Source organism: Chelonia mydas, chromosome 8, assembly GCF_015237465.2.
Source record: "Chelonia mydas isolate rCheMyd1 chromosome 8, rCheMyd1.pri.v2, whole genome shotgun sequence".
Classification (NCBI taxonomy): domain Eukaryota; kingdom Metazoa; phylum Chordata; order Testudines; family Cheloniidae; genus Chelonia; species Chelonia mydas.
Window position 1 is genome coordinate 53,397,712 of NC_057854.1, and position 247,460 is coordinate 53,645,171.

General features: G+C 44.7%; 2 protein-coding genes across 3 annotated transcripts; one reads left to right on the forward strand and one right to left on the reverse strand.

The window, feature by feature from the left end:
- Positions 1-7,107: 7,107 nt before the first annotated feature.
- SHCBP1L (SHC binding and spindle associated 1 like) lies at positions 7,108-74,310 on the reverse strand. Of its 2 annotated transcripts, none has more exons than XM_043521068.1 (10): positions 74,236-74,310; positions 72,317-72,466; positions 56,023-56,237; positions 50,171-50,257; positions 49,301-49,519; positions 45,948-46,080; positions 23,173-23,326; positions 14,991-15,241; positions 14,188-14,310; positions 7,108-7,404 (listed from the first exon to the last, which is right to left on the reverse strand). In XM_043521068.1, the coding sequence occupies exons 2-10, from the start codon at positions 72,443-72,445 to the stop codon at positions 7,168-7,170; spliced, it is 1,548 nt and encodes a 515-aa protein (XP_043377003.1). In that variant the 5' UTR covers positions 72,446-72,466; positions 74,236-74,310; the 3' UTR covers positions 7,108-7,167. The 2 variants fall into 2 exon arrangements, with proteins under 2 accessions (XP_043377003.1, XP_027679443.2); XM_027823642.3 differs by lacking the exon at positions 74,236-74,310 and adding an exon at positions 73,869-74,226 and having other exon boundaries at positions 45,975-46,080.
- A 24,212-nt stretch (positions 74,311-98,522) lies between these two features.
- LAMC1 (laminin subunit gamma 1) lies at positions 98,523-229,574 on the forward strand. Its single transcript, XM_037906874.2, has 28 exons — positions 98,523-99,752; positions 195,639-195,943; positions 196,700-196,830; positions 197,488-197,654; positions 200,844-201,032; positions 204,266-204,383; positions 204,536-204,634; positions 204,747-204,883; positions 207,039-207,161; positions 207,265-207,454; positions 207,785-207,897; positions 209,441-209,662; positions 209,834-210,022; positions 212,376-212,621; positions 213,063-213,216; positions 213,672-213,814; positions 214,539-214,717; positions 214,979-215,135; positions 219,688-219,893; positions 220,547-220,626; positions 221,087-221,224; positions 221,471-221,615; positions 222,257-222,406; positions 222,833-222,947; positions 223,546-223,745; positions 224,111-224,269; positions 224,948-225,047; positions 226,622-229,574. Exons 1-28 carry the CDS (start codon positions 99,089-99,091, stop codon positions 226,876-226,878), a joined length of 5,076 nt encoding a protein of 1,691 aa, XP_037762802.2. The 5' UTR covers positions 98,523-99,088; the 3' UTR covers positions 226,879-229,574.
- Positions 229,575-247,460: the final 17,886 nt, after the last annotated feature.

Below are 247,460 nucleotides of genomic sequence, written 5' to 3' on the forward strand. Positions count from 1 at the left end.
TAACTTTGAAGCTTATGGCTGCAAGCATTTGTATGTCTCCTTTTTATTGTACTGCTTTGTCTTTAGACCAGGGATGGGCAAACTATGGCCCGGATCCCGCGGCACTCCCGGAAGCAGCTGGCACCATGTCCCTGCGGCCCCTGGGGGCAGGGACAGAGGGTTCTGCACACTGCCCTCACCTGCAGGTACCGCCCCCTGCAGCTTCCATTGGCCGGGAACAGGGAACTGCGGCCAGTGGGAGCTTTGAGGGAGGTACCCGCAAGCAAGGGCAGTGCACGGAGCCCTCTGCCTTCCCCCCTCCCACAGGGGCTGCAGGGACATGGTGCTGGCCACTTCTGGGAGCAGCACAGGGCCAGGGCAGGCAGGAGCCTGCACCCCAATCCCTTGCCCGAGACCCTTCCTGCACACCCCGCACCCCTGCCCCAGCCCTACGTTCATGGCCCTGCATGCAATTTCGCCACCCAGATGTGGCCCTCAGGCCAAAAAGTTTGCCCACTCCTGCTTTAGACAGTATATTTAGCTAAATTGGATTCTTTGGTCTTGAACACGTTTAAGAATGATCCATGAGTGTAGTCAAACAATTGGCTACACCTTTAGTCGATACCTTGAACAGCTGATGTGTGGGGAATCTCTTCCTTTGCTTTAGAATGCACTGCGCAAATAGGCCCTGCTGCAGTGCCAGATGACACTGTCACCTTTTACAGCAGATTTACATCCATTTTGGTTGTCCGCTGGTTGGCTACTAGTATGTGCTGCCTTGCTCTATAGAGAACTGTGTCTAGTAAGGTAATAACATGGGCGAGGTTTCTCTGGGTCAGACACAGGAACCTTCAAGAGAAGTGTTTGAGGTTAATGTAGCAATGTTTGCAGACTCTGAAATTAACTCAGAGGTATGAAAAACCCCATTCATCTAAACAGATATTAACATACAATGCTGACAGTTAAGCAGTGAAATAACTTGTATGATGAGAGAGGATTTCTGTTATCTGCCCATTCTACTAGGAGTGGCAGCATTTTAGGACAATGAGTAAGGGCAAAGGACCCTCAGAGTCCTGCATGTATCTGACCTGGTGCAAAGGGGAGCCAAACTAACTCAGAGGGGCAAGCACAGGGAATCCAGCAGAACTCCATGTGTGTTTGGATGCTAACAGAGCCAAGGCCAGAGAATGTGATATCTCATGCCTGTAATCGGGTGCTGTCTCACATGAAGAGCTATGGACAGAACTTGAGTGTCACAACCTTCCCCTTCCCCCCACCACCCTTGATTTTAGGGGTTTAACTCGAAAAGAAACAGCCTACCCCTCCCATAAGCGACAGAAATCATTAGATAGCAGTAGAGTTCAGTAATTACCAACCTGAGCTGGATGTAAACTGGTAATATATTGCTTAAAGACTTTATTCCATTACCAACTATCTGAACTATCCACTCCTATTTTTTTCCTCTAGTTTACTGTATGGTGCACCTTTTTCTCCTTATTTTTGATTTCCTTAATCTTAGTATAAGGTGTAATATACCCTATTATACTAAATTACTGCGGATGTAAACTGAAACAAATAAGCAGAAAACTGTATTTTGTAATTAGATGTGTATATAAAAAACAAAAAATAAACCAAAAAACCCAACTTTAAACTGAAACAGGTATATATGGCTGAGGGAGAACAGATTTTGCACAATTTCTATCCTCTCAGCTACTGAGCTTGTTAAGTGATATATGAATACTGCTAAGAATTCCCTCAAGGTTTCTCTTGTTAATGGTACTGGGAAGTTCTTACTTCTGTTTTAGTAAGGTGGGAGAAGGCAGTGGGCTGATCTCTTGCTAACCACCATTGATGCTGTAACCTATTGTGGACTCAAACTACAGGCAATGAAAACTAAATTTAAATTAGTTGTCTTACACTGAGAAAATATAAATCTATATAATGGGGAAAATTCTATATAGTACAGCTTTCTGCAGCCCAGTGTCTCCCACAATTCTGCTACTTACAGGCTATTCCCCCACTCCTATCTGCTCCTTTCAGAGGCAATTAAAAGCTGTAGCATAGCCTGTGCTAGACACAGTCCCTTTCTTGACCTGAGGGCAAGATATTGCCTCCACCCAGCAATCAGTGGTGGTTCTCTCCGCTCCTAACCTTGCCTTTTACATTTTTTCATTTTAAGGCATTAGCAAGCAGCCTTCTTTGTTCTCTCCTCCTCCTGGACCAAGTATTTAGAAGCAGGTGGCTGAAGCCACCCAGAGTCTCCACTGCAGTGCCTCTCTGCTGAGCTCTTCTTCCTCCTTTCAGGGATAGCGCAGCAGCTGCACCACGGTGGCTAAGCCTGAAAGGCTCTACAGAGAGCAAATTATGCCCTGCCTGTTCTCAGCCAGCTGACCATAGCACGGGTAGGCACAGAGTTTGGAGTTGGATAGGCATGTTGAGACTCCTATTGCTTCAAGAAGCTGCGATTTCATTCCAGAAATGCCCAACGGGGCAGAAAGAGCAGAACAGGGAGACCTAAGGATTGGGATTTCATTCAGCTGTTCCTGGGGCTAAATCCTGAAGTTTGAAACCATGTGCAAAAAAGTGGTATCCACGATCCAGATCCAACCTAAGCAGGCCTCTAAGGTAAGCCTCAGAGTAAATACCTCCCTTCCAAATTTTCTCCTTACACAGTGATTCCCCTGCAATCTTCGAAGAAGTAATCAGGGAGGAATGGGAGTCTCTTGAAAAGGGTAAACACTAACAGGCAGGTTCTGATTCTACAAGCAGAAAGAGCCAAACAATGCTCTCTCAGATGTACTTAAGATTGATGCTGCTATAGCACCTCTACCAAAAGATACGGTTATTCCAACTGAAGGGGACTTCCCCAAGGATCCAGTGGACAGCAAGGTGGAAGGCCATCCTTGGAAGGGAATCTGATGCCTCCTCAGAGCATCTCTGGCAGCCACAGGCTTTGCTTGAGTCACAATGTCATGGCTAGAGGACTTTAAAGCCCTAAAGGGCAGAGACCAACTGGACTTAAGAAAATCTCCCAAACAACAGCATTGGTGGCAGATGCTTCAATGGATGCTATAAGATTTTTCTGCCCATATCACAGCATCCAGCTCAGCAGCCAAGAGATAAATGGCTTCATCTCTGTAAGGTAGATACTCACTCCAAACAAATCCTGTGCTCCTCTGACTTCACAGGACCTCCCCTGGGAGAAAAATTAGACAAGAGTCTAACAGTCCCTCCCCTCTCCAGTTAGTGTTCAAAAAACGGACTACAAAGCTACTATCAGACAGACACTCCTTTTTTCCACCTTCCTCACAGAGGTTCCAGAGGAAAGATAACACACGTTAAGAGAGAACCTTGGAACTGAGAAGTGATCAGAAAACCTAAGGGTGGCTTCCACAACCTCCATGAGTTTATTCTGACAATGAATGAGTGTGCCTCCACCTAGACCTCAGTTTAGAGGCAGAATGTCAATTTCCAGATGAATGTCTTGCTTTTACCACACACAAGTAGATGCGAGAGAGGGTGCACCAGGGATACTTCCTCATACTAAGGGCCCTGCCTCCTCGCTTCTTCATCCAGTCTCCAATAACGAGTGACCCCACAAAGTGTTAGTAGGTCTGCAATGAGATTTCCCATCTGGACATAGGAGTGATAGACGTTCCCCCAGAAGAACACTGCTCAAAGTTTTTACTCCTCCTTCGTTGTTCAGAAGTGCACTGGAGAAGTCAGGGCCATACTCAACCTCTTCAAAAACAGATGAAGAAAATTCTGGATGGAGTCCCTAGCTTTGATAGTGACATTCCTGTCTCAAGGCCACTTCCTAACCTCCGTGGATTTGGCAGACTCAGCCTCCACGTTCCACCACAGGCTTTTAAGATCACTACCAATACTGAACACTGACATTTGGTCTCTTGGTCCCCAGGGATTTATTAAGATGCTGGCAGTGATCATGGGCAGACTCAAATCCCAGAGTATTCACCTGTATCCCTTTCTGGATGAGCCCTGTCCCACAGCACGTAGGGCCACGATCTGGAGTCTGAATCTTCTGCAAGCACATGGATTTGTGATAAACACAAAGAAAAGTTCCTGGATTCCGTTGACAAGGATTATTCATCTGGATGTGGAAGAACACATTAGCAACGCTGATCTATTAACCATCGCTTAACAGATTCCAGAAGATTCAGGATCTGATATCCATGCTGGACCAGTGCATGAGCCCAACCATAGCCGTGCGGCTTCAGCTACTGAGCCTCCTGGTCTCATGCACAGGAATCTCCTCATGGGCAAGGTCACACATCAGGTGCCTCCATGGCCTTTCTTCTGAAAGTATGAGACCAATCCCTGGAGCAAATGCAAAATCAGGTACTAGTCTGAAACCAGACTGACTCCCTGAGATGGGCAGTCCCGGGCAAATTCCACAGAGCAGTCTCCATATACCTTTCAGACTGTCAGATTCTTACCAATGCCAGCCTAGACAGATGGGGAGCACATCTGAAGCCCGGGGAAAGGAATCTCAGCATCAATCTCTTGGAGCTCAGAGGGTCAAACCAGCTGTTTGAGATTCCAGAGCCATGTGGAAGGCAACTACATCATGGTAAGTCAGACAGCATGACAATGGTTGCATACATAAACAACTAAGGAGGGAGAAGCAGCGTTGCTCTACGTGTAGAAGTGATGGAGATAAAGGTGTGGGCAGAAAAGATTCTCCGTTACCTAAAAATAATCCACATAAAAGAGGAACTGAACAGAAAGGCAAACTAGCTCAGCCGTTACAATCTCAATAACCCAGAATTATCTTCAATCTGACCACATAGATGTTTGGTTCCCATCAACTGACTGGCTTGCCAATCATAAGAATGCAAAGTGGCTGAAATACTTCCCCAGGGAAGCAGATCCAAGTCTATGGGAACAGATGCTCTGTCAAACAGATGGTCTCAAGGCTGACTGTGCATGTTCCCGCCCTTCTTTCTCATAGGGAAAATGAGCCAAAAGATGAGGCAAGAAAAAGCAAGGATGATGTTAACTCTCCACTGGCCATGGAGACCCTGATTCTCTGACATGATAGATCTAAAGCTGAAACCACCATTGCAGCTACTGGTGAGCTCAGACATCCTTTATCAAGGACCATTTCTCCATCTGGATGCAGCCCATCTTCATCTGACAGCCTGGCTGTTAAAAGGGATGTGTTAGCCCCACGTGGCACATCTTCCAAAGTGATAGGGATTCTGCTGTCTTCTAGGAGGGGTTCCACACTAAAATCCTATTTCACCGGCTGGACCAAATTCAGCAGTTGGTGTCGAGCACAGAGTAAATCCAAGAGATCATGGGACTCCAGTTAAATTGGACTTTCTTCAGAAAGGAGTGGATAAGAGTTCATGCCAAGCACCACAGCTTGCCAAGTGTCAGCCCTTCGTAGTGTACTGGTTTGCAGTATCATTTGGCTCCCTGGCCAATAAGCCTCAGGTATCCAGGCTGCTCATAGAAGTTTCACTGGCCAGATCAGTTGTCAGACTGATTTTCCTGAAGTGGGACCTACCACTGGTGTTGAAAGCCCTAACCATCCTTCCCTTCGAGCCTTGGACATAGCTGTATCACGTTACCTCTCCTTCAAAACCTGTTTTCTGGTTGCTACCACAGCCACCAGATAAGGCTGCTAATTCTGGAACTCATCTATGCAGGAACCTTATTATGTGTTCCATGATGGTAAGGGTGGTGCTTAGAATTTCAGAAGTGTTCTTGCATAAGGAGAATTCTCCTTTCCATGTCGCATAGGAGACTGTCCTCCCTTCATTCTGTCCACAGCCACTGACTGGGAAGCTATGGCACACTTTAGATGTCAGATGAGCACTAAAGATTTATATTAAGTGTACAGAATCTATAAGGAGATCAGGCTCTCTGTTGGCTTCTTTTCACCCAACATGCCAGGGCCTTAGGGTATCCAAGCTGTCCTTGGTTGGATAGATCAGACTATGTATTGTGGAGACCTACAAGGCATGTGTGTGCTGGTCCAGAAGGAATTGAGGCCTACTCCACAAGACCCCTGGCAACCTCTTGGGCCAAAAGAGCATGTGCTTCCACCACAGGGGTCTGCAGAATAGCGACATGGAGGAGGACTAACACCTTTATCAGACACTATAGAGAGTCTTCTGAAGAGACTTCCTTTGGCAGGAGGGTGCTGCAGACTGTAATCCAGTAATAACCTTGCTTTCTGAGCAATCCTAAAAATGTTTTTTTCCTTTTCTTTGTTCTCTTACCCTCCTTACTCCTGTTCACTGCTTGCGTCTTCTCATATGTAGGAGATGCTGGGCTGCAGAATGGAAAATTTCCTACCTGATCATTTTGTCTGCCAGCAGCATCTCCCACAATTCTACCCACCCTGGATGGCTTGTCAGCTGAGGGTGAACATCTTATCTGGATAGTTACCTTCCAAGCAAGGACTTGCTGTACTTAGTTATTTGGTTGGCATTGGAATTATTGTTACTAATTATTTTCTACAAGTTTTTACACAGCTTTCGAATTAATCATCTGGCAGTAGATTGGAGGAAGAGGGGGTTTAGCTAGCACAGCTTTGAAATGCCTCTGCAAACTGCAGCCAGGAGAGAAATAGCTCAAATGTAGCAGAATTGTGGAAGACACTGCTAGCAGAAAGAAAATTACCAGGTAAGAGATTTTCCATTATCTACGTTTCCTCGTGCAGCTCTACTGATAGTAACCACAATAGAAGGGTCACTATGAATAAGTTAGCACTGACATTTTAGCCAAAGTTGTCTAATCCTACTCAGAGTAGGTCTGGATAATGACTATGTAAGGGTGTTCTACATTAGTGCTCAACTGTTATTGCCAGTGCAGCTCTACCAGTGGTAGTAACAGTGGCAAAACTAAGGATCAGACTACTGTAGACACAGGCTGCTGTTCAGTGTTTATAAAATTACTTTTCCTAGCTTGCTGAGAGGAAAAATATCTGTTCCCCATTTAGACTATTAAGTCAAAGGAGACTCATTGTAATCCAGGACTGAAGGTGTGTGTTACAGTTAGATGCTCAAAACGTTAGCAAAGCACAGTAAGGGCAACTCTAGTCATTTTCCATAACATTAATTCAAAGAAGCATTTAAGACTAACAGTCTTCAACTTGGAGTACTGTTGCTTTAATCAAACAATTGTTATATACCAAAACATACATCAAAAGCATGTTTAACTATTAACTATGCTGAGACCTTTGATATCATCTAGTGTGTTACTACTCATCTCTAGGCTCAATTCATGCATTAGTTTGGAAAGCATATCTTCCTCTGCATCTCCTGATGCAGTAAATTCCAGTATCCCTCCCGTAGTAGAGAGTTGGTCCATAGGCTGAAGGATGGTCACTCCATAACCATTGTTACTATAAATGTGATTATTTTTCATCTTCAGTTTAGGGACAGGAACAACCTGTTAAGGATTCAAAACAAACTAGTTTTGAAGGGTGCATTGTGCTCTTACCCACTTAAACATGGCATAAAAGAATGCTTGCACTGTTCACATTCAAAAGAAACTCACTTTCCTTTATAGTTAAGTATTCCTCTCAAAATGGCAATGCCTTATCCCAAATTTGTAGACTCTCTCATAACGTTTAAAAGGGGCAACCTAATTCAAATCTGAAAAGACTTAGCAAATACATTTTAACTTCTAAAACTACTGATTTCAATACTAAGACTAGTTTCAATTTATTGAAATTTGATCGAACATCCTTTGAAGCTTCCCACTTTCTACTGTTACCATATTTAAGCAAGTATCTTTCACAAACTATAGTATAACTAGTAGCTTCAATCCATTCACCATATCCAGCTCTGCCCTAGCAACAGTTCACAATGGGTCTGAAATTGTCATTCTTCATTTTCTGACTGAAATCCTAATACTGCTGAGCAGTTTTGACAGCACAGTTACACAAGACACATGACCTATTCCATGTCCAAATCACTATTTAGTAAGATACTGATGAGAACATTGTGAAAAACTGTTTTGCTGAGAATTTAAACATAAGGAAATTTTACAAGATCTCCTTGTTCATTTATTCCTTATGTATTTATTTTTACTCCTACAGCAATATCCATATTGTAATCATCTCAATGACTACCAGATCAGTCTTGCTCAATTTTTTTTAAAGTGCCAGTTCCTACAAGCTCAGCCTGGTACCTGAAGTGAGTGATTAACCATTGGAACAAACTACAATGGGAAGTGGTGGTTTCTCCATCTCTTGATGGCTTCAAATCAATATTGGAGGCCTTTATGGAAGATATGCTTTAGTTCAGTCAAACAAGTTGTTGGGCTCCACACAGGAGTAACTTGGTGAAACTCAACAGCCTGTGATCTACAAGTAGTCAGAGTAGATAGGACCATTAGTCTCTAAGGTCGAATTTATAGAAGTTGATTTTTTTAGAAAGCGATTTTATACAGTCGATTGTGTGTCCCCACTAAGCACATTAAGTCGGCGGAGTGCGTCCACAGTACCGAGGCTAGTGTCGACTTTTGGAGCGTTCCACTATGGGTACCTATCTCACAGTTCCCACAGTCTCCGCCGCACATTGGAATTCTGGGTTAAGCTCCCAATGCCTGATGGGGGAAAAAATATTGTCACGAGTGGTTTTGGGTACATGTCGTCAGTCGCCCTTCCCTCCGTGAAAGCAACGGCAGACAATCATTTCACGCCTTTTTTCCGTGCGGGCGCCATACTGCTTTCAGCAGAGGGTGCAGTAGGACTGCTAACTGTCGTCATCATTCACAGCTTCCGCTGCCACTCTGCCCTCCTGATGCTATGAATCCACCTCGCAGGTCCTCTGTATGACCGTCGTCATCCACCGCTTCTACTGGCACTCTGCTCTCCTGGTGGTCTCGCAGGGCCACTTCCGCTGCAACTCTGCTTGGCTACTCTTGTCTCGCCATACCACGGCAAGCGTGCAGCCCACTCAGCTGTTGTGTCCTGGCAGCAGACGGTGAAGTAGGTCAGCAAAACTGGTCATCCAACCACCGCTTCCCCTGCAACTCTGTTCTCCTGCAGACACCATACCACGGCAAGCATGGAGCCCACTCAGATCACCGCGGTTATGAGCATTGTAAACACCTCGCGCATTATCATGCAGTATATGCAGAACCAGAACCTGCAAAAGCAGGCGAGGAGGTGATGGCAGCATGGTGATGAGTGTTGAGGACATGGACTTCTCTCAAAGCACGAGCCCGGGCAATTTGGCCATCCTGGTGGCAATAGGGCAGGCTCATGCCATGGAACACAGATTCTGGGCCTGGGAAACAAGCACAGACTGGTGGGACCGCATAGAGTTGCAGGTCTGATATGATTCCCAGTGGCTGCGAAACTTTCACATGCGTAAGGGCACTTTCATGGAACTCTGTGACTTGCTTTCCCCTGCCCTGAAGCGCAAGAATACCAAGATGAGAGCAGCCCTCACAGTTCACAAGCGAGTGGCGATAGCCCTCTGGAAGCTTGCAACGCCAGACAGCTACCGGTCAGTCGGGAATCAATTTGGAGTGGGCAAATCTACTGTGGGGGCTGCTATGATCCAAGTAGCCAGCGCAATCACTGAGCTGCTGCTATCAAGGGTAGTGACTCTGGGAAATGTGCAGGTCATAGCGGATGGCTTTGCTGCAATGGGATTCCCTAACTCTGGTGGGGCAACAGACGGAATGCATATCCCTATCTTGGGACCGGACCACCAAGGCAGCCAGTAGAAAAAACCGAAAGGGGTACTTTTCAATGGTGTGGCAAGCACCGTGGATCACAAGGGACGTTTCACCAACATCAACGTGGGATGGCCGGGAAAGGTACATGACGCGCGCATCTTCAGGAACTCTGGTCTGTATGAACAGCTGCAGCAAGGGACTTACTTTCCAAACCAGAAAATAACCGTTGGAGATGTTGAAATGCCTATAGTTATCCTTGGGGACCCAGGCTACCCCTTAATGCCATGGCTCATGAAGCCATACACAGGCACCCTGGACAGTAGTCAGGAACTGTTCAACTATAGGCTGAGTAAGTGCAGAATGGTGGTAGAATGTGCATTTGGATGTTTAAAAGCACGCTGGCGCAGTTCACTGACTCAGTTAGACCTCAGCGAAACCAATATTCCCATTGTTATTACTGCTTGCTGTGTGCTCCACAATATCTGTGAGAGTAAGGGGGAGACATTTATGGTAGGGTGGGAAGTTGAGGCAAATCGCCTGGCCGCTGATTACATGCAGCCAGACACCAGGGCAGTTAGAAGAGCACAGCAGGCCATGCTGAACATCAGAGAAGCTTTGAAAACCAGTTTCATGGCTGACCAGGCTACAGTGTGACAGTTCTGTTTGTTTCTCCTTGATGAAAACCCAGCCCCTTGGTTCACTCTACTTCCCTGTAAGCCAACCACCCTCCCCTCCCACCTTCAATCACTGCTTGCAGAGGCAATAAAGTCATTGTTTCAAATTCATGCATTCTTTATTAATTCATCACACAAACAGGGGGATAACTGCCAAGGTAACCCGGGAGGGGTGGAGGAGGAGGGAAGGACAAGGCCACACTGCACTTCAAAACTTGTTGAATGCCAGCCTTCTGTTGCTTGGGCAGTCCTCTGGGGTGGAGTGGTTGGGTCCCCAGAGGCGTTCTTGGTTGTCTGGGTGAGGAGGCTATGGAACTTGGGGAGGAGGGCGGTTGGTTACATAGGGGCTGCAGTGGCGTTCTGTGCCTTTCCTGCACCTCAATCATACGCCGGAGCATATCAGTTTGATCCTCCAGTAGGCCTCAGCATTGCATCCTGCCGCCTCCCATCATGCTGCTGCCACCTTTCCTCTTGATCCCGCCACCTGTCCCCTCGCGCGTCCCTCCTCTCCTGTCGCATTGATTTTGTGCTTTCCTGGACTCTGCCATTGTCTGCCTCTATGCATTCTGCTGGGCTCTTTCAGTTTGGGTGGACTGCATGAGCTCAGAGAACATTTCATCACGCGTGTGTTTTTTTTCACCTTCTTCTCTGTGCTAGCCTCCTGGGATGGAGATGCTAGTGGCAGCATTGAAACATTTGCAGCTGTGGGAGGGGAAAAAAAGGGAGAATGGCCATTTAAAAGGAGGAGCTGATGATGTTTTCTGGTTAACGTGCAGCAGAAACCCAACTAACGCCCCCCCCCCCCCCCCCCACACACAATTCTCTGGGATGATGGCTTCACCCCTCCCTGCACCGCGTGGCTAACAGCAGGGATGATTTCTTTTCAGCTACAGGCAAACAGCCCAGCAGGAATGGCCACCTCTGAATGTCCCCTTAAAAAAATTCCCCTATTTCAACCAGGTGACCATGAATGGTTTCATTCTCCTGAGGATAACACAGAGAGAGAGAGAGAGAGAATGGATGTTGCTTGAATGCCAGCAAACACCGGGACCACATGCTGCCATGCTTTCTTATGCGATGAGTCCAGACTACGTGTTACTGGCCTGCCGTGGTAAATTGTCCTATCATGGAGAATGCAATAAGGCTGCCCTCCCCAGAAACGTTTTGCAAAGGTCCTGGAGGTACTCCCAAAGCAGCTTCATTGAGATGAAGCTTCCCACTCCATCCCCAGACACATAAACAGACTTTCCCAGTAGTTGTACTGGCCACGAATGCATTCCAAGTCTTCAGGGCAAATTAATCATTAAACATGCTTGCTTTTAAACCATGTATTATACTTACAAAGGTACACTCACCAGAGGTGCCTTCTCTGCCTTCAAGGTCTGGGAGCCTGCCTTGGGAGGGTATTGGCTCCTGGGTGATAAACAGTTTCTGGCTGTCGGGGACAACAGTTTCTCCGCTTGCCTGGTGTGCACTATCTTCAACCTCCCCCTCCTCCTCATATTCCTCGTCCCCAAAATCCTCATCCCTGTTGTGTGAGACTCCCTTGCAGGAGTCCACGTACAGGTGTTGGGGTAGTTGATGGGGCACCCCCTAGAATTCCATGCAGCTCATCACAGAAGCAGCATGTCTGGGGCTCTGACCGCAAGCGGGCATTTGCCTCTTGGGTTTTTTGGCAGGCTTGCCTGAGCTCCGTAAGTTTCACACGGCACTGCTGCGGGTCTCTGTGATAGCCTCCGTGCTTCATGCCCTTGGAGATTTTTTCAAATATTTTGGCATTTCGTCTTTTGGAATGGAGTTCTGATAGCACGGATTTGTCTCCCCATACAGCGATCAGATCCAGTACCTCCCGTTCGGTCCATACTGGAGCTCTTTTGCGATTCTTGGGACTCCGTGGTCACCTCTGCTGATGAGATCTGCACAGTCGACTGTGCTGATCAGCTTGCCATGCTGGCCAAACAGGAAATGAAATTCAAAAGTTCGCAGGGCTTTTCCTGTCTACCTGGCCAGTACATCCGAGTTGAGAGCGCTGTCCAGAGCAGTCACAATGGAGAACTGTGAGATAGCTCCCGGAGGCCAATACCATCTAAATGCATCCACACTAACCCAAATTCGACCCGGTGATGTCTATTTCAGCGCTAATCCCCTCACCAGGGAGGAGTACAGAAATCGATTTTAAGAGCCCATTAAGTCGATAAAAATGGCTTCGTTGTGTGGACGGGTGCAGGGTTAAATCAATCTAACGCTGCTAAATTTGACCTAAACTTGTAGCGTAGACCAGGGCTAAGTTAAACTATGAAAACAAGCTGTGTTGGCTCATGGGCAAAATGCTGTTACATATACAATTGATGAGCACTGCCTTCTTGTGCAGATCATCTATAGTTCTAACCACACACAAAAAAGGATTAGCCTGTTAACTCATACTTAAGTCTTACAGATGAGAACTAAAATGTGACAGAAGAGGACCTACAAAAAATCATGAACTCAGGGTAAATTCTTAACTGTTGAGTAGAGCAAGTGAGATCATCTGTAACAACCAATCAAAGCAGTAATAAAAGGAAACTTCTTCACTACTTCTATTCAGTGGAAATAAAGGTATATTGCTAATTCTAGTTAGCTAACCTGAGGTACAATTCTAGTGCAGGGCTTGTCTGTACTGCAGTGAACTTGAGTGTGATGGTGCTCACATTGAGTTGGTTGGCCCACCAAGAGGTATAAACTCAACTGAGCTCAACTCAGCTGCTCACATTATCTTTCTGGAGAGTGATGAATGCAAACTCCACTCAAATGGCAACCTCTACTGACTTCCCACAGTTTCTTTGTGGGCCCAGAAAGGAAAGACATGTTCTCCCACAATTCACTGGGAAAGTCATGGAGCAGCTAATATTACTGCAGCACAAAGAACCATGAAATCAGAAATCTTACGTGCCATGTGTCAGTGCAGTGCTAGTGTGAACACAACAGTTTGAGTGTTTTGCAATGTGACCACTCACTCAAGCTAGGCTAACTCAAGAAGTAACTTGAGTGTAGATAACTCAGATTAATTCTGCAGTGTGTAGTTTTCACATGAGTAAGGCTAAGATTTTGTCATGGAGGTCATGGAAGTCACGGATTCCGTGACTTCCCAAAACCTCCGTGACTTCAGCCCGCAGCGGCTGGGAGCTGTGGGGTACCCCTGTGGGCGGTAGAGGGACCCTGGAGCTCCGAACCGCCCCCGCAACTACCCAGTGACTTCCAATTTTGTCATGGATATTTTATTTGGATAATTTTGTCCGTGAATTTTTCTTTATTGCCTGTGACCAGTCTGTGACTTTCACTAAAAATATTCATGACAAAATCTGAGCCTTACATTCGAGGCAGCAGATTGAGCTAAAAACTATAGTGGATCTTGGGACTGCCTCTCTTTCCCCTAAAAACACCCCTTCCGTGCTGCCTCAAAAGAAGCCCATGCAGCAGGAACACTTCACCAATCCCTGCCAAGAAGCCTGGGCACAGGGACCCCTTCCAACCACCACCCAGCATACCAGCCTCTCACTTTCCTAGGTACCAAATGCCCTTACTCACAGTCAGCTCTCAGTGCCCTGATACATAGCACCTCAGTAACTGCTGTACATTTGGTGTCTAAGAAGTTGAGAAGTGTGCTGGGACACTAGAGGTTACCTGATAGGATTCATGAAATTCCACACTAACGGTTGGTAGCCGAGGACTTGAGTTTCGAATGTTAACTAAAGAAATGCAATTTTTAGAATAAACATGAAGTTCCTAATTTCTTTAGCTTCCACTAACTTCTGCATTTGCAACAGTACAGCTATTACTTTATAGAAGTGTCAGACAATTGCTAGGAGAATACAGCACAGTTAATTACCTTAATATTAATTCCACCTAGGGCACCCTGTGAACTCTCACTGGTTTTGAAGTTATTGCAGTGGTGAATTTTGTTACCCTCCAAAATGGCTGTGCTTCCTGGGTGCAGCTCAACACCAGCACCCTGTACATTAAAACAAAAAAATTAAATCCTGAAAGTAAGGACTGCCACAGGAAAAGCATTCAGAGTTACAGTCAAGTATATAAAAAGTGGTTCTGCAATTTTCATATGAATATAAGATATCAAAATTGGTCCACTGCAATTTATTATAGTGAGGAATGGAAACCCATAAAACTATGCAATTATGGGACCTTGCAACTACTGCTCACACTGGAATGAATGGTGGAGTGGAATCTTTTACTATTCATTGCTTAGCATTTATTACTTTAAAATTACATCTTCAAGGATATATTTTAGTATCTACATCAAAGTGGTTTACATGTAAAAAGTACAAATATTGCTTAATAGTTCTTTTTGGTTTTTATTAAGTAGGAAAGCAACTCCCAGCTAACACTTAATTCCATAGGTGAGGATGGCACTCTACCCTAGTAACACCACAAATAAAAACAAGGATGCTGCCCTGAAGAGCTTAAACGAATTAGCTACAGAAAACTGGAAGTTAACTGAAAATTACATGTAAGTTTTCAAAACAGAATTTGAACTTGAGGTATTTCCACTTGCAATTTAACAGTATTTGTCCTGTTGTTTTTTTTTAAAAAAAAGCTTCAATATGCATGTTAACATTTTATACTTGCTTGCATATTAAATTTATTTTTTGAAATTCATTCATGCAGACTCAGTACCTGAGCTCCTGTAATCTCACTGTTTGTAATAGTCAGAGAAGCTCCAGTAAGCACACAGACTCCTGTTCCTTCACATTTCAATATACAGTTTACAAAAGTCATGTGACCCGATTCAACCACCACAATACCATCAACAGTCCCTTGTTGTACTAAAGTGAGGTGCATTAGTTTCACATTTTGGGCTTTGGATACCACAAAACTCTCATGAGTAGGCTCTGAAACAATCACAATTTCTTCTGGCTTTCCAGCTCCTAGTTGAAAGAAGAAAAGCACTGTAAACATTTATTTCCACACTATACAAAAAGCAGAGAATACCTTTTTGCTGTTTGGTTAACTCTTACAACATCTGGGTTAAAATTAGTATTTCTCAGTGAGGAGATTTTTTTTTTTAGTACCAAATTAATTACAACGAATGACTTGCCTATAAAAAATGGTTACCTACCTTTCATAACTGATGTTCTTCGAGATGTATTGCTCATGTCCCTTCCAAGTAGGTGTGCGCGCGCCATGTGCACAATTGCCTGTCTAGTCCCTTGAAGAAGCATTCAACCATGGGGTTAGCAAATACTGACCGCCCCACTGTACCCAGGTGGAAAGAGGAAATAGGAGCCAGGTGCACCTTCATCAATAAGACTGCCAGCCCCTGCTTCTTTAAGTAGAGTACATAGCCCAGCATAAAGGGAATTGAAGACTGCAGTGGAGGGGTGCCCTTCTGTGAGAACCAAATAGAGAACCTTTTCTACTTGGCCAGATAAGTGGCATGAGTGGAGGGCTTTCTACTGCCAAGGAGAATCTCCCTAACCGAATGGGAGCACTGGGGCTCTAACGAGTTTAGCCATGAAGTTTTCCATGCTGTGAGGTGGAGAGACTCCAAGTTGGGGTGCTGGAGGCAGCCGCGGTCCTGCGTGATGAGGTCCGGAATAATGGGCAAGGCCATGGGCTTGTCCACTGACAGGTGTAACAGAGTGGAAAACCAGTGTTGGCGGGGCCATGACGACTCTGAGAATCAGCGATACCTTGTCCTGCCGGATCTTGAGGAGGACCTTGCGGACGAGAGGGAAAGGCGGGAATGTATACCGCAGGCACCCCGTCCACGAGAGGAGAAAGGCGTCTGCGATCAAGCCGGGGTTGTGGTTCAGGAAGGAGCAGAACTGCTGGCACTTCCTGTTGCTCTGTGTTGTGAACAGGTCTACCTGGGGAGACCCCCCACCTCTGGAAGATATTGATTATGATGTCTGGGCGGAGAGACCATTTGTGGCCATGAAAGGATCTGCTGAGGTGATCGGCCAGTTCATTTTGTGAGCCCAGCAGCTATGATGCCTCGAACTGTATTGAGTGGGTGATGCAAAAGTGTCTCAATCTGAAGGCTTCCTGGCACAGGGGAGAGGAGCAAGCACCACCCTATTTGTTTATATAGAACATCACTGTGGTGTTGTCTGTCAACAGCGATACACATTTGCCCTGGAGATGGGCCTGAAATGTCTGGCAAACTAGACACACCGCAAACAGCTCCCTGACGATGTGCAGAGATAGTTCCGCCTAGGACCATAGATCTTGAGTCCTGAGGTCGCCCACATACACTCCACACCCCAGCACCAATGCATCTGTGACTAGTAACAGCGATGGCTGAGGTTTGGAGAAGAGTACTCCTGCACAAACTACTTGTGGATTGAGCCACTAGTGGAGGGACTCGAGAACCCGAGGCGAGAGTGTGACCAGTCTGTATAGATTGTCCCAGTTCGGCCTGTACACTTGAGCCAGCCACAGGTGAAGGGGACAGAGCTGCAGTCTTGCATGCTGCACCACGTAAGGGCAAGCTGACATATGTCCAAGCAATTTTAGGCAATTTTGGGCCCTCATGGCGGGGAACTGGTGGAGACCTTCTATGATGGTGCTCATGGCCAGAAAACAAGACTTGGGCACGAATGCCCTGGCCTGAGTGGAGTCCAAGAGTGCCTCGATGAATTCTATTCTCTGAGTGAGAGTTAAGGTCAACTTTGCCATGTTGAGGATGAGACAGAGTCTGAGGAACATCGCACGCATCAGGTTCACGTGTTCCTCCACCTGGGCTCGAGATGAGCCAGTCGTCTAAGTACAGGAAGACTTGTATCTGATGCTTTCGAAGAAAAGCAGCCACGACTGCCATGCACTTCAATACCTATGGGGCCGCTGATAGGTTGAAGGGGAGGACCATGAACTGGTAATGCGTGTTGCTGATCACAAATCGCAGAAACCTTCTGTGGAATGGGATTATGGAGACGTGGAAGTATGCGTCCTTCAAGTCAAGGGTGGCGTACCAGTCCCCCGGATCCAGACAGGGAATGATGGAAGCCACGGAGACCATGCGGAACTTCAATTTCTTCATGAATCTTTTGAGGTTTCGTGGGTCTAAAATAGGCCTAAGCCCACCCTTTGCCTTGGGGATTAAGGAGTAATGGGAGTAGAATCCCCTGCCCCTGAACTCCAAAGGAACCTCCTCTACCACCCCGAGCTGTAGGAGCATTTGCACTTCCTAAACTTAGAAGTTGTTCGTGAGAAGGGTCCCTGAAAAGGGACAGGGAAGGTCGGTGGGAGGGAACAGAATTGGAGAGAATCCCAATTCTAAGGAGCTCAGGATCCACTGGTCTGAGGTTATTTGAGCCCAGACACAGGAGAAAGGGGATAGACTGTTCACAAAAGGAGGGGAAGGATCCAGGTAACAAACTGGTGTTCCGTCCTCGGGCACACCTTCAAAAGTTTGGCTTTGAGCTCAAAGGCTGCTTAGCCTGGCCCTGGCTGGAGGAGGACTGAGATGGGCACCTCCTATTACTTCTGCCCTGCTTCCTGCTATAGTCCTGTCTAAGAGGGGCAGAGTGGCGACCTAGGGCTTAAATGGCTTCATTTTCTTCTCCAAGTGTGCAGCCCCAAAAACTTGAGGGTTACCCGTGAATCCTTAAGGTTATGAAGCCTTGAGTCTGTCTGTTCCACAGAGAGGCCGGAGCAGTTGAAGGGCAGATCCTGGATTGTATTTTGGACCTCATGCAGGAGCCTTGAGACCTGCAGCCAAGAGCTGTGCCTCAGGGTCATGGCCATAGTGTGGGTGGCCGAGTCTGAGTCCAGGGCGGCCTGAAGAGAGGTCTTGGCAATCACCTTGCCCTTCTCCAGGACTGCCCCAAACTCGGAGCAGAAGTCAGCTGGGAGCAATTCCTGGAACTTGACCAGAGAACTCCAGGAATTATAAGCATCACGACTCAGGACCACTTGCTGGTTCGCTATGCGAAGCTGGAGCCCCCTGGTGGAGTAGACTTTGACCGAAGAGGTCCAGCTTCTTAGAATCCTTGGATTTGGACGTAGGCCCCAGCTGTCCCTGCCACTCCTTGTGGTTAGCCGCTCTACCACCAGGGTCCCCGCTGGGGGTGAGTAAAGAGATGTTCGTAACCCTTAAACGACACAAAGTATTTATGCTCCACCCCCTCAGCAGGATGGAGGTGGATGTGTGCTACAGCGCCTTGGTGGTATTTTGTATAGTTTTAATGAGAGGCAAAGCTACCCTCGAGGACCCTTCAAGGGCCAGAATGTCCATCATTGGGTCCGTGTCCTCAGAGACCACCTCTGCCTGCATGTTCAGGTTCTGGGCCATACTCCTGAGTAGGTCCTGATGGGCCCTGGTGTCCATAGGAGATAATGTGGTGGAGGTCCTTGCCACCGCCTCATCCGGGGAGGACGAGGATGACGCCCTTGGTGGTACTGGGTCTTCCTGACCCTCCAGGTCACAGAGATCCACCTCTGTGGCAACCCCTTGAGCGGAGCAGATGACAGCTGCAGTACCCAGTGCCACAGCCACTATGGTGCCAGCGCCCGTGTCAGTATCCGGCCTTGACTGTTCGTTGGTCTGGGCTTCCACATCCCAAGCACGGGGAGGCTCCCTGGTGACAGAGGAGGTCGATAGAAGCATCCGAGCCCCTGACACCATCAACAGGGACCTGGAACTGGGCCCCTGGGTTTGGTGGTCGGCCCATGGAGTCCAAAAGGGCCACTGAGTCGGCCCCTGCCACTGCGGCAGCCAGGACATTATAGGCACCAGCTGCCCTTTGTCCTACCTTGGGCTGTTCCAGGACCAGTACCGGCTCTGCCGGGATGTGTAGGAGTCCACCTCTGAGGAGAATTCTGAGCTGACCTGGGTGGTGCAGACCTAGACGGTGCCAGGGAATGGTGCCGCATCATAGTCTTGCCCCTATGACGGATGAGCGCTGGTGGCACTGTCTGTGCCGGAGCATGGGCCAGCAGGGCAGGAGACTGTGCCATAATGGCTATCAAGTCCCTTGCTACCTCAAGGAGAAAAGATCCAGTTCCTCCTCTAGCTCCTCCTGCACTGGGGAGTCCACCAGGACCAGACTCGACAGACCTCCCCAAGAGGCCAGAGTCAACAGCGCCGGCATAGACAGGCCCGAGGTTGGTCTGCTGTCTTAGTAGGGGAGTGCCCCCTGTCCGCGCTCTTCTTTTTGTGTGGCACTGAAGATTACGAGCAGCTCCTCATATTGGAGCTGGTTCTCGGTGCCGGGAATGGTGGTGCTGAGGTTCCTTAGATGAGTCTTTTCTCGACGCCGTAGACTCCCACACCGAGGCTGGCATGCTACACACCCAAGTGCCCCGGGTCCGACACTGCCTGGGCCAGCTGAGGGCGAAGGGCTGACTTCATCAAAAGGAGTTTCAGCTGAAAGTCCCTGCTCCTTTTTGGTCCTGGGCTTAAAGCCCCTGCAAATTTTACTGTCGGAATGGTGTCCTTCTCCAAGGCACTTGAGACAGGAGTCATGTGGGTTTCCCTTGGGCATGGGCTTGAGGTAAGACCCGCACGGCTTGAAGCCCTGAGACCGAGGCATGCCTCGGTCCTGGAGATGGGATTGCGGGGGAGGGGGGTGTAACCTTCAATGTAAACTTAACTAACTATACTATTAACTAACTACAACTATGCAAACTTTATACAGATAGAAGAGCGTCCACTAGGGAATCACTTGTGCAAGAGAGGAGCTGCTCCAATGACCATCGCTGGTGGTAAGGAACTGAAGAGGTAGCGGGTCAGCAGGGACTATATATACCGCCATGAAGGCACCGCTCCAGGGGGCTCCACAGCCGATCTGACGGGTACCACTAGAAAAAAACTTCTGACAATCGTGCATGTGGCGCGCGCACACCTACTTGGAATTGACAAGCAATCACTCAAAGAATTTAAGTTATCCAAATTTGTTCCCTCTCCAGACCTCCTCATTTGATTGCATGTGCCATGTTGCACTGAACCAGGGCCTATTAATGATACACATTTAATATGCTGGTCAAATGCCAAGTAAAAATAGCAAAACATTATTATGCTTTCCTCAGTCATAGAATCATAGAATATCAGGGTTGGAAGGGACCTCAGGAGGTCATCTAGTCCAACCCCCTGCTCAAAGCAGGACCAATCTCCAATTTTTGCCCCAGATCCCTAAATGGCCCCCTCAAGGATTGAACTCACAGCCCTGGGTTTAGCAGACCAATGCTCAAACCACTGAGCTATCTTAGTTCTATAAGCCTGGTGCTCAAAACACAAAAGTTCTGAAGACATGGAGAAATAAGTATCCCTGTGGAGATAAATTCTGATAACTCTATTTGTTAATACAATACGTAGCTGCACTGCTCTCTGTTAACAATTGAATGTGACCCATGAAGCCGTAGAAGAAGAGATTTTTAGAATCCACCTCCATTCTAGAAAATGTATCCGGAGCTTGGTCTCTCACAAACAGTCAGCTTCTGCAATGTGTCCAAAGACATGAAACTTCCTTCTACCTATTCTGTGAAGTTCCACCAATGGAGAGTCCTGAGGATTTAAAGAATATTCAGCAGAGCTCCTATATGATCCACATTTGGAGTGTATTTTGCTTCCAACACCACTGGATATCTGCGAGCTCCTGGCACCAATGAATGACCTACATCTGCAGGTTCCTTAAGAGATCTGCCTCTATATCAAAAAGGTTCACGTCAGAGCTGATGTTATTGGCGTCAGAGACTTCAGTACTCATAGAAGTCATGGACCCTGATCTGTTTTGAACTGACGTTATTGTGGAATTTATTCCTCATTTTCCTGGCTTTGAGTCTTGAAGAGGTCTACTCTATTTCTTCACAGGACAGCTGATTCAACATCAGAGTCAGGACTTGAGCTTTTAAAGCCTCTTTGATGAGGATGGCATAAAACCTCTGCTGCTTACTGGTGCAGACTTGAGATTTGAAGGCCCTGTACACAGTGGAGCAGTTTGGGGAACAGGCTTATTGCAAGCAGAACAAACAGCAAATGCATGTGTCTGCCTCAAGGAACCAGGAGGGAAATAACATACACTGCTTAAATCCACCTTTCTTATCAGAATCCTTGGAAGTGTGAGCAGCTGGGATCAAAAAGTCAGAGAATTCTAAGTCCAAAATAAAAATAGAATGTGCAAGGCAACAACCATTTTACCAAATGTAATAAGTTAAAGTTTGGAGTGAGAACAACAGAAGCCAATCGTTCATTCAAAGCAAAGAGAGAAGGCCCTATATCTTCAGCTGACGGCATAAGTAAAGGAATTGAGAGGGCTGGGTCTGCATAGCCTTTTGCAGTCCATGCGGTGAACATTTGCTGCTATGAGAGGACACTGATGTAGCCTTAAAGAAACTAACTGATCTGCAGAAGGGTCCCAAAGTTCAGCCACAGATCTCAAGTAGAAATAGGCTGAGGCCACCTCAAAGAACCTTAACTTTATTTCTCTATTCTGAGTTTGTTACTGACCATAATGCTACATTAACATATTTTGCATTTAAAATTACTTTGTTCTATTTATACAGTAAAGTCTATCTTAAGTAAATATTTAAGGGATCAGCAAAGATTTGTTGAAGGGATGTTTTGAAGTGGTCTAATATTGTTGCCTGTTAGTGATCTTTAGCAGAGAGTTCACTGTTTAGGTAGAATACATGATACTGTAGTATGTGTTTTATTCTCACAAGTTAGTGATGATTACATAATTCACAAGTGGTCATTACACTCATAAGTAGCACCTCAAAGACCTTGAAAGGGAAGGTGATGGAATTTGGTTATACTGTGGCATAAAACAGGCAAGCCCATTAAGGCAAAGTGCCTGATGTAATCGAGAACGTCTGATACACTAGAATCAAAAATCCAAACTAGGAATCCAGGAACAGGTATAAAGCAGCCAACATTAAGGGCACAGCTACACTAAGTTTACAGCAGCTGCACCTCTATAAGCTCTCTAATGGAGGTGCTCTAAGCCAGGGGTCTCAAACTCAAATGACCACGAGGGCCACCTGACTCATACATTGGCCCGAGGGCTGCCCCAGCCCCGCCCCCACTCCACCTCTTCTGTGAGGCCCCGCCCCTTCTCTGCCCCCATTCCAACCCTTTCCCTGAAATACACAAAAATTCACGGCCCGTGACGTGTCCATGACTTTTACTGTAAATACCCCTGACTAAATCTTAAAGGGGCTGCTGATGGAGAGTTGTCATCCCAGGGGGTTGCTGCTGGCGGTGCTGGGGCCAGCTGCTGGGGGCTGCCGACAGTGGCTGCACTGGGGACCACTGCCAGGGGCCACCGGGGAAACGGCCACCCGGGGACCGCTGCTAGCAATTGCACCAGCCGCCCGGGGACTGCTGCCACAGGACACCTGGGAAAGCGACTACTCTGGCCGCTCGGGGACTGTGGCCGGGGGCCACCAGCAGCAGCTGCGCTGGCCATCTGGGGAACGCTGCTCAAGCTGGCCCCAGGGCCACTCCAGCAGTGGCTGGATGCGGGGCTGCGCTGGTGTGGCTGTCCCCAGGGCCACCTGAGCAGCTGCTTTGGGGGCCCTGGGGTCAGCCACACTGGCTCCCACAGAGGTCGTGGAAAGTCATGGAATCCGTGACTTCTGTGACAAACATGGAGCCCTAACAACGAATTCTTACTGAATGAATATATCACAAAATTCCTTATATACTAAATTCAGTTGCACAGTACTTTACACCAGGGGTGATTAGCACAACTTTTATTCTGTCTGATGTTTTCAGATTCAGTGTTACTAATCCCATTAGAATCCACAGTGAGTTCCTCCCTGCCCCCCTATTTACCTGTAGTAATTGCTGATCTGAAGGACTGCTTTATATAGTTAGAATTTGTAAAGTTAAAAGTAAGTAGAATGCACTGCTGACCTTGAATAACAATATCCTCAGTTAACATGGAGAGGTTTGCAGCCTTATATTCTCCTGGGAAAATAACCACACTATCGCCACTGTAACAGCTATCCAAAGCCATGTTTAAATTATCATGTTGTTGAAGCACTGTGTCAACAGAAAAATCCTTAACCTGTACAGGAAAGAGGGAGCAGCAACTATCAAGTTAAGACAAAACACATACAAACACCATGAAACTTTTGAATTAACAGCCAATCTTTTGAAATCTGCTACATTGTTGTTTCTTACATTGTCATTTACCTTTGCAGAGCTCATTTCAAACAGCAGGATTGCATGTTGGCTGTGGAGTCACACATTCCTGCCCATCCCAGGCCCCTGTGGAACATTCTCAAGCTTGCCTGGCTGCAGAGAGCAGGTTAAAGGGAGTGACAAAAAATGAATCTGCTCCTTTCCTCCCAGCTGCCGTCTTTTCCATAGCTGAGCTTTTTTCTCTGTAAGACCCTGTCTGATCTCCAGCCCCGTCCTGCTCCGTCCCCCTTAACTTGGGGATTAGTTGCTCAAAACAGAGTAGCCTGTAAGTTTGGAGTCATTTGGCTAAACTGTGGCAGCTGATCCCCACCAGTAGCTCCCCTTCCATGTTCTGTTACAAGGAGAAAACCTTCAGCCCATGTGGAGACCAAGGAAGAATGCGCCTGGTCCCAGGTACATGAGGGGAGACTCGCCATTGCTGCTCCCCCTGGGCCCAAAACTCTTCATTGGAGGTAGGAGGTGCTCAGAATGGAGTATTGGGAAGGGGAAACTTAACCCTCATGTGAAAGGTACCAGGTAGATGGTCTCTGACAGATTGAGAGGAGGGGGAAGAGATATTAGGGAGTGAATGTGATATGGTTCAGTGCCCAAGAGTGTATATGATAAGGCAAGAAAAAGAGATGGATGCATATATGTCATAGGGTGGCTGGGCCTTTTAAGGGGAGTCAGGGCCAATCTACCTATGACAGGATTCTTTAAGGAAAGCAAGGCCATCTGGCAGCTAACTAGCTAACATATACCTGGGCCTGAAAAAAGGCTCAGTGGGAGTGAAGTGCTCCCAAAGACTCTAGCACAGTGGTGGGCAGCCTGCGGGCCACATGCAGCCCACCAGGGTAATCCACTGGCAGGCTGTGAGACAGTTTGTTTACATTCATGGCCGCCCACAGCTCCCAGTGGCCACAGTTTGCCGTTCCCGGCCAATGGGAGCTGCGGGAAGTGGCAGCCAGCATGTCCCTGTGGCCCACGCCACTTCCAGCAGCTCCCATTGGCTGGGAACGGTGAACTGTGGACACTAGAAGCTGCAAGTTGCCATGCAAATGTAAACACTGTCTGGCAACCTGCCAGCAGATTACCCTGACGGGCTGCATACAGTCCACAGGCTGCAGGTAGCCCACCACTGCTCTAGCAGGAGGATAACTATGGCCTGTTCACCTCCAAGCTGACGCGTGAAAGGAGTGACTAAAAAAGGGCCAGGTAGCCTGAAGCTTTATCCTGCTCCAAGAGGAGAGCTGTGGATGTACTCCTCATCTGAGAAGCATGAGTTTGTTTTGCATGATAACCCAGCTCTGGGATGGGTGCTAGGAACTCCTGAACTTGGAAGAGCATTAGCCCCAAGGCCAGAAGAGGGGTTGGAGTTGAGGGGCTTAATGAGATGCGGCTTTTTATACTCTGTAAAAGGAGTTAATAAAACATCACAATGAGCGTATCTTGTTCTCAGTTCCCAAGTCTGAGTAAATCATTGCATGACTTCAACAGAATAAGGGGGTGGCAGGACTGCAAGGCCACATCATGCCCCAAGTGGGCATGCTTAATGGCATCACACTGTTACAGTATATTATTGGCATAAGAGAAGAAAAAGTAAATGATGAAGAGAGGAGAAGAGAAAGATAAGGTGAGGAAGTGCACAGGAAAAAATTAAGGGGAGGGATTAGTAGAAGGAACAATTCATAATTAGGGCCCTATCAAATTCATGGTCCGTTTTGGTCCATTTCATGATGATAGGATTTTAAAAATTGCAAATTTAATGATTTCAGTGATTTAAATCTGAAATTTCACGGTGTTGTAATTGTAAGGGTTCTGACCCCAAAAAAGGAGTTGTGGAGTGGTTGCAAGTTTAATGTAGGGGTGGTTGCGGTATTGCTACCCTTATTTCTGCGCTGCTGCTGGTGGCGGTGCTGCCTTCAGAGTTGGGCAGCTGGAAAGCGGTGGCTGCTGTCTGGGAGCCCAGCTCTGAAGGCAGCACTGCTGCCAGTAGCAGTGCAGAAGTAAAGATAGCATGGTATGGTATTGCCACCCTTACTTCTGGCCTGCTGAGCTGGGCCCCCAGTCAGCTCTGAAGACAGCAGTGTAGAAGTAAGGGTGGTATGGTATAGTATTACCATCCTTATTTTAAGGGACTCACGGTATTGCCACCCTTACTACTGCGCTGCTGCTAGCAGGGCGCTGCCTTCAGAGCTGAGTGCCTAGCCAGCAGCTGCTGCTCTCCGGCCACACAACTCTGAAGGCAGTGCAGAAGTAAGAGTGGCAATACCGTGAGCCCCTTAAAATAACCTTGTGACTCCCCTGCACTCCCTTTTGGGTCAGGACGCCCAACTTGAGAGATGCTGGTCTCCCCCAGGAAATCTGTATAGTATAGAGTAAAAGCACACAGAAGACCAGATTTCACAGTTCGTGATGCGTTTTTCATGGCCATGAATTTGGTTGGGTCCTATTCATAATACAAAAAAAAAAAAAAAGGAAAAACAAGATTAAAAGCAAAAGGAACAAAATCATGTGAAGGGAAAAGGTAGAGAGATGGAAGAACCTGCTCAAGACACGCCAGTTCTTCTTCGAGTGCTTGTTCATGTCAATTCCCATCAGGTGTGTACACATTGGCTGGAAGATTTTTCCCTTAGCAGCATTTGTCAGGTCCTCCTGGGCGCGCCCTGGTGTTGCACCCTCATGGCACCTAATATATAGCCCTGCTGACCCGCCACCCCTTCAGTTCCTTCTTACCGCCAGTGACAGTGGCTGGAACTTCCCTTGGCTCTTGCTCAGCAAGTTTTCTTCACTATTCTGTTATATATAGTTAGTTCTTAGTGTTGTTTGAGTTAATAGTTTAGTATAATATAGTGTTAGTTGGGGGTTTTCCACCCCTACTCCGGCCTCAGCGCTGTGGTATGCCACGGTCCCTGGGTTTCAAGAACTGCGTGGCCTGTGCCAAGCGCATGCCAAAAAATGACCCATACTCGTCGTGTCTACGGTGCTTGGGGGAGACCCATCAGAAGATCATTCTGCGAGTTCCATCAGAGAACACTTAAGGAAAGGGAACAGTGGCTCAAGGTGATCCTCATGGAGGCAGCTCTATGCCCACTCCGACCTGGGCTCGAGGGACCCGACCCCTGCAGCGGCGTCCTCAACGTGGAGTGCCCGAGCGTCGTCAGCAAGTTCAGTGCCGAGGAAGGACTCTTCCAGAGACGCTCAGCACCACCCCGGGTCCTCACGGGGCCAGTCTGACAGTAGGAACCGCTCCCTCTCACCAGTGCCTCAAAAAAAAAAAAAAAGCCGGACAACCATTCTCCTCCGGCTAAGCCACAAGACGTGCGACCCCAGGCAGGCCACTCCTCGGCATCTCCTTCCAGGGCCGTGTCGAGTCGAATCCACATCTGCCCTCGGCGCCTCCGGCCCCGTCGTGGACTCCGGCCCCATGCTCAGCTCCGACTTCGGCACCACCCTTCATGGCATCGATTCACCCGTCTCCCACACCTGCACCATTGTCGACGTCGACCTCGATGCAGGCACCTATGGCACCGGTACTAATGTCGGCACCGAGCCCCCCGACACCAGCGGCTCCTGTGAGCGTGCCAACGCAGCTCCCTCCAGTGAGACTGATGCCCACGCCAATGCCTCTTCTGATGCTTATGGTCCCGGCACCACTTCCTCCAATGCTGCCCCGGGAGTCACGTGACCCCTCCTGGGCAGATGGAGGGAGCTTCCACTACCAACACACGCTTCCTCCTCCTCGTCGCCGGATGAAGCGTTGGCGGGGATGGCCATAGCTCCTGCGTTGGAGGACAACAGAGTTCTGCAGCAGTTGCTCCGTAGGGCTGCCCAGGGTCTGGGTATCAAGGCTGAGGAGGTAGTAGAGGCGGATCCCGTGGTGGACATCCTAGCACCCTCACGACCTTCACGTATAGCCTTGCCCCTCATAAAGACGGTTGTGGACACCACTAAGACCCTGTAGCAGACGCCGGAATCTTTGCTACCTACTGCCAAACGCAATGAATGGCGGTATTTCGTGCCTTCCAGAGGGTTCAAGCATTTATACTCCCACCTGCCTCCGGACTCGCTGGTGGTTGACGCGGCTAACCAGTGGGAGAGACAGGGTTTGCAAGGTCCTTCCCCAAAGAATAGGGACGCTAAACACCTTGACCTTGTGGGTACGAAGGTCTACTTGACTGGTGGTTTGCAGCTCCGTATTGCTATCCAACAGGCCACTGTGAGCAGGTACTCTAAAAACACCTGTGCAGCAATGGTGAAGCTTACCCTACAAGGTCCAGCAAACCATTCAGGACCTCCATTCAAACGGCTCCACAGCCTAAAAGATTCCCGAACCACCCTCAGATCTTTGGGCTTACACACCCCTGCCACACAGCGGAGACACTTCCGCCAGCAACCTCCTCAAAGGTTCCAGCAGCAGAACTGCCAGGACAGCTCTTGGAGGAGGAACAGGAGCGACAGAAGGAGGCAACACTCCTCCACTAATCAAGGCTCTGGACAGCCCAAACCACCCTCTGGCCCTAAACCGGCCTTCTGAAGATGCGATCGAGGATGGCATTCCAGACCAGAGACTGGATCTACCCCACCTTACCTTCTCCTCCTGACTATCCCCTTTCTACCGTGCCTGGTCACGTCGGATCGCTGGGTACCCTGCACAGTAGAGAGGGGATACTCCATCCAGTTCTGTGCCCTCCCACCCCGCTTCCCCGTCCCTCTTCAGGGACCCTTCTCATGAGCAACTTCTCATTCAGGAGGTGCAGTTGTTCCTAGCGCTAAGGGCGGCGGAGGAGGTTCCACTGGAACACAGAGACGACGGCTTCTATTCCCGCCATTTCTTAATATCGAAGGCCAAAGGCGGCTTCAGGCCTATCCTGGACCTGCACGACCTCAACAAGTTTGTGAGGAAACTCAGGTTCCGCCTGGTCTCCCTGGCCTCCATCATCCCTTCACTGGATCCAGCAGACTGGTATGACGCCCTCGACTTGAAGGATGCGTATTTTCACATAATCACTCAAACCACAGAAAGTTCCTCAGGTTTGTGGTCAATGGTCCCCATTACCAATTTACTGTCCTCCTGTTCGGCCTGTCAGCAGCACCTCTAGTATTCACCAAGTGCATGGTAGTCGTCACCGCCCTTCTGTGAAGACATCAGGGACAGGTGTTTCCGTACCTCGACGACTGGCTGATCAAAGGCCGCTCCAGGGCACAGGTGGAAGCTCAGGTAACCTTTATTAGAGCCACCTTCGAGAATCTGAGCCTGCTCCTGAATGAAGCCAAATCGACTCTGTCCCCAGTCCAGAGGATAGAATTCATAGGGGCAGTACTGGACTCAACTCAAGCCAGAACATGCCTCCCGCAGGCGAGATTTCAGGCCCTCAACAGCATGATCCAGGGACTCATGCAGTTCCCCACCACCACCGTGAGGAATTGCCTGAAGCTTCTCGGGCACATGGCAGCCTGTACGTACATGGTACGACATGCCAGACTTAGGCTTCAGCCGTGGTTTGCATCAGTGTACAGACCTCCTAGGGACAGCTCAGACAGGATCATAACCCTTCCTCACTCTATCCTTGACTCGCTCCGGTGGTGGACGGATGTTCAGCAGGTGTTCTCGGGAGTTCCCTTTGCTGTCCCACAGCCATCCCTGGTGCTGGTGATTGACGTGTCACATTTGGGATGGGGAGCTCATCTGGGGGACCACAGGACTCAAGGCCTCTAGTCACAAACAGATCTCCGCCTTCATATCAGTGTCAGAGAGCTCAGAGCAATGAGCCTAACGTGTCAGTCATTCCGCCCATATTTAACAGGTCGATGTGTTATTGGTCATGATGGACAATACAACTGCAATGTTCTATATCAACAAACGGGGGGGTGCACGCTCCTCTCCCCTGTGCCAGGAAGCGCTCAGGCTATGGGACTTTTGTGTAGAACATTCAGTCGACCTACAAGCATCATACCTTCCCGGGGTTCAGAATGAGCTGGTGGACCACCTCAGCAGGTCGTTCCACAGTCACAAATGGTCCCTTCGCCCAGACGTCACATGTTTGGGCTTCTAGAGGTGGGGTTGTCCCCTGATCGACCTCTTCGCGACGCAACAGAAAGTGTCAGCAGTTCTGCTCCCTCCAGAATCACAGTCCGGGTTCCACAGCAGACACGTTTCTCCTCCATTGGGGGGTGGCTCTTCTATATGCCTTCCCACCCATACCGCTCATCTACGCGGTCCTGCTCAAGATCCACAGAGACCGGGCTCGGGTTATTCTCGTATCACTGGCCTGGCCCTGTCAGCATTGGTACATGTCTCTCCTAGACATGTCAGTGAGAGCCCCGATTACCTTGCCGCTCTTCCCGGACCTTCTCACACAGAATCTCGGGCGTCTCCAACACCCAAACCTGTAGTTGCTCCACCTCACAGCATGGAGGCTCCATGACTGAATCCATTTGAGCTTTCCTGTTCAGAACAGGTCAGACAGGTCCTTCTCAGCAGTAGGAAACCCTCCACTAGGCCCACGTACCTGGCCAAGTGGAAGATTTTTTCAATCTGGTCAGCACAGCGCAACTTCCCCCCAGCGCTAGCCTCAGTGCGCCATATTTTGGACTACTTTCTACACTTGAAGCAGGAAGGTCTCTCCTTGTCTTCTATAAGAGTGCACCTGGCTGCCATATGGGGGTACAGGGCCATTCAATTTTTGCTAACCCCATGGTCAGCCACTTCCTGAAGGGCCTCGACAGGTGTACCCCCACGTCCACCAACCGGTTCCTCCCTGGGACCTCAACTTGATCCTCTCTAGGCTCATTGGGCACCCCTTTGAGCCTTTATCAACATTCTCCCTGCTTTAACTTTCCTACAAGGTCGCATTCCTGGTGGCGATAACCTCAGCCCAAAGTGTGTCTGAGCTCAGGGCCCTAATGTCGGAGCCGCCCTACACCATATTTTTTAAGGACAAGGTTCAGCTCAGACTCCATCCGGCCTTCCTCCCAAAGGTTGTGTCGCAGTTCCACATCACCCAGGACATTTTCCTCCCAGTTTTCTACCCTAAGCCTCATTCGAGCAGCAGGGAGCAAAGGCACCACACTCTGGAAGTCCGCAAGGTGCTAGCTTTTTACATTGAGAGGACAAAACCATTCAGGAAGTTGGTACAGCTCTATGTGGCAGTAGCAGACAGGATGAAAGGTCAGCCAATTTTGGCACAGCGCATTTCATCACGGATTGTGGCCTGCATTACTGAGTGCTACAATCTAGCAGGGATTCCTGTGCCCCCGATAACGGTGTACTCCACAAGGGTGCAAGCTTCATCAACAGCGTTCCTGGCTCAAGTCCCCATCCAGGAAATCTGCAGGGTGGCAACGTGGTCATCCATACAGACTTTCACCACGCACTATGCAATTACTAGGCAGGCCAAAGATGATGTGGCCTTTGGTAGAGCAGGATTCCAATCAGTGGACAGGTCTGACCCCACCTCCTAGATTTGTCTTGGGAGTCACCTGATTGGAATCAACCTGAACAAGCACTCAAAGAAGAAAAAACAATTACTCACCTTTCATAACTGTTCTTTGAGATGTGTTGTTCATGTCCATTCCAATACCCACCCTCCTTCCCCTCTAGCCGGCAAGAAGGAACTGAAGGGATGGCGGGTCGGCAGGGTTTTATATATTAGGCACCATGAGGGCACGACTCCACGGGACGCCCAGGCCGACCTGACAGAGACTATTACGGGAAAAATTTTCCAGCCAACATGCACATGCGTGCGCACACACCTGATTGGAATGGACATGAACAACACATCTCGAAGAACAACAGTTACGAAAGGTGAGTAACAGTTTTTTATTCAAATTAATGTGGCAGTTTAATGCTAAAGTGTTATAACAAATAACCCCGACAAAAACACTTTAAAAAATGAAGAGATGTAGTGAACTGAGGGAGGAGGGTTAGAGGCACATGCACTGAAACTTGTTTAGGGCAGCTAATTGACTATGGTCACCTGCCAGCACCACCCATGCTTTAGCATTACTAGTTTGGCCACAAGTAGTGCTATTTCATTTGTTCTTTCCCATTACTGTACATTCGTTAAGGCCAGAGACTGCACTTTCTAATGTTTGTACAGTACCAAGCACAATGGGGTCTCCGTTTAAATAATTTGGTCACTAAATATTAACTTTCCATTTAACTCCTGTTTTTGGCATTGGTAGAACACTGCCCAATTCAACAATTTTCAGAAGTGAATCCAGTTTGTGGTTCCTGACCTAAATGCCATACATCATTCTTATAATAATGCTAATAAAACAGTACATCAGCTGAGATCGGCCTCTTTGGGATTGAAAAATCAGATGACATTTAATCTTTTTAGAATGAGATGGATTAGGACAGAATGGTGTCTCAATTCAGATAAGAAAAAGTCACTTCAGGAAGAAGAGAGGTCCATGATGCCACTAGGTCCATGCAGAATATTATTAATACAAAGCAGATGTGCCAGCCACAGGTCTTGAATCCTCCAGGGTGAAGATTAATTTTCAGATGGAGATGGGAAACTTGAAAGGAGGTAGAAGCTTCCCCAGTTTTAGTAAATCTAGAAAATGTGACAGGTTTCAGAGTAACAGCCGTGTTAGTCTGTATTCGCAAAAAGAAAAGAAGTACTTGTGGCACCTTAGAGACTAACCAATTTATTTGAGCACGAAAGCTTATGCTCAAATAAATTGGTTAGTCTCTAAGGTGCCACAAGTACTCCTTTTCTTTTTAGAAAATGTGAGGATGTGAAGCTCCGCTTTCCCAGAAGAATCTCAGAGGGCTCCCAATTAGTACATGTACCTATGAGGTACTGATTTCAGACCCCTGATGACTACATCAAAAAGAAATTGAAGGCAAATCTTGAATTAACATACCAGATTCTAAAGGCATGCCATATACAGTAATAGACTGACTATGGAATCCTTCCTAGACTGGAGAAGACATCAGCCATGTAATAAAACCTATGAAGATTCATCCTTCGAAGTTCTAAACTGTCAGCCTGAACTTGCCTGAATCCTGACAGCAAGTTGGGAAAGTGTGCACTCAAGGGTGTGACCTGCTGATTGAAAACAACTGTTACCTTACAGTAACTGCTTCTTTGAGATGAGTTGTCCACATGGATGATGCTTTTGGTACGTATATGCACTATGTCTCTGAGATCAGATTTTTTGCTAAGCAGTATCCATTAGAAGCACACCTGCACACTAGATGTCCTCATGACACCCTTCCCCCTCCCTCCCCCCGCAATGGCCGGGCAAAAAGGACAAAGTGGCCCAACTATCCCTCAGTTCCTTCGCCAATAGAGAATCACAGAGGACAGCTCCATAACAGCAGGGAAGAAGGTGGGCCATGGAATCTATTTAATCTGTTTAGACTACACAGTTTTTCTTCAAGCGATTGTCCACATGGATTCCACCCCTGGAGACTAACAAGCAGCTGTCTGTTTGGTGGTGGGTACTAGGAGTCCTACTTAAACAAAGACTGAAGGACAGCCCTACTAAAGTGACGATTTGATCTGGAAGCCTTTACCAAAGAGTAATATACTGAGCTCCACATAGCTGCTCTAAAGATTTCAGGCATAAGAACGTTCTTCAAACAGGTGGCCTGAACTCTAGTGGAATGAGCCCTAAATGTGACTAGATGGATCAAACCTGACTAATTCAGAACATGTTCTTATACAGCTGAAGACTGATTCTGATAGTCTCCAAGAGGATATTGCCTGACACTTCACTCTCTGCAAAGGCCTTAAACAGTCTAGGTGAGTTCTTGAATGATTTTGTCCTGACAATGTAAAAGAACAATGACCTTACTACATCAAATATGTGAAGTTTAATATCCCCCCAAGGTTGCATGCAGCTTGCGGAAGAGTACTGGGAGATGAATAAACTGGTTCACATAAAATTCTAAAACCACTCTAGGCAGGAACTTGGGATGAGGCACGAGAGTGACTCTATCCTTATGAAGCACTGTATAAGGGGACAAGTCATGAAGGCCTGAATCTTCCCTGTCCTTTGAGCTGATGTAATGAGTACTAAAAAGGCAGTCTTCACAAATAAGTGGTAAAGGAAGCAAGATGAGGGCTCAAGAGGGAGAACCCATCAACACTATTAATATTATACTCAGGTCCCAAGAAGGACCGGACTCCATAACTGGGGGGAAAACCATGAAGGTACCCCTAAAGGAGCCTTACCGTGTGTGTGGGGGGGGAGGGGGGAACAGTATGGCCCCGTACAGAAGGGTGATGTGCATATATTGCTGCTAAATGGACCCCTATGGACATGACAGTCTGGATTGCTTCAGAGTTCGTACATACAACAAATGACTAAAGGTCTAAAAAACACAACCTATGAGGGAAAATTGAAAAAATTGGGTTTGTTTAGTCCGGAGAAGAGAAGACTGAGAGGGGACATAACAGTTTTCAAGGACATAAAATGTTGTTACAAGGAGGAGGGAGAAAAATTGTTCTTAACCGCTGGACAAGAAGCAATGGGCTTAAATTGCAGCAAGGGCAGTTTAGGTTGGACATTAGGAAAAACTTTCTGTCAGAGTGGTTAAGCAGTGGAATAAACTGCCTAGGGAGGTTGTGGAATCTCCCTCATTGGGGATTTTTAAGAGCAGGTTAGACAAACACCTGTTAGGGCTGGTCTAGATAACACTTAGTCCTGTCTTGAGTGCAGGGGACTGGACTAGATGACCTCTTGAGGTCTCTTCCAGTTCTATGATTCTGTAGTCCAATATTGCTGAAATGGGTGTAAAGAGAGACAGATTGTGCCACAAAGCTTTATAAGTAGAAGTTTTCTCTTCAGGCAAAGTCAGTCTAGTTGAGAGTTTCCTGCTTTGGAGCAGCATGTTCTGTAAGTTGAACAGTTTTTTTCATTGGACATCATCCAACTAACATCCAGGCTATCAAATGCAACAAAGCTGGGTCCCGGACCCCAGTGCGGGATCTGACTGTTCTGTGAGACCATGTCAGTCAAAGCAGGTAAGATGGATCAGGGACTTTACTGAGAAATTCATCACAGCCCAATACAAGAATTGCCAGACCCAGAATGGGTCAGGCTATATCAGTCATCAGTCCTGCATCTTGCCTCAGTTTCCTCAGAACCCGCAGTATTGTCCGAATCAGCAGAAAAGCATACATCAGTGCTGGTGTCCAGGGGATACTATATTACATACATTCTAATACCGTAGTATCCAAGCACCTTCCAGTAGTGCATTAAACGACATGACTAACATCTGTTGCATGTTTGTTCTCTTCCCCTCTCCTCGGGAAAGAAGTGTGTGCAGTGCAATGTATTATATACACACATATATATATACAGACACACACACACACACACGGTGGTCTGTATTTCTGTTAGAGAAGGGCAAGGTCAAAGAAATGCACCTTGCATTTGGAGCAGAACATGATGAGGTCTGTGATACATCTGTCAGAGAGTCTGGGCTATGACCACCTCTGGAACTAAATGTCTGACACTTGTTCTGGTCCATAGTAAACAGGTCTATTCCTGGGAATCCCGACTTGTGAAAGATGTTCTTTAGGACTGAATCTTTGACAAACCACTCATGGTTGTCTGAAAAGTGCCTGCTTGGTTGGTCTACAAAGGTATTCCAAAGGCCAAGAAGATGTAGAGCCACTAGTGTGATTTGATTCAGAAAGCACCAACTTCAAAGCTGCCTAGTTTCTTGGTGAAACAGATGAGCTTGTCCCCCTTTGGTCTGTAGGCATAATGACTAACTGTGGTGTTGTCTATCGGCACTTGGTCATAGATTCCTGGAGTAATAGTGCAAATGCCTTTCATACCAGACAAAGTGGGTGAGGTTATATCTTTTATTGGATCAACTTCTGTTGCTGAGAAAGACAAGCTTTCGAGCTCTACACAGAGCTCTACTTCAGGTCTGGAAAACGTACTCTGAGAGTCACAGCTAAATACAAAGTGGAACAGATTGTTTAGCATAAGTAGTTCATACATATTTCAAGGGACCATTCAAGGTGAACAACCCTGCAGTGATGGGGGGAAAGGAAAGGCGGGAGGGAAAGTCAGCAGGGGGGATAATAAGCTGTAGCTCACCAAAGCTTATGCTCAAATAAATTTGTTAGTTTCTAAGGTGCCACAAGTCCTCCTTTTCTTTTTGTGGATACAGACTAACACGGCTGCTACTCTGAAACCATAAATCCAGTGTGTCTACTCAATCCATGATTTTTAGTGCCTTGCAAAGTTATAAATTTAAGCTCCCAAGCTCATCTTTTGAAAGTGTTGTGTGGGTTTCCTTTGAGGATGAGGACTGATAGGTCAGATATAGAGTGATCATTTTGTGCAAAGCATTTAAACCACAGGTGATGTGGTGTTTTATCTTTTTATCATTTTCCTGTGTACGTTCATTTGAGAGCATAGTGATTGTCTGACTTCACCCACCTATTTGTTGTTGGGACATTTAGTGCATTGGATGAGGTACACCGCATGTTGTGATGGGCATGTGTAGGACCCATGGATCTTGAAAGGTGTGGGAGGCGTTGATCACGGTAGCAGTGGAGATATGTCTGCAGGTTTTGCATCTGTTGTGACAGGGTCTGGTGCCACTTTGAATTGGTATGTTCCAGTCCATGGGGAGTTCACTTCTGATGATGAGCTTAGAGAGGTTGGGGGGGTTGTTTGAAGGACAGAAGAGGACTTTTAGGAAAGATATCTTTCAGGATGGGGTCCCCATCGCATATGGATTGTGGTTGTTCTGATGGTACCTCTGTGTGGGTTCCAGTGTTGGGTGTTAGGTGACAATTACAGGTGTGTGGTTTGAGGAGGGTTTATTTCTGTATTGAAGCACATTCTCTCAGGGTATTTGGGTGCCTGTTTCATGAAGTGATCTACTTCTCTGGTGGAGTGTTCTTGTTTGGTGAAGGCAGTACTGAGTGAATTGAGGTGTATACCCGGACTCTCGGAGCATATTCTGTGGTATCCGAGTGCCTGGCTGCAGATAACAGATTTCTTGGTATGTTTGGGGTGGTTACTGGATCTATGAAGCGAGGTATGGTGATCCGTGGGTTTCTCATATATTAGTTGACTGTAGGGTTCCATTGTTGAAGCTAATCGAGGTGCCCAGGAAGTTGATGCTAGTGTGGGAGTGTTTCAGAGAGAGTTTAACGGATGGGTGGTGGTCTTTGAAGTTGTGGTGGAAATCTATGAGGGAGTTTAAGTTGTTGTCCAGATGATGAAAATATTGATGTATCTCAGGTATATCATTAGTTTTTGGTGCATGCATGCCAGACAGAAGCCTTTGAGCTTTAGGATGTTTATGTAGAGACAAGCTTCTTGAGAGGGCCATAGGTCCCAAGTTTAAAGGTGCTCTAGGAGACCTCCCTAAGTGGAGGAGTCTGGTCAACAGTCTTCGAATGTAGAAGAGCAGAAGGAAAGGTTACTCACCTTGCGCAGTAACTGGAGTTCTCTGAGATGTGTGTCCCTGTGGGTGCTCCACTTTAGGTGGTGGTGTGTCCCGGCACAGTTGATCGGAGATTTATGGTCTCGCACATGCGCATTTTGTGTTTCACGGTGCCGTTGCTGCCACATGTGGCGCACGTATGACCCGAGCCCTCCAGTTCTGTCTCTACTGCAGTCTTAACTGCAAACTCCGAAGTACAGGGGAGGTGGGTGGGTAGTGGAGCACCCACAGGGACACACCTCGAATAACTACAGTTACTGCACAAGGTAAGTAACCTTTCCTCCTTCTTCGAGTACTGTCCCTGTGGGTGTCCTATTTTAGGCGACTGTAGAGCAGTGCTCTTCTAAGGGCTGTGGGGACTTCAGGTTTGTTCAAGTCATTGAGGAAAGTACTGTGAGGCCCACTATGGCATCAGCCCTGGAGTCCTGTGTGACTGCACAGTGCTTTGCGAATGTGTGGACGGCGGCCCCAGTGGCCGCCTTACAGATCTCTAGTATTGGAACGTTATTAAGGAACGCTACTCAGGTTAAAATGGACCTAGTAGAATGTGCTCTAATGTGCTCCGGTGGTTCTGTATTCCGGATATGGTAGTATGTTTGAATACATGTGGAAATCCATTTGGATAATCTCTGAGTGAATATAAAGTCTCCTTTCAAGCGCTCGGTAATAAAGATGAAAAGTCTAGGGGATTTGCTGAAAGGTTTGGTTCTTTCAAGGTAGAACGCTAGCACCCTTCTAATGTCTAGAGCATGTAGGGCAGCTTCTGTTGGAGTACCATGAGGCTTAGAGTACCAGGTTGGTAGGTGAATAGATTGGTTCATGTGAAATGCTGAAGTTACTTTCCGTAAGAATTATGGGTATGAGCGTAGCGTGACCTTGTCCTTGAAGAATGTTGTGTATGGAGGATCTGCCATGAGCGCCCCAATCTCGCTTATCCTTCTGGCTGAGGTAATGGTGACTCAGAAGGCTACTTTCATCAATAAGTGGAGTAATGAGCAGGCGGCTAATGATTCGAATGGTGGTCTGGTGAGGCATTTCAGTACCAGGTTGAGGTCCCATGTTGGTGTAGGTCATTGAACGTCTGGGTAAACATTTGAAGAAAGAAACATTTGAAGAAACCCTTGAAGAAGCGTTTTGTAGTTGGGTGTATGAATGTCAAAGTTCGATGTCTCGGTGGAATGCTGAAATGGCCGCAAGATGGACTCTGATGGAGTTCATTGTTAAGCCAGTGCTTTTCAGCTCCAATAGGTATTCTAAGATGAATGGTAGTGGTCCTGAATCGCTTGTCAAGTGTCTTCCTTGACACCAGGTGGAGAACATCTTCCATTTTTGAAGATAGATATTTCTTGTAGTCAGTTTCCTGCTGTTTAATAACACGTGTTTAACTTGTTCCGAGCAGATTATTTTGTCATGGTGGAACCATTCAGGAGCCATGCCTGTAGGTGGAGTATCTCCAGGTTCGGGTGGAGAGTGCAACCATTGTGTTGAGTCAGCAGATCCGGCCAGCGAGGGAGAGCTCGCAGGGTGCATATTGCCATGCGTAACAGGTAAGGAAGGATACCATGCCTGTCTGGGCCATGTCAGGAATATAAGGATAACCTTGGCCCTGTCTGCTTGTATCTTGTTTATCACATGTGATATCACTGGTATCTGTGAAAACGCATACGTGAGTTGTGCCTCCCATTTGATGAGGAAGGCGTCCCCTAATGACCATAATCCCAGTCCCGCTCTTGAGCAGAACATCGCACATTTCCGATTTGTCGGGGATGTGAACAGATAGATAGTGGGAATGCCCCACCATTTGAAGACTGAACTCAGGACCTCTCCGTTCATCTCCCATTTGTGATCCTGAGAGAAGTACCTGCTGAGCATGTCTGTTGTTGCATTCCAACAGCCTGGAAAGTAACATGTTGAGATGTTTATGTTGTGTTGTATGCACCGATTCCAAAGTCTCATGGCTTCTGTGCACGGAGAATGTGAGTGAGCTCCTCCTTGCTTGTTGATGCAGAACATGTCTGCAGGCGTTGCGGACTGCTCATAGCTCTTTCAAACTGATGTACAGTTAAGTCTCTCCCGGAGACCATTTGCCCTGTATTGTGTGTTGACACATGTGAGCACCCCAGCATATCAGTGTGGCATCTGTGGTGACCGGGTTCCTGTTGGAAAGACATTCCCATACAGACATTTTGTGGATTTGTTCCCCATAATGAGTTCAGGACATTTCGTGGAACTTTGAGCTGTTCGTGTAGGTTGTTTTTGCTTGGTATGTATACTGTGCGTAACCAACCTTGTAGGCATCGCATATGTAGTCTTGCATGTCATAGCGCGAATGTCATGGCCTCCATGTGTCCTAGTAATTGTAGGACAGTGCGAGCCCGAACTTGAGGACTGACTTGTACTTCTGAGATGAGGCTCCTGAATCTGGTAAGGGGTAATAACACCTTGGCTTTTATGGCACTGAGCAGTGCCCCAATAAAGTCTAGTTGTTGTACCAGGTTTATTGTTGATTTCCATTCGTTTATTTGTAGAACGAGCTCCCGGAATAGTGTGATAGTGGACTGGACTGCGTCCATTGTCTTGTAGAGTTGGGCCTTTGATAAAGCAATCATCCAGGCATGGGAAAATCATTATTCCCTGTTTGCGTAGACGTGCCACTACCACCGCTAGAGTTTTGGAGAAGACTCTTGGTGCCATGGATAGGCCGAATGGTAGTACTCTGTATTGCAAGTGTTCTCATCCTGCCGTGAATTGTAGAAATTTCCTGTGAGCAGGATGAATGGTGATATGGAAATAAGCATCTTGGAGATCAAGGGTTGAAAACCAGTCCCCCTGTTGCAGCGCTGGAAGTATCATACCCAATGTGACCATCTTGAACTTTTGGGATCTGACAAACTTGTTGAGCTTCCGCAGATCCAGGATTGGTCTCCGTTCCCCGCTCTTTTTCTGGGTCAGGAAGTAATGGGAGTAGAATCCCTTCCCTCTGAATTGTAGTGGTACTTGTCCCATGGCACCTAGTTGTAGAAGATGACTGATTTCTTGTCATAGTAAGTGTTCATGAGAAGGATCCCTGAAGGGGGTAGGGAAGGTGGGCGGGACGTAAAGGGGATAATGTATCCCGACTTGATAACTTCTAGCACCCATTGGTCTGATGTTATGGTGGCCCAGATGTGGTAAAAGGACCAGAGTCAATGGCCAAAAATTGGGGATGGGTCAGGCGTGAACGCTGTTTCATGAGGGAGGTTGTTCAAACTCTCAACTAACTTTTCAAAATTGCAGTTTTGGAGGTGCTGACTGAGAAGTCGGCACCTGAGACTCAGGTGTTCACCGATGTTGTGATCGTTGACACTGGCATTGGTTATCGTATGGTCACTGTTGTTGCCTGTTGTTTAAGGAGTCTCTAGGTCTCTGATATGGTTGGTATCACCTTCTCTTTGCAGTGGGGTGTAAATCCCCAAAGTGCGGCCCATGGCCCAAGAGTCCTTCACTGAATGAAGGACCTTGTCCGTCTTCTGAGAGAAGAGTTATTCCTGGTCAAAAGGTAAGTCCTCTACTTTTGTCTGGAGTTCTTTTGCTATTCCTGAGGCCTGAAACCATGAGACTCAGTGCTGTGGCTGTTGTTCAGGCTGCCATGTCTGCTGTGTCCAATGCCACCTGAAGGGCTGTTCTGGATATGAGCTGGCCCTCAGTGACAACGGCCTGGAATTGTGTCTGTTTTTCCTCTGGGAGCTCAGATATGAACTGGGCAAGTTTCCCATAGTTGTTGTAGTCGTATTTGGCCAATAGTGCTGAATAATTGGCCATTTGAAACTGAAGGGTGCAGGAGGAATATACTTTGTGTCCGAACAAGTCAAGTCGTTTGTGTTTTGTCATGGGGTGTAATCTTGAATTGTGGCTGTTTGTTATGGTGATTTACTGCCCTGACAACTAGGGAGTTGGAAGGCAGGTGCGCAAATAGAAAGTCTGTCCCCTTGAATGGTACGTAATATTTTCTATCCACTCTTCTGTAGGTAGGCGGAATAGAAGCAGGTGTCTGCCAGACTGTCTCCACAGGATCCAAGATGGGCTTGTTGATGGGAAGGGCAATTTTGGAAGTAGATGCGGGTTGCAGTATTTGTACCAGCTTGTGCTGGTTTGTCTTTACCTCCTCTAGCGGGATGTCTTGGCTTTGCGCGACTCTCTTGAACAGCTCTTGAAACTGTTTAAAGTCATCTGCCGAGGCTGGCAGTCGGGGCATAATCGCCTCATATGGGGAGGAAGATGAATTTTATACAGATGATATGTCATGGTCTGTGCCCGTTTCTGTGTCCTCTTTCCCTGCATTTGTCTCAAGGGTTGTGGTATGGGAGACGCTGGGTTAGAGCACAGTTAGCGCCTCTGCACTGTGGACAGTCCAAAATGCTGACCCCTTTTTGAGCTCCATGGTTCCGAATGAGCCCATTGCATTGGGAAAGCCATAGGAGGGTCATCTGGTGTCTTGGACCCAGGTGACTCCACGTTGGTCAGTGGGACTTAGGTGAGGAGTGACGTGGAGATGGGGGGTACTGTCCCTGCATCTCCTCATCACCATCACTGGGGAACCATGCCATGTCTTGTGGGCTGTGATCTCCTCTGGAGCCTGCGTGGGAGTCCTTGGCACCGAGTATCAGTAAATGCGGTGCCGATGAGATTTCTAAGTTTCTCTGGTGCAGCGGAGACTATGTCGGTGCTGATTTCTGAGAAGTCGTTGGTGCCATGGGTGCTTTCCCTTTCGTTGATGGAGTCGCTGCTGACCGGTGTTTGGCCGCTGCCGATTTTGTGGTGTCTACCAGTGCTGACTGAGTTGTCAGTGCTGGGGGTGGAGACATGGTGCCTGAGACACTCAGTGCTGAATCCCGTACCAGTGAGCTTGGTGCCGTGGAGGAGGCATGTTTTCATCGGTGCCTCAACTCTGTTTCTTTTGCTCTAACCTCGGGAGTGCAGGAAGTGCCTGGAGCGTCATAGGTGCTCACCCAAGAGTAAGATGGCATCGGGGGTAGCGACCTTGCAGGAGACCACCTCTGTTTTCGCGGACCTCTCTGAGTTTGAGCCCTCTTTTTGTTTTTTTCAGAGGGTAGGTCTCCTTTTCCATCTTGAGGAGGGCCCGGAGAGGATGTTTGCTTGTCCGCCTCAGGCTGAAGGGACTTCTCCATCAAGATCATTTTAAGCCAGACATCCCTGTCCCATCAAGCTCTGGCTTTTGGGTTGCTGCGGTGGGGGCATTTCTGGGAAATATGCCCCTCACCCAGGCAGCGTACACATAAAGAGTGTCCGTCTGAAACAGGCATGGCATCGCAGCAGGAGTCGCATCGTTTGAAGCCTGGAAACCCCAGCATTTTAACTAGGGGTGGTTGACTAACAAGAAAAAACCATTTTTTTTATCACTAACACTAACTCTATCTCTAACAACTTATCTAAATATTTATCTAAAAGCTATTTCTTAATGGTTTTAGGGAGAATTGCTAACACTGCCCCTTTTCTCCGTCTTCGGCCGAGGATGGTTGAGAAGGAACTAGAGGGCTTGGGTCATGCGCGCGCTACACACGGCACCAACGGTATTGCAACGTGCGACCTGCGCGGACACTGCTACCATAAATCTCTGATCGACGGTGCTGGGACGCACCACCACCTAAAGTGGAGTACCCACAAGGACACTGCTCAAAGAAGAAAAGCGTATTCTGTTGTACATCTGAAGGTCTTTCCACCAATTTAACGAAGTGAGGATTTCTTGCAGGACCATGACCATCAAGTTCATGCAGTGTCTGCTGGGTGTCCAATATGGCTACAGCTAATTGGAAATTTTCCAACCACGTTTTTCCTTCCAAAAATGCCAATTCATCAAAAGCAAATATTTTGCAGAAACATGTCAAAATAAACATATGTTCTGAGACAATACAGGCACAGTTTTGACGGAAACTTGCCTGGTTTTCTGCCAACTCACCTACCCGCTTTAGAGTCAGGATCCACAACTTCACAGCAACCCTGTTATATGGACTGCCTAAGGGCCACAGGTCCCAGGGCTTCCAGACTCCCCCTTAGCATGGGGAGCCAGCTGACCCAGGATCCTGGAAGCTCAAGCTCTTTCCAGCTGAGGCTCTCAGGTCTAGGCTCCCAAGTCAACAGCAGGGAACTTGGAAACCCTGAGAACTTCCTTCCATGCCTTTTTCCCCAAGTATTTGAGGTACTTATATGCCCTCCCCCATTATAGCAGTATATCAGCACCTCACCATTTTTAATGCATTTACCCTCACAACACCCTGTGATGTAGGGAAGTACTGTCATCCCCCTTTTACAGATGGGCAGCTGAAGCACAGAAAGACTAAGTGGGGAAGACCATAAGGAGCAGGACACAGAAAATGATATATCCAGAGGGCACTAGATAAAGAGCTGCAAGAGACCCCATCCTGGCCACAGCCAGGTGGCAATTCCTGCAAAGCAGGCAAAAAGGAACAAAAAATCCTATATCTGGAACAGCTGATCAGGCAGCAAAACACATCTGAGGTCTCACTGCGACAATGAGCAAATGTATCTCCACCCAAATCTGAATCTTAGAGGCAGTTTACCACTTCTCTGAGAATAGTCTCCATTGACCACAGACAAGTGGGTAAGAGAGGTAGTGCAGTTAATCCCTGAAAAAAAGGGCCCCATCCCATCGCTTCTTCATCCAATCCCCCACCTCGGGCAATCTCATCAAATGTGAACTGATGCTAAATGAAACCTCACTTAGACATCCCAGCAACAGAAAAGTAGCCCTCAAAAGATTCTTAGGCTATATGCAATAGGCTATTCATCATCCAAAAGCTTACAGGAGGGTCAGAGCATTCCTGGACCTAAAATGATTCAAACGGATGAAGAGAATGAGCTTCTGCATACAAACCCTTGCTGTGATGGTAACATCCCTGTCCCAAAGGGGCTTCCTCACCTCAGCTGACCTAGCAGCTAATTGCATCTATATGTCCTCATATGTCTGTGCCACCGCTGCCTACTCAGCTTTGTTTATGACACAGGCCATCCCTGTACAAAACTCCACCATTCAGCCTTTCTTCTGCCCTCAGGGTCTTTAACAAGGTACTGGTAATGGTCATAGCCAGACTTCAATCTCAGGGCACTCACCCGTATCCTTTCCTGGACAACATTTTAATCAGAGCTCCAACCAGAGCAGCAGACCAGCCTGCCACATTTTGGATACTGCAGTTGTTTCAAGCACATAGTTTTGTGATAAACACTAAGAAAAACTTCCACAAGGATAGCTCTGGGAGTGGACATAGACATTACTGAGGCAAAAATCTACCCATCACTGGACAGATTCCAAAAAATCCAGAACCTTACATCTATACTAAAGAACACAAGGCCATCCGTAGCTCAGTGTCTCCAACTACTGGCCTTTTGGTTTTGTGTATATAAGTCACCCCATGGGCAAGATCCCATTTCATGTTTCTCCTCCAAGTTTGGACCCATTCCCTGGAACATATACAGGATCAGGTACTGGTCCCAAGCCAGGTATTGGATTCCCTCAGATAGTGGGCAATCCCAAAGAATGTGTGCAAGGGTCTTTTCATATGCCTTCTAGACCCACAGGTGCTCAACATATGTCCACTCAGGGGGACGGGAGCATACCTGGGATACACAACAGCACAAGGCACCTGGAACTCCATAGAAGGGAATCAAAGCATCAGACGCCTGGAGGCTCAGAGCTGTCAAGCTCACCCTACGAAGGTTCCAGAGAGAAAGGGATCTGAGCAGGTCTGTCTTCTTTTACTTACTGAAGGCAAGACTAGAGAAGCTTTGCCTACCTCCAGAAACCCATGAAGATCCTGAGAAGTATTCTTTTCCCCTGAATGAACAAGAAGTATTTTTTTTAAAATAACTTCCACTGTAATTCTTTCCTAATTCTCCAGGGGCACAGGAAGCTTACTCAGATATGCAACTTCTTTTACTGCTGTTATCCAGAACTTCAAAGAGTTTTAGACCACTGAATGGTACCTTGCTCAGTTCAGTCCTAGAGTGGTGTCCACACCTGGAGGTGAGGCCAAGTATATCTGTTAGCTATCGCGAAACAAAAGGAGGCAGTGTGGAAAGGACAAGACAGACAGATCCAAGGGATAAATATCTCATTAAGGCAGAATTTCTGGATGAACAAAAACCGGGGGAGAAAGTGGGAATGAGTGGGACAAAGAACCATCTGAGAGGAACAGAATTAAATGAAGCCAGGCTGCAGGAACTTGGGGTGGTAAGACTGGATAAAGCACCAAGAGTCACTTTCACAGGTTAGAAGGCTTCTAGCTAATTCAAACACACATGAAGTTCCCTTCTGTGGAGACAGAGCGTCTAGCTTCATGACCTTTTTCTATGGCTGTGGTGTCCACTGGTCCCTAGAGCAATAAGTAATAATGGACACCTCATCTCCAAAACACCCAGAACAGTCTCTAATGGATAAGCCTATGACAGCCTATCACTAACTGGTGTGAGATACCCTTTTCTAAGACTATTGCTGGCCATGGCAAAGTGGAACTACTGCCCTCCAAGCCAGAAAAGAGACATCCCCATGAACACCCTGCTGCACATCTAAGTCTGTCAGTTCCTCTAATGAGCTCTATGGTTAGATGTCTGCTGGAGGGAGAAGGAGAGAGAAAATGTGGAAGTGTGGGGGAAGGAATGCCAGCAAGCCACAGTAGCCAAGGTTTTCCCCAAGTGATCTGCAGAGGAATGACAACAAGTTGTTTCTGCAAAGAGAGGCAAAATAAACACCGCTTGTTGTGCAGTTACTAGTCTTACGTATGGGCAGTTTTGACAACAAAGTTTCTCACCAGCGAGCTACCTTTTTGAATGGGTGTCCATTTCAAACTAATGGACTGCCTATTAGAAATTTATATTCTTTCTCATCCCACAGACTGAGATGAGAGGATTCTATGCGACCACTTCAGTTAGATCAGAAAGTAAAAATTCAGAGGTCACTTCTGAATAACTATCTCCTTCAAGACAGTTATGTACTAATAGCCCCTAGATCATTTGGCCTTGGTTTTGTTTTGTACATTTAGTCCTTCTGACTCACATAAAACATAATCGAAGTCTTCCTCACCATTTCTGCTGTCATTGTTTTAGCTACAATATGAGTTACAGCTTTCCCATCATCTCTGTGTCCTCTCCTACGCCTCAGTATCCTTGGGGTCAGAGGTCCATAAGCTCTGTAATTTAGACCAAATCTATGTACTACAATTAGTTTTAGACAAAGCATTTCTGACAGTATATAAAACAGTTTGACTTTAAGAAGTTTTAAGCTGAATTTATTAGATTTTAACAGATACATGCATTTAAATAGCATCTTCATCTATGACAAACATACCAGATAACTCCAGCATCACAAAACTTTCACAGTGTTAAATGCAAGATATGTAAAAGCAGCACAAATTTGTTTAGACAAGTCACTTACCACTTAGCTGCCATCTCCAGAATCCTATAAATTAATATATTTCATGAATTTGGTTTTACGGTCCTGGGCTTTGACCCATCTTTGAAAACAAACATGGAATTCTATTTAAACACTGTTCCCAGTATAATCCATTCACAAAGATTGTCTGACTGATCAGTACAGGTAGGCCAAAAAATATTTTAAAGCCATTTTCAAAAAGCATCTTCTAGCCTAGATCAACAGTTTGACTCCATCTTTTGTTAAAACATAATTCCTTTATTATACCAATCCCCAATGAAATGTTCAAATAGAGTGTCCAAACAAAAACCTACCAAAATAACCCAGACACATTTCTTAAAATGTAGGCACATCTTAAAGTGTGATTATGGTTAGAAAAGGGACTCTTCCAATTATCTATGCTTTATATTTTTTCCTCCCTCAATATAATAAACCACTTCTGTTTTACAAAGCAAAGAGAAATTAAATCTGCAAGAGATGCAGGGCAGGGAGGAGGATTAGAAGGCACTGGAGGTGAGGGGGAGGCAGGACAGAAACAGAAGAGGACAGGGATAGGCTTGGTGGGGCAAGGGAAGAAAAGCAGGAGCAAAAGTATCTGGAGCCACTAGACCATGCTCCCCAGCAGAACCTGGAACTAAACCCATTATTCCCAAGTCTCAACATTACTTTGCTATCTAGTAAATCACTGTGAAACCCACTGAAAGTGTGTGTCTCCAATCCCCATCTCATGGCAAGCCCCATCAGAAGATAAACAACCTTCTATTGCTATCAGCTACGTTAGCTCAAGTGGTAGAGAGCTGTGCCGTGAACCAAAAGATCCCAAATATGCCGTTGGCCTATATGGGGGGTAAATCTGTTCCTACATAATGGATTTATTTTTTTTATTTAAGTTTAAAAAAAAGACTTACTACATAAGACATTAAACTAACAGTAATGTTGCAAAGTCAAGAACTCAGAAGTTAGAAAATGTTAAGTTTTCCTGTGCAGCCTTAATTCAGCCTCCTTGTGCATGTTATGATAGAGTTTAATTATGTGTTCATGTATATTTTTTCCCTACAGAACTCCTGCCTCATTAAGGTCACAGGACAAACTATGCTGTAGGAATGAATCAAGGTTGTATACTGAATGAGACTATTGTAGGACTGCTGCCTCATTTTGTTGCAGAAGTTGGAAGATGTTTAGTGAATGAGGCAGAGAACTACAGGAAGAAAAAGATGATCTTATCACTAGGGCAGCTGAATAACATTATGGAAATTGAATTCTATCCCTGACTCTGCCACAGAGTTCCTATGTGATGCTAGGTATGTCACTTAAAGAAAACTTTTCACAGGTGGTCACTAATTGTGCATTCCTCATTTTCTAGGTACCTGGCTTGAGACACATGTGGGTTCATTTGCGTTAAGTGCTGAGCACACATAACTGCAACTGAAGTCTATATGTTGAAATTCCAGTGCCCATTAAGTGCTATAAAATGCTAAGTACTCTAAAAACCAAGCTTCAGGCTTCTCAGATTCAGCACCCAAAATTAACTGGTTTCAGAGTAGCAGCCGTGTTAGTCTATATTCACGAAAGCTTATGCTCAAATAAATTTGTAAGTCTCTAAGGTGCCACAAATACTCCTTTTCTTTTTTCAAAATTAACTGACACTTCTAACAATTTTGAACTTAACCTTTGTACCTCAGTGCTCTATCTGGAAACTGGGGATATCATCATCTCGCCTCTCAGGGGGTGTTGAAGATTAATTCATTAATGTTCATAAAGAACTAAGATCTCAATGAGAAAAATATAGAAAACAACATGAGCAAATTAATAATTCTGTTGAAATCCTACAGTGTGCAGTAAATACTTATGAGGATAGAAAGAAACAGTGAACCATCTATCCTGTGCAATGAATGAGGCAGGGATCCCCTGGGGGGAAAAAAGTAATAACATAATTAAAGACTGTCATAGAGCACATGCACACCAGGGCCTGAATTAAGGTTGCCTCTGGGCAAACCTAACTGGCATTTACCAATTTTTGAATGCTTGACTTTCAACCTTCTTTTAACGTAGGGTTTTTTAATATAATATGGATTTATAGTACGCATTTTTATACAGTGAAATACTGCAGTTCAGACAGCGTCTGGATAAGGACTGAAGTATGCTGATAAACTAAAGAAAAATCGAAGGACAGATTTTTCTAAATTTAGTGATTTAATAGTTCCACTGGAGAGTAAATAGCAATCAGTTGGTTACCTTAATGTAATAATCCCACTAGGGAGGATATCACAGTCTCAACCACTGGCAGGAAGCTTTTAAATTCATAGTTTATAATTAATTACAGTGCTAATTAACTTCTATTAACATTTAGAAAGGACAAGCAAGAAATTACGATGTTTAGAATGGATTTTGTTGTAGGGCCTCAAGTATGAACTAGTAAGTATAGAACAGTGGTTCTCAAACTATGGGGCGCATCTGGGAATGAATCAAGGGAGGCGCAAGCTGTGTGCCTTTTTTTTTTTTTTTAATTTAAGAGTTCCAGCTGTCAGCCCCGGATGGTTGGGGCTTGGGCGGAAGGGCCACGCACAACCAGGAGGCGAGGGGATAAAGAGGACAGCCAAAGGCCCGCCATCCTAGGGCTCTCCCCCCACACCCCAATCCCTCACCAGGATGTAGCCTGGGCTTTCCTCCCCCGACCCCCACCAATCCTTCACCTGGAGGTGGCGGCAGGGCTCCGGCTGTCAGCCCCGGGACACCAGCAGCGCAGAAGTAAGGGTGGCAATGGGGAGCTAAGTCTGCTGTGAAAAGTGAAATTGACAAATACCACTTTTCACATTGCCACCCTTATTTCTGAGTCGCTGCTGGCACAATGCTGCCTTCAGAGCCGGGCGCCTGGCCAGAGGTATACGTACTTGTGTGGCAGGGGCCGTAAATGACTACAGACACACAGAAAGGGGACTTAATCAAATAAGTTTGAGAATCACTGCTATAGAGGTTACCTGAGGCGAAGGTCCTCCCATATTTTCAGCAATCCACATAGCATTACTAATTCATAGTATTTTTTCCAACATTCAACAGCTTCTTCTGCTGTAGGTTCTTCTTTAATATTACTTTGGTACTGAATCAATTCCAAATGCATGTTTTTATATTTCTCCAGATTTTTTCTAAAACGTTGACCAATTGGAGCAGGAATAGTTCCATTCTCAATATCACACCAACTGTGAAAATAAAAAAAAATTATACTTCTGTCATAGGGCGTACAAGCCCCATACCGGCAAGGAGGGTGTTAATGAAGGACTCTGGACCCAACTGGCCCCGCGTCACTACACCTGTAGCAGATCTCAGGTATGGAGAGGGGAGTTAAAAGAAGTCACAGCTCTGTGCAGGGCTGACCAGGAAGGAAAGCAAAGCTCTGCTTCTTCATTGCCGAGGAAAGCCTGGTTTCAGCCAAGAGTCAGATGCAGCTTGCTGTCTGGATGAACCTCCCAAAGGATGAGATGACCAGGCCAAGGAAGACTGACCTAAAGGCCTGGCCGCATGAAGACACGCTCTAAACAGAAGGGCAGGATCCTGCTGAAGATTCCTTGGATGACTGTGTTTGAGTTCATAGCATTCCTTTATTTTTTTTTATTTTTTTTTTACTTTAATCCCCTAGAAGGGGTAGGACTCAAGCGTTCCTTACCTGGAAGGCTAAAGCACCAATGCAGCAGACCCTGTGAGAGGTGGCAACTGACCTTTGGAGACCTCATGACAAGGTGAATAGTGCTCCAATGCACCATGAGGAGACCTCCTCACAGCTTCTTTTAACAAAAACAAAAAAAACCACACACACAAAAACCTCACTCTCTTTTTTGGAGTAATATACTTACAGTTTAATTCTCTCTTCTATCAGTGCTGCATAGGTCTCACAACTTTCATCTTCATCCCAATCCCTCCAAAGGAAGTCATAGAAAAACCTAAAAGATATATTGACATTACAGGGGGTCCCCAGTATACATCAGGGTTGCATTCTTGAATAGGGCAAAGGATACTGAAACTACAGATATCGGGGAATTTAATTTTTCCACACAAGAAATAATGGCTCACCCCCGCTCCAGCCCTGCCCTGCCTCTTCCCGCCCAGTTCTGCCCTCTCCTCCGAGCGTGTCCAGTCCTGGCTCCTCCTCCTCCCTCCCAGCACCTCCTGAGCACCAGGGGACACACCCAAAGAAATGCCCTGCAAAATGTGAAGTGGATATGTGGATCGGGACCAATGTGAATCTGAACATGTTCCCCTATTGGTGAGCAACGGATACAAGAAACAACTGATAAGGGGGAAACGTATACCGGGGACCCCCTGTATTATACTGCCACCAAATTTGCTCTTTCGTGAGAAGCAGGGGAAAAAAAGCTTCCATATGTTGTTTTGGCAGTCAACCTCATAACTTTCTATTGTAGTGATCTCAAGTTGTGAAAAACATTTTCACTTCATAAAAAGCTGCAACACCACAAATCTTATTTCCCCACAAGAAAAATCTGCTTAATTTCTGCATTTTGATTTCTCTCTTCACCTCACCCAGCAGACTTAGGTAAAATCTCAACAGCGCTTCTGTAAGTTCATCCATATGGCTGCTTATGGCTGTCGCTGTCCAAAAGATAAAATTTAGTTACCTACCCTTCATTTTTCCTTCTCTGTAATGGGCACCTACTGCTCCATAATCTGTTATAACTAGGTTATTCTTCCTCATCTTCCAAGCCTGAAGACTAAAAAAAAAAACTCCACTAGCTTCACAATGTAGTGCTGGCAATTAGAGCTGATAAGAGAAGTGGTTGCCTCTCTCTAACTCCCCAATCAACTACTCATGCTAAGACGACAAATTATTAATTTTGATTAGAACACAGGGAAATGGAAGAGATCACTTACAGCAAAGAAAGATCCTAAAATGAGGGGGTCACAAGATTTCTCCATCTCTCTCTGCAGGAATATTCCATAAAGAGAAAAAAGGAAGAACTGAGACATTTCCCCTCCAACTGGAAATTAATGCAAATTAAGTGACAACCTGGGAGAGATCTCGCAGAGCATCAGATGCCCACTTAAGAGAAGGAAAAGTTACATGTAGGTAAGTAAATTTAACCTTTCTTCATCATGGGCACCTGGTACTCAGTAATCCGTTACAACTGGGAAGTAGCCAGTAAAACATATCTACATAAACAGGAGTGAAACTTGAAACATCAAGAGTGAACCACAAGGAAAAAACAGCTGCTTGAGGATAGGTTTATTTTGTTTGTTTTACTTTTCTTCTGCCTTCCCTCAGCATGTGAAGGGTTTTAATGAAAGAAAGCTAAGAGAGAGCTTGCAGGACCTTTTGTTCAAAAGCTATGTCGAAGACATAACATCTGTTTTAAAACGATAAAGGAATGCACTGAAGTCCACATAGCTATACTACAAAATTACTTAAACAAAGCATAATGCTATTCTGCCCAGAAAATGGACATATGTCTGAACTTTTACAGGAGAAGGAGGATCTTTTATGAACAAACTGTAGGCCTGACAAACTCCTTAATTTATCCATCTAGGAATACTGGCTATGATGCTTTTGTTGCAACCTTTCTTAGGTCATCCATCTAATATTAACATTGCATCTGATTTTCTTCAAGAATTAGCTTTATGTAAACAGAATTTGAATATCTCAACATCTAAAAGCAAGTAACTGACTTTTAGTGGTGGAATACAAGGAAAGCAAATAGATTAGTTCAAGTGGAAACGAACATTTCAGGGGACACAATTCTGGTGCAGGTCTGAGAATCATTTCATCTGCAAAAAAACTGCATAGAAAGATTCCAGATGGATAATGCCCCCCAAACTTTAGACTAGATGACCCTTGCAGTCCCGTCTAACCCTATGGTTTCATCTATCAACTAACTCTCCTGGCCAATGTAATTGCGAACAGGTAAAATGTTTTAATAAGTATGGGGAAAACTCCCCCATGTGTTTAGGAAAAATTAAATTATCTGAAGCTATTCTACTAGTCTCCTAACAGCATCTCTGCAGAGAGACAGCTTTAAGGAATTGGGAAATATGAGGGTGTTGCAAAAAATGATAGAATTGGAAGGAATATGCTACAAGTAGGCTAACATTGAGACCTGAATCTGCAGGAAGATTGTGTCATAGTCTTAGCAAGTGCCTATCTAGAAGGAACGCCAGTATATGTCCTTTCAAGAGCACCATGAGAATCAAGTTCTCAGAATCCTCTGAAGTTGTCAGATTTGTGGACAATTTCTAGATTTGACTAGCATGTTCCATGAGCTCTCCCAAATAGTCATGCTCTAGAACGCAAAAACTTCAAGTTCCAGGCCAAACACTTCACGTGCTGAAGTCTGGGAGTCTGAGAGGATCCTGAAATATAAGTTTCCACTTGACCAGGAAGTTTGAAATGCTTTTTTTGGTCACATACACTAAGGTATCTTACTGAAGGCCTGAATTAACCTTTTCAGAAGACCGAGCAACCCCCAATATACTGGGCTATCCATCTTAACTGTTGTAAAGACTGCTGCTTCTGCATCTATAGCTTTTGCTGCTGCCCCAGTCTATGATCTGCTCCTCGAAGAGACAGAAGACTGCTTTAAAAAAGAAATGATAGAAAGAGTTGATAAAGGGGGAGGGAAAGCTGAGATGAACATGCTCTGACCTTAAAATCTTACCGAAGTGGTTTTAAAACTGTGGAACAAAACTCTCCTTCCTTAATGCTAACATTTTAGCACAGGATTACAGCCATTTGGATTGTCCATTGGAGCTGGAAAGCTAATGGTGTAAGCAACTAGACACTCGGAAATATCACTTGAATGAAAATTGCTGTCAGGCTTAGTAAAGTAGCAGGCTAGACCAGTCTGGAACACATGAAAGGAAACTGGAAGAAAGAAGCTGTCAAGGCTGAATCCCCACTCTGGCACTTCGAGTGCAGAAGGTGGAGCCCTGCAAGGATTTCAAAAATTAATACTTGCCACTCCAGGCTTATATTACATTCCCAAGGTTACAGCTTTTCTCTGACCTGGGCTTGGTAAACACTGCCGCCACCCAAATGCAAAAAAACCCCTTTGAACCCAGGAAGGAGCGCTTGGGAATTCCTCCCTGTGGGGTACCCTCAAGCCCTTTCAACCCCCTCTGGGGAAAAGCTGAGAAAGAAAACAAAGGAAATTAGCTGTTGCCACCAGCTAATTAAACAACATATGCACAAACCTCTTAGGGACACAAAAATCCAATCCTGTTCTTAAAAAAGGTAACATTTATTAAAAACAAAAAGAAAGGAAATACATTCGGAACTTAGGCTTTTTGCTGGAACTTAAACAATTATAAAAATTAAGCATCAAGATATCTCTCTTGAGGTTCAGCTTAAAGATTACAAGCAAAACAAAAGCATCTGGGCTTAGCACAGAGGAGATCCACAAGCCAAAATAAGGAAATAAACCTGATTGTGTCTATGTCAACATTTCCTGTCCAATGATTTCTTCTAGGTATGGAAGATGAATTTTCATATCTGATTCAACCCTTACACAGCATTCCTGCATGTAGAATTGCTGCTCCATGTCTCCTTCTCTGGAAGGGGAAGCTTTTTTCCCATTTTAAAAAGTTCTAGCCTCCCAATGGCTCTTTTGGTCAGGTGCCCACTCCTTTTCCTTTACCTGGGGAACTTTAACCCTTTACAGGTAAAGCAAGCAAAGAACAGCCAATAAGAGGGACTTTATAGCTAACTGGCTGGCTGGGTGTTCATGAAAGGGAGCTACCCCCCTCCTTTCATTTATTATAGAAGCTCAGTCACATCCCTATCTGCAGATTCCAGCTATTTTGATGGTCTATTATTGGTATAGGCAGGATGCTTGCAGTAGGGGCGAGGATACTCTACTGCACTCCATAAGAAAAGTCAGCAGGAGTGATAAAAAGACAAGCTGAGTTAGACCACGCTGAGCTAAGGGAGGCCAGACAGAAAAAAGGTCTACTGATACTGACAGGCTAGCAGTATGGGCTAGATCACTCTGCATCCTGCAAAATAGAAAAATCAAATCAAATTGGTGGCAGGGGAAGAGAAAGCAGCAGTAAAACAAAGGACTACACTAGGTCATACTGTCACTACACTTGAGGAAACCAGGGTAACAAAGGACTAGTTGGCATCAGCAGGCTGGACCAGGCCACTCGACTAAGACAGCAGAAGGAGTGGTAATAGGGTGTAGGGAAATGCATGCTAGATATTCTTCACAAATCCATATCTGCACAACCCTCAGGCTGCCCTAAAAGAATGGTAACTGATACCAAATACGGGGAATCTGAAACATTTGAGTGCTATGTTGTTGGGGGTATTTTTTTAAACTACATTTTCAGAGCCTGTAGAAGTCAGAGCTTAAGTACAAGAAAAATTATCTAAGGCCCGTCCTAGACAGCTGGGCCAAAAACACCAGGTACTGTGGCAAACTGAAAGCAGTAGGCAAGTCATGCTCACAGGTTATTCCTGACCCTGCTGACTTGCCAGCCTCTTGGGAACATTCCTTGATCCCATACTTCACCACAGTCAGAAGAGAAGAATAAAAAGCTAGGGACTTCTGGCTTGTTGCTTCCAAAATGCCAGGTCCTGTTGCAGAATTTCCACTCCAACCAGCTTAAGGCTTGCCTGTCAGATGTCTGTAGAGTGGAGTAAGAGGTGATCATAGCTAAGCTTGCTACACTGCCGTGTTTTCTCCTCAATAATAGCTTTCCTGTACACTCTTCTTCTCAAAAATCCTCTAAGGCCCGTTCTACACTACAAACTTACATTGGTGTAACTACGTCGCTCAGGAGTATGTAAAAACCACACCCCAAAGCAATGCAGTTATACCAACCTAACCCATTATAGACAGCGCTATGTCGACAGGAGAGTTTCTCCCGTCAATATAGCTTCCATCTCTCATGGAGGTGGAGTTTCTCCCATCAGCATCATAATATCTTCACTAAAGTGCTACAATGGTGCAGGTGCACTGGTGTAGCTGTGCCACTGCAGCTTTTTAAGTGTAGACCTGCCCTAACCTACTGGGGGCATCAAGAAGAGGAAGAAAAAAGAAATATGCACAATGGAAGTAACTCCTGCTTAGAAATGAGTCCTAGGGGAACCTCTAGGTTCTTTGAGCAGAGGCAAAACACTGGGGCGGCAGAGAGGCAATCAATTCCGTGAACACTTCCAACTTGGTGACACTACATTGTGAAGCTAGAAAGAAATGGCAAAATATTTTCAAGTTGAAATGAATCACTGAAAGAAATCCTTTTCTGCAAACAGTTTGTTTCTACACATTAACAAGCATTTTGTCAGAAAATTCTTGACTGGCTCTACTCAAGATATAGTACTGCAAACCTTGAAAACACCATATGGTTGGCACATTAAAATAAGAGTCAACACCTTTTAGAGTAAAAAAAGCAGAAGTGTTAAGGCAAAGCATCAGAATCCAGATAGAGCTGCTGAATCTCAGGTAAAGAAGCTGTTCACTCCTGGACTAAGTAAATCCAATCAAATTGCAAGGGTTTTTTGGGGCATTAACTGGACTTCATCAAAATACTTTTTCATCCTTACCACTTTTTTAAACTGAGACTTTTGTTTGTGAATATTCTTACACTATTAATGAAGCAAAGTAAATCTTTCTAATCTTTCTATTTTAGGTACAGTTCCTCAGTTAACATTTTAGCATCTCTGAATGGCAAAAATACAGGGGAAAAAGCTAAATACCTCACAACGTCCAAAGCCTGGGCAATATCAAATACTACCATATCCTGCCCCTCGACAGGGTAGATTTCCAGCAGAGGTACACAATGGTCCAGTTCATCCAAAACATTCTCAACAAGCTCTCTTGGAATATTTGCAATATTGGAGGAAAATGGTTCAGCAACAGATACAGAAGCTTTCAAGTGAGATGAGGTGCTCTGAGATGGTTTGCAAGTAACCTAAGACATAAGAAATATACAGTTACAAAAATTTTTTTAAATGTCTATTTCTTTGTTAGTATGATCCTGCAATCCTGCCACACACAAAGTTCTTATTAACTTTCATGGGACTGCCATCTGTAGAAGTGGACCATACTATAAAACTAAAAATAATTAGTGAAAATGACATCTTCCTTTAATTTTACCTTAAAGCAGTAGTATGATTTTAAGAGAAAATGATAAGTTTGCTACAGAATAAGTAAACTGAAAATTATGAGTTATTTTTTAATCTAAACACTACAGACAGCTGTAGAGGCCAGTATTTAAAACTAAATGAAATGGCACATTTTAGCAGTTCTAAGCAATAGTTCCTGAATTTACGTTTATAAGAATTATGATTATACTTAAGACATACGTTCAAGGTTGCCTAAACAATATTAGTATTAAGTATTTCCACATTAAATAACCTTTTTCAGTTACCTCTAACTTTAACAAGACTTTACCTTTCAGGATGAAATTTTCCAAGTCTGGTCTCAGTGTGAAAGAGATTTTTTTTTAAAGTCTGAATAAAAATTCTCAGAAGCAGCTGAACCAAAGAAGGGAGGGATTTATTAAAAATGCATTTGTTCTTGAATAGTTCTAAGTATCTCAATGGCTTGGGCTAGAAAGTTGAAATTTGGCAAACTGACATCATTAGGTTGACTATGTGGAAAACTGCAACTCAGAGGATTTAAGTCATTGCAGATATACAAGGGTTGACATGCCCGTTTAAGGGCCAAGGCCTTGGGACAGTCAGCCATGTTCCATTAGCCCTATGCAGGGTTGGCCAAAAGAAGTAGCCCAGCAGTAGAGGGCTGACTGGAATGGAGAGCACAAGACAGGCAGAGGCCTGTGGAAAGTTCCAGGAGAGAAGGCCAGGGAGTGGCTATTTAGGAAGAAGCAGGGAACTTCTCAAAGGAGCTCAGAAGGAGCTGAGGTGAGAGACGAAAAGGAGTCCGGGAAGAGCGAAAGCTGAGCCCACAGTATGGGCAGAGTGCTTGAGTCGAATGGAGGGAAGACAGACCCTTCAGGAAGGAGGGGCTGGGCCCAGTTTGAGACTAGGACAAAGTGTTTGTTTTGGACTTGTATACCTCAGAAGGGGCAGACTTTTTGTTAATGGCTTATCCAGAGGGCCAAGTCCAAGAGGGAAAACTGAGGCAGGGCCACTGCAGGGCAACCCATAAAGCCACAAGGGGCACTCAGGATGCAGCACACCACAGTAGATAACCAAATGAATGTAAGGCAAAAAAGGCTAATAAAAATATTGGGTGTATAAACAGGACAATGATATTACCTCAGTATACGCTATTGACAAGACTATCACTGAAACGGTGTGTCCTGTTCTCACAAAATTAGAGCATTCAAAGATGGCAGAAATTATTCAAGGTCTAGAAGATACATCTTGCAATGAGAAATGTAAGGAGCTCAATCTATTTAACTATTTATAATTAAGGTTAATTATGACTTGTGAGTTATGTACCTACATAGGGAAATCTTAAAATCAGAGAGTGGATGTCTTTCTAAAAGATATGATTTAGTTCAATTATAAGTTATTGGACTCTGTAGTGTTCGTTTACATACTGCAGAAATTACTGGGTGAAGTTTATGGCATGTGTTATCCAGGTTGTATTAGCCTAGAATAGATTAAAGTGGTCCTTTCTGATCTTAGAAATCTCTCAATCTAGATACCGATTTGGGAGGGTGAGGCCTCACATATACAGTCTTTCCCAAGCCCTACTAAAAGTTATTTACCAACAATCTGGTAGCAAAGCTAAAATTGAAGCATAAGAGGCAGCAGGCAGGTATAGCCCAGAAAGGAAGAGGGATAACCCTGAGTATGTTTGGTGTTTTTGCTCTTGAGCTCATCCAAAAGATCCTTCTAAACATCAGATGTACAGAATTTTATTTTATTTTTTTTTTACTTTTTTCTGCTTATGGTATTTAAAGGATGCTTCATCATCAAAAGCTGTAATTTTTTTAACTCAGTCAATTATGAAGAACTCAAATTGGCCATGTCCCTTTAGAACTTATCCAACCTGCACATGAAGTGAAATGGGAATTGATACCCTGGCACCTCAATATTCACCGCTATCATGTAATTAGGATATATTTTGTACAAAGCATGCCTTGTGAAGTATCATTCTAAGAGTCTTGATCTGCTAGACATTAATGTCTCGTTGGATTGTATGTACTAGCGTCGTATATGAAGTTATGAAGTTTGACTATGTCTGTTACTGAAACAAGTTGTGAGGTTGAAAATACCCACAAGCAGCCTTTCAGTTACAACAGTAAAAAGGCCAAATGATGTTAATGGCATATTGAGGAAACGCGCCCAAGGATTACCCCAGGAACTATGTACAATAGAAACCTCTCAGAGATAGCACTACACAATGGAAACTGTTTGACTCAGGTAACAGCAACTGCCAGCAAGTTAAAGAAGTATGGGCTGGATGAATGGACTATAAGGTGGATAGAAAGTTGGCTAGATTGTCGGGCTCAACGGGTAGTGATCAATGGCTACATGTCTAGTTGGCAGCCGGTATCAAGTGGAGTGCCCCAAGGGTCAGTCCTCGGGCCGGTTTTGTTCAATATCTTCATAAATGATCTGGAGGATGGTGTGGATTGCACCCTCAGCAAGTTTGCAGATGACACTAAACTGGGAGGAGAGGTAGATACGCTGGAGGGTAGGGATAGGATACAGAGGGACCTAGACAAATTAGAGGATTGGGCCAAAAGAAATCTGATGAGGTTCAACAAGGACAAGTGCAGAGTCCTACACTTAGGACGGAAGAACCCCATGCACCGCTACAGACTAGGGACCGAATGGCTCGGCAGCAGTTCTGCAGAAAAGGACCTAGGGGTGACAGTGGACGAGAAGCTGGATATGAGTCAACAGTGTGCCCTTGTTGCCAAGAAGGCCAATGGCATTTTGGGATGTATACGTAGGGGCATTGCCAGCAGATCGAGGGACGTGATCGTTCCCCTCTATTCGACATTGGTGAGGCCTCATCTGGAGTACTGTGTCCAGTTTTGGGCCCCACACTACAAGAAGGATGTGGAAAAATTGGAAAACGTCCAGCGGAGGGCAACAAAAATGATTAGGGGTCTGGAACACATGACTTATGAGGAGAGGCTGAGGGAACTGGGATTGTTTAGTCTGCGGAAGAGAAGAATGAGGGGGGATTTGATAGCTGCTTTCAACTACCTGAAAGGGGGTTCCAAATAGGATGGATCTAGACTGTTCTCAGTGGTAGCTGATGACAGAACAAGGAGTAATGGTCTCAAGTTGCAGTGGGGGAGGTTTAGGTTGGATATTAGGAAAAACTTTTTCACTAGGAGGGTGGTGAAACACTGGAATGCGTTACCTAGGGAGGTGGTAGAATCTCCTTCCTTAGTTATTTTTAAGGTCAGGCTTGACAAAGCCCTGGCTGGGATGATTTAGTTGGGGATTGGTCCTGCTTGGAGCAGGGGGTTGGACTAGATGACCTCCTGAGGTCCCTTCCAACCCTGATATTCTATGATTCTATGAACAGCAAAAGAGCTTTCTAGCAAGTGGGAAGATATAAAAGTAGGAAAATGACATCATAATAGGACCTCACTCTCTCTACAACACACCTGGAAACACCTGCGGAATAAAGGCTGAAGGAGGGGTAGTGTGGAATTGATGGTCCCAGCCTAAAGGGATTTCTAGCCTGTGTATGAAAACCTGGGAAACCCAAGCTGCAAAGCCAAGGCAGCTTGTGTCTTAAGAATCTGCCAGCCTGTTTATCACTCAGGGTGAGAATTTGCTAATTCACATTCTACCTATCCAGTATGTTAAGCTCAGTTTGAGGTTTTATTTACTAGGTAATCTGCTTTGATCTGTTTGCTATCACTTATAATCACTTAATCTATTCTTTTGTAGTTAATAAACTTATTTTGTTTTAATCCAAACCAGTGTGCGTTTGACTAAGGTGTCTGAGGAAAATCTCAGCTTGGTTACCACAACTACGCAAGGCCCTCTTCACATTGAGGTTAAGCCCATATGTTGGCCAGATCTGACCAGGGCAGAATGGTACTGCTCTGAGGTCCTAGGCTGGGAGGCTGGTGGTTAGAGAGCCTGCATGTGACTGCAGCTGGGTGTGTCCCTACCTGTGTGAATGCTGGTGAAAGTGCAAGCTTGGAGGGCTTTGCAACTTGTCATGGCAACACAATGTGAGAGGGAGCTGGTGGGTCAGAGGGCTCAGTGATACCCCAGTTCTAGGTGGTACCCCGGGGAGGAACCCATCACAGGAATCCTGGGGTGGGGGGAATATAGCATGTAATCTCATAATTAAAGACTACTGTAATGTTTATAGGAGCAGAAGTTAAGATTGTGAAAGCGACCTTCATTTTGGCATTTCCAGACGCTGGAATACTTCATTTTTAACCATAACTTCAGAATTTTTTTTAAAAAACTACATTGAAAATAGAAAATAATTTAAGTGTGTGACTACACATCACATGTTGCAGAAAGGAAAAGTTAGTTAAAAAAGAACTGATAGTCTAATCCTGTCCCTACCGTTATCCTCCAACCTGCAAATTCAAGGAAACAGGATATAGTTATGTTTTTCCAGTTCTCAGAGACCAACGTGCAATTACAAGCACTTGAACCAGTCTCAGAAGAAACACAAAGAGATTGTATTGCATACCAGGATCCCCAAGCAGTGACGTGATTATATCCATAAAGTTGGGAGAAGAACAAAGACACTACTCCATAGCTAGATAGCAGTTCAAATCCCATGAAGTTTTGTGTAGTTATCAGTCAGGAGAAGCTCAGTAAGTCTCACCAGGAGCTGTACACACCTCCAGAATGAAACTGGGGAAATAGGAAAACTGTTTACCTCTAATTCTGCTGTTTACCAGTATCTTGCAGGATTTTCATTCCTAGATTTTAGCTTCTTTGTGGAAGATTGCTGGGACTCCCCTGCCATAAGGATTCCAAATCAGTGGGGAAGGAAGGGTAGGGTCATGAAATCTGTGTGGACCAAAGCATCTCTAAGTTCACTTTCTGTAAGGTAAATAGCCTCTTTTCCAATGCTTGTCCACAAGGATCTCACGCTGCAGGTGAGTGACCAACAGTTACCTCTCAAAAAAGCTGGCTATAAGATTCCTATCCAAGCCACCACAATGGAATAATGATAGGTATGTGAACTGATAAAACTCCAACTAGCTTCTCTATAAATTTCAGAAATACGGACTGGCAGAGTATACAAAGATGTTATTTTCTACAATCTGACTACCATACGCAATAGCTCAAAGTATGTCCTTTTCTGCACTTGAAAATTTTAGTGAATGAATATAGTTCCAAAAGCATGCGCAAATGGAGGACCTGAAAAAACGGTTACTTACCTTCTCGTAACTGTTATTCTTCGAGATGTGGTATTCATATCCATTCCTATCAGGTGTGTGTGCACGGTGGCCGGAAGATTTTTCCATAGCAACATCCGTCGGGTCAGTCTGGGCACCACCTGGAGTCAGTTTCATGGCGCTCAACATAGGGCCCTGCAGACCCGCCACCCCTTCAGTTCCTTCTTGCCGGCTAGAGGGGAAGGAGGGTGGGTATTGGAATGGACACAAACAACACATCTCTAAGAATAACAGTTACGAGAAGGTGAGTAACCGTTTTTTTTCTTCGAGTGCTTGTTCATGTCCATTCCCATCAGGTGACTCCCAAGCCCAAGTTTAGGAGGTGGGGTCGGAGTTGTCCACTGATTGGAGTACCGCTTGTCCGAAAGCTGCATCATCTCTGGCCTCCTGGGCTATTGCATAATGCGTGGAGAAAGTGCATATGGAGGACCACATCGCCCTGCAGATTTCCTGAGTGGGGACCTGGGCCAGGAACACTGTAGATGAAGCCTGCAGCCTGGTGGAGTGTGCAGTGATCAGAGGTGCAGGAACACCTGCCAGGTTGTAGCACTCACGAATACAGGAAGCTATCCATGACGAAATGCGTTGGGATGACAGAGGCTGACCTTTCATCCTGTCTGCCACTGCCATGAATAACTGGACTGATTTCATGAACGATTTTGTTCTCTCGATGTAAAAGGCCAGCGCCCTGCGGACATCCAGAGAGTGGAGTCTCTGCTCCCTGCCCCTGGAATGTGGCTTAGGGTAGAAGACCGTGAGAAAGGTGTCCTAGCCCTGGTCTACACTACGAGTTCAGGTCAAATTTAGTAGCGTTAAATCGATTTAACACTGCACCCGTCCACATGATGAAGCCCTTTTTTTCGACTTAAAGGGCTCTTAAAATTGATTTCCTTACTCCACCCCTGACAAGGGGATTAGCGCTTAAATCGGCCTTGCCGGGTCGAATTTGGGGTACTGTGGACGCAATTAGACGGTATTGGCCTCCGGGAGCTATCCCAGAGTGCTCTATTGTGACCGCTCTGCACAGCACTCTCAACTCAGATGCACTGGCCAGGTAGACAGGAAAAGGCCCACGAACTTTTGAATTTCAATTTCCTGTTTGCATGGAAACCACGCTGGCCAGAGCTCATCAGCAGACGTGACCATGATGGAGTCCCAGAATTGCAAAAGAGCTCCAGCATGGACCAAACGGGAGGTACGGGATCTGATCGCTGTATGGGGAGAAGAATCTGTGCTATCAGAACTACGTTCCAGTTTTCGAAATGCCAAAACATTTGTCAAAATCTCCCAGGGTATGAAGGACAGAGGCCATAACAAGGACCCGAAGCAGTGCCGCGTGAAACTTAAGGAGCTGAGGCAAGCGTACCAGAAAACCAGAGAGGCAAACGGCCGCTCCGGGTCAGAGCCCCGAACATGCCGCTTCTATGAGGAGCTGCATGCCATTTTAGGGGGTTCAGCCACCACTACCCCAGCCGTGTTGTTTGACTCCTTCAATGGAGATGGAGGCAACACAGAGGCAGGTTTTGGGGACGAGGAAGATGATGATGATAAAGCTGTAGATAGCTCACAGCACGCAAGCGGAGAAACCGGTTTTCCCGACAGCCAGGAACTGTTTCTCACCCTGGACCTGGAGCCAGTACCCCCCGAACCCACCCAAGGCTGCCTCCCAGACCCGCCAGGCAGAGAAGGGACCTCCGGTGAGTGTACCTTTTAAAATACTATACATGGTTTAAAAGTAAGCATGTTTAATGATTAATTTGCCCTGGCATTTGCGGCTCTCCTGGATGTACTCCCAAAGCCTTTGCAAAAGGTTTCTGGGGACGGCAGCCTTATTCCGTCCACCATGGTAAGACACTTTACCACACCAGGCCAGTAGCACGTACTCGGGAAGCACTGTAGAACAAAGCATTGCAGTGTATGTTTGCTGGCATTCAAACAACATCCGTTCTTTATCTCTCTGTGTTATCCTCAGGAGAATGATATCATTCATGGTCACCTGGTTGAAATAGGGTGCTTTTCTTAAGGGGACATTCAGAGGTGCCCGTTCCTGCTGGGCTGTTTGCCTGTGGCTGAACAGAAATGTTCCCCCCTGTTAGCCACGGGGAGTGGGGGGGGCTAGCCACGCGCTGGGGGAAGGCAAAATGTGACCTTGGAACGAAAGCACATGTGCTGTGTACGTAATGTTAACAGCAAGGTTTACCGTGAAAGAGTGTACCCATTGTTCTATAAAATGTGTCTTTTTAAATACCACTGTCCCCCTTTTTTTTTCTCCACCAGCTGCATGTGTTTCAAGGATCACAGGATCTTCTCCTTCCCAGAGGCTAGTGAAGATTAGAAGGCAAAAAAAAAGCACTCGTGATGAAATGTTCTCTGAGCTCATGCTGTCCTCCCACACTGACAGAGCACAGACGAATCGTGGAGGCAGAAAATGTCAGAGTGCAGGAAAGCACAAAATGACGGGGAGGAGAGGTGGTGGGCTGAAGAGAGGGCTGAAGCTGAAAGGTGGCGGCAGCGTGATGAGAGGAGGCAGGATTCAATGCTGAGGCTCCTGGAGGATCAAACTAATGCACTCCAGCGTATGGTTGAGCTGCAGGAAAGGCAGAAGGAGCACAGACCACCGCTACAGCCCCTTTGTAACCAACCGTCCTCCTCCCCAAGTTCCATAGCCTCCTCACCCAGATGCCCAAGAATGCGGTGGGGCGGCCTCCGGCCACCCAGCAACTCCACCCCAGAGGATTGCCCAAGCAACAAAAGGCTGGTATTCAATAAGTTTTAAACTTTTAAACTTTTAAAGTGCTATGTGTCCTTCCCTCCTCCACCACCCCTCCCGGTGCTTCTCTCCTCCACCACCCCTCCTGGGCTACCTTGGCAGTTATCCCTCTATTTGTGTGATGAATTAATAAAGAATGCATGAATGTGAAGCAACGATCACTTTATTGCCTCTGCAAGTGGTGATCGAAGGGAGGAGGGGAGGGTGGTTAGTTTACAGGGAAGTAGAGTGAACCAAGGGGCGGGGGGTTTCATCAAGGAAAAACAAACAGAACTGTCACACTGTAGCCTGGCCAGTCATGAAACTAGTCTTCAAAGCTTCTCTAATGCGCACCATGCCCTCCTGTGCTCTTCTAACCGCCCTGGTGTCAGGCTGCGCGTAACCAGCGGCCAGGCGATTTGCCTCAACCTCCCACCCTGCCATAAATGTCTCACCCTTACTCTCACAGATATTGTGGAGCACACAGCAAGCAGTAATAACAATGGCAATATTGGTTTCGCTGAGGTCTAACTGAGTCAGTAAACTGCGCCAGTGCACTTTTAAACGTCCAAATGCACATTCTACCACCATTCTGCACTTGCTCAGACTTTGTAGTTGAACAGCTACTGACTACTGTCCAGGCTGCCTGTGTATGGCTTCATGAGCCATGGCATTAAGGGGTAGGTTGGGTCCCCAAGGATAAGTATAGGCATTTCAAGATCCCCAACGGTTATTTTCTGGTCTGGGAATAAAGTCCCTTCCTGCAGCTTTTGAAACAGACTAGATTTCCTGAAGATGCGCGCGTCATGTACCTTTCCCGGACATCCCACGTTGATGTTGGTGAAAAGTCCCTTGTGATCCACCAGTACTTGCAGCACTATTGAAAAGTACCCCTTGCGGTTTATGTACTCGCCGGCTTGGTGCTCCGGTGCCAAGATAGGGATATAGGTTCCGTCTATGGCCCCACCACAGTTAGGGAATCCCATTGCAGCAAAGCCATCCACTATGACCTGCACATTTCCCAGGGTAACTACCCTTGATATCAGCAGATCTTTGATTGCATTGGCTACTTGCGTCACAGCAGCCCCCACAGTAGATTTGCCCACTCCAAATTGATTCCCGGTAGCTGTTTGGCGTTGCAAGCTTCCACAGGGCTATGGCCACTCGCTTCTCAACTGTGAGGGCTGCTCTCATCTTGGTATTCTTGCACTTCAGGGCAGGGGAAAGCAAGTCACAAAGTTCCATGAAAGTGCCCTTACGCATGCAAAAGTTTCGCAGCCACTGGGAATCGTCCCAGACCTGCAACACTATGCGCTCCCACCAGTCTGTGCTTGTTTCCCGGGCCCAGAATCGGCGTTCCACCGCATGAACCTGCCCCATTAGCACCATGATGCCCGCATTGCCAGGGCCCGTGCTTTGAGAGAAGTCTGTGTCCATGTCCTCATCACTCTCGTCACCACACTGATGTCGCTTACTCACCCCGTTTCGCTTTGCCAGGTTCTGTGCTGCATATACTGCTGGATAATGCGTGTAGTGTTTAATGTGCTCCTAACTGCCAAATCTGAGTGGGCTCCACGCCTGCCGTGGTATGACGTCTGCACAGAAAAAAGGCACGGAACGATTGTCTGCCGTTGCTCTGACGGAGGGAGGGGCGACTGACGACATGGCTTACAGGGTTGGCTTACAGGGAATTAAAATCAACAAAGAGGGTGGCTTTACATCAAGGAGAAACAAAAACAACTGTCACACAGAATGGCCCCCTCAAGGATTGAACTCAAAACCCTGGGTTTAGCAGGCCAATGCTCAACCCACTAAGCTATCCCTCCCTCTCGTATTTCAGGCAGGACTTCACGGAGGGAGGGGGGGAGGGAGGAGCAAATGAATACAAAACAAATCTGGTCTATTTCTTGTTTTGATCCACTCCATCTATCTTTTACATCTTTGGCTGGCAGCAGACGGTGCAGAAGGACTGCAAGCCATCCACATCTCTTGGCTGCTCGGCAGAAGATGGTACAATAGGACTGCTAGCCATCCATATTTCCTGCCTGCTCACTATAAGATGGTACAACAAGACTGCCTGCAGGACTAAAGAGAGTGACCTGGTAGAGTCACTCCTAATGTAGTCCCTGCACCCACGTCTGCCCAGGCGCTCCTGACCGACGCGGCCAGGAGCACCTCGGACATGACGATGACGGCTACCAGTCCTATTGTACCGTCTGCTGCCACAAGGCAATGGGTTGCTGCTGCTGCTGTGTAGCAATGCAGTACTGCGTCTGCCAGCACCTAGGAGACATACGGTGATAGTGAGCTGAGCAGGCTCCATGCTTACCGTGGTATGGCGTCTGTACAGGTAACTCAGGAAAAAGGCACGAAACAATTGTCTGCCGTTGCTTTCACAGAGGGGAGGGAGGGAAGGAGGGCCTGATGACATGTACCCAGAACCACCCGCAACAATGTTTTTTGCCCCATCAGGCATTGGGAGCTCAACCCAGAATTCCAATGGGCAGCGGAGACTGCGGAGACTGCGGGATAGCTACCCACAGTGCAACGCTCCGGAAGTCGACGCTAGCCTCGGTACTGTGGAAGCACTCCGCAAAGTTAATGCACCTAATGTACTTAGAACATTTTGTGTGGGGACACACACAATTGACTATTTAAAAACGATTTCTAAAAAACCGACTTCTATAAATTCGACCTAATTTCATAATGTAGACATACCCCTAGTTGATGTGAAACTGTGACACAACCTTCAGGAGGAAAGCAGGATGAGGCCTGAGCTGAACCTTGTCCTTATAGAACACAGCGTAGGGAGGGTCTGATGTTAGGGCCCTCAGCTCAGACACCCTCCTGGCTGAGGTTATCGCTACCAGAAATGCCATCTTGTAAGAGAGGTAGAGCAGGGAGCATGTTGTTAACGTTCAAAGGGTGGCCCCATGATCCTAGAGAGGACCAAGTTGAGGTCCTAGGCAGGGACAGGCTGACGGACATTAGGGTATAGCCTGTCAAGCCCTTTTAGGAATCAGCTTACCATGGGGTTAGCAAACACAGAGCGGCCCTGCACGCCCAAGTGGAAGGCCAAGATGACGGCTAAATGCACCCGAGAGTCCCTCCTGTTTCAGATGGAGGAGGTAGTTCAGGGGCAAATGGTGCTGTGCCGACTGGATTGAAAATCTTTTCCACTTGGCAAGGTATGTGGCTCTCATAGAGGGTTTCCTACTGCCATGGAGGACTTGTCTAACCTGGCCTGAACAGGAAAGCTCCAACGGATTTAGCCATGGAGCTTCCATGCCATGAGATGAAGCGACCGGAGGTTCGGGTGTTGGAGACGCCTGCGATCTTGTGTGAGAAAGTCTGGGAAGAGTGGCAAGGTAATCGGGGCTCCCGCAGATATGTCTAGGAGACATGTGTGTACCAGTGCTGACAGGGCCAGGCCGGTGCTATCAGTATGACCTGAGCTCAATCTCTGCAGATCTTGAAAACACCTTGTGAACAAGTGGTATGGGTGGAAAGGCGTATAGGAGAGAACCTCCCCAATGGAGGAGGAATGAAACATCCGTGCTGGAGCCCGGGCTGTGATTTTGGAAGGAGCAGAACCACTGGCACTTCCTCTTGCGTCGCATGGCGAAAAGGTCCACCTGGGGAAAACTCCACCTCTGGAAGATTGAAATTGCGATGTCTGGGGAAGGGACCACTTGTGGCTGTGAAATGACCTGCTGAGGTAGTCCGCCAGCTCGTTCTGTACCCCAGGGAGGTATGATGCTTGCAGATGTATTGAATGTTGTACACAGAAGTCCCAAAGCATGAGGGCTTCCTGCGACAGGAGAGAGGAGCATGCACCCCGGTTTGTTGATATAGATTGCTGTTGTATCGTCCGTCATGATTGATACACATTGTCTGGTTAGGTAAGGATGGAAGGTCTGACATACTACGCACACCGCTCTCAGCTCTCTGACATTGATGTGGAGACCCAAATCTGCTTGCGACCAGAGGCCTTGAGTTCTGCGGTCTCCCAGATGAGCTCCCAGCCCAAGTCTGACGTATCCGTCACCAGTGACAGAGACGGCAAAGGGAACCCCTGAGCACACCTCCTGAGCGTCGATCCACCACCGGAGGGAGTCGAGGACCAGGTGAGGCAGGCATCACGATCCTGGGGTCCAAGCTGTCCTTGGCTGGGCAATACACTGACTTGAGCCACAACTGAAGTGGTCAAAGCCTGAGTCTGGCATGCTGCACCACGTAGGTACAGGCAGTCATGTGTCCGAGAAGTTTCAGGTAGTTCCTCGCTGTAGTGGGAGGGAACTGTCTGAAGCCTCTAATTATATTGTTGAGGGCCTGAAACCTTGCCTCCGTCAGGTATGCCCTGGCTTCGGTTGAGTCCAGCACTGCCCCTTTGAACTCTATTGTCTGGACAGGAGACAGAGTCAATTTTGCTTCGTTTAGAAGTAGACCAGGCTGTCAAAGGTGGCTCTGCTAAATCTGACCTGAGCTTCCACTTGGGTCCTGGAGCAGCCTTCGATCAGCCAGCGATTGAGGTATGGAAATACCTGTACCTGGTACCTTCGCAAGATCACGGTGACGACTGCCGTACACTTGGTGAAAACTCGAGGTGCTGCTGACAGGCTGAACAGGAAGACAGTAAATTGGTAGTGGGTTCTGTTGACCACAAACCTGAGGTACTTCCTGTGGGGCTGAGTGATTGCGATATGAAAATATGCATCCTTCAAGTCAAGGGTGCGATATCAGTCTGCTGGATCTAGTGAGGGGATGATGGGGGCCAAGGAGACCATGCGGATCCTGAGTTTCTTCATGAATTTGTTGAATTCTCGCAGGTGACAGGAGCGACTGCACCTCCTGGATAAGGAGCTGCTCGTGAGAAGGGTCCCTGAAGAGGGACGGGGAAGGAGGGTAGAAGGGCGGGAGGGGACAGAATTGGATGGAGTATCTCCTCTCTACTGTGCGGAGCACCCAGCGGTCCAAAGTGTGGGACCATGCACGGTAGACACTCGGGAGGAAAAGGTATGGTGGAGTAGATCCAGTCTCTGATCTGGGGCGCTGTCCTCGACCGCTCCTTCAAAAGGACAGTTTAGGGCCAGAAGGCAGTTTGGGTTGGCCAGAGCGCTGGCTTGAAGACAGGTGTTGTCTCCTCCTGCCACTCCTGTTCCTCCTCCGAGAACCATCCTGGCAGTTCTGGTGATGGAATCTTAAAAGAGGTTGCAGTCTGAAGTGTCTCCGCTGCGTGGCGGGAGTGTGCAGGCCCAAAGACTTGAGGGTGGCTCATGAGTCTTTCGGGCTGTGTAGCCTCTTGTCTGTCTTTTCAGAAAAGAGTCACACCCTCAAATGGGAGGTCCTGAATAGTCTGATGGACCTCATAAGGGAGCCCCGAGACTTGGAGCCACGAGCCCCTTCTCATGGCCACCCCAATAGTCATAACCCTAGTGGCGGTATCTGCACCATCCAACATGGCCTGGAGGGAAGACTAGCTTCCCCTCTTCCACCAAGGCCAAGAACTCGGCTCAGGAGTCCGAAGGGAGGAGCTCCGTAAATCTGGCGATCGCCGTACAAGTGTTATACGAGTACCTGCTGACGATGGCCTGCTGGTTCGAAATACGGAACTGCAGACCCTCTGTAGAATAGACCTTTCTCCTGACAAGGTCTAGTCACTTAGCCTCCCTGTTTTTTGGGGAGGGCTTGGAAACCCTATCTCTCACACTGGTTAGCAGCGTCCACAACAAGAGAGTCAGGGGGTGATTGCGGGTATAAATGTTCGTACGCTCTGGAGGGCACTAAATAATGCCTCTCATTGTGCTTGGGAGCGGGCAGCAAGGAAGTTGGGGTCTGCCACAGGGTCTTGGTAGCATCCACAATAGTCTTAATCAGTGGTAGGGCAATACGAGAAGGTCCTGAGGGAGCGAGGATGTCCACCATGGTATCAGCCTCCTCAGCCTTAATGCCCAGTCCCTGAGCAGCCCTTCACAGCAACTGTTGCAGCACCCTGTTGTCTTCAAGTGCTGGGGCTATGGCTGTATCCGCCAAAGCCTTGTCTGGCAACGATGAGGAGGAAGCACTTATGAGAGGCAGTTCATGCCATCCGTCCCCAGGGGACCCCGTGACACTCGGGGCAGGATCAGTGCCAATGGGGTGCTCACCAGCACTGGGGCTGTGGACGTTGAACCCGGTGTTGGCGCCGCCATCAGTAAGACCGTAGGAACCATCGATGGAGCTGGTGCAAATCCCCCTGTCTGCGCCGACAAAGGTGGCAGGCTCGTCGCTGGTATCTGTGCCAGGCTCATCAGTGCCTACGCTGTAGTCAGTATCAATATCTGTGCTGGAGCTGAAGTCGGACGAGTCAGTGGTGCCAAGGTTGGTGCTGGCGCCGCGGCCGGAGGCGCTGGCATATGGGCAGGTGCCAAGGGAAGCTGCATAGACGATGGTGGGATGAAGGTGGCTGAGGCGACAGAAAACGCAGCACAGTGGTGACCTTGGGTCCCTCCCTGGCCTTGGTGAAAGGCCCAGGGGGTCCAGAATGGCCACTGTGGTGGATTCTGCCACTGCAGTGGCCACACCTGGGGCTCTCTCCTGTCTCTCTCAAACCTCTATCTTCAGCTCCTACTTCTCCTGGATCAGAAGGAGTCGGACTCTGACTCCAAGGTCTCCAAGACTGAAGATCACGGAGGAGACGGAGAGCTCAGGGAGCAGGTAGGCTCTCTGTCCGGGTGGGCCGGTGCTGAGGGACGTGGAGAGGGGGAGCGCCTGGACATCACAGCTGGCTTCCCTCTTGACTGTGCTGGGGGGCAGGGCGGGGCTACCAGCACTAGAGGTTCTTTCCTCCTTAGGGGCGAGAACAGTGCCGTAAGGTGCTGCAGGTTCCAAGCAGCTTCAAAAGCTTCCAGCGTCAAAGGGAGTTGTAGCTACTGGCCTGTAGGGACTGGTGACCGTGGGGGACCTGGACTCAACTCCCTTGCCCGGGCAGGAGTTGATGTGGCCCCAGTAGGGGATCCAGAGCTGTGGCCCGCCTGGGGTCTCATTTCTCTGGACTTAGCCAGAGGTGACCGACGGTCCAGCTTCTTTTTCTTCTGAGGCACTAGCAAGTAGGATCAGTGCCTGCTCTCAGCCGGGCCTCATGAGGTGCTGTGCCGGTGCCAAGAATCCTGGAACGAGTCTTTTCTCTGTGCCGAGCTTGACGACAGTGCTGGGACACTCTGTGTCGAGGACAATGTGTTAGGAGCCGGGTCCCCTGAGCCTGGGTCAGAATGGGAGCGTACAGCTGCCTCCAGGAGGATCACCTTAAGCTGCTGTTCCCTTTCTTTAACAGTTCTAGGGTGGAACTTGCGGCAGATCTTACAGCGGTCCTTTTGGTGACCCTCCCGTAAGCACCATAAATATGAAGAGTGTGGACTGCTCTTCGGCATGCACTTCGCCCAGGCCACACAGTTTTTAAACTCTAGGGACTGCAGCATACAATGGCTCTGGGGAGTCAGAATGGGGAGGGACCCCCAACAACTCTAATTACTAAAAACTCTAATTATTAATAACTAAGGTAACTATACACAGAGAACTATAGAATGCGCTTGCTAAGCAAGGGCTACAGGAAGTTCTAGCTAACCGTCACTGGCGGTAAGAAGGAACTGAAGGGGTGGCACCTGACGGATGCTGCTTTGGGAAAAATCTTCCAGGCACGTGCACACGCACACACCTGATTGACTTGAATGGACATGAACAAGCACTCAAAGAATAGCTAAATACTCAACACTATATAGAGATCTGAAAACACAGGTGTTTGAGAACTTTGAGAAATTTGAAAAAACTCAATGATAATTAGTGTGCAAGATGCTATGAGCCTTATTTTTTCCATTAAACTTTAAAAACCTAAATGCTTTATTTTAATGACAACTAACTAGAATGAAAAAATAAAAAGGAAAATTACTTCAACAAGTATTCCAACAAAAGGTATAAGGACGTCTTCAGAATTGATGAAGAAAAGCTCTGGATTGGTCTTCCAGACTCCAAGCCAGTTTTCTTTCATTTTCAATTTTTCCAAAAGATATTTACTCATTGCTTCATTGGCATCTTCTGCCTATTACATGAATGACGAGAAAAAAAACTCACCTATCTTAAAGGCACTGCACTTTTAATTAAAAATAAATTCATATAAAACTTCACAGTAATCCATAAGTTGTTGAATATCACTCTAAGGGCAGCAGAGAAGAAGGATATAATGGGGAGGAGGAAGAAGGAAAGAAAATAATAGGGGTGGGGGGAGAGAGAGAGTATACTCTCTTACAGGAAAGAAAAACAAGCAAAAAAAAAAAGAGTGAAACCCAGTGGGAGGGAAAAATACTTTAAAAAAAGTTAACTGACAATGTTAAAATTAAATACAGTACACAATTAATTCATTACTTTAAATCAGAGTGTTGTGAGTGAAAGTGTTGACAAATAATAACCAAATTCCTAAATTTTATTACACTGCTACTCTTTAGGGAAAGAGGACTGTTTTTAAATAGCTTTCCAGTTTATCAGAGACAGCCATTATAACTAAGAAAGGAGGTAACACTTTCTCAAAACAGCACAGTAGGGATCATGAATTGCCTTTCAATTAATTCTGTCAAGCTTCACTATTCTAAAGCGTAACTTACCATCAAAAGACAATATATGGGAAGACTAAGGCTCTGTGCACTACTATGAACCACCATCCTTTTTTTAAATAAATGCCAGTTGAGTGATACATGACATAGTTTAGGGTGGTGAGATTATTTCATATCTGTGAAGTGTGCAACTTTTCCCACAGATGGGAAATTTATTTTATTTTACAGAGAAATAAAATGCCAATAGTTTCTTGTACTAACACCATGGTGAAGTAGACTTGACACAGCTAGTAAATAACGTGAGAGACAAGGTGGGTGCCCTAATGTATTTTATTGGACCAAATTATGTTGGAAAGAGATACAAGCTCTCAAGCGACACCAAGCTCCCCTTCAGGACCTGTGTAAGCTGGAAAGCTTGACTCTCATCAACAGAAGCTGGTCCAATAAAAGATATCATTTATGTTGTCTATCTCATGTCTCGGAACTAACAAGCCCCGTAAACACCATAGCACTCTGCACCAGTGTTCTCTAACCTTACAGCTGACGCTTCTTGGATTTTTATTTGTCTGCCCGGCCCCTCCCCTTTCCATCTGCCATTTTCTCCTCCCTTCGTTCCGATTGCTCCCCTCTTCCATTATATTCTTTACTCTTTCTCTCGCCTTCCGGGGGCAGCGGCCGGAGGGCATGTCCGCATGGTCCCTGATGTGGATTTCTCGTTGGCTGGAGCGGTTTACCGTCCGAGGACGGGCACGCGTGGGGCTGAGCGCGCCTCGCCTCTTCGTGTGCCCTGAAGACCCCCCCCCCCAAAGAAACCCCTCCCCTCGCACGCGGCCTCCAGGGAACTCCCCACCTGCCCCAGCCAGTGCTGCGCTCACCGGCGCGGGCCATGCTCACCTTGCAGCCCCGCAGCAGCCTGTCGCAGTACAAGGCCACCTTGTCCCGCCCTGGCACGGCCCCCAGGTGGGACGGGTACTGGGCTGGCAATGGGTCGGCCTCCGCCTTTTCTTCGCCCTGGCTGGCAAGGAGCGGCCGCCGGCTCCGCCCAGCGCCGGACGAGGGCCCGGCTGGCCATGAGCTGGAACTCTCACCCAAGGCCGGGTCCACCTCGGCCGCCCCTTCCTCGGGGCCACTCGAGGCCATTGCTTCAGACAGCCGCGCGCCTGGCGGCCCCGAGCCGTTACCCGCCGAGCCGGAATTACAGCCAATGGGCGGCCGGCGCGGGACACCCAGCCAATGGCGGATCTGGATCGTGACCACCAACCGTTAGCAAGACTCCGCCTCTTGAGTGCTGCTCTTCTCTCTAAACTAACTGCGCGCGCGAGGTTCCTCCTGCGCGTGACGGGGTGTGGCTTCAATGGCTCTTCTGTGTGTCTCAGATTTCCTATTTCGTGCCCCACCCCGTCGCAGCACGGGGGCGGGGCCAGGTCCTGCTCCCCTCTGGGGAACTGGGGGTCCCGGGGGTTCAGCCTCTTTCCCTCTTTTTGGCCCCCTCCCACTGATGAGAGCCTTCGACATGAGCTCCTCCCCCTCCGCGGTCCCTTCTACTTGTTTGTGGTGGGGGTGTCCCTCTCCTTCTGGCCGCTGGTTGCGTGGCCTGGTGGCTGCTCAGCCACCATGAAGCCCTTAGGGTTGGGTGGGTGGCAGAAGGGTTTTGTTTGTAACCTGATTCACACCCTGAGGTGCTGCCTCCCACATGAGGTGACTCCCTTGGGTCTGAGGGGAGGGGGTAGATTGGAACACCAGGTGCCAGTATGCACTGTTTCATTGCCCACCAAGCAAAGCAGCCTGCTGGGGGCCTTCTCCCAGCATGCCCTCCCCTCCCCTCCACAGCCTGAGCCAAGCGGCTTATGGGGGTGCCCAGGCCCACTGTGCTGCACTGCACCGTCGCCTGCAGGACCCAGCACATGCTGATCCAGGACCACCAAAGCAAGGTGGCAATTTCCATACGTTCCTTTGGAATGTATAGTCATCTCTTTAGTGCAAACAAGTAAAGAAATCCATGTGAAGACCTATTAACATCTCTATTTCAGAACAACATGCCTGGATGACAGCAAATGTCAGCTGCATGTACGCGTCCTGTCTAGCATCACCACTTCTTGATAAATATTTTCTGGGTCCTTCATCTCCCCATACTAGTGGAAATCACTGAAAACCAAGACTTTAGAGAGGTAGCCATGTTAGTCTGTATCAGCAAAAAAAATAAGAACTTCTTTTGACACCTTAGAGACTAACAAATTTATTTGGACATAAGTTTTTGTGGGGTAAAACCCACTTCATCAGATGCATGCTGATGAAGTGGGTTTTAGCCCACGAGGGCTTATGCCCAAATAAATTTGTTAGTCTCTAAGCTGCCACAAGTACGCCTCGGGTTTTTTTGAAAACCAAGAGCAGCCTGGAATGGTGCTTAAGGGATAGACACAGCTTGTGGGTTGTGTTTGACTTATAAGGTGCTGTATTTTTTTGACCATCCCAGTTCCATAGACTCTTCAGAAGTGGACAACTTCTTAGACTCAGACCTATCTAAAGTAGTAATGTAAAAGGAGAACTCTCCGAAATTATCTAACATCATTTTCCTGTTTAATGAACAGTCTCCTCATTTGGACTAACTCCTGTTTACACTCTTGAACCTAAATAAATTGGCAATACTGTCAGGGAAAGATGAGTAAAACATTGTGGGAGAACATCTGCCACCTCACACACCCATCTGGAAGGACATTTTGTTAGACAGTATTTGGGGTCAGTATGGGAAAAATGTTAGCTGTCTAGTATAATAATGTACTTCAGGGGAAAACTTAAGATATCAATCATGCATTTGTCCATCATTAGTCATCCTGGACTTTCTGTCTGAATATCCAGATGTTACTAAAGTAAGACCTAGCCATGTGAACTCAACCGATGAAGAGCAAATAGCTACTTTTGCCATATTACCCTATACTTGTGTATCTGAAAGAGTGGAGTATATTTGTTACAAATCTTGTGCACCTGTATTTGGGATCTGTATCAGTAAGACTCTTACATCCTGGTTCATTTTGCTAACCTCAGACCTGGTAACTCATTCAGTCTAGCTCTTTTAGATAGATCTGAACCACTTTGGAGACCAGGGAGAGGAGCTGGAACTGACTGGTGCCCTGAAGAAAGCGGTGAGGGCAAAGAGAGGAGAAAGACCTTTAAATATTTTCTCAAATGACAGCAAAATGAAAAAAAGGCCCTTGTGATTCTGAATATATCTATGTTCAGTGAGTACTATAAGAGGAATTATTTTTTCTCATTTTTTCTTGTTTATTCTACTTTGCCAGCAAAAATTGAAGGGCGTAGCCTGAAAATACCCTCAGGGAGCAAAACTCATTGAATCCAGTTTTGCACAATATATATCCAGATTATTCGTTATGGGATCTTCTGTGTCATGGAACAGAAGTTGAATATTCTTGTTTGCATTGTTTTGTCTGGTTTTGTTGGTGTTTGCTTGAATTTTGCTATATATCGCCTCAAATTCCATTTGTAACATGGGAAGAAGTAAGTGGAGAAATGATGCCAAGGGAAGCAGCTGGAGGTTGTGAATTCCCCTGTATAAATGAAGTGGGGAAATCTTGGGGGACCCACTTCAGAAAACAATTTGAAAAATGGATGCAGACTGGAAGTGTTCTAAGGCCAAAAGAAATGACACCCTTTCCTTTCCTGGTTTTTCTTTTTCTTTTAGTTTAATTTCCTTAGATCAGATGATTAGGTCATTCTCAGTTCTCTTGCTCCTTCCCAATGCCTGAATTAACTGTTGTAGAAGCAGTACTTTGTCTTTCTAAGGACAAGAGGCACTCTTTCTTTTGGGAGGATTTTATCTAACTTTCCCTTCCTGTTTTCTAAATGCTTTTTCTCTGAAATCTCTTTTCTCTATCCTCTCCCTAGTTTTCTGCTTTATCTATTTGCTCACCCATCTGATTTTCTTTCTTTTACCTCTCATAGCTCTCCTTCCCTTTTCCGTCTATACTTGTCTGTGTGGGTTGCAAACCTGTTCTCATTCGCCATGGATGGTCTTCTGCTGATGCAGATTAGCTCAACCATTTGCAACTATTCTTCCTCAGATGCCAAGAATACCCCATAAATCATTGCCCTGATCCCAGCAGCCTCTCCTTTGCAGCTCTGTGGGAGCTTGTGCAAAGGATTCTGTGGCACATCTCAGGAAGACTGTTTGTGAGTGACTGAATACAGGGTCACAGTAACTGAAAAAATATTGAGACTCTCTTATGAATTGTTCTCATCTGTATGCCAGACAATTTGGCACCTGAAAGAGACAGAAATGGGAAAGTGTTTATGGAGGATTCTAGGTTATGAAAAATAGATTGAGTGATAAGCAGCAAATAGAAAAGCAACTCTAGACAGTGGTGATCAAGTGTCTGACAAAAAAAATTATTGGAATAGATGAGATGGACTAGGAAAAGGCAAACGCAAATCTCAAAAAAAGTTAATAGACTTTACTTAAGAGAGCTAAAGATGAAGAAACTATTGGTATAACTTTAGAAGAATTACACTCATTACCTTTATAGAACCCCCAAAATAAGTGTAGAAACTCTTAAAATTCATGATAGAATTGACTTTTGATGCTTGATAAACCTTTAATATCTTACAAAGCCAAAACATTTAATATTTCTCCTCTAACATGCATATCAAGGGAGGATTTTTTTTAGTTTTAAGTGTATATAAATATAAAAGGGGGGCTTATGCATTCAAAAATATACACATACAAAACTGAAGACACAAATTTAAGTGGCAAGATTGAGGCCCAGTTGAAAATGTGGCCCTAGATTGGGGTGGGCAAACTTTTTGGCCCAAGGGCCACATCTGGATATGGAAATTGTATGGCGGGCCATGAATGCTCATGAAATTGGGGATTGGGGTGCGGGAGGAGGTGAGGGCTCCAGCTGGGGGTGTGGGCTCAGGGTGGGGCCAGAAATGAGGGGTTCAGGGTGCAGGAGGGGGCTCCGGGCTGGAGCAAGGGGTTGGGGTGCGGGTGGGGGGGTGAGGGCTCCAGCTGGGGGTGCGGGCTCTGGGGTGCAGGAGGGTGGAACCAAGGGGTTCAGAGGGTGGGAGGGGGATCAGGCCTGGGGGCTGGGGCACTGAAGGGGTCAGGGGTGCATGCTCCAGGTGGCACTTACCTCAAGCAGCTCCCAGAAGCAGCAACATGTCCCCCACTTCAGCTCCTAAGCAGAGGCGCTGCCTGGCGGGTCTATGCACGGCCCTGTCCGCAGATGCCACCCCTGCAGATCCCATGGGCCATGGTTGCTGGCCAATGGGAACTGTGGGGAGTAGAGCTTGGGTCAGGGGCAGCATGTGGAGCCCCCTGGCTGCCCCTACACATAGGAGCCATAGGGGAGACATGCAGCTGCTTCCGGTAGCCGCGTGATCCCGGGACCCTGCTCCCCAGCAGGAGCTCGAGGGCTGGATTAAAACATCTGAAGGGCCAGATGCGGCTCCCGGGCCGTAGTTTGCCCACCCCTGCCCTAGATGTTTAATACTGTTTTCCTATCATTACTGAATCAGGATTTTTGAAGCCCTGGTGTCCTTTTTAACGATAAAGTTAAGAGAACTTTGGTGATGAAACCTGAGTTGCCAACAGTCAGTAATCCATTAAAATGGACGGTATGGTAAAACAACCTAAATTCTGATGTTTAACTTCTTGATAGCAAACAGCTGCAGTTCAGAAGAGTCAAAAATTATTTTAAAATGACATATTAGTGTGTGAAGCAAAAGTGACCTCAAAGGCTGAATTGCTTGATTAATGCTGCAGTTGCACCTGCTCAGATTAAAAACTTTTAAGTGAATTAACCTCTTTAATAAAATAAATCTCTTGAGCTCCAAGCTGTAGCAAATTAGAAAATGTTAAAAGAAGAGCAGAGGTTTCTTTATACATCCAGAATGTCAATATAAACTAAGAATTTATAAACACTTTTTATAAACAGGTAGACAAGCCATTCATTGAAAGATTGACTTTTTTCAGTGTGGTTACAATTAAAATATCATAATATTTTCTTCTATATTAAAACACAAAAATGTATATGCTATTATTTAAAAATAAAGAAAAAATAAAACTAAGATGCAGAAATTGGAATCTCTTTTCCAGTCTGAATCACTGTATTTTTCTGTGTACTTTAGAGATCTTGTCAAGTTCATATTTCTGCTATTCCCATGTTGAACTGAGGAGCAGAGGTGAAAAGATGGGCAGAATGCTGATGCTGACACAGGGCAAATGTGGTTTGAAAGTAGAAAACTATCACTTTGTTCTACCTCCAAAGTTTTTTTATATATACATTGTGATATCTCCTCCTTAAATATCTTGTTACTGACCCTTCAAAAGCAATGAAGATGGAGTTGAAATGTTTAGAAGGAAACAGTCTATTTTTAATGCATTTTTCGTGATTTTTTTCTTTCCATTGTTTGTAATATCCACTTAGAAGTTTAAAAATATAATTTCCTTCCCTAACAAAGTTATCCTTTTCCATTTGATATAATTAGTTATCCTTTTCCATTAGTAATAATAATTATTATTAATAATACTTACCATTCACGTGGCACTTTTCATGTTCAAAGTTAAGAGGACAAATTGTCTTATTTTAAAAAAAACTGAGCACACACACACAAGGATACAAGAATTTCTGGAAGTTTCCACACACTGCATTTCCAACACATTGTTCCTTCACAGGGCAGAATTTAGCCATGTAGCCTCTGCAGAACGAGAACTGGCCTCTGAAATCCCCACATACTGGGAGATCCATATATGGCAGAACCATCCACATGGCAGTCTTCTACTTTCACACGGTTCCCCAACCCTCATGGGAACATAACTCTATAAGAGCCATGGTTCCATGGGATCCACCACTGGACCCCAATCAGTTTAGGTTAACAGCAAGTAATAGAATGTTAACAGAATCAACATTATTTTGTTCTGGGATCCTCAGTAGGGGTTGGGGGTCATGGAGAGCAGTCATGCTCCTGGCTACACTCCTTTCCACTCACAGATTGTAATTCTCCTTATGCTTAGAGCCCCTTCCCCTGGATCCATTGAGCGGCTTTCGCTGGGTCAAGGAAAAGGGGGAGGGGATGATGCTATGGAGCTGGCACGCACTCAGCTATTCCCCAGCCAGACCACCAGAGCTGGATCTTCTCCAGAAGTAGGGGGGACCATCTGGCCCATACTACTACTTTCTATTTGATTAGTAAGCCCTGACAAAGAGCTCAGCCATGCAGAAGACACAGAATGAATACAGGTCCTGCCCAAAAGAGTTTATAATTAAAGGTCAGACAAAGAAGACAGGAAATACAAAGCAGAGAAGAATTTGGAATAAATGCTTAACTTTTTATTAGTATGTAGTTTGTAGAGGCCTCAGTCAAGATAACTTTTTGCTAAGTACTATACAAACACTTAGTAAGAGAGAGTCTTTGAAGAGCTTACAATCTAAATAGATATGACAGGCAATCGGGGCACAGAGAAGTGAACTGATTTGTCCAAGGTGACAGAGTGGGTCTATGGCATGACATCTGAGAGGTAGGTATAGATAAGTAGTATTATGCCCCATTTTACAGACAGGAAAATGGAGACAAAATTTAAGTTTATGGAGACTTGCCCAAGACCCTAGAGGGAGTCAGCATCAGAGCCACACTGCTACAACTTAGGATCACACTACTAAACTACACCTCTTTCTTTATTAGGGCCACAATTGACATACTTTCTTTGAATATAAGCATAACTGGTAGTGACACTTCTAGATAAGTTTGCCTAACATGTTCCTTTATAAGACCGTGTTGCTAATAACTTTGCAAAACATTAGCTGTTTGGGTTGAAATTTTCCAAGCCAGGTGTCTGCCTCAGGCAGATTTTTTTTTTTTAACTTTTCAGCTAAAGTGGTCCAGATGTTTCTGTGAACTTAGATTAGGGGAAACTATGTTGTTTTGCTCATATTAAAAAATTGGTACAACCACTTCATTGAGAAATTCTAGCATCTGCATGCTTTGGTGTCAAGGATATGCCTTTTACTGTCCTTGTAAAAATCTACCCAAAGTTGGCTGAGTTATGAGCCTCTGAAAATTGCACTTCACACATGCTCAGTAGCAACCTTTTAGAGTCTGGCAGCATGGTCTATCCGGGGCTGAGAAGGACTTCCCCAGCAATTGCTTCTCCTGGCTACTGTGTCTGTTATGATGCCAGGTACCGGAACTGAGGGTAGAGAGACTGTCAATAATGTGCTCTCAGTGACCCCTAGTTGGCACCCAGGCAATGAGGAGAAGGCTGCCTGACCAGGATTGGGCATTTGACCAGTCCAAAAATGATTGGTCAATTGACCAGTCACACATTGGTCAAATATTTGCAGATAATCTCAAAAATGATCAAATATTTTAAGCATTAATTTATTAGAACAGTAACAAAAAAAGAGTAAGACTTTATGGTCTCCAATAGGCTTAGTCTTAGACAGAGACTTATACCAAATGCTAAGATTTAGTCATGGGTATTTTTAGTAAAAGTCATGGTCAGGTCACGGGCAGTAAACAAAAATTCACAGCCCCATGATCTGTCCATGACTTGTACTATAAATACCATTGACTAAATTTTAGGTGCTCTGGGGGGTTCTGGGGGCACAACTGCTGCTCTGGAGGGGGCGCTCTGAGGTGTGGGAGCTCCAGGGCAACACTGGTGTTCGAGGGGGAGCAGCCTGGGGTGCCGCTGGTGCTGGGGGGGAGAGGTGGCCCAGAACCACCCCTGCTGCTTGCGAGGGGGGGTGGCCTAGGACCACTGCTGCTGCTTGTGGGGGGCAGGGTGGCCTGGGACCACCACTGCTGCTTGCGTGGAGCCGGGATTGCCGCTGCTGCTGTGGGGGAGGGCACAGTTTGGGACTGCTGCTGCGAGGATGGGACCGCTGCTATTGTTTGCGGGGGGGGAGGGGAGGAACCGCCAATGCTGCTCGTGGGGGTGTGTGGCCCAGGGCCGTTGATGCTGCTTGCGGGGGGCGGGGGTGTGTGGCCCGGGACTGCCACTGCTGCTGAGGCGGGGGCGTGCAGTCCAGGACCTCTGCTACTGCTGTGTATGTGTGGGGGCATGGCCTGGGAGCGCCACTGCTGCTCTGGGGACTTGCGGGGGAGGCAGGACCACACCAGCAGCCGCACCGGCCGCTGCAGAAGTCACGGAGGTCCCAGAAAGTCACAGAATCCGTGACTTCCATGACAGACTCGCAGCCTTACGTAACTTAATTACAAAAAAAAAAAAAGAAAAAGAAAAACCAAGTTACTTGAGTTATTTTAACTCTAAAAAATGCAAAACACAATGAATTTAAGTTCTAAAAAAATGAAATAATGATTATTAAGGTGCATATATATGTATATACCCCATGCTGGCCCAGCAACCAAGGGGTTAATGCAGTTAGTCCCAGCCGATGCCGATTGGCAGTCTCACAGCAGCTGGAAGGATAAAAGAGCTAGGAAGCAGAGGGGTGGGGTGGCTGCCAGAGGAGTAAGCAGGCTGGAGAAGGGAACTCCTGCCAGTAAGCTGCTCAGAGACAGCACCCTAAGAAGGGATGGCCAGACCAGCAGGTTGAAGAGCCTACAGAAACCAGGGGGCAGTAGGAAGAAGCTTAGCGCTTGGCTGGAGTCATTGAGTCCTGGTTTGGCTTGTCTAGGTTGGAACCCAGTGAAGTTGGCAAGCTTGGGTTCCCCTACTAAACCCCTGACGGATTTAAGAACAGAAGGGATTTTCAGGGCACCAGGAATTGACTGACACTTTCCACAGTATGCATCCGATGAAGTGAACTATAGCTCATGAAAGCTTATGCTCAAATAAATTGGTTAGTCTCTAAGGTGCCACAAGGACTCCTTTTCTTTTTGCGAATACAGACTAACACGGCTGTTACTCTGAGCCCAGGTAGGCTGAGTGAACTCAGGTGCAATGCTCTGCCTGGCTAGAGGTGGTGCTGTTGCACCAACACACCAGCTCACGTATGGTTTTTTTTTAGCAGTGTTAGGTTAGCACAGTGGTTCTCAACCAAGGGCATGCGTACCCCTGGGAGTATGCAGAGGTCTTCCAGGCAGTACATCAACTCCACTAGATATTTGCCTAGTTTTACAACATAAAAACACTAGTGAAGTTAGTGCAAACTAAAACTTCATACAATGACTTGTTTATACTTCTCTATATACTATACACTGAAATTTAAGTACAAGATTTATATTTCAAATAAATTATAATTATATGGTAAAAATGAAAAGTAAGCAATTTTTCTGTAAGTGTGCTGTGACACTTTAGTGTTTTTATGTCTGATTTTGTAAGCAAGTAGTTTTTAAGTGAGGTGAAACTTGGGCGGTACGCAAGACAAATCAAACTCCTAAAAGGGGCACAGTAGTCTGGAAAGGTTGAGAGCCACTGGGTTAGAATTTAAATGTGAATAACGCTCAAGACTGAACAGTTACAAAAGAAAAATGAAATTAAACAGAAGTAAAATGGATAGTAAATATAAAAAGAAAAACGTAATGTTCAAATGTATTAATGCTAAGTAGGCAGCAGGTCACCTCTTTAAGCATCTTGCTTTTTCATTATCTTTTATCAACTTCAACTGCTTCATCTCTTTATTTATTTATTTTTTTGTCACCATCAGCATCTCTTTTTTTCCTCTTCATCTGATGAAATAGTGTCAACACCCTAGTGCAATTCTGCTAAAAGTTTAAGAAACTCTTTATTTTTTTTGAAGAGCATCGTCATGAGAATGCCCGGGTTCTTTTACACAGCTACCCAATGTATTGTCCAACAATCACCATTCACTTAACACACGCACTTCTTTTTATATTCGCAGGCTTGGAAGTTAGGGACCTGTGGTCTATTGAGAATATTTCTCAATTAGTAAGAACAGAATGGATTATCAATCCCTTATCAAACAGCCTGAGCTCATGCGTGCAAAGGGCTCTCATACAGCTGTATAAATCAACACAGAACAGTTCTCTGCCATTTTCCAAATGGATCTGGGTAGACAGTCTCTAGTCTTTATAGTGAGAACCTCACCAAACACTATTGTAAATCTAAGTATGAGAGGAATGTTTATATAGTTGGGTGTATGTCAGTGAACCCTCCTAGAAGGATTAAACTCTCATACTTCTGTGTGACAGGAAAATCCCCTAGTGCAAGAAGATCATGTCTTTTTTTCTCTTCTAGGTGAGAAAGTTGTAGCACAGTGACAAAGATAACACCCAGTCCAGAGTCTAAATTATTATGTTCAGAGTGCACACTAATTTCAATAAATTTTGCACATACATGGGGAATGCACTCCTGCTCTGCAACACTTTGCACTGGTGTAAAGGGACTGCTGGAGGGATGCAAGATGTGCTCTTGGGAATACCCCGCACACACACACACACCTCTTTTCTCCCTACAGGAGGCCCTCAAGCAGGGGGCATTTCACAGAGTTGAAGTGAGAGGAGGTCATAGTTAAGGCAGTCCTGTGCCCCAGAGATTCCGTGTCACTGCAGTGGCCCATAGGGAGCAGCCATGAAAGGCTGCTGTATAACTATAATATGTGGAGTAACTCAGAATTAGTGGGTCCTGAATTAATGCATCCTTTCTGCTTGGGCTCCCTCTTGTGTGCTGCACCTTCTAAAATTAACACTATGCAATCTGGCCCTAAAAGTTTTAAAACATTTTTTAACACATGTTCTCAATGGGTGTGCACAATAGCTTTGGTTGATCTGTGGATTTTTGTGCTCATGATTTAATTTAAGCAGAAATAAACAATAGAAACATGTATTGTTCAACTAACAATAAATAGATCTACATGGACAGTTTCAAGTCCCATTCAAACCTTGGCCTCTGTGCTGAGATTGCCAATGAAGGTGCCAAATAGTCCCACTATACTGTGATTGTGATTTTATTACATGAACGTTTGTCTAACAGGAAGATTGAGACTCCCAATTATTACACATAGGCCACCTGTGCTAACAACGCTTGATCACGTCCAAGAGAGATTGTATTTAAACCAGTGACCTAATGGTAAAAGGTTGCATTTCCTATTGCTAGTCTTTTGAATCCATTCCCTCCAAAGGAGGGCTCTAAAAAAGAGAAAATCAGAACACCCCTGAAACCATTCACCCACTCCATAAAGCAACCAACTTATATCTCTTGAGTTTACATAGAATTTGCTTCTTGCGAAATTATCTCATTAAAAGGAGCAGAGAAATTTTATTCACATACCAATGGTTATTGTGCAGATTGACTTGGTGTAATCTACAAATGAATAACTGACGAAGTCAGATTTAAATAAAATAATCTGTAAAATTTGCTGTGTTTGTACAGCCAACAGTTCCCTTCTGCAGTTTATCTATGGGCGTACACTAACTTTCTGCTCTCATGAAATCTTGGTGTATGTATTAAGCAGCTGACATGATTCTGATTTATAATAATTATTACTATTCTTGGTAAATCCGAAATGTAGCCCTGAATTAGGGGGAAATTAGCACTGACATCTCAGACACGTGAATTTTGCCAAGCTAGCTCATACTCTTTGCAGGGCAGTCACAAGGCCAAGACTACTTTAGGAGTGGCCTATATAAAAGCAGTGACTTGAAACCACTATGCTAATTTTAATAAGTGCATTACTTACACAGCCCGGTTGCTGCATTGCATGTGGAAAGAACTGAGATATCTTTAAAGGCACTTAATTCATTTTCAGTTTGTGTTTTTTCTAAGTTAAAATGTGACACACCTCTACTCAGAGTTTTGGTTCCTATTTCAGGTGTGCCTTTATGTCAGTGCTTGGAAAAAATCAAGTCATCTTATCAGTATGTTTATTGATAAGTCTGAACTAGCACCCAGTTTGTGAGAAGTGGACTCTAATCAGCCTGCATGACACAGAGCTGCATGGACAAGTTAACTTCAGTCATTAAACAAGATCTAGCATGACATACTCAGTTCCACTTCACAAAATACAGTATTCAATTAGGATGGAGGAAGAAATACATTTAGGTTTTTGTTTTTAATGGAAAGAGGATTTCCTCATCTGTTTCCTGATGTTTTACCGGAGACTGAAATGAAGTTCTCAAACACACTTGTGAGAACATCTGAATATTGTCACTCAAACTTTTCAAGTTTTTATCCTTTTGCTTTCATTGTTGGAGACTTTCTAAACAAAGATGGGCTAGATTTCTCTCCCCATCTCTCTCTCTCTCGGTTTAGTTTATTTGCTGGATTTTGTGTGGGTGTCTGCTGCAATCACTGTTGTTATGATTGTGTCTATTGAGAAAGCTAGACAAGCCTGTGGGAAGTCTCCACAGGATGGAGGGCATAGCAGAATATGGCTTCATCTCCCAGCACCATGTATACTTCCTCTGCTGAATATGCTAGACAGACAAGAGAATGGTATACACTGTGCTGCTGGAAACTCTTTACATTTCCCAAAACAACCAGACTGTCCCAAGTGACCTTTTGTAAGCATACTTTGTGTCTCTTCAAATGATTAGCATGATTATAAGCAAGTGGGCTGATCTGTCTCTCACTTTTCAATTTAGGCTTACTTTTAAGAATAATTTGCACTTCTATAACCCCTTTCCGCTGAGGATCTCAAAGCCCTTTTCAGACCTTCGCTAATAAAAGATCACAAGAGGTAGGAGAGTGTTATTCTCATCATATAAACTGACACAGAAGTGAAGCAACCTGTCCAAGATCACACAATTATCAGTGACAGATGGAGGAAATCAAACTCAGGAGTCCTAACTCCAGTACCTCTCAATACTTTCTTTTGACATATATATTTACACTTGGTACACAAATAGGCACTGATGCTTTATCCCTCTCAATATAATATAGAGAGGGTGCCTGGCAGGATGTTCTCTATAAGGGCCCTGGGATTCTTGGATGGCCAGATTTGTTGAATCCCAAAGTACATTGTTTTTATGTGCTCTGAGTAGAGGTAAGATGATTGACGTATAGACCCACTGTATGGGGTGTTAGTATTTGGTTTGAGCTGTTGCTTGGTAGATGGGGTGAGCTGAATGAATTGCTTTTCAGACTGTAATTTTAAATAATTGGCAGCCTTGTGTATGGGGACTTTTATCATTCTAATTCAATTCTAATTCTAATGCCAACTTTTAGAAAGTCTTTTCCAGAATTCAGAAATCAATGTAGGTTGCAGGCCTTGGCACTTCCTAGGTTCCTGAAGGCGGATGGATAGCAGCATCATTTTTATACAAAAAAGTATTTTGTCCATACTTTTTACTTGTTCTTCACTTCTTTCTTTTCTTCTTTTTTCTCTCCCTTTTGTTTCTTGTTAGGCTTTTTTTTTTTAACCAGCTCATCACATTTCATAAAAGCATCATGGTTAGTAAATAGCCAGTCTTGGCCTTTTAACTGTAGGGGTGCACCAGTGGCTTCATAACATACCCATGTTTCTTACACCAGTGCTCAGAAATGTTTTAAGCACTCACCTTTCAGCATGAAGGATGTATCATCACTGAAATATTCATACCCATTTTGAGGAAGCAAATAGAGAAGGTGAACCATTGCACCAATATGTAATGCTATACATGTGTGAGGAAACACTACGTGATAAACTCTATCAGGAATAAGAGACTTTCCAGACCTAGTCAAGGGCACGTGACATACATGTCAGTGAATAGTGTGGTATGCGGCGTTAATTGATATGTCTGCAGGCAGGTGGTTATTCATGGATTTACTTCACTTTTCATTTTGTTTAGCAGAGTTGTTACATTGCTACTATGTGCTGTTTAGTACTAAATCTGAACTGGTGGGATCTGTGAGCTAAACTCAATGAACTGTTTTGCACTACTGATATGTGATATTTGCCTATTTGGAGATATGCTTAAGGCAGGCTTTGTGTTTAAAGTTATGATTAATCTTTCATGGCACCATGTATCTGACTGAACTATTTTGATCTTTTCTCTGAACACACACACACAACTGTGCCTCGGAATTTATTAGTGTTGGGATGAAATTCTGTGTACGTTCATGGAGGGAAAATGAGGGGCAAGACATTCGTTTACAAGATGAAACATGACACTTTGTATCAGCAACACACACAAATCACTCCCAAGATGATGTGGGGATAACTATTGGTTGAATGCTGACCAGCTGAAGGGGGAATGCAGATCTGACAGCCAGTCATCTCTACAACAGACAGACCAGTAGTAGGCAGAGAGGACAATTGGGAATTGCTCAGATTAAACATGGTAACACAAAGTGATTTGCTTACTTTTGAGAAATCTATAGGCATATCTTCCTGACAGAAGCCCTCATGGCATGATAGAATGAAAGTCATAATACATTGCCCTGTTTTGGAGGGGGCTGGAGAAGAACCCATATTTTACTGAAACATAAAAAAAAATTGTGTTTAAAAGGAAAAAAAACATTTGGTATATTCTTAAATCTCCCCACGTACATTTTACATATTCTGTAGAAAACAGAATTAGATTAATGCTGAAAGAATAGGAATAATAGAAAAAGACATTAATATTCATCTTCTATTGCAGAAAATTATGCAAAGCTTGTTGACAGCTTTTACCATCTTTTGCTTCATGTCTTAAATTTCCAGTTATTTGAAGTTAGCAAGATTCAGGCAATTCTTTTAGGGCCTTATTCTGTAGCCTGTTTGGGTGCAGAATGTTTCCTGAATCAGGCACTTAAGGAAGAAGCAACATTTCCAGAAAATTATGCTTTTTTACAAAATTGTGATTAGCAATATGGCTATTTTCAGCATCATTACTTTATAACTAAAGAAACTGGTTCAAGTTTTTGACTAATTGCCTTTGCAACTCCATTAAAATCTATTTTTAGACTAACATGAAAGGAATGCCTGAAACACTGTTGCTTTGTCTCTTGCTGTAGCTTGCTTCAGTCAGGGAGATTTACAAATTAAATAGTCTGCTTTTATCATTTGTGAGGCAGCTAGGCTTTTATATAAAATTTGAGTCCCAAAACTGTGAATTTAGGAAGAAAGGACTTTTGGCTCTGACCAAGTTGAAGTCTAACCTTTCACCCCAATTTTGTGCATCAAAAATGCTGTTCAACATTGAGCTGATGAGTACCAAAATATGAAAGAGGAGATTCAAAGTTATAAGGCCAGAAAGGACCGTTCTGATCATGCAGTCTGACCTCCACAGGACTTTCTTGAATTAATTGTCATTTGAAGTAGAGCATATCTTTTAGAAAGTCATCCAATCTTGATTTAAAGTTATAAGCTTCTGTCTGTAGAACAGGAACTGTTCCTGCCTGTACATGACTGAGTGGACATATGATTTGTGTTTTCCTGGTATTTCAGTTCCATCTTTTTGCTAATTTTCCATTTTTAAAATTATTTTTAGTTGGGACTTTGTAGGATGGTTGAGATCATATCTGTGGACTAACCCATGACCTCAAACATCTCAAAATATGTATGTACTGTCTGGCTGACTACGTGGATTTATTTTTGGATCTGCTCATTTTTTCCAAGCCCCAAATTAGTGGAATGAGGAGGTTTAGTTTGCATATAGATGATCCCATCCAACCTGACTGGATGCTGCCACTAACTTCAGAAGAAAAGTGACCCATTCTGCCAAGGGACTCCTGAGGAGGAATGTGACAGACATGCCCAGACATACCCTGGTAGGTAAATTGCCCTGTGTCAAACCACCTTCTCAATATTTCATCGAAGGGGTTCATCTGTAGTCTCTGCTGAGAGCTCAGAACTAGCCGATTGTCATGGTTATTGCAAGATGTTTGTATGGGAATTAGTTTATAAGAATATGAAATAAAGAATAGTAGCTTGCAAAACTGCTGAAGTGAGACTCCTTTCCTGAGGCAAGGGAGTGTGTCTCAGGGCTAATTCAATCAATCTTGAGAACAATGGATGTCCCTGGAGACAGCACTTTGTTTACTGTCTGAGGAAGATGCAGCCTTGGTCATACTCAAAGACAACAGAACCCCAAGAAAGTCTCAACAGGGGACCCCCAGAGATCTGTAACTGCATAAGGGAAGAGGAGAGAGGACAAGATTGGTTCCATTATATGACTCTGCCAGCAGGGGTTGTCTCATGCAAGGTGGATCCCAACTTTCTGAACTGGACAAACTCCATAAAGATGAATTATTAGGTGAGAAATACCGTAGTAGATAGGAAAGTAACTTGTTAATAAGTTTAGGCTACACATTTTTTACATTATTCTTTTACCTGTAATCTTGTGTTTCCAAACCCTTATATTTGCTTTTATTTAAATCACTATCTTAAGCTCTGTTAAATAAACTTCGATTTTGGTTTTACTATAGACATGTCTAACTGCCTTGCGCTAAGAAAAGTGCTGAACTGCAACAAAACCAGTGAACTGGGGTGCACTGCTTCCATAGAGGCAGCAAATCAGTGTACATTGCGGGCATCCTGGAGAGAAAGCACTGGGCACTCAAATGTAACGAAGTGGGGTGTGTAAATTGCTGGCCTGCAGAGGGAAAGAGTGGTGCTCACCGAGCCTGGAGTGGAATACTTGTGTTGCCAACAGCAGATGGCAGGAGAGAATTTCCCCTGCTGGGAACAGACAGGGCTCCGTCCTGCAGTGAACAGGTGGTGGTGTTCACCTCAAGGTAACCCCAAAAAGCACCACAAGGAATTCCAAGGGAAATAAACAGCTAAGCCACCATCTTTAAAAAACTGAAGGAAAGGTAGAAGTCATTATATTCTTGCTTCTGACCATTGACTTGAAACCTTTGCTTCCTGGCCATGCGATGCCACAGTGCCTCACAAAGGGGCCTGTGCTTCCTCCACCCTGCCAGCTGGCCATCAACAGGTGGGAGTCCAGCAACATGCAATAACTAAGATTCAACGTTTATAAGCAAGTAACTTCTAACCAGTCAGCAGCAAGTCCATCGATGTTAAAACATCAGAGTTGATAAGATCACTGACTAGTCTTTTCAGACAAGTACCAGGTTCCTGAAGCTGAATGAAAACACAAGAGTTGCAACAATCATCCTGCATAAGTATCAGTCTTTTTTTATTTTGTTTTCTCTTTCCAGTTTTATGTGTAGAGGGATGCCTCTACCTTCACATTCTTTGTTTTGTTGTTGTTTGGGTTTTTTGTTTGTTTTAACTGCAGCAGATGGATGGTAGCCAGTGCATGTGCAGATAAAACAAACAGAATTTGTTTTAGAATGGTGGCTATAAAATAAATAATAAAATACCGGAAAAAGCCCTAGGTTAAACAACTTTGCTATACAAAACCACACATGCATATATTTAATGGTTTAGGAGTTGTATGTTTTATCTTAAGAAATTGTTGTTTTTACTTACATTCAGAATTCAAATGACAAATTTAAAAAGTTGCACAATAGAACCTCAGTTACGAACTGACCAGTCAACCACACACCTCATTTGGAACCAGAAGTACACTATCAGGCAGCAGCAGAGACAAAAAAAAAAATAAAAAGCAAATACAGTACAGTACTGTGTTACATGTAAACTACTAAAAAAATAAAGGAAAGCAGCACTTTTCTCCTGCATAGTAAAGTTTCAAAACTGTATTAAGTCAATATTCAGTTGGAAACTTTTGAAAGAACAACCATAATGTTTTGTTCATAGTTACAAACATCCTACATTTCCGAGGTGTTCGCAGCTCTGAGGTTCTACTAAATCACTTTGGATCATATTACAATGTTTTGTGTAACCCTATAGTGGGGTGAGGGAAAAGATTGACTATTACCTCTCAATAATTTGGGGTTTATTTGATATGATTTGATCCACCTGATATTAGATTAATTTGATTCTATATAAACCCTTGATTTTAATTTTATTTGGTTATACGTATTTTTATTTTATGCTTTTGCTCATTTAACTTAGCTAATAAAATATATCAAACTGGAAAGCTGTGTAGTTCAGATGTTTGTTCCCCAGATGTCAGGGTTCCAGACCTGAGGAATCCCAGGGTAAATAAGAGGCAACTATGTGACTCATGCAATGGTGGTCCATAGAACTGCCATATAGTCTTCCCACAATTGGTGCCCAAACAGGAACACTGTTAGCTTGTGAAGAAAAGATGCCTTATATATTCATTTCTTTTAACAAGCAACATGCATTCTAGAACCTTGGCGGGTCTGGGGTGGATACCAGCTAGTCAACCTATAGGCTGATGTGACAGCCCTCAGGGTACCCAGAACTTTGAGCCACCTCGTTACCCCCTGCCTCCAGCAAGAGGGAATCTTTCTTGTGGTAGCTGGGTGTCAGCTTCCTGAAACCACTAGCCTTTCAGCCACTCAAGCACTCTCCTCTCTGCTATGACAGCCCTAAGTTCACCTTTCAGGTTAACAATAGGTGTACCCTAATCCCTGAGTCCCTTTTGAATCATTCCCCTGTGATATCCAGCCCCGACACTGGCTACTCAAAGAAATTCCAGATCCTTTTCACCCAGAGGAGCAGTGTACCCCACTTTACCAGTTTTACCTTAAATCACTGCTCCCGTAAAGCACACGGCAATTGTGAGCACTTAAATAAACATACTTTTGTTTTATTATTAAAAAAGAATAAAGATTTAACTAGAAGGGAGAGAAAGTGATAGGAAACAAGTGGTTACAAGACAAAACAAAATCGTAAAACACGAACTGAGGTCTACGCTTATCAGTAATTATCCTTCCTATCTAATAAAGTAAGCTTTTCCCCAAAGTTCAGTCTGTTGCAGAACTAGCTGGTTTCATAAGAACCAGAATCCAAATGTTCATGAAAGCCCCTTGCTCCTCACGGGGTTTCCTCAGTGAATGGATACAGAATGTCTTCCCTATATTCTGTTGTACTGAAACAGTCTTTTGTCTTTATTTGTAGCCAGGGCAATTTCCTGCCCGCTATACTGGTCTGTTCACCTTCAAGCGGTTTTGATCACTTGCAATTGTCTTTGATGGTTTTCCATTGACCATTCTGGGATGTTGCAAGGGTAAATGATAGAACCTTGCATTACCTTGACAGCTGACTAGGGAGGTATGACAACTCCCTTTTGTTTGAATGAGCCCTCACCGAGACACATTACCCTGATTAATTTTTACTCCAAATCCATAAAGCATACGTTCTATACACATTGTTCCTTAAATATTATCCGTACCTACATCTTGCAATGATTGAATCTTCACAAGTTTTGAGCTTTCTGTAAATATCTTACACGTTACTCTTTATGGGTACATATCCTGTAAGACATGTGGTGTAGTGAGTTTGTTGGGTCTGAGGTAAGAGATGTTTGCAAAGAATAGGTCTCTGTCAGCTGACAAGTAAATCTATTTTCCTTACACATTTGTAGCAGTCCTTGCTGCCATAAGTTTTCATAGGCTTTTTCTTCACTGCCAGAAAGAAATGTTCTTTACAGCAAGATAACTACTGTGCATTAGCTATCTTGATGCAAAATCCTAGTAGAGGCAAGACAGCTGTAAAATCCTAGCAGAAAAAAGCACTTATAGTTTTTACCACAAGGTAGCAAGGTGATGTCAGCACTCTATCCTCACCCCCAAATCCATGGTTGACCTCACCTAGTTTACACTGTAGTAGAACTACAGTGTCTTGTCTCCACTAGGATTTTACAGTGGGATAGCTAACATGTTTGTTAATCTGTAGTAAAAATGCATCTTTTTTTTAGCCATGAAGACATGCTTGTGCCACAAAGCCATAGTACTTTTGTTACATCTTGAGGCTGATATTCACAATCGTCACTTTTTTCTACAGTTTGATGGTGATTGTGTAATTATGTTGCTCTCTGAACCCTGAGAATCCCCCATGTTTCTTTTTACACCTGTCCCCTTTTTAGAGGCTTGCAATACTAGCTAGAATCAGTTCCTGGGCATGGGTACCTTGTACCTTTCCCCTTTTGCATACCTGTGCAGGGCCAGGCACAATCTAGGCCCGGGTGGCCAACCTGAGCCTCAGAATGAGACACAATTTACCAATGAATATTGCCAAAGATCCATAGTAATATGTAAGCAGCCCCCCCGCCCCTCTGCTACCCCCTCCAGCGCCTCCTGCCCACCAGCAGCCCCGCCAATCAGTGCCTCCCCCACCCTCCCCATACCTCCCACCCGCCGCGATCAGCTGTTTTGCAGTATGCAGGAGGCTCTGGTGGGAAGGGGCAGGGGCCTTGGGAGGAAGGGGTGGAGTGGTGGCAGGATCTGGGGCAGAGCAGAGGGTTGAGCAGTGAGCACATTGGAAAGTTAGCATCTATAGCTCCAGCCTCAGAGTCAGCGCCTATGCAAGGAGCTGCATATTAACCTCTGAAGAGCCACATGCAGCTCCTGAGCCACAAGTGGCCACCCCTGATCTAGGCCTTCATTAACCATTCATGCTGTTACACCAAAATGCTGTATTCTCAATTCTCTCATTTTAAATTAACAAAATATAATTATTTTAAACTGAAATACGTGTGGTACTATGTTGAGGAAGCTGATGCTGTTGGAATACTAGCTGCACTAATATGGCATTGCTATGAGGGATCTAGCATTGCACTCCACTGTAGACATAAGGCTCTTGGCTATGAAGTATAAGCGTGATGCAGAGAATGTCAGTTTTCTTCAATTGTCAATCAGCTCATATCTAACAGAGTGACGTTTCCTGTTTACTAAACAAATCTCTGGAGAAATACCCTTTTTCTACATAGCAGGAGATCTGGGTTTACACAAGAGCAAACATAAGTTTGTCTGCATTCCTGAATCTGAAAAGTTGCAGGGAGATCCCATAGTGATAGCTGTCTCGTTGTTAGTAGCAATAAATCAGAACCCAGTCTATAGCCATGTCTGGCAGAGCTGATGCCTCCAAGCGCTACAAAGATCTGGGTTCAGACAGGATGATGTTCAGGAGGATGAGTTTAATAGGAATTTAAAAAAGAGGAGGGGAGTACACCAATCTGACCAAACAGACGTATAATTCTGCCATTCTTTATGATCATTTAGAGTGTTTTCTTTACTTGTTCTGTTTGACTTACCCTGTGGCTTTGAGTAAGTCCCTTATCTTTTCTCTGCTTAAGTTTTGCTAATATGTAAAATGAGGATAATACCTATCTACCTCACAAAAGTAAGGTAAGGATTCGTTATGCAGAAGCAGTAGTTACAGTTGCAACTGGAGTGCTATTATAAGGCTGATTATGATTCTCACTCCCAGCCCCATAAGTAAAACAAAACCCTGGTATACTTTCAGATTTTTTAGGGTTAAGTCTCATTGGCAACTAGTAACTGACTTAAAAATCTTGACAAACTTTAAGTTTCTTGATGTTAATAGCCTTTAAAAAAGTTCCTTGCAAATTTTTACAAACTGCAGTACTAGAGAGAGACATAGAAATGTTAAACATAATCACACAAAATTACAATCACAAGTAGATTTTTTAAAATTGGCTTTTCTAAGAGACAGTTAGTAAAATTTTAAAGAAATTAATACTATTATAAAAAAAGTATAAAAAACTTTGCTTTTTGGTTAATGAAGCCAATGGGTAAATAATGAAAATGACCCACATATTCCTGTTATTCCTTCCACTCTCCTAGGAACCTCAGCTGCTAAATCCTAATCTGAAACTTCAGGATATTCTGGCCCAGAGGCTGCAAGATGAGTCATAGGGACACTAATAATCTATGATTCAGCAGGATGTTGGAATGTAGCTAAAGAGAGCATTTTAAAGGGAAGCTACAGAGAACTTAAAGTAAACAGGCAATTTGGTTAAATTTTACAGTTAGTTTTATGTACCCAAGGGAAAAATGTATTCCATTCCCAGCATCTTCACTTCCTCCTTTATTTCCTCCCTTCCCCCTCCTCCCCAAAGAAGACTAAAGTGCAAAGAAGCTTAATGACAGGAAATACCTCAAATGCATTTTAAAGCAGCTAAAGCCTTCTAGCTTCTGGGGGTCTGAACTCACCCTGACTTGTATGACTTATTAAAGTTGTATTAAACTCCCTCCTTACATGTTGCTTGAAACTCCACTTGCACCTCACTCAGTGAGAGGATTTCTCCCTGCGTGAGTGGCTGTATTTTACTGAATGGCATCAGGGTATTGGACAACCAAAATTTTATTGGTGAGGAGAGCAGAGGTTAGAAGGGGGAGCCAGGCTAAGAAACAGTGCTCTAATCTTGTCCAACAAATTTAATAATTTTATTAAGATGATGTTAAAATAAAAAGAAAATGGTACAGAGTTTAAGCATAGAAGTTTCTGGTTATCAGGGAATAAGGTAGAGATTACCAAGGGGTGTGAAGTTTGGTTTAGGATTGGGTGGCATACGGAATACATAATCTACGATATCCCCGATTGGGGGTAAAAGGTTAACGGGTCAAAGTACAGACACTGAGATATGGGGGTATGTTGTTCATATAATGGCTATGTTCAGGTGTGGAGAATAATGAGTGGATACGACGATGAGGATGGATTTATCCTCATTTGGTGTGATTTAATGTTCAGTGAGTTTAATGTTCAGTGAGTTGATATGGTCCAAAGGAAAAAGTCTCTAGGTCCCTTTCTCGTAGTTGATGCACGATGTCGTTCCGGCTCACACCTTCTGGTACTGTCGGTGGCTGGTGATGTGTTCTATGTCGATGTCCCTGGACCATCGGATGGTGTCTGAGACCATGAGGCGCTGCATGAGCCGTGCATAGCATTGACCGATCTACTCTGAGCCAAATTCAGACCTAATGTAATGTATTTAGGTACTGATACCTACTTTGCAAGTTGTACTCAGTGACTGATTTACTTTTTGACTCACTTTTTAGTAACTTGCTGTCTCCTCTAGATAGCTAGATGGCTTGGTAGAATTCTCATTTTTGATTCATCTTAATGATTGTATAACTTAAAACAAATTTTTGTCAGACACAGACAAGGGGGGTGAAGTAATGACTTTTACTGACCAACTTCTGTGGGTGAGAGAGACAACCTTTTCAGCCTATACAGAGGTCTTCTGCAGGTCTAGGAAACTTAGTTTCAAAGCTAAATACACTCCATTGTGTATTTAGCTGTGACACCCTGAGTAAGTTTCCCAGACGTGAGGAAGAGCTCTGTGTGGCTCAAAAGCATCCCCCCTTCCCTTCTGCTTCCCCCCTTGCAGCTGGGGGGAAGCAATAGATGTTGTATATCTTGACTTTAGTAAGGGTTTTGATACTGTCTCGCACGACCTTCTCATAAACAAACTAGGGAAATACAACCTAGATGGAGCTACTCTAAGGTGGGTGCATAACTGGTTGGAAAATCATTCCCAGAGAGTAGTTATCAGTGGTTCAGTCATGCTGGAAGGGCATAACGAGTGGAGTCCTGCAGGGATCGGTTCTGGGTCTGGTTCCGTTCAATATTTTCATCAATGATTTAGATAATGGCATAGAGAGTACACTTATAAAGTTTGCAGACAATACCAAGCTGGGAGGGGTTGCAAGTGCTTTGGAGGACGGGATTAAAATTCAAAATGATCTGGACAAACCGGAGAAATGGTCTAAAGTAAATAGGATGAAATTTAATAAGGACAAATGCAAAGTACTCCACTTAGGAAGGAACAGTTGCACACATACAAAATGGTAAATGACTGCTAGGAAGGAGTAGACGTTCCCCGACTTACGCCATTGTTCCATTCCGAAAGCCTTGTGTAACTCGAATTTTGCGTAAATTGGAAACACTCCCCCCTCCTGTTTCTAGCTTACGGAACTTTTTCCGTAAGTGCAAATTTGCGTTAAGTCGGGTCTTGCGTAACCCGGAGAGCATCTGTACTGCAGAAAGGGATCTGGGGGTCATAGCGGACCACAAGATAAATATGAGTCAACAGTGTAACACTGTTACAAAAAAGCAAACATCATTCTGGGATGTATTAGTAGGAGTATTGTAAACAAGACGTGAGAAGTAATTCTTCCGCTCTATTCCACGCTGATTAGGCCTCAACTGGAGTATTGTGTCTGTTCTGGGTGCCACATTTCAGGAAAGACGTGGACAAATTGGAAAAAGTCCAAAGAAGAGCAACAAAAATGATTAAAGGTCTAGAAAACATGACCTATGAGGGAAGATTGAAAAAATTGGGTTTGTTTAGTCTGGAGAAGAAAAGATGGAGGGGGGATATGATAACAGTTTTCAAGTACATAAAAGGTTGTTACAAGGAAAAGGGAGAAAAATTATTGTCCTTAACCTCTGAGGATAGGACAAGAAGCAATGGACTTCTTGCAGCAAGGGCGGTTTAGTTGGACATTAGGAAAAACGTCCTAATTGTCAGGGTGGTTAAGCACTGGAATAAATTGCCTAGGGAGGTTGTGGAATCTCCTCCATCATTAGGGATTTTTAAGAGCAGGTTGGACAAACACCTGTCAGCGATGGTCTAGATAATACTTAGTCCTGCCTTGAGTGCAGGGGACTGGACTAGATGACCTCTCTAGGTCCCTTCCAGTTCTATGATTCTATGTCTCTCTCACCAACAGAAGTTGGTCTAATAAAAGATTTAACCTCCTCTCCTCCCGCCACCCCGTCTCTCTACTATCCTGGGACAGACACAGCTACAACAACACGGCATAGAATTTTTATCCCAGTTATTCTAATTATGATCCTTAATTCCTAGTATAGTCTTGCATGTTGTGTGATCTGCCAGACTGTTCCAGTGCCCGAGGGAGAGGTGGGGAGCCTGAGACCAGAGAGTGCCGTGCTAAGCGGGAGCAGAGGACCGACTGGACTGGAGGCTCTTCAGCAGCATGGAGTCCCCCACGACGTTGCTCGTTTTTCGTGGGGCTGCAGCTAGGTCGGGGGGGTGGGGGTGCGCAGAGTGCGATCCCCTCTCCCCCCGCCCCGCCGCCGGACTCCGGGTTTGATACAGAGAGGGGAATGCTCACCCAGCTGGAGAGTTTGAATGTTACTTGATTTCCGTGGGCGGGTAACGTTGCATTGCTACGGGCTGGAGGCGGGCGTCTGCAGCCGCGTCCCGAGTGGGGAGTGCAGCCCCCGCCCCGCAAAGCCCTGTCGTGCGGGGATCCATAGGCTGCAGCTCCCTGTCCCCCTAGAGACGCAGCCCTGTGGGTGCACCGCTCCCCAGCGCGGCTCCTTTAAGTCCCCATTCGCTCGTCCGCCCTCCAAAGCATTCCAGGGAGGGGGGGTCACCACGGAAACAACCGAGTGCTCCTGGGACCCAAGTCCCCCTGCCCCGGCCGGGAAGGGGGAGGGATGTGTCTCCCAGCGTGCACCGCGCGCGCAGCCCCCACCCCCTTGTGGCTCCGGCTCCTGCTCCTCCTCCGGCCAGGCCCGTTCCCCCTTTGCCCGAACAGCCGCAGAGCAGGAGGAGCCGCCCGAGCGTTGGCTGCTCCTAGGCTGCCTCCTCGCACGCAGCCAGCGCGCGCCCACCAGCCCAGCCGCCGCCGCGTCTCGCGCCCCCGTCCGCTCCCGGCGCGAGCCGCTTGGGTGTCGGCTGCTGCTGCATCTCGCGCCGCGCGCAGGCGTCGCTCGTGCCGGCCGAGGATGGGTCGCGGGGCGCTGCCCTTGCTGTTGCTGCTGGAGCTGGCCGGGCGCTGCGCCGCCGCCATGGACGAATGCGCGGACGAGGCGAGCGGGCGGCCGCAGCGCTGCATGCCCGAGTTCGTGAACGCCGCCTTCAACGTGACTGTGGTGGCCACCAACACATGCGGCTCGCCGGCCGAGGAGTACTGCGTGCAGACCGGCGTGACCGGGGTCACCAAGTCCTGCCACCTGTGCGACGCCACCCAGCCCCACCTGCAGCACGGCGCCGCCTTCCTCACCGACTACAACCAGGCCGACACCACCTGGTGGCAGAGCCAGACCATGCTGGCCGGGGTGCAGTACCCCAGCGCCATCAACCTCACCCTGCACCTGGGTAAGTCACGGGGACCCTCCCCCGCGGGGGGCTGCGCTTTGCTCCCTCTGTCCCCGCCCTAGGCCAGTCCCTCTCCCGCAGAGGCGCGGAAAGGCTGCCCTTGAGGGACCGGGACCCGTCTCCTCCGCTTCTCCTAGTCAGGAACAGTGGGGACACGTGTATGCCTTCCCCCTCCACGCACTTCACTTCTTCTCCTCTGCATTGCATTGCGGTGCCCCTGTCCTACGAGAGCACGGACTCGCGAACCCCCCCTTTCCTCCCTGCCATCTGCCCCACTAGGGGCACGGCTACATGTATGCATTTCCAAACCCGGCTGGGGAAAAACCAGCTTTGCGTGTAAGGCTTCCCGCAATAGCAAACTGAAGAGCAAAGATTGGCTTGGGAGAGGAAGAGAGAAGGGAAGTGTGAGTGCTTGGAATTTAAGGATGAAAAGAACAAGGCTAATTTCAGACCAAGCTTGTTAACGCTCTTTTTAATAGTTTGTGTTGCTTCTCAAACTTCAGTGACCAGCGCTGTAAAAACATAAAAGAATCGTAACTTTATACATGTGCACTCCTCCTCAATCGTTCCCTTCTGTCTGCATTGTATTGGGGTCCCTGTGCCGGATGATCACTACCACTCCCTTTGCAACCCGCACTAGCAAAGACCCATCTGTATGCACTGCTGGTTTTGCCATCTCATGCACGACCATCCTGTACCTAGTGCTTAAATCAACAGAAAAATCACCTTTTCCTTTCTTGTTCCTGCATGACCAGAGGCTTCACTATTCCTCCTCCCGTTCCCCAAAATATCCTCTACTAGTAGCGTCTCTCCTGCATACATGACCCATCTCTACACTTAATTCCTAAATAAGAAATCTAGTTCTTCCCTTCTGGCTGCCTGTCCTAAACGAACAGGAGCTCTCCCCTGTCCCCTCGCTGCTTCCTGTACTAGAGTTGTATGATTTCTCCTTTTCCCAGACAAGGACTCTACTTCCTCTTCTCCTTCCCCCCTCCCCTCCACCCCTTTAAACTAATAGACCCGCCACAGCCCGTCAGAAACTTTGTCCCACTCCCATGCTCCCCATCCTTTCCGCCTTCTAATAAGGACCTATCTGAATTTTCCTTGAGATAATGTGATGAGGGCCAGTTGCCCCATAACTTTTGTGTTGAAACTTGGAGATCTCCATGGCAACTTATGCCTATTCCCATCCACTGAGCAGATTAGTCATAGTAAAGAAAGGAAAAAAATTTAAACCTGACAAAAACTGCAGAATAACTATTGGGGGGGGGGGGGGGGGGGGGGGGGGGGGGGAGGGGAGGGAAGAGGAGGAGAGGGATGGATCAGACCATGCATAATGTCACAGTGTGTGTCTGGCACTTTAAAGATTTTTCTAACACAGAGTTAACTTCTTGCTTTGTGGTATTCAAATTTAATTAAAGGCCACAAAGCTTAATCCTATCATACAGAAAACAAAGGTACATGTGTCTGCCCCAGCTGGTAATAAATTACTGAAAGTGACTTCTGCTGTATACAAGCATGCTATCTATCCTCTTTGGATTCTCCCTTTCTTTGATTTGTGTGTTTACTGATTTTTTTATTTTTTTTTTAGTTGAATGGGGTCTTCTTAGCAAAGGTTTTGATTCAGTGCTAGAAATACTTTTCATGCTTCTGGGTTGCATTTTTTTTAAATGTAATTATATTTATGAAGTTTGGCAATGTATACATTCAAAATGAACAGTTAGGTGTATAAACAAATCATAAATGAAAACTGTAGGGAAGTACTTAAAGATCTGCTAAGCTAAAGGCTTGCCAGTTAGTCTGTAGATTCAGATCTCATTGTGCTTGAAACAAACACTTAAACATAGGGTTTTGCAATAAATCTCAGCTCTTGCTATCTGCAGAGCAATAACTGTCTCATTCTTAATGCACAAAGCAGGATAAGCTTGTAGACATCAGACTTGGAATTCAGAAAGGGAAAGGTTGACAAGAAAAACAAAGGACATGGAATAAATACTTCCAGCAGTAAATGTGTTAGATTTTCTCTGTGCTCATGTGCTCACTATTCTGTTACTCTATCTAAAGTGGATGGGTTGCTGCTAAGGGTTCTGGGTTAGATTAAACAATTCCACTTTTTGGTCATGTTGAACAAACTTCTATGTGGGAACAGTGCTGTCTGTTAGTCTGGGAGATCTAGCACCATAAAATTTAAAAAAAAACCCTACTCTTTGGCATGTTAAAAAGTAACAGGATGTAGTAAAGTTTATTTTAAAAGAGTGAGATTCAGTAACATGAGGTGACTTGTGCTTCAGTGGTGGCTGAAGTACATGTGATCTGAAAAGCTCTTTGGCAGCTAAGGTACTATATAACACCAAGTGTATTGAGGATGATATATAAATATTTTACCGAGGCGATATTTCTTGTCAATTAAAAGAGAAGATTGGAAATTTAAGTCTAAGCATTCAGCAGCAGGATATTGTAGTCACTTGAGTATTTTCAAAAAATTAGCTTTGGAATAAAACTTCTTAAGCTTGGCTTCAACCTAGAAGCAAACTCTTGATCCTGTTGAAATTCCACCAAAATTGATTCAGCTGTTTAAGCTGTCTCTGTGTGGAGGAAAGGGAAGTGTGGTTTTTTTAAAAAATATTAAACGGTTCAGATGTTGTTTGGTGCTTGAGTAACTAAAAGGCAGACTTAGGGCATGTCTACACTGGCAGAGTTGCAGCACCAGGAGTTACAGTGCTGCTCAGAGAGAGTGTGAACACACAGCAGTGGTTTCCCTTAAATGGTCAGCTGCCTGCGCAATAGTGTGTTCACATTTTTGCAGCACTTGCAGCGGCATTCGGAGCGGTGCACTCTGGGCAGCTATCCCACAGAGCACCTCTTCCTCTTCTTTTGTTAAGCATTGTGGGAAGGCTGAGGGGGTCACGGGGCCTCCTGAGTCCTGTTCCAATGCCCCGTGATGCACTGCTTCGCATCCCAGCAATCCCTGTTCTTCCATCTGCATTTGGCACCATCTTTCAATGGTTTGTGTACTGTGCGCCCTGCTTCTTTGGGCTGCAGGAATGGATCCCGAACTGTTAACCAGTATACTGCTCGCTCTGATCAACACGTCATGAGTGGCAGTGGAGTTATTCCTTAAACTACAAAGACAAGAGGAGTGTGACATTGATCTTGCTATACATACGACACGAGATTGCTTGTGGCATTCACGGAGGTGCCGACCACAGTGGAATGCCGCTTTTTGGGCTCGGGAAACAAGCACCGAGTGGTGGGATCACATCGTGATGCATGTCGGGGATGATGAGCAGTGACTGCAGAACTTTTGGATGAGGAAAGCCACATTCATGGGACTGTGTGATGAGCTTGCTCCAGCCCTGTGTTGCAAGGACACGAGAATGAGAGCTGCCCTGCCGTTGGAGAAGTTCAGAGTGGGAAAGTCGACCGTTGGACTTGTGTTGACAGAGTCTGCAGGGCCATTAATTGCATTTTGCCCTGAAAGACCGTGACTCTGGGCATCATGCATGACATTGTGGATGGCTTTGTGTGGAGGGGCGATAGATAGCACATACATTCCAATTCTGGCACCAGACCACCTAGTCACCAAGTACATTAATTGCAAGGGGTATTTCTCAGTGGTTCTCCAGGTGCTTGTGGATCACCGTGGGCTTTTCAGACATTAATGCAGGCTGGTCTGGAAAGGTGCATAACACAGACATCTTTCGGAACACTGGCCTGTTCAGGAAGCTGCAAGCTGGGACTTTCTTCCTGGACCAGAAGATCACCGTAGGGGAAGTTGAAATGCCCATTGTGATCCTGGAAGACCCTGCCTACTCCTTAATGCCGTGGCTTATGAAGCTATACATGAGGCAACTTGCCAGCAGCAAGGAGCGGTTCAACAAAAGGCTGAGCAAGTGCAGAATGACTGTTGAGTGTGCTTTTGGCCGTTTAAAGGCTCGTTGGCGCTGCCTCTATGGGAAGCTGGACCTGGCCGATGACAATTATTCCTATGCTTGTAGCTGCGTGCTGTACGCTCCATAATATTTGTGAAGGGAAGGCTGAAAGCTTCACTCAGGGCTGGATCGCCGAGGCTCAGCGCCTGGAGGCTGAGTTTGAACAGCCAGAGACGAGGGCTATTAGAGGGGCGCAGTGGGGGGCCATAAGGATCAGGGATGCCTTGAGGCAGCAATTTGTAGCTGAAAGCCACTAATATTTGTTGCTATGCTCGGGAGCGCAGTGCTTGTAATGCTAAGAGGTGATTGGTGCACATGATGCAATAAGGGGGTTTAACATAATTGTCTGTTGCTTTGCAGGGCTCTATTTGCTTTCAGTTAATAGAATAAAGATTCCTTTAAAACCAGCACAATTCTTTTATTAAAAAATAATAACTAGAGGGGAGAGTCAAACAAAAAACCCCATCAGCAGTGAGGGGGATGGGGGAAGGGAAGGTCCCGGGACAGCTAAAGATTTTTGTATGTCCAGGGATCATATCCAACCTTCTCCTTTGGAGTACAATGCAGTGGGTACTGTACTTAAGCGGGGCCAAACTGAGGAGGGATGGGTGTTGAGTACAGTAGGTAGTGGGAGTCCGCAGTTCTGGACTGTGAAGGGGGAGGAGTGGAATGCTGTGGGTAGAGAGTGGAGCCAGGAGATTGATAAAATTGTGTTGGCAGTGTCTGGGGGGAGCATGGGAAAGCGTTCTGTGACAGCGGCTGCAGGGCAAGAAACAAAGCAGCTCTGCCGAAGAACCTGCAACAGCAAATTGCCCAGTATCTTCATGAGAGTTTCCTGGAGATCTCTGAGGGAGATTCCCATGAAGTGAGGGAGTCAAACAACAGCCTGTTCCGCTGCTCAGACTAGGCATGCAATGGGAGACAAGTCTGCTTTCTGCAACCTTCCTGCCCCCCACAATTTGCTGTGGTGATTCCCAAATCAAATCCACTTACCGGGGCCTTGTCTCCTGTTTGCCCTTCGCTGACAGCTGTGACTGGCTAGCCTCCTCCGAGGTAGAAAAGAGTTCCTGGCTGCATGCGTCTCTGACCTCTGACTCATCCTCTGCCTCTGGGTCCCCCTCCACATTCTCGTCCAAGATTTCCTCCTTCTGGCTCAGTCCACTCTCGACTGGCATGCGAGCCACAGTGGTCTTCGCAGTGGAGGTGGAGTTGCCGCTGAGTATCGTGTCCAGCTCTTCGTAGAAGTGGCAGCTCATGGGTGCAGCACCAGAGCAGCGATTTGCCTCCTGCGCCTTGTGGTAGGCGTTCCGCAGCTCCTTCACTTTGACCCTGCACTGTAGTGTGTCCCGGTCATGGCCCCTTTCTGTCCTGCATCGTGAAATCTGTTTGTAGGTATCATATTTGCTACGGCTGGAGTGCAGCTGGGACTGTACTGCCTCCTCTCCCCAAATGCGGATGAGGTCCAGCAACTCCGCATTGCTCCAACCAGGGGATCGCTTGGTGTGTGGAGCATTCATGGCCACCTGGAAAGATGTTCTGAGACCACTGCATGTGGCACCGAGGAAACAGGAAGAGGACTTTCAAAATTCCAAAGGAATTTACGGGGTGGAGATGACGGTTGGTCACCTGAGGTCAGGGGAGTAGAGTTCAAACCAATGACCAGAGAGGTGAGAACAGGCATTGTGGGACACCTCCCGCAGGCCAATTGTAGCACTGTAATCGCCACGGTGTCTACACTGGCATTGCAGTGCTGTAATCGCCACGGCGCAGAAAGCTGCATGACTCTCGGAGTGGGTTTTTTTACAACAATGGAACTGCGCAGTTTCTGCGCACTAAGTGGCTTGGCAGGGTGTACATCTCGGGAGTTACGGTGCAGAAAGCTGCTTTGCTGTGCAGAAACTTGCCAGTGTAGACAAGGCCTTAGTTAAAAATCTTCTGATTTAACATATAGGACTGAATAAGGATAAAAGTCTAGGTTGAACTAGGAACTTCTTCCAGATAAGTTAGTCATTTTATGCTTTAGCATTCTTTGCGTAATTTCAAAATAGAAGGACCAAGATACCTTTTAAAAAATTCTCATGTCCCCAGATTAATAAATCATACATTCAGGGACATACAGATTATAGTTCGCTATAGTGTGTTCTGTACTAATAGTCCCCTGTGAACAGCATTGACCTGTTGCAGTCGCCACTAAAATGTCAGGGTTCCTTTATATGAATTGCACTTTTGTGCTGGCACCTACTACAAATGCCAAAAAAAGGAATTTCTTAGTATTGCGGTTAGTAATGTGTTCTATTGTATAGGATGGCTCAATTCAAATGCAGTTAATAAAGGGAAGGAAGATCTTGAGAGGTTATTAAGATTTCATGAAGTCATTTTTATCTTTATTTTTATACATTGTTTGGAGTTTTTATTCAGGACATTTGTTATAGGAAGAAAGAAATCCTCTTCCTACAATAACTTTGTTTTCTCAACTTTTCTGTTTTGGACAAATGTATTATTAATGAACCCCATATAAAGTCAGAATTGGATTTCATAGGCCTTTCATGCTTCTCATTACCATTGTCATGTGAATATCTACATACATAAGCTGCATGCAGTGTTTTTGTAGCTGTGTTAGAGACAAGGTGGGTTGGGTGAGGTGATATCTTTTTTATTGGACCAACTTCTGTTTGTGAGAGAGACAAGATTTTGAGATTTCACAGAGCTCTTCTTCATTCAGATCGTATAAATCTTTCAGGTCTAGGAAACATACTCAGAATATCCCTCTAAATACAAGGTGGAACAGATTGTTTAGCATAAGTAGTTAACACATATTTCAAGGGACTATTCAAGGTGAAGTGTCTAAATACAGATGCTCTAATACAAAACACTGCATATGCCTACATGTATATTTCAAAAGGAATTATTTTGGGGAAGTTGTATGGCCAGTGTTACACAGAAGGTCAGGCTATGATCACAATGGTCTGTTCTGGCCTTGTAACCTATGAATCTACAGTACATCTAAGACTTTTTTAAAGTACATTTTCTCTATAAATTTTATCTTTAAAATGTGGTGTTGGAGCATAGTTTTGGAGTATAACTGTTAGTTGGAGCATAACTATTGCAGCATAGTTATTGTTGAGATGGAACATTAATTTCAAGTTTCTGTTTGCAGGTTCTTGTGGTTTTTTTAGTTTTCTTCCTTTGTTTTTAGGTTAGAATTGAACTTAAAGAAGAATCTAGCTGAGTTTGAGCTATTTGGAGTGTGCTTTTTTTGCTTTGCCAGCTTTTCTTTCTTTTTTCCCAGGCAGTTTCTTCGTACTTTGAAAATTTGAAGAACAGTAACCTTGCTGTAGATTGAATCTTTCGTGTATACTGACATGACGGTAGAAATTTTGTTTAGAAATAGCAAAATTGTAAGTGTCAAACTGTGTGTGACGCTATGCTGTTTGGTAGTGACTTTCTGTAAGAAGTGCAGTTCACTGGCTCATTGTACTGAAATAGTGTAAACTGGGTAAGACAATTTTTAGCCTTGAATGCTCTGGACTCATCTCTGCACCTTCACCAGTCATCCTTGCATTAATTCCATACACAGTCTTTGCATGAATGAGTGATTGCATGTTCTGTTCAGATTTCATATGCTCCTGATAGCCTGCATGGATTCTTTGTTCATAGATGTATACATTTACATTTAGCTGTATTCAAATGTATATTGTTTGCTTTCAACCAGTTTCCTAAGTGATCCAGATTGCTCTGAATTAGTAACCTGTCGTCCTTGTTGTTTACCACTTCCCCAATTTTTGTGTCATCTGCAAACTTTATTCATGATGTTTTTATGTTTTCTTCCAGGTCATTAATAAAAATGTTAAATAACATAGGGTCAAGCACTGATCCCTGCAGGATCCCGCTAGAAACACCAACATGACGATGATTCCCCATTTATAATTACATTTTGAGACCTATCAATTAGACATTTTTTAATCCATTTAAGGTGTGCCATGTTAATTTTATATTATTCAAAATGTCATGCGGTACCAAGTCAAACAGAAGTCTAAGTCTGTTACGCCAACACTGTTACCTTTATCAACCAAACTTGTAATCTCATTTAAAAAAGAAAAAGATCTCAAGTTAGACAGGATCTATTTTCCATAAATCCATGTTGATTTGCATTAATTACATTACTCTCCTTTTAATTCTTTATTAATTGAGTATCATATTGGCCAGTCTCGTATTATCTTGCCTGGGATAGAGGTCAGGCTGAGGGGCATAGAATTACTCAGTTTATCCTGTGTACCCTTTTTAAAAATTGGTACATTAGCTTCCACTCTTCTGGAATTTCCCCGGTGCTCCATGACTTTTTGAAAATGAACATTAATGGTCCAGGAAGCTCCTCAGCCGGCTGTTTTAAAACTCCTGGATGCAAGTTTTCTGGCCTGCTATTAGACACTCTCTTTTAAAATGTTAGTAGCTTCTGTTTAACATCCTCTAGAATTACTAGTGGAATGGAAGGAGTGTTATCGCCATATGATGAGACTAGATCATCTGTTTTTCTCTAAATACAGAACAGAAATATTTATTGAATGCTTCTGCCTGTTCAGCATTATTGTTGATGATTCTACTATTTCCCTCTAGTAATGAACCAGTATCATTGTCAAGATTCTTTTTGTTCCTAATATATTTTAAAAACTCCTCCATATTGTCCTCAACTCTGCTGGCTATAGACTTCTTGTGTCCTTTTGCTTCCATTATCAATTTTCTACTATTTCTAACTTCTGATTTATATTCATCCTCTTTCTTTCATTTGTTATATATTATTTTGATAGATTCTTTCACTTCCCTCCTAAACCAGGTCATTTTTTTAAACCAGTACAGCCTTCTTTCTGAACTGTAGGATTGACTTTTTGGGCATCTAGTAAGCCAAGATGTTCTTAAAGGATTCCCAATTATCATTCACATTTTCTGATTAAGTTCTTTCTCCCAGCTGATCTGGCACATAATTGTTTTTAGTTTTGTGAAACTGGCCCTGTAAAAACACCATGTATATGGATTACTTATCTGGACTTTATTCTGCTCGCACATTATAAGTGATCGTGACTTGATCACGTTTATACCTAAACTACCATTAATTTTCAATTTAAAGAGGGGATGGGGATTAGAAAGTGGTGGTATGTGACTACTTTTTCCTTTGCACTTTTTTTTTTTTTAAATGGTAGCAATGAAAAGCTGGGGTATAATATACCTACCTATTTGTGGTTCTACCCCAGTTGAAACCTTTTGCTGCATTCCTGATTTCCCACCCACGTTAATTAGTACTTAATTGCTGTTAGTATTGCCACCGAGCCTGTGTATACGCACACCCAAGACGTAATTACTGCCTTAGAGTTTTTTCATTGAGGGAGCAGGGAAAGAAATTGGGTGCTGAAGTTTATTCTATTTAAGCAGAAGTCAGGCTGTGCCAGATCTGAGCCCTTCTGTGTTCTCTCAGTGCTGTGAGAGAGCCCCACGCTCACAGACCCACAGCGAGAAGTGTCCTTGAAAAAGGTATGTCTACACTGCGAAGTTGTTGGCAAAACTTTCTGTCTTTCAGGGGTACTTAAAGCCCCCCATGAAAGACAAAAGTTTTGCAGACGCAAGTGGCCGTGTGAACTCTCCTGCTGACAAAGCGAATGCTGCTCGCGAGGCTGGAAGTATTTGGTCTGCAAAAGTGCCGACAAAGAGCATTTAGACACGCTGAGTTTTAGTGACGAGGCTGTGTCGACACAACCTTGTCGCTAAAAGTTGCGTGGTGTAGACAAGCCTTGTGTCTCTTTTCCTGTGCTCTCATTTCCCCCCAGTCTTCTGTCCTCTTTTCTTCTCTTTCCCTTAATCTTCCCTCTCCTGGACCTGCTCCAGTTACCCAGCTTCCCGTTAACTTTCCCACACTGATCCCTGTTTCTCTCCTCCCCAAGGGGTCTTGCTGCTACTGTCATTTCACTTTGTTCATGCACTCCTACTCTTTCCATCTGCCACAGAACCTTTTGATCCCAATGTTTCAAACCCTCTGCTAATACGGCAGCAGCATTCACAGAACACTGGTTGGTGTTCAAAGCAGTAGAGTCCCTGTCTACATTACAAGTTCAGCCTGGTTTTTATAAGCATCTGGTGACACCCTCGCCTGGCTCATTTAGATAAAACACAGATGAATTGTGTCCATGCAGAAGCTTTTTTCACAATACCGTTGAATCATGCATCCCCACCAATGCATTCTGGGACAGTCTGGGTAACTATCCTATAGTATCTCGGAAAGAAATAGTGCCCAGATGACATGCACAAAGAGCAGCACCACCAGCATCATGATGTGTTACGTGTGACTTATTACACAGAGAGCTTGAAGAAAGAGGCTTGTCCACACGCTTTACAGAGGCATGATTAGGGTCTCTATCCATGCTAAGGGTGAAACTGTTTGTTGCCACAGTTAACTGAGTATTAACTATGTTGTTTGTAGAGACAAATCCATTTAGAGCTAATGTCACAATTTACAAACTCAGCTGAAATTTGTAGTGTAGACAGGTAGTGCCTAGTTTCTCAATGTGTTCAACGTAAGACTGAAAAATAACTGCATACCTCAAAAAGAAAAGGAGTACTTGTGGCACCTTAGAGACTAACAAATTTATTTGAGCATAAGCTTTCGAGAGCTACAGCTCACTTCATCGGATGCATGTAGTCCGATGAAGTGAGCTGTAGCTCATGAAAGCTTATGCTCAAATAAATTTGTTAGTCTCTAAGGTGCCACAAGTACTCCTTTTCTTTTTGCGGATACAGACTAACATGGCTGCTACTCTGAAACCTGCATACCTTAGTTTCCTAGTAAATACCAGTGCATACTAGAAGAAATAGATTATTTTCGCACCAGGCCCACTACGTTACTACATTGTCCTTCTGACTACTCAGCTAGCAGTGCACTGTATTTTATTTTGAGGAGAGTAACCATGGCTGATTACGTATGCTCTCTCCTTGAAGTACAGTTTGGGGCATGATTGCCATTTGAAGACATTTAAAAGGAAACCTAGGCAGGAAGCCAGTTTTTATGTTCAGCCTGAGGATGGAGTTGCTACTTATTCACTGCAGCCAGGATTTTTAAATACAGATCAGCAGCTTGTCCTTAGGCATATACAACACAACTTAATTTAAACTCATTTTATCTACACAAACCTGAGACAACCATTTTTAATTTTAATTTTTATTTTTTTTGGGGGGGGAACACAACATTTGAGATTCCAGTTGCATTTGACCCAATTACCTTACTAAAAACTTAGGCTGGTGCTTTAACTCTTATGAAATAACCACAAAGAAAACTAAACCCAAAGAACTACATTAATGTAATAGAATAGCTGAAATTCTGCATGCAGAAGCTATAACGTTCAAAACTTAGGGTGGTTGTGGGAACCACAACCAAAACATACTGTTGCTAACTGCTACTTACTGCTTTGGATGGTGGTTTAGAAGTGGTTACTATAGTTTGAATTTCCTCACTTAGATATATGAAATCTTAGTTGCAATCTGGCTTTTGCATTAATATTTTTAGGCATTCTTTTGCAGCCCAGTGGGGACTTGTATCTTTTTTCTTATAATGCGATGGTTCCTGCATCTTTAAAGACACAGGTGCATTTTATCTGGGAATAGTTGTGCCTGCTAGTGCTAGTATACTTGAAGGTCTGTCATTTTCAGTTATAAACAACCCCTGTTAACTTGTCTATAAATCACTTGAATTGCAAGCTTGAAAGAGAAGGTCTTGGCCTGGACATGATTTCTTTTAACCAAGTGCTAAATAAATGTGTTTTGCCATGAAGTAAAGCAGTGATATGAAACTGGAAATGGATAATAACTGTTTAGTATGCAGTTACATTTACTCTCAAATATGTGACAGGTTTCAGAGTAGCAGCCGTGTTAGTCTGTATCTGTAAAAAGAAAAGGAGTACTTGTGGCACCTTAGAGACTAACAAATTTATTAGAGCATAAGCTTTCGTGAGCTACAGCTTACTTCATCAAATATCTGAGCACAGTGTGTTGAGTCAGACAGTTTTAGCTCATTAATGTGAATTTCCCTGCTTTAGTAGGTATCAGTTGGACCTATAATCTTTCTATAATGTAGGTGGTGTTTTGTCAAAGAAGTAAATATTATTTAATCTGGAAGAAATCTCTCATCTGAGAGAAATGACTAACTGTGATTTGTCAGGAAATCCTTTGGAGACTTCGTTAAATCAAGGTCTGGGAATGGCTTGCTGAGCACTTCAGTGACTTCACTGTGGTATTTGTGGAGCCCTGAGGGGACTCTATTTTAGTTAGTCTCACAAAGGCTTGATTTACATTTTGCAGGTTTCAACATGAGTAGTTAAGAGATCAGCTTTTTAATGGCCAGCAGTTGTTCAGTGCAGTTATATAAAGTTGCTTTAAAGCTCTTTATATGTTTTCTCTAATTCCTTTCTCCTGCTTCTTTCTTGGGATGCTGGTGCCACTACAGGAGGCATTTGGGATACTATGCGTGGCTGAACATTTATTTTAGGGGATGGAGAGAGTTGGGATTGTATGGCATTTTGCTGCACAAAATAGCTGCTATTTGTGGTGCTCATTATGAATTGCTGTCAGGTTTTATCATTAGACCTGACACTTAAAAGCAGTCACGTTTGTAGTTTTTAATATTAGCTGTCATTTGATGTTCAGATTGAGTAGTTTGTTGTACAAATATTGGTTTATGTAGTAGGTAAAGGCGTAGTTTGTCCCTGGCAAGCTCCCCATATATATAGGGTTCTTAAAGCTTGGGGTTGCTGATTTCTCCAGAAATTTGCAAATTGCAGTTAATGTGATTTAGTCTCAAACTGTCTAAATAAAATGGTAGTTTCAGTACAAATTGACAAGACAGGAATTTCAAATCTTAAATTGCAGCACAGGAAGGCACAAAAGCAGAATTGAGAACATTATTCTTAACTTTGAGTGTTGTAGTGCCTGCCAGTCTAATATCTGTAACGTTAAATATTGTGTACATTCTCGGGCACCAATCCTGCAAGTAATGCATGGTGGGTATAAGAGGCCTGGGGAGGCTAAGCCTCTCTAAATAGGATGCGGTGCACTTCCCTCTGGTGGCGCGCCGGCCGCAGCCTTGGAGCACCACCGGGCTGTAGCCATGCCCGTGCTCTGTCCCGCTCCCGCTCGTCCTATTCCCCAGTGGTCCTGCCCTCGCTCTGCCTCTTCCTCTATGGAACTTAATAAAACTAATCCATAAGCATAATTTTACATAAATATGCTTAAGCTGAGTATCAGGGTTTCAGTCTCCTACGATTTAGTTTAAAAACAGTTATGAAAGTGTAAGGATTGGCATGTTAAACTGAATTACTGTACTTATGGAGGGTGGTGAAACACCGGAATGCGTTTCCTAAGGAGGTGGTGGAATATTCCTTCCTTAGATATTTTTAAGGTCAGGCTTGACAAAGCCCTGGCTGGGATGATTTAGTTGGGGATTGGTCCTGCTTTGAGCAGGGGATTGGACTAGATGACCTCCTGAGGTCTCTTCCAACCCTGATATTCTATGATGGACACAGGCCCCGGCTTCTAGTTTTCCCTGGGGGAGCTCAGCCCCCGCTCAGTCCCAGGCCCCGCCTTGCCTCTTCCCGCCCACACTCCACCCCTTGCCCCAAGGCCCCACCCTGCCTCTTTCCTCCCCTTCCCCCTTGCACGCCATGAAACAGCTTATGGACTAGTATTATTGCACAGTATACTCCTGTTTATCGAGAACTAGGAATGTAAAAGTTTAACCAGTTAACCAATAAGCTTGATGCTTTTTGGTTTCTGTTGACGATTAAACTCCGGCCAGGGTCCTGTCTGCCCGCCCCGCACACTCAGGGTCCCAGCTGCTGCCACGCAACTAGGGCTCTGCTGTCACCCCGTGCAGAGCCCCATGGCATGGGGCTTGCAGCCAGGACCTCCAGGCGTGGGGCCGGCTGCGGTGCACTGCCTAAAACGTGGGGTTGCTGCAGCACCCCCTGCACTCGTAGTTCCCCAGTTAAACATTTAACTGATAGAATTTTAATTGGTTACACGGTTATTGTTTTTCCATGTTCTTTGCATCTCTGTCTGAAACCCTGCTAACATGAGCGGTGGGTAACATGGGCTGGGGAAGGCTGTGCCTTTTCAAACAGCCTGGTGTGGCCCCACCCACACTGTGTGCCCATACTGCCTCCTGCCTGCTTCCAGTTGCCTTCCCACATGGCCTTCCGTGACTGAGAGGCTGAGGCCGGTGCTCACAAAGCCCGCAGCTGGGGGCATTGGAGCCATGCCGCACCGCCCACCTGGCGCTCCAGGGCTGGGGGTGTGGGGAGGTGCTGGCGGCCATAGGCTGGGGGGAGGGTGTGCTCTGGGCTTCAGTGTGGCAGGGCGGACGGAAGGGGAGGGGCAGGGCCTTGGGCAGAGAGGGTGGGGTCGGGGCTAGTCTTCCCCAACCGCTCGTTCACCTGCAGCCCATGGCTCCTAACTGAACATCTGCATTACTTGAATCCCTGTCTTGGATCCCAGCATGTGATACAGCAGTGTGTGTGACCGATGCTGGGGAACAAGGAAGAGATTTGGATAATATGGAGATTCAGATAGCGGAGCAGAAACCCCTAGGTAGGACTGTGGGGTGGCGAAGGACAAGCCCGCAGTCGTGGGGGCAGTTACTCTGCTGCTGGATGGCTCCTGTGACAGAGCGGGGAGCCCTCTGCAGCCTAGCTGTCCCAGGAGCGAGTGAGTGAGTGAGCGTGGCCACGACAGCAGAGCTGCAGTGGGCTCCCTGCACTGTTGCCAGGCTGATAACAACCAATCCGTGCGGGGGCAAGGTGTGGGGGACATCAGAAGGGACTGCAGTCCTGGAGCGGCAGAGCTCCATGGCCAGGACTGGAAGGGGTAGAAGGATAAGCCCTGCCACAGGGAGGCCACCCCATTGCTGAATGGCCCCTTCCCTCTCAATTATCTGAACTCCTGCTTATCCGAATAAATAAAATCTGTGTCCCCCATGCTATTTAGGTAATCAGGAGTATACTGTATTTGTATTGTGATAGCCTCCAAAAGATTCAGCCAGGATCATAGCCCTATTGTAATAATGCTGTACCCCACTGTAAGCATGTATGAGACAGTTCCTGCCCCAACTATCTGTTAACAAATTTTGTTTTATTTGTAAGTTTTTCAGTAGTGCTCATCACCACAGTATTGTCTGGCTCACGGACATTAATGGATTTAGTCTAGCAACTTTCCTGTAAATAAAGAAAATGTTGTTTTATGGTTACCTCAGCTGTGGCATGCAGTAGACTAAGTGCTGGTCTACATTAGAAAAGTGAGCTAAAATAGTTTACAGATTAAGCTAAACTGATTTTAAGCAAGGTTTGAACTTGTTGACATGCATTTACGTTAAGGATCTGTAATGAAACTAGACACGTTGCCCTGGGGTAACTAAATTTATCTAATGTAGATCTGCCATAAGGGACTTGCCCAAAATCACACCAGAAGTTGTGCCATTCTTCTTCTGTATGGTATATTTTATGAAGAATTTTTCATCTTCTACACAGTTTCCTCCATGTGCTAAAATGTGTCCAATAAATTTAAAGGTGGGTGGTAGTGGTGGGGACGGGGATGACTACTGTAAGGAGGGATAAACATTTATTTGTAATTGTTAAGGAAGAAATATTTGCATGCTCAGCCCTCTTATGTATGAGGTTTAGGGTGGAGTGTGTTTCAACAGGGGAGTGAGTAAAGCAATGGAAAAGGAGCTTAAAATGAAACTGCTTTCCGTGCTTTTTTTAATTAGGTAGAGGTGGTAATAATGACGGGGTGGGTGGTTAACACAAGAGTGTTGAGGAGAATTCAGCAAGCTGTAGCAAAATTAGCAGAAACAATTTCTGCTGCAGTTGACAGCTGAGTAGGATTTTAATGTAGCTTCAGTGTAGTTTACCCAGTGAGCAGCAGTGATTTCATGAGCTCATGATAACCGGTTTCACCTACTTGGGGAAGCGATCTTGTCTGAGCTATGATGCTTACACTAAGTACTGATTGTGTGCATTTCTTCCATCAAATATGAGAGGCAGCTTCGTTTAAAAAACCAAACCAAACCCATCCTTCCCTTTGATCAATATAAGTAATAGCTTGAAAACTACAGTCAGTAAAGTGTGTGGGTGTGTGAAGGAACCTTGAAAATGCCTGCCTTTGAGTGTCTGATTTTTTTCTTATTGATCTCTTTAGCAGAGTTCATAAATTGGTAAAGTTAGCAGTGGAATTGACGTGAAAGTTGCTAAATTGAGCTTTTTTGTATTGTGAGACTCGAACTGTTATTTACAGAAATGTCACTGATTTCTTTGAGAACTGCACCAGAGTGCTGGGATACTAAATTGCTGCGTTTCCTGGTATCTGCCATAGCGTCATGTTATTTTAAATATGCATTATCACCCTTGTGTGCTGCGCTGAGTTAAATACTCATGAAGTAAAATAAAACAGACTCCTCTGAATTTTCCACTGTGGAAACTTGGAATCTGGGAGAGGAGTGCTCATGTTTGAAAATAAAAAGGAATCTGGAAAGAAGAGGTTATAGAAATGGAGGAACTTTGATTTTTTTTTTTTTTTAAAAGAATCCGTATTGTCTTTATTCTCCTCCACCTCATCACTCACTAAAAATCTCTCATCCTGCTTGTAGGATATCTTTTTGGAAGATTCTTTATTGCTCTGCGACCATCAGCATTTTGGTTTGAGACTGTGTGGTCAAGAACTTCTTGTTTCTGTGTTACTACTTGTTTCAGATACCACATGTGAGAGGCATCAAATAAATGCTTTAAGTAGTAATGATGCCTGTAGTTCTGACACACATGCAGCCATATTCAGCACTGACAGTGGAGGAGTTCACTCTTTATCCTTTTGGAAATAGTTTCCAAACATTAGCTATTACTGAATATTCTGCAGGTGAGCCAGTATGCAGGGCATCAGCCTAAATTCTAGGTGTAGCATTCTGGATGCCTTCTTTTGAATGAGAAGGAGATTTACTTTATAGATGAGTATTTCTAGAAACTTTTTTCGTGGGGAACTTCAAGTAGTGTCCTTCACACTTCCTCCTCAATATGTCATCTACATAGGAAGGATGGTCTTGTTAAGGCACAGGCTTTCTGAATCAGCAGACTTCTGTTTGTGATAGTGCTGGCTGTGCTTCAGACTTCCAGTGTGACCATGGACAAGTCACTTAACTTCTCTGCCTTCTTATTGATCCCCATATTACAGGTGGAGAAACTAACTTCACAGTGGTGTTATAAAGCTTAAGGGTTTTTGAATCTGTGGATGGAAGGTGCAGTACAAATGTAAAATTGTTAACACCTTAAGGTGTGGCAGCTGACTAACAGTGGAGCAGGGGCTGCCTTAATGTGCTGTAACTTGCAAGTGTAGCCAAGTCCAAAGATTTGGCCCATCCCTTGTTGTTAAATCTTTTTGTAACTAATGGACAGATCAGCTATGACCTGAACAGTTTTTTAGAAAACTGCTTGGTAATGGTTTGTGACATGCAGATCATAAAGCTGCTGTTTAGAGAGTGGTTGCTCTTCCTTGGCATGTTTGCCTTTAAATAGACAGTGGCTGTCTCTATGCAATGTTTAGTTCTTGGCTTACTTGTGGGTGGCCTGAACTTGTAAAATGCTGGTTTCTTTCTGAGATTTTTTTTTTATTCCAAGATTAAGTGAGAGATCTCTGTAAAGTTGAGCTTGGCACAGGCTCACTACACTGGGTTGATTTCATATCTATGTTACAATGGCATCTAGAGGCCCTAATCAGCACCATAGCCCCATTGTGCTAAGTGCTCTACAAACATATGAAGAGTTGGTTCCTGCACTGAAGAATGTAACATGTCATTTTATTTTTATGTGGAAGACCAAAATGTCCTGAACAACACAGAATAAATGTTTTTTCCCCGTCTGCAGGAACTGCAGGGTAGACTTATTTATTTATTTTTTGATTGGTACCTATTTGTTGGCAGTACAGTCTCTTAATTCAGATTGAACAAAAGATGCCTTTCTTTGTGTCTTGATGCAACTGGTTTTATTAAACAATCAAGAAGGATGAAACGTGTGTTGGACTTTTTATGTTAGACTGTGTCATTCTCCTGCTTTCTTTTGCCTTACTTACATGTGATGGTGGTGGTGAGCTATAAATTAAATACCTGAAGATTTAACTTGTTGCAGTGGAAAGATCTCTCATGTTGTGATTGTGGAAGGGGGAAAAAAATCATACTTAAACTGTATTTGTAGTTGAAGTATAAGTAAGATTGCATCACTAAACAAAAAAAATAATCACTGTAATTCAGGTTTTCCCTCTGGGAATTCTGTGGCCACTTTGATGCTGTGGGTTTTGTTTGTTTGTTGTTTGTTTTTTGGAAATATGTTGACCTTCACTGCCTTTAAAAAAAAGAATTGTGGAGGTCTTGAGGAGTAGAGTATTTGCCCCAGTAACGCCCAGGAGTCAGGTGCACTATGAAACCAGTTCCTGGGGATGTTTGGTGTACTTGTGGTTAAGCATAATAGTATTGTAGCCCGCTTCCTGACAAGTTTGAGTTTCATTTTATGCATGGGAATCCTACCATATCTCACTACTACCTTATCCTATACTCCCTTCTGGCTCTGAGAATTACTGAGTACAGTTCAGTTCAATTACCAACTTTATCTTCTATGTCCTGTCAGATAATGGCTTCCAGCTGCTGTATGTACTTTATTTCAGAGATTCTCAAACTCTTTTATTGTGTTCATTATAATAGAGAGAGCATTTCATAGGTTCCTCCATTCTAACTACTGAATAACTGTGCGATTTGCAATCCAGCAATCTCTCTTAGCAATTGCTTCATGGAAAAGTAAAAGGAATTTAACTGACCTTAACGTGATACGTGTCTTATTCCTTTAAAACAAAATGTAATCACACTCTTCATCTTTTGCCCTTCGTTTTTTCCCCTCCCATCTGTTCTGTTCTTTCTTTCTGCTCCCCTGCGGATGCTTTTTTGCTTCCTAGTCTCCGTACTTGCATCTGCCACTGGTCTCTTGGTTCCCTTCTCTACTCCTTGCATCTATCTCTCTTGATTGTCATGTTATCCCGCTCCCCTCTCCACTCACACACTTTCCTGCCTAGTTCTCCTCTCTCTAGGACGGACATTCTTCTCCTGGAGGGCTCTTGTCTCATTGGCATTTCATGGCACTTTAAGTTCCACTGGTGACCCCTGTACCTGAAAGTGGATCCACTATCTTCAGCTGCTGTTCTACTGGCCTCCAGTTGCTTTTACAGACATCTATGTGCACTGGACGGCCTACATGTATATAGAAACGATTGAAAACCATGAGGATCCAGCACCATGAAATCTGCAAAGGATGTGCAGGAAGCCAGCAAGTGCCCCATAGTCCTACAGCTCTTGCTCTCTTGTTTTCAGTTCACTGCATGATAATAGACAAGGCTTGAAAAATCCACTCACAGGGCAAGTACATTGTTTGCCTGGGAAAATGCCATGATTTTCAGCTGAATATAAGTTTTCATTTAAAACAAAAATTCTAGCCCTTATGGTTGTGAATAAACCCTAAAAAACAGAGGAAACTGATGTAGTGCTGTCTCCTTTGTTGTGCAGAAAAATAATTCCTTTGATGTTCACGGCTTTCCCAAGCGGTGGCAATGGAAACTGGCATCATCGGTATCAGTACTGCTGCTTGGAATTCTGTGGTCAGCACAGGAATATGTTCAGAACCACTCAGCTGTTTCTTATGAATGGTATGAGCAGTAGCAGAGTTGGGTAGTTGTGCTTTTCCTGGGGAAGGGTGACCCAAATAGGAAAGCTCCCTTCCCCACAAATTTCAGCAATCAGAAGGCTGTGGAGGAGGACTAAAGTTGCACTGCATTGAGGCTCACAGTTTGTAGATCACAGGAGCAAGATGGGAAAGATCTGTCTTTTGTCACCTGTGTTCTTACTATTTCTGCTGCAATATCTTACTGAAAGCTTATGCCTAATTCCTAGACAAAAGCTGCTACAATGGAGTTAAAGTTGAGGGTGCATATCAGTAAAGTAGCATAAAATACAACAGGATTGTAAGTATCCCAAAGCAAAATGTTACAAATTCAGGAAATTCAGCATGGAGGTTATACTTAAAATAAATCCAAACATGTTAGGTACAGTTAGGGCATCTAAGCAATTGTAACGCTGTCCTGTAGTGACAACATGTAATAACTATGAGAGGAAGGATGGTTCAGAGGTTAGGGCACTAGCCTGGGGCTCAAGAGACCTTGGTTCAATTCCCTGCTCTGCTACAGACTTTCTGACCTTGGGTAAGTCACTTAGTTTCTCTGTGCTTCCTCAGTTCTCCACCTGTAAAATGGAATAATAGCATTTCCCTACCTCACAGGGGTGTTGTGGAACGAATGGGGCCATATTAAGTACCTTAAATTGACTGTATTTCAGTGTTTATGGTCCCATAGAGGATATGGGGTCATAAACACATTTGGTGTTTATGGTTCCATAAACTGATTTTTGAAGACTTTGTTTGTTTGTTTGGCTTTTTCATGGTAGAGTTAAGGTTGTTTAGGTACCCTAACTGTGCATGTCCACACTACCACATCTGAATTTTCTGGGTTTTTAGCACTTGGATTTGAAGCATTGCAAAGCAGCCAGAACATAGTGGCCAGCTAAGCTGTCCTGTCCTCCAGCTAGCTTCTGCCATTTGCACCTTGTGACCCAAGAACCCCTTAATGCCAGCTGGCAAGGGGGTTACATCAACGGCCTGATTCTCATGTGTACATTCTGGTTCACCAAAGAATGTCATGTGACATCTTAAACGAAAGCCTGGGTCACACTGGCCATTAATCTTGTTGTGAAATAGATGTAAGGAATTACACATGTATAGCGAAAATGTTTTAAAGTCTGTATCAAGGCACAGTTGACAAACAGCTTTTAAGAGCTCTTTGCAATCTTGAAAGCGTGTCTCTCTCACCAGTAGAAGTTGGTCAAATAAAAGAGAGTACCTCACCCACCTTGTTTCTCTAATATCCTGTGACCGACACTGCTACAACACTGTAGAATACAGCTTTTCTGTCAGACAAGAGATGTTTGTTCACCTGTCTCTCTGTTGAAATGTAAATTAAGTATTGTCTTGTTCACAGTGGGTCTCCCATCACCCATCTAAGCTGAATGCAGTTGGATTGTAAGAATTTCAGAAAGGAACCAACAGATATAGAAACAGAGCGAGGGAAGAGAACCTTATCTTGAGATACACTTCAAAAGTTTGCTGACCTATATTTGGGAAAAAAAAGAAGACACCTCGTCCTTCTGCACCTAGGAAGTAAACAGGCAGTGTGTGTACATTCATGAAAACAAGATCACAACTAGCCTTGGTTGGAGACACTGCAGAGGACTTTGGGTGAGATAGGACTTTTTCAGAGAGGAGGTTATGCCTGTTAAGTTTAATTTCTAGAAAGCATGTTATGATTTTTGTTTTATATGTAACCTTTTGTTTCTGTTGTCCTTATTCACTGTCTCTTGAATCTTTGGTACTACGCTTGTTGTTGTTTTCACTATAAATATATCTTAGTGCTGTGGTATTAAGCAAGGTGAGCTGAATCATACAAGCTGTTGTGTACACCGCTCCCTTGGGGAGAGCAGACCTAGTATTTCTGTGAGTGTTCAGTGGATAAGGGGCTGGACACTGCAAAGGAATGTTTCACAGGGGCTTGGGTACACCTGTTGTTAACCTGTAAGGCAAGGAAAGGGATGGCATAGCCCATCGGAGAGTGCTTGGGTAGCTTAACAGGCTGCTGGTGTCAGAGAGCTGACACCCAGCTAAGCACAAACAAGTCTCCTTCACCCTGGAGGCGGTGTGGGAGAATAACACAGTGATTCGCAGTCCTGGATACCCCAGTAACCATCACATTCAGTCTTAATTCTGCAGCCACTACTCCTTCATTGTATTCTGTCCACTGTAACTTACGTATTTTTACATGTAATGCTTTCCAGAGGTCTGCCTTCTCCTGAATATCTATTGGTCTCCATTTTGACCATACTTCTAATATTTCAAGGTCCTCTTTGTTTTCAATTGTATTTGTAACTCCTCCCAACCTAATATCTTCTGTGAATTTTGTAAACATTCTATTCAGTCAGTCCCTTTCCTCAATCACTAATGAAGATACTTAATAAGATTGTATTGAACATCAGTCCCTGCGATATCCCACTCGACAACTTCCCACCTAGATAAATTACCACTGGAGACAGAGAAGAAATGGAAATCCATGGTGATCTGCCTGAAGCTCTGAGTCAGTGCTCGGTCAAAGGGCTGATATATAAAGCTGCCCAAAATTTCAGATGGGTGCATTTTAAAATAACTCAAAATAAATCAATATGGCTTTAGAAGTCAAAATAACTGACTTCTGAGATAAAAGGCCATAGTATCTAATTACTGAAGTCTAATGATCTCTTTCCTGCCTTTTTGTTTTTTCAACTCCTCTTCTCTTAGCAGCAGTTCTGGCTAAGGTGGGAAGGAAAGCTCAGGACTGTGGGATTGCTGTTCAGCTCCCTATCTCTTCCCCTCCATCAGTGTTCTGCAGGCGTGAGTTAACTGATTAAATTACAGGCATTACATGAGTCAGTGCTCTTCTGCTTTCTAAGCAGACTGATTATATATACATTTGTACGTACACACTGCCACTTTCTCACACCCTAAGTGGCTTTTTTTATCGCATGCTTGATTTCCATTTTGAGTATGCATTTCTTTTGGGAGATGGGTCCCTTGTACAAACCACAACAGGGATGCTACACAACCACAACAGAGCATGCAACACAACAGTCACACAGGGAATTACAAGTTACTTATGCAGGGATAGAGTTTTTCTTCTATCTTTGACTTCCCGGAAAGAGGGCAAAGATTTAATTCTTTTAAAAATGTTTTTTTTATTGTAACTCTTACTTATAATTAATGCTTTCTTTTTATTTTCAGTAACCTCTCTAAATCTAAATGAGAGTAGGACACTGGAGGTAGGTTTTTGTGACTTCTGAAAGCCACAGCCACTGGATGAAGAACCATACCTTTGCCAAATTGCTAGAAGCTGGAGGTTGTTGTAGGAGATTGATGTTCCAAATAATGGCAAGTGCCCTAGTGAAGAATAGAATGACCTGGAGAAGTGCAGACCTGAAACACCTACTGTGTTGTAAATAACATTAGATGTTCTTGTCTATTAATATTTTTAGAAAGGTAGGAATAAGCAACAGCTTGTGATTTCAGATCTTTGTCGTTACTGAAGTTGGGATTTGAGATTGTATTTGATTAGGAAAAACTTGCTGGAAGTGACACGGGCATATGTGGCTCAAAAATGTACTTTGCGGGAATCAAGAAATACTTTTCCTTGGCTTTGAATTTTGTTCTGCTTGGGACTCTTTGCTAGTGGACTACTGGCTAAGTGCTTGGTTAGCCCAGTGTGACTTTGTTCCATTGATCCATGGTGACTGTCAATATATTGCTGCATCCTGGAGATCTTCAACTATATTTCCTATCAGTCAAGGAATATGAGGAATTATGGTCGTGGGCTTGTGGTTAAGGCACTGGACTGGGTTTCAGGAGATCTAGGTTAAATTCTTGGCCCTGCCACAGGCTTCTGTGTGACTTTGGGCATGTCACTTAATTTTGTTGTACCTCATGTCACTTCTGTAAAACAGAGATTCTTGATTGCTTTACGGGGGTTTTGTAAGGGTAAATCCATATCAGTTTGAGAGTGCTCAAATATGGTGATTTCTGCCATAGGTCTTAAACTCATTACAATTTCATTTTTCAAAGCTGCTTCTGCCTATTCTTTATTAACTGAGTTCCACATTTTCTAGGAGATCACAGCATTCCAGGAAATAGCTTACTGATTTTTGGATACTACTTTGTGTTTGGGACCCACTGATATAATCTGAGGTCTCCAAATGTATTTACAAAGCCTGGCTGCCAGTGACTTTAAAAATGTGTAGATAGTGTTGGGAAAGATATCTGAAGACACTGTGAATCAAAGCTGTTGAATTCACATACTTCACTTCTGTGCCAGATGAAGCAAAAACAGATAAATAGTAAAAGCTAGAATAGTAAAGGCTATATGCTTTAGGCAGAGGTGGGACTCGGGGGTTATTTGCATGTAGAGAATCTTTGTGCCAATTATAGTTTATAGTTTCTGGTGACAAATCATGTTTCAGTACTAATTCATAGCACCCAACAAGGGAATCTGAAAATATTTGGAACAGCTGTGATGCAGCTGCAGCAGTATCTGTTTATGGAATAGGAATTGCTGTTAGAGGCTTAAAGTTTGTTTACAGTCCTTGCAGAGCTCTCTTGTACATACCAAAGAGCAAATCAGCACTGGCTCTGAGGTGGACTTGAAGTAGTTTGACAGGTTTTCAGAGTAGCAGCCCTGTTAGTCTGTATCTGCAAAAAGAAAAGGAGTACTTGTGGCACCTTAGAGACTAACCAATTTATTTGAGCATAAGCTCTCGTGAGCTACAGCTCACTTCATCGGATGTATGCAGTGGAAAACACAGTGGGGAGATTTTATATACACAGAGAACATGAAACAATGGGTGTTACCATACACACTGTAACCAGAGTGATCAGGTAAGGTGAGCTATTACCAGCAGGAGAGAGAGAGGGGGAAAAAAACCCCAACCTTTTATAGTGATAATCAAGGTGGGCCATTTCCAGCAGTTGACAAGAACGTGTGAGGAACAGTAGGGTGGAAAAATAAACATGGGGAAAGAGTTTTACTTTGTGTAATGACACATGCACTCCCAGTCTTTATTCAAGCCTAAGTTAATTGTATCCAGTTTGCAGATTAATTCCAATTCAGCAGTCTCTCGTTGGAGTCTGTTTTTGAAGTATTTTTTGTTGAAGAATTGCAACTTTTAGGTCTGTAATCGAGTGACCAAAGAGATTGACGTGTTCTCCGACTGGTTTTTGAATGTTATAATTCCTGATGTCTGATTTGTGTCCATTTATTCTTTTACGTAGAGACTGTCCAGTTTGGCCAATGTGCATGGCAGAGGGGCATTGCTGGCACATGATGGCATATATCACATTGGTAGATGTGCAGGTGAACGAGCCTCTGATCGTGTGGCTGATGTTATTAGGCCCTATGATGGTGTCCCCTGAATAGATATGTGGACACAGTTGGCAACGGGCTTTGTTGCAAGGATAGGTTCCTGGGTTAGTGTTTTTGTTGTGTGGTTGCTGGTGAGTATTTGCTTCAGGTTGGGAGGCTGTCTGTAAGCAAGGACTGGCCTGTCTCCCAAGATCTGTGAGAGTGATGGGTCGTCCTTCAGGATGGGTTGTAGATCCTTGATGATGCGCTGGAGAGGTTTTAGTTAAGGGCTGAAGGTGACGGCTAGTGGCGTTCTGTTATTTTCTTTGTTAGGCCTGTCCTGTAGTAGGTAACTTCTGGGTACTCTTCTGGCTCTGTCAATCTGTTTTTTTCACTTCAGCAGGTGGGTATTGTAGTTGTAAGAATGCTTGATAGAGATCTTGTAGGTGTTTGCCTCTGTCTGAGGGATTGGAGCAAATGCGGTTGTATGGTAGAGCTTGGTTGTAGACAGTGGATCGTGTGGTGTGGTCTGGATGAAAGCTGGAGGCATGTAGGTAAGTATAGCGGTCAGTAGGTTTCCGATATAGGGTGGTGGTTATGTGACCATCGCTTATTAGCACTGTAGTGTCCAGGAAGTGGATCTCTTGTGTGGACTGGTCCAGGCTGAGGTTGATGGTGGGATGGAAATTGTTGAAATCATGATGGAATTCCTCAAGAGCTTCTTTTCCATGGGTCCAGATGATGAAGATGTCATCAATATAGCGCAAGTAAAGTAGGGGCATTAGGGGACGAGAGCTGAGGAAGTGTTGTTCTAAGTCAGCCATAAAAATGTTGGCATGCTGTGGGGCCATGCGGGTACCCATAGCAGTGCTGCTGGTTTGAAGGTATACATTGTCCCCAAATGTGAAATAGTTATGGGTGAGGACAAAGTCACAAAGTTCAGCCACCAGGTTTGCCGTGACATTATTGGGGATACTGTTCCTGATGGCTTGTAGTCCATCTTTCTGTGGAATGTTGGTGTAGAGGGCTTCTACATCCATAGCGGCCAGGATGGTGTTTTCCGATGGATTGTAGTTTCCTCAGGAAGTCAATGGTGTCTCGAAGATAGCTAGGAGTGCTGGTAGTGTAGGGCCTGAGGAGAGAGTCTACATAGCCAGACAATCCTGCTGTCAGGGTGCCAATGCCAGAGATGATGTGGCGTCCAGGATTTCCAGGTTTATGGATCTTGGGTAGCAGATAGAATACCCCTGGTTGGGGTTCTAGGGGTGTGTCTGTGTGGATTTGTTCTTGTGCTTTTTGAGGGAGTTTCTGGAGCAGATGGTGTAATTTCTTTTGGTAACCCTCAGTGGGATCAGAGGGTAATGGCTTGTAGAATGTGATGTTGGAGAGCTGCCGAGCAGCCTCTTGTTCATATTCTGACCTATTCATGATGACGACTGCACCTCCTTTGTCAGCCTTTTTGATTATGATGTCAGAGTTGTTTCTGAGGCTGTGGATGGCATTGTGTTGTGCACGGCTGAGGTTATGGGGCAAGTGATGCTGCTTTTCCACAATTGCAGCCCATGCACGTCGGCGGAAGCACTCTATGTAGAAGTCCAGTCTGTTGTTTCGACCTTCAGGAGGAGTCCATGCAGAATCCTTCTTTTTGTAGCGTTGGCAGGAAGGTTTCTGTGGGTTAGTGTGCCATTCAGAGGTGTGTTGGAAATATTCCTTGAGTCGGAGACGTTAAAAGTAGGATTCTAGGTCCCCACAGTAATGTATCATGTTCGTGGGGGTGGTGGGGCAGAAGGAGAGGTCCTGAGATAGGACAGATTCTTCTGCTGGGCTAAGAGTGTAGCTGGATAGATTAACACTATTGCTGGGTGGGTTAAGGGAACCACTAGTAGTTTAGCTCAGTAGCCTCTTACAATGTTTTCTTGCTAACCAAGTTACCCTCCACTACATAAAATATTCTAATATTGGTATAATATTCATCTAGGCTTTTAATTTTGATCTTAAAGACCACATTCATATTTTTACCAGTTATCAAATGGGATTGATTTTTAAAAACACAAACACTCACATACCCTTTGTAACAGACCGATAGGTCACCTAATAGATTTTGCTTGTAAGTTGTATTCCCTAACTAGATTCCCCCTCCCCTTTTTTTAAAAATATATATATATATATATATACTCCCCCTGCCCTAAGATTCAGTATACATATTCTAGGAGGTTTCTTGCACAACATTAAGCCACTCTGGCACATATTTCTAAGTAATTGAGCCTTCCTGTTTCTTTTGGTGAGCTATATCCAGTTATTTGTGTAAAGTCTCTATATTAACTGAAAGATAATACAAGGCAGTGGGAAAAGGTTTTGAATGGGGTTATCCCATGGGTGAGCATAGTTCTGAGTGTTGATATAGAGAAAGGGTTTGTGGGAAGGGAGCTGATTCAGCAAAATGAATAGTTTTGGGTTGTTAATCTGTGTCATTAGCACTGTGTACTAAAAAGTAACAGTGTCTGACTAAATAGCCAGTGTCTTTCAAATTCACAACAATGCTGGCAGCCTCACTGCTTTTGTCTTTCTTGCAAACACACAGCTGTTCTGCCCAGGCATCCCTGTGTGTTCAACATCTGGATACTGTAGTTTCCTCAGTTCCCATCACAGCAAATATCTCAGGGGATTGGGGACACCACATGAGGCTTGCTGGAAGAAACCTTAAGAAAATGAGCCTCTGTTTCTGACAGATGAATCATGGACATGGAAAGTGGGGATACTTGATTGTGGATCTGAAATAAACACTTCCATACATAGTTAGTATAACACAGCAAAGCTTGCTGTATGACTTTCTCCGAGGGATGGTGCATGTCCTAACTTGTTGAAGAAACTTGTTCGTGATATCCTTGAGTACAAACTAAGCGTGTAGTTGTGCAGCTGAATGTAGGTACAGTAGCTAGTCCAGAGCTGCAGAAACACCACCTTTGGCTGTAACTGCTAGCTATTTCACAGAAAGAGGAGTGGATTTATCTAAAACATGCTGCTGAACTTTGTCAATTCTAATTCCCCCCTCCCCCCCTTGCTGTGGGACAGACTTATATTTGAGAGTAATTTTCATCATGAAAATTTAAGCAGAAGGGATTAAAGTATGTTAAATTACTCTGGGGTGAAGAGAGGTGATGCCTTTGAGAAGGGTGTTATAAATGTAGCAGTGCCTCCTCAAGTTACGCTATGGTTGCTGACTATCCTTGGAAAAGAAATGGTGGTAATTTCAGGTGAAAGTACAAGGTTTCTCTGTGGACCATAAAGAATGACAACCTCACTGTGGATTCCCTTATTTAAAAGCCCCCTTTAACTTGATGTAAGGTCACTAAAAACACTCCTCTTGTAGCTCTTAATTTCAAAACTTTACATACTTTTGAGGGGTGTGTTAAGACCACTTGTTGGCTTGCATCTCTACCTTTTCCCTAATACCTTGGCATAGAGGACCTGAGAACCTGTAGAGCAGGTATGATACAATTCCACCATAGGGGATGGAGCCTGATTACATTAGAGTTAATGACCCCTCGGATAAAGCACTGTCTGGGACAGAGTTGCTAATGGCTGCCTCAGAGTGCAGAAGGAGCATCTCTAATTGAAAGAACATTTACTCAAGAAATTATAAACAATACTAGTTTGATAGTCTTTTTTTCCTACCCTTAAAAAGGTGAGTTTTTTTTGATTCTGAGGAAGATAATTCCCATTCAGTTAAGAAAGGCTATTTATGTCTGATCTGTCTGAATCAGCAGTCAGGGGACTACAGGAAACCCCTGCTTTGAGAACTGGTTGGAGATTGAGTAATTGATAAAATTGCAAAGTGCATGAAATTGAATATCTCTATATGACAGTAGATACTGTGCATTAATTGCAGTATTGTGCATGGCATTGCTTTCGTCTTGTCCTTGAACACACTTCAAAGTGATTTCCAATGCATTGAAAAGTGAAGGTATGTTGACTTGTTCTTCACAGGCATCAAATTGAGGTTCTACTTTGTTTAAAGAGTATTATGAGAGGGGGAAAAAAATAATGCAAAAGATAGAATTTTTCTTTTGAACCCAAAAGATATATGCCATTTCATTCCTCTCTGAAGGAAGTTGCCACAGGAAATGGATGCTTCGTAACTGGAGCTGGGCGAATAAAGATATTCCATTTCACAAAGGATTTTGCTGTTTAGAAATTTGGTTTCTTTATGATGAGGAACAAATACCAAAAATTTTGAAATGCTCCACAAAAGGAGTTGGAGCCCTGGATCTGGAGCAGGCTGGGGCTCTGAAAGCCCCAGTCCCAGGGCAGCCTGCCAGATGGACTGTCATGGACCCTGGAAGCTTGGGCTCCTCAACAGGCAAGCTGGCTGGAAACCAGACAGGTTTCAAAACCCATCTGTTTTCTGGAGGAGCTTCATGAAAATTCAACAGTCTTCATGGACACTGTTTCTATTTCAATGAATTGGCAAATTCAAATGAAAAACAGTTCAATTGGGATTTTTCAGACTAGTGGGTGTTCTTTTAATTCCCAAAATGAAAGTTGCAGTAGCCACCCTGACAAAGTATACGATGATCTCCACTGCAAGTTATTTTGTTTTCCTCTCAGAAGATGGCATAACACATAAGAAAATGGAAGAACTGCTGAGAGAGAACTGCATTGGTCACCATTAAAATGTCAGCATTTACCAGCAGTTAACACATTGTAGTTTTCAAATATAGTATTTCACTATGATCTACTATCTTAAATTAAAATATGAATTACTGTTGTCGTCTTCAAGTGGGCCTCTGCATAGCGCTGCTGCTGCAGCAGCTGAAAGGGTGGAAACCTCAGGAAGCAGTGCCTTTTGGAACACCCTGGTACCCCTCCACTTGTGGCTCCAAACATGGGAGGCAAGGCTAAAAAAGGGGATTCGGGGCTTGCTTCCAACTATAGTAGTGGACCTAGGGCCTCACTCTGTCTCTTTGATCTAGTGCTTTGGAAGCCTCATTCCTGGTGTCTGTAGGTAGCTTTATTATTTTTATTTTCTTCGTCGTAAAGAGCATAGTGTCTGCAATCTTTTTAACATGTACTGTATAAGGAATGCTACTTTTTATTATCTGGGAATATTCCTTTAGAATTGGGAACGGCTTTTACTGAAATCTAAAACCAGATCAAGTTGTGGAGAGAATCTGAGCCCATCTTATTATACTCATAATTGCATGTTATTTTTCACAGGAGATAATATCATAACTTTTTTTTTTGCCCTGCTCTTACATGTCAGAGAAAGTACGGATTAAAGCAGATGTTCCCATAGCTCCAAATATATCTATCAGAGGAATCTGGAGTTATAATGTCAGTTTGTCATTTCTAGTTCTGAATTGTTAAGGGAAGAGTGACAATAAAGTAGATTATCACCACAAAAGTTTTTTTTTCTCCTGCTGATAATAGCTCATCTTAATTAATTAACCTCTTACAGTTTGTATGGCAACTTCCACCTTCTCTGTATGTGTGTATATATATCTTCTTACTATATGTTCCATTCTATGCGTATGTTGAAGTGGGCTGTAGCCCATGAAAGCTTATGCTCTAACAAATTGGTTAGTCTCTAAGGTGCCACAAGTACTCCTTTTCTTTTTGCGGATACAGACTAACACGGCTGCTACTCTGAAACCTGAAATAAAGTAGGTTGTTTTCAGATACGTTATGTGAGCAGGGAGCAAAGCTTACTCCACTCCAGAAAGTACTGAATTATGCTAGAGCTCTAGCGTCTTCCTAGATTAATTAACCCAATGCTTTAACAGCAGAAATCTTCGAAGGTGTGTGAATGGGTGAAAATCTCACCCTGCATTCAGCACAGCAAGCACAAACCCGGGCGCTGGGATCATGTCCAAAACTCTTTCTCTCCCCTCTGTTTTTGGAGCTTTTATTCTTTATTCTTAGCAGTAAACAAGAATCTTAGCCTGAGCTTCTTCCTAAACTGGTTATTTTTACATTGTTCCCCCTGCAAGACTGTCCTTCCTTGCCCTACACTTTTAACATACATTGTCTTTTATTTTTCTGAGACCCACCTGGTTTGGCTGCCAGAAACAGTCAGCAAAATAGCCCTGCATTTCCATGCAACAGACTTTATTTTCTTGTCACACCACTTGGTCTTGAATTCATACACTTGTCAACCATATTGAACTAGATGTTAAATAGTCTGCAGCAGATACACTTGTAAGGCCAGTTCTCTATTCTGTAATCCTCTTCAAGCAGAAACTCTATTGTAAAGATATATGGCTAGCATTGTGGGGAGATGATTCTGGGAGACTGACCATATTTTCTTTTTATGTTTCTGTAGCATTTTCATGTAAGGATCTTCAAGATCTTACAGATGTGGAGCCTCAACTTTCCTATGAGGCAGCCAACTGTATTTAACCCCATTTTTTACAATTGGGGAAACTGAGTCACAGGGCAGTTTAAGTGACTTGCCTAAGTACGGAAAGCAAGTCAGTAGCAGTACCAGGAACAGAACCTAGTAGTCTGGATTTCCAGTCCTGCACTGCAGGTACTAGCAAAAAGAAAAGGAGTACTTGTGGCACCTTAGAGACTAACAAATTTATTTGAGCATAAGCTTTCGTGAGCTAGTGAGCTGTAGCTTACGAAAGCTTATGCTCAAATAAATTTGTTAGTCTCTAAGGTGCCACAGGTACTCCTTTTGTTTTTGCGAATACAGACTAACACGGCTGCAACTCTGAATCCAGCTACTAGATAACTCACCAGCTGCTTACGTTCTGTGGTGGATCACTGTTTGAAAAAAAGAATGGGAAACTTCCCTCACTCATCCATTTCCCCCCCCCCCCCAAAAAAAAAACAAAAACAAAAAAAACCCAACATGGCCACTGGTCTGATACTCTCCTCCAAAGGTGTTTAGAGGAAACGTATTAATTTTTTTTTAAAAAAAGGGATGTATGTCAAGATGACTCTCATGATAGTCTGAACCCAATTTTTTAACCTGGTGCTCAAATACCAAATTATGTGTGCCCTAATTTAGGTTCCCAAATTTGAAAACTGCATTCTGTTATTTCTGTTACTGTCACAACTAGTTTTTTCTTACCATGAATTTGGATGTTCTCTGGTGATAGGTGAGACATAAGCCAACAGAGGAATCTTGCGTTGTTGGCAGGCATCTATCTGTTGCATATCTATGGGAGTTAAATGCACTAACAAAAAGAAGACTTCTTCAGCTTCCATCTGTCTTCTCTAGTGCCTCCATTTTCTCTGTTAATTACCAGCATAGTTGCTACAGAATTGTTGTTACAATTGCAGGTTGTCCATGTTAAGATTATGTCAGCACTTCCTTTATTAAAACCATTTCCTTTGGATTTAAATGTGGCATATGCATAGTCTAGGGGAACACTTTTCCTGCAACTCGTTTGCCACTGATACAAACAGCAGAGCTGCTCTTCCCATGAGGTAATTGAGGATAACTTTTTAAAAAATTCTTACATCTCACTTCTAGTTTTGGAAAAGGGAACTGGATTACTGCCTGATACCTCCTCTTCCGTACAGCCAATTTGCCATTCTCTTCCTTTATCCTGAGAATTTATACGTAGCTTCCACCTGCCTGCTTAAAATAATCTTTGAGCTGTCTAGAGGTATAAAATAGCCAGTATAGAGCACTCGAGGGCTTTTCTGCAGAGTCCTCCTTTGGTGTACGCCCCACCCATGTAGTAATGGGAGATGAACAAGAAAACCCCTTGAGCTACACATTTTTGTGTGAGTATGCAGCATGACAGAAATTCCTGCCCAAATGATTGTCCATGAAAGGAATCCAGTGCTTCATTGAGCAGCTTTTCTGCCTGGCCAGTATCCATTACGTGCCTCAGCTGTGCAGGAGGCAGGTACGGTATGTACCTTCAGTAGAGTTGCCAGGCCAGGTCTGTGAGGAGAGGGAACTTAGGGTGCAGGGACTGACACAATATAAACCTAGGGGAAATTTTTCCCATGGCAGATGCACATCTGGGTGTGACAGAAAGCAAAGCGTGTGTGCGTAGGAGGTGGGGGGTGGAGAGAGAAGAAGAATACTACTTAAAAGAGAACATTATCAAAAACGATAATGGCCGCTGATGTGAATTTGCAAAGGAATCTTACAATGTAGCTTCCTCTTTTTCTTTTTTTTCCCCCCTTTCCAGTAGAAGGGGACTGAGAATTATCTCTACTTTTTTGTTTTGTTTTTGTTTTATATGACTCCTGAAAGTCTCTGAAGTGGGTTTGGCTTCACATATAGCTTTATAAGTCACTGGAACAGCTGAGCCACACAGTGGTTGCTGTGTTTCTAGTTGGGGGATTTTGAACTTCTCTCAACGCTTCCTTCCTGTTGGGGCAGGGGAGAGATTTGAAGCTTCAGTATTTTTTGTGTGTGTGTGTGTGTGTGTGTGTGTTGTGTATATGGTTTCTTTGCAGTGCATTGGGTTTGCAACCCCATTTAGACTAAGAGTGCATTGCCTGAACATCAGAGCAGAATTCTGCTGCTGGTATTGTGATTAAAAGTTGAGTATGTGAAGACTTGTTTGTAGGACGTGGTTTGTGCACATGTGAATGTGATATGATGTTTAGGTGCTGATGTTTTGAATACTGGACTGAGAATTCCTATTAGATCACTACCAGTTAAATGGACTTGACTGCCAGGAAAATCCTTTTTGGTGAGTGCTAAAACTACCTGAGACTAACAGCCTCTCCCACACCACATATTCCTTTTTTTCACAACAGCTGTCGCAATAACTTTTACCTATTCATATAAATATAACACACTGATCTTTGCATCTGGGTCCCAGCATATCGTAGAATATGTACTTCCAGGTAACTGAACGTTGCAGTTGTCGACGATTGTCTTTTTCTCTAAGTGAAGTATAGTGGTAATGGTTAGAGTCCATTTGTATTACTTGAAGCTGAGGATTGTAGGTATGTTTGGCTGTGAAGAATGCCTCTTATGTGACTCGTGTATAGTTTGCTTCCCTTTGAACTGCTCAGCTGTGGCTACTTTGTTCAGATGTGAAACTTAAAAATAGAAGTCTTCAAAGTGAAGCTATTGTTTGGTGTTGATAGGTTCATTGTCACTTGACACTTCTTGTACAGTACTTTGAGGAGTTCCAGGTTTTGGGAGAGGAATGCCCTTTGATTTCCTCTTACATGTGAGGGTTTCCTCTTCTGGTTAAGAGTAGGATATCCTTTGATTAAATAATTAGTTTTAGTACACCTGTCTTGATTCACTAGTGAGACCTAGGCACTTCACAACACAGCCTTGTCAGTGAAGGTCAGCGTATATAAACGCGCTCTCTCCGTATGCCGACAAAATACTTTCAGTCCCATGAGCGGCGTTAGCTTTGTTGGCAGGAGAGCGCTCTTGCTGACAAAGCCACATTCACACTGCCATTTGTGTTGGCAAAGCTTTTGTCTTTCGTGGGGGGGCTTTTTAAAGTACCTGTGAAAGACAAAAAGAAAAGGAGGACTTGTGGCACCTTAGAGACTAACCAATTTATTTGAGCATGAGCTTTCGTGAGCTACAGCTCCGATGAAGTGAGCTGTAGCTCACGAAAGCTCATGCTCAAATAAATTGGTTAGTCTCTAAGGTGCCACAAGTCCTCCTTTTCTTTTTGCGAATACAGACTAACACGGCTGTTACTCTGAAACCTGTGAAAGACAAAAGTTTTTTCGACAACATTGCAGTGTAGACAAGCCTTTATTATACTGGGTTTAGGATTCCTGCTGAGTTGTGTTTTTTTTATTGTTAAAAGGATATTAGCTGGAAGGAGAAGCGTTAAAAGTAGTTTCTAGTAGTACACCTGCTCTGAGTCCCCTTGCTAGTTTTTGTGTTTTTACAATTACATTTTTTGTTTGTGTGTTAAATGTTTTTGTCACCCCGTTGCTGTATAGAAAACCCACACCAGCTGGCGAAACTGTCTGTCTTGAGTATACAGAGGAAACAGTGAAACTGATAATACGCAAAGTGCTGTCAAATGCAAAAAGTAAACTGAAAGAGATTTTTCCTTTTCCAGTCTTGGTTGTAGCAATCTGAGGTGTTACCTGGAACAATGGTAAATTACAATTAAGACTGAAGGGCCTTCTGTATTGACATTTTTCCTCTTACTCAGGCCGTGTCTACCCAGCAGGCACTATAGTGGCATAGCTACAGTGCCTTAGCTGTATGTTGTTGTAACTCCCAAGGGTAAATGCAGACTACAGCCATGGGTTGAGTTTTTTCATCCCAGTAGGAACTCCACCTTCTTTGAACACCGTTAGCTAGTTCAACGGAAGCATTCTTATGTCAGCTTAGCTGTGTCAGGGATTAGGTTGGCACAGCTATGGCACTCAGGGTCATCGATTTTTCAGGCCCCGGAGACCATAGTTATGTCATCCTAAATGTTAAGTGTACATTAGGCCTCACTTTCTCAAACTGCTTGGGTTGAAAATTGAGCATAATTTCAAATTCTTAACGTGAAGGCCAACCTAGCAGCCACTGCAGGTCTGTAGATAGATGTGCATGACAAAAGTTAAGCAGCTTTGTTCATATGTGGAAGATTGAATTATTTCTTCCTGCTGTGTGGGGTTAAGAGGCACTTTGGGAGAATAAACTTGCTGGGCCTAGAAGAATATTTAATAGAATTTAGTCTCATTGAAAAGTTTATGTAACTAGCTACCTCCTCTGCCATACAACGAAAACTAGGACTCTTAATACCCTTTGGAAACAAAAGAGCACAGAGATAATCTTTACTAGTACTACTGATGGACTTGCAAGGAGTTTATAGCCTTGTCTTACGCTGCTTAAAAAAAAGTGTATTTTTTACTTCAAGTTTACTAACATGCATGATCAGTCCTTATGTAAAAAAAAAACTGCGAAGACCAGGCACTTTATCTTTCAGTAAAACTAAAGTGGTTGGTCATCACTGTGTGTTTTACATCAAGGTAACTCATGCATGTTAGTCAACCCAAGGTGGGAAAAAAAAAAAACATGTTGTTTTTTTTTTTCCCAAGCAAAGAGGAGAGATTTTGGTCATCCAAGAGGCTGGGATAGACTAATTTTTAGACATTCTTCCTCTCTTCCCACCTCCGCAACAAACAAAAAACCCTTACAACAAAACCTCACACCAATTCTAGAGGGTTGGATTCAGACTGGAGAGCCTCCTACCTCCATGTTGGTAATAACATTGAAAATTTCCCTGGGAAACTGTGTATGTAGTTTTTTATATGTTTCAAAGTGGTAGCCATGTTAGTCTGTATCAGCAAAAAGATTTATTTGGGCATAAGCTTTCATGGGCTACTGGGTTTTAGGCCATGAAAGCTTACGCCCAAATAAATTTGTTAGTCTCTAAGGTGCCACAAGGACTCCTCGTTGTTTTTACATATATATACACATACCTAGCCGCGTGGCACATTATAGGTTCCTCCATTAGTTGTGACCACTGCTGATATATGGCGATGCCATTTGGACTCTCAGCTCTGGAGCTAATTGTAGCTAAATAGAGGGGAAAAAGGTGTATCCAGGGACCAGTGCCCCAGAATCTAAGCTTTATATAAAAAAAACCCTTCTTTCTAGACCTTATGGTTGCAAAAAAACCTTTCCAAACATGAACATAGTATAAACCAGTGATTTTCAAACTTTTTTCTGGTGACCCAGTTCAAGAAAATTGTTGATGCTTGTGACCCAACAGAGCTGGGGATTAGGGGTTTTGGGGTGTGGGAGGGGCTCAGGGCTGGGGCAAAGGGTTGGGGTGCATGGGTGAGGGCTGCGGGGTGGGGGTTGGAGTGTAGGAGGGGGCTCTGGGTTTGTGGGGGCTCGGGCAGGGTGTTGGGGTGCAGGCGGGGGTGCGGGCTCTGGGCTGGGGCCAGGGATGAGGGGTTTGGGGTGCAGGAAGGGGCTCTGGGTTGGTGGGGGGCTCAGGGTTCAAGATTGGGGCACGGGCTTAGCTTGGGTGGCTCCCAGTCAGTGGCGCAGTGAGGGTGCGAAGGCAGGGTTCCTGCCTGTCCTGGGACTGTGCTACGCCCTGGAAGCAGCCAGCAGCAGGTCTGACTCCTAGGCAGAGGCACACAAGTGGCTACCCGTGGCTCTCGCCTGCAGGCACCGCCTCCTCCCCCCCAACTCCCATTGGCTGGGAACCGAGCTGGGAACCAGCCAAGGGGAGTGCAGAGCTAGTGCTCAGGGTGGGGGCAGTGTGCGGAGCCCTGTGGCCCCCCGCCTAGGAGCCAGACCTGCTGCTGGCCACTTCCGGGGTGCAGCGCAGTGTCAGAACAGGTAGGGACTAGCCTGCCTTAGCCAGGCAGCACCGCCAATGGGACTTTTAACAGCCCGGGACCTGAGCCGCTGCGACCAAGTGCCTTACATTCCGGTTGCGACCTGCTGTTTGAAAACCACTGATATAAACCAATGTAATGAAGTCTCCCTGAGTTTGCACATTCTGAAGTGTAATGTTGCACTCCATATGTTTATGGAAAGATAAGTGTAAATGTAACGTAACTGGAATATGCTTTGTGCAAAAGGTCTCTTGTAAGGTATAATTACGAAGTTTATAATCTACTGAGTGTGGTCATCCTAGTTGTATAAATGTATCATTCTTGTATCTAAAACTAGAAATATGAAATAACTCCAAGGTCCTATTGTAATTATGCAAAGTGTGGGCCATTAATGGTGGTTTGGAATCTTGATGGCTCCCATCAACTAGGACAATTGGTTGTAAATGTTGCTGTTTACTTGCAAGCCTTCCTGTGAGTCAGGCCAGAAAGAATGAAGGCTTTGGGTCTCACAGGACATGTGAGCATGTCACCTGGTACTGGAATCCATCTTAAACCTGGTGCTTTTCCATTTAGAAGGAGGTTTGGGGACCCAGAGAGACAAGATTCCCGCCTTGTGCCAAAGCTATATAAGGGGGCGCAACAGAACAAAGGAGGTTCCAGTCATGAGAAATCCCCTAGTTACCACTTGGGCTGGAACTAACAAGAACTGTACCAGGGGAAAGGATTGGGACCAGACTAGGAAGGAGTGCAGTCTGTGAAAGAAGCTTATTGGAACATATCTGAGGGTGAGACTTTACCTGTGTTCAGTTTTCTACTGAATTAGGCTTAGACTGGGCGTGTTTTGTTTAATTTTGCTTGGTAACTTACTTTGTTCTGTCTGTTATTACTTGGAACCACTTAAATCCTACTTTTTATATTTAATAAAATCACTTTTGCTTGTTAATTAACTCAGAGTAAGTAATTAATATCTGGGGGAGCAAACAGCTGTGCATATCTCTCTATCGGTGTTATAGAGGACGGACAATTTATGAGCTTATCCTGTGTAAGCTTTATACAGAGTAAAACTGATTCATTTGGGGTTTGAATCCCATTGGAGTCTGGGTGCTGGAGACAGGAGCACTTCTTAAGCTGTTTTCAGTTAAGTCTGCAGTTTTGGGGCACATGGTTCAGACCAGGGTGGATTTGATTTAAATCACTAGTCAGGAAGACCTGATTTAATCATGGATTTTTACATAAAAGTGCATTCTGGAATATGCTGCTCAAACAGTTTCACTTTTGTTTCTACTGCCTGTCCCTCCCTTCTCACATTTATCTCTAGACTACTTCTCCTAGTTCAGATCTATTCCTCCCCCAACAATCTTCTATTCATTGAACTTTTTAAAACTTTGCACTTTTAGAGAGAGGTAAGGGATTGACTTACTGTACACATTTGCGGAGGGTCAATAGGGTTGAGGTCTGTTATTTCTCACCTCTGTATATTATTTATTTTAAAACATTTTTGCTGTTAACAAGCATGTTATCTCTGGAGACACAAATCCACAGTTTGAGAACTGAAAAACTAAGCATCTCTGATGGTATCTTCAAGACTGAGCACGAAGTCCCATTGGGTAGATAGAAAGATTAACCTAAATAATCCATACAGAAGCCCCTGGAATCGCATAAAATTGTGTCCCTAATCCATGAACTATTGGACCTCATTTACAAAACTTTTCTTAAACATTACATGAATATATTGTCTCATACTATAGAATTAGAATTTATAATCCCTATTCCATGATAAAATACATTATAGCTCAAAGATATCTCAGTTAAAACTATCTTTAGATAGGATTTTTCCTCAAAAAGCATTTTATCAAAAAAATCCAATTTAAATAAAAAAAATCCTGTTTTTTTGTTTTTGTTTTAAATCATTGATTCTTATCCACCCTGGTTCAGACCCTGGGTCTGTGTTGGACCACACTGGCATGTCTGGCTCAACAAGGCAGGGTTCTGGAGGCCCAAACTGGCAGAGGAAACAGGCTCAGAGGTAGTCTTAGCACATCAGGTCACAATCCCAAAGGGGTCTCTGTAACCCAACCCATCGCTTGAAGTTAATAGCATTATGACTGGGGTCATCTGTCCCCATTTCTCTCAATTTTGTGTCAACATTGAAACCCAACAATGACCATGTAAATGTTGTCATAATGTTTCACTGCTGATTATTTTAGCACAAATATTCAGCTAATAACCTTCTCACAATCAGATACCACTTCCCATGCATTCTCCTAAGCCCCAACTCTCCTCATTCAGCTGTCAAAATCTTTAGCAATTTACACAGAATTGCAATTTAGATGTGAAAGTGTAGGAGCACTTCAACATGTAATATAAAAATAACACAAAGGAGACTCTGCTTATTCTTAACTCATATTTAACCCAGTAAAAGCCCTTCCATCTCTTAACTTGCCTGAAATGGCTGCAGAATTTAAGTTTGCTGGAGTGGATTTCCACAGAAACTAGGCACCTTACTGCAAAATTAAGGTCAGCTTGTTACCGAGTACGCAGCATCTTCAGTTTGTTTCTCTTCCAATACACTTATTACTCATTGATCCAACTGTCAAAGTAGATAGAAACCAGTGAAAAGTGGTATTGATCCTTGCATCTAGTATTTTATCAATCTGATCAAATCTTACCTTCTCCCTTTGTAGACCTGATTCACATGGTGGCGGGGGGGGGGGGAGGGACGACGACACATATTTTATACCCAAAAGGGCAGAGCTGTTAGTACCTCCCCTCCCCCCAAATTGCCTACATGTTTTAGAATCTAATTGTGTATTGCCTCATGAACCTTCACATCTCTATATGGCAGTGGTTTCTGGGCTCAGGGGTATCGTGTCTGTTTGAGATCTTGCTTTATTGCCATTTGTGATCTACAGAGGGATATAGTTAGGCTTAACCTTTTCCTAAACCACACATGGCAATCTCCTCTTTAGTGGTCAGAAGGAAAGTGTTACTAAAGTGAAAATCCATCAAGCACACACTGGTATGTATATAAAACCATACACAAGGCTCAGAGGTTTGCATTGCCAGATAGGGAAGATGCTTTTGTAACAATCTGTGGCTAGATGAATTCCTTTTGAAAAAAAATCAGCTGGAATTTGAAGCAATAGGGTTAAGGAATGAGTCTCCTACACCCCCTCCGTTTACTAGTTTGGGCTCATCTAGGCAGATGAGAGAACCAGAAGTGCAGATTTTAAGAAGGAAAACATGAAGGGAAGGGAGGAGCTTTTTTAGGATGAAAAAAATGAAAGTGTCAGTAGCAGCAATATAGGTGCAGAGTGAGCTCAAATTTCCAGATGGTATGACAAAGCTGGCAGGTGACTTTGGGGAGTTGGGAATTGAACAATGCAATTCACCCAACATAGTTTCACATAGGAAAGTCTCCGATTTCTTGATATCATGTAAGAAGAGAAACTGTAGGAGGTATTGCTCCAGACATTGGTTGGAAGATGGGGATACAGCCTGGCCAGCAGTTGCTTTCTCAACTTAACGTGCAAATAATTGTAATATGGAAAGTTCCTAATTAAAAATTAAAATTGCATAACAGAGCCACATAGTAAGAAAACAAGCACTTATTTACTCTGCCTCTGTTCTAAACATACAGAGTCACTGGTTTCAGTGGAATGTGACTACATGGTACTCTGTTTTTCTGCTGGCAGATGGTGGTAGTGTGGGAATCGCCTGGTCGTGACTTCGAGATCTACAAGTAAAATATATTTAGAATAGCTTTTTGCCCCTCTTGTTTGGGCATTCAGTACATAAATCTACAATAAGCTCATTAAAAATAGTTATGGATTTGCACATCACTTTGATGTTACTCAACTGCGCTTTTTTTAATTGCTGCCTGACTGATAGCAATGACCCTCATTTTCTAAAAATAATTACGCTGATTTACTTTTGCCAGGAAGGAAACATTGTTCTGACTCTCTCATATTTTTTGGCCATGGATGAGCAGCATGCTGCTTAAAACCTTTTTAGGGTTTTAATTTATCCCTGTGATGTAACATACAAAATGTTCAGTGCCATGGGTCACTATATTCCTATGCTAAATTTAGGAATAAGTCTGGGAGTTTTGTTTTACCCTGAGAAATACTATGTAAGAGTATCGTACACATTACAGCCTCACATTCCTAGTTGTTGTAAAGATTGGTGGTTTCCTTTCTCCTCTGCCTTTTTGATGAAACCTCTTCCTCCCTCTTCCCACAACTGGTTGTGTATTCTACACTAATTTTTCCTCCAGGCTCTGCAGGAGTTGAGACAGGTGGTTGAGTTGCTGCGGTTTGTGCGTATATCTCAGAGGTAGTCAATAGGTGGACCACAGGCCACATCTGGACCGCCAGGTGCTTTTGAATGGCTTTATTTACTTATAATTATCATTATTGTTGTTGCAGTGTGAAAAATGTTTATCTGAAGTCTGGACCTTGACTATACTGTGACAAAGAAATTTGGACTTTTGGCAAATTTTTGGTTACCTGTGATGAATCTGCTCCTCGTGTGGTAGAGTTTATTTCCTCTTTGTGGTTATTTTATTGTTTTCTTGCAAATCCACATCTTTCAGTGTTGCTTCCTGTCTGCAGTTCTTTACCAAATGGGAATCTGTACTGATTTTTTTTTTTTTTTGGATTTGCTTTGATGTACAGAAGACAGATATAAACTCTGGCTGTAAAGTTGGATATCCAGACAGATTAGGAGACACATTTTAATTGGATCCTATAGGGTTTGTTTTTTTTTAATGTTTCTTTTTTCTCTGTCTCTCTCCTCTCCATATTTTGTGTGTGGGAAGAGATTATACCATGCAAGTATTTTATCCTTCCTTTTTCTTTTTTTTCTTTAATGTACCTAGTCAACCTAAAGAAACTTCCCCAAAGAAAAATAATTTTACATACCGTAGATTCCCCACTCATTTATTGTCTTTGGCATGTATTTTCTGAAGTTCTGTCTTCAGAAATATGTGCTTTACCTATGAATAAGGGTAGTATTACAAGCCATAGTGGCAGTAAGAAGACCACATCATGCTTATACTCCAAACGCTTCCTTTCTGTTTGTCTTGTAGCTTTTTCAAAATCAGTTTTAGCTAGCTAGAGGGTGTGCTTTCTACTGGCTGAAGCACATACCTGGGCATCTAAATCTAGGTGCTATTTCCAGTTTTGTCACTGACTCACTGTGTAGCCTTTGGCAGCTCACAACTATTTTGTATTTCAGTTTCTCCATTGGTAAAATGGACAGAGTGGATACTTCTCAAGAGTGTTATGGAGCTGAATTAAACATAAAAGGCTTTGAATGAAAAGCATTATGTAAGTGACGTTTATAACTAGTATAAGTATTAGATTTACTTTTATTGTTTGTCTGCTTGTCTCTTACATTTGACAGTGTACCGTCTTTTTTTTTTTTTTTTTTACTGTTACATATTGCTTGTCCAGTATTGTGTGGTGTTACTGAGTTAAGGTTAGGGGTTTCACTGAAAAATCTGCTCAATGTGCCATGGCAGTCAAAAAAGCTAACAATATTAGGAACCATTAGGAAAGGGATAGATAATAAGACAGAACAATATCATAAAGCTATTCTATAAATTCATGTTATGCCTACCACGTGCAGTTCTGGTTGTGCCATCTCAAAAAAAGATAAGAAATATAGAGAGAGGCAACAAAAATGGTGAGGGAGATGGCACAGCTTCCATATGAGGAGAGATTGAAAAGACTGGGACTGTTCATCTTCGAAAACAGATGACTAAGAGGGGATATGATAGAGGCCTATAAAATCATGACTGGTGTGGAGAAAGCGAATAAGGAAGTGTTGGTTACCCCTTCATGTAACGCAAGAATGAGGGGTCAACCAGATCAATAGGCAGCAGGTTTAAAGCGAACGTAAAGAAGTACTTCTTCACACAATGCACAGTCAACCAGTGGAACTTGCCAGGGGATGTTGTGAAGATCAGAAGGATAGCTGGGTTCAAAAAAAGAATTAGGTAAGATCATGGAGGATAGGTCCATCAATGGTTATTAACTAAGATGGTCAGGGAAGTAACCTCATAATCTGTGTGTCCCTAGGCCTCTGACTGCTAGAAGCCGAGACTGGACAACAGGTTGTGATGGATCACTCTATAATTGCCCTGTTCTGTTCATTCCCTCTGAAGCGTCTGGCACTGGCCACTGTCAGAAGACAGGATAGTGGGTAGAGGGACCATTTGTTCATTATGCCAGCAAAGCACTCCTAGAATAGATACAGCTTTTGCTGGTATAGCTTATTCCAGCCCCCGCCCCAACCTTTCCCAAGTGGAGATGAATGATACCAGAAGAAGCACAGTTTTGCTGGTATAACTATGTCTGCACTAGTGGCTTTTGCTTTGTTGATCACAAATCACATCTCTTCGCACTTCTTGTTGGCATAGCTATGTTGGTAAAAGTTTGACTTGTAAACGTGGCCAAAGTCCTGGTAGTGAAACACAGGACAAAATTAGTCAGGCAAACCTGTTCTCTTCTGGGATTCCAGCCCTCCTGTTTGCCAAACCTTTCTTTTAAAAGCAATGCTTGCTCTCTGTGAATAAAATCCGTTGAACTGGTGGCTAGGACTCTTACCTGCCCCCTCTTCACCAAAATTAATTCTCTACCAACAACTTTTGGGAATATTCATACGTATTTGAAAGTATCAAAGGAGGATTTTTCTCTCTCTTCTCCAAACATGCAAAAATAAAGCACTGTTATTTGTTGTTTCACATCCTTGCTGGGCTAGCAGCCCAAAAGGAAAATTGGGAAACGCTTTGTCAGTTATTCATAACTATTTCAAGATGTTTATATCCTAATCGCAGTACAGCTTCCTAAAATGATGACTTCCAGAAATAGGAATTGCCAAGGACTGAATTTGTAATCTGAAGGGGAGGTGCCAAACAACATTGTATTGAGATCCTGTTAGACATGAGCTTGTTTTTCTTTCCAGATGAACTAATTTGTTTCATAACTTCATAATTAATTGCAAAAACAGAATATTACTTATTGGTAATATATAAAACTATACTGTCCTGTTTACCATTTTTAACATGACACAAAGACAAGATCATCTGAGAGAACAAAGTAATATAATCAATAGTCTACCTATCTTGCTTTTGGAAGAATTTAACTCTCTCTTCCCATCATTCCATTCCCCCCCTCCCTCCCCAATAAGACCTATGAGAATTGTCCCATCCCCTTGAGATAGAAGAATATAAACCCCAGATAGCTCAACCTGTAGAACTGTTTGCCAGAGGATGTTGTGAAAGCCAAGACTATAACAGGGTTCAAAAATTCATGAGGGATAGGTCCATCAATGGCTATTAGCCAGGATGGGCAGGGATGGTGTCCTTAGCCTTTGTTTGCCAGAAGCTGGGAATGAGCGACGGGACGGATTACTTGATGATTACCTGTTCTGTTCATTCCCTCTGAAGCACCTGGCATTGGCCACTGTTGGAAGACCGGATATGGGACTAGGTGGACCTTTGGTCTGACCCAGTATGCCATTCTTAAGAGATTAAATTGATGATACACTTGACTTTAGTCCTAAGCGTGAAAAGTGAATTGGCATGGGAGTTCAGTGTGAAAGAGATTTCAACCCCCTTACCTCACATTGCTCTCTCTAGGTTAGGAAAATGAGTGTTTAGCTAACGTGTTAATTAACATGTTTTTAAACAGAATTTAACACCTGCTGTATACAAAGACAAGGACCATAGGGTTGACCATAACCTACTATCACTTGTTTACCTTTTGTCTATGTACTCAATGTTGTTCATTATTTGTATTATTGTAGTACCTCTGGAGTCCTAGTCATGGGCAAGTGTGTTAGCCTCACGTGTTTATTAGCTTGTTTTTACTACACTTCATTTTCCTGGTCTAGACAGAACCTATGGGGGAATGCAAAGAAAGAGGTTGATGCCAAAAGCCAGGGTGGATAAAAATCAATGATTTTTTTTTTAATCAAAGAAATCGGATTTTTTAAATTTAAATCGGATTTTTTTGATAAAATGCTTTTTGAGGGGAAAAAACCTATCTAAAGATAGTTTTAATTAAGATACATTATAGCTCAAAGATATCTCATCATAAATAGGGATTATAAATTCTAATTCTATAGTATGAGACAATATATTCATGTAATGTTTAAGAAAAGTTTTGTAAATGAGTTCCAATAATTCATGGATTAAGGACCCAATCTTATGGAGTTCCAGGGGCTTCTGTATGGATTATTTAGGTTAATCTTTCTATCTACCCAATGGAACTCAGTGCTCAGTCTAGAAGATGCCATCAGAGATGCTTAGTTTTTCAGTTCTCAAACTGTGGCTTTGTGTCTCCAGAGATAACATGCTTGTTCATAGATTCATAGATACTAAGGTCAGAAGGGACCATTATGATCATCTAGTTTGACCTCCTGCACAACGCTGGCCACAGAATTTCACCCACCCACTCCTGTGAAAAACCTCTCACCTATGTCTGAGCTATTGAAGTCCTCAAATCGTGGTTTAAAGACTTCAAGGAGCAGAGAATCCTCCAGCAAGTGACCCGTGCCCCAGGCTACAGAGGAAGGCGAAAAACCTCCAGGACCTCTTCCAATCTGCCCTGGAGGAAAATTCCTTCCCGACCCCAGATATGGCGATCAGCTAAACCCTGAGCATATGGGCAAGATTCACCAGCCAGATACTACAGAAAATTCTTTCCTGGGTAACTCAGATCCTACCCCATCTAACATCCCATCACAGGCCATTAGGCCTATTTACCATGAATATTTAATTACCAAAACCATGTTATCCCATCATACCATCCTCCTCCACAGCAAAAATATTTTTAAATAAATAAATATAGAGGTGAGAAATAACAGACCTCAACCCTATTGTCCCTCTGCAAATTTGTGTACACTGAGTCAATCCCTTACCTCTCTCTAAAAGTGCAAGGTTTCAGAAAGTTCAATGAATAGAAGATTGTTGGAGGCAGAATAGATCTGGACAAGGAGAAGAAGTCTGGAGATAAATGTGAGAAGGGAGGGACAGGCAATAGTAACAAAAAAGAAACTGTTTGAGCAGCATATTCCAGAAGTCTTGAGGTCTTTCTGGGTGTAGCCTTCATTGATTTGAGATCTACCAGACCATTCTCTCACTAGAAGGGAAAACCTATAATGGCAGCCGGTTGTAAAAGAGACCCAGTTTGGGAATAAGAACCATTCAAGGAATATGTTTGCTGACGATGTTTTAAAGACAGTCACACCAGTGAACTGGTGGAAGTCACTTAAGAACTTGGATTCAGAGACTGTTGAAGTGATAATCTCACTTTTAACAGCAGTAGCTTCTTCTGCCGTTGTAGAAGGAATATTTTCTTCCTTTGGACTAATTCATTCCAAATTGAGAAATCATTTTGGGGCCTGAAAAAGCAGGAAAGCTTGTTTTTCTTTTCCAGATTATGAACAAACTGGAAAATGAAGGTGAAGACGACTGAGTTAGCTGCAGAAGCCAATATTTTAAGTTTCTCATGTTGACCTGGCTGACATAGTCGATTTAATTTTGGGGTATTTTTTTTTAATATTTCATTTAACTATTTTAGTTAAAAACAATTTTAACAAAAATAAACCTGATTTTAAAAAACTTGAATGTTTAAGTAAATTCAAAAATTCATATGCTTGTTTTGTTAAAATATATGTTTGCTGTTGAAAAAAAATCCAGAATACATAATGTTGTTGTCTTAGTTAAATAAAACAATTTAAATGTCTGTAGGGTGATGTTCTCCTCCTAATACAGCATGGCAAGAAAATCCTCCAAATCTTAATGATAGTTCACCTCCCAATGACTTCATAAATATCTGCTTCAATTACCTTTGGTAAATAAAATAACCAAACAATTGTTCATTTTCTGATATAGCTGTAAAACTAATCTGAAAAGTTTTTTAAAAATAAATCACTTAAAAAATATATAGTGTGTACCTTCTAAAAATGAAACCTACATGTATCTCTGAGTTGTGAAGAATATTTATTAAGGTTATAACAACCAACAAGAATGCACTTTTATGTAGAAATCTATGATTAAATCGAGTCTTCCTGACTAGCAATTTAAATCAGTTTGATTTAAATCAAATCCACCCTGCCAAAAATACACCTGTGATTTCCTAAACTGTTGCCTAGGTCATAATATAAACATAATAGAAGTGTCGTAAAAAGAGGGTGAGAAGATGCACTTACTTCATGACATCACAAACAGTGTTTTTACTACTCGGGTTAGAGGTTTAATTTACCTGTGATAGCATGTATAATCTGAAGACTGACTGATATGTTGATAGCACTGTTCATAGTGTGCCTTTGACATGTTTTTCTGTCTCACTTACCTGAGACGTTTTAAAGAAGCAGAGCAGTTTCTAAAAGGCTCCTTGTCCTTGGAGTGGATTTAATGAACTTCTGCTCTGGTTTTTAAATGCCAGTGGTGTCAACACCAGCTGGAGTTCTTCCTTAAAAACAAAGTACTCGTTCATAAGCCGAATATTTTTGGTTAAAAAGTGATGCATCAAAGAGCGGGGGTCGGCTTATAAATGGGTCTACAACAAAATTTGATGATTTAAAACTCTATGAAATTATTGAATTGAATATCTAATACATTGTCATTTTGTTTACCTGGAGCGTCTGCAGGCATGGAGCCCCTCAGTTCCCTGTGACCGTGGTTTGCTGGTCCCGTTGGCTGGGAACAGCGAACCGTGGCCACTGGGAGCTGAGGGGCTCCGTGCCTGTGAACGCTCCAGGTAAACAAAACGTCCTGACCCGCCAGCAGCTTACCCTGATGGGCTGGCAGCCAAAGTTTGCCAACCCCTGAAATATAGGGTCGGCTTATAAAGGGTCATACAGTTTTTACTATTTTTACCTATCCATCTTGAGGGATCGGCTTATAAACGAACGGGCTAATGAACGAGTATATACGGTAATTGTTTTGCTTTGTGTCTTTCATTTTGCTTGTAATACCCTTTTAAAATAGCCTGATTTATACACAGAGCTTGCAGTCCATAGTATTAGGTGAAAATGGGATGGAGCAGGCTAGAATTTCCAACTGGTTTCTGGGCTTTTTCATTGGAGGGGGATGAAGGAAGCAGAGAAATGTGGTAATCCATAGTCTCTCTATGAATAGAGCATGTCCATTTCATGGCAGATCTGCTGGTGCTTTGTGTCTTCCTCCTTCCTTCTCCCGGCCTTGCTTCTCTAATGCTAGGATTGCCTTTCATGTGTGAACAGTAGTAACAAAAAGGATTTCTTCAAGTTACTTGCTACTGGACAGAATTTTCTGGGTTTCGTTTCTGGGTCCCTAATTCCTGGAAGAAGCCTGTCACAAGGGAGTGACCCGTAGCTCCCTGATATCAGAGTAAACTTTAACATTAGGAATGCTGGGTCTGCCTAGTGAGAAGTGAGCTTAGTGCCTTTTTAATGGGCCTCTGAAACCCAGCCTTCGTAAGAAAACACATCTTTTTGATTTCATTTTGTTGCTATAGTAACCTCATTAAATATTGACTCTGTTCTACGTTTTCTAAAAACCAGTGTGCTGTAGTGCACCTTTAAAGTACCATTGTGTGGAAAAGTATTTCTCAGGAAGGATACCTCTAGTGGGTAGACTTGATACATGTGCCTGCTGAGATAGCATAAATTACAAATACAGACTTGCTTTTTATAGCTGGTGCATTTGGTTGCATTTACAAGACTGTTTACTCTGCAGCTGCAATGAGCAGAAAGATCACAGTGCTTTCAACTTGTTTCCTGGGTTCAGGGTGGGAGGTGGGGAGATGTAGACAAGGTTACCTTATAGTATGCCTTCTTTGTAACCTAATGAGGAAAACTGGTACCAGGGTTGTCAACAAAGTGAGCTTTCACTTAAATAAGCTGTTTAATCAAAGCTGAAATGTTTCGCACAGATGTGTTCGTGTTCATAAAGTTTTTGTTGGGAAGGTTTGGACAGATTGATTGGACTAGATACTCTAGCCTGGTGATTAGGGCACTGGGCTGGGGTCAGCGAGACCAGGGTTCAAGTCTTTGATTCAGAGTGATCTGGGATGAAAAACTGCACTCTGAGTCAGGCTGAATGGGGATTTGAACCCTGGTCTCCCACATCCAGGCCCATCCCCAAACTAATTGACGTGTTATACCTACAGAGAGACACATGCACACAGAGAGATGGACAGGCTGATGGGGACACACATATGGACATAGGGGATAGATGGATAGGGAAACATGGGGACATGGACATGCATGCGTGCTCAGGTTTCGATCTGAAAACAGATGCCAACACAAACTCTTGAAAGGTTTTGTTTTTGTTCCGGGGCAGAATAAAAGCAAATTTAGAAACCTTGAATGTTGCTCTGGAACAGTTGTCCCTTCTCTGTTTCAAAATGTATGCTTGGATACAGATTGAAATGTTTTTTCTGTTAAAAATAAAATAAATCTCTGTAGCATCAAACAGTAATCCAGGCACACTTTGAGATGTGGACATCAGGTTACTGTTGCATTGTTAATTTGCAGGAAATATCAGACAATGTCTGTTGAAATAGCTTGATGTCTGTTCTGTTTCTACATCATCCTGTACCTCTGGGTTACAAGTTAATGAAGTACACTTATTTTCAGATAAATACATTGGGTACATCTTTAAGATTTCAAAACTGTTCCCTTAGACCAAAGGTGGGCAAACTTTTTGGCCTGAGGGCCATATTGGGGTTCCGAAATTGTATGGAGGGCCATGTAGGGAAGGCTGTGCCTCCCCAAACAGCCTCCTCCCCCCCCATCGGCCCCCTCCCACTTCCCGCCCCCTGACTGCCCCCTCAGTACCCCCAGCCCCAGAACCCTCCACCCCTAATCTAACCCTTCCTGCTCCCTGTCCCCTGACTGCCTCGCCCCCTATCCCCGCCCTCTGACAGGCCCCCCGGGACTCCAACGCCTATCCAACTCTCCCTGTTCCCCGTCCCCTGACCAGCCCCCCCGCCCCCCACCCAGAACCTCTGCCCCATCCAACTGCTCCCTGTCCCCTGACTGCCCCCCGGGATCCCCTGCCCCTTATCCAACCTGCTCCCCGCTCCCTTACCATGCCGCTCAGAGCACCAGGACTGGCAGCTGCGCCACCCGGTCAGAGCCAGCCACGCTGCCGCGCAGTCTAGAGCACCGGGGCAGGCCAGTGGCTCTCACAGCCCTGCTGCCCAGAGCGCTGGCGGCACGGCGAGCTGAGGCTGGGGGGGATGGGAATGGACAGCAGGGGAGGGGTCGGGGGGCAGGACGGGTAGTTTGCCCACCTCTGCCTTAGACAATGGTCTGAGTCAGCTCCATTTAGCACTTTCCTCTCTGGCTTCCAAATTTCCTTTCCTTCCTGACCATGAAATCCAAAGGGCTCTCTTCACTTTACAAAGGAAAATGCCTAGGGCTTTCCCAGCTGAGCAATAAGAAGCAAGAGCAACAAGCCCATGTGTTCAAGATGCACTCCCCCGGCTCGCTCTCTTATGTGGCATCAGATTAGCTGGCTGCAACTGCTGCCTCTAGACTACCCAGACTGCATTTTGCAGTTGCAGTGTTGCAAAGCACTGTGTTTAACAGAGGCACTTGGGGGTCCCAGGCCTGGAGAACGGTGATGTTTACTCCCATCCAAATGCTGCTGGCAGTGGCCCTGCTCATTAGTCTCTCTAGGAATTGCTTTGTGTAAAATTAGACTTGCACAAACAAGGGGAAAAATCAAAATGGGGAAAGTTTGGTTCCTTGTCTTTTCAGTTGCTCAGGCCCAGTGTGCAGAGGAAGTGTTTGTGCTGGAGGCTTGGTGCTTTGGGGAGGGGAGGAAGAGGAAAGAACCTCTGTCTTTAAGGGCTTGAAATACAGCCATAAATTCATTAAATGGAAGTCAGACTTGCCTACCTCTGCACAGAGAGGACTAGACTTTATTCAGAATTCGGCACAGGCAGAGCTGCTGAAATTTTGCTCCTTGGTGTGGATCCTGAAGACTGAATTGTGGAGCCCAAATAGACTTTCGTGAGCTGCAGCTCACTTCATCGGATGCATGCAGTGGAAAATACCCCGATGAAGTGAGCTGTAGCTCACGAAAGCTTCTAATACAGCTGCTACTCTGAAACCCTGTCAAATAGACTTGATTGGTCATTCATCTTCTGCAGAAATTAGTTTTGATTGTTTTCCATTGCGCCAGGGGTGTTTTGGCTTACTTGTGTGCCCTTGTGGGATTTCCCTTACACTCCAGGAATACATGATGGTGTTACCTCACTACGAGTTGTTCGTTTGGATTAATGCATGCCTGTGGTGTATGATCTTGTGCCCTTCCTCTGAGTTCTGTCACAAAAGCATGCAGACGTCCTTGTTTCCGGTCTGTTTACAGGGCAGCCTTTCTGTAGTCAATTACATCCTGAGTAAGACCAAAAAACCCACCTTGGTAAGTGGTCGTGGTTTTTAACTCTTCTTAACTGTAAACTGAATGCTGTGACCCTTGTCATTGAGTGTTACTTATAAATTAACAAATCAAAGCACACAACTTTAGATGCTTTGGGAGAAAGTGTTGTTAGTCAAGGGGTTCCCAGGCCTCTTCGCAGAATGCGCTGCATCCACATGAACAGAGAATGTGACTTGTCCATCTCTCCCCATTTAGTCATGATCGTGTGAACCACTTCACCTCTCCTCCCATTTTGTGATCATATAACATCCAATTTGCAATTACAACAGTTACTTACGTGGAAAAGTAATATTTTTAGCTTCTTTTAATGCAGTTTAGCAGCTGAAAACAAGGATAGCCAGGGCCATGAGACCAGCAAGTTCTCTCAGGACCCATGCAATTTTCAGTAACCTGCAATTTGGAAACAGCTGATTTAGTGGTTACAGTAGGAAACTGCTGCCTGCAGGTGTGGATTTTCTTGCTGTTTCTGCCACAGGCTCTATATGCAGGGGCCTGTGTATTTCACAGTTCCCCAGCTGTGGAATTTGGTAAAAATTTCACTCCTTGTTGCAAAATTTAATAGAATTTGAGCTTTTATTTAAAAAAAAAACAAAAACAAAAAAACCCCAAAAAACAAATCGAGCCCTCAGGGTTGCAAAGAAGATGTGCATAGTGTTAAAACTATTTAGGGTGTCTGCACAGTGTTGCCAATTTAGCGACCTTGTCACTAGATTTAGTGACTTTTTTTTTTTTAGTCACCGCTCCATAGTAAGTAGCACACTTGTGATGCAGGGAAAGATGGCTAATGAAGTGGGCAGGGCGGGGGAGGCAGGTTAGCCAGTGAGGAGAGCTGCACAGATGGAAGATGGGGTGGGATGAGACAGTGTCATGTGCCCCAAAGGGTCCGTGGGGCACCATGCCTCCAGAAAAGAAGCCCTTACTACAGGATCAAGCGTGGAGCTAGCTTGATTTCAGCTCCCCTTTTCTCCTTCCCCTGCTTGGCCTGGGATTAGCTACTCAGCTGTTTTCAGAAATAAAACCCTGGAAGCGGGGGGGGAAGGGGTCTGGCTAGCAGATTTTTGTTTTTAAGTCTGTTGGGCTCCCTGCAGAGGGCACCCTCCTGATGATGACCGTGTACTGTTGTAGTTGCTTCTGGTGTGCAACAAAATGTAAGAAGAGCATGGAATGGATTTTATTAAAACTTCTGAGCTGCTTGTGAATGATTTTGTGACTATACTCACCTGTGTGTGTGTATATATCTATATAAAATATATATTTCAATACATTCTATGTTGAATTCTCTGGAAATTTTGTTTGGTGACATTTTTGACTCATTTTGAGTGCTTAAGCAGCTACATATAGTGACTTTTCAGGGTTTGTCTGGTGACTTCCTGCTATGTGGAGTTGGCAACATTGGACTCACTGCAAACTCGAGAAGCCCTTACCTGCAGACATAACTCTGAGAGATGTGAGTTGCCCCAGTCATCTCAATGGGGTGTTAGAAATGAAATCTAATGAAGCCAAAAGTCAATATTTTAAACTATTTCACTGCTCTAGTACGAGAAACATGTTTTTATAAAATTGACTAGTTTTCAAGATGTCGCTCGTAAATGGTGTTGAGTTTTAACTACTTTGTGAACCATTTTAGATCTTTGAATGCCAGATGCTAAATAGGATAATAGAACCGTGTCCTGCTCCATTATTTTAGGGCAAATCATGAGTCATGATAAATGGCCTGACATGTGTGAGAGATCTTATTTGCTGCTGTTGGTAGTGTTTATTGGTTTACTGGTTTTATCAATGCTGTACACAGTGAAAGGAGGTAGGAAGACTCCTTGAGTAGCATCTCATTGATATCAAGGAAGGTTACAATTAAAACATGTGCCATGATGTTTTTCTTCTACCTCCTTTCCACACTAACTTATCCCTCCCAGCGTTCATAGCAATTAAGCTCCTCCTGTGTTTGATTTCTGGGTTTATAGCAGAAGTTTTGATGGGAGTAGGGTATAGAAGAATCATCTTCAGTGAGGTCACACCGCTGTTCAGAGAAGTCTGTGACATTAAAATGAAGCTGTGTAACTTTGGTACCTGGTCTTTTCACATTTCCCACCAACTTAAAATCTGTGTAGTTCTTTTGACTATACTAAAAATCTAAAGTGGCTAGTGTTTTTTAGGCTTTGTGGTGTTCTTTTAATTTGGAATATAGCACAAACACCAAAGTATCTTTGACACATGACTGAAGTTCTCTTGTTGTGGTGGAAGAAGTTTTGAAAGTTTTTTGTTTCAATAATTTGTGTGGAGAAACGTCTGTCACTTGCAAGAATTCTTAAATTTTCTGTAGGACTTTTCCATCATTAAAGCAAGGGACTTTTCACTATGAAAATAAGTCCTAACACAGTAAATCCAAAGTGTCACTGTGTATATTTTGCCATGATTACTCTAGTTCTGCGAAGTTTTTGCCTAATTATACTAAAACCAGAAATAAGTAATGAGTCCTCCGCCTCCTGTTGCTTACCTACTTCCTGTCTGTCCTATAAAGAGGCCCTTTTTATCCATCCACACTTTCAGTGGGTGACCATGTTGGTTTTCATTACTTTGCTTCCACTGGTTTCACTTTACATCTACCTCTGCAGTCTCAACTCATCTGTCCCCTTCTGTTCAGTGTTGGATATGAGGTTACAGTAGTCCACATGGCATATTATCAAGGCATGGAAAAAGGGGGTTTTGGCAGAGAGGATCAATTTGGGTATGCTGTAAAAAGAAAGAAGCAAGGATATAGCAACAGCTTGAACGTTGGGGGCAACTGAGAAATAAGAATCAAGGGTGATACCAAGTTGTGAGCGTAGGGAGCAGGAAGGCTTGTGGTAATGAAAGGTAGGGTGGGGAAGATGATTTCTGTTGTTTGCAGGTTTTGTTCCTGTAAATTGATGGCAAGAGATCCAGGAAGAGATGTCAGAGTGATGCAGTTCATGACTGGCTCTGAACAGAAAGGATAATGTATTGGTAATACAGAAAACTTAAAACAAACCAAATCCTTACTATGTTCCAAGGAATGATATTACTTTTGGCAATAGCAGCTAAAGAGAGTTTGCACATGTGCTGATTGGAGGAGTTGGGCAAAGACGATCACTACATATCAAACTATAAATGAGATGTCTTCAGCTGGCTTACTTACAGCCCCCACGCCACCTGTCTCCATTTAGAGCTGCAGAATCTAAAAATGTTTACACCTTGAACAGGCAGTGTCAGTGCATGAGCCGCTCTGTTTGTATTTGTAAAGGTCAGGCTGATTGTAGAAAACATCTCATCTCTCCACTGTTGATCTGACAGATCTGCAACCCATTCTGAAGGGAATAGTCCAAATCCTAGGGGGTGGGGATGGCAGAGAGGAAGGACAGATGATTCCGTTTTAGATCTGCAGTTTGTGTGCCTCTGTCAGATTAAACAGTTTCTCTTGCTAATCCCAGAGCCTATTATAGATAGTGTATATGCTGGATATCTGTATAAATACATATGCACTTATTTAGTTCTTTTTTGCATGTTTGAATGAAAATGGGTGGGGGAAGATTATTAGAGTGTTCCTGCCTCTGGATAGCAGGCGAGAAGATGGAGTGGGAGGAAGAGCTCAAGTGAGATCTTGCTTTATCTTTGTTAAAGTAAACATTTTGCAGAGCTGTGAAAGTCAGAGAAGAACTTTGGTGAGCTGTTGTGACATTCCTCATTCCAGAGGGCAGGATCACCCTAACATTCAGGGTTGTTCTCAAAGGCTGTTGGCTGTGGGCTGAAAATTCTCTGCCTTTTTTGGGCTGGGCTTGGAACATAACTTGACGCTGCTTTCCTTAAGTGATATTTGTGGCCGCCATCGCTTTTGTTCTTTTTACGATGTCAATTCAGGCTGACTCACCACCCATCAGATGTGTATGAATGACTTTTGGATCCTGACTACACTCTTAAATTGCTGTGATTGATTAATATTTTTCAACTTTTCGTTTAATCGCTTGCTGCTCTCCTTTTAAAGGGCAGTGTCCCCATACACACTATTTGCTTCTCACGCTGAAGAGTTTTTATGGAACCTCATTATACTTGGCTGTATTGAACTAGTAAGGGAGTGACATGGCTGGTTAAATTTGCATCCTCCCACTTCAAGTATTCAGGACAATCGGTCACCCATAGGTATGACATTGTTGTTCCTTGTGATATTTGTTACCTGTTACGAAACACCCCTGCACAATATTAAAAATTCAAGGATGGGAAATGACTCTCTGCATAGTCCCAGTTTTCCTAACTTGTGGCTTTTGTCGTGACCAGTACACGGCTGTTTTAACTCCATTACCACTGGTGGGATGGACACTACTGCTGCCGCTCTTGCCATTGATCTATGTTAGTAAATCCTGTCAAATCGCATCATTGAGGAGTTGAGACAGAGATCCATGTTCTTTTTCCAAGAGGGTATAGTATATCTAGGAGAGAAATGAAATGAGTTGCGTGACCCAGGGCAGCTGCTATCCGAGAAAACCTCAGCCTTTCCCCCAGATTAGGAGGATTTAAAAGTAGGAGAGTGACCATGATATGCTGTGAGGTAGGGCTGGAGCCAGCCCGCTAGTAGCTGTTGCAACAAGGGGTGCTAATCCAGATAAATTTAGAGCTACAGAAGGTGATGCTGATTGTTGCTTCTTTTAAAGGCATCCTGTCTTTCCCTCTTTGGCTGCTGTGGACATGTGGAGCCTTTGGACAATATTTACTCCAGCATTTGAGACTGCACTTTGCAGAGTGCTTGCTGGTAGTGGTTGAAGAGTTGGCAGGTTATATTGGTGTCAGCACCCTCTCCTTGCTTTCAGCTACTTCTACAAAGCGTTCAAGCTCTTCATTGTAAAGAAAACTTGGATGCCTGTAAAAGGCGTTGAAGAAGGGGAGGAGGAGGAGGAGCTGGTTTAGCTGCCTCCTCTAGGAGTCACTGGAGAGGAGGCAGGAGCTCATTTTGGACGCTGGAGCTGCCAGGTACCAGTGGGAAAACTCCAGCCATAGAAGAGCCGGGAGCTGCCAATGGGACCAGAGCTGCCAGTGTAGGAGTAGTGTCCAGGAAAGCAGGAAACTAAGCATCTGGGCAGAATATGCAGAGGTAAAGGATAACGAGGTGGCAGAGAAGCATGTGCAGAGGAACAGATCAGAGAATCCAGGATATTCCATAGTTTCTTGGCTGTGGAATTTGTTTCCCAATTGTGCAGTAATCTTTGGGGGTTTTTTTAGTTTTTTTTTAAATCTTATTTCTAGCCTTCATGGCTGTGAAGAAAAACTTCCTGTCTCAACCCTAAATTACTGTGACAACTCCAACCACAGTTTGTCAGCGTACGACAGGCCTTCCAGACCAAATCACAAGCTTCTACCACTTTAGCTAAAAGAGTAACTCCAGTAACCCCTCGTGGGCATGGGGAAGATAGTACATTTAGTGCTCATAGGAGTTGGTTAAAGTAGTAACCAGCCGTAGATCTGGCCACGTTCCCCCTCTGTGGTAGATCACCAAAGTACTGTGAGGGAGAATCCAGCCGCTGGATTCTCAGGTGTTTTAAGATTCCTTGGGTTTCAACAGGCTGTAACACTGTTTCCTTCCTTGTCCTCTCTGGTACATTCCCTGGGCAGCAACACTGTCTGCTACTCTGTCGCGGGAATGGAGCTCCTCAGCATGTGTGTTTTAGGTCACCAGGACCAGTGCTGGATACAGGATATCTTAAATTTACCCTCTCCCAGAATCCTACCAAAGGTGTGTACTTTCTGAATTATTGTTTAACTCTCTCAAGGGGCACATGGCCGCTTGAAGCATATAACACACGGTGTCAGGTAAATTATTCAGGAGGTGGGGAAACTTAAAGCTAGCTATGGAATGCCTTAATTAGCACAATATAAAGACTAACCACTGTTTTTTCACTAAAGGAAAGTTATACTTCTGCTAATCATAATTATTTCGGTGAATAAACAAGATGGATAAAGAATCTGTTAACATAGCTTCCAGGGACTTTCAAAAAGACTTTTGATAAAACCTTTTGAGAGTAAATTATGGGATTAAATATTATGAAACTGATTGTGAAAGGAACGAAGTAAGCATTAAATGGTTGGTTTTCATCATAGGCAGAGGTTAATAGTGAGATGCCCCGTGGATCTGTACTGGGAGCTATGTTTAATATATTTAGTGGTCTGGAAAAGGAGGTGAACTGTGAAGTGGTAAAATTTTCAGATGACAATTATTTAGGTTAATCAAGATTAGAGAGAACTGTGAAAAACTTCAAAAGACCTGGCAAAGCTAGGTTACTGGGCAACGCTGGCAAATAAATCACTGTAAATGAGTGCAAGGTAGTGTTCATTGGAAGGAACTGTTTGAACTGTTCATGCATATTAATAGGTTCTAAATTAACTTTCATCACTCTAACTCTGCTGGTGGTTGCAATGATGGCAGCTATAACATATGCCAGATTAGAACATTTTATCACTATTGCAACGAGGGTGAATTATAAGTTCTCAGTTTCCTAGATGGTGTGGCCACTATGGGCAGGTTAATGAAAACAGCTGTGCAGGGTGTAACAGTACTCCACTTTTTAAAAACTGAAGTATGATATGAAGTGGATAGAGTAGTACCTAAAATATCGTAGCATTGTGTACTTATTTTTTATCACTCCATTTCAAAAAGGACATATTGGAAATAGAAAAGATTTGGGGAAGGGAAAGAAAGAAAATTACCCACAGAAAGGCAAGGTAGAAAGGTTAGGAGAAGTATGTAACATAATAGATTTATGTAATTTCTGGCACAGAAAAGCTCAGTCGGACACCCCCATCTACTCTCTCAATAAAAGGGAACACGCAATAAGACTTAAGACAACAAATTACTAAAAACTAACACACATAATTATCCTGTAGAATTTAGTGCCGCAGTGAGTACATCTGTGCTGCAGCTGATAGAGCATGCTTCCCAGCTTGGGTGTAGACACTTGCTAGCGCTGCTCTAACTAGTGTACTAAAAGTAGCAATGTAGCTTTGAGTAGCACAGGCAGCAGCTCAGACAGCTAGCCTGGATACAAACTTGCTGGCACCCACCTCCCCCCCGCCCCCCCGAAGATATGCACTTGGGCGGCTAGCTCAAGCCACTGCCTACGTTATCCCCAGCTACCCTGCTATTTTTAGCATGCTGGCTTGAGTAGAGCTAGAGTATGACTGTCTACCTGAGCTGGGAAGTGCGCTCCCCACCTGTAGGGTAGACGTACCTAATATATTTTAGGGGGCAAAGACTTAGGCCATGTCTACACTAGTACTTATGTCGGCAAAACTTTTGTTGCTTGGGGTCTGAAAAAAAACACACCCCTGAGCGACATAAGTTTGCCTATATAAGCTGTAATGTGCACCATGCTATGTAGGTGGGAGAGCGTCTCCTGCCAACACAGCTACCATCGCTCATTGAGTTGGTTTTATGATGTCGATGTGAGAGCTCTCTCCAGTCAGCATAACGCGGCTACATGAGTGCTCTTACAGTGGCACAGCGTAAGTGTAGCTTGTAAGTGTAGACATGGCCTTAGAAAATTTGTAAAAGGATTAAGCACTCTTATGGATAATGAGAACCTCCACAGACCCATTAATAGATTAACACTGATCTAAATTCCCACACTTCAGGGCCATAGGCCATCCACTAACTGCTGTGGGCCAGAAAAATTTCCTCTTTGGTCATATTGCTGATAGCTTGTTCGGTGGGGACATGTTTTACTCTGATGTTGACCAAATGCTAGAGAAACTGGACCAGTGGTCTGGAATGGTATAGCAGTTCTTGTGGTTTGGAGGAAATCTGCAAGCTTTTGCAGGTGCTTATATGGAACACATACAATTTGTGCTTATATCTGTATAATCCTGGAATATGTTTTCTTGGAGCACTGGTAACTCGCCTGCTGCTGATTATGCTTGACAGATAATATTTCATTTGTATTTTGCCAGAAAAGGTATCCAGGAATTTTACTTTGAAGGTTTTGACTTTGTGAATTGATGGGTGGAGTCTGGGATAACCAGTGGTTTGGAACATGTGCAGTATCACCACATAGGGTTGGAAGAGAGTCATGTAATTTACGTGGTGTTCTGCAATCCATTGCCCAATGGGGTTTTTGTGGTGAGAGAAAGAGGCTTCTAACTGCAGCTGTGATTTTAAAAAAACAAACAGAAGGAAAAAACAAAAATAATAGTACAGTCTGTGCTTATCAGTTTGTCCAGGCACTAAGCAAGGAAAATGGAACAGATGTGGCATATCTGGTTGTAATAAACTTGGCAGTCTTCTCTGTGGAACATACGTGTGCAGCCCCTCCCATGCAGGACATTTCATGCTTCCTCTTTTCAGTTGCCCTGTGTGTGTATTTTTGTGTGTGTCTAATACAGAATTTACAAATTGCTATTCCCCTTTTTTTAATGTTAGCTCTTTAATGTATGACAAATAATTATACCTGTTTTGCGTTACAATTTTTGATGATTTTATCCATATGAAATCTGTTCTGATATCACATTTACAAAGAAACACAAAACCCCAACTCTGTAGAGTATCTGTGCAAGAGACCAGCCTTTCCTTTCCACTCCCAGAATTAGCCTGTTTAATGCTAAAGGATCTAACAAAGGTGATCAGCTTTCTCCCTGAGAGGTTGGGTAGGGATATCTGAGGCTAAGATTTTGTTATGGATATTTTTAGTAAAGGTCACAGACAGGTCACGGGCAATAAAGAAAAATTCATGGAAGCCTATGACCTGTCCTTGACTTTCATGAAAAATATCCATGATAAAATGGGAAGGGGCTGGGTGGCTGGAGGTCCCCGTCAGCCATGGCAGCTGGGAGCTGTGGGGCCTGTGGCAGCTCAGAGCTTGGGGGGGCCCACCGCCTCAGGTGGCGGGGGTACCTCACAGCTCGCTGCTGCTGTAGGAGGCGGTGGGACGCTGCAGCTCCCAGCTGCTGGGGCTGAAGTCATGAAGGTTTTTGGAAGTCACGGATTCAGTGTAATTTGGAGTTAACTGTCAATGTAGTGATATACATGCTAACTGGATATCCTGGGAGATGAAAGAATCTCTGTTGTTGGGCCTGGAAGAGGAAATACGATTGGAACAACTGTTTAGACCAGTGGTTCTCAAAGCTGGTCCGCTGCTTGTTCAGGGAAAGCCCCTGGTGGGCCGGACCGGTTTGTTTACCTGCTGCGTCCGCAGGTTCGGCCGATCGCGGCTCCCACTGGCCGCAGTTCGCCGCTCCAGGCCAATGGGGGCTGCGGGAAGCGGCACGGGCCAAGGGACATGGTTTAGAGGCACCACATTGTCATTTAAACAAATTGGAGAAAGTTTGTAGGTTCATCTTACAAGATGTTGCCGATGGAGGGTCCATGTAGACACAGATTAGGCCTGTAGGCTTCATGAGCACAGAGAAATGGTTACCCACTGTTTAATGTTCCCTTAAACAAACCCTACCTTGAGAATCAAGTGTAAAAAGCCTGTTTAGATTTAACTGTTTTGGAACTGCAAAATTTTAGTGAAGTTTGACTTTGATTCTTCCACATGCTTGTTGTCTGTTTCCAGACCACAGGTTCGGTCTTTTGTCTTTGGTAGACTAAGAAGAACTCCATAGCTTGTCTCTCTCACCAACAGAAGTTGGTCTCACCCACCTTGTCTGTCAGGGGAAACTAAAATATTTTGGGTACTTCAGTCTTTTGAAGGATATAATTGACCCTGAGGACTTGTCCAAACTTTCTGAAGTGCTGTGTTGTTTTGAATGTAGGTAGTGAGCAGTATTACTGGTCTTCTCACTTGTCCTGCACCTTTTTTGCACTGGTGGCTTTACTCCTAAGGCCTTGGTGCTCTGTGGTGCATGTATGAAATGGCTGGGAACAGCCTTGGATTGCTTTCCCACATGCTTTTGAAGGTGAGCTTCATGAAAATGAGTTGGGGAAATGAGCATCACTTCAAACACAGTGAGTTTGGGGGAGGCTTTGGGTGTGTTAGTCAATGTGGTTTAAGTTTGAAAGGCATTATTGTCTGGTCTGTTGACTAAGGAATTAGTGAATAAATAGTTTGCTTTCCTTATTGGTCTTTGAAAACTGAAGTGCCCTTTAAAAAGAAAACCTATCCAGTGACCCTCGCTGTCTTTCAGAGACTTAAGTTCAATTAAAAATTAGTCAAACATCTTTTAGGCCCAAGATCGAATCACTATTGATTGTGAAAAGGAAGCAGTCTTGGGTCAGAACAGGGACATGTTTATATGTTCAGATATCTGTTGGAGGCTTCTCTGTGTGTGGATGTTGTTGTGCCATGTAAGAGGGGTGCACGTTTTCTTTGCCTTTTAACTTTTTTTGCTCACTGACTGACTCTCCACTACTGCTATCTCTGCAGCGTCTTTGTGAATGTTTTGAGAGCCCACGATAAACTTATTGGTAAGGCCCTACTTAACTTGCAATATTGCAGAAATTGCGGATTCAGCAATTTTAGGCTTCCACTGCAGTTTTGACAGCAGGAGCCCTGGCTGCCCTGGGGCTGAGAGCTGGAGTCCCCACTCTCAGCCTGGGGCAGCCGACAGCGGAAAATTGCAGAAAAATATAACGGACTTTATTACCGCAAATAATGAGGTCCACTATTACTTTTTTTTTATTTTTTTTGACTGGTCCGCAACTCAGCCTCCATTTTTTGACAATCACCCGCAATTCAAGTCAAGCCTTACTTATTGGACATATTTCCAATGGATGCCATTCAGTGCAAGGAGCAAAGCAGAGAACTGAGATATATTTATATCTAGAGCTTTGGTGCTTTGTGTATGTTGAAACTGCTTTTAATGGTAATCAGCAGAGGGGGAAAATGAGCTTTGCGCCCTTTTCTTTGAAGTATAAAGGGTGCCTTGAAAGCTTTAAAAAAATTTGGCATGCTTTTTAAACTAGAAATTCAGATGTTGTCTAGGGCCTAGCTTGCACTAAGGACAGGTTTGCACCAGGACAGCTATACCAGTTCTCCAAACAAAATAAGCTACACTGGCAAAAGGACTTTTTTGCCTGTAAAACTGTGTCTGCAGTAAGGCTTCTTGCTGGTATAAAAATGCTGTAAAGGAATTGCTCTTCTGATAAACATTTCACTATATTGGCAAAAGTTTCTAGTGTAGACCTGGCCTAGGTTAGAAGACTCTGATTGGAGAACTAGTGCAATGGTGACATCACAAGAGCTCAGAGTGAAGGTTAAGTGATTCGAGAGGCAAAAGGATTTTTAGCCAGACTGTTTAAAAACAGTTGTTCTTTTTTAACACCTGTACTCCATTGAATAGGATTTTGAATAAAAGAATCACACCCTCACAATTTCAGTTAAGGTGTAACATTTAAGTCAGCACAGAGGACTAGATTTGATGACTTCTTGAGGTTCCTTCCAGCTGTACATTTCTATGATTTGATGGATATATATGCTTTAATATCTTCCAGCAAAGTCAAAGAATAATAAACTTGATATTCCTGAGTCTTTTCTAAGGTTTAAAAAAAAAATCAAGGTTTTAAAAATCTTTCAGGCCTTACATCCATTAAAAGCAAAAAATGGCAATTGCCCATGCATATAAAAAAAAAAAAACTTTTGGAAACAAGAGTCACCTGCCAAGGAGAAGCACTATGTAGCTTACACTGAATTAATTTCCTGTTGCTGTTCTTTCTTTTCTCAAAACTAATCCAGTTGAAGAGTTCAGCTACCTTCATCTAGAAGAAATTCCAGTGTAATCCGGAAGTGTTATACTAGTATATTTATACCAGCACTGGTTTAGAGGATCTCACATCCCCATCTGTTTAGAACCTGGTTTATAGGATCATAGAATAGTAGTGTCTGAATGGCAGGGCTTTTCATTGCCCTGGCTGGTGTGAGAAGACCTGAACTAAAGCTTCCCTGTGAGCATTCTTTTCAAGATAGGGTGTTTAATCAATCTTTGTGGTTAGTGTTATAGTGCTCTGTTGGCTTTAGAGCAGGGGAATGTTTAGGGCTTAGGGATGACATTTTCAAGTCATAAAGCAGATGGGATATATCTTTAAAATAAAAAGCTTTTGCAGATAAGATAACAATTCGTTACATTCATACAAGCAATTTATTGCTGCAGCTTGTTGGGGCCCTCAAATTCTGGTGTAAAGCAAAAGAAGTTAAACACATTCAAGTTGGGATGTTTCAGGTGTTCTTTTTTCCAACAATTTAAACTGAGGGTTGGTTCTGTGAGGCCTGGTCTACACTGTGGAGTTAGGTCACAGTAAAGCAGCTTATATTGACCTAACTCTGTAAGCGTCTACACTAAAATGTAGCTCCCACCGGTGTAACTTGCCCACTACACCGACCTAATAACTCTACCTCCACGAGAGGCATAGCGCTTAGGTCGATTGTAGTTAGGTCAACACAGTGTCAGTGTAGCCACTATTGCTTACATCAACTGTTGTTGCCTTTCAGAAACCATCCCACAATGCCCCACTGACAGTTAAATTGTTGCAACTGCTCCTGGTGAGGACGTGCACTGCCTGTAAAAGGAGTGTAGCATGGACATGCAAAAACGATTTAAGTACTGCGGTGGCTGTACATTGACGTAGCTTAGGTCAACTTAATTTTGTAGTATAGACTTGCCCTGAGAGTTGGGTCATACCTATAGGAGCATTAATCAGTAAAATGGTTTTCTGTTCAAAAACCTGTCTAGAAGTAATGATCAGCTTCAAGTCATTGGCAAATTAAACCAGAGTCTCTACTTTCCCTAAGTCTCTTGACACTTGCAAAATAGTATTGAATTTGCTCGCTGAAATCCTCTTTTGAGTAAGAAGCATCCAAGAAATGTTCACCTTTCTAAGACTACCCTGATTTTAATAGCCTCCTTCCTGGATAAACAAATGGCAATCAGTACAATAGCTATTGTTTGTTTTGATATTAAATTGTTTATTTTGTAATGGATTTAGACGTTTTCATGGAGAAATGGTGGAGGTTTTGCAGTTAACTAGGAAGGCATGGGCGTCAGTTTTGTTTTTGCCAAACAAGTGGTGGTTGTGGGTTTGATATTAGGTAGAGAATGCATTTCTTCTTCTTCTTCTTCTTCTTCCTTTTGGCAGAATCAGAGTTGACTGCATGGGCCTAATGTCCTCAAGGCAGCTTACACCTTGGAGAAGGCAGGCAGTTGCATTCTGTACCCACTGGATCCTGTATGTCATCTTCACATTCAGCTTCAGAGACAATGACTTACAGTAATCCAGCCAAGAAGTGAAAAATAAATCAGCGTGGTCAGGTCTTTGGGAGGAAGAATTCCTAGCAACTGGTGGTGAAAGAAGGTGCTTTTAGAATATGAAGTCACTTGGTCACCCTAGCTTAGCAAGGAGTTAAACAGAACCCCAAAGCATCACACCATTTTGATGAGTGGCGGCTGTACACCTTTACTGGAAGGTGGAGGCAAAGTCTCTGGTTTTCAGTGTCACTTCTTTCCAACTATCATCATTTTGGTCTTCCCTGGGCTCACCTTGAGCCATCTGTTCTTCATCCAGGAGCGGATATCTTGTCGGCAGAGGTTGCATCAGTTGAGAATGAGTTGTATAGTTGAATAGTACTAGCGTACATTGGTAGCTGAGCCTGTGGCATCTCACTGCCTCTCCCAGTAGTCTCATGTAGCTATTGAAAAGAGAGGTAGTAGGGACCCCTATGGGACTCTGCAGGTGAGTGCTTTCATAGAAGAGGGGCAATTATCCATCACCACTCTGAGTTCTGCTGGACAGGAATGATTTTAGCCACCCGAATGCTGAGACATCTACTCCTGCCATGTTGTTTAGGAATATTAGCAGTACCTTGTGGTCCTCTGGGTCAAAAGATGTAGAGGGGTCCAAGAGTATCAATATGGAGATTCTGCCTGTGTCTCTAGCCATCAGGTCATCTTTTAGTACTACTGAAAGAAGTCTCTGTGCTGTGCCCTAGTCCAGAGGTTCTCAACCTTTTTCTTTCTGAGGCCCCCCGCAACATGCTGTAAAAACTCCACGGCCCACCTGTGCCACAACAACTGGTTTTCTGCACATAAAAGCCAGGGCGGGCGTTAGAGGGTAGCAAGCAGGGCAATTGCCTCGGGGCCCACAAAGCTACATTGTTCAGGCTTCAGCTTCAGCTGCCAGTGGTGGGGCTCAGGGACTTGGGCTTCAGCCCCATGCCGTGGGATTTTGGCTTTCTGACAAGTCTAATGCTGGCCCTGCTTGGAGGCCTCCCTGAAACCTGCTCGAGGCCCCCTGGTTGAGAACCACTGCCCTAGTCTGAACCCGCATCGCGTGAGGCATCTAGGATGTTGGCTGATGTCATGTGTTGGAGCTTCTTGGTGACTGCATCCTCTCCCAGTGTAACTGCTTCCAGTACATCCAGCAGTAATGAAGTACATTAGATTGATATTTCTGCTAAAATGATCAGCTGTGAAATAGTTAATGTTAACATTTTAAATTGTTATAATTTAGTTTTCAGAGTTAACCAATTTTGATGAATGGGGAGCAGTTCACACCTCTCAAAGCCATTATTTCAAGCTCTCTACGGGCTCAGGAAATCATAAATGGTTTACATCTGATTCACATTGCAGTTTATTTTGGCAGTCTTAAGGGACTTTGAGATTTTTCTTTGATGAAAGCTTAGATTCTAGACCAGCAGTTCCCAAACATTATTCCTTCATGTACCACCTTCTGAAACTGTTGTAAAGTGAATGGGTGGAACATCAAGCTTATATACACCATTTGGGAACCCTGGTCTAGACTATTGTGTGGCACTTTACATGGGTATACAATTGTAATTTACACAGGGCCCTATACATACATTAAAATTACCAGTTTCCCTGATAAATATTATCTGGGCTGTGACTGTCAAGAGAGCTATTGTATTTATTATAGAACAATATAGAGTACAGTAGAAAGGTGTCATACATGGGTTGGTTTTTTGTGGAAAATGTGATAAGTGCAAATTCAAAACCTAGTTTTAGGGTAGGAGGAAAAGAACAACACTATAAACAAGGGTCTGAAATACCACCCACCAACGTCATATGCTGATGTAGACATTAAATAAATGATTCTTACAGCACTGAATGTGTGATGGATGAGGAAGTACTAGTTGTATAATCTAATCCATGCCTCTCTGTTTCCTACAATAAGCTCTCACACTAACCACTTAGCATCTTAAAGGATTATCCCAGGTACAGGATGTCTGTGTGCACATCTTAGAAAACTGAAATATTACTCTGTAAATAATACCTTGGATTTTTTTGTAGTCTGTCTCCTGTGAAAAATATCTTCTGATACACTTACAAGAAGTCCTAAATTACTTTTAACAGGAGTGAAGCAATCTCACAGTCTGGTGTGGTCTAGCATGTGAGAATACACACGTCCCAGGATGTTGTTTAGAGAGTGGTCTGGTTTGTTTCTAACCTTTCAGATCCTGTCTTAAAGAGAAAAGGAGTACTTGTGGCACCTTAGAGACTAACAAATTTATTTAAGCGTAAGCTTTTGTGAGCTACAGCTCGCTTAAGCTTATGCTCACATAAATTGGTTAGTCTCTAAGGTGCCACAAGTACTCCTTTTTGCGAATACAGACTAACACGGCTGTTACTCTGAAACCTGTCTAAAAGAAGTGTGTGTTGCAAGAGTGGCCACAGGGGGTCCTGTGCTACAGTGACATCACTAGAAATGTTCTGTAAAATAATCCTAGTGGCTGGCAAACTACTCTCTGCGAAGTGAGTGGGTTGTATTTTGTGTTGTCTGGAGCTCATTCAGTAAATGTTTTTGCAGCTGTTCCTATTCCATGCTTTTTTATTAAAACCGAGATCTAGGTTTTTAAGTACCCAGAGCACTACCCACTAGGAATAAGTATTCAAATGGTAGGAGCTCTAGCAGTTTATTTCTTGGAGAGCTCCTTCACAATGCACTTGCCACATATGATTCTGAAACATGAGGGGCCTTGTCCCCCTTTGATATACATAGTTCCCATTATCAGAGGGGTAGCCGTGTTAGTCTGGATCTGTAAAAGCGGCAGAGAGTCCTGTGGCACATTACTCATGGGCATCTAGATGAGAATACTTTAGTGTCTCATTTTGCCAAATGGCCCTTTATCCCAATGATTTGCTATTAGGAAAATACAGCACAGGAGATGCCAGTGGTAAAGACTTTCTGTGTGATAAACACTGGCACTAGATGATTATTGTGGGCAGTAGGATATGATTAGCAGGAAATGTATTTGAGCATCACTGGCATTCCAGGTATGAGGTCTCATTTAAAAATGGCTGTATCCGTTGCTCCTTTAAAATATTTTTAATAAGGATAGATTCCAGTCTGTGAATCTAATTTGTGAATCTAAATGTGTACTTATTTATGCTGCTTTATTTTTATACACTTGCACAACTTTCACAAATGATTTCAGTATGCGAGTATTTGATGCATCACTGGCATTCTAGGTATGAGGCCTCATTTAAAAATGGCTATATCTGTTGCTACTTTAAAATATTTTTAATAAGGGTAGATTCCAGTATGTGAATCTAATTTTCAGCACAAAACCGTAACAAAGGGCTTTTTAAGGATAGACCTTATTCTTTATTCCTAGGCAGGCAGGGAGCCTCTAGCCTGAAAGGAAGAGGCTGTGCTCTACAATCCCTTCCCTGGCTTAGGTTTGTTACAGGTGTAATTAGATGTGCTTTGGAGCATGAAGTGAAGCTACTTCAGATCCATTCTATTCTTTCTCTAACTTAAAAGAAAACAAAAAGGACTTAATTAAATAAACAAAACAAAAACCTTGTTTGCAGCTGGAGGCATTGGGAAGCCTGGAATTAGGGTTCCCTTTGAAGTACCAGTAGGTATAATTCTGTATCGTTTTCCTGGCTAGTGTGAGTCCAAGATAATCCAGGGGGGTTGTTTTGAGCATGGGAGAGTATGTATGCTGTACTTGTTTGACTTGTCACTTTCCTTTGTTAACTTACCTCTCAATTCTTACAAATGCATAACATATCTGATAACTATATTGGCATCTTTCTTTTCTTTGTTCTGTCCATCTGCATTCCTACCCTCTCAAATTATTTATGCTGCTTTATTTTTATACACGTGCACAACTTTCACGAATGATTTCAGTATGCGTGTTTTGCTTTCCTACATAAATAGCAGGGCACCATACTCAATAATTATGATAACTGAACAAGAGTCAGTGACATGCTGAAGGATATTCAGTGTGAGTTCAGAGTTTAAGTGAAACTTTCTCTTGCTGCCATAAGAACTGAGCAGGACTTTGAAAGAAACTTCATTTCTGATAGATTCAAGGCTGCTTTTGGAAATGGATTTGTGTGTACCTTATTAAGTACTCCTACTCCAACAGCAGTTTTGTGAAGCCTGTCTGTTTTCCCAGGCCCTCTCCCAGGGAGTGGTTAAAGGGATAAGGCTTTATTGGTGGTGGATTGAGGGTGATGGTCTATGTGGGTGGTGGTCAAATGTTGGGGAGGGGGTGCGTATGTGAGAAGCGATATATAAACACTTAAAATGTATAAAGACAAGAGTGCATTTTGCTAAATTTAAAGAACGATATAATAAAACATTTTGCTGTAGAGCCTTTAGCTCTATAGTACAACTCCATATGTTAAAGATAGTGTGAGGTTATATGCTGTGCTTCTGTAAATCTGTAGCAGGAAACAGGGCAGGGAGATGACTGGGGAAGGTTCTAGGCAGACACTGAACAGTGATGCACAAGAAGAGAGAGAGACTTTGGAGACAAGACTGTCTCCCTTATTCTAATGTAGTGGTTTTCAATCTTTTGTCATTTCACGACACCTAAAAAAATTTCAAATGGAGGTGTAGACCCCTTTGGAAATCTTTGAGATAGTCTACGGACCCCCATGACTTTCATTGACCTCCGCGACATTTTTGCCTCTCAGCTTCCAGCCCCTGCCCTGGTGGGGGGACCCCGCAGCTAGCCATGGCGGGGGGGATGCACTACAGCAATGGGGGACCCAGGAGCCCCAGCAGCAGTGGGTGCTGAACCCGCATACCCCTTTTGTCAGGGATATTTTTAGTGAAAGTCGGGGACCGGTCACAGCTTCCGTGAATTTTTGTTTATTGCCCGTAACCGGTCCATGACTTTTACGAAAAATATCCGTAACAAAAACTTAGTCTTAGCTATGAATACAGAGTCCTGGGATCTATCCCTATCTCAGATGCCGTCTCCCTCTTTCGCTTTGGAAATGTCCGTTAACCTCTCTCTACTGTCTTCCCCAACTGTAAAATGGTTATAATACTGCAGCTTTGCAATATTTCATTTGTCCCAAGTGAATATCAAGAGCCACCCAAATTTTTCAAGAGCTGGAAAAAATGCCTTACAGAATAGACTTAAAGAGCTCAATCAAAGATTGAGAGGTGACTTGATTACAGTGTATAGGTATGTTCATGGGGAGAAAATACTGGCTCTTGAAGGACTAACAAGAAGCAATGGCTGGAAGCTGAAGCCAGACAATTCAATTTGGAAATAAAATGCAAATTTTCAACAGTGAGGATGATTAACTGTTGAAACAAACTACAGAGGGAAGTGGTGGATTCTCCATCTTTTGAGGTCTTCTGGTCAAGACTAAATGCCTTTCAGGAAGATGTGATTTAGCCAGATACAAATTATATGAGCTCAGTATAGCGGTAACTAGGTGAAATTTAATGACTTGTGATACATATAGGATCAGACTAGATGATCTAATGGTCCCTTCTGGCTTTAAACTCCCAATCAATGAATACTCTTGTTTTTTGAAGGACAAGTACAATAATATAGCTATTTTGCAATGCTCACCAAATCCCTTAGGTTGTCCTAGAGTGCTCTACAAATGTTGTCTACTGTGGTCCAGTGAAATCATTTTACTTTTACAAAATAATACTTATTTGCAAAGCAGCCAGATATTGGTAGCTGGAGAAGCCATCACACTGACTTTCCTGACTTCAGGCACTTTAAAGTCTGAATAATAAAGTTAATCATTTTTATGACAGAATTGAGTTCTTTTACTCCAAGGTCCTTCCCCAGTGGCCTCCCCCCCCCGCCCCCCCCCGATCTTCTGGAATACAACTTTGAGAATGTTTTTCTCCCTGTTTTTTATTGTCAGATTTTAATCTCTCTTTAAGAGATGTTTTAATCTAACTTGGTTTGACACAGTTTAGTAAATCATTTAAAAATCATTCCAACTCTGATGCTTAAAGCTGTGGAGGACTTTTGTCTGGTGGTTGTGGTATGCATTTGCAGATGCTCTAAGGAGCAAGGAATCTGTATGTGAGGTGTGTTTATAGGAGGGTTGCTCTGGCCCCAGGGATGAGATGAGAGTGAAGACATTGGCACCATATTTCATAATTCCATTAATAGCTTTGTAATAAAATTCCTGTGGTATGGTGCCAGTCAATTTTGGTCCTTCATGGGGTGCAGTGATATCATTTTCTTTGCTCTGGATACCACTGAGTGATATCTCTGCCTCAAGATAAGAATCTTCCAAGCAGTTAAATTAAAACTTGCCTGTGTGCTACCAGGTTACCTCAGGCATGTTTAAATGTGGAACTTGCTTCAAATGTTACTTTTAAGGGGAGAATGCTTTTTTTAAAATAAGGAACTAGTGGTGTTCCCTCTGCAGAATGCCAGTAATGAAGGAGGTAGATCTCTTTGTTTCATTGTCCTACAGTGCTCTCAACCATGATCTTCTAATGCTGCAGAGATTAAAACAAAGAGCATATTCCTCTTTCATTTTCAGAATGGTATAATTTTTCAAGGGTTCACTCTTTAGGATGAAGGAGCCACTTTGAAACAGAGGCTCACCTCCGTTTCTGTTGGTGTGCATTTATATGTGGCACCAGTAAGTGAAGGGAGCAGTTGGTTCATTGTATGGCCGCCTCCTGTTTCAGCTGGGTGACTGCACCAAGCTTGACCCACGCCTGTTGATTGTCATATAGTGGAGGGGTGCAATTTGACAACCTGGATATGTGACGGGAACAGTGAACCTTCTAAAAGTGGAACTTGGATTCCTGATCTGCTGTAATCTAGGTACATGTACCACTGTGCAATGTGAAATCCAATTAAAGTAAGTATTTGCCCTTTGGATTGAGGAGGGACTTTAGGGTTTTCTGTGCAGAATAGTATTTATCTGGCTAAACATAGGTAGCTTTTGAGGCATTTCACGCTAGATGAAGGATGTTTATGTCCAAGCTGTACAAATAATAATGGAAGGGAGGGGTGGCTTCCCTTATTTTTCTGTATTAGCCATCACTTTCTGGCTTTTAAATCCTGTGCCTGCACACTCGGATGTGGCTCCTCTCTGACTGCCTGAGATGGGGCAAGTGTAAACTTCTTCAGCCTGTGCAGGAGAAATGAACATTTTTTGTTGGAAGTAGGGCTGCAATAGGCAGCCATAATGACTTATCAATGTTGGATCATCATGCAATAATGCACTACACAGCCCTCTGCTGTCCTGAGCCGCCTACGTGCACAAGTGAATGGTGCCTTTGTTCTGGGTTGTTTGGAAGAATGCATGAGCTAATAGGGCTGGTGGGAATTCAGTTTAGTTCCACTGTGTTAAAGGCCATGCTAATTCCCAGAGCCCTAAACTTTTCCTCCTTCCTTCTCTATTTAAGAGCAGAACGCTTAGAAAATTCAACCTGTTATGTTACATGGGTATTCTTTCTTAAAACGCCATATGCCAATTTTCTCTAACGGAATGTTGCATGCAAGGGTGTTTGGTGGTGACCTCTTCAAACGTTGTCCATCGTTAGCCTCCTCTTTGCTCTCTGCAAAGACAGTTGCATTTCTAAGCCCTTTGGGCAGGCACTGGATGTTCTTAATCCTTAATAATTAAAGTGAATTCATAAATGTGTGTTGTAATGCATATATTTTCCCTTAAATGCTCCTTCATTGAAAGCTTTCACTCAGAATTGGAGTGGAATTTGTCTCTCTGCTGCTCATAGTACTTTAGATTTTTTTTTTCTTTTCTGTCCTTCCATACTCAGTGTTGTAAGTATGGTACCCGTGTGCCGCTAGATGCATAATGGTGGATTATCTCGCAAACTGTGATCTATTAAAACCCATTTTATTCAGACAGGACATGTTGGCCAGGACATTATTTTTTCTCTGCTCATTTTGGAAAGTGGGGTGAATGCTTTAACTGCCACCTGGACCCTCACTAAAGGTTGGTAGAAAGTGCCCTTGATTCAGGATCCCATCTGAAGAACGTCGGTCTCACTCCCCATCTCCTGCTCTTTGAGGCCTGTTGTAAATTGTGAACTTACAACCTTTTTGGCTTATAGACCCGTGTCTCTTATCTACTTATGCTGTGCAGTGCATCCCTTTATGTTCCAGGGACTGGAATCACCCACTCTTCTCACAAAATACTGTGTGCTCACCCGTGGTTCCCTCATCCAAATGAAGGGAAGCATCCTAGTGCTTGCCAACAGAAGGCTGAACATGTTGCACAAGTTGAGAATTTGCAGGGGTTAACCAATTTGGAGTCCAGCTCCCCCCCCAAGTATATATAATACTGATCTGCCTACTTGGTTGTCTGTGTGGCTTACGGGCAGGGATACAGCCATAACCCGGGAGTTCCAGTATCTAAACTGCTCTTGTCTTTCCTATTGGCAGTATGAGAGCATAAGATACTACCCCCCCTGCTTCTCTCACTGTCTATTCTATCTAGCAATCTTGTGCCTGATTGTTCAACTTTATGCTATAGCTATGTTTTAGTCAGAGTGATGGATGTTGACATTTGGACCAAGGCTTGAGGAAGGGTGGTAGGGCAGTTCTCTGCAGACTGTATTTCCGACTGGCTGGGAGGTGGGCAGGGCTGGAAGTGGGGGATTTGTAGGATCAAAGTGGAGATGGATGAAGATTGACAAGATATAAGGAGTGATGGATAAGCAAGTTAGGGACAGGGAGAGAAGAGCAGAATTGAGGGACAAGTAAGAGCAAAGAGAAGAGGGGTAGTGGGAGCGGGATAGGTGAGCACAAATAAGAGGCACGGAGAAGCTGCTTTTGTATGTGTGTTTTGCAGGGCAGAGGGAGTCAGAGGGAAAGAGGGAGAGATGCTAACGTTAATTTGCCTTACTGGGTGGTGTCCCAAAATAAAATTAATTGAAATAGCAATAGAGAAGCAGACACACCTGAAGCCGCTCTCTGATTTGTATTTTTTATCCTCTGTATTGAACCAGAACTTGGATGTCCAGCTGAGAATTGAGCATATCTATATGAAAACTGAAATGCAGACACATTTCCAAGGCAAATATTGTATCCATTAGCCTGCAGAACAGAGTCCAGAGGCGGCTTAAAAACAGAAGTTACTTTCAGAAGCAGTGCCGCAAGCCCCAGAATGCTGCAAGTCATGCTTTAATCGTTATTGCCAGAGTTAATGTTGACACTTTTTAGATTGTCAACATTTGGTTTGACTTTACACCCTGTTGGACTGAATGGCAGATCACACCTCTTTTAATCAAAATGCTACTTCCCTGCACAGTGCCTGAGTCTTTTCACAGTGAATCTGAGGTGCTGAAGTTGGAAAAGGGATACTCCAGCATCAGCAAGCACCTTGGCGTACAGTAGCTACTCTATAGCTTGTATTGCAACAGCTGGTGCCCCGTACACCCCTGAAATGGTCGAGGCTGGGTTATCAGATGTGCTGGTTTATCTCCCTGCTTCTCCCCATGCTATTGTGCCAATACCACAAGATCTTCAAACTTCTTCGTTTTTCCCAAGGAGAGGCATTAACAGCATGCTGAGGAGATGGCAAGCCTCAGTGTGTCTTCATCATGGTCTCCCCTTCCTCTTCCCCAGAACAGTGGAATAGCCATGGTTCCACTGCTTTTGGTCTTCCTTCTATACAGCTGGTTCTAGAAAGGAGTAGCATGTGGCTCTTCCAAGTCATGACAGACTCGGACAACGCTGCATTGGATCACATTTCAAAGGTTATCTTTGCCACCCATAGAGACAGTAATCTGAATTATTATGTAAGTCAAAGTTTGCATTAGGCAGAATGTAGTGGGACTGCTAGGCTGGTGTGGCTGAATGTTGCATACAACTCAATCCCACTCATGTTGTATGGTCAGAAGATCACAGAGACAATGAAGAGATGCATCTCTTCCTTCAGATCTGAATTGCGAGTGGGGGATATGTGTATGTCAGTAACCCCCTGAAGAAAATGAGTCTGACTTGTTCAATTTTGAATTGTTTCCTGCCTCCCTAATTCCTATTTTTGCTAAACCTGCCTTTTAAAAAAGGCCCCTTGTCCTTTGAGTAAACTCAACTAAGCTAATAACAGGAGCAGGCTTCCTCCTTCCCTTCTCTCCCTCTTCCTCCAGCCCAGATCAGGTAGACAGTGAATCATTAACGGGTGTTGTTCTCTCCCAGTGCTAGCAGATGACTGGCTTGATGCTTAGAATAGACTGGTATGTTTTAGTTCTGATCTTGGAGCTTTGCCTTTCTGAATCAATACCAGCTCTAATACCTTTTCAGAATTTTTCTTTCCCCACCCTTCTCCTCCAAAACATGGCTGGTCTAGGCTATGTCTACACCAGTGGTTCTCAACCAGGGGTATGTCAGCTCATCTAGATCCAGTGTTTCTCAGCCTGGGGAATGCAAGAAGTGTTTAGGGGGGGTCTCAAGTGCCAGGCAGGTATTAGTAGGTGGGAAGCAGGGCAATTATCTGGGGCCGCACACCACAGGGGCTCCATGAAGCTAAGTTACATATGCTTCAGCCCTGGAAGGCAGGGCTTGGGCTTGAGCCCTGGGCAGCGGTGCTCAGGTTTCAGACTCCTGAAAAGGAGACTGTAGTCTGGAAAGATTGAGAACCACTGGTTGAGAACGACTGTGATCCCTGACCAACTTAACTGGGCCAGCAGCAGTCCCTAGTATAGATTCAATTATACTTGCAAAGCTGCACTTTTACTGGTATAGCTTGTTTCATTCAAGGGCAGAATATGCTGGTAAAAGTGCAGCTTTGTTGGTATGAGCTGCAGCCACATTAGGAGCACCTTGCCACTTTTGGTTATATAGCAAAGCTCTCCTAATGTAGACATGGCTTTAGAACAGCTTCCTTCCTAGTTCTCCTCCATTCCTGAGCAGTGTAAATTATGCTGCTTGTAGCCTCTCTTCCTTCTTCTTCAATACTTCTAAAATAAACTTACTGTTTGTTTAATTTAGACATCCATGAAAGGTGCTGGATTAACAGCTGTTGGATAGCAACCCACTTTACACCCACTTAACTCTGTCCCACAACAGTGTAAAGCTGGTGACCAGAGGGGAAGGGGTTTGTATCCCATTACCAGTCCCCTGAACTAGCCAGTTTCCCTGTAGCTTGCTTCACACTGTAAGGGCATGTCTATACTGGCAGTTACAGCGCCGGGAGTTACAGCACCCCTCATAGAGCGCTGAAGAAAAACCGCTGTTGTGTGTTCACCCTGTCAGCTGCCTGTGCAATAGCATGTTCACACTTGTGGCACTTGCAGCGGTATTCCGAGCATTGCACTCTGGGGAGCTATCCCACAGAGCATCTCTACCTCTTCTGCCACTAAGAGTTGTGGGAAGATGGAAGGGGACATGGGGCATCCTGGGTCCTGTGCCAATGCCCCGTGATGCATTGCTTCACATCCCAGCAATCCCTGTGCTTCCGCCCGCATCTGGTGCCATCTTTCAACGGTTTGTGTACTGTACACCCTGCCTCTTTCGGGCTGCAGGAATGGATCCCGAACTGCTGACCAGTATGCTGCTCGCTCTGACCAACACGTCATGAGTGGCAGTGGAGTTAGTCCTTAAACTACAAAGGCAAGAGGAGCGTGACATTGATCTTGCTACATACGACACGAGATTGTTTGTGGCATTCACAAAGGTGCTGACCACAGTGGAACGCTGCTTTTGGGCTCAGGAAACAAGCGCTGAGTGGTGGGATCACATTGTGATGCACGTCTGGGATGATGAGCAGTGGCTGCAGAACTTTTGGATGAGGAAAGCCACATTCATGGGACTGTGTGATGAGCTCACTTCAGCCCTGCGTCGCAAGGACACAAGAATGAGAGCTGCCCTGCTGTTGGAGAAGCGCATGGCGATTGCACTGTGGAAGCTGGCTACTTCAGATTGCTACTGATCGGTCGCTAACCAGTTCGGAGTGGGAAAGTCAACCGTTGGACTCGTGTTGACAGAAGTGTGCAGGGCCATTAATCGCATCCTGTTGTGAAAGACCGTGACTCTGGGCACCGTGCATGACATTGTGGATGGCTTTGCATAAATGGGCTTCCCTGACTGTGGAGGGGTGATAAATGGCACGCACATTCCAATTCTGGCACCAGACCACTTAGCCACAGAGTACATTAATCGCAAGGGGTGTTTCTCTGTGGTTCTCCAGGCGCTTGTGGATCACCATGGGCATTTCACAGACATTAACGCAGGCTGGTCCGGAAAGGTGCATGATGCATGCATCTTTCAGAACCCTGGCCTGTTCAGGGAAGCTGCAAGCCGGGACTTTCTTCCCAGACCAGAAGATCACCATAGGGGAAATCGAAATGCCCACTGTGATCCTGGGAGACCCTGCCTACCCCTTAATGCTGTGGCTTATGAATCCATACACGGGGCAACTTGCCAGCAAGGAGCAGTTCAATAACAGGCTGAGCAAGTGCAGAATGACTGTTGAGTGTGCTTTTGGCTGTTTAAAGGCCCGCTGGCGCTGCTTCTATGGAAAGCTGGACCTGGCTGATGACAATATTCCTGTGCTTAGCCGCGTGCTGTACACTCAATAGTATTTGTGAAGGGAAGGGTGAAACTTCACTCAGGGCTGGACCGCAGAGGCTCAGCGCCTGGAGGCTGAATTTGAACAGCCAGAGACCAGGGGTATTAGAGGGGTGCAGCACGGGGCCATAAGGATCAGGGATGCCTTGAGGCAGCAATTTGAAGCTGAAAGCCGCTAATATTTGGTGCTATGCTTGGGATTGCAGTGCTTATAATGCTAGGAGGTGATTGGGGCAGATAATGCAATATGAGGGTTTAACGTAATTGTCTGTTGCTTTGCAGGGCTCTGTTTGCTTTCAAATAATAGAAAAAAGATTGCTTTCAAACCAACACAATTCTTCTATTAAAAAACAACAATCGGAGGAGAGAGTCAAACAAACAAACAAAAAAACATTAGCAGTGAGGGGGATGGGGAAATGGAAGGGAAGGTCTCAGGAGGAGGTGGGGTCCTGGGACAGCTAAAGATTTGCGTATGTCCAGGAATCATATCCAACCTTCTCCTTTGGAGTACAATGCAGCGGGTACTGTACTTCAGCAGGGCCAAACTGCAGAGGGAGGGTGTTGAGTGCAGGGGGTAGTGGGAGTCCGCAGTGCTTGACTGTGAAGGGGGAGGAGTGGAATGCTGTGGGTAGAGAGTGGAGCCAGGAGGTTGATAAGATTGTGTTGGCAGTGTCTGGGGGAAGCATGGGAAAGAGTTCTGCGACAGTGGCTGCGGGGGAGGGCAGGCGCTGAGCTGCTCGGTTTGCAGAGCTAGTATCTCCTGGAGCCTGTCTTCTTGGCACTCCATAACGTTTAAGAGCCAGTCCATGGCTTCATTCTGGCGTGCCGCATTCTCCTTTTGGTCCCTCTTCTCGCTGTCCTGCCACTCCTTCGATTCCTGCTTCTCAGTGGCGGAGTGCATCATAATATCACACAGAAAGTCCTCCTTAGTTCTTGCCTGCTTTTTAATTTTGTGCAGCCGTTCAGCTGCCGAGAACAAAGAGGGAGGCTGGGCTCCCAAGTTCATCTCTGTGAAGTTTAAATGCAGCATTTTACAGAAGCAATATTGTTTGCAACACACAGAACACTGATTCAGTAATTTAAAACACACCCAGTACTCACACACACCCGTCACTAACTTGCTGACCCCAGGCAAGCACACATGAGCCACAAGACCCTCAAAATGGTGAGTAGCCAGAGGGGCAGGGTAAATCAGTCTTCCCGGACCCTGCTATACACTGGGCATGTGGCTCTTGGGGAGAGCCAGCACTGAAGGGGGGGGCTGATAATTATTCCTGTCTTCACACTTTCCACAGGATGTGATCATTATGTTAGATATCTAGCCGCTGAGGGTGAGCAGGGAATCAAGGGAGGGTCTTCTCCAAGACTGCGGCTTCCACCCTGACCCCTATGCGGCTTACCTGTGTGCAGCAATGGTTCCCCCCACACCCCCATGTCTGCAGTTTCGTGGGAAAGTTACTGTTAATGGGGCAAGAAACAAAGCAGCTCTGCCAAAGAACCTGTGGCAGCGGATTGCCCAGTATTTCCATGAGAGTTTCCTGGAGATCTCTGAGACAGATTCCCGTGAAATGAGGAAGTCAATCAACAGCCTGTTCCGCCGCTCAGTCTAGGCATGCGGTGGGAGACGAGCCTGCTTTCTGCAACCCTCCTGCCCCCAACAGCTCGCTTTAGTGATTCCCAAAATCAAATCCACTTACCAGGGGCCTCCTCTCCTGTTTGTGCTTCACCAACATCCGACAGCAGTGATTGGCTAGCCTCCGGGGTAGAAAAGAGTTCCTGGCTGCATGCATTTCTGACCTCTGAGTCATCTTCTGCCTCTTCCCCCTCTACATTCTCATCCAAGATTTCCTCCTCCTGGCTCAGTTCGCTCTTGACTGGCAGGCGAGCCACCGAAATATCCACACTGGCCTTCGCAGTGGAGGTGGGGTCGCTGCTGAGTATCGCGTCCAGCTCTTTGTAGAACCGGCAACTCGTGGGCGCAGCACCAGAGCAGCGGTTTGCCTCCCGTGCCTTGTGGTAGGCATTCCGCAGCTCCTTCACTTTGACCCTGCACTGCAGTGTGTCCTGGTCATGGCCCCTTTCTGTCATGCATTGTGAAATCTGTCCATAGGTATCATAATTGCTACGTCTGGAGCGCAGCTGGGATTGGACAGGCTCCTCTCCCCAAATGCTAATGAGATCCAGGAGCTCGGCATTGCTCCAAGCGGGGGATCGCCTGGTGCGTGGAGCAGGCATAGCCACCTGGAAAGCTGCACTGAGACCACTGCACACATCACCGAGCAAACAGGAAGGGGGACTTTCAAAATTCCAAAGGAATTTACAGCGTGGGGATGATGGTTGGTCACCTGAGGGCAGGGCAGGACAGTAGAGTTCAAACCAATGACCAGAGAGGCGAGAACAGGCATTGTGGGACACCTCCTGGAGGCCAATCGCAGCTCTGAAATAGACCAGAGTGTCTACACCGGCAGTGCACCGCTGTAGCCCTGGTGGAGGAAGTTGTTCTCCTCTCATCGGGGTGGTTTATTTACAGCAACTGTACTGTTTCTACACACTAAGTGGCTTGGCAGTGTGTACACCTCAGGAGTTACAGCGCAGAAAACTGCTTTACTATGCCGAAAGTTGCCAGTGTAGACAGGGCCTAAATTCTCGGCTTCCCTGTGCCTCATTAATTTGATTTATTTTTCATTCCACTGAACTAGTTCAGGCCTGTTTGAGTTGACTGACCAGTGTTCCAGATCTCCATTGTCAGTTCTGAAGATGTTACTGTTTAGAATGTTGGGGTTTTTTAACATTTGTTTTCAGGAAGATGATTTACATATATGGCTTTTTGTAGATCTCGGTGCTGAAGCTGTTATGAAACTAGGGTGCTCAATAGACTAGAGGCAGGTCCCTGTTGGTTGGTGGAATAGCGTCAGCCTGGGATTCAGTGAACATGGAAAGTCATTTCCTTTCTCCACCATGCAACAGAAAGCAGCCTTTCTGTACTAAAGGTTAAGGTCCACTAGCTGGATGCACGCAGTATCTGACTGCACTGTTCCAGTCTTACGGATATCAGTCTCCCATGTCTTTGTTCATGTCCACCCAGATCCGGCTCCTGAGGGAATTCCTGCAGAAGTGGGTTGTGTTTTGGCAGCAGATCAAAGGAAGGAGGAAAGTGTTTTGGCTGCTATCCAGAATGTAAACAGAAAGATAGAGATACATTCTGTTGTGGACTGGAATAAAATACTTGTAGGGGCTCAGGAGTGTAGCACTTTCTGATTGAAATACTGTGAGGCGTGATTGATTCTGGAAGGGTTTTTGTGTTTTTGTTTTCGTTATACACTGGGCTCCCAGACTGGAGGGAGTCGTGGCATAACCTTTGTATTTTGAAGAAATCCAAATAGATTGGGGCCTGAATCTTCAGCATGAACTGTGTGTCTTTCTCTCTAAATCAGTAAAGGTGTCTGGTTCTATATGAAGTACACCCTCCTCAAATGAGCTTTCTCCCACTAGAAGGATTTAGCAAAAGCATTGGAGCTAGCTACCAGGAAGACATATTGGGAAATCGAGGAAGAGTAAAGAGAAGGAAACTGATTTTCCAAAGTACAGTGTGGTGAGGGTAAGTGGATCGATAGTGGAGGAGGAGAACATTAGTCTATACTTATCTCATAAAGGCATCTGCTCACAATTGAGCACTTGTAGCAAGAGTGCCAGCTGGTGGGATGTTTTCATGATGTAAATTATCCATCCGTTCTGAAGAGCCAGAGTACAAGGAGGCCTTTTGTGTGTAAGGATGAATTCTCTGAGGACAAGGGAAGGAGTTTCTTTTAAAGATCTAATGGCATCTACTTGTATTTTCCATTGCATATTTACAGTTTTCAGCATGTTGCATTTCCTGATACCACTGTTGCTATTCTAGGGGCTGGCCAAAGGTTTCCCCCTCGTCATCTTTAACTGCTGATAACCATTATTAATCCATCAAATGGTGGTAGAGGTTCACTACTACATATTACTATACTGTTAGACAGTAATGCTGGTTTGGGATTCTGTTTGTGCAAACATCCTCTTAGCAGTGCCCTATCCAAACACCTCCCACCCCAAATATAATTAATATATCTCCCGTATCTTCGAACATCCCTCAGTTTTGCACTTGTAGACAAAAGACTACGTGTTCTCTCTCTCTAATGATGATTCAGGAGTTCAAAGCTCTGTTTCATGGTAGTCAGTGTCAGCATATGCCTGCTGTTAGAGGAAGGAATTCATTTTTATGAAATAAACACAGCCTTCCTTTTATCCAGTTCTAATCTTCTTTGCTTGTATTCATATGCCCAAAGAGAGGAATCTCTCCCCTCCTTCTGCCCCCCCTCCCCATGGAGATTTGAAATAAGCTATTTCTTTTAAGTTTTTTTGACGGAATGTTAAAACTGTTATTTGAGCTCTTAAATTGTTTAGAGGCATTAGGTATTCCTTGTTTAGCCCAGGTCCTGCTCCCATCATGTTTGAAGTAGTGTAGTTCAGATTCCATAGGGCAGCTTTAAGACTCTGTGTACCCTCAGGGAAAATGGGCTGCTGTTTTGAAGAGAGGGATGTCTTTGAGCGGAATTAAAGGAGGTGCTGTTGGAACTTTGGGACATGTCTGTGCATCCTTGTAGGAGATGACAATGGGAATGAGCCAAACAGAACCAAAGTTCTTTTTATGTAAGTTCTTAGATGGCACCCATCACTATGGTACCTGTCCTCAGTTGCTTAAGCATAAGAATTAGGAGGGTTTTAGTTCACAGAGTTGCAAGACTAGATGTATGAGAGTTTCTGTGGGCAAGTCTACGCTACAAAATTAAGTTGATTTAAGCTATGTCGACGTACAGCCACCGCAGTAATTAAATCGGTTTTGCATGTCCACACTAGCTCTTTCTGTCGGCAGTGTGCATCCTTACCAAGAGCGTGTACACCAATTTAACTGTCAGTGTGGGGCATTGTGAGGTGCTGACTGCCGGGGCCCCACCGTTTGGGGCTGACAGCTGGAACAATCTGATGTAAGCAACGCAGCTTCACACTGACACTGTGTCAAACTAGCTACAGCAACCTAAGCGCTACACCTCTCATGGAGGTAGAGTTATTAAGTCTGTGTAGTGGGTGACTTACATTGACTGGAGCAACATTGTAGTGTGGTCAACCTAACTCTCTGTGTTTGTTCATTCTTTGAATATAGTTATTTTTATTCACCTTGGGCCTAAATTTTCAAAAATGACCAGTGTTTGTAGGTTCGTTTGACAACTTGAAGGGATCTCATTTTTAGAAGGTGAGTGTTCAGAACCTTCTGAAATCTAGGCCTATTTAAGATGTTTCCTGTTGCATTCTCTATAGTGGCGCACTCATAATCATTAGCCAGCCTGCCCATCACCACCACACATGACCTCGCGCTTCAATAAACTTCTTTAATGAATAGCTGGAATTCTTCCTGAAGAGTAAATGCTTGCACTCCCAAATAGAAATCAACTACCCCTTCCCTAGTCTAGTATTATCAGAGGTACCTGGCACAGGCCAGGTTCAGACGTATATGTGTTTCTAGGAGCAGGAGAACAATGGTTTCTTAAGTTGAAGTTAAAGCTTCCTTCCACTTCTCTACATAATTGTTGAAAGTTCTCGGTATAGTAATAGTGTGATGTGAATTAGTTGCTACAGAGAGGACTTCACTAGAGCATTAGGTAGTGTTAGAATGCAGCCTTGAGGAGTCATGTTAAACACAGCTTTGCAGTCAGTGTAAAGAGGAAGAAGTTGTCTTAACATCACATCAGCTGGTCTTCAGTAAACTCTGTAGTTCCAGCAGGGTTTCCCCAGGACTGGTTTACGCATTGTTAAACACTGCCCCTCGGTGTACACTGACTCCAGAGTCCTGTTTAACAACATGTTAATTAACGTGACTGCTCAAGTGTGTGTTATAACATGATCTAATGCTCTGGTGAAGACAAGCAGTGTTACGCTGTTCTTGTGGAATAAATGGTTTCTTTTCACCTGGTCTCTTCAGTGTGTAGAATAATGGATATGTTTTGTACATTCCCTTTGAATAATGGGTGGAACTGGGAAACATAAGATGTTGCCTCTGAGCCCAGTGGATAAACATACAAAACATCTTAGCACCTACTGGGCGGTTATTTGCATACTTCATAACTAGGTCTTTACATTGTCTAGTTCAGTGCTTCTCAAACTATCTGATGTGGCGGACCGGCAATTTTTTTCCAATGTGCCAGGGACCAGTACCATATTTGTGCCATATTATTATCGTATTTGCATAGACACGTAGCACATCAGATCAGAAAAACTAACATTCTTCAGTGTATTAATTGGAATGGGAGTGTGCATACCAAGTGTAGCATACTCGTGGAGATGTTCCCATTTAGATGAAGACTGACTGAAAGGCTGTGCATCTGTGCGGATAGTATAAAATGGCTATTATTTACGATCCAAGAAAATATTATTTGAATATTTGTAGTAATATTAATTTATATCTGAAACAATATAATGAGTATAATAAAAGTTGGCAGACATTTTTATTTTATGTTTATTTTGTAAACAAATAATACAGTATTACAATACAAATAAAAAATATTAAAAAATCAAACCAGCAAAGTCTCCTAACAAAGATGATATTAAAAAAATTATATAAGTAATAAAATAAAAAATTATAATGAATAAAGTAAAGGTTAAAAAAAATTTAAAAAAAAGATTTGAAAGGAACAGGTAACATTAAATTGAAGACTTAATAATTTTGAAAATATGTCATAATACTAAAATATCAAATTGATAAGCTATTTTATTAACAATAATAGGCGTGTTAAAACCTTAACCTTTACTAATGTGAAAGATGAGCCTGCTTCTTCTTTGTCAGCTTATCCAGTCATGGTTCAATTGAGGACAGTGCCACACGCAATGGAGAATGAATATCCATACTATTCCTGTACTTTGTCTTAATGACACTTATGGTTGAGAAGCCAGTCTCGCAGAGGTATGTTGAAGGAAATGGGAGAAGAGTTTTCAGAGCAATTTCAGTAAGCTCAGGATATTCTGCTTCACTTTTATCCAAAAGGAAGCAAGTGATGTTGTAGTTTCAAAACTCATCTTCAATCCTTCGTCAGCAGCCAGCTCCAACAATTTATCCTCCATAGTGACAGTTAAGTCATCTTTCAATGTAATAATCGGATTTCGGATCCATCCAGTCCCTTTCTGTGGATCTTCTGCTGGAAAGTAAAACTCAAAACGTTCTGCCAAATTCGTCAAGTGTTCATTGATGACGTGTTGTAGAGATGTAGCATTAAGGTCTTCACCTGCATCAGCGATGATTGTCGCTAATTTGTGAAACATGTCATAACAATCTCTTGACGCTAGACTCTTCCATGCTTCTAGCTTTCATTTCTGTCTATCGATCTTGTCTACCATTGTAAGACACGAAGCCATCCTTCCCTGCATGGAGGTGTTGAGATCATTAAAGATGGCAAAGATATCAGCCAAATAAGCCAGCTTGGCTATCCAGTCCGCATCTTAGAACAATTGTGACCAATTTGGTTTTTTGTCCTGAAGAAACTTGGCAAGCTTGTTTCAGAGTTCAAATACTCTTGACAGGACTTTTCCCCTCGATAACCAACGTACGTCGGCATGCAATAGGAGCTGTTTATGATCAGCTCCCATATCATCACATAATGCAGTGAATAGTCTCGAATTTAAAGCATTCGCCTTTACCTGGTTCACAATTTTTACGACCTCGCTGAGCACACTGTTTAGTTCTTTTGACACTTTTTTTTTTTGTTGCAAGACTTTCTCGGTGAAGGAAGCGGTGCATCGACTTGCATTCAGGTGCGCAGGTGCCTTAATCTGGGTAACCACTCCAGAATGCCGTCCTGTCATTGCAGCAGCACCATCAGAACATATGCCTACACAAAACTTGAAATCCAACCCACATTTGTTAACAAAGTAGTCATTCACAGTCTTGAACACTTCAGAACTAGTTGTTTTTGTTGGTAGTAAAGCAGAAAACAAAAACTCTTCCTTCAAATCACCCTCATGTTCAAAGTGCGCACACACCATCAGAATTGCCATCTTAGCAATGTCTGTACATTCATCAAGCTGCAAAGAAAAGTACATTGCTAATTTAATCTGTCCTATGAGCTGATCTTCCATACAGTGAACCAGATCGTGAATTCGTCGAGCTATAGTGTCATTTGAAAGTTGCACCTGAGCCACTTTCTTTGCCACCGGCTCGCCCAGCATTTCCATGCAGACATCTTTAATACAGCCTATCACTTTTAGCGTTTCACCAATTGTGTATGGCTTTTTAGCCTTAGCAACGCGAAGCGCTACTTTATAAGAAGCTCGCAAAGCACAAGTATTTGTGTGACACTTCAAAGATCTGTTTCTGATGGCCTTTTAAATCAACATGCTTTCTTTCAAAGAACTCTTTTGGCTTTGAACTAATTTCATTATGTTTTGTATTTAAATGCCTCTTGAGCTTTGACGGCTTCATTGTGTCGTTAACCAACACATCGCCACAAATAACGCACTGCGGTTTTGGCACTCCTCCATCATTCGTGGCTACAGAACTGAACTGAATGTATGAGGAGTCATATTTCTGAGTAAATCTAGTATGAATTCTTTTTGTTGACAATACTTCGGTTTCATTTACAGTGTCGTCATCTGATTCAGATTTACTTGTGTGTTCAGCAACTGGATGTCTATGCTTGATAAATATGTCGATTGGGCCTCGCTTCGCCATCTGTAAATTAGGCATAAAAATAATGAATATAAATTCCATTACCCCGGGTATATACTTAATTTATGATGATAGGATGAAAGCTGAATAAATGCAGTGGGAATGGTTTTACTGAGAAATATGTGCGGGAGAACATTGATTGATTAATAGGGTAAGTAATGTTAGGATAAGAAGATAATATACATTTTAAAATAAAATTGCAAACAGGATAATAATTGGAAAGTTAAGATGGTTTGAACGTATGGAAAGAATGAATAATGAACATCAAAAATAAGATTTACCTGTCTGAAAGATATGGAGTGAGAAAGCAAGGAATTTCAAGAAATTCCTGGCAGAAACACATAGGTTTGATTCTAGAAGAGGGGAAGTCTATAAGTAAGAACAATGAGAGCGTGTATGAAACGATATATGGATATGGAGGAAGCGAGGACTGTCTATTTGGCTATAGGTGTGTGGTGCTCAATCGTTTCTATCTATCTACCTCGTAAGGGATACGACGGGATAGGATAGAAAATAATTATTAAATTTTATAATATTATTAGTACTTACATTCTCAGATCAGTGAGTTTGGATGGGGTCCCAAATGACAAATGCACAGAGATCCGTATGACGCTCTTTATTCAACTTCTCTATGGTAACTGCCGGTAAGGCGGGGTCTTTAAATGCGAAGGAGTGGGGTAGGCGCGCGCTCGCGCGTCTCATGCAAAACATGCTGTAGCGCTATGGCATAATTATCAATATTGTGCTTCTGGAAGCATAATATTATTTAATATTGTCGACTTTATCGACTGATAATTATTCTTGGTGGAATTCCGGTGTGATTTTTTAAACTATTATTTCTTTCTTTCCTGGAAACTCACTGCGGACCGGCAGCCGATGGCTTTGCAGTTGTTAAGAAACATCGTGAGTGAAGGGAGGAAGGAATCTGCTTGTAGTAAGAGAGGGAGAAAAAGAGAACCTGCTGGTACACTGCAGACTGTTCCAAATGGCAGATTTGTTTTACTTTGGGAAATCCCTGCATGCTTCTTTTGGGGAACATGGACTGTGAGCTAAGCTCACTAGAGCATTTTATTCTTCATGATTTTCAGCTCAACACAAAATTCCACTCTCCTTCATTCTCAGTTTTCTTTTCAAATATCTCCTCCTTCTTTCTTCTCTGCTGCCCCCAGAATAATCTTTTTGATGAAGGCTGAATACAGCTTTTACTCAGTGTAAGGGAAATGTAATAGTACAAGAAAACTTGGCTTCCTTTGTCCCTGTGATGTCCTAGACGTATCCAAGTCAAAGCTGTGTGGCATTCTCAACATTTTGGCTGAGGTTTTAGTTTCATTGGATAGGTCTCATTTTGTTGCGTTTTTGCTAGTTTTATTTCACTTCATTTCTGGAATAACTGCTCTGGGTTTCCTTGCCTCGCTAATTTTGGTGGTAGTGAAAGTTTCACATGTCGGTCCCATTAGGCTCTTCCTGCAGCTAAGTGAGATGAGGTTTATTTTCAGGTTTGCAGCTTTAGCTTGGAAAGGATAGGAATTAGGGCTGTCAAGCTATTAAAAAAAATTAATTGCGATTAATTGCACGATTAAAAATTAATTGTGATGTTAAACAATAATAGAATACCATTTATTTAAATATTTTTGGATGTTTTCTATACTTTCAAATATACGTCTACCCCAATATAACTCGGTCCTCAGGAGCCAAAAAATCTTACCACGTTACAGGTGAAACCGTGTTATATAGAACTTGCTTTGGCCCCCCTGCTTCTTGACCTCTGACCGCCCCCTCCAGAGATTCCCCACCCTCTACCCAACCCACCTGTCCCCTGACTGCCCCGACCCCTATCCACACCCCGTCCGCTGACAGGCACTCACCGGCAGCGGCGGGAAGCTGAGCAATGTGGCCCCAGCCCTCTCCACTCCACCAGCTCCCAGCTGCGGCGCTCTGTTTCCCGCCGCCGGTGAGTGTGGGGAGGTTGGGGAAAGTATGCTCCCCGCACCCATCCCGCTCTGCTTTCCTTGCCCGGGCCCCAGCCGTATCGGGGAAAGGTCCCGCACTCGGTGGCAGCAGGAATCGGAGCGCCGTGCCTGGGAGCTGGCGGAGTGGAGCGGGTTGGGACCGGGCTGCTCCGCTTCCACCGCGGCCGGTGACTGCAGGGGGTGGAATCCCAAGCCCCCTCCCCTGAGCGACACAGCTGGGGCTGGGGCGAGGGAAGCGGAGCGGGCTGGTCCCGCCTCCCGCTAATCACCCGGGCCACTCTGGACCTGCGGGGCCCCCAAAAGTGCGCCCCCCCACACTCCCCCCCGCAGCTCCTGCCTCCCAGACACTGAGGGAGGGGAGAGGCCCTGCCCTGACCGCCCCCGAGACCCTCTGCCCCTTATCCAACCCCTTGGCCCTGGCCCGGCACCCTTAACACGCTGCTCTGAGCAGCGTGTCAGAGCCTGACGCGCTGATCCGCCGGAGCGAGGAGCCCCACCCCCAGAGCGCTGCGTTACCGTCGTGTTTATATAGGGTCGCGTTATATCGGGGTAGAGGTGTATATTGATTTCAGTTACAACACAAAATGTACAGTCAGTGCTCACTATATATATTTTTTTATTACAAATATTTGCAGAAGGTTGATTTTCTTTTTTTGTGGTTCGGGTTCTGTAGTTTCCACATTGAAGTGTTGCTCTTTTAAGACATCTGAAAGCATTCTCCGCACCTCGTCATTCTCAGATTTTGGAAGGCACTTCAGATTCTTAAACCTTGGGTCAAGTGCTGTATCTGTCCTTAGAAATCTCACATTGGTACCTTCTTTCTGTTTTGTCAAATCCGCTGTGAAAGTGTTCTTAAAACAAATGTGCTGGGTCATCGTCCGAGACTGCTATAACATGAGATATATGGCAGAATGTGGGTAAAACAGAACAGGAGATATACTTTCTCCCCCAGGGACTTCAGTCACAAATTTAATTAACACATTTTTTTAACGAGCACCATCAGCATGGAAGCATGTCCTCTGGAATGGTAGCCGAAGCGTGAAGGGGCATATGAATGTTTAGCATATCTGGCATGTAAATACCTTGCAATGCCGGCTACAAAAGTGCCATACGAACGTCTGTTCTCCTTTTCAGGTGTTCTCACTTTCAGGTGACGTTGTAAATAAGAAGCAGTCAGCAGTATCTCCCGTAAATGTAAACAAAGTTGTTTGTTGTAGCAATTGGCTGAACAAGAAGTAGGACTGAGTAGACTTGTAGGCACTAAAGTTTTACATTGTTTGGTTTTTGAGTGCAGTTATGTAACAAAAAAAAAATCTACATTTGTAAGTTATACTTTCACTATAAGAGAGTGCACTACAGTACTTTTATGAGGTGAATTGAAAAATACTATTTCTTTTATCATTTTTACAGTGCAAATATTTGTAATAAAAAATAATATAAAGTGAGCCCTGTACAGTTTGTATTCTGTGTTGTAATAGAAATCAATATATTTGCAAATGTTGAAATTACATCCAAAGATATTTAATAAATTTCAATTGGTATTCTATTCTAACAGTGCAATGAATCATGGTTAATTTTTTTGAGTTAATCTCGTGAGTTAACTGCGATTAATCAACAGCCCTAATAGGAATGCATCTTGGCGTTGTTGCCTTTTGGTCCATTGAAAGATTTCAGGCATCTTTGACCTACTGGCTGGATTCACAGACTCGGTTGTTGGAATCTTGTAAAAGTAATTGTCAAGAAACAGAGGGGTAGCCATGTTAGTCTGTATCCACAGAAACAACGAGGAGTCCTCGTTGTTGTCAAGAAACAATCCAAAGAAAAAAATATCTCAAATGACTGCTGAAGTTATTCACTTGGAAGCACTCTTTTTGTAATGAGCACTATTTTTGGAATTGATGGGTTGAATTTGAGAAACTGTCAACAGAAGTGGAAAACCTGAGAGAGACAGACTACTTCTATGCTTAAGCAACTCTCTTCTTTTCTCCACCCAATACCACACCTTCCCTCAGCTCCACATCCAGGCATTGTGATGTTCCTTTAAGTTGAGTATCAGCAGGATTCCAAATATGCTCTGTGTAAGAGGTTAATAAGTTACACGATGCCGTTATAACATTGTTAATTATTACACTATTGCTAGATTGCACAGGTCCTGGCAGCAGTTTTGTATAGAACATCCATTCAAGTTAATAGAAAATAGGAGTGATAGACACCCAACCTGCCTCTGCCTCTTTCTGGAACTTAGCACTGAAGAGGGAATAAATCAGGTCAATTTAATCAGGATCTGATTATCAACACCTTACAGATTCTAGCCTTTACAAGCACAGTTTAAATTTTGACATCAAGTGTAAAAAAGACAGAGTTTAAGTGAATCGCCAAAGGCCACCAATGTATCAGTAGCAGAGCAGGAATTAGAAGTCAGGTGTTAATTTGCCTTTCAATCGTTTCCTAATGCACTGGGTCACGGTTTATTTAGATTGTAAACTCCATGGGGGTAAAAATTGTTATTTTTGTTGCATGTGTGCAGAGTCTAGCATGATGGAATCTCAGTCCCTAACTGGGTCCTCTAGTTGCTACCACAATTAAATAATACCATTTTGTATAATTGAATACTGGAGGTTCACTTTGGCTTTAAATAAAGCTTGTATCCCTGTAAGATTATACACAGAAAGCAGTATGGAGCCACTTATTTCTTAGCTTTCCCTCTGCCACACAATCTTGTTCCTTTTTTATCCTGTATCATGGTTATGTTTTATTTATTTATTTATTTATTTATATAGATATAGATATATAGATATAGATATATATAAAAAAAAATAATAATGAAACTTCATCTTCAGAAGTACCTAATAGAGAAAACAATGATGCTGCAGTCAGACCCAGGCTGGGGGAGCCCCCCCCATATGTCGGCCTGGCTCAGCAAGGAGTGCACCTTCTGCCCCGATATCTGACTTAGCATCTAGTGTCTCCCCATTTTAAAGGGCTTGTCCTTTTATGGAGCTTCATTGGTGCAATTCAGTAAACTGGTAGATTGGTTGTGCTCATGTTTTAGAGTATGCATGATTACTTAGAAGATCAATGTATTTTAAGACCATAATTTGACTTTCCTTAAAATGTAAACATACATGAAAAGTTCTACTGATGCTGAATTGCTTTTTCTTTAAAATTCACTATTTTAGCGCTTACTTTAAAATGCAGCATATTGATGTGAGAGACAACAGATGACCAAATATTTTGAGCTTCCCTGCTGGTTCTGTTGCCCACGGTAACTACTGCTGTGTGTGCACTCTTGTTAGTATTGATGCTGATAAAAAGCCTTAATTTAGGCACTTTGCCTTAGAAACTGGAGTCTCCAAATTCTCTGGGTAGTGCTGTATCTGCCTCTCTTCAGTCAGCAGCAGTGGACCCGCTGGGTAATGTGAGATGAGAACTGCATTGATGAAATGCCCAGTCTCACTCAGACTTTCAGAAGCAAAAAATGTTTCTGGAGTCACTAGCAGCCTAAAGAGTTAAGGTTTATCTGTGTGAGAAAGTTGCACTGGCTTAACTTGTGGGAGGATATAAAAACCAAAAACAAAACACTTTAGTTAAATTGATGAAAAAGGCTGGCAGGACAAACTCATTTCCATTTCAGCCAGGTTTATTTTGATTCAGTTGAACTCAATAGCTTTATGCTAAACAAAAATAAGTGTAGCTTAAACAGACATAAGCCACTCTTAAACTGGTACAGTGCCCTGTGTGGCCACTAAGTTTTATGTCTGCACTACAGCTGCCATAGCCATAGCTGTAGCACCGTAGTGTAGATGCTTCCTACATTGACAGAAGGGGTTTTCCTGTGGCTGTAGTTAATCATCTCTCTGGGAGGCGGTCACTAGGTTGACAGAATTCTTTCATCGACCTCGCTGTATCTACACTGAAAGTTAGGTCAACCTAAAACAACGTTCAAAGCACAAATTTTTTCACAGAGTGACGTAGGCCTTATTTTGATTTAACTAAATTTGATTTAAAAAAATCTCTAAAGTTACATCAGTGCAACTGTGTATGGAGATAAGGCTTTGGATGTCAGTTAAAACCATTCCAGAGTTTCCATTCAAAAGAAGTGACCAGTGGTTGTCTCACATGCTGCTTTGTTGAACAATATTTTTCAAGAGATATCAGAGATGGTATCGATGGCAAAAGGTTGTTGTATGTGGAGGGCATAGACTGAGCATCCAAGAGTATTTGTGGCCAAAATAAAACAAATAGTGCCTATCTAAGCCCCTGATATGCTTTAGTATGTGTGTAGTTTTAATTTTTCTATATGGTAGCTGTCTGCAGTTAATCCAAAACCCAGCATATAGTTAGTGCCAGGATTTGTTGATTAGTGAGACTGTGCGCACACAATCTGGCCACTGAGGTGGAACAATAACAGCTGTTGTGCAGCTGTACACCTCATCCTGGGAACTTTTCTCATAGCCAACTAGGCCTGTGAGGAAGGTGATTGAAGCATTTTAATGGTCCCTTCCCACTATCGCTTTAACTGTTTAGAGCACTGAAGAACAACCTTCCATTACTCTGCTACTAGCCATTCTCTTCTATGCGCAGGTTCACAGTGTTGATGTTCCCATTGACATTGGCAGGGCAAGTAAGCCCATATTGCAGCCAGTTCTCTAGTGGCTGAGTAGTAGAGAAAATATGCTTTCAGCTGTGGACAGGCCACTGATATACTCCATTTTTCCCTTACTTGTAATCCAGGCTGAGGAAAGGCAGCCAACGTACACTATCTTAATCCTTCGAAAATGCATACAATAACTATTGTCCTCTAAAGTTACACTGTAGAGTGGTGGAAGTTGCCTTGCAAGGCTTGGCTGAAATTCCTTAGAACTGCGTTAACAGAAGTACTTATGTTTCTGAACAGCCCAACACCCGACTGCATTTCCAGTGCAGAAAGGATTTTTCACCCCGACCCCCCAGAGAAGTGAAGCAATTTAAAATGTTTCTTCATGTAGGAGGTTTCAGCAGAATTCCTTGACTTGGCACCGGGTGAACGAAGGCTGGATTCTTATTGTTCTGTTCTGCCACCTCCACACCCTGTAGCTCTTAATGCAGGCAGTATTTCTCCATTTTGAGTATTCCATTAAGCAAAACATCTGCGCTTCATCTTTGTTACAGGGCAGGAATGCCATAGACCAAAGCAAAGAATGTAGCAGAACGTTGAGAAGTTAAATATTTTCTTGGGGGTGTAAATCCCCTGGGTGGTTCATGTGTGCTCTATGGGGGTGGATGTTCCAGTCACTGGAAAGAATCCATTAGGGAGGATTATTTGCTGTTTGCCACAAACCTGTTGGGAGATAAGTATGGGGTGGGAAGGTCATTTTACGTTCACTGTCATGGGGGGGAGGAAGCATCTTTCATTTGTAAATCCCTAAATTATTCTTGATTTTTTGAAAAGTCTTTTCAGAGACTCTAAGCTTATTGGCCGGGAACTTCCCTCTTGTTCTGCCCTTCCCAGGGGATAAGCTGAATGAACACAAGCCCTATGATCCAAATTCTAAAGTAAAGGCTGTCACGGAGTAGTGAAAGAGGACTCCATGATAGCAATAAGCATCCTAGTTACTCCTGGTTTTGTAACTGCATAGCAAGTGTGGTGGGGTCTTTGGTATGTGCCAGATTGTTCTCCCCTGTAACTGTGCTTGTGTAAACTGCACTATTAGGTTAATACAGTATTATTCCCAGCCTTGCATTTGATTGTGTATTCACAGGAAATAGTATCAGATCAAACACTAAAAGAGTGAGGAATGATTAACTAGGACGTAATTCTTAAATATGCAAGACTCATAAACACACTCTGACAGAGCTTCTATATCAGAGGTGGGCAAACTACTGCCGCGGGACCGTTCTGCCCAGCCCTTGAGCTTTCGGTCAGGGAGGCTGTCCCCCCATCCCTGCTGTCCCCCCTTCCCCGCAGCCTCAGCTTGCTGCGCCGCCAGCGTTCTGGCCCGCCGCTCCTGCCAGGGAGTGCAGTGGCATGGCTGCAAGCTCCTGCTGCTCTGAGCGGCATAGTGAGGGGTTGGATAAGGGGCAGGGGGGTAGTCAGGGGACAGGGAGCAGGGGGTGGTTGGATGGGGCGGTCAGAGGGCGGGGAGCTGGGGGGGTTGGATAGGGAGTGGGGTCCCGGGGTGTGGTTAGGGGCAGGGGTCCCAGGAGGGGGCAGTCAGGGGTCAAGGAGCGGGGGGGGGGGGTTGGATGGGTTGGGAGTTCTGAGGGGGGCAGTCAGGGCGCGGGAAGTGGGAGGGAGCCGATAAGGGACAGGAGCCAGGCTGTTTGGGGAGGAACAACCTTCCCTACCCGGCCCTCCATACAGTTTCACAACCCTGATGTGGCCCTTGGGCCAAAAAGTTTGCCCACCCCTGTTCTGTATCTTACATACAATAGGCCTAGGTTGTTCACATGAGACACAGGCAGACACTGTACAGTGAATCTGTGGCTTTTTGAATCTGCATCATAGTTCTGCGCATGTTCTAAGGCAGCTGATCTGCAGGACACTGTCATCCTGTTGTGCTGTAAGGACACTTGCCCATACTGATGTGAAAGTACCCCCAGAATACACTAAACTCTGAACTATTTCAGTTGCAAAGGAGTCAGTAAGTCCTGTCTCCTACTTACCTGTACTATAGACAATTATGTCACTAGACTCTGATGCCTCACTGTGATGTGGCTCACCATACAGAGAGTTCCATACTGGGCTGGGACAGCATAGCTTTTGGAAAACTCTATAGATAACTTGTGGCACATTAGAGACTAACCAATTTATTTGAACATAAGCTTTTGTGAGCTACAGCTCACTTCATCGGATGGCTCTAAGGTGCCACAAGTACTCCTTTTCTTTTTGCGAATACAGACTAACACGGCTGTTACTCTGAAATCTATAGATAACGCACTTCTACAACAATATCCCATTAATACTCAGATTAACTCTCATCTCTTTATAAGTGAGAATTTTCTGTAGGCATGAGTTGCTATGTTATCTTTCAACACTGCATCACCACCATTTTAGGGAACAGATGAAGGTATTTTTAAAAAATTCCTCTTATTCCTTGCAAGGTTTGAAGGTCTTGAAGGACTGAAGCACTAATGCACTGCTTTGTAACTGTCTGATTTATGTGGCCTGTGCTGTACAGGAGTGTACTTCTGGGAACAATGTTGAAAGTATTGACACCCTCTTTTCTAAGTAAAAATAAATTTTCCCTTTCCCCAAAGCTCCTGAGTTCTAAGAGTTAATAGATTTCACAGAGATGGGTTTTGTGAACCAGTTGTTCTCTTTGGACTAAGGAGGATTTGTCAGTGATGAGTTTGGGATTCATAACAAGAAAACGTTCTGGTTCTTATGATCTACAAAATTAAGATATAGTTAATCTTGAGAAATTAGATTTTTTTAGCAGATTTTGTTGCAATTCTTCAAACCCCCTGAAAACAAATGTGAATGTTGCTCAGCCTCAGTAACTAGCAGTGTATGCCTGTGTAGAGGTCACATGAGTTTTAAGATACAGTGGAATATAGAAATTACATAAATGTTTAGAAGTGCAACACAAAGCTGTCAAACAAATGAAACTGATGTCCATCACAGAACTGCTTTGGTGACACTTGAACTTGCCTTTTTGTGTGTTCTGCCAGTTTGAGCTCAGAGGTCAGGTTTTCACCTGGGCTTTGTCATACATTTTATAATGTGTTACTTGTTGTGAACTATGCCGACAAGGTTCATTTGTTTTGTCTGCAGGAAAGGCCTTTGACATCACATATGTGCGCCTGAAGTTTCACACCAGCCGGCCTGAGAGCTTTGCCATCTACAAACGTACCAGGGAAGATGGGCCGTGGGTGCCTTACCAGTACTACAGTGGCTCCTGTGAGAACACGTATCAGAAATTAAACCGAGGCTTTATCCGGACTGGGGAGGATGAACAGCAGGCACTCTGCACGGATGAGTTCAGTGACATCTCTCCGCTCACAGGTGGCAATGTGGCTTTTTCAACACTGGAGGGGCGTCCCAGTGCCTACAATTTTGACAACAGTGCTGTGTTACAGGTATGCGGGTAGGAATTGGATAAGAGGCAGGGAAGCCCTTTATTATCTGTGCACTATGGAAATCTATTAGAAACTAAATCCATATCTCTGATATACTGGTAGGCTTAGCAAATGGATACAGCGGACCGTCCAGCATTTCAGAGATAATGGAGGAAAATAGATTGATATTAGAAACTGAATACTTGCCTCATCTGTATGTATATTCTGAGTATACTTCAAAAAAAAAGTGTTGTCTTTCTCCCTCTGCCTCTTCCACCCAGATGTGTATCTCTGTGCTTTTTGTCTGGAGGTGTTTGGCTGCAAATTTAGTATACGCAAGATTTGTTTTCCATTCTTGCTGGGCTGTTTTGCAAGGGAACTGCTGTTCATTAGATTTGTGCAGTTTTGCAAGTGCACACACTTGCATCTTGTTCTTTCTTTGCTGAAGATATTTTCTTTACTGCTGCTACTTAGCACATAGCAGTAAAGGCATGAGAATACTGGAGAAAGCACATAAAGTTAGTAAAGGAGCTTGGAAAATGTATTTGAATGGGGTTTGCAAGAAAAAACATTCAAACCTAGAGGGAATGGCAAAAGTTTTAGGGCAGGCTCGCAGGAGATAAGGAGAGAAAATATTGGGTGGGCTTCATGAGTGACTTCTGGCACCAACCCTATTTTTATGTGAATGTTAGTGCTAATGACGAGAACGCTATAGTACATTTGAGCTTTGCATTGGTGGTTTGAGTTTCATTTTGGTGGGGGTTTTATCTCCATTAGGAATGGGTGACGGCTACTGACATCCGAGTGACCCTCAATCGTCTGAACACCTTTGGAGATGAAGTTTTCAATGATCCAAAAGTTCTCAAGTCCTATTATTATGCAATTTCTGATTTTGCTGTGGGTGGCAGGTGAGTAAATCATTGCTAATAAAAAGCCATATTCAGTACTGCCATAGTGCTTTAATCATTAGACTGCTTTAAGGACATTAATTATACTTAATCACATTGAGATATGCTAAAGCAGAAGCACAATAAAATGTGTTTTATGAAGCCTGTAATTACTCCTAACCAAAACTATATCTAAATGCTTGAAAGAGCCGTTTCACTTATGTCAAACGTAAATAGCTATAACATGGGAACTTTATCCTGTTAGAAATCCACACAACACTCCCTCCTAGATCTTAGACTTTGTCTGTATTACCGTTGCTGATTGTAAACTGTAAGTAGACAAAATTGAAACTAAATAGATTTAATATTAATATTAAAAATGAACTCACATGATGTAATACTTGTGGTATTGGGCATTTTCATATTTAATTGACTTAAAAGCCTCCATTTTTTTATATGCCAAAGAATTTCAGATCTGCCGTAGAAACCAGAGTAGTCCTTGCCACAAAACTTAAGTCAAGTTTTCCACAAAAGTTCTTCCATATTTAAGGAAAGTGGCCAGACTTCTGAGAGTCTTCAGTCTCTGGGATATAAGCCTGCTGTGTGTGTGACCTGGACCTGGGGAGCTTAAGACGTATTATGTCTGAAGTCAATACATTCATTTCTCCTGTTCTGCAGGTGCAAGTGCAATGGCCATGCAAGTGAGTGTGTGAAGAATGACTTTGGGAAGCTGTCATGTAACTGCAAACACAACACTTTTGGGGAAGACTGCGAGAAGTGCCTTCCCTTCTACAATGACCGGCCATGGAGAAGAGCAACAGCAGAGAGTGCCAATGAATGTTTGTGTAAGTGGCTTTGTACAAGAAAAATCTTTCTGTGGTATATTCCACCACCTCTACCATCAGGCAGGTGGCAGCCAAGCACAAAAAGTCTCTTTAATATTTAGTTTCTCCCTTTCCCTTCCTCCTGGCAAGTCCCAATTTCTTCTTTACTCTGTCAAATTCTGTCCACACTAGAATCCACATTTTAAACAGTGTGCAAACACTTTTATACCTGTGTGTGTTTGCATGGCAGCTCCATGTAGTTACAGCGCATGATGGGTGGGATTTTCAAAAGCACGTAAGTGACTTAGGAGCATAAGTGTCTCATTGACTTTCCCTGGAGCTGTCATGGATCCATGGGGTCTGGTCTATACCACAGCCTGTAACCAATCCCTTGGAAGTGACCTTTTTTAGTGTGCCGAACCCCAGGGGTTCATGCAGTTCCACAGGGGCATATCCATGGCCTCCAAGACTGGACCTTCAGGCACCTTCGATCCCTGTCTCTCCATGGCTCCTTGCAGTGAACTCAGCCAAACCAGACTCCTGTGGGAGGCTTGTGCTGTACCCCTTCAGGGCGCAATGCTCTCAGTGAGTATTTGCAATGACACCAGGCAGCCTCTGCAAAACAGAGTAGGATTTATTAGTCACCTGGCATAGAGAATCTGAAGGTCCTTAGGTCAGCAATGAGAGGCAAAGGTTAAGCCATAGTCCATCCTGGCCAAGCCAGTGCAAAAAGTCTGCCAAGCTGCTGTGGACTCCTATTTCTGGTTCTGGCTCTTTGTCAGTTCAAGGTGAGCGCTGCTGAGTCCCGCCAAAAGCCAGCTCTTAACCCTGCATTCTGACACCTCTTGGTCCATTGTTCTCGAGCTGGAGCCCCTGCTCTGCTTCCCTGCCAAGAGGTGGGAGAAAACCTCCTTCCTCTGGGTTGTTGGTCGCTAGATGTCAATGTCTTGGCCATTGGGGTTTCCCATTGTCTTTTTCCAGATTCTGTACTGATATAGGTTAGTTTTAGCAGGCCCAGCCAGTTCCTTAGTGACACATTCATTCCACTCCAGACAGTGACATGACACAAACAGCCATGTCTCCTGTTCTGCCCCAAGAGCAGATTTAACCCCTTTTTCACCCACTGTGTAGCAAGGCAAAGTGTGGGGGAAACTGAGGCACGCATCAGCATTATAAAAATATTACAGAAAATTCTCCCTTCATCACTGGGACTTGTGCTTGTAAGTCACTTAGGCACTTTTGAAAGTCTTGCCTGTTACATTGGAAACCACCCAGTCCGCACATAATGGATAGCTTCCATTAAACAGTTGAATGATGTGGAAGTTTGTAGCAAAGCCCTATCACAGTGAAATCCCAAACTTCCAGAGAAAAAGGACCAGACTCACAGGGTCTCCCTCTTGTTTTGAGACAAAGCTAAAACTTAATAGACATCTCATTTGGTTATCAAGAATGTAGTGGAAATGTAATGTAGGACCCAAGGGCCTTTTGTGACAGAACCCATTAATGCAGGTGTGTTGTTACCATTTATTATTTATATTGTGGCACCAGGTTGGGTGCCCAGTAAGGATTTGGGTATCATCGTGTTAGGTGCTATGCAAACAAGTTAGGTCCCTGCCTCAGTCTAGTATAAAATATAGTAAATGCAATTGGCTGAGCACACCTAGAGTAGAACTGACCCAGCAACTTGTTTAAAGAGGTTGGGACTTTGTTTTAGGGATGCATTTGAGTCCTAGCCATGGGGAGTCTCTTTTCTGAAAAAATGGATAGTTTTCAGTCCTGCATGGCATCCTGGTTCAGCATAAGTTATCTTACACTAACAAAGATTTTTATGCCATTTTTCCTCAGGAGGACCCAAAGAAATATGCCCAAGTGTCTCATGGTTCTTAATGAACACAGTAATGACGTAGCTCTGAACTCCATTAACATGAAGCAGAAGATTGCTTAGCTTCTGGAAATAGGGTGCAGAATGATATCTGAAGGCTGAGTCCTGTGCTTGTCAGTAGAAATATTTCACAGAATTGCTAGAAACTCCCATCTGAACTCCACCAGTATCACTGACAGATCTCTAACAAGGGGTGTGTTATAGAAGAACACCTACTGGAGAATAGAATTGCTTCATGTAGTAGTTGCACACGACAAAATTATATGGACATGGTGCTTAGAGAGCCGCAGAAGAAAGAGAAATAGGATTGTTTCTGGTGTGCAGTATAATGAATGCAGTGGCCTTTTAACTGAAGAGTTCAGTTAGTATTCAGTGACCTCTTCCCTTTGCAGTCAGTTCTTGATCTCCAGAATACACTCAGACTTCATCCCGGTCCAGGCTATTGCAGAGGTGCAGTGGTTCTAATGTATCTCTCTTAAAAGCAAGCCAGTTTATTTGTGTGGTCTTCTGTTAGGAGCTATTGCTCCTCGTAGTTTACTTACGGGGGTGGAGGGTGGAAGACTTTCAGACAGGAACCTTCTTCCTGTCTGACCGTGTATGAGTATTAAAAGGTCCCAGCTGTTGATATAAGTCCTGTGACTTCAGTTGACAGCCCAATGAAACCAGTGTCTTGTCTACCTCACTCCCTAGACATAGAAATCTCTCTGCATGAGAGGGAGAAGAAACTTTTCTCACAGGCCTTTCTGGAAAGCTTGTGTCACTGTTATCGTCTCTCACTGTTTTGCATGCCTGAAACAGCATTACTGTGTGGGAAGGCAGCAGGAAGGGTGGAAAGCTGTAGCCCAGCTGGCAAGGGAGCAGCATGGAACTCTAGTATTCCTTCTGACATACGTAGAAAGCAGTGTTTTTTCAACAGAGTATTTGTTAAGACTAGCTTCTTCCACCTAGCAGAGGGAAGGAAAACAAATACTTCTGGCCCATGCTGCTGTTTTCATTGATTGGAATGGGAAGAGCAGAGTTGTTTAGATTCCATCTGTCTTTGCTGATTAAGTCTGTGTGTACCAGCAGTACCTACATCCCTATCACACACTAACAGAACCTCTGACTCTTTGACATCTGCTTTTCTTTCACCCCAGACTAATTTCTAACTCATTTTGTTTTTGTTGCATTGCACTCTGATATAATAATCATGTACATCTTCTCCCAGACCAATCACTCTTCGACTGACTTTCTACACCTTTTTTCTGGGGCAGGTCTAGTATTGTAGGTGAGAGTAGGATACCTTCTTATGGAAATGAACTGATTTAACCATGTGCCTTTTCCCACAGCCTGTAACTGCAATGGGCGGTCACGGGAGTGTTACTTTGATGCTGAACTGTACCGCTCCAAGGGCCATGGTGGTCACTGCATTGGCTGCTTGGATAACACTGATGGTGCCAACTGTGAAAGGTGCCGGGAGAACTTCTATCGCCTTGGAAGTGATGAAGGATGTCTACCGTGTAACTGTAACGCTGTTGGTAAGTCAGGATGCAGAATCTTCCCTCCTGTAAACTTAAAAAAAAAAAAAAGTTTGCACAAGTTATAGTATTTCAACTTAAAATTGTTAAGTAACCTGCTCCTTGCTTCAAGGAAAATGCACAGCAGCCAAGTTCATAGACTTTAAGCAGATACTCTGCATATACAATAGTTCCTTTTCAAATGCATTCTAGAAGGGCTTTTTCTGTGTATTATAACATGCTACAGTGATGGGCAAGGCCCTGGACACACCCAGTAGGTGGAACTTTGGAGCTGTTGCAGTCCCGCAGAATTTTTTCAAATCATCTAGGTATCCAAAAGCAGCAGTTTGAATACCTTGTTTTATTAAAGGGTGAATGAAGTAAGACATTTGTGGTGGTGTATCTAAGCACCAGAGAATGTGAACCAAGCAAACTTTAAAAAAAACTCTTTTAAAGGAAAGTCAAAATACTCCGCTGGATTCTTCTTTTTTTTAAAAGAAAAAGTTTTTGTCATAAGAACAAATCTAATAGTCAATCAAATTACCTGACCTGTATAGGGATCAGTCCCACAAGTAATAAGAGGAATGGGGAAAACAAAAAGGTAGTGGAAGCTAAGGTAAGAGCTGATAATCCAAAATAGACCAGCTGAAATAAATTAGGTCTGGCACAGTCTCTCCCCCCCCCAGCCCAGCTGCCTTGAGAGCATGTTGCAAGCACTATCTCCCTATGAACTCCTGAAGGGAAGTTCCACCTTCAAAAAACTTTTGACCAAGAAAGGCATGCCCATGCCATTTTCTTCCCTGCCTTCACCCCCAAACTCTCCCTGGGTCTTATGTTAAGATCAAGTCAGGCCAACTGTAAATGCCAAGTAGGGACGTGGGAAGAGAGGTAATTGCTCAGGTACGTAGGGGCAAATTACAAAAATCTTTATAACTTAATACTAAGCCCTTGACTTGTAGCCCAGGGTATGCTGACATCCAGTGTGTATTAAAAGTGTGGGGAGTTGATTTAGGATGATATTTTTATCTACGTAATGTTTTATAAACAATTATAGACTGGATCACACAGGGAGTTTGAACTTTGACTGTATATGAGAGAGATTTTTTGAGTCCTTCACTCTTAATGATTCAGTCTGGTTTAATCCTCTTATAATTGTTTCACTTACTGTTACACACAGCCTTTTAGTGCAGCCTGAAGTGGAAGGCAGAAACCATTCCTTTTTATACCTAAAAAGTTGCGTTATCTTACATATTTGTTCACTTACTAGCCCTTAGAACACTGACATTTTCCAGTCTGCTAGCCAAACAAATGCCTGGGAGAAACCATTCTCTCTTCAAAGAGTTAAAGAAGCTGAGTAAACTGTGTCTTCTGGACCAAACTCAGGGAGCATGTTTGTGTCGCTTTCACAAGGGGGGAAAAAAGGTCAAAATTTTCATTCAGATGCAATTTTATAAAACTCATCTTAAGACAATTCCTTGCTACAAACGTGAGGCTTGCTTTGGAGTCTGTTAGAGGCAGAGGAGAAAGTAAGCCTGTACGCCCCGGTACAGCATACCAGCAAGAGCCGCTGCACCGTACTGGGGAGCCCGGCTTCCCCAGGGGGCAATTTAAAGAGCCTGGGGCGCTCCCAGCAGTGGCTGGAGCCCCAGGCCCTTTAAATTGCTTCCAGAGCCCCGCTGCTGGAGCCCTGGGGTAGCGGCTGCAGGGCTCCAGGGGCTATTTAAAGGGCAAGGGTGGTAGAAGCAGGGGAGCCCCGGGCCCTTTAAACAGCCCCCAGAGTCCTAGGGTGGGGGGGCTCCAGGGGCTATTTAAAGGTCCAGGGCTCCAGCTGTCTCTGCCGCCCCAGTCCTTTAAATAGCCGCTGGAGCCCCGCCGCTTCCCCAGGGCTCCGGGGGCTATTTAAAGGGCCCATGGCTCCCCTGCTTCTACCTGGGGAAGCGACGGGGCTCCGGCGGCTATTTAAAGGGCCGGAGCAGTAGAAGAGGGGAGCCCTGAGCCCTTTAAATAGCCCCCAGATCCTCGGGCGGCTGCTGCTGCTACCCAGGTGGTGGTGGGGGACACTTACATTACAGGGTGGGCTGAGGCTGGCTCTGACCCCCTCAACCCCGCCCCTTCTGCCCTAGGCCCCGCCCCTTCCAGGGTCCAGAGCTGGCCCCAGCGTACTGGTAAGTCACTCGACTTACTGTCACCCCTGGTTAGAGGTCATGTGTTCCTCTACCAAACCTCCTCAATACTATTTGGGTTAGCATTCAAAGTCTATCAGGGTGATGTATAGCGGTTTCTTAGCATTTAAATTCTACCAGTATGACGTGTGGCATGTGAGCTATGTGAGGCCAAGTGCTCCTTCTCAGTGCTCTTGTCATCTGGCCTCCTGATAGGGAGGAGAAGAAGTCTGAGCAGTTCCAGCACTGTGTCCTTTAGGAGCTCACTCCCTGACCACAGACAGTAAAAGAGAAGGCTGACCTGGCCAAGAACAGCCCATGCTCAGGAGCCTATCTTGCAATACAGGAAAGTTGGGGAGAGCCCAGGCTGGCTGAAAAAGGGAAACCTACATGTAGACAGTCTAACCCCAAGCATGGGCTAGGAGAGGGGGCCTATTGGGTATTATCTTTGTGAGAGCTAGCAGCACTTGTAGACTTGGTGGGGCTTGAGAAGGCAGAGAAGTGGGAGTACCAAGGAAGAAAATCTGTGTGTGAGGGGAACTGATCAGGGGGTACCTAGGCAAAGGGGGAAATGAAGATGATTGGGGTGCAGAGAAGAGACTTGGGAAAAGGAGGGTGGGGAAAAGAAGACTGCGAGTGCTGTACTGAGGGAAGGATAATGAGATGGCATGGGATAAACTGGAGATGCAGAGATAACAGTGAGAATGGAAGAGACGGAAGGGAGAAAACCCAATGGAAAGGAGCAAAAATGGTACAAGGAGAAAATGAGAATAGAAGTGGGATATGGGAGAGAGGGAAGGGGAAGCTAAACAAGTGCAAGGTCAGTACAGCTTTATTTTGGAAGCACAGATGTAACAATATCATTTGAGTGATGTCATGGGGGATGCACATTTATGAACAGTCATGTAAATCAGATGCTGCCCTTAGGCTCTTGGCAAGTTTTCATTCTAGACCTTAGAGTGACACATCACTGTTCTTCTGTTCCCTCTCCCTGCATTTCCCCCAAAGCTCTCTTAGCACCCAGTTTGATCTGCAACAGCTAATGTAATCACATGCTCTGTTAAAGTTCCCTTTTTTTTCCTGTTCCCATAGGCTCTCTCAGCACTCAGTGTGATAACTACGGCCGGTGCAGCTGCAAACCAGGTGTGATGGGAGATAAATGTGACCGATGCCAGCCAGGGTTCCACTCCCTCTCAGAGGCCGGGTGCAGGTAAAGGATTCTTTTCCTATAGTTAAAGTAGAAAGTGAAGGAGCTACTGCTCAAGAGGGGAGTGTGTGAATTTTCCTGTAAACTTTCTTCTCTTCTGGTTTCTGTACACAGTTCTCAGTGGGTTTCTTTCTCCTCTCCACTGTCTCCATCAGGCTATGTTCATGCAATCCTGCTGGTAGCACAGATGACTGCAGTATTGAAACAGGACGATGTACCTGCAAGGACAACGTGGAGGGATTCCACTGTGAGAGGTGACTTGCCCTTTCAATAGCTGTGTTGCATATGTCTCAGGAGTGTTCTTGGTCACTGTGTGTTTTGAAAAAAAAGATGAAGAAATAACTTCTTACTCTTGCCCATTTTTAGATGTAAACCTGGATTTTTCAATCTGGATCCAGCCAATCTGAGAGGCTGCACCCCTTGCTTCTGTTTTGGTCACTCCTCGGTCTGCACTAATGCCGTTGGCTACAGTATCTACAGCATCATCTCCAACTTCCAGACTGGTAAAGAGATATCTTCCTTTGACTTCAAGGCTATGCTATGGACTTCAATCTAAAAATTAACTCTTTCCTTCTGCTCCTCTTCCCCTTTCCCTGTGCTGGGTTACTGTAGCCAAAGCATTCAAACTGTAGGTACCTAAATATGTAGCATCACTTTCGGAAGTGCTGAGTACCTACAATACGCATTAAAGTCCATAGGAGTTGCAGGTGCTCAGCATCTTCAAACATCAAGCAGTTTTTATTTAGGTGGCCAAATATGGGTTTATGTGCATGACTTTAGGCATCTAGATTTGAAATGTTTTAATGTATATGTGTACTGAGGATGTAAACACTTCTCTTTCTACTTAATGCCGGCAGCTAGGAGAAGGCATTTGCTCAATTTGAAAACCTAGCCAAAAGTTATGACTTCTAAACTTTATAATATAACAACTCTTGGGTTTTGAGTTCAGTGTGGTTTTGGCAAAACGTGGCTTCTGGCTGCTTCCTGTTGTTTTTGTTGGTAGACCTAAAATCAGGGCAAGACCCACTTTTTGTACAATCTCTTTTTGCTTTCATGCAGCAGTAAGCTGTATGGGCTCCTATGCAGCTTGGAAATCATGTTTCTTAATTAAATTTCCTCTGGAAAACACAGTTTTATGGAAGTCTGAACTTCAAAATAGGAAAGTCTCTACAAAATTCACAAAACCCCGGATATTTGCATGTTCTCCCTACTTAGTATTACGGTTTTTCTGGTGATAGAGCAGTTTAAAAACTCTGCTCTTTGAAAGTTAGAGAAAATGGTGGGCATAACGTGCGTGAAGTTAGTACTTCGTATGTTCTGGGTTTGAACTGGTAACGTAGCAGTTTCTCTTTGTCAGAGGGTGGAAACAATGACACAAACTTCCTAAAGTATGTTTGCACCAGTGCATAAAATGTAAGCTAGATATTCCCTGGGCGACACATTGTGTTTCTTGCGTGATATGGTATCTGTGACTGGTTTGGTCACAGAGACCCCCTTGGACTGTCACCTGATGTGCTGAAATTACCTCTGAGCCCGTTTCCCCTGCCATCTTGGGACTCCAGAACCCTGCCTTTTTGAGCCAGATATGCTAGTCTGCTGCAACACAGACCCAGATCTGGGCCACACCCCCAAAGCTGCAGGCTTTAACCAAAAACTGCTCAGCAAGTCACCTATCTCCAGCACCCAGACACCTAGCTCCCAATGGGATCCAAACCCCAAATAAATCCATTTTACTCTGTTTAAAGCTTATACAGGGTAAACTCATAAATTCCATAAATTGTCCGCCCTCTATAACACTGATAGAGAGATATGCACAGCTGTTTGCTCCCCCAGGTATTAATCACTTACTCTACAATAAACAAAAGTGATTTTATTAAGTATAAAAAGTAGGATTTAAGTGGTTCCAAGTAATAACAGACAGAACAAAGTAAGTTACCAAGCGAAATAAAACAAAACACCCAAGTCTAAGTCTAACACATTTAAGAAACTGAATACAGGTAAATCTCACCCTCACCTTATTTTCCAATAAGCTTCTTTCACAGACTAGACTCCTTCTTAGTCTTGTCAGTTCCGGCTCAGGTGCTAACTAGGGGATTTCTCATGACTTCCAGTCCCCTTTGTTCTGTTCCACCCCCTTTTATAGCTTTGGCACAAGGCGGGAATCTTTTGTCTCTCTTGGTCCCTACCCCTCCTTCTAAATGGAAAAGCACCAGGTTTAAGATGGATTCCAGTACCAGGTGACATGCTCACATGTCCGTGGGACCCCAAGCCTCCGTTCTTTCCAGCCTGACTCTCACTCGAATACAGGAAGGCTTACAAGTAAACAGAGCCATTTACAACCAATTGTTCTAGTTAATGGGAGCCATCAAGATCCTAAGCCACCATTAATGGCCCATACTTTACATAATTACAATAGGACCTCAGAGTAATACTTCATATTTCTAGTTTGATACAAGAATGATACATTCATACAAATAGGATGAACACACTCTGTAGATTATAAGCTTTGTAATGATACCTTACAAGACACCTTTTGCATGAAGCATATTCCAGTTACATTATATTCACACTTGTAAACATATTTTCATAAAACATATGCAGTGCAATGTCACAGTATATACCTTATGGAGCATTTCCCCTTATAAATCTGTATTTCAGGGGAGGAAGAGTGGCGTGCTGAACAGCGAGATGGCTCTGAAATTTTACTCCAGTGGAGTGTGGAAACCCAAGACATCTCTGTTATCTCAGACAGCTATTTCCCTATCTATTTCATTGCACCTGGTAAGTAGAGTCAGAGACGAGGATCTCTCTAAAAATTCACCATGTTACCATATAGTAAATGTTGACTTTTCTGCCCCTAATAAGAGTTTTGTTTCTGTTTCAGACAAGTTTTTGGGCAACCAGGTTTTGAGTTATGCTCAAAATCTGACCTTCTCCTTTCGGGTGGATAGGCGGGACACTCGACTCTCTGCAGAGGACCTGGTGCTTGAAGGGGCTGGGCTTAGAGTATCTGTGCCTCTTATTGCTCAGGGCAACTCCTATCCTAGTGAGAACACAGTGAAGTATGCCTTCAGGTGAGTGAGTGTTCCCTGTAACATTGAAAGAGTCGGGACTGACTGGGGAGGAAGGAGAGTAATTGCTGTAACAGGAATCTAGCCTGGGGTGGACAGTGTTCTCAGAAGGGACAGTAAGAAAACCAGAACTGTTAATGTTGTTTTTTCGAAATGGAATTCATAATCATGCCATCAGATGGATACAGTGCACATGGCCTAGTAGTAGAACATAGTTATATGCTAAATGTGTTGTAACAGCATATAATTGCTCGAATGGTCCATTGAAAGAGCACAGCCATCAGCACATGAAAGCTGTAAGCATAGAAAATTATACATACCTCTTTTCCATAGGCTCCATGAAGCAACAGATTACCCGTGGAGGCCTTCTCTTACCCCATTTGAGTTTCAGAAGCTGCTTTACAACTTGACTTCTATCAAGATCCGTGGGACATACAGTGAGAGAAGTGAGTCATTCCACTACTTGGGAAAGTGGGTCTAGGGATGAGACATGGTGTGGTTTCCACAACAGCTGTATATAGGAGAGGAGCAGATTATCTCACTGCTGCAGAATGACAGTGGCCAGCATATTTCAGAGCCTAATTATAAATACCTAAGGGTGGTTGGTTGTCAGTCCATGACTCATGCTTTGCATCAGTCCGCCATCTTGCTTCCTGGGCCACTTGCAGGGTACCCACTGTCACTGTGATACGAATCCCTTGCAGGAGGCGAAGGATCCACAGTCTCTGTTCCTTTGGGCTTTTAAAAAAAAATGTCTTTAGCATTTTTGTCATGACCATGTATAGACCTGATTAATGAAAATCTGGGAGCAGACCAGATTCACCCCAGAATTCTGAAGGAAGTGGCCGCAGAGATGCCAGGATTCTTTAACACACGTGTGACACCTACTCTACTGCTATTACACTTGTAATGTAAAGAGGAAAGAGACAGGAAAACACACAACTGATGAGAGATAATTGTTCTAAGTGGGAAAGGCCTGATCCCCAAACCTCCCCATTTTACAGAACCTCTGTTTACTTTAGTGGGAGTTCCACATAAGGAGGTGCTGTGGGAACTGGCTCTGATTAAGGACAGAACATCAATGGCCTTGAACACCCTTGAGAGATTTTCATGCTAAAACAAATAGATTAAAAAAAAAAGTATGAACTTTTTAGATTGGGAATCTACAAGAATTTGAAGTGGAATTTTTTTACACAAGAGGAATGTACCAATAATAAAATAGAGGGTAGAAAGTGGGCAATGTGACTTATCTGATGAGCATTCCAGCTGTTGCTAATATCCCATGATATGTGGGGTTCTGTTTGGAGTTCTAGAGCTGTTACACTAGAGCAAACACCCTTACATCAACATATAACAATCATTTTACATCTGTCATAGAACTCTGCCTAAGAGGAATTGCTAGGGAAAGTCGCCTTAAGGTACTGAGGGGAGAATGACTTTGGAGGAGAAAAACCCAAAAGAGAATGGGCAGAGGGACGTCGAGGTAGTTTCTTCGTTCTCTTACTGTGAGAGAGTGGTTCTGGTGAAGAATTCACTGCATACATTTTAAAGATTCAAGAGGGCTTGTCTGTCCTTGTAACCGGGAAGATTAGGAACCATTCTTGGTTTCTGAATAGAACTATAAACAGTGCACACACAAGGCATGATTTTTTACTGCCAAAATGTATTTACACAAATCGTGTTCTTTGAACCCTGCTATGTTTTGTATGGCAGCTGTTTGGCAAGCTGCCACCTCTACATACCTGTGTATCTCATCCATAGGGAACTGCCCTCTCTGCTTTCTGGCCTTTGTTCTGTCTGGGTTACCTGGCATCCTTCTCTCATCAACCTAAGCAACTGCTGACTTTCCTGCAAAAGTAATAGCAAACACATCTCTTCCGACACTGTGTTGTCTGTCTCTGACTTGTGTGTAAATATACTGTATTGGGCTCATATCATACCATTTTTCATGTGTGGGTAATTAAATGCTTCCCTTCCCAATCTCTCCAGGTGCTGGATACCTGGATGATGTCACTATTGTGAGTGCTCGTCCTGAGCCTGGAACCCCTGCAACCTGGGTGGAGAGTTGTACCTGCCCAGCAGGATACCATGGGCAATTCTGCGAGCACTGTGCCCCAGGTTATAGGAGGGAGACACCTAGCCTTGGGCCATACAGTCTGTGTGTGCTGTGTACCTGTAATGGGCACAGTGAGAGCTGTGACCCAGAGACTGGTAAGGAGGAAGACTGTGGGGGAGGGTGGCAGCAGGAGGAGATCTGACTTTTTTTGTTTTGTTTCATTTTTTTTTTCTTTGCGTGGGGGATGGGATGGGGATAATGACTGGAACAATATTAAAAACATATCCTTGTATTTTTCTCTTCCCTGCTCCCTCACAACCCCACAGGTGCTTGCGACTGCAGAGATAACACTGCAGGCCTTCACTGTGAGAAGTGCAGTGATGGGTATTACGGAGATGCAACTACAGGCATTTCCTCAGACTGTCAGCCATGTCCATGTCCAGGGGGCTCCAGCTGCGCCGTAGTGCCCAAGACTAAGGAGGTGGTGTGCACCAACTGTCCTGCTGGTACCACAGGTGCGTTCTTTATTCAGAGCTTCCACATCCCACCTGCCCAGAGAGAGCCTTCTTATACCAGGTCTGCTGCTTTGCACAGTAAAGGGAAATGAGCAGAACTGATCCCCTCTGTATTTTGTGGTTGCTTTTTTCTTAGCAGACAGCTTGGTAACTAGTATCGAGCTCTTTGTTGCCATAATTCTTGGGATTCTATGAATTGAAAAAAGCCAAATGTTTCTCTCTTTCCTGAGTGAGGAAACTGAAATTTAGTCTGAGCAAAGTCTGAAAATACTTGGGATACACGAGCCGTGATCATTTCTGATACTGAGCATTGTTAATCATGTGGAGCTGGGTGGAAAATGGAATACGATTGTCATTAAAACAGGCGTGAGAGCTGTTGAATTTTTCTGTTCAAATCAGGATAAAATTATAGGGCGTATCTTCCCTCTGCCAGTCTGTCAGACGTTGCATGTCGTTTGCTGCAGCAGGTTTGTTCTGCCTAGGAAGCCGTAGGCTGCAGTGATTCATCAGGACAGGTCAACTAATGTACAAATCCATATTGTTTTTTACAGCCTAAAACAAATGTCTCCGCAGATCTGTATCTTATTTTAAATAGTAAATCATAAAGTAGATGAGGGTGTTAACCCTTTAAGTAAAGCCTTTTTTGTCTATAACCAGCAAATACAACTCAAAGTGGCAAGGCCTTCAGCTGAATTTAGGCTTGACACCAGGGAGTCAAAAGAAGAGGACCCTTAAAATGTTTACAAACACTTGGCTAGATGACTGCCTCTGAGTCCCTGCACTAGTTCGCTGTGTCTGCTCAAACACAAGAATATGCCATCTACAGATCAGCTTGGAGGAGTTGCACAGACATGCAATAGATTTTTTTTTTTTTTTCGGATTGTGTGTTTTGTTATTGGTTCGAACTGCTAAGTTCAGATCTAGATTCAGATTGCCTTGAATGTTCAGGCTTATCTTTATTTATTACTGCCACATCTGGCATGCCCACACTAGTCACTGCTGAGCCTGCTGGGCTCTGCTGCCCTCACCTCCCTCCCAATGTGTCCCCACTTGTGGTGAAGTTTGTGATGTGATGGAAGGGAAAGGGGGAGGTTTGCATGTGAAAGAGCAGCCTGAGAAGCCGAGCTTTTAGCTTGTGTGAGGGGGTCTGGCAAATCTTCTGTGGTTTCCATCCCCGTCTTAAAGGGGACAACAGAGCAGGGTCACCACTAACGTCTTAGGAGGACTATGGGAAGCAGTGGCATTGGGAAGCAGAGGAGAGTATTGAGCTGTTTTGTGCAGGGAGTCTATATATAGTGAGGGAGTAACTGGGGACAAAGTTTGTCATGTGCTGCCTAGGGAGGCCGAGGGGCCAAGTTGTGTATCAGTGATTGCCTAGGGTGGGGAGCTGGAGTTGCTGCAGGGCTGTCTTCTATATGGAGTCTTCCGTCCTTGTTGCAGCCTCACAGCCTCCTGTAATGAAAGTGGTTGGTGAGTCTCCATATATCTGTCTGTCGGCTTTAGCTGATCTCAGTTGTTACTATTAATAGGGGCAGTCATTTTTTGTATTTTATATTTTGGAACTTAGTCTGTGCTGGAGTATAGCTTAACTAGTGTGTGAAGTCTGGAAGAGGTTGGGGATCTGTGATATTCAAGTGGCACAAAAATTGTGGCTTTTTAGTCCAGTGTTTCTCAATGACTGGTCTGTGGACCAACCCCTGTCTCTGAGATCTCCCTGACCCACTTTAGGAAGGGAGCAAGCAGGTCCCTGGTATCAAAATGGTTGAGAAACACTATTTTAGACTTTTCAAGTGGACAGAATATTGAGAAAAACTGTATGTGGAAAGTTGTATATTAGTATCTCATTGGCATGTTTCTTAAGAACAAATCAGAGTATTTTTGGAGTGACACAAAGGTTTTTAAATCACAGTTTAACTGGAAATCCAAAGGTAGCTTTAACTATTGGAGGTTGTGACTGACTCCTCCATTGCAGTGTTTTGAAACCTGATCTCTTCCTGGTTACTTCACATCAGATGAGGAAAAAGGTGCTGAGGGACTCACTTTGCAGGAGAGGCTATAGGGCAGTGGTTCTCAAACTTTTGTACTGGTGACCCCTTTCAGATAGCAAGCCTCTGAGTGCAACCCCTCCTTATAAATTAAAAACACTTTTAAAATATATTTAACACCATTATAAATGCTGGAGGCAAATCGGGGGTTGGGGTAGAGGCTGACAGCTCATGACCCCCCATGTAAGAACCTTGTGACCCCCGAGGGGTCCCGATCCCCAGTTTGAAAACCGCTGCTGTAGGGGAATCCAGGTTACCTTGTAACTGCTGTCTGCCTACTGTGACATGTATGTTTGTCCTGCCCCTAGGTAAAAGATGTGAGCTGTGTGACGACGGCTATTTTGGAGATCCACTTGGTGAAAATGGCCCTGCCAGGCTTTGCCGTCTCTGCCAGTGCAGTGACAACATTGATCCCAATGCCGTGGGGAACTGTAACCGCTTGACAGGGGAATGCCTGAAATGCATCTACAACACGGCTGGCTTCTACTGTGACCGGTGCAAAGATGGTTTTTTTGGGAACCCCTTAGCCTCCAACCCTGAGGTTAAATGCAAGGGTAAGTGCCTTTCTCAGCTGATTCACATGTGAAAATCAGAACCCTTTTCATGGCTACAGATGCCCGTTCTTAGTCTCACTGGCACATCCTTGGAATGATTGAATGTTTTGGCTGCACAGATCTGTCCTTTTGTGCTCTGTCTTGGCCTGACATAATATTAGGGAAAATGTCAGAAGTCCGATTTTGGTGCTGTGTGGAGACTCGTCAACTGCAGTGCTAGATTTCATACTATGCTGATGGTTATGGCTTGATAAAATGCCTATGCTGTAAGCCTGTCCAGTGGCCTGACACAGTGTGGGCATTGCATGTGGTATGGTAGTGCAGCTTACGATTTGCATTCTTGTGCTATCTGGCATGTTTGGAGGCTCCAGTCTAATGCTGCTTACAGTGCTGGTTTCCTGCTAATTACTGGGAACATGTTCCCCTTTCCATCTCTGGCAGCGTGCAGTTGTAATCCTTATGGAACAGTGAACCAGCAGACAAGCTGCAATCAAGTAACTGGGCAGTGTGAGTGCCTGCCACGTGTCACCGAGAGGGACTGTAGTGCCTGTGAGCCTGGCTTCTACAACCTACAGAGTGGACGTGGCTGTGACAGGTGAGGTTGACCCGCAGCTGTGGCAGCGAGCATGTTTTTCGGGGGGATGTGCTTAACCCTGATTTCAGCATCCATAACAGGTGGATGGGATTTTTTTTGTGAACAGTGATAGGACAGGAGGACAGGATTAGTCATGGAGCAGATCTGATAAGGTTCTATAGAGAAGGGTAATTTATAGATAGAAACCATGTTATGATTACAGGCGAAGACTGGTAGGTGGGGGTTCTGGATCCCATTCCTAGCTCAGTCCCTGCGTGATCTTGCACAGTTCAGTTAATTTCTGTGCCTTGCTTTCCACGTCAAAGACAGGCACAGCAATACCCACCTCACATGGGAGATGTGAGGCTTACTGCTTGTATAGTACCTCTGAGATCCTCGAATGAAAGGTGCAAGTGCAGCCTATTGTTTTTGCTGTTTTTTTTTATGGTCACTTGAAATATAGTCTCCTTCAACAGGTGCGACTGCCATCCGCTGGGTTCCACCGATGGCCATTGTGACATACAAACAGGGCAGTGTGAGTGTCAACCAGGCATCACTGGGCAGCACTGCAAGAGATGTGAGGTCAACCACTTCGGATTCGGACCTGAAGGCTGCAAACGTAAGTGTTGGTGGGTTGGAGAAGGAGGGGAAGCGGAAACGAACACGGCATGTCTCTGTTTTCTCATCCTGCCCGCTGCTGCTGCCTTCTCACTTCACCAGCACCATGTTTAATGTGACAAACAAGAGTTGTCTTATTGTGTCCACATCGCGGACAGAGGGTGAGACCTGGTCCTAGGGAGGGTGTTTGAATCTTGATTTATTTGTAAGAGTTTCTTTTTCTGTCTCTGAGGGACTCTGATTGCATTTACTTGTAGACATCTGCTTCTCTTTGGCATAATCACTTACTCTGAATATGTTTCCAGAACAGTTTTGTTTTCTGCTGTCTAAGCTCCTGCGCCTCTACTCTGGAATGTGCCCATAAGTTGCTGACTCAGTCCTGAGAAGAAACAAAGTGTAAATGTGATAAAAATATAGGGCTGTATCTAAATCTTCTTTCCATCTTCCTTGTTACTGAGAGAGTAGATTAACTATTTTCAGATCATTCTAATGAGATGGACCAATACAGAGAGGTCAGATTGTGGGGCACTGGTGTGAATAGTGTCTCAAACTGAGAAGTTACATCTTGCGCTTTGCCTGATACAGTGCACAGAAGTGTCAAGCCTCAAACTGTGTGCTGGTGCCCTGCTGTGGTGTTCTTTCAGAGAATAGTCTGCAGTTCAGAGAAATTCTCGATCTGTCTTTCTCCCAGCCAGTCTGATTCCCATGCTTTAACTTTTACACAGCATGTGACTGTGACACCGAGGGCTCTCGCTCCCTACAGTGCAAGGAGGATGGTCACTGTGAGTGTAAGGAAGGCTTTGTGGGGAGCCGTTGTGACCAGTGTGAAGAGAATTATTTCTACAATCGGTCCTGGCCTGGCTGTCAAGAATGTCCTGCATGCTATAGACTGGTTAGAGATAAGGTAAGACCTGCAGTGTAACTCTCTACTTGTCTCCTATTACTGCTGGAGGCTGACAAACACCAAGTAGCATACCCCTCTGCTGCTTGCTGGGGGCTGAACTCTTGGGAGAGAGACAGACATGGATCTAGATGTACTTGCATGGAGATTCTCACACGGTGTCTGAGCGACACCTCCTGGAAGCTGAAACAACTGACAAATACTTTGTGTCTCAGCTTTTGGAATGAGGCTGTTTATTTCTGTCCCCCTATCTCCTTTGCTTAGGTGGCAGAACAACGCGAGAGGTTGCAGGAGCTGGAAAATCTTATAGCAAACCTTGGTACTGGAGATGAAACGGTGACTGATCAGGCTTTTGAGGACAGACTGAAGGAGGCAGAGAGAGATGTCATGGACTTGCTTCAAGACGCACAGAACAGCAAAGGTTGGTTGAACCGATCTGACAGAGGGTGCCATGGATCTAACGATTTGCTAAATTCCTGGTCCAAGCTTCTTTTTGTTACCACATGATTTGCTTCAGGATTTAATTTAAAGAGACTTATTAACTATGTACATTTTTAAACAAGTAGAAAGATTTCCATTTAAGGGTACATTAAGGGTATGTCTATTTTCATAGTATTCACCAGTAGTATTCTGAGGCTGCTGTTGCTCATAGCTTTCCCAAAGAAATTTCTTTGGGCCTAAACATTCCATGTTTGGTCTTAGCCCAGAGATGAGTAGGTTGTTTTCCGGGTTTGTTCAAGCTCTGTTCTCTGTAGGATCTTATGCTGCCCTCATCACCATAGCATGTCTGTGTCTTTCAGCAGTTCGCTAAGTGACGTGACTTATGTTGGGTATATGCATAGTTTTAAATATACGTTGTGCATTTGTTAGAGAAGACCGTTGTCAAAGAAACACACCTTGAGCTTGGAGCAGAAAGGAATGAGACTTGTGGTGCTTCTTAGTTCCTGTGCAAGTTTGTTCCATAGTCTCAGTCCAGCCCTGGAAAAAGCTCTGTTTTCTACACAGACAAGCTTTACCCTCTTGGTAGAGAGTTCCATGGTGCCCAAGGAGCTGAATTGTCGACCGCGGTCTTCATGAGCTTTTGGCAATCTTTAAAAGATATGTTGGGCCTAGGCCGTGGAAGGTGTAGAGAGGAAGGGCTGTGGGTAGTCAATATAGAGAGCCAAGGACAGGTTTGATGTGCTTTTAGTAGCCCCTGTTGAGGGTGACACATGCTGCAGAATTTTGTGATAGTTAGGGTTTCTTCGGGGCTGGTAGCTTCATCCCCAGGTATATCGCATTGCTGTAGTCCAGGCAGGCTGTGACAAAAGTGTGTGTAACCAAAGCCATGTCGCTGTCTGCCAGGATGGAAGGGAGCCTCCTAGCCAACCAGAGATGCACCGCTACAGACTAGGGACCAAATGGCTAGGCAGCAGTTCTGTGGAAAAGGACCTAGGGGTGACAGTGGACGAGAAGCTGGATATGAGTCAGCAGTGTGCCCTTGTTGCCAAGAAGGCCAATGGCATTTTGGGATGTATAAGTAGGGGCATAGCGAGCAGGTCGAGGGACGTGATCGTCCCCCTCTATTCGACATTGGTGAGGCCTCATCTGGAGTACTGTGTCCAGTTTTGGGCCCCACACTACAAGAAGGATGTGGATAAATTGGAGAGAGTCCAGCGAAGGACAACAAAAATGATTAGGGGTCTGGAACACATGACTTATGAGGAGAGGCTGAGGGAACTGGGATTGTTTAGTCTGCAGAAGAGAAGAATGAGGGGGGATTTGATAGCTGCTTTCAACTACCTGAGAGGTGGTTCCAGAGAGGATGGTTCTAGACTATTCTCAGTGGTAGAAGAGGACAGGACAAGGAGTAATGGTCTCAAGTTGCAGTGGGGGAGGTTTAGGTTGGATATTAGGAAAAACTTTTTCACTAGGAGGGTGGTGAAACACTGGAATTCGTTACCTAGGGAGGTGGTAGAATCTCCTTCCTTAGAAGTTTTTAAGGTCATGCTTGACAAAGCCCTGGCTGGGATGATTTGATTGGGGATTGGTCCTGCTTTGAGCAGGGGGTTGGACTAGATGACCTCCTGAGGTCCCGTCCAACCCTGATATTCTATGATTCTATGAAAGCATCTACTGTGCGAGAGCTTAGTGTCAGTGAGAAGAGTGTAGTTTAGGAGTACTCCTGGATTTAACTGACCAATTGTGGGTGTTTGCCTTCAACCAAAGGAGACTGCGCCATGGCTGCACATTCTTCTTAATGCTTTCCTCTGCCCACCTGCATCACCTCTGTCTTGCTTGGGTTCAGCTTCACTCAGCCACTGTTCATTCATCAGCTGATCCGGCCAGCACTTAAGCCATATTGGTGACCGTGATGTGGTCATATGTAGTGAAGGGTATCAGCTTTAGTCAGCCTCTGTATCTTCTGCATGGTGCTGGCACTTGAGTCCATGTCGTCTGACCAGTTCAAGACATATTCACCAGCCAAGGAGGTCGTGGTTTGGATTGACAGGTGTTGGTCTGAGACTCTTGTAGGATGTCCAGCACTACGTGAGTGATTGCACTGAACTCTGGGAATACAGGTGGGCTGTGTGCTGGCCAGCATAGGAGGAGCAGGTCCATGCTGTCTGAGAAACCTTCCCAAATGTGCACAATCATTTCAGAAATTGGGATGATAGTTCTTTGCACCGGTTGGTGCTGGAACTGCTTACGTAAGTGATTCGAGTGCACAGGTGGTCATAGGATTGGGGGCTTTGGTTGGTTTGTTTCCTAGCCCTCACTTGAGGAGGTAAATAATTCCCCTTTTACAAAAGTCAATTCAGTGTTTAAATGTTCAGCATTGTTAGTGTTTGGGGGGATTTGTGGCTCTTTAAGGTCAAGCTATTTAGAGTCTTAAGCATGCAGGGGATCACTTTACCTTCAGGGTCTCCTAGGATATGTCTACACAGCATTTTGAAGCTGGTGGGAGCCTCAGGCTTGGGGTAGTGGGGCTCATGCTGATGCGCTAAAGATAACTCTATAGACAGCACTTCGAAATTATGGCTTGGGCTTGGGCTTGAGCCACTGGGGCCTCAGGAGGGGATTGACCTTCAGAGCCTGAGTCCCAGCCTGAGCCATAACTTCAAAGTGCTGTCTCCAGAGGTGTATGTAGAGTGCTAGCATGAGTCCCACCTCCCCAAGCCTGTCGATCCGGGCTGGGAGGCTTGCTCCCATTCAGTCCAAAATGCTGTGTAGACATACCTTTAGGGTGCCTGCGTCTCAGGAAAGGCTGTGCAGCTAAAGTGCACTAGTATAGCAGGGAGAGCTCTGGGATTTTTGCTCCTCTCTGAAATAAATAAAAGGCAAATTAAATGCAGAAACTGTTAGTTCACCATTAAAGTTGAGAGAACAGGTACTCAAAAGCCCCTCATGTCAATTTCCTGCAACAACCATGTTAATTTGAACACTTTGTGCATGTGTAGTATTTTCTATCTGAATATGTAGTTCAGTAAATTAAAACTAGTTAAATGTTCACATTAAAACCCCCAGGGTGTGTAATCTGGCCAGGGCGACATTGCTATAGAAACCTTAACTCTTGGATTTCCTGAGGATTTTTGTTTGTTTGTAGTTGATTTACCAGCCTTCATTTTTTTAAAATTAATCTCACTCTATGCACAGAATGTGTACATGTGTATTTATAGTACACAATATTAAGATAATGTTAAGGGTCTGGTTTAAAAAACCCAAAACCTAGTTAAGCGCTCTCTCTCCTTGGGTGGCCCTGCTGTGTCTTGGTGTCTTCTACTGTATCCATCAGATTAGTCACTGTTTCAAGAACTGTAATAGTTTCACCTTACTTATCAGTTTTAGGGCAGGATTTGGGGAGGCCATGGAGAGGTTTCTACCTCCTATAGCACTGCAGAACCCAGATCCAGAGGGGCTCTCTGCCCAGCCACATAGTTGGGAAGGCTTTAGGATGGGGAGGAAAGACACCAGGCTGGTGAATTTGTTGCTGTGTAGATCTGCCAGCCGTTACTCTCCTCCTTGTGGAGCAGGAGCACAAGCTGTGGAGGCTGTTGTTTCTCAGGTATGCAACAGCGGTTGCAAAGCAGTTTTGGAGCCTGGGGGTGAAGATTCCTTACTCTCTACCTCTCTGTGCTGCAGAGAACAGTGCATGGCTTGCCCCTTTATCTGTGCATTTTTGGATAGAATTTAACCCTAATACAGTTTTCAGACTGGGGCACACACCCTTGAGGAACATTTTGAGTGCGGGAGGTAGCTTGTGCCAGCCCCACACAGCCCCACACACCTCCACCCCATGACTCACCTGCAGAGACCATTGCATGCACCTTCCTCCACCCTGAAAACCCGAGTAGTAGGGAGCGAGGGGCAGGTATTGTCCATGCCCTAGCGGGGCAGCCTGGCTGCAAGGTTGAGGAAGTCTCGGCTGTGCCATTGGTCAGTATCCGTGTATTTGAAACTTTACAGTTGTAGGTAATATAATTAAAGTTGCGTTAAAGTGTCTGTTAGGTTTATCAAGCATACTTTTGCATGTGACTGTTTTTGTCTGGTTAGGGGGGTGCAGCCAAAAAATGTAACTCAAAGGAGGGCTCAGCTCCAAAATTTGCAAGCTGCTTCCCTAATAGAATAGGTGGAACAAATGTTTCATGCTTTGAACATAATTCATTTGAAAAGCAACTATCCACCTCCTTTATGTGCCAGGTCTTGCATTCAAAATTCTGGCCAAATGTGCTCACAAACGCTTAATGCCCAGCAGGAGCATTAAAAGGTAGAGGTGTCTTCATTTCTTGTGGTTTTTATGCACATTCTGGTAATGACTTGGATTGTAAGCCGATTACCCTCTCATTAAAAGGCTCTTCTGGACCCCTTTCAACAAGGGATTAACCTACCAACATGTTGCAGACGGCAGTGACTTACCAAATGTTTTATTTCTGCAACTCATGCTTCCAGTGTAATTAATTTTGCTTTCTCCCTTTTTATGTTGTTCGTCTCAGATGTGGATCAGGGCCTGATGGATCGTCTCAAGGAAATTAACAGCACTCTGGCAAGCCAGCTTGGCCGATTACAGAACATCCAAAATACAGTGAGGGAGACTGAAGGCCTAGCTGAGCAAGCCCGAGAGCGGGTGGAGGGCACAGAGGACCTGATTGAAGTAGCTTCTAATATGCTAGAGAAGGCAAAGATGGCAGTTGCCAATGTGGTGAGTATTTTGTGACGTAAACGCCCTATTGTGTATTGTCTTCCATTTTTGTGAGTAGAATAAGGTTCTTAATGTCCTGAGTACATTTCTCCTCCCTGCCCCTCGTCACAAACTAGCACTAAGCTTGGGTTGTGACATTGTGTGTTTAACATCATAGAGAATCTCATAAAACGGGGGATAAGATTTGTTAGTGTGTGTGGCACAAACAAATGAGAAAAATATTACTAGTTGAAAGGAAACTCCTGGTATTCTTCATAGTTTTACATTTTTGTACTTGCTGCTTATAATAGCACTTGAATGGGAAACATGTATATCTTTGTACAAGATTTGTTGGCTCTTCCATTGTATACTGGATGAGCTGTGTATATCCCAGCACTCATAAACAACCCTAAGGGATTTCTGTAACCACTTTGCCTCCCACTGTGCTCCCCAGTCTCTCTCTTTCACACACACTTACACATCCTAAACAAAATCTTGAAGCATTTGTTTTTGGGGAAGAACCCATGCTAAAAATCTCTGACTTTGCAAACTAATGTAAGAAATGAGAAATAGAGCAGTCACAAGTCTGCAATCCATGACTATGAATAATTAAAGTGACAATCAACAAAAGAGAAAAGAATAGCTTCTGAAATGATGTTTGATTTTGCTTTCAGTCCATTACCCCACCAGACTCCAGTGGTGACCCGAACAACATGACTCTCTTGGCAGAAGAGGCTCGTAAACTGGCTGAACGGTAAGGCCCAGTGTGCCAGTACAAAGCGGCAATGTAAGGGTAGGGCACTTGGTTTTTGCCTTCTTGAGGGCTGCATGGGCCCCTGCTGGGAAATGGAAGGCTAACCTTAATTTGCCTGGAATGGAGCAAGCCTCCTTTTGCTCAATACAAAGCTGCAGCTGCTTGGATCAATGATGGGGCATTGAGTTCTAGGACCTGTGGTCATCAGAGCTGTATATGAGTATTACTGATGAGGGCAACCTTTGGCCTAAACACCATGCTGTAGAAATGTAAAATCATAGTAGTACCCTGCAGTTGCTCTCACAAGCTTTACTGGTATGTTGGCAGTGGGTTGGGGAGACAACACCTCTTTATTAGCACCCTAACTGTGGTACTGGGAGAGGAGAGGGGGAGGGGTAGATGGGAATAAAATTGGCTGGTAATTCTAATTGGATTATTTTCCCTCTGTAATATTGTCTAGACACAAACAAGAAGCTGATGACATTGTGCGCATAGCAAAGGCAGCAAATGATACATCCACAGAAGCATATACATTGCTGTTGAAGACACTGGCAGGAGAGAACCAAACTGCAAGTGACATAGATGAGCTCAACAGGAAGTGAGTCCATAACAGAAAGCAGATTATTCTCTCCTGGGTTTGAGTGGGGAAGGGGGATGGTGCTTAAAACAAGATGTCCTCTGTACTTTGGCTGGTGGGAGGTACCTGCTTTTAAGCAGTAGGTTTCATGTGAGTTCTCTATTTCAACTTCTGTCTTCACTTCTGCCAAGACAATTTTATCCCCCTTTTTCTGATTCAGTAAAAGAATAAAATCATAGGCTAACTGGATACTCTGTTGTCTCTTAGGTATAATCAAGCAAAAAACATTTCACGAGACCTAGAGAAACAGGCTAACAAGGTGCATGCGGAGGCAGAGGAAGCTGGGAATAAGGCCTTGCAGATCTATGCTAATCTCACCAGTCTTCCTGCTGTGGACTCCAAGGGGCTAGAGGTATCTGAGTCAAGCAACATGCACAGTGTGTTCAAAGATCAATGGTGGCAAATATGAACTGGTGTGATAAATTACTAATGCCTTGTTTAGTGCTTTGCAAACAATACTGGAGCCACCACCTGTATGTTTAAGTGCCATGTAATTTTTGTCTGTATGGAATAGTCAGGACCTTGACATTTCAGTCCTCATCAGAAAGACGCACACAAAGGAAATTGCATGTTTCTCTATTTATCCATTTCTGAAGGATGAAAGACAGAGTCACCTGCTTTTAGGGAAAGCAAGACTCTCAGACCTAATGCCGAGCCCTCTAAGCTGTTCCCTTTCCCATTCTCTCTCCTCCTACCCTCCCCCCTCTTCCCCCCCCCCCCCACCATACGCACACACTAGAAGAGAGTTTGATGTAAGCTTTCTTGCATAGGGACTGTCTCTCTCTGTGTTTTGTATTGCATTCAGCACAATGAGGCCCTGATCCTGTTAAGAATTTTTGAGCATCAAATTAGTAATAACAGAATAGTAGGAGTCTAACTGCAGCTTCTGTCTCTTTTGAGCACAGGAAAGTACACAGTGTATCTGTTGTCTCCCTGCAAAGAAGTTCTGTTATGTTCACAGAAGCTGGTTTTGTTTCCGATCTTTACATTCAGAATGAGGCAAATAAGATCAAGAAGGAAGCAGAGGAGCTGGATCAGCTCATTGACAGGAAGTTGATGGATTATGAGGATTTGAGAGAGGACATGAAAGGGAAGGAGCTGGAAGTGAAGAATCTGTTGGAGAAAGGAAGGACTGAACAACAGGTTAGTTCTGGGGTGCGTAGGCTCTTACTTTGTGAAGTGACCCTGAGGAAGCAAATGACAGACCAGATCTGAGAGATTCATTCATTCTTATGCTGCTAATAACTGACTTTGTGGACATCAAGGTGGGTGGAGGGAGTAAACAGCAGGTTCTGAACACAAAATAGGAAAAGCTAGTGAAAATGCAGTGGTGTTGAGATTCTCACTGGAGGGCATAAACAGCAGCGGACTGTGCTATGTGGGACTGTGTCATGGGGACAGGTACCCCTCAAATGATTGTGTAGAGGAAGCATAGTCTATCGTTGGTAATGAGCCCTTTGTTTGTACTGGGCTGGGATTTGCTGGGCCACTGGCATGACACATTGTAGCGTGGTTAGATTTTGTTCTACAGAAGACGAGAATATGCTGAGCTGTGTTATGTATCTTTAGACTGCCGACCAGCTGCTGGCCCGAGCAGATGCTGCCAAAGCTCTGGCTGAAGAAGCTGCCAAGAAGGGGAGAGAGACACTAGAGGAGGCCAATGACATTCTCAGCAACCTGAGAGGTATAAGAGAGACCTCTAGGGACAATAGTTGTACATGGTTTGTATAATGACTGGGCCTCTTCCATCTGAGGCAAACTGGTTTAGGGAGTTGTGTGGTTTAAGCTCTTGCCTCTGGAAACTAACTTTTCATTCAACAGCGACCATCAACCTACATTGCTAGCCTCCACTTATAATTTAGCATCACTATACAGTCTGCGTATTGAGCCTCAACCTCCCCTGATCCGCAGTCACTGGTATTCTGGAAGATCGGAGCATTGCATTTGCCAGAAGGGAGAAAGACAATACTAAACTTGATCTGCTATTCCTATATCAGTGTAAATACTGCCCTGACTGCCTGTGCAGTCAGTCAGTACATCCTGGGTTAACACCTGTGATACCACCAGCGTGTGTGTCTCCTCTAACAGAAACCATAGCACTCCTTTCAAAGGCATTGATCAGCTTGCCCTCCCCCCCCCGTCCCCTATCGTTCTTCTTCCCTCCAATTTTAAAGGTATCATAGGCTGTGCTGCTTGCTAGGCTGCTGGCTAGGTTTCCTTGGCCTGACAAGTGTCTGAGCCTTCCAGAACAGGAGGCAAAACATTTCCTGAATTTTTATCAGATTTTGACAAGCGTGTGAATGATAACAAGACAGCCGCTGAGGAGGCACTGAAGAAGATTCCTGCCATTACTCGAACCATTGCTGAGGCCAATAATAAGACAAGGCAAGCAGAGCTGGCTCTTGGTAATGCTGCTGAGGATGCCAGAGAAGCCAAGAACAAAGCAGACGATGCTGAGAAAATTGCTAATTCTGTCCAGAAGGTGAGACTCTCACAGCACTGTTTGAGTCACTCTTTGTGAAATAGTAAAATTAACTGAGTAAATTTATTTCTGCCCCTGTCTGTCCTGATGGGACTATGCACTTCCTGCCCGACTGAGTGGTGGTAAGCCCATGGTGAGCTAACATGGTTTTCACAACCCACTGTGTAAACTCCAGGGAGTGAGATGAGTTGATGTGAAATCTACTGCTGAATTGTGTGGTTGAACTTGCCTCCCATCAGAAATGGCACATACAGCAGAGAAACTTGCCCTTTGGTGCATTATGGGAGAAAGAAAGGGGTGAAGAATTTTCTTTTGTATCCTGCGTGTTCCATCCTTTTTGAACCTTTTATCTACATTGGCCTTAGAATGCTGCCAGTACAAAGTCTGAGGCCGACAAGACGTTTTCTGATGTGACAGAGCTAGACAAAGAAGTGGATGACATGCTGAAACAGCTGCAAGATGCAGAGAAGGAGCTGAAGAGGAAGCAGGAGGATGCTGATCAGGATATGATGATGGCAGGCATGGTGAGTTATTCTGGGAGCTGAATACAGTGTGTGGGACAGTAAGAGGAGTGGATACTGGTATCAGTGGTGAAAGTTGGTATGGTGGCTCTGTCATTCTTAGTGTCTTATCGACTGTCCGGTTGCAAAAACATCTGGTTTGGGTCTCAAGTCCAGTTAGTGACTTTTTTTTTTAACTAAGTTTTGTAAGAGAGAGGAAAAAAAACAGGATTAGAATATAATGCCTCTTGTAACTTTAACTATAGAGCACTGCCACAACTTTATAGTCTGGAGACAGACTTCCATGACCTACGACTTGCCCCATCTCTAAATGAAAGAATGATTGCAGCCCAGAATGGTCTCTCTTGTCCAATGGAAGCCTCCTCCATTATTAGTTTTCCCATAGAAGGTTAAGTAATTTGATTTGTGTATTGCCCTGCTCTCCATCTTCACGCATCTGAGCTGTGATACAGATCTAAGACTGAAAGGGGTTGGGGATTATTATCCTAAACAGAGGAGCCAGGGATGCAAAACAGTGTCTAGAGACATATGAGAGTAGCCCGTTGTGTTGTTGTTGGGCAAGTTTAATGATCTAGGAGGGCAAGCGCTGGGTGGGGAAGCTTTGCGATGAGGAGAGGCAAATCCATTATGATCCTGACCACTTTGACATCATTGCATTTACACACCGTTTTTTTTCTACAGGCTTCACAGGCTGCCCAAGAGGCAGAAGACAATGCAAGAAAAGCTAAGAACTCTGTTAACAGCTTGCTCACCATCGTTAATGACCTTCTGGGACAGCTAGGTATATATCTAATTTACAACTCTCCCCACTCCTAGCAGAATTCTGCTCCTAAACACACTTGCCTTCTTCTTCAGAGCATTGTTTTATTGCAGAAGCTGGAAAAAAGTAGCGATTGGATTAGCTTGGTGTCTAGTGGTCCATTAAATTATTTATTTCTGAATCAGTATTTTGTGGGTTATCCGCAAAGACTCACAGTGTATATGGTGTGTTCATTGCTGCTTTGTGTGAGCATTGCAGATGTGACTCTTTCAGTTCTGCAGTGTCTGAGACTGTTTGGCCCTTAGGGTACAAAGAAGGCTGGTGTGTGTATGTGAGGAGATCTCTTTGTCCTCGTTTGTGTCCTATGCTCAGATTATATTCCTTTCTGCTTCTGGGGACTTAAATACCCGTTTTGGTTACTCCATCTCCTATGATGGTCCCCCAGCAGAGGAGGAGAGCAGAGAAATGATGAAAAGCCCACTAGCTCCCGTTTTGATAAATAGGTTCATGATCTTAATATTGCTGCTTGGAGGAGTCTAGAGCCCTTTTGACAAGCATGCCCTGGCTTCTTCAGGAAAGGAGGAACGGGAAAGCTCCTATTCAGAGCCAAAATGAAGGGTTGAGAAGGAACCAGGTAGTCCTTCCACCCTCTTCTCTCTCAGACACAGTCACCTACAGAGGAGGCCACCAACAGAGTCTCTCCAATAGACATTGAAAGTAAAATGAGAGCAACAGCTGGCTTTAGACACTACTGTAGTCTTCTAAAGGCAACAGGACTTCAGTTAATTACAATGGAAAATATTTTCCCTAACTCGTTAAACCCTCTTCTTCCCCTCCACGCTGCCCACCCTGGAGTTTTGTCCTTGTGTCATGAACAGCTTGTCGGAAGAATGTATATTCACAATAAACGCCTTGCTTTTTAAAAAATTCCAAGTTCTGCAACATCCCAAGACTTGAGTTAGGGTTTGCTAAATCCCTCCTATGTTTGCAAAGCCCTAGCCCAGCGACAAGTAGAGAATAATTAACCGTATACTGCACAGCTGTGATTCAGTCATAGGGATCATATAACCTTATAAACTGTAGAAGTGATGTTAAGAACCCGCAAGATGGAATTTATGACCTTTTGTTATTAAATTACATTAAAGACAACATTTAAAAATGTATTATTGAAAACAAAAAGGTCCATATCCTCAGCTTGTATAAAGCAGCAGAAGACCTGGCCCACGATGTGTTCAGTGGGTTAGGATCATTTAAGTCATCTGTTAACCATGGAGTATAGAGACTGGGTGATAGGCTTATTATTTATTTGTGGTGGGTTCAGGTAAGTGTGGTGTTTGCATCCAAATACAGAGGAACCCACTTATTATGAAACTCCACCTTGTGAAGTGTAATGGTAGTTTTGCTTTGTTTCATGGTATTGAAAGTGCCAGTAGCAATTCCAGTTAGTATTAATGCTCCGAAAACACTTACTTCACCGTAAGACGGTTCCACTGTATTAATCCATAATTTGCACTCTACTGGTTAAGTGCTTGAGAGCAGGCAACAGCCTCATGAAATGTTAGTGGAATTCACTGTGTGCACTGCTGGTTTTCTAGGGCAACTGGACCCAGTGGACTTGAACAAACTGAATGAGATCGAGGGTACCCTGAACACGGCCAAAGATCAGATGAAAGATAGTGACCTGGACCGGAAAGTGACTGAATTGGAGGATGCAGCCAGGCGGCAGGACGAAGCCATACAGGCCTACAACAGGGACATTGAGGATATCCTGAAAGACATTAACAACCTGGAAGACATCAAGAAGACCTTGCCGTCTGGATGTTTCAACACCCCGTCCATTGAGAAACCCTAAGGGTGTGCTAGGGGTGGGATGGGGAGCATTCCCCCAGTGACTGGTGGAGCAGTTGTTTGGCTATGGAGTGCCTTAACACACAGAGTACCTTCTTCAAATCCCCAGCTCTCCGCTGCTCACAGTTGCTATCTTCTTTCCAAATCAGGAAAAGTTGCAAAGTTTTAAAGAGAAGCAAATTAAATAACAATTTCGGGGCATCAAAGGGGTTTTTTTTTTATAAATTTTCTCTTCCTCAACACTCCACCTCTGCCCCTCTCTCATACACACGTCCCTTTGATTTGCACAAGGATGTGAAATGTTTTGGACTACTCTTACTGTGGTGCAGAAATGACCACGTGAGACGGTGTACTGTGGGGCAAACTAGCTCTCGTTTTTCTCCTCTTCCCCCTAACACCTTAAAACCTCCTCAGTCCCAGAGTTCGCTGTTTCTATGAAGGAAAGGGTTGGCTATCAAAGTATTATTACAATGGCCAGTATAGCTGCACTCATAAAGAACACTAATCCCCTTCCCCAAATGTTAACTATTTTAAAAAAAAAATCTATGTAAATTAGTGGCCAATCAAAATTTTTGGTAGCCATCTACCAAATGGTTTAGCATCTTTCTAGAGTGCAGTATATCCATCTACTGAGAAAGATATACAGCCTCTGAGAAGAGCTTGAGGGAGGAAAGGGAGAAGAATGGCATGATAGGTCTCAACAACATTACTGTTGGCCTATAAACTAGAAATTTTGTCTCATATCTGTGAACAGCTGCCTAACCCAATTCTCCAGGTAGGGAAGCTTGCAAGTGATCAGCTCGGATCTCCTCAGTAATAGTTACTAGGAGTCTCAAAAGAAAACTTCTAGGGTGAGAGAGAGAGAGAGAGAGACAGATTTTTTTTAAAGCCACTAAGATCTTTTTGAAGAAGAAAGCAAAGCGCTTTTACCAGTTTGTCTGAATATGAAGTTGATGTCTTCAGGTAGAAAATGGGTGTCTAAGATAGAGATGTAAGGGTCTGTCTCTCCATCCTCTTGCTATCAGGGGATGGTATTTTTACACTACAGTATCAGGCTTGCCTTTGTCCAAGTCAAAACTCATCCTATCCCTGTTTTCCTGCTGATCTCCCAGTCTTCCTAAAATGCTGCAGCACAGATTGTTCAGGCCTAGCTCTGATGGCAGATATCCAGCACGCACAGTATTTCACACAGCTGTCACTGCTTGCCTCTTTAGAATTTCTGTCCAACTCAATGTCACCTGCTCCCACCTAGTTAAGCTGCCTTGTAGGGTGGGGGGAGGGGTTGCCTTTAACTCCTCCCCCTTGAGTTTTCTCATTAGATCAGCCTGACACCACCTGCCTTTGAGATCCATATATATCTATCCTTAAACACTATGCAACTTTGTACGTTTGCGTAGCGGGGAAGAAATTATTATCTGACACACACTGGTGCTATTAATTATTTCAAATTGATATTTTTGAGTGAATGTGGGTTTTTTGTCTTGTCTGTTTGTTTTATCATGATTATAGAGTGAGGAAGTCTATCTTTTTGTGTGTGTGTAAATATACTCGGTCCTATTTCCAGAATGGCACGGTCTGTTCTCCTCTACTTGCTTCCTTTTAACCATCACTACACGTGCACCATATATCTCTTCCATTTATTATTCCTTTGGGGTCAGGCATCTCCCCTGGCCAGGCTCCTGCTCTCTTCCCTCCTTTGTGTTTGCAGTATCTCTATTCTGTGGTATTAATAATAACCCACTTGCCTCTGTATGCAGCCCAATGATGGGGCACCCAGCCTCTCTTCCAGAGCCAGCCTCAGCTCCTCGAAGGACTCTGAGGTGTGTAGCTCATAAGAAACTGGTTACCATCTTTGTTTCTGACTAATGAAAGTGAGATGCTGATTTCTGATGGTTGTGGCTTTGCTCCTGGGAGTTGTAGCACTATTATAGGCCCAGTAGAGGTCTAAATGCTGAATCTGTAGCCTTCCTACACGTGCAAGAAATGAGAGCTCAGTTTGGGGCTCTGTACAGCATCAGGGACAGAGCTACTGGGCAGGGGAGAGTGGTTCCAGCCTGCCCTCATGTCTCCTGCTTCTTTCCCAGAGCTTGTTACAATTTACCAAAAACTGACTTGGAATTCCCCTGCCTGTGAATGCTCCTAATCCCACCAGTGGAGGAGAGCTGCCTTCGCCCGTCGCACTTCTGGGACTTTCATATCAGTATTTCCTGGCTGGCTGCTCTGGTCCTGTGGGTGCCTCCTAACCATGTCACCTCTGCCAAGGCTGTGGAAAGAGCAGATACAAAGAGGCAACACCATGCCCTGGCTGACCTCAGGCCTAAGATTTCTGGCTTTTCACTTTTTCTTAAGCTGTTTTTAACAGATTTTTATTTTTTAAAAAAGGATCTTTATAAGCAATCTCTTAATACACTACTGCCGTACAGCCCCATTATCTCATTGTATAGGTCCAGTTATTTCTTTGCATAATGTGATGACAAGAAGGCTGCTGGTAGAATGCTGGTTGTCACAGGGAACACACAACAGTTCCCTCATTTTATTCTTGCCTGTGGTCTCCTCCATATGTGCCTTCACTTCAGCTTTTGCCTTAATCTGTGGTCTTGCTGTCTGGGGCGGTGAACAAAATGCAACACTTTCAGTTTTTTTTATGTATAAAACAGTATTTCTTATTTATAATAAAGTCTGAATATTTGTAACCCCTTATACCGTGAGTTTCTTTGAGTGTTCCTTTATTTGGGGGAAGTGGATGGTGACTTGGCATGTACGGTTTGCCTCTTGAAGTGGGGGTTGGAATACAGACTCTTTCTCTCTCCCCTTTTTCTGCTGGGATTGTTTTGGTTTATCTGCTTTGAGAGGACCTTACCTAAATCTTCTCTCGGGATTTGTAACAGCGAAGAGAGCTCATCTCGTGAGAGGGGGAGTCTGACTATGCTCTTGTGGGAATTGATAGATGGATGCTAACTTTCTCTGAACTTTCAGAGGCCATACATATACGCACTGCGTACCTTCTGCTGCCCCTGCTTTGTTTGATGTAGGTGGTAGAGCCCTGCGCAGGACAGTTTTTTTAATCCTGCTCCCGTCCCACCCTGCAATACCTTCTCCCACTCGCACCTGCTCTTGCATTTTTATCCTGCTCCCACCTGCAAAATCCTTAGATCCCACGCAAGAGAGAGATTATCCCCCGCTACTAAAAAAAGAAAGGGGGGGTGGGAGTCAGTTAATATATATACACAGAGAACATCAGAGTTATGAACTGACCAGTCAACCATACATCTCATTTGGAACCAGAATTATGCAATCAGGCAGCAGCAGCGACAAAAAAAAGAAAGCAAATACAGCACAGTACTGCGTTAAACATAAACTACTAAAGAAAAGGGAAAACAGCATTTTTCTTCTGCAGAGTAAAGTTTCAAAGCTGTGTTAAGTCAATGTTCAGTTGTAAACCTTGGAAAGAACAACCATAACGTTTTGTTCGGTTACAAACATTTCAGAGTTACCAACAACCTCCATTCCCAAGGGGTTCATAACTCTGAGGTTCTACTGTAAAACGGAATTCAGACACAATTTTTATCACTAAAAGAATAAAACAGATCTTTTAACTCCTGTTACAATAGACATCAAATCTCTTTCTATCCCTTACTTAAATGTAAGTATTAAAACCTTTATTTAAAAAAAAAAAAAAGAAAAACTTGCTTTACATTGCTAAATATCTATTTATAACAAACTGATGGGAGATTTAGTGTTTTCCCACAAATTACCAGTGTGGTTTTTTTTTTTTTTTTTGACAATCCAATATGGCCACAATAAAGTACATTTTACCCACCCCCACTATTCTGGCAGCGGGTCCTGCAGGACCTGTGGAATCCCAGTTCCGGTGCAGGGCTCTAGTACTAATAGGTGGTATTAACACAGTTACTTCTGAACTGACTGCACCATCCGCCTGCTGGAGAAGGGGAGTGCTCCCCTCTCAATGTTCCTTTTTAATGTCTTGCTTTACTTCATCTTCTCTCGTCCTTTCTCATTTCAAGGATCTTTTATGAAGTTGAAAACGTGCCACTGTGGGTTACTGCCCTCAGGGGTCAGAGAGGAGGCCTTTCTTGTTAGAGGTACATCCTTCTTCAAGACAAGTCTGTGCCAGCAACAAAAATCCTGTCCTGGCCCCTGTTCAAACAAAGCATAGAAGTTTAAAAAACAAAAACCCAAAGTGAGTTGCAAACAATTGTGGTGATAATTAGTTCTCTCACAGAAAGGAGTTTTAGTTCTTTTGGCTAAAAATAAAATCAGTTACATGCTGCAGTTTTCCTTGTCACTGAAGGGTAAGTGTATATGGTGTGGCCAGCTGGGCGAGCGGGGGTGCTCATCACCCATGGAAGAATTGAAGGGTAAGCGGTATGTTTCTCTGCACACCGTGAAGGTAAGATCTGCTCTACCTTGATTGGAGAGGCTGTAGAGGAGAAGTGACTCTGAACTGAAAGATCACCTTCTTCTGTGTTAAAGGGAATTTAGCTTCTATGTTTAAATTAGTGATCCTGACATTCCCTGGACTGTTCCGAGCGACCTCCACCACGATCAGCAGTGGCAAGAAGGAAACTTCTACTCCAATCTCCGCAGCTTCCATTCATTCATAAATTTCATAGACTCTAAAGCCATATGGGAGGGACCATTATGATCATCCAGTCTGACCTCCTACAGACCACAGAATTTCACCCAGTAATCTCTGCATCAAGTCTATAATTTCTGGTTGCACTGGAGTTTATCTTTCAAAAAGTCATTCCATGAGAAAGAATCCACCACACATATTGGTAAGCTGTTCCGATGGTTAATTACCCTCACCATTTAAAAGTTTCTTATTTCCAGTTGAATTTCTCTAACTTCAACTTCCAGATCTTGGATTTTACTAATGCCATACATTAATTCCTTGGCCTGGCCTAGATTAGGATTTCAAGGTGTGACACTAGCACCCAATGTCACCTGCTCCCATCTGGTTAAGTTTCCTTGTAGGGTAGGGGGAGGAGGGTGCCTTTCACTCCACCCTTTATTCGCCCTCTGACAAGGTAGCAGCCTCTGGAGTTTTCTCATTGGATCAGTTTACTCGGTCGTATTTCCAGAGTGGCACAGTTTGTTCTCCTCTACTTGCTTCCTCTGAACCTTGACAACTCATGCACCATTTATTATTCCTTTGGGGTCAGGTATCTCCCATGCCCGGATTCCTGCTCTCTTTCCTCCCATGTTTGCAGCATCTATATTCTGTGGTATTGACAATAACTTGCTTGTCTGTGTACTCAGCTGAGTGATGAGGCATCCTGCCTCTTCCAGCAGCACCAAAGGACTCTGAAGTGTGTAGCTCCCAATGAACTGACTACCTTCTCTGTCTGTGACTTGCAGAAGTGAGATGCTGATTTTGGATGGTTGTGGCTTTGCTCTGGGAGTTGTAGGCCCAGTAGAGGTCTAAGAGCTGAATCTGTAGACTTCCTACATGTGCAAGAAATGAGATCTCAGTTTGGGGCTCCATACAGTATCAGGGACAGTGCTACTGGGCTGGGAAGAGTGGTTCCAGCCAGCCCTCACGTCTCTTGCTTCTTTCCCAGAGCTTGTTACAATTTACCAAAAACTGACTTGGAATTCCCCTGCCTTTGAACACCCCTAATCTCACCAGTGAAGGAGCGCTGCCTTGGCCCGGGGACTATCTAACATGCTAACTAACACATTTTTAAAGTCTAGTGTACTCTGCTTCTACCATTTTAAGATATGTTACTAGCAATGTGCATTGGCAGCAATAGATTTCCTAAACGTATTGACTAACATGCTAACATCACACCTTTAAATCCTAGTCTAGAGTAGGCCTTTAAATGGGTCCAGAATCTGAATAAGCCCGATTATCTTCTGTCTTGGTGAAGAACTCTCCATGTTTGTTTGGGCTAGCACTTCCTACTGATTCTCTAACGTGGTCTCTTGTTTATCATATAGAAACACAAGTTTAGTCAAGAGTGGGGAGCGGCTGGTTGGGTTCACTGCTCCAAAATATACCCTGAATTACAAATATCCATGTTTCATGAGCAAACTTCATGCTGTAAAATCAGTGGTTTTAGTTCATAACAATATGATCGGGGGGGGTTGTACTGGAAACAACGCTGATCTTGCACAGGCTGTTGTTGATCTCAAGGTTCTGTCTGCTTTCTGTGCTGTGGTGCTGCGGGGAGGAAAGAACCCTTTCTGCCTTTTATCTCATCCCCAAGCTTCAGGAGATAACACCTGACCTATAGACTGAGGACTATATCTTCAGCTCAGATAAATGAGTTTAGCTCTATTGACTTCAATGGAGTTGTGGCGATTTGCACTAGATGAGGAGCCTTCTCCCTCTGGAGTTTCTGACCTACCACTTGTGGATGATTTTGCCTTCTCAAGGTGCTAGCTTTTCAGGACTCCACCAGGGAAGGGTGTTCCTGAGAATCATCTTCCTCGCCTGTCTTTCTGATAGATGTCTGACACCACTGTGCTCCCCCTTCAGAAATGACAGCAGCCAAGGATCTTTGGCCTTGTCTGCACCGTGAAAAACGTATTACAGCAACAGTGCAGCTGTACTGGTGGCAGCAAATGTGCTAAGGAAGACAACGTTCAGGGGGTTTGATCCCCACGTAGTGCAACAGCCTGAGCTCTGTATAAACTAGTAAGCTAGCGGTAAGAAAAGGAGTACTTGTGGCACCTTATAGACTAACAAATTTATCTGATAAATTTTAGTCTCTAAGGTGCCACAAGTACTCCTTTTCTTTTTGTGGATAACACTGCTGCTACTCTGAAACCTGTCATTAAGCTAGCCCTGGTTGCACTGTGACTGGAATACTGGTGCTAATTTTTCTAGTGTCACAGCACGTTTTCAGACCAAGGCCAGTGCTAATCAGTGTTGTAGTCATTGAAAGCACAGATTGCCCCCATCTGCATGCCTATCCTCTGCCCTCACCCCTGCCACCCTCTCTTAACATGTCAATAGGAATTTTTAGACTCTCTCACCTGCTCCTCTCTGCAATCTAAAGCTGTTTAAATCCCTTTGCTAGCTGCCTGCCTCTCACTAACCCCTGTTTTATCTGGTGAAAAAGCAGGGCTGCTTTCCTGGGTGACATGTCAGTTTCAATAACTTAGTGGGCCTGACAAGACATACAGCTGCTGTCAAAGTCGAACCTTTGGGTGAATGTCCTGGACAGGTTTCACTGTGTTATTGTTCCTTTTGATTAATGTCCATTTTGTATTGCTGTCCACTTCTGATTTGGTAGTAGGCTGCTCTTTACTGAGCCTGTTTAACTAAGACGGTGTCTTCTGAGCTTCCTCTTCAGCGTGGTAAATTATCCCCCTTCAGCTTATTTGTGTAATAACATGGAGGTGCACTTTACAACTGGTAAAATGATAGAGATCCCTGCCCCAAATAACTTGCAATGGAAGACATGAACAATTGCAATACGGCTAATGGGTGAAGAGCGCTGTGAGGACAGGATACAGTCGCTTTGCTCTTTCACTGTATCCTGGTCAGCGATTGGTCAATATAACCGTTCAACAGCATTTTCTTTAGGTGTTGGCAAGGTGCGGGTTCTTCCAGGTTCCCTGTATGGCCAGGCCTGTCTTAAGACTGGCTGACTGCATTGGGATGTGCCTGGACTGGAATAATCGTGAGGATTCTCCACAGTTCCCTCAAGTGCATCCCAGCCTTGTTACCAGTTGCTACCTTCCGGTCGCCAGAGCATTCTACCTGGGTTTAAACTGTCTGCATCGCCTTGTCAATGAGCTTGAGTATGTGATGGTTCCAAGACCAATATCACAACCTGAAGGAGGTAATTGCACAATGTTCCCTGTTCTGTGGGGCTGTTCCCTCTTGTAAAATCAAGCAGCCAGTCTCTTTCTATTGGCGGTCCCTGCCCAAAGCCCGTGTTAATGCAGTAGCTCACTGCTACAGGTGGGTGGAATCTCCTGGTCAGGACTGGAGTGGTCCATAGCTGGAGTACTGGGAGGAAAACTAAGCATGAAGGAGGCTGGAGGCTGTTCCTTCCAGCTCAAGTTTGGGGTTTCTTTGGGAGGCACTTGACGTGGTGCATAAGATGAACTGCAAGTAAGTAAGCCCATGAAGGAAGCAGCAGCCTGTTGCCTGTTATACTGAAATGGAGTCTGTGGATTGTGAGAAGCTCCAATCCATCCATAAAGGAGTTAATGCAGGAAACAGATCCCCAGGACAGGGGATGGTACTGAACTGAGATCTAAATGCAGATAAGGAATTCCAGCAACTCTACAGGGCACTTCCCCCGCCTCGAGGACTGGTAAAAGCAGAGGGAGACTTAGCATTGCTTGTATTTCTGTGATTCTGCTCAGCGTTGCATGATCTGTGTCTCATGGGAAGTGGAGGGCGGCTGACAGCTGCTGACCCCAGGGAACTGCCATTTGTTTGCTCCTGCGATAACTGGCATGTCACAATGTCTCACCTCAGAATTTTTTCTGGTTCCTCTTTGTTTAACTTTTTGCTTGCTGGAACCAGGCAGGTTTGCCTGCTGAAGCCTGTGGGTCATGCGTGTCCTGCACACAGCCCTTACTAGGAGCCCTGAGGAGGATCATCAGCAATAGTGAAGGTGCATGCAGCACAGAAAAGAGGGCTGGAAAGGTCACCTTTGTGCTCCCCCCCCAGCTGATTGTGCAGTGGGCTGGTCTCCCATGGTAACTAAAGGCTGCTGTGGTACACCACTGCCAACAGTCCCGAGGTGGCAACACAACCGCCAGGGATCAGCAAGGGGTAGCCATGCGATCTGTGTCGGCAGCATGGTGTGGGAGCAGTGTAGGAGGATCCCGCTACAATGAGCTGACCTTCCTGCGGCTCCAGCAGAGCAGTGCCAAGTGGCTGCAGTGCCAGGATCTGGGCTAACGGGGCCCGGGGAAAGGAGAAGAACGAGGGATCCAGCAGTAGGATCGCGCTGGGGTTGCTTTATTGGAGTGCTTGGTGGTTCTGCTTCGCTTTTTGTTGCGGGTACTGTTGCGTGGTGGTGGTAGTACAGTCTCTGTCTCCATTTTGTGTGTGTATGACTGAGTCGTCCTCGGAAGTGCCCCTTTCCGCTCAGGAGAATGGAGGGGCTGAGGGAGAGCAGAGGGGAGGAACACGAGGACTAGGACAGGTGGCCTGGCTGTGTTGAATTGGCAGCAGTGAACCAAATGGCAATAAGGTCATGGCAATGGCCAAAGTAGGTGGCGGTTGGGGTCCTGGCAGCTGAGGTAAAAACAGCTGATTGACTCAGGCAAAGATGTCTGGGTGAGGGCTTTCTGAGGGAGCTCTTGACTCTGAAGGGCTGCTACTGCGAGAGTGCAGGGGGACCGTTAGGACCCAGCGCCCTGGGGCGTTTCCTCAGTGGAGGTCTTATGGGGAAAGGAAGGGATGCTAGGAGGCCTGGCTCTGCTCCTTTACCCCACTGGCTGGAGTCAGGATTACTTTCAGGGGCGGGGGGGCCCTTAGGGGCAGCCCCCTGGTGGCTACGGATGGTGAACGTGCCCTGCCTGGAGGAGGTAGGGCGGTGGTGGGGGCCTTGAGCAGCTTCATGGCGCAGGCCAGGATTGGGCTGGGGGCTGATTGGCCATAGCTATACAATACCCAGGTGGGGCATGCGCATGCATTCTGAGCTACAGCTGTGGCAGGCTTAAACTGGGTATGTTCAATGTTCAAGGGAACATCTTCCAGATCAGATTCCCTAAACTGATAGAGAGCGGCTCTGGGAGTTACAGGGAAATGTCAGGAATGGTGTATATGAACTTCCTTGGTGGCCCGCAGGCGCCTGGCAGCAGAGTTGCTACAGGATTGTGAAGCAGAGAGAAGAATGCAGTAAATGCAGAAGAAAGGAAATAGATTCCTTCCTTATCTCACTTACCTGTGTGTGTGTTTTGTGACGGACAGGCAGGGCGTAGGCTAGGCAAGGCCAGACATGACTGTACTTCCTTGCGCTGCTGACACCTCAGCTTCAGTCTAGCCAGGCAGGCCTGCCTGCCTTGCTCACTGGAGCTGCATAGAAGGGCACAGTTCCTGAGTGATCTGCCACAGCCCAGAGGTGGTGGAATTCGACTTGAACCTCAGCTGGAAGAAAGGTGGCCCTGGGGCTGTTAATCTGAGTAGGGAGGCAGTCATGGTCTTGATAATTCTGGAGAACATTCCTGTGAGACATGCTTTTACCACAACCTGGCCGCCTCCCTGTCCTGTAACTCTCAGGGCATTTTTAGAGCTGGTGACAGGTTGGGTCTTGCTCACTGGATCGTTGCTTTCCAGTAAGAATGAGGGCAAGGCAGCCTGGACTTTGCAGTCACTGGAATTAACCAGCACTAATGGGTTCAGGAAATGCCAGGAATCTACCTGGTACCTTACAAATGTTCCTGGCAGAATCCCATTTTGGCAGGGTTTCAGATTTTATTCAGGGGACCCTTTTGTCCCATGAAAGCTGTGAGGCAGCCTGGCTTAGTGAACTAAGCACAGGCCTGGGAGCCCAGGAACTTCTGCATTGTAACCACAGCCCTGCCACTGACTTGCTTTCTGTGGCCGTGGGCAAGACACTTAACCTCTCCAACCCAATTTCCCCATCTGTAACATGGGGTGAAGATATTGTGATGCATCCTGGGGATACCCAGGGTTGGGAGGCACCCTGCTATCACTTGCCCCTAGTGGGAAGAAGCCTTGTCTTTGCCTGCTGGGGGTCAGCTCCCCACTTCCGATCAGCCCAAGGCAACACAAGCACACCCTTTGCAGGTCCACTGTCACTTTAAACTTAGTACTAGGCATGCTTCAGCCCCTGAGCTCCTCCCAGAAAAGTCCAGCCCCTCTCCACTGGCCATCTGCAGTATTCGCAGGCTTGCTGTGCCCAAAGGAACAGTACATCCCAGCTTACCAGTTTAACTTAGTTCTTCTTCGAGTGCTTGTTCACGTCCATTCCACATTAGGTGTGCACACGCCCGTGTGCACAAGCGTCGGAAACTTTTTCCCTTAGCAGTTCCAGTCGGGCCGGCGGGGCCCCCGAGTGGCGCCACTGTGCCCCGTGTATATGCCCCCGCCAGCTCGACCCCCTCCAGTTCCTTCTTACCGTCAGTCCCTTAGCCTTTAGAGTAGCTGTTATCAGTTCGTTTTACATATAGATTGTGAACACTTAAGTGATTAGGTGCTTGGAGGCCTCCAGCACCTGCCCCGGGCCCACGGCTTCAAGGCTTGCGCCACGTGCCGCAAACCTACGCCAGTTAATGACCCCCACAACTCGTGTCTACATTGCCTGGGGGACGGACATCAAACTGAAAGGTGTAGGATTTGCAAGGCGTTCAAGCCAAGGACAAGAAAAGAAAGAGACTTTCGCCTAAAGCAACTGTTGATGGAGGCCGCATTGCAGCCATCGGGCCCGGAGCACCTGATGCCTGCTCAGCCTTCCTCGGTGCGTAGTGCCCCGGAGCCGTCGGGAGACCCGGCACCAGCGAAGCACCGTAAACTGTCGGCCCCGGAGCTCCAGGCTAGGCCCAGGCACTGATCGTCCTCCCCAGTGTGGCCCCCGGCGCAGCCTAAAGGAAGGCGTGGCCATTTCCCGCACAGGCCATTTCCTGCCTCCCAAGGCACCGAGCACCAGCAAGAGTGGGAAGGCCGCAGTACCGGCGCTGGCACAGCCAGCACAAGCCCCACCGAGCCCAGACCTAAGTGCGGATGATGGGCTAGAGTGCATAACGGATCAGCCCTCTACGCCCGGCACCTTTGAGGCTGCAAGGGACCTCATCGAGCTGTCGGCGGCGAGCCCCCTCCCGTATGGGGAGAACCCTCTGGCACCCATGCCTCGGGTGCTGTTGAGGGGTAAGCCGGCAATGGTGTGCTGCTCAAAGACACTGGCCCGGCGTCGCTCTGGAGTTGGTCGTGGTCGAGCTCCGACTCCGCAGACTCGCACTTTCCAGCGGCCCAGAAGGAGGTTGCGGCACCGGCTGTGGGTTGATGCAAAGAAGCAACAGAAAGGGCACGCCACTCTCTGGCACCACCCAGAGACCGGCACCGGGAGCAGTCGAGACAGCCCTCACCAGAGGTCTCCGGCAGACTGTCCCGGTCCAGGGAACACCGGCACCGGTCCCAGTCCCGCTCAGCCAGGAGCCGCTTGTTCTCCCACTGGTGCAGATCGTTGGCACCCTCATGGCCTTCGCGATCGGTGTCACTGCAGTCGGGCACCGGCTCTGGCTGCTATAGCTACCCGCACCGGGGCCCGGACAGCAGGGACCCTCAGGGGAGCTGGCAACCCCAATGGGGGCTGCCAGGCCATTGGCCCTTCTGGACCCCCTGAGCCTATCAGGAGCGCCAAGGGGCCCCGTCCAGGGCAAGTTACTCAGTGCAGCGGTCCCGGTCCCCGCACTGATGCCAGACGGTGCCGGAGGCAACAGTATCCAGGCCTCCACATCCCCCCAGCATAGAACGGAGAGTCCGGCACTGAGCCCAGTGCCGTCCCGTGGACTCCCGCCCCGGCCTGAGCCGGGAGCCCCTACCACGGGAGATGGGGAGCAGGAGGACTAACCAGAGGGGGTCGAGCTGCAGCTAAACTCCTCGTCTTCCCCCGATGAGCCGGTGGCGGGTACAGAGGTGTCCAGCCCTCTGCCAATAGACCATAGAGCCCACCAGGAACTGCTGCGCAGAGTTGCCCAAAATTTGGGGTTGCAGGCCGAGGAGATGGTTGAGCAGGAGGACCCCATGGTAGTCGTTTTGAGCCCCGAAGGTCCATCCAGAATAGCACTCCCGCTCATTAAGCCCATTCAGTCTAACTATAAGACTGTATGGCAGACCCCGGCTTCCAGCGCTCCAACGGCTAAAGGAGTGGAGCGTAAATACTTTGCCCCATCTAAGGGCTATGAGTTCCTATTCTGCCACCTGAGTACATGCTCCTAGTGGTTTCGGCAGTGAACGAAAGGGAGCGCCATGGACAGCAGGCCCCAGCCCCTAAAGCCAAGGAGGCGAAACACCTGTACCTTTTTGGCAGAAAGATATACTCATCTGGGGGCCTTCAGTTGAGGACTGCTAACCAGCAGGCCATCCTCAACAGGCACAATTTCAACTCCTGGGTGGCGGTGGGGAAGTTTAAGGACAACCTCCCGCAAGGTTCCCAACAGGAGTTCATGGCCCTGGTGGACGAGGGCAAGGCAGTAGCCAAGACCTCTCTCCTGGCCTCCCTGGATTCGGCAGATGCAGCAGCTAGAACAATCGCGTCAGGGGTGGTCATGAGGTGCTTGGCGTGGCTCCAGGAGTCAGGCCTGCCCCCCGAGGTCTAGAATACGCTCCAAGACCTCCCCTTCGAAGGGTCTGGGCTCTTCTCGGACCAGACAGATGTGAGGCTGCATAGCCTCAAGGACTCGCGGGCTACGCTCAAGTCGCTGGGTATGCACACCCCGGTGACCCAGAGGAAGCTCTTTAAGCTGCAGCCTCCCCCGCAACGCCAGTACCAGCCTCGCCATAGGCATGAGCCTTACCGTAGGTGAGGCAGGGATAACAGGCGACGGCGCAATAACAATAATGCGCCGGGCCAGAACCAAGGCCAGAACAAACCCCCGCCAGGCACTAAGCCAGGCTTTTGAAGGTGCGCTCAAGGACAGCATACCAGACCAGTCACCGAATCCATCCCTTTGTTTCCTGAACCGCCTGTCCTGTTTCTCCCGTGCGTGGTCCACCATTACGTCAAACCGTTGGGTCTTACGTGTGGTGCGGAATGGGTATGCCCTGCAGTTCGCCTCCCTCCCACCCCCGTTCCCCGTCCCTCTTCAGGGACCCCTCTCATGAGCATCTCCTAGAGGAGGAAGTCCGCTTGCTGCTACAGGCGGGGGCGGTGGAGGCGGTGCCTCCTGGCCTAAGGGGAAAATGGTTCTATTCCCGGGAATTCCTCATCCCCAAGGCCAAAGGGGGCCTTCGCCCAATCCTAGACCTGCGCGGGCTCAACAAATTCCTGGTCAAGGCCCGGTTCTGCATGGTCTCTCTGGGCACCATCGTCCCTTCCCTGGATCCGGGGGACTGGTACGCTGCCCTCGACATGAAGGACACGTACTTTCATTTCGCCATTTTCCCAGCACATCGGCGGTTCCTATGCTTCAGCGTGGGCCGAGAACATGACCAGTTTGCGGCTCTCCCGTTCGGTCTAGCCACGGCCCCAAGGGTGTTCACAAAGTGCATGGCGGTGGTGGCGGCCTTCTTACGGAGGCAGAGAATCCGAGTGTACCCGTAGCTTGACAACTGACTCCTGGTGGGCCGATCTGAGGCGGAGGTGCAGGGCCATGTAGAGGTGGCCCTGAGATTGTTTCGCGAACTGGGGCTCCTGGTCAATGTCCCCAAGTCCACACTCGTACCCACGCAGAGAGTGGAATTCATAGGGGCGGTCCAGGACACAGTGCAGGCCCGGGTAAGCCTTCCAGTATCCCGATTCCGGGCTATCCAGCAAGCGATGGCCTCCCTGCTCCAGTTTCCAACAACAATGGCCAGGTGCTGCCTGCGGCTGCTGGGCCATATGGTAGCATGCATGCACATGGTCAGGGATGCCATACTGAGACTCAGGACTCTGCAGGCGTGGCTCGCTCGGGTGTACCGCCCAGGCAGGGACCCCCTGGACTTGGTAGTGACAGCCCCAAGGACGTGCTGGACTCCCTGCTGTGGTGGCAGTCCCAGCCAGTGGTTTGCAAAGGCATCTCCTTTGCCTCCCCACTTCCAGACCTGACGCTTGTGACGGACACATCAGACCACGGATGCGGGGCTCACCTGAGGGACCTCATGATGCAGGGGTTGTGGTCCGGAGTAGAGCGGTCACTCCATATCAACGTGAAGGAGTTCAGGGCAGTTTGTCTCACCTGCCAGACCTTTCACGCCACTCTGAGTGGTCACATCGTGACAGTTCTGACAGACAACCCTACTGCCATGTTTTATATAAACAAGCAGGGCGGGGCTCATTCCCCGCCACTCTGTCGCGAGGCTCTCCTCCTCTGGGACCTTTGCATAGCCCATGCGATTCACCTCGAGGTGTCCTATCTCCCGGGGGTGCGGCATGAGCTGGCGGACTCCCTCAGCAGGTCGTACCGCATGCATGAGTGGACGCTCAGGGCGGACGTCGTGCTTTTGCACTTCCGCAGGTGGCGGTTTCCCGGGGTAGATCTGTTTGCCACCAGGGCCAATGTCCAGTGCCCGCGGTTCCGCTCATTGCAGGGCTGCAGCCTGGGCTCACTCGTGGACGCGTTTACCATCCTGTGGAGAGGAGGCTTGATGTATGCCTTCCCCCCGCTCCCCTTGGTGCACAAGGTCCTGCTCAAGGTGCACAGGGACAGGCGGCGGTGATCCTCATCGCCCCAGCCTGGGCCTGCCAACACTGGTACACATTGCTCCTAGAGCTGTCGGTGGAGGCCCCAGTAGTCCTGCCTCTACTCCGGGACCTCATTATACAGGACGGCAGGTGGCTTCTCCACCCCAACCTGCAGTCACTGCACCTGACGGCATGGAGGCTCTGTGGCTAAACGCCCTGGAGAGCCAGTGCTCCCTTCCTGTGCAGCAGATTCTGCTTGGCAGTAGAAAGCCCTCTACCAGGGCAGCCTATATGGCTAAGTGGAAAATGTTCTCGTGTCGGTATGAACCCCGACAGGTGCGGCCAGGCCAGGCCCTGGTGCAGGCCATTCTGGAGTACCTCCTGTACCTCAAGCAGCAAGGGCTAGCCCCGTCCTCACTCAGAGTGCACCTGGCAGCCATCTCCGCCTTCCATCCGGGGTTCTCGGCGGGCTCAGTGTTTTCCCACCCAATGGTGGGGCGGTTCCTTGAAGGGTTGGAGAGGGTGTTCCTGTACTCCCGCCCCCCAGTCCCTCCACGGAACCTTAACCTGGTCCTTTCTAAACTCATGGGACCCCCTTTCAAGCCCCTCGCTACCTGTTCTCTCCTCCACCTTTCCTGGAAGGTGGCATTTCTGGTTGCCATTACCTCAGCCAGAAGGGTGTCCAAACTGAGGGCCCACACCTCTGAGCCACCATATACAGGATTTCACAAAGACAAGGTGCAGCTCCGGCTGCACCCCAAGTTCCTCCCTAAGGTGGTGTCCCAATTCCATCTGGGCCAGGACATTTGTCTGCCGGTGTTCTTCCCGAAACCCATACAGACCTAAGTCACCGCAGCTTGCACACCTTGGATGTGTGTCGAGCGCTGGCGTTCTATTTGGAGTGCACCAAGCCCTTTTGCAAATCCGCGCAGCTATTTGTGGCCGTAGCCGAGAGGGTAAAAGGCCTCCCGGTGTCGGCGCAGCAAATCTCGTCTTGGATTACAAGCTGTATCCGGGTGTGCTATGAGCTCGCAGGTGTTCCGGCCCCGGCGGTCACGGCCCACTCGACCAGGGCGCAGGCGACTTCCATGGTGTTCCTGGCACAGGTCTCGATCCAGGAGATCTGCAGAGCAGCCACCTGGTCCTCTGTGCACACCTTCACGACCCACTATGCGGTCAACTAGCAGGCCAGAGAGGATGCAGCAGTTGGCAGAGCGGTCCTCCGAGCAGTTGTTCCGTGACTCCTACCATCATCCGGAGGTAAGCTTGTAATTCACCTAATGTGGAATGGAAGTGAACAAGCACTCGAAGAAAAAAGGGTTACTTACTTTCTCATAACTGTTGTTCTTCGAGATGTGTTGTTCACGTCCATTCTACCACCCACCCTCCTACCCTTCTGTTGGAGTCACCGGCAAGAAGGAACTGGAGGGGGTCGGGCCGGTGGGGGTATATATATGGGGCGCAGTGGTGCCACTCGGGGGGCCCGCTGGCCCGATGGGAGCTGCTAAGGTAAAAAGTTTCCGCTGCTCATGCACGCCGCGCACGCACACCTAATGTGGAATGGACGTGAACAACACATCTCGAAGAACAACAATTACGAGAAAGTAAGTAAGCGTTTTATCACTGCTTATGTATGTTTAAACAAGCATGTTTATTTAGAAAAGTATAGTGTCTAGTGATAGCAAGCAGAAGTACTGGAAACAGATGGTTGCATGTAAAATAAAATTGTTACATGCATTCTAGAACCTGGACTGACTTATCTAGATACTTTCATGTCTTCGACCAATGTACTTTCAGTGTTCTGCAGCCAGTCTTGGCCATGATCTTCCGTTCCTAAGCCCTGTCACACAGTAAGCTTGCCCCTGGGTGGAAGATGCTGTGTCTTGCTTTGCATTACCTGATGTACCAGACAAATCCTTTGGTATTAGGCACAAGCAGGATGCTTTCTGCTGTTTGTTTTATTCCTTAGGTTCTCTCTATGTAGATTTTGACAATCTTTTAATTAGTGCCAGGCTCAGTATGCAAATAGGCCACTGTTGTGAAGTGGACAATACGCTATGACCAGACATAGAAATAAGGGTCAGTTACTCACTGCCTGATGCAAACCTGTCTGACACATGTAACCTCATGGAGACCCTGTCTTGTCTTAGGAACATAATTTTCATTATAGAGTGATAACTTCATAAACAATATACTTATATGTATTTTGCAATGATTATGGCCACCAGCAGGCTACTGGATCTCAGTAGAGACCTCACATGCCCCCCATGGGTGAGTTATTAGGCATACACCCAACCCACAGGACCCTGTAAAACTATGTGTATCCTCTATGTCAGTTGGCACTGAGCAGGCCCTGGGTCACAGATATCTCACAGAGATGAGGGCAAAAAAACTGCATTCAGCTTTTTGAAGAGGTAAACCACTACAAGTGCTAACTACTCAGTGCGTGCGTACTCCAGCCTTCACCTCTAAACCTTGCGCTCCAGCGGAAGGCTCTTGTAAAGGGCTTCTACCTCATGCTCTCCATTCAAAAAAACAGGATTGGCGTTTTTCCTTCCCTACCATCTCTGCTGCCTAAAATCCCCTTTCTTTGGGGACATAGTGACTTAGGCATTGCAATGCTGGGCACAACAATGCCTAAATACCTTTAAAAATCTGGGCCTGATTTCGGAGTTTAAATCTCATTTATTAACAGAAAAGCCAAAGCAGAACATAAATGAAACTTTCACCCCAACATCTTAGCTGGGTAACTAGATCATTCTGAGGCCACCTGTCCCCCACCATGCACGTGAGGTCACCCTGGTGAGGGCAGCATGCTCTGCAAAATGGAGTCTGTGCAGTGTGCCCTAGTACACACTGTGCGTACGAGGTCATGCTGTCAGGGACAACTGAGGGGGTGATGTGTTTTCTGGGGATGTGTCAGTGGCCATCCTACACCTGAGTCTAGAGCTCACCTCTATCCAGGCTCTTCCCCAGGGGTCCTCTCTGTTCCAGGCTCTGCCCATGGTATGAGGCCTCTTGCCCCGACCAGAGTAAGACCCTTCTCTGGAATCGGGGTTCAGGGATGTCCATGCATTGAGATTCTTCTCTCAGGACAGCCGGTGATCTTTGCCAGCCAGGCTTCCAGCCAGTGTCAGCAAGACCCCTGGCTGAGACCTGGCCCTCCTGGATGCCTGCTGACTGCAGCCCTCTGTCGAGGAGGCTCTCCTCTCTAAAAGCACCTCTTACAGGCTCCCCATTCTGGTGGCTTTCCTAGATAGGATTGCCAGGTGTCTGGTTTTTGACTAAAACACCTGCTGAAAAAGGGTCCCTGATGGCTCAGTTAGCACCACTGATTGGGCTGTTAAAAGTCCGGTTGGTGGTGCAGGCAAAACTTTTCCTGCCCTTTAACAGCCTCTGCAGTGGGATATGTGGTGTCAGGAAAATAATGTTTTAAAGGACTCAGCAGAGAGATTTTTCAGGCTGTATAAGGAAAAGCTGTTCTTACTGTTCTTAACAACCCCTTGAAATCTCACTAGGCGAATAGAACCCTTTTCCCTGAGTCCTAGGCCAGTGCTGTATCCACCAGCTCATACTCCCTCAGGTATGTAAACTAACTTATTTCCAGAATTTGCTTGTTACCCTGTTGTGCTGAGCATCTGTTTTAAAACTACTGACCCTGGTTTACTGCCTAGTTCTTGCACAGAGGTAGAATGGAAACTTAGGGTTGGCAAATCTCTATGCAGCGAGGCACATAGAGCCAGAAAATGACAGTTGCTGATGGTCCGGGGTAGGGTGACCAGACAGCAAGTGTGAAAAATCAGGACGGGGTGGGGGGTAATAGGAGCCCATATAAAAAAAAAAAGCACCAAATATCGGGACTGTCCCTATAAAATTGGGACATCTGGTCACCCTAGTCCGGGGGTGCATCCTCATGCCAATTTGTGCACTCAGGTTTTAGTCTAACTGTAAGTGTTCATGCTCTTCGTTTAACTCAATGAATGAACTCTTTTTTTTTTTTTTAGTGGGGCTGCCAGAGGCGACACATCTGAATTGAAGGATCCAATTTGCAACCATCAAAACCAGCTTTATGACACTGCTTCACTGGCTATTGACCCTTTTCACCTTGTCATTGGTCTAAATCTTGCCAGGTCAGTATATCCTGAAAGCTAAATCAGCCGTTGGTCAGTAGCCAAATAGGAAATAAACAGGTGGTCTCAGTCCAGGCCCTAGTGCCCACATTGCCCCACCCCTCAGAAAAGGTATTGTGGTTGGTAGCTTTGTTGGCAACATTAGCATAAAGAGACACATTTAATTATTGGCATAGAGCCAGAGTTACCTGCTTACTTAAAGAAATTTTCCACCTGGAACAGGATCAAGGCCCCTCTGATGGGAGCAGTACGGGGGATGTTGGGCTGCTGCTCTCAGCACGGTACCTATTCTGCACTGCAGTCTCTGGGACAGTCAGTTATGGTCATTTAATTAGCCCGAAATTTACTTTTCAAAATGTACAGAGCCATCTTTGCAGACATATTAACCTAGAGTCTATAACCTTGGAGAATATTCCTCCTAGATGGCAGTCTGTTTTTAATCCAGCAATGGAAACCCCCCTAGGATTCTTGCACTGGAGAGCAACTCTTTTACCCCATTTAATACAGAACTGTTAAATCATTAGGTCGGTCTTTACAACCACTCTGATCCATTGGTGAGACCTTCTCCAGCAAAGCCCAGAGACTGCCCTGTTGCTTTTACATTACAATGAATCCCTCTAGTTGAGTATCAGACCCAGAGAGTAAGGGGCAGGGGAAGAGAGAGAGAGCACCTTTATGGCTGATATCAGAGATCATTTTCATTTTACAGTCCCCAATTAGTAACAAAATGGAGGTCGAACTCTTCCCCTTGTTATTTATTAAGACCCTCTTCAAACTGTGCTATCATACCTAAGGGATTATATAAACAGAATGTCACGTGCAATTTCATTTCTGTGGGGGACTGGATGCACTCTTTTCTTCCGGGTCCAAATGAACTGGCTTGTCTAGAAAATAAGGTTTTAAAAGGTATCTTTTGGTTAGTGTCTGGGGTGTATTAAGTGCTAGGATCCTAGACATCATGACTTAGTCCTGGTGGGGAATGACTGATGAGTAAAGATTAAGTAAATATGTTTGAAGGATGAGTAAGAGGGAAGGGAGATATCCAGCTAGTGTGTGAAGGAGGTACACCCCAAGGAAGGAGATGAATTGGTTAGAGTGGTGTGAAAGGGGACAGGGAGGAGTAATGCAACGAAATCAAATAAGGAAAAATGTTGATTAAATATCAGGAAAAT

What these genes read in the sequence shown, in the direction of transcription:
- SHCBP1L (XM_027823642.3), bottom strand. Translation starts at nt 74,114, where the DNA reads ATGGCCTCGAGTGGCCCCGAGGAAGGGGCGGCCGAGGTGGACCCGGCC. An exon ending in TTGTTGGAATACTTGTTGAA is followed by an intron (nt 56,238 to 72,316) that starts GTAATTTTCCTT and finishes CTTATGTCTTAG; the next exon opens with GTTACTTGCAAACCATCTCA. An exon ending in TGAGGATATTGTTATTCAAG is followed by an intron (nt 15,242 to 23,172) that starts GTCAGCAGTGCA and finishes TCTTTCAACTAG; the next exon opens with GAGCTGGAAAGCCAGAAGAA.
- LAMC1 (XM_037906874.2), top strand. Translation starts at nt 99,089, where the DNA reads ATGTGTCTCCCAGCGTGCACCGCGCGCGCAGCCCCCACCCCCTTGTGG. An exon ending in CGGACCTGAAGGCTGCAAAC is followed by an intron (nt 213,815 to 214,538) that starts GTAAGTGTTGGT and finishes ACTTTTACACAG; the next exon opens with CATGTGACTGTGACACCGAG. An exon ending in CATTCTCAGCAACCTGAGAG is followed by an intron (nt 222,948 to 223,545) that starts GTATAAGAGAGA and finishes AATTTTTATCAG; the next exon opens with ATTTTGACAAGCGTGTGAAT.